The 244131-nt window shown below is 40.3% G+C and overlaps 19 protein-coding genes, 1 long non-coding RNA gene and 2 pseudogenes across 31 annotated transcripts in view; 17 read left to right on the plus strand and 5 right to left on the minus strand.

Annotated features, from left to right (window-relative positions):
• Positions 1–2071, minus strand: part of LOC122822044 (granulocyte colony-stimulating factor-like) — a 5980-nt gene extending 3909 nt beyond the window's left edge. Inside the window, exons 1-3 of the mRNA XM_044100402.1 lie at positions 1762–2071; positions 232–398; positions 46–150 (exon numbers count right to left, since the gene is read on the minus strand). Of these exons, the coding sequence (XP_043956337.1) occupies positions 46–150; positions 232–398; positions 1762–1777 (288 nt within the window). The 5' untranslated portion in view covers positions 1778–2071. The remainder of the gene's footprint in view (positions 1–45; positions 151–231; positions 399–1761) is intronic.
• Positions 2072–2881: 810 nt separating this feature from the next.
• LOC122822045 lies at positions 2882–3787 on the plus strand. Its single transcript, XR_006369097.1, has 3 exons — positions 2882–3014; positions 3194–3307; positions 3452–3787. It is a non-coding gene; the product is annotated as an uncharacterized LOC122822045 (long non-coding RNA).
• A 4677-nt stretch (positions 3788–8464) lies between these two features.
• On the minus strand, positions 8465–16282 carry psmd3 (proteasome 26S subunit, non-ATPase 3). The gene is made up of 12 exons (XM_044099381.1): positions 15916–16282; positions 14966–15156; positions 14745–14885; positions 13908–14044; positions 12970–13160; positions 12786–12889; positions 11349–11463; positions 10653–10772; positions 10388–10491; positions 9770–9925; positions 9630–9680; positions 8465–8703 (listed from the first exon to the last, which is right to left on the minus strand). The coding sequence occupies exons 1-12, from the start codon at positions 16109–16111 to the stop codon at positions 8626–8628; spliced, it is 1584 nt and encodes a 527-aa protein (XP_043955316.1). The 5' UTR covers positions 16112–16282; the 3' UTR covers positions 8465–8625.
• A 1134-nt stretch (positions 16283–17416) lies between these two features.
• Positions 17417–21069, minus strand: LOC122821449 (leucine-rich repeat-containing protein 3B-like). The gene is made up of 5 exons (XM_044099382.1): positions 20764–21069; positions 19720–19845; positions 18370–18534; positions 17808–17886; positions 17417–17732 (listed from the first exon to the last, which is right to left on the minus strand). Exons 1-5 carry the CDS (start codon positions 20989–20991, stop codon positions 17512–17514), a joined length of 819 nt encoding a protein of 272 aa, XP_043955317.1. The 5' UTR covers positions 20992–21069; the 3' UTR covers positions 17417–17511.
• Positions 21070–22580: 1511 nt separating this feature from the next.
• LOC122821447 lies at positions 22581–37131 on the plus strand (annotated as a pseudogene).
• Positions 37132–39791: 2660 nt separating this feature from the next.
• Positions 39792–43053, plus strand: LOC122821759. The gene is made up of 4 exons (XM_044099952.1): positions 39792–39998; positions 40064–40800; positions 40957–41120; positions 41602–43053. Exons 2-4 carry the CDS (start codon positions 40084–40086, stop codon positions 42575–42577), a joined length of 1857 nt encoding a protein of 618 aa, XP_043955887.1. The 5' UTR covers positions 39792–39998; positions 40064–40083; the 3' UTR covers positions 42578–43053.
• A 3274-nt stretch (positions 43054–46327) lies between these two features.
• On the plus strand, positions 46328–48992 carry LOC122821803. Its single transcript, XM_044100023.1, has 3 exons — positions 46328–47112; positions 47269–47432; positions 47913–48992. Exons 1-3 carry the CDS (start codon positions 46396–46398, stop codon positions 48214–48216), a joined length of 1185 nt encoding a protein of 394 aa, XP_043955958.1. The 5' UTR covers positions 46328–46395; the 3' UTR covers positions 48217–48992.
• Positions 48993–49954: 962 nt separating this feature from the next.
• On the plus strand, positions 49955–53025 carry LOC122822005. The gene is made up of 3 exons (XM_044100324.1): positions 49955–50057; positions 50650–51451; positions 52924–53025. The coding sequence occupies exons 1-3, from the start codon at positions 49990–49992 to the stop codon at positions 53023–53025; spliced, it is 972 nt and encodes a 323-aa protein (XP_043956259.1). The 5' UTR covers positions 49955–49989.
• Positions 53026–57509: 4484 nt separating this feature from the next.
• Positions 57510–60690, plus strand: LOC122822006. The gene is made up of 2 exons (XM_044100325.1): positions 57510–57829; positions 59820–60690. Exons 1-2 carry the CDS (start codon positions 57654–57656, stop codon positions 60688–60690), a joined length of 1047 nt encoding a protein of 348 aa, XP_043956260.1. The 5' UTR covers positions 57510–57653.
• Positions 60691–64116: 3426 nt separating this feature from the next.
• LOC122821805 lies at positions 64117–67160 on the plus strand (annotated as a pseudogene).
• A 473-nt stretch (positions 67161–67633) lies between these two features.
• Positions 67634–76971, plus strand: LOC122822039 (NACHT, LRR and PYD domains-containing protein 12-like). The gene is made up of 8 exons (XM_044100395.1): positions 67634–67686; positions 69669–70353; positions 71022–72852; positions 73823–73996; positions 74603–74776; positions 74910–75083; positions 75178–75224; positions 76329–76971. The coding sequence occupies exons 2-8, from the start codon at positions 69744–69746 to the stop codon at positions 76886–76888; spliced, it is 3570 nt and encodes a 1189-aa protein (XP_043956330.1). The 5' UTR covers positions 67634–67686; positions 69669–69743; the 3' UTR covers positions 76889–76971.
• Positions 76972–78710: 1739 nt separating this feature from the next.
• On the plus strand, positions 78711–87508 carry casc3 (casc3 exon junction complex subunit). Of its 2 annotated transcripts, none has more exons than XM_044100373.1 (12): positions 78711–78923; positions 81176–81200; positions 81279–81334; positions 81410–81631; positions 81745–81881; positions 81954–82133; positions 82808–83700; positions 83834–84010; positions 84893–84991; positions 85075–85241; positions 85313–85521; positions 86752–87508. In XM_044100373.1, exons 1-11 carry the CDS (start codon positions 78738–78740, stop codon positions 85457–85459), a joined length of 2289 nt encoding a protein of 762 aa, XP_043956308.1. In that variant the 5' UTR covers positions 78711–78737; the 3' UTR covers positions 85460–85521; positions 86752–87508. The 2 variants fall into 2 exon arrangements, with proteins under 2 accessions (XP_043956308.1, XP_043956309.1); XM_044100374.1 differs by having other exon boundaries at positions 78718–78923; positions 86862–86883.
• A 4731-nt stretch (positions 87509–92239) lies between these two features.
• On the plus strand, positions 92240–116651 carry rapgefl1 (Rap guanine nucleotide exchange factor (GEF)-like 1). The gene is made up of 16 exons (XM_044100305.1): positions 92240–93090; positions 94772–95112; positions 102988–103066; positions 106232–106403; positions 107788–107885; positions 107992–108104; positions 109130–109297; positions 109369–109466; positions 110402–110524; positions 110629–110807; positions 111576–111666; positions 111779–111829; positions 111922–112009; positions 112981–113045; positions 113908–113962; positions 114066–116651. Exons 1-16 carry the CDS (start codon positions 92891–92893, stop codon positions 114188–114190), a joined length of 2046 nt encoding a protein of 681 aa, XP_043956240.1. The 5' UTR covers positions 92240–92890; the 3' UTR covers positions 114191–116651.
• A 4093-nt stretch (positions 116652–120744) lies between these two features.
• LOC122821854 (nucleoside diphosphate kinase B-like) lies at positions 120745–125738 on the plus strand. Its single transcript, XM_044100129.1, has 5 exons — positions 120745–120901; positions 122425–122555; positions 123383–123484; positions 124671–124783; positions 125487–125738. The coding sequence occupies exons 2-5, from the start codon at positions 122439–122441 to the stop codon at positions 125602–125604; spliced, it is 450 nt and encodes a 149-aa protein (XP_043956064.1). The 5' UTR covers positions 120745–120901; positions 122425–122438; the 3' UTR covers positions 125605–125738.
• Positions 125739–129387: 3649 nt separating this feature from the next.
• On the minus strand, positions 129388–141463 carry LOC122821857 (MBT domain-containing protein 1-like). The gene is made up of 19 exons (XM_044100139.1): positions 141383–141463; positions 140641–140728; positions 139378–139630; positions 138858–138991; positions 138671–138782; positions 138512–138591; positions 138136–138253; positions 137914–138048; positions 137724–137812; positions 137105–137203; positions 136905–137040; positions 136768–136823; positions 136200–136304; positions 135968–136115; positions 135336–135418; positions 134683–134920; positions 134230–134301; positions 133080–133256; positions 129388–132964 (listed from the first exon to the last, which is right to left on the minus strand). Exons 2-19 carry the CDS (start codon positions 140659–140661, stop codon positions 132852–132854), a joined length of 2169 nt encoding a protein of 722 aa, XP_043956074.1. The 5' UTR covers positions 140662–140728; positions 141383–141463; the 3' UTR covers positions 129388–132851.
• Positions 141464–141558: 95 nt separating this feature from the next.
• Positions 141559–168566, plus strand: arhgap27l (Rho GTPase activating protein 27, like). Of its 9 annotated transcripts, none has more exons than XM_044100130.1 (22): positions 141559–141641; positions 148827–148933; positions 149026–149957; positions 156198–156401; positions 157320–157457; positions 157529–157684; positions 158433–158495; positions 158566–158616; positions 158696–158776; positions 158845–158922; positions 159126–159191; positions 162882–162949; positions 163075–163162; positions 163993–164094; positions 164177–164290; positions 164935–164995; positions 165151–165267; positions 165443–165541; positions 166199–166276; positions 166474–166608; positions 166998–167103; positions 167179–168566. In XM_044100130.1, exons 2-22 carry the CDS (start codon positions 148903–148905, stop codon positions 167354–167356), a joined length of 2946 nt encoding a protein of 981 aa, XP_043956065.1. In that variant the 5' UTR covers positions 141559–141641; positions 148827–148902; the 3' UTR covers positions 167357–168566. The 9 variants fall into 9 exon arrangements, with proteins under 9 accessions (XP_043956065.1, XP_043956069.1, XP_043956071.1 ...); XM_044100134.1 differs by having other exon boundaries at positions 158699–158776; XM_044100136.1 differs by having other exon boundaries at positions 156273–156401.
• Positions 168567–169135: 569 nt separating this feature from the next.
• On the plus strand, positions 169136–170822 carry ccdc103 (coiled-coil domain containing 103). Its single transcript, XM_044100143.1, has 3 exons — positions 169136–169416; positions 169926–170073; positions 170598–170822. The coding sequence occupies exons 2-3, from the start codon at positions 169934–169936 to the stop codon at positions 170698–170700; spliced, it is 243 nt and encodes an 80-aa protein (XP_043956078.1). The 5' UTR covers positions 169136–169416; positions 169926–169933; the 3' UTR covers positions 170701–170822.
• Positions 170823–170954: 132 nt separating this feature from the next.
• Positions 170955–181244, plus strand: abi3a (ABI family, member 3a). Of its 2 annotated transcripts, XM_044100140.1 has the most exons (12): positions 170955–171873; positions 172414–172586; positions 173431–173601; positions 175082–175258; positions 176895–176953; positions 177058–177111; positions 178020–178396; positions 179332–179466; positions 179672–179806; positions 180395–180550; positions 180715–180843; positions 180924–181244. In XM_044100140.1, the coding sequence occupies exons 2-12, from the start codon at positions 172455–172457 to the stop codon at positions 181085–181087; spliced, it is 1689 nt and encodes a 562-aa protein (XP_043956075.1). In that variant the 5' UTR covers positions 170955–171873; positions 172414–172454; the 3' UTR covers positions 181088–181244. The 2 variants fall into 2 exon arrangements, with proteins under 2 accessions (XP_043956075.1, XP_043956076.1); XM_044100141.1 differs by lacking the exons at positions 179672–179806; positions 180395–180550.
• A 2772-nt stretch (positions 181245–184016) lies between these two features.
• LOC122821860 (DELTA-sagatoxin-Srs1a-like) lies at positions 184017–187228 on the plus strand. Its single transcript, XM_044100144.1, has 3 exons — positions 184017–184171; positions 185064–185149; positions 186280–187228. Exons 2-3 carry the CDS (start codon positions 185073–185075, stop codon positions 186695–186697), a joined length of 495 nt encoding a protein of 164 aa, XP_043956079.1. The 5' UTR covers positions 184017–184171; positions 185064–185072; the 3' UTR covers positions 186698–187228.
• Positions 187229–190333: 3105 nt separating this feature from the next.
• On the minus strand, positions 190334–197464 carry LOC122821861 (interferon a3-like). The gene is made up of 6 exons (XM_044100145.1): positions 197411–197464; positions 193528–193730; positions 192564–192635; positions 192326–192478; positions 191567–191653; positions 190334–190463 (listed from the first exon to the last, which is right to left on the minus strand). Exons 2-6 carry the CDS (start codon positions 193648–193650, stop codon positions 190359–190361), a joined length of 540 nt encoding a protein of 179 aa, XP_043956080.1. The 5' UTR covers positions 193651–193730; positions 197411–197464; the 3' UTR covers positions 190334–190358.
• Positions 197465–197774: 310 nt separating this feature from the next.
• LOC122821863 (globoside alpha-1,3-N-acetylgalactosaminyltransferase 1-like) lies at positions 197775–209496 on the plus strand. Of its 2 annotated transcripts, XM_044100147.1 has the most exons (12): positions 197775–197996; positions 198119–198213; positions 199814–199995; positions 203726–203758; positions 204510–204545; positions 206710–206766; positions 207086–207118; positions 207194–207328; positions 207398–207530; positions 207735–207930; positions 208852–209071; positions 209147–209496. In XM_044100147.1, the coding sequence occupies exons 3-12, from the start codon at positions 199943–199945 to the stop codon at positions 209283–209285; spliced, it is 1035 nt and encodes a 344-aa protein (XP_043956082.1). In that variant the 5' UTR covers positions 197775–197996; positions 198119–198213; positions 199814–199942; the 3' UTR covers positions 209286–209496. The 2 variants fall into 2 exon arrangements, with proteins under 2 accessions (XP_043956082.1, XP_043956083.1); XM_044100148.1 differs by lacking the exon at positions 197775–197996 and having other exon boundaries at positions 198204–198416.
• A 7874-nt stretch (positions 209497–217370) lies between these two features.
• Positions 217371–241579, plus strand: LOC122821862 (integrin alpha-3-like). Its single transcript, XM_044100146.1, has 29 exons — positions 217371–217595; positions 218540–218709; positions 225841–225968; positions 227881–227966; positions 228078–228208; positions 228284–228390; positions 229090–229188; positions 229445–229504; positions 229585–229738; positions 229840–230033; positions 230118–230206; positions 231973–232106; positions 232184–232255; positions 232337–232398; positions 234631–234767; positions 235948–236091; positions 236163–236260; positions 236458–236626; positions 237449–237535; positions 237613–237692; positions 237766–237843; positions 238115–238214; positions 238284–238457; positions 238535–238657; positions 238872–238982; positions 239710–239808; positions 239883–240008; positions 240127–240269; positions 240915–241579. Exons 2-28 carry the CDS (start codon positions 218552–218554, stop codon positions 240235–240237), a joined length of 3111 nt encoding a protein of 1036 aa, XP_043956081.1. The 5' UTR covers positions 217371–217595; positions 218540–218551; the 3' UTR covers positions 240238–240269; positions 240915–241579.
• The last annotated feature ends 2552 nt before the right edge of the window (positions 241580–244131 follow it).

Below are 244131 nucleotides of genomic sequence, written 5' to 3' on the forward strand. Positions count from 1 at the left end.
AATGGAACCGCCCAAAAGACCCAACCCACCCGTCTTCAGACTGACCAGGGTGAAGTGAGGGGACAGCGCCTGGAGGACGGGAGAGGACGGGATTTCCATCGACGCTGCCATCAACTGCAGGTTGGATGTCGACGAATCGAGGCTGAAATCCTGAGGAGGACAGAACCGCATTAAAAACCAAAGAAGAAGAAGAAAATACCAACCAATCTGGACCAACCAAACAGTTTGTACCTTGACTGTGGCGGCGTGCGCTGCAGAAATGTCCGTGAGGATTTTCTCACTGAGCGTCTTGGCCTCCACGGCCGTTTCTCTGAACGCAGGCGGCAGGTTGGACAGCAAGCTGACCGGAGCCGATCGGACCAAAGATCCAAACAGGAAGTACTGCAGCAGGATGATAACTGAAGGAAGGAAACAAATCGGAACTCTGTTAGTGCAACATTTATATAGGAATAAGAGTACAAACATAAAAATCTGACCGAAAATCAGAGCTGAAACTAAAATGCAGATTTATTTGATTCTGGGTGTAAGATTTCTAATTTCAGTTGACTTTTAGATGAGTCTGCGCAGGAAGTTTTCTAAATTTGCGAAATTAGCTAAATTTATTTAGCGAATTTAGCAATTTAGCAAAGCATCTGCTAAATTTGCAAGTGATTTGTAAATCATTTGCAAATTTTGCACAATTTTCGCGAGTCATCACAATGTTTTCACAAAACGTTTTCTGTATTTCTGTCTTTCCCCTTTAACATTTTATTTAATTTCCATTTGGGATCAAAGTAGTTTGAGGAATTTGAATTTCTGTATTGTCTGACTAAAAACTCAGTTGAATTTTGACCAGTCCTCTTAGACCCCTTCTAATTGTACTGTCTGTTTCACTACGTCTCGCAAAACCAGCGATATACTTTTTTTGTTTTTTTTGGGTTTTTTTTTGCCAAAAACATTTTGAGATGTTCTGCATGATTTGCGCATCCAGTTCTTGTTGGCTTGAATTACCATATATGGAATTATTTTCTCACTTCCTCAGGAAATCATTTATTTCTATTGACGACCTGAAAATATTGTTTACACTTTAAATATGTTAAAATCTTGACCTTTTTTGTAAGTTTATTGGCGGCATTTTCATCTTTTTGTAAAACAAATATGAAAGTAAAAAAATAGCAAATTTGACCTCAACTTTAAGAAACAGATGTTTCTGAAAATCAGTGCAGTAATTTTATTCCTTCACAATTAAAAAAGACATTGCAACATTCATGCAAACTCCAAGATTCCTCCTGGCTATGAAGAGGGATAGAAGAAATTTAAATTGTTATAGCAAAAAAACATAGAATTTTGTTTTTATTTTGGTGTAATTTTTCAGCCATATCTGCAACACATTTATGAATAGAAAAAAAAATCAACTAAATTCCACATCTTTTAATTGTCTTCTGAGATCACAGTGGTGTTCATGAAACACAGGTGATGCTGAAGACTGAGGGACGACGTTCAATTCATTAACATTTGCAAATCTTCCAGTTTGTGGCCAAATAAATACAAATATACCGAGAAAACATCTGGAAACAGTTATTTCAGCCCACAGTCTGTCTGTTAAAGCTAATAAATCACTAATTAATCCCTTTTAAGGGTTTAATTCAATTAACATTTTTGCTTTGTATTTTCTTGTTTTGGCACCACCAGCCTCCCATATACCCCGCGTCCAGAACCAGCGGCTGTCTCTGCTAGTCCTGACAGTTCTGTGGACGGCATGTTCTCCAGGTGTGAACCTACCTGTCCAGGTGTCCATGTCTATCAGGGTGGCCGTGCGTGTCCGTGTGCGTGTGTCAGTGCGTGTCCGCTGCGCAGCTCCGGAGTTTGTCTTTCAGCTTCCATTTGGACCAGTTTGGACCTTTTATCTGCTCCGCTCTGCTCCGCCGCGGGGTTTCCCATTGACAGGGAGTCATGCCGCAAGACCGAAGTTACGAAGTCTCAGAATCCCTGAATGCGTCACGCAGCTGTGCACGCGCACGGAGAAGCGCGCAGGGTGTGAGGTTAGGTGAACCAGTTCCCGCGCAACGTTCCTGCTAGACTCGGAGACATTTCTGAGAATTTAGGTGAAATTATCCACCACGCCCTCTTCAAATTAAACCAAACTGACATGAGACAATGAGACATCTGTGCAGAAAAGAATTTTGTTTCTGCCGCTATGGGTTTAATTTTTAAATAAGTTTATTTTTATTAATTAATGTTGTATTTATTATTGTTGTTGTTGCTGCTGCTGTTTGGGAAACTTTCCTTTTCGTTGTTCTTTTATTAATTGTTATCCTTTTAAAATTTATTTTTTTTATTATTCATTATTTTTTTCTTTCTTTCTTTCTTCAATAAGTCCATTTCTGCTGACCCTTGACATTTTTTTTAAATCTTAAAAATAATAGCAGCACAAATGCATCAGAGCTGACTGACAACATATTTCATTTGATTTTGTAAACATGAAAACATTTATTAATATTGTTCAAATGACAGCAACAAAAATTACCATTTTTGTTGCACAATTTATTTTTGCTTAATTTGAAGAAAGTGGAGTTTCAAAAAGATTTAAAACTTCAACATCCTGTTAATATACCAGGTTACATGGCAAAAATGCTAAATATTAGCAAGTATTTCTGTCTAGCTCTTTGTGCAAATATCTTAGTTTACTTTAAATGAGAAACTTTAGTTCCAATGGCAGATTATTTCTCTTATAGCAGGAAGTCAAACTCCAGTCCTGGAGGGCTGCTGTCCTGAAACGTTTAGATGTTTCTCTGCTGCACCACAGCTGAACAGAATAATTGGGTCATTGAGGTTCTGGAGATCTGATCTACACCAGCAGGAGGTAATTAAATCATTTCATTCCAGTGTTTTGTACTTGCGGCTCATCTAAAAACTGCAGGAGACCGACCCTTTGAAGACTGGACTCTGACACCTGTGACTTATAGCAAAACATTTTTTACTGATCTTAGTGAATTATTAATTTAAAACAAGCTCTTACATCCTGCAAAACAAGTGTAAGTAGGTTTTGTCTCACTTCAAATTTTTACACTAGAGATTAGACTAAAAAACTCTGTAATCTTTTGTTTTCATTTATTTTAAGCTTCTTCTGCAGGTTTGATTATTCAGTAAATGTGAAAATAATTAGAGGTTTTGTGTAAGAAAAAGTGAATTATTTCACTGCTTTCCATCTTAGCTGCACCTGCACAGAGTGAACCTTGCAGAGCGACGCGGCATCATCCTGACTGCAACGCCCAACCTGGAGTTCGCCTCACTTCCTGCCAGGTGAACTGGTGGAAATGTACCCGAGGTGTGTTTGAGTATCAACCTGGGTGTGCTTTCATTGTGTGACTGTGCTTTGTCTTCCTGTGTGTCACCATGTGTGTTGCTCTTTAAGAAATTCTGGAAGCTTGTGAGTCAACAGGAAACGCAAATTGTTTTCTTCTCCACGCAGGATCCAGTTGATTCATGAATCCTGAGTCTGAGAAATGAATTTCCAGCATTTCCTCCTGTTTTTTTTGCGTTTACAGTAAAAGATTCTCAGAAAAACTGGAGTTTTTAAGGTTCTCAAAGGAGCTTAACAGTTACAATAAACCCAGTAATTGTTTTCATCCATCACTGGTTTCTCTGCACAGTTTTTATGTCACTAACAGTAAACGGTTTTTTAAATGAACCAGTTGGACAACCCACTGGACTGGACTGGACATCATTTAGTTTAAAACTACATAGTATGTCAAAATGTGTTTTATGCTTTATTGTGTTTTTTATCATTTAAATTTATTTATTTGTAATGGCCGTTTGCTGCTGTTGCACAGAAATATTCACTTTGTGGAATAATAAAGAATGTTTCTAGTTATTTATCTAACTAAATGTTTTGGTTTAAAGTAATTATTTAGTTTGATTACTAAATATTTATTATCAACTAAACATTTATATATTTACCTCACTATCTAAATATTTATATTTGTCATCAAACTAAATATTTCACCTCGTACTAATTTTTTTGGCTTTAAATTAATTTTTACCTTGATTACTAAATATTTAGCTGGATTTTAAATACTTAGTGAAACTAAATATTTAGTATCAATTAAGTATTGGGCTGCACAGTGGCGCAGTTGGTAGAGCTGTTGCCTTGCAGCAAGAAGGTCCTGGGTTCGATTCCCGGTCCGGGGTCTTTCTGCATGGAGTTTCTCCCTGTGCATGGTGGGTTCTCTCCGGGTTCTCCAGCTTCCTCCCACAGTCCAAAAACATGACTGTCAGGTTAATTGATTTCTCTAATTTCTCCCTAGGTGTGTGTGTGTGAATGGCTGTGTGTCTTGTATGTCTTTGTGTTGCCCTGCGACAGACTGGCGACCTGTCCAGGGTGACCCCGCCTCTCACTCGGGACGCAGCTGGAGAGGAACCAGCAACCCTCCTGACCCCATTAGGGACAAAGGGTGAACAGAAAATGGATGGATGGATGAAATATCAATAATATAAAGGTTATTGATTATAATCTTTATATTTGGCATCAAACTAAATATTTAACTCCACGGTAATGTTTTTGGTTTAAGCTCATTTTAGCTTAATTACTAAATATTTAGCCTCATACTAAATAATATGTGGATTACCAAATACTTATTTAGTATAAACTAAATATTTACATTTAATGTAAAACAAAATTTTTAGCTTGTTACATAATGTGTCTTTCAAACTAAATATTTAGCTTGATAACATAGTAAATGTTTTGTTGCCAACTAAATATTTAGTAACAAGCTAAATGTTTAGCCTCAGACTGGAAACTTAATTTCAAACTAAATATTTAGCTTGCTATGTAGAAATTAATTTTTCATGTACAATTCAGTATTTAGCTTCCTAGCTAATGTTTAGCTAATGTTTAGCTAACATTGATAACTAAACTATTGTTTAGTTATCAATGCTGTTTTCCTCATCAGCAGCATAATCAACAAATGTTGCATCAATGTCAGATACTTTAACAACCTGAAAACTAAACCAGCTGCAAAAACATCAACAACAGGAACAGGCAAGAATTTAGATACAGAAACAAACCAGCAATAAAATGTCATAAAAATGAAAAACTGGGGTTTTACAGGACTTTCAGTTTGTTTATCATATGATAGAGATTTTGTTTTTGACCAAATATTTTATAGAAGTGGCAGAGTTCCTCGTGAAAAGTGGGGAAAGAAATAATTTTACATTCAGTCACGACTCATTTCAAACTCTTTTCTTTCCTCAAGGTCCCAAAAATAATTTCAGTCTTAGTAAATTCAAGTAATTTTGAATTTTCATACAAAGACCAGAGATTAAATTAAATCGTCCCGAAAAACCTTTTAATAAACACATTAATAAAAAAAAATATTCTGTCAACTCAAAACCTCTGAAACAGAATAAAGTCTGAGGAACTTTCTTAGCTTTTGGAAGATCTTAATAATTAGTTCACATTTTTTAATATAATTTGAGGAGAAATGTGAGAAATAATTTGTATTTGGCACAAAAAGACTTTCCTAATTTTAGGATTTTCTTCAGCCTCTCAGAGGGAAAAGGCAGGAAGTTCCCACCGCTGATAACACCTGGATCCTGCAGGGAACTGGCTGACTCACGGCTACGCTTCCTAAGAAAGTTCAGACCCGGTGCTGGGAAACGGGTCCAGAACCAGACCTGGTTCATGTTGGAGGTTGTCTTCTCCACAGCCTGGAGCCGGTTGAGCTCCAGGATCCAGGGAGGAAAAGTTCAGGTTGTCAGTAATCAAGATTCCTGGAAGGTTTTTCGTTTCCCTCAGATTGGGTTCAACGTGTTGCTCCTTTTTAACGCCTATTAAACATGAAACACACCAGAACCTGCAGAACCAGAACCATCTGCTTATTTACACTCAGAGGGAACAGTAGAAGTACATCAACATATTTTAACTTAGGTGAAAATAAGGTCGTCCAAGAAACGACTCGAGTACAAGTGAAAAGGACAGAGTAATAAAAAATACTCCTAAATGTACATTTTACTTTTCAATAAAAGCTACTTGAGTAAATGTAATTGAGTAAATGTAACTAGTTACTACCCAACTACTTGCACCGCAGACTTCACAGTGCCATGCTGAAGAAAAGTATTTACCCCCTTACAAAGAGCTTAAAGTGGAAAAAATTCCCATTTTACGTGTTTTTGAACTTCCATTTCGGTCACAGCTGCTTCTAAAAACACCCGGCCTCTTTTGGCAATAAGTCCATGTTTGTTGGTGAAAATGAGCCGTTTCAAAAACTTCCAGGATGTAATGTCACAAATCAGCAGTCACCGTCCGTTACCTAGCAACCCCATTGAGACTCCGTTCCCACTGGGGTTGCTCCACGACCGGGTGGAGAGGGGCTTTCTTAAAACAACACTTCAAATATTTGGATTTGGATCTGCGTTCTGCAAATGTGTGGAAATATTATATTCTAAACCTAAAGCAGCAGTTATGACGAATGGTCAGTTATCCATATTGTTTCATCTGTCCAGAGGGACAAGACAACGCCGTGCCTTGTCCCCGTTGCTCTTCACGCTGGTTGTAAAACCGTTAGCTGTAGCGATAAGAATCCAAGAATCAAAGGAATTCATGCAGGAGGAAAAGAGCAGAAGCTGCTCATGTTTGCAGACGACATCTTAGCTGTTATAATAGATCCAACCGTCTCTGTTCCAGCTCTATTACAGTGTGCTGAATCAAATTCAACATTTTCAGGATACGAGATCAACTGGAACAAATCAGAGTGTATACAGATATTACACAATTTAACTTTAAATGGGTTCCCTTGGGAATGAAATATCTGGGTATACGACTTCATTCGAATCTGGAGGAAATAATGTTACTGAATATGGAACCGCTTCTTCAGAAAATAAAAACTAAACTTAATAAATGGGCAAAATTAAAGCTCTCTTTAGGGGGAAAGGTAATAAAAATGGTGATAGCCCCATTGTTCAGTTAAGTGTCCATGTTGACATCCCATCACAGGTATACAAACAATACAAGACTTATGTTAAAAACTTCCTTTGGGACAAAAAGAAACAGAATTAGCATTAAGAAGATGTTCCCTCCCTAATGTAAGGTTATAAAACCGTTCAGATCAATAGATGTCCTCTCCCATGGTAAAACAGATAATAGACAATATTTCTGGAAATATCTACAAATTAGAGATTAAAGACAATTTCATACATAAAGAGTCCAATACAGGAATTTATGGGCTCAAGTAAAATCACATATAAGGCATCCACATTTTATTAATTATTTAATAGCATGCAAAAGGATATTATGTAAAAGTCTGGGGATTGTCTGGCAGAGGGACCATGGCTGCATTTTTAGTGATGAAGAATGATTAATATATTTCCCATTATTTGAAAGTACTTTCAAAGAATTGAGTGAAACCTACGCTCTATAAGACGGTACACAGATTTTATTTCACCCCATCCAGGCTCCATTCAACGGGCTCGACCATCACATATGCTGGAAATGCAAAACGGAACCAGAAACTTTTATACATGCCATATGGAAATGTAATGCTGCTTTCCCCATTCTGGAAAGCAGCATTACAACACACTGGAAAGTGGATAGGAGTGGGGAACCGTGTTACTAAGACTTTGCTTATTGGGGGACCAAACAGTGACGCCTAATAATCAGAACACCAGAACACTGTGGTGGACGTGGGACGGCCAGAATAATCCTGACTATGGAAATCTTCAACTGTTCCGAATGTTAGAAACTGGTTTGAACTAATGTGTCATAAATGATGTCATATGAACAAATGCTGGCTAAGCTAAATAATGACATAGAAATCCTGGAGCCGTTTCCTCTCCTGCAATATTGGGACAAGTGAATTTATTTTATGAACTGCTGCTTTGGAAAGTACCAGCGAGTGATTACTTCTGTTTACTGTGGTTGATTCTGTTAACATCCAGGATATTTGTATGTGCCAATGTTTTATAAAACTTTTTACTGATTGGATATGCGCTGAACTGGTTGGTCCGTTTTATTTGTGGTTTTTGTTTTGTGAGGGATTATATACATATATGTTCTAAATAATAAAAACTTTAATAACTTGAAGTAGTGTTACTGTTAGTTTAGTTTGGGTTCTCCACTCACCTCAGTATTCATTTCTGTACTACGTTTTTTCAGTATAGTTTTTTTTTTGTCTTCTATTTTACTTGTGTATGGAAAATTTAAAAAAATAACAGAAAAAACTGATTCTGATTTTTGTCTCTGAACATTTGGGTTCGGGTTCCTGCCGGTTCTGTTCTGACGTGTTCTTTTCGTCATGGCTGTTCATCGTGTGCTGGTTTTATCTGACATGATGAACCGTCCCCAGCAGCATTACTCATCTCTGACTAATCTCATGATTTGTCAGATTCGGACTAATCTTGCTTTCAGTTTTGTTTTCTGCAGCGCCCCCTGGTGGTTTGGCCTTTTAACTGCTTCTGAGCGCGCTCAGTAAAAAACACAAGAAGCAGATTAAACAAAAACAGGATTTATTTGTGTCAGAAAGAAGAAACAGCAGCAGAGTTTAAAGCTGCAACACATAAAACAGGGAGGGAACAGAGGGGATTGTGGGTAATAAGTGATCTGTTAACACACATCTACTTCCTGTTTGAACAAGAAGTCAGCAGAGAGGCTCATGGGAAGCTGTCGTCGTCATCTTCAGCCATTTCTTTGGCGAACTCCAGATCCTGCTGCTCCCGTTCCCGACGTTCCTGAACGCACCACAGACAGAAACAGAGACAAGTTAACGATTATAATTTAAATAAATCGTTTATATAAAGACTTTAACTGTTGATGTTTCAATATTTTATTTTATTCATGTTCTAAAGATAAATTAAAACAACTAGATCTGGTTTTAGTTTCTCTGATCACGGTGCTGCATTACATTAAAAACACGCTGAATATTCTGACTTTTAATGTTCAAGTCCATAAATACTTGACTAATTGGTGTTGGTTTAACAAATAAAACTTTCTGCTTTTACATCCTCAAAGTGTAACTAAACCACAAATAAACGTTATTTTTGCCTTTTAACTGTCTAAACAGGATATTTAGGGTTTTATCTTTATGTTTTTGTTCACATTTTTTGACATTTTTGTGCATTTTATTTTTAATTCTTTAATTCAGTTTTAATAAACAGTCTCAGTGCTGCCCCCGTTAGGTGGAATGTTGCCTAAACAGTTGAATTATTGGGGCAACTTTTTGTTACAAAACCGCATTTTGGTATTAAATATTGTGAAAACGATAAAAGGAAGAATAAAAACTATTTCTTCTTTTTTAGGTAACTGAATCAATGTGACTCCATTGTCTCACAAACACATAAAAACATTTGTAATAAGCTTATTTAGGGCAACAATTACAAAAAGAAATGTGATTTTTATCACTAAAATGCACACAGTAACTGCATTTAATAATATTTTCAAAATTATTTATTTTTATTGATACACCTTTATTGAAAAAATAGTAAAAAATAAGTTTTATGTGGTTTTAAAAACCAATTGTGTCAGCAATAAATTAGCCTCATAATACAATAAAATCCCATCCCTAATGTAAAACTCTAAAACGTCAGTTTTACCTACTGCCTTTAAATATGACAACAGTAGTAGAAAATGTCTGAAACTGGGAGTGAAGCTGCGTTACCTCTGCTGACTCCAGGTCCTTGTTGTACGCTTTAGGAGGAAACCTCATGGCCTGCAGGGGGAGACAGAGAGTCAGATCCTGGAGCTGCAGCTGATCAGTTTCCTCAGATTAGCTTCAGCCAGGAGGAACCTCTGGATTACCTTCACAGACATGTTGTGGATGTCGAGGCAGAAGGAAATCCTCTGGTGGAACGCCAGCTGAGGCTCTCTGGTCCCGTAGATGTCCATCATCTCCTTTGATTGGACGAAGCCCTTCTCATGGTTGATGCTCGCCTCGATCACGCCGTCACGGATCGCCTACGCGAAACAGTCAAATTAAACCAGCCTCGCCTTTAGGGGACGGTTATGTCCTCCAGGTATATTTTATAGCAATACCAGGTAATTATGTCACCTTCAGTTGTTTTAAAAATGATTTTGTAATTTAATGCCTCTGTCTCTTTAAGAAGCACCTGCTCTTTCTGAAACTCCGCCTTCATGAAGTTATGACAACATGGCTCCTCAATTAACCCTTTAACAACGTTTTTACTGAGAAGAAACTCCTATAATCAGCTCAGCAGGTGTTTGCTAATTGCTGCTGACTAGTCTGAAGGAGCTGACTGGGGGAGTTGAGGGGAAGCTGAGTGATTGCCATGGAGATGGAACATGAAATAATCAAAGCAACACTAATGAGGGAATGACTTTACAACATGATGTAGAAAGCTACAAAAGGTTAATTTTACAGAATACCGCCCCTTTAAGAGTCATTTATATCCTGGTTACCTTGGCAACGATGAACTCTGCGTCCTCTGGACTGTCGAGCTGCAGCTTCTGAGCGATGTCAGCGAGAGAGATCCGAGAATACGACAGGCTGATCATCCGAACGCCTGAACACACACACACACACACACACACACACACACACACACACACACACACGGAGTAAAACTCAAGCACTTTTCAAGGTATGCTTTCAAACTTTTCCATCACACTTTGGAGATGGGAGCTCTGATTGGCTGGGAGCAGCAGAGGCCTGTGATTGGCTCACCAGTCTTGATGACGTTGTGTCGCAGTCGGATGATGAGTGTGTACGTCCCGTCCGCCTGGAACTTCTCTCCAAACTGCTCCAACACCTGGTTGAACTTGGCCAGGTTCCCGGCCCTCACCGCTGAGGGGACACACACACACACACACACACACACAAATTATCATCCCAAGTTTAATATTTTAATTTTTACAACCATAATTTTACAAAATTTGTCATCTTCCATCCATTTTAGCTGGAGTTTGCATCGACTTTTTCTTTCTGCTGCTTATATTTTTACGTTTTCCAATTTTGCACTGACCTGCTTAAACTTTTCTACATGTTATGATAATTTATATTCCCGACAATAATTCATAAATTCCCCACTGAGAGATTCCAGCTGAACAATTCAGAACAGATTAATTCATCTTACGAAATGTTTTTAACGCATCTGACATTCAGATTTAATGCTTCCCCACCCTGATGTAACGTCTCGTTTCAGATCCGGACCCTGGAGTGGAGCCGCGGTTCTGATCAGGAACTGAAACCAGAAGTCCAGTTCCCAGGTTCAGACGTAACATTACATCGTTCTGTGAAACGCTGATTCATTCATTAACAACAGGGCAGTCAGAACCTGGTGCTGGTTCTGATGGGGAACTGAAAGCAGTGTGTGTGTGTGTGTGTGTGTGTGTGTGTGTGTGTGTGTGTGTGAACACTGACCCTGGGTCAGCAGGAAGTACGGCATCAGGGAGCGTTTAAGCGACGGCTGCCTGAACTGCAGTCTGTCAGGAATTTCTCCCAGCAGCAGCTCCACCACGATCAGCAGCTTGTGGACCTGAAACAGAGACCGGCCCGTCAGAACCGGACCCCAACAGAACCAGAAACAGAGACCGGCCCGTCAGAACCGGACCTCAACAGAACCAGAAACAGAGACCGGCCCGTCAGAACCGGACCCCAACAGAACCAGAAACAGAGACCGGCCCGTCAGAACCGGACCCCAACAGAACCAGAAACAGAGACCGGCCCGTCAGAACCGGACCCCAACAGAACCAGAAACAGGGCCCAAACGTTTACATAGCAAACCTCAAACACTTTTCAATCGTTTTCAGTTTTCAAATGTTTCCAACGCCACAGTCAGGAGATAAAAACAAATTAAATAAAATCTGACGGTTTCTATTCTCTATTAAATTATATTATTTATTATCGTTATTAAGAATATCTTTGGATTTGTATTCCACATTCTGGCTAAACTAAAATATAAGAAAATTTTATATTTTGAAACGTCTCTCTCCCTTCAACAAAACATTAATAAAAAAAACTATAAAAATTTAAAATTTCAATGTCCAATATATGAAATATAAGCTAATCTTTATTTTAATTACACAGATCAATAAGTAATTTAGCAATTTGGAATAAAAAATATTAATTACATTGAAACAATTTAAACTAATCATGTTAAGATAAATTACTTTCCTATTTAAATTATATGCTTAAACACAAAAATACAAAGAAAGTTACAAAATATATTTTAAAAATGTTCTAGTAAAGTTTTCTGACATTTAGCAAATAGAAATAATGATTTATTGAATACAAAAAAATGGTTAAATTCTGCAGATTTTTCATTCAGCCACCAGAGATTACTTTATACAATATTAGAAATAACATTTAAAAATTGTTGACAATTATTTAAAAAAATTGGTTAATCATGATTAATTATCGTTTTGGAATTCAAACTAACCTAAGAAAAGTTTAGTCTGATTTAACTTCAGACAATGAGAAAAAAATATGCCTCTCTTTCTATTTGGTTTATGAAAATATCTGTAAATGTTTTTGAAATTTAGGTTTTTTTTTTAAATCAAACTTTAGTTTGAACTTTATTACCAAACGGTGCAGTTTGAATATCAAACACTCTCCACACCTTGAAAACACCTGATCAAAATTCAGACTTTTTTAAGCAAAACAAACACTGAGCATCTAACATGACTCAACAGCTCCCCCTGCTGGTCAGACAGGGGAACACAGCTTTACTTCTCTGATTAGGGAATTTAAATGAAGTTTTTAATCGAAAAAACTGCTTCAGTGTGTGTTGGTGTGTGTGTGTGTGTGTTGGTGTGTGTGTGTGTTGGTGAGCGTGTGTGAGTGTGTGTGTGTTCGTACGGTCTGCTTGAAGCCCACTGCAGTGTGTTGTGGAGCTTTCCTCAGAGCGTTGGTCAGAGTCCTGCGGGCCTCTGTGTATTCCAGCTGGATGGCTTTGATCCGACCTGCAGGGGTCACATGACACACAGGTGAGCCCTCCGCAGCTCCCCCCCTGTCCTCACCACCCTGCATGTGTGTGTCCCACCTGTGTAGTAGAGGTAGCGCGCCCACTCGTTGTTGTTGGCGAGCTCGGGGAACACGGACTTGGACACGAGCTTCTCGGCCTGGTCGTACAGGTTGAAGTGCAGGTAGTTCCTCAGCAGCAGGTTGAGCAGCACCGCCTGGCCGTCGGCGTCGTGCCGCAGCGTCGCCGTGCGCAACCGGGTGTGCAGAAAGCTGGGATTACAGAGGGACAGTCACATGTAAAACGTTCTAATTATTAAATTTATGTGAAAGACGATAAAAGTCACTGGAAAACAAGATCTGACTTTTTTCCTCAAAATTCTAACTTTAATTGCTGAATTCCGACTTTTCTCATAATTATGAATTTATAATGTCAGAACTGACTTTTTTCAAAGAATTTTGACTTTTTCTCTCAAATAAAATTTCAGAATTATGATTTTAATCTCAGTCTTAATCTCAGAATTCAAACTTTTTTCTCAATTTTCACTTATTTTTTCTGACTTTTCATCAGAATTTGAATCCCAGAATTTTGACTTTTTTATTTTAATTTCTGACTTTAATCAGAAAAACATGTCAGAACACTGACATGTTTTAAAGAATTTTAATCTCAGATTTCTGACATTTTTTAAAGAATTTTAATCTCAGGTCATTTTTATCTGTTAAGGTTGTAAAGCATAACAACCTTAACAGGACAGAAGAGTAAATGTAAAAGTTTAAACCCAGAGGAAACATTTCTTCATCTCTAGTTCTGGTTGTGTAATTTAGACGTTGAAAACTGTTTAAAGAGTTTATTATTACTGCTGGTGTTTACATGTCATTTAGATTTAAAACAGTTTATTTACACTAACTCCTGATTCAAACTGATATGAAGAAACTTTTATGTCCCAAACCTGGCAGTCTGGACTGAACTGTGTGTGTGTGTGTGTGTGTGTGTAGGTGTTTGTGTGTGTGTGTGTGTACCTGCGGATGGTGTCAAGCTGGTTCAGGAACTCGTACACTCGGGCGTGATAGTAGTAACATTTGGCTACGACCAGATCCAGAGCTCTGCGGTTCTTGGAGCTCACCTTCTGCATCAGTTCATCAGAAACCTTCTGGGCCTGAAACCAGAACAGCAGCAGTCAAGGTCACAGGGGTCACAGAGGTCACAGAGGGTCAGAGACACCATCAGGTTCTGCATAGGCTGGGTGACAGCTTAAAAAACCCCCCAAAAAAATCTGATTTTTTTCCATAGCAGATCCGATTTTTAATTTTTGTTTTCTTTCTTTTCTAAAATAAAAATTACAAACAGAAAATATTTTCAAAAAGTCGCTTTTAATTAAAATCAACCCTTCTGTGAGCTGGATGACAGAGTACTGGGCCGTAACGAGAATTTTTGTGAAATTACAAAAATGTTGTCATGTTATTATCAGAATAAATACGCAATTTTACCAGAATAATCTCTTAAAATTACAAGACAAAAATCATTTTAAGAAGAAAAAACACTTGAATAATTAATTTTTTGTTTTTCTGTGTTTGAGTTCTCATAAAATTACTACTTTATTCTGGAAATGTTAAGAATTTATTCTCTAATTATTCTGACTTTATTCTTGTAAAATCATGACTTTGTTTTTGTTCCAATAAAAAAAAATTCTAAAAACAATTAGATTAATCAATAAAATCAATTTATTGTCCAACTCTAATAGAAACAAGCATAATTTTCAGACATTTCTTTTTAAAATCTGACGCAGCACTGAGCCCAGAATCAATAATGTATTCATGATTTAGAGGTCCGGTCCAGTAGCAGTGTGTGTTCCTCACCTCGGTGTACCTCTTGCTGTTGGTCAGGTGGACGACCAGCAGCAGCTGCAGGTACGCCTCCACCTCCGGCAGCAGAGGAGTCGACGCTGCTTTCCCCGTCCGCGGGCGGAACTGGATGTCTCCGTCGCCCGTCTCCATGGGCTGAGACACAGACAGAGGACGGCTCGGTGAAAACACCGGCTGAGCAGGAATCCAGACGTAAACGGATCAGAGCAGCTCACCTCCTCCAGGAAGCCCAGCAGGAAGTCTCTGGTGGAGGTGTTGCTGGTGAAGAACCCGGTGAGCGCTTTCTGGAGGACCACGGTATTGAGGCGGCGGCTGGTGGACGGCAGCGCGCGCAGGGCCCTCAGGACGAAGCGCGGCTCCTTCCCCGATACGGCCTTCTCAATCTGCTTCACATGCTCCTTGATGTCTGAGGAAGAGGAGAGGATGAAGATAGGGGAGGAGCTCAGATCACCGACAGCTTCACAAACATCTAATTCTGAACACGAGTTCAGTAAACGCAGATTTCTAGAGCCAAACAAGTCGCCTCTAGAAATGTCATGTCTTAATGAGTCATTAAGACATGAAATAAAAAAGAAAAAAAGATAAAAAGTGTAAAATAGAGTTTCAACATTGAAAAATAATTACATATTTTGGCATTGATGCTCAACCAAAACCAAAAAGATTTAAAATCCACAAGCAGGAACATCGTGGATTTCACCTAAAAGTTGCATTTTAATCCCTGATCACTGAATCCTTCAGGATCTGAAGACAAACGAACCACATAAATAGACTTAAACTGGTCCCAGCAGAACCGTAAACGGTTCTACAGGAGATTTGATACCTTGATAAACAATGATTCAGCAGCAGAAGCAACATTAGGATTCTAAATTGTCCTGAACCAAAACACTGAAATGTTTCTATTCTGCTGTCTCACCGTTTACTAGTTGTATTCCAAAATCATTTGGGTCAGACCATGAACTAGATCCGTTAAACGTAAAATAAACAATATAAAAACAGTCTTTTGGAGGTTTTTACGTCCCCTTCTGCTGTTTTACGGCATCTGGCATCTAGTTGGTTTTATGCTAACAGCCTAAGCTAACAAGTCCAGTAAAGTGTCAAGAACCACGGTGACTTCAGTACCGGACAGGTTCCCCCGGTTCTACCCAAACATCAGACCCAGGATTACCCTCCAGTGTGAGGCTGTCCTGCTCCTTGGGCAGCTTAACCGCGTTAGTAGTCTCCTCCTCCGGCATCTCCACGTCCTGCGGCTCCGCGGCCGCCATTGCGGACTTCGCTTCCTTCGGGTCTTTGGGTTCCTTGTTAGACTTGTCCCGGTCCCGACCGCCCGCCTTGTCTCTCCGCTTGGCCGCTGTCTCCTTCATACTGTGTTTGGGCCGAACTGTGCGGTTCCGAGGGCTTCGATGTTGGGAGCAGCTGAAGCTGATCCTCACAATGACTGGACAGTATTCACTATGCAGACCAGAGCAGTTGATGGTGGAGAGAAAACAGCAGGCAGAGGCAGTCGATCCCAGATGACTCGATACTGCTTCTAATCAGTCACAAGCAACAGAGCCGGTGAAAATAAATAAAGTTGATGCTTTTACTTTGGATAAATAATATACTTTTTGATTAATAAACTAATTTGCACTTGTATTTGTTTTTATTCACAAGTGCAGATGGATTAAACCGAGGGATCCTTTCAAATCATTTGAACATAGACTTCAGTTCAGGTCGGTAACAGACATCTGACTCAAAAACACAAAGAACTCAACTTGCACTAAATTTACAGGATTTATTTGATATTTTTAGCACATAAAATAGGTGAACAGATGCAGACAGAGTCAGGAGGCAGTGAACCCTGGGCTGGGAGGCAGTTACCATGGAAACAGCACATTTACAGTTCACAGGTGGAGCTCTGAGAGGATGATGTGTGCAAGGAAAAACTTTCAAAGTTTTAGGTTTGTTTTCATCGTCATTAACATCCTTGGAAAAGTCCATCTGGTTCTGTGGGAGTTCTTTAAAAACATCCAATAAAAAGAACTTCTAGGGATTAGCTACTGGTAAGTCTTTGACATTTGACCCGTAGTTTTATGGTTCTGAAAGGTTCTGCAGGAGTCATGGCTTGATTGTACTTTGCTACATTCCCACAGCGGGTCTTGATGCTCATTTTAAATTTTTTCTTTTTTCCTGAAATCCTTTTTTTTTTTTTTTTTTTTGCGTGGTCGTTCACGCTACTAATTAAATGAGATCACAATCAAACTTCTGTGTGAACGGAAAACTTTGGGAAGTGGAACGTATCTGATGTCTGATAATTTATTCTGTGAAAAGCTCAGAATTAAACCGTTCAGACAGTCATGAAAAATTCAGATCTAACTTGCATTTGCCTGCTGTGTGAACGTAGCTTTTGGATCAGAAACAATAATTTTGACTCAGGTTTCAAGCTGCAGTATGTAACTTTTAAAAATCTTTCTTTACATATTTGTTGAAACTGTCTTTAAGTTGTGACTGTTTATGAGAGTTAATCTGTGAAAAAATCAGAGCTCTTCTCTTCTCACTAGAAACAACCAATCAGAGTCAGGAGGCGGGTCTTAGTGATGTCAATCACCTCTCAACTCTTCCCCTTTGCTCTCTGCTAGCATGATTACTAAAGCTAGTTATCTGTCTCTTAACAAACAGTCAAGACATGGTGACAGTTTTAACAAATATTCGTTATAAAAGTTACAAACTGCAGCATTAGCGGCCTTTGAGGTGGCTTGCTGAGCGTTCTTGGGGTCATCTGGGGTCATCGGGGTCTGAACGGGTCCCGGCTCTCCAGGAACTTCAGGTACTCCATGTGTCGTCGGGCTACCACCTTGTTATGACGGATGTAGTGGATCAGGTAGGAAAGCAGCATGATGAACCAGAGGAGCATAGTGGTCAACGTCAGGAAGTCGGTGGTTCTCCTCACGGACTGGCACAGATCCCAGTCCTGCACCAGTAAGACCAGTGGAAGCCCAGTAGCTCCTGAAACACACACGGTTACAACAAAAAGGAGGTTCTGAGGTTTTGACCATGAGGAACCATGCGGACTCAACGTACCGAGGTTCGGAAGGTCCGAAGTCTGACAGATGACTTTCTCCAGAGAGGACTTGTCCATGTCCAGTTGAGGTAGGGACACCTGGACAGAGACAGGAAGTCATCAACCTGTCCCGCACCGCAGAAACAATAAATCTTACCAAGTATTTTTGGTAAATATCTCAGCACACTTGAAATAAGACAAAAATAACTTACAAGTAACTATTCAGCAAATATATATAAGAACTTATTTTAAGTCAATAATTCCTTACTTTTTATTTTTTTAAAGTATTTATTCCATTGGCAGATTATTTCACTTTTAACAAGCTATTTTACTCATGTTAAGAGTGAATCAATCTGCCAATAGAACAAGGTTTTTAAAAAAAATCAATATTAAGGAATTATTGACTTAAAATAAACTCATATTTCTTGCTGAAAAGTTACTTGCGTTTAGTTTTATTTCAAGTGAACTGGAGCAGAAATACTTGGTAACCAGTTCCACCAGTATACTTGGAGGACCAGAAATACTTGGTAAGGTTTTGTGTTTTTGCAGTGTGTCTGGTACCAACACCGCCCTGAGGCCCACCTGCATGCTGCAGTCACAGTGCCACGGGTTCTGGCTCAGGTTGGCTTGGACCTGCAGTCCACCCAGAACTGCCGGGTCCAACGTGGTGAGGCGGTTGGAGGAGAGGTCCAGGAACCGGAGAGACGACGCCAGGCCAGAGAAACACCCGGCTTCAAGAGAGGAGAGCTGCAACAGGAAACAGGAAGTGGGTGTCTCTGGATTTTACTGCTTTACTGGGGAGCAGGATGCACAGGGGCTGCACAGTGGTGCAGTTGAGCTGTTGCCTTGCAGCAAGAAGATCCTGGGTTTGATTCCCGGCCCAGGATCTTTCTGCTTGCAGTTTGCATGTGTGGGTTCTCACCGGGTTCTCCGGCTTCCTCCCACAGTCCAAAAACATGACTGTCAGGTTAACTGCTCTCTCTAAATTCTCCCTAGGTGTGAGTGTGTGTGTGTGTGAGTGTGTGTGTGTGTCTCTGTGTTGCCCTGCGACAGACTGGCAACCTGTCCAGGTGACCCCGCCTCTCGTCCAAAACGTTAGCTGGAGATGGACACCAGTAGATACCAACAGCCTCCTGACCAAGAGTGTCAGAAAATGGATGGAGGATGCACAGGTGGACGCTAGGGGGTGCTGGAGCACCTGTCATTTCCTCCCTCTGGACAAAACAATGCCTTTTGTTTCCTTTTTTTTCATTTGTTTTTATTTACTGGGTAGTGCAGGGATGCCCAAAGTTTGGCCCAGGGGCCATTTGTGGCCCTTGGAATAATGTTGGTTGGCCCCTGACTGAAGTAACTGTTTTAGGATTAGATTATTATGGCAAGTTTATATGTTTTTGAACAGAAAATGCCAGGTACATATGTATTACTATCGTTTTTCTTTATTTTTTTATTCTTTATTTTTATTTCACATTATTGGATGAGACAACTGGGGGTTGGATTTAATAAGTTTTGTCTTATTCTTACTCCTTTTCAAACATAGAAATGTTATATTTGTTTTAATGCTTAATATTTATCATGATATAGATTGTTTTGCTTTTAATTTTTTTGTCTGACATTGTTCTTGTTTGAAATAAATAATGATTATTTACATTTTATATAAAGTAATTCCACAAACATCAGAAACATAACTGGACACACCTATCCATTATACTTGGCTAAACAGAACAAAGTCTTTAAAAGAAAATTGTTATTTTAAACATTTTATAGACCAACGAAAGGCCAAAGAGGTTAAATAACTGTAAAAATTAAGGCTAATGTCAAATTAATGCAGGTTTCATCACAATGATATTTCACTAATTTATTGTTCTGACAAAATTGACAATAATATTAGTTTTATGTTTTTGATTGGAGAGAAAAAGTTAACTTTGGCCGGACCTGGTTGTGGGAGAGGTCGAGTTCATCCAGCAGGAACAGGTCCGAGAAGCAGAACGCCGGCAGAGAGCTGAGCCGGTTCTGATTCAGAAACAGGCGGGTTGTGTGGTTGGACAGACCGGCAGGAACCTGGAGAGACAAACAAACCTGAGCATTTATCATGTCGTTTATCATTTATTGTGAAAAATCTATCAGCATGAATTATGATTTATTGTTGTCAACACAAATTTCAGTTATTGGTGGTAAATAAATAATCCAAACTGCCAGTGTGATGTTAGATTCAAAAATATGATTAAATTAAATTGAATTGCGCAAAGCCGGATTACTTGAAATCCCACTTATTGAATCATTTATCAGTTAATACAAAAAATTTCTTATAATAAGAAATTTTTTTTATTATTGTTATGACAAATTTCTGTTATTAATAGTAAATTAAAAATCGAAACAGTTTGATGGAAATGTTATCTTTTCTATTTTCTCCACTGTTTGCTCCATGGGAGCCTTAATAAATACAGAGGTGGACAAAACATTTTACTACTTCAACATATTTTTAGTCAAGTAAAAGTAAAAAGTAGCCGCCTAAAAAATAAAGTAAAAGAGTATTTGGTTAAATAAATACAAAATCAGCCAAAAGAAATATCTTTCCAAATCAATTTCTTTTAATATAAAAAATATGTAAAATATATACTCCAGGGTAGTGAAAAATATGCCTAAAAGTACATTTTTACCAAAAAGATACTCAAGTAAATGTAGCTGTTGTTCTCAACTCTGAATAAATATCAAATGTGAAGATATGGTTACTGTGCAGTTTAGCAAAATAAATCACAGTTTTTAAGTAAGTTGCTTCCTGAAGATGCCGGTTGCAAGAACAATATTTGTGTTTGTTGCATTAGACATCATATAGTTACCTAAAAACTGTTTTATTAATTTTTATTGTTATCACAATAATACTACAAAATATCGCGATAAAAGATCAGTTTGATCAATCTGACATCTGAAAACCTCAACCAGAGAATCTACTGGTTAAACTGGGACCAGCAGACGGACCTGGGTCAGTCGGAGTCCGCTGCAGCGAACCATCAGTCCTCCGTCCGGCGCCTCCTTCTGATGGCAGGCGTTGATGGAAGACACTCGGTTCCCCCGGCGCCACAGCGCCACCCCCTGGAGGGATGATGAATGGAACAGAAGGAGAAGGAAAAGGAGAGACAGACAGCGGGACATGACGTAAAATGACGCAATTCTTTGATTTCCCCGAGCCACAGAATGTATTATCATTTATCACTGATTACATCTGCCTGTTGCGTGTGACGTCACAGCAACAAGACAGGAATTTAAACAGAGAAGAAGAGGAAGAACGACAGGACAAAGGGATAAAGGTGGAAAGAAGGAGATAAGAAAGGGATTAATGATGAGAAAATCTGCTTAATCCTCCTGCTGGGATTAAAGATCAAAGGTTTACTGCTTCAAAGAAGAAAATAAAATATTAACACAAAGTAGATGTCATTTAAAACACAATTTGCATTTTTATTGCCTGATTTTATACATAAAACCCTTTAAACTGGCTTTCTTTCATTTTATCAAGTTGTTTATTATTATGCTTATTATGAAAATTGACAGGAAAAACAGATCATGAACTATATTAAAGATAGGGCGTCATTCATTAAGCTTTTAGTTAAAACAAACACATTTGCCAATGTTTTAAAGCATTTTAAACAATAAACATTTTAAATAAGAAACGAAAATAAATATATAGTCAAACCAAAAAGAGATTGTTCATACTCACAGCCGTTACATCGGAGGACGGAGCTGAATACTGCAGCAACAGACGGAGATTTGACACATAAATAAATAAATAAATAAATAAATAAATAAATAAATAAATAAATAAATAAATAAATAAATAAATAAATAAATAAATAAATAAATACACGGAATTCTTCAAACATGATAAAAGGCACCACTTACAGTAGAAAATTATTTAAATAAAATATCAAAACTTAAATTAAATGACGGAAACTGTGGAGTTGACGTAATGTTGCCCTCTGGTGGACAGAGAGCAACATTACAGCACGAACCAGAATAACAGATGAATCAATAAATACAGAAACAATATAAGTTATGTTCGTTTTTTATTTTTATTTTGCGGAAATAAATTTTACCTTAATAAATAAAAATATTTAGCTTTGTAGATGACGTCATTGTTTATTTTTCCTTTAAAGGTTTTGGCTGAAGATCTGTGAGGAGCAGGATTTGGATTGGGTAAAGAACGTGTTTAAATCTGTAAAAGTTAACAGTAATAATAAATTTAATTTAAAATAATGCTGGTCATATTCTGCATTAGAATAAAAACCGGCTGAAAAAATAAGTTGATAAGTAAATAAACAAAATATATAAAACAAAATAATAAAATAAAATAAATAAAACTCACAACACCCTTTATGTTGTGATAAAGGAGTCTTTTATCAGGTAAAAGACTCTTAATATCCCACACAGTAGAAGTAATGTGTTGTCAAAGTTTCATTTTTACGTATTTAATACTTTTACAGGAAAAAGGAAAATAATATTGCAATTACAAAAACAAATACTTAAAAAGAAGTATTTATTTATTTACTTATTACTAAAAAATGCGGTGTAAAAGTGTAGTTTCTGTGTAGTAAATGCAGGATTTTTACAGAAAAAGAAAATAATAATTTTCACTAAAATTCAGATATAACACAAAAAAAAAAAAATGCAAGCTTCTGACCAAAATAAAAACATAAATAAATAGACAGCAGATGGATGATCACGTGACCCGGTTTTTTTTTTTTTTCAGACAGGTGTCAGGTGGGCGGGGCTTCCATCCCGCTCGTGCAGTCTGCTCTGAGCTGATAGCGTGCGCGGATGTCAGGCTATGACATCATAGAAGGAGAAGAACAGAAGGAGGAGGACCTGGACTCAGATAGGAACCGAACCTCAGCCAGAACTTTAAAGGCGCTGGATTTACCGGTTCCGGTCTGAAGCTGATCAAAGCGGACAAACACAGTGAGTACAACACAAATATTTAGATTATTTACATCAAACTCATAATAGCCAGCGTTTATTCAGAAATCTAAAAGTTTGGAAATAATCAGATTCTGGGTCTGCGCCAGTTGGAGGAACAAACTCAGAGTTTAATGTTTGGGCATAAAGAAGAACAAAAAGTGTTTTAAGTTTAATTATATTTAATGTTTCACTCATAAGTGAGTGAAACATTTCTAAAAGGCGAACATTTTTGGCTTTTGAATCTCAAAAATACCAATTAATGAGTTTTTTGGCTAAATGTATAATCTTTTTCTTTAAAAAAAAAAAAAAAAAATCTAGACTGTCCTAAACCTGGGATTAAAACAGCTCTAATGGTTATTTGATTATCTTTGTCTTCAGTTTAATCATTAACAGTTTGACAAGTGAAAATAATATTAATTAAAATATTAATATTAACATTTAAATATAAACATTTATTTGATGTAATAAAACTTCTGTTTAACATTTTTATGGGAAAAATTAACAAACACATTATATTTTAATTGTGAAAAATTAGCGTGTTTTTCTTTATAGATTCTTGAGGCTCCGCCCACCTTTGTGACGTCACAATCGCGACTGAAATCAGGTGGGTCGCGATGACGTCGACACCTGAGATCGATGCGAAGAACAGAACCGAGGAAGATGAAGATGAAGAGGAGGAGGAGGAAGGTTGGAGCCTTCCGGTCAAAGCGTCAGAGGACGACCCGACCAGCCAATCAGACGCCGGGGATAAAACCGCCGAAGGGCTGATCATCAGCTGGGACTCGGCCGAGGAGTCCGGCGTCACGCTGTCCGACTCCACCAGGGAGGAGTTGTCATGGCAACGCCGGAAGCAGGAGGCGCGAGACGAGGCGGAGACGGTGGCGGTGGGTTCGTCTCCCAACGGGCGATTCCTGAAATTCAACATCGAGATCGGAAGAGGTTCCTTCAAGACGGTTTACAAAGGCCTGGACACGGAGAAGACGGTGGAGGTGGCCTGGTGCGAGCTGCAGGTAACCACCGGGTCACGGGGTCAGGGAGTCCGGTTACCATGGCGACTTATGGACGCAAGGGGGAAGAAAGAGAAAATTCTGCCAAAAACAATCAGAAATTGATATCAGAAATCAGACATTTTGAGTTCAAAAAGTTTAAAATTTTCCAGAAAAAAGCTTTTAGAAGAAAAACTTTTTTAGATTAATTTATTTTTTTCTCAAACAAAAGATTTTTGAGTTCAAAAAGCTGAAACTTTGCAAGACTAAATCAAATTTAGAAATTTTCTGTAAAAACTTGGAGATTTGAGTTTCAAAAGTCAAAAGCCTTCGACTTTTGAATTTTCTTTCGAATTTCAAGATATTTGGTCTGGTTGTTTGTTTTTCTATTTTCAACAGCTATAACATATTATAGTGAATATATTATAATCAAACACGAATATATAATATATTTGTATTCGCTGGTTGTCTGATCCGGGTGAATGTAGTTCATCAGAACTATGTCAATATGGATTGATGGATCAGAACCACACAGCGACGCAACCCATTAACCAACTTACTATTAATTGTCAGTTAATGTTTTCTTACATTAAAATTAGTTAAACTGATTAACTTAGCATCCATTTCGTTTATTGATGTAATCTGGCCGACATTCAGAAGATAGCAACACCTAAACTGAAGCAAAAATAGTGCAATCGTATTTCTTCCTTCCACTCAGTTTTCTGCCAACATGCTTGGATACAGAACTTTGTGAACATCCAGCTTCTTTAGCAATAACTTTTTGCGGCTTCTCCTCCTTGTGAAATTGTTTTAAGGCTGAGGAAACCTTTTGAGTTAACACCGTGATCTTTTTCAGTTTTCCAATCTTCTAATTTTTTTTGTTGTGTTTAAGCTACAATCATCAAAAATCAAGAAACCAAGGCTTTAGATGCGTCTCTCTGTGTTTTGATTCTCCATTATCTTCACTTTCTAAAATGACTTTTACGCGATAGTCACATTTTTGGATGTGTACTGTTACACGTTGTCCCATCAAACCCAGCTGGATTCCAGAGTTTTTCCCCTTCACGTCGTTTAAAACATCGAGAAAAATGGGAGTAAAAAATGCTTCAGCTCCGCTCAGCAGCAGGCTGCAGACACACACACATACGTGTTGCGTGATGAAGCATGAGTCAGCAGTTTGTTGAAACATACACAGTATCTGAGCGAGCGCACGGCGGCTGGATGCCGGTGATAACCAGTCTGTTTGTTTGGTCAGAAACACGCCTGACATGTTGCTATTTTCTGTGTTTTTTAATGTGATTTTTCTCCCACTGGAGGATTTTTTCCTCTTTAAATCCACAGGTTGTTTTAATAAGCAGCATAAAATTAGAGAGAAATAAAAAAACACTCATGAAAATCTAAAAACAAAGCAAGAAGATCAACACGACAAATTTAGGTTTTAAATTTTACATTTAAATATATTTTAAAACATTTATAGATTTTTTTTTGCTCTATTCAATAAATTTAATAAAAAACATTTTATATATTAATTTTATTTAATACCAAATGTATTAATGTATTGTTATAATTTAATTTAGTAAACAACAGATTCATTACATTTTATTTTTCAATCCATATGTTTAATTAAACATCAAATTTAAATAATTGTTTAATTGACAAAATAAATTTATTACAATTAATTTAATTTCTGATATATATCTATTTAATCAATTATAAATTTTACAACATTATTTTTAATTTAATTTGATAATTAAAATTCTTGTATTTATTTGTGTATTTATATCATTTTATTTATTAAATAGTTTTATTAAATTTGCTTTCATTTCAAATGAATCTTTTGATATATTTATATAATTTAAATGATATTAAATTACCCACTTAAATTTTATTTAAATTCAAATGTATGTAAATAATTGAATTAAATAAATAAATAAATATAAAATGTATTAAATTAAATTAATGATTTATTTTGTACCTTATTTAATTTTCCCGGTTCTGGTTGCTGCTGTGATCCAGTCACCAACCTTGTGACGCCTGAAGTCAGAACTCAGAAACACAGGAAGCGCCGGATCATAAATAAACAAACAGAAAACCGTGTTTGACAGCAAAGCGAGGCGTTTGTGTTGCCATGTCAGCAGTTCATTATCAGCAGCTCAGTGAGGGCTCAGCGTCCTCCAGGGCCCAGGTTTCTCTCTCACAAGGTGAACGGCTGATGGTGTTCATGTGTTCACGCTCCACAGACTCACCGTCTGACCAGATCCGAGCGCCAGCGCTTCAGTGAGGAGGTGGAGATGCTCAAAGTCCTGCAGCATCCCAACATCGTCAGGTTCTACGACTCCTGGAAATCAGCCAAGGGAATCAAGTGTATCATCCTGGTGACGGAGCTCATGACGTCTGGGACGCTCAAAACGTGAGGAAAACGGCCCACAGAAACCTTTATCTCTCATAAAAACATGAAATCAAAAACATAAAATCTTACCAAGTATTTTGACAAAACTAACTTACAAGTAACTTTTCAGCAAGATAAGTTAATAATTCCTTAATATTGATAGTTCTACCAGATTATTTCATTCATAACAAGACATTTTCCCATGTTCTGACTGAGGAAAACTGTCAAATGGAAAGATGAGAAAATAACAGTTGAATTGTTCCAGCTGTGGACAATTCCTGGACAGTCTCACAGGAGAGTCTCCATTCTCCAAATATCAACCAAACCACAGACTGGACTGGTGCAGAACTCTACACACAGACAGATCTGGGTATAAATACGCCCCACGTTGGGCACCAATTATGTTAAAAAGTAGCAAACAAAAACAAATCCTAACACTGGACTCTGTTCCTGTCTGCTTTATTTGGCCCAACTTTACATTTTACACAAGTTCCATATTCACACAATTCTTACAGAACCTCCAACTGTCTGTGAGAGCGTTTTGCCACTCTGTCACTCCCCAACACTATCTAGCACCAGAGCGTATCCTGAACATCACCCTCCTTGTCGTGTGTTTTCCTTTGAACCCATGCAGGTACGTGCGCCGGTTCCGCCCGATGAAACTCAAGCTGCTGCAGAGATGGAGCCTGCAAATCCTGAAAGGTCTCCACTTCCTGCACTCGCGCTCCCCACCCATTCTCCATCGAGACCTTAAATGCGACAATGTCTTCATCAACGGACCCACCGCCTCGGTTAAGATTGGGGATCTGGGCCTTGCAACGCTCAAGAAGGCCTCATTCGCCAAGAGCGTCATCGGTAAGAAGCATCTAGTCAGGAGGAAGGGTTCTGTTTGAGTGTCTCACACTGTGACTCGTGGTGCGTTCAGGAACTCCTGAGTTTATGGCTCCAGAGATGTATGAGGAGAAGTATGATGAGGCCGTGGACATTTACGCCTTCGGTATGTGCATGCTGGAGATGGCAACTTCAGAGTATCCGTACTCCGAGTGTCAAAACGCAGCCCAGATCTACCGCAAAGTCACCAACGTAAGGCCACGTTCACCTCACACCTGCACACTTCCTGTTGTGTTTCCGTGTTTGACCCACCGTCTGTCCTCCAGGGAATCAAGCCGGATAATTTTTCTAAAGTACAAAACCAGGAGCTGAAAGAGATAATCGAGGGCTGCATCCGAACCAACAGCAGTGAGAGGTTAGTCGGGAAAGCTCAGTGCCTGGTGTGTTTGATTCAACGTTCACACTTCCCCAAACGAACCAGACTTTGTAGATAAACAAACATTAAAGCAAATTAAAGAGAGCTGGTGTGAATGCACCCTTAAAAACATTGGATCTTTGTTTTAGAACTTCCTAACAAACACTTTTTACACTAGAAGCTTTAAAATATAACTGTATATGAATAGTTTTCATATGCTTCACTTGTGTCTCTTATCAATGTGGGACAGTGAACGACCTATTGACGATTGATTTCTTCGATAGGTTTACGGTTCAGGATCTGCTGGAGCACCGGTTCTTTCAGGAAAAGACGGGTTACTGTGTGGAGCTTGCTGAGGAAGATGACGGTGCAAAGGCGGCGCTGAAGCTCTGGCTCAGGGTGGAAGACAAGAAGAAGCTTCTGGGCAAATACAAAGACAACAATGCCATTGAGTTCCTTTTTGAGCTGTACAAAGACGTCCCTGAAGAGGTCGCCCAGGAGATGGTAGCCTCATCGCTACACTGGCGACTTCACCACAGAATAATCACCTGCCGGCTAGACTCACCTGTCGTCTTTGTCTCTCAGGTGATCCTGGGATTTGTGTGTAAGGCCGACTACAAGGTGATCGCCAAGGCGATCAGAAACCGAGTGACTGCCATAAAGCAGCAGCGGGACAAAAAGCGCCGCCTGCTGGAGGAAGCGCTGAACAACCTTAAAGCTGTTGTCAGCAGGAAGGCGACTGAGCCCGCCCCCGATGACTCCAAACTGTCCAATCAGAAGCCTGCATCCGTTTTTAATGCTTCTGGAAGGGTGGCTACTCAGGTGAGTCTGAACAACAACTTAAATGTTTTAAGACTTTATTTACAAATCAAAATCTTTTTATTTTCTTAATTAATTTAATTTTTTTCTTTATCATATTTTGTTTTGAAGTAGCCTAAAGGCTCCCACTTACTCGGCCGTAGTTTGCATATTCAGTGAGCCACGCAGACTCCACCCACACTGTCCCCAGATGGTTTCGATTGCATAATCAAGGATACTGATTTCCTACATTTCTCAAAACAAATTCCTTTATTTCCTTCAAATCAAGCCACACTTACCCAAATAGTGCAACTGCTGATTAGCAATTTATTGTTTGATAAGTAACTGAGCTACTTTACCGTGCAACTCGCAACCTTTTCAGCAACTCACAACCTTTTCAGCAACTCGCAACCTTTTCAAAACAGTTTGATCTTAACACTGTTTTGTGCTCAGCAATTTACTCTGCGGTACTGAGAATGTGTACCTAAAAATGAAAGTTTGTTGAACTACCACAGATTGAAATAAACTCTTAACTCTCATCCAATAAACTCACAGAATGATGTTCCTGCTGACATTCAAGCCCCGCCCACGGCAACCAGCCCAACAGGGATGTTGTTGGCGAGCAGCAGCCCGGCAGATTCTGGGATCAGCGTCTTGTCCAGCAAAACGGAAGAAGATGGAGACGAGGACCAAGACAAGACAACCAGACCCGCGTCTCACTCCTCAGCTGCCTGTCAGTGTTTTTCATTACGTGTTTCAACGTCTGGTTGAATAGTTATTACAGCTGCTGTTCAAGTTAATACCTGCTTCTTCTTATGGCAGCTGACTGTGAGACAGGAATCTTCTTCAACACCCTTCCTGTGGCTCCAGATGCTCCTCCTCTTTTGTTAAGCCCCGCCCCCACTTCAGGGACTCCGCCTCCCTTGAGGCAGACGCATTCCAAGGCTCCGCCCTTCCCGGTGTTGCGCTTCCCGAAGGTCAGCAGGAAGGAAGTCGTAGTATTGTATTTGAGAAAAACAGATAAAATTTACTTTATTTGCTTCAGTCCAGCTACAAACATTAGAAAACAACAAAAAAAATTATCACAGGGATGAATTTAAATAAGTTTAAAAAATCCTTCAATCTCTAAAATTTGAAGAGAGCTGAAATGATTAATCAGACAAATCGTGATGAATCAATTATCAAAATACTTTAGCAATCGATTAATTGTTAACTGGAGTATACAGACGTAAAAAAGATAAATTTGCTGAAATTATGATATTCTCAGAGTAATAATTAAGCTAAAATATACAGAAAATTTGCATTTAAAATAAAAACAAAAACTAAATATATTTTACCCAATCTCCTGGTTCAAATTGTGTAAAATAAAATCTCCTATTAAGGATCTTTTTCATCAAATTATTAATCAGGTAAGCCAAGAAATAATCACCAGATCAGTCTTACACTGTACCTACAGATACATCCTCTGGTGTATATCTTAGGCAATAAAATGTGTATTTTCTGCTTTTAAAAAGCAGTCAAATTGTTTGTTTATTTGCATCTTTAAATGTATTTCCAATATTTTATTTTAAAAAAGGATTACATGTAAAATGTGCAGACTATGAAAATTTTTTAAACAGATTAATTGATAACTAATGCAGTTGTTCGTCTCAGCTCTAATTGAAACTGTGTTCTGCAGAGCATTGCTGTTTCCCAAAGTTCAGAGAAACATCGCACTGTTTCACGCTGCGGCTTCTCCTCACCTGTCGACAGGTAACACACAGGAGAAAACCATCAGCCTCCTTCGTTTCAACATGTTTTATTTTAGAATCTGTGTTTTCGCCTCACAGCTACTCCTCTGATATAACATCCAGCCTGAGTGACGGCAACGATGGCCAATCAGAACGGAGCAAGCAGGAAGCAGCGAAAAGAGAAGCAACGAAGCAGTTCAGGCGTAGAGCCAGAGCCCGGCTGAAGATCGTCGGGGTGAGTCGAGCCGTCCCAGCCGAAAGCTGAGCTTCTGTTACAAACAGCAACAAATCATTGTCGATATCCTGCTGACGTCAAAACATAACTTCACAATTGCTGTTTTTCCAATAATTAAGAAATAAAATTAAAATTGCACGTGAATAAGTTTCAACCCGTGATAAATTATTAAAAAACATGCCAATAAACAGTTACAACACTGCAAAAACAAAATCTTACCAAGTATTTTTGGTCTAGTTTTTAGTGCAAATTTCTTAATACATTTAAAATACAACAAAACTAACTTACAAGCAACTTTTCAGAAAGAAATAGGATCTTAAATTTTCCTTAATATTGATTAAAGTTCTAGTTCCATTAGCATATTATTTCACTTATAACATGAGGAAAATGTCTTTTTATAAGTGAAATAATCTGCTGTCCAGTGGAACTAGAACCTTTTATCAATATTAATGAATTACTTAAAACAAGCTCTTATATCGTACTGAAACGTTATTTGTAAGTTAGTTTTGTCATATTTCAAGTGTTTTAAGAAATTTGCGCTTAAAATCTAAAGTCTAAAAAAACAACAAATCATCATCCTCCCACTACTTCTTGTTGTTGTCTTCCTTGGCGTTTCAACCAGTAGTAACATCCGACTGATGCGACTCATGTGTTGCGAAAAGAAGTATTTCCATTGCAGTTTTATGAAATAAACCAATTTAAATTTGGTCAAAACTGCCTCACAAAAACCACGAGTTTTTGAAAAAAATGTATGCGTTTCCATTTATGCAATTTTATGGTGAAGTTGCAAACACTGCTGGTGTGTGTTTGGTGCATTTAGGTGTCCGACAAGGCGGACCGAGTGGTGGAGTGTCAGCTGCAGACTCACAACAACAAGATGGTGACCTTCAAGTTTGACCTGGATGGAGACAATCCAGAGGACATCGCCTCTGTGATGGTTAGGAGACAACCAATCAGCACTGAGCTTTCTCCTTCAGCTTGTCCTCCATCAACATCAACCAACTCTTTACTTCCAGCTGCTCAGAGACTTCATCCTGCCATCAGAGAGAGAGGGGTTTATTCTACGCATGTATGAAATCATAAAGAGCGTGGAGTTAATGATGCATCAGCAGCACCCAGCAGGCGCCAGCAGGTTGTCCAACTTGACTGCATCTGCATTGCCCGAATCACAGGTGCATCTCATTTCTCCCCTAAAGGTTTTTCTTCTGATAACTAACTCCCAAAATCAACTTCTTTGCTTTTATCAAATAGGTCATTTCAGGTTCTGTCTTTATGTTTCTGTGTAAATTTTTGTGTTTACTTCTGCAACATTATGCCTAAAACTCAGTTCTGCCCTCCTTTGGTTGAAGAGTGAATAAACAGTTGAATCCTTTAATTGTTTAAACCGGTACAGGTTTTCATGAAACGGTACAGTGTTACGATATAAAATCATCTCAGTCAGACTCCATGTTTTCAGTAATATTACTGAATTATACTCAGATTGGTTCTCTAATCTTCACAGTTAAACGAGGCAACAAAGGGTCTGTCCAGGACTTTGTCCTCGTCCTCTTTACCTGGTAAGTACCAACATTTGGACTGTGAAGTCAGTCTGATGGTTTGAAACTCAGATCTACTTTGATCTGATGTATCTCCATCAGTTCCAACTCATTCATTGATTCGTTTCTCTGGCTGATTGTTGTCTCTTTCTGTCAGATATTGATAACAGTGACCCCTCACCTTTGAAAGCTGTGGATTTCCGCATTGACACCGAGGCCACACCCCTCGTCAGACCACTGAGGTCACAGTCATTTCAGACTCCATCAGGTACGACATGGTGTCGTGTTTTACATAATACCTTCACATCATCATCTTCTCCAAATGTCCAGTTGGTAGGGGTGATGGACATCTACTAATATACTTCATTATTTGTTGCAATTTTAACATCATTGCAGTGTCGGGTTGATCTGTTGACTATTTTTTGTATTAAGTGATTAATAATTTGATAGTAAAAGGTGCTTAAAGAGTTATGGACAGAACATGTTTACAGACAAATATGGCCGTAATATGGCTATAATCTTTTTAATTTTGCTGGTGGTGTTGAAACACTTTGGTTGGCATCCAACCTAAATGTCTTCCTATTGCATATTTTCTAAATGTAGACCAATATTGAGATGATGCACAGCACCACCTGGTGGTAACATGTGAATTACCCAGATGTTTGCCTTTTTTAAAGCTAAATGTCATTTGTGTTTCTCTCTCCAGCTTCCTCCTATCAGCACCCCCAGTTCTCCCTCCAATACCCCCATCCAGAATCCAACACTACTCCCCAACCGCATCTCCCACGTTCTGCTCAATATCAACTCCAGACTCACCCCTATTCCACTTACACTGCCTCCTTCCCAACCATGTCCCCCATCTCCCGACTGTCCCGGGTGCAAAGCAACCCTTCCCTTTTCACCCCCACCTCTACTCCATCAGCACCCAACCCTCCCCAATGGCCGTCCCCTGACCAACCTTACTTTTCCTTGGCTAATGTCATCTCTGTGGCAATGAGTGTGGCTCAGTCCCTCTTGCCCCAATCTGGGGCCCCCAATCAGGGCTTATATCCTCACCCTCCACCTTTATCTCCCCCATTCTCAAACCCCCAACCTCCCCTTTCTTCCTCTGGATCTCCGTCTTTGGGTTCTGGTCTCCATCATCAAAACCAAGGTTCATTTTCCAATTCCTTCTCCATACAACAAACATACTCCCCACCAAGACCTCGGACCGGCTCCTTTAGGGACAGTGAGCAGGGTCCTAGAAACAACAGGGTCCCAGAAACAGCTGAGGTAAGACTAAAACTAATTCATAGCACCTTGTTTAATCAGCCTTATTTGATCTCCAGTTCATTTTCCTTGAAAGTCTGGTGTGGTGGTATGCTGATGCAGACCAAAAAAAGCAAACTAGGGTCTGCCTGCAAACCTAGGTCTCGGTTTGGGTGACATGAACTCTGGTGCCGCCAAGTGGACCGAAGACCAGTCCAGAAGCAGAAAACGAACTATAGCATAGGGCTTTCTGGGTAAATACAACCAAAACAAGCACAAGAGTCTGACGCTAGTGGGAGAAATAGCCAATAACAAAAGAGAAATCATACAAACGCTAAAATTTGGCAGACTCCTTTGTTGTTTACATTTTGTGAAGAAGGAAGTGCCACTCATGTCACTGTGTCATTTCCTTCAGTGGTTCCTGGTGTAATTCAAGGTGAAGAGGGGAACAGGTTATTCAAAGGGTTTGGTTTGTTTGACTGTGCAGTGTGAAAGTGAAATGCACACCAAGTTGAAGATGTAACAAATTTTGATCCCAAATCAAACAGAGTCTAATGGACTGTCAGGTGTGATAATCAGTTTTGGGGTTACTAGGTTTTGTTGTATGGAACTCAAGCATCTTGTTTTGTGCTAACCTCTCATTCCTTCATCATAGCTCAACAGTTCTGTCCGTAAAGCTGACTTACCCTCACCCCCTCATGGTGAGTACCTGGTGGATTTAACGACTTCAGTCACAGCTGATCAGACCTAGACATTTATTGTACTGGTTCACAGATTCAGGTACATCCTTTTCTCCAAGTCTGACCAGTAGACCCAATCACAGAGAAGAGTTCTCAGACTCATCGACCTCTTCCTCCACATCGTCTCCTCGTGCATCAACCCCTCGCAAAATGGTGAGGTCTATAGACATCAAATGTTTTTTATCTGTTTTATGATCAGTGCATTTACATGTCTCACCCACATTGACCCCAAGCAGTACCTGATCAGTCCAGGTATTTCTTGTCCCTCTCCAATGAGACTGTGATCATTTTCAAACACTAAACCCAAACAGTGGCAGGTCATCAACACATTGAGGACTGTTTACAGATAACAAACCTTACATCCGTCTCTCCATGCCTCATTGGTTAGAGAAGTCACATCAGTTTAGCTCTGGGAATCCTTCCTGTGCTCAGTGAACCACAAGTTCATCAGCTACAATTCACCAGTCTGTGTTGTTTCACAATACACAAACACAAATAGCAAGCAGGTCAATGACAAGGCAGTGACTCAATGCCATGTAGTTTCTCATGATCGTATCTTTTTCTATGATCAGTTAAATTAAATTATATTTTTAACTGGTTGTAATGTTTAGACCAAATGTCCTTACTGCCGAGTTGTGTTGGTCCTCTTCACTTATGTACCAGGTTGATTAAACTGGATATTTTTTACTTTATTTTAGGTGTCCCCGCCTGTTTCTCCATCAGGAAGAATGTCTCCAACCCCGAAAGGTAAAATGTACTTTTCTGATTTGTAAAATAAAGACAATTCTCAAGATTTTTTCATTAACAGAAGAAAGCCCAGAGAACCAGCAACAGAAAAAAAGTTTCCTATTATCATGTATTTTTACACCTCCCATAGTTTTCCTTTCTATCGCCATCGCTGTTGACCTCCAGTTATCCAACAGGGTTGAGGAGGTAACATGTCCAGAAAGGAAATGGGACATGCCTCTCCGAGCTCATTCAGGAGTCTCCCAAGTCATTCCCAGACCAGACGGGATGCATTGTTCCTGTACTGAGTTCTAGTTTTTCCCCGGGGTCGCCTCCTTGTAGGATGTCCCCAAAAAACCTCCAAAGGAAGAGCCATTCTCCTCCTCTGTTCTTCCACTGCTCCTTTCTGTGTTGGAATCACGGCTTTATTGTTTTGTCGGTATTTCTCCACTGTCTTTGGGCTGAACGTGCTGAAAATGAAATTATCACTCAGTCAATCAAAGGTGTCTCCTCCTCTTTTCTTCTTTCACAGTAAAGATACCAGGTTTCACAGTTGGACGCTTCCAGGTGTCTCCCTCTTCAGGAGGTCCCTCTGTCAGTAATCAAGAACCATCCACTCAAGACAACACCACCGACACCACCCAGTCCGTGACTCCGTCCAATAAAAATCAACCAGAGCACACAGGTAGCAGCACAGAGACGAGCCAATCAGAGAGCAGCAACCCCACAGTCACCATCTCCCCTCCTGGCAACAACGACAGCCTGTCTGGTCAGGAGCAGAAGACGACGGGGAGGCGCAGACTGAGCGTCAGTCTGTGGGAGGGGTCAGGCAGCAGCCAATCATGGAGCCGCTCTGCCACCTACAGCTCTGATGAATCAGAAGCCGAGGAGATGTGGGAGGAGCTAATAGAGCTTCGTCACAGGTGACTGGGTGATTGGTGATCATCTTTTGCTGCACAAATAGTTGGAAAAACAAATCCATCACACCTTACTGTCATGTAAAGAGCAATATTTCAGGGTTGGCCAGCAGGTGTCACCAAAACCCACAATGCATTCTTGTTTACTGCTCACTATGCTCTCCCTCCTCCTCACAGACACCTGGGGCAGGTGCAGAGCCTGCAGGTGAGTCAGAAGCGAGAAATTGAGGAGCTCTATCGACAGAAAGGCAAAGCCCCGCCCCCCAGCATTATCCCTCCGGCGGCCATGTTGAAACACCGCCACCGTCGTCTCTCCAAACCAGCAAACTACACCCTGCCTCGCAGAAACAGCCTGCAGAGACGGGACATACCGCCCCCTTCAGGTAGAGGAGCTCACTGCACTGTGCAGACAGAGTTACGGTTTCAGGCTCTCTGAAACGACTCTGCTTTACGTTCAGGCATCATGAGGAAGAACTCAGTGAGCGGCAGCAGCAGTGGATCTCAGGACAGAGCTCTGAAAGGCGTGACGTTTGCTCCAGGACACAGCTGCATGGTGAGAAGGGAAACTCAACTCCCAAAACCGAAGGTCTGCAGCCCGACTGTGTGAAATTCAGGGCAGCAAGTAACAGATATTTTCCATGTAGTTGATTTTTCTTGCAGGACTTTTATATAAAGCAAACGTTTGAGTTGTGCGTAGGTATCTTTGTTCCGTCCTGCGACTCGAGGCGTTGCGGCTACCACTAACTATAGCTGTTTATAAACTCTTGCTAGTTAGGTAATGTTTTAGCCTTTATCATTTTGCAAATTGGCTGGATGACGTTCGCCTTCATCACTGACTCACTTCTGTTATTAACCCATACAATGTTTTGTGCATTCTGTTTAAAAAAAGATTAACACTGCTACAATATAAAACATGCTATTTTCTTTTGTACATCTTTGCCTTACAGGTCTTAAATTTAACTCATAATGGTCTTAAAAAGTCTTAAGTTTGAGATTGTGAAAACTGCAGAAAACCTGTTGGGATGAAACGTGAAAAAAGTTAAACTTTTACAAAGAGTTTTCAGAGCAGTTCAAATACTTGTCTCTGATTGGTCAGCTCATGTGTCCAATTTGAGAACAAAGTTATGAAAAAAAGTTTTTTTAGGACATTTAAAAAATAAACTCTGAAATAACTGCAGCCGATGGTCCAGGTCCTACTTAAAGCCCTTCAGTTGATCTTTCTGACATGATTCCAAGTTTGTTTGGTTATAATGTTATTATTGATGGAGAACATGAACCCCTTCTGATTTAGGATCAATACTTGACCCCCGACCTTTGTCTTACAGTGAGAGAGGAGCTGCTGAAGAACCTGAAGACCATCAGAGCTGCAGACACATTTCAGCTCCTCAGGAGGAAACGGAGCTTCATGCAGGTTCAACCCGATGGTTTCAGATCTGACGCTTCAGGGTCCAAACCGGACTGACACGTTCAGCATCATGAAGACGTTAAAGTTAAAGAAAATCATGTTTCAGATGATTTAAGAGATTTGGAAAATCTGGAAGCTAACTGGGTGTGACGAAGGCTCCAGTCATTCAGGCAGTTTTAAACCTGTTTTATTTATTTATTTATCCTTATTTTTATTGCTAAGCTTCACCATGGTGACATATTTTTGCTCAAAATCTTGTGTCTAAATGTTAATAAGTTAATATTTTATTGCTGCTGGTTCAGTTTCTCATCAGGTTGAAGTTACAGCAGCAGCTCATCTGCGCCTTATTTAATGGATTGCTGCTGAAGCTGAACATAAAACCTGGAAGTTGTTTTTGCTTCAGTTTGAAACATTAATAAAATAATTCTGACGAGTCTCATATTTTTGTAAAATCTTACCTGCAGATTGATAAAAGATAAATTGAAATTTAAGAACTGCTTGACCCTTCTCTCTTCTGCTTTAGTTTCTTTGTTAGCATGTTAGCATAAGGTTGTTATTCAGCAACAATCTTCAGTCAGAGGCTTCTCCAGTGCCACTGGAGGACTGACTGTTACTGGAGATCCTTCCTGTTTGCAGCATCATCATCCACAACGACTCTCTGATATGAATTACAAAAACATTTAATTTTCCTTTGGAACACATAAAGAGTTTTTTTTAATTAAATTGATTCATTTTAAACACGTGGCTGCAAACCAGCCAATCAGGTGAACCCTGCTCTGACGGATTAATCAGTTCTGAATCAGTGCAGCGCCATCTAGTGGCTGATAGAGAAATTACACCCAAATATCAGTGAAAATATTAACTACCGGTAGTCATCTGTTCAAATATTCTAAAAAGGAACAGATTTAGTAGATTATTTAGTTTTAAACCAGTTTTTAAAATGTTTTAGAGAAAAATAATTTCTAGAATCTGCTGTACAGTAACAAAAACTCAAATTATAATGTTGAAGATGCACCGAGTTTAAACATGAAGCAATGAACAATTCATCTTATAAATCAGTTAGAATCTTTGCAAAAATATCTTAATATTTAAAATAAGGTTTGGTTTGTCAGAAGGTTTTGTAATTTAACAAAGTATCAGACCTTAATAGTATCAACTGTTTTACAAATTGAAAGCAGCCCAGTTGCTGCAGGTTATGTTGGAGGATCTCCTCCAATGAGATGATCTTTAACTGTTAGATGATCTTTAACCGTTAAACTTGTTGCAGAGACAACATGCTGCTATGGGTGTGTCACCAGATTGCCTCTGGTATCACTTTGTTGACGTAGCTTCTGTTAATCAATCATATCATGAACCAGAACCAGTGCAAATACTTGGGTTGGGTTGTTTAGACTGTCATAAGAAAAATATTTATCATTTAATTTTCATTCATAACTTTCACACTTAGCAACACATTTATTTTGCTATTTAGTTAGCAAGCTAACAGTTTACCTTGCTAACTAAATATTTCTCTACATATTAGCTAAATATTTAGTTAAAAAGCTCAATATTGACTTGAGCTAACCTATCCCTTTTGACTTGCATAACTCAATATTTAACTTGCTATTTTGTCAGTAAGTTAAATATTAAGATACATATTTAGATTAGAAATAAAATATTTATCAGAGTTAAACATTTAGTAGTTAGCAAGCTAAATATTGAGTTTACTAACTCAACTCTTAGCTTCAAACTAAATATTTAGCCTGCTAACTAAACTTTACTTCATTTGTAAACTAAATGTTTCGTTTTTTAATTAAAAATGTTTTTTAAAATGGCAACATTTATAAGTGCATTACTGACATTAACATAGAAAAATAAGCCCCTATATTTTTTATGTGACAGGCTAAACAAACCAGATTTTTGTGTTTATTTGTCGTTTAATTTGTGAATATGACTTTACAAACAGCCTCCCATATTTACTGAACCAAAGAGCCAAGAAACGGCCTGACAGCTGAGGGTCTCTGTAGAGAATCGATCACAGTTAAACTTAGAACCGGATGTTATGAACAATCTGAACAGAAAAGATTTGTTCTTATATATCGAACCAGTTCAGTTATTGCATCACCAGCCTGATAATAAATCTGCTGCTTCACAAAACACCAGATATATTTTACAGCTGATAAGACGGGAAGTTTAATTGCTGCTTTCGGTGAGTTTACTTTCTGTTTTGCAAGAGAAATCTCCCTTTGTGCTGGATTTATTATTATTTTTTTTATCATTTTAAGTGAAATCCACATAAATTTGATAGAATCTTGTGTGGTACCACTGAGGATGTCAGGGAATAAATGCAGTTTGTTATTTCTAAAGGTTTAATGGGCGGATCAAGATTTCAGACTAAACCGTTTCTTTCTCAACTTTGTCTTTGTTGCAAACTTTTTCCAGGACAAAAAATCTGCCTGATTTCACAAATCAAGATGTTTATCTGTAGTTTTCAGTTTTCTGCATGAACTATGATTGACTCCTGGTTCTGATCTGATGTTAAACAGCTGCAGGTCGCTTTAGGTCAGCTCAAACGTTTATCTGTTCGGGTCAGCAGGATAAGACAAATACTTTCACTTTCTGAATGATTGACTTTAAATCAGCCAATCAGAACAGAGAAACAGACAATAAATTTCCTTTCAATAAAAACCCAAACTGAGCTGTGAAAAGAGTCTTTTCACATTTCAACAGAACAGGTGAGACACTGGAATATTTATTTTACATGCATTTACATCTGTTACCTATAACAATGCATTAGGGATAGAATGTGGATAGAAAATAAAGGAGTGATTTAAAACTCAGAAACTTCAAGAAAAATCTCAGAAATGTTTTTAAGAAAAAAAAACAAGGAAATTTCTGAGCTCAAAAAGTCAAAAATTTACATGAAAAAAATGAGATTTAAAAAAAAATTAATCTGAGAAATTTTCTGAGAGTGAAACAAAAAGTTAAAAATGAAAACATAAAAATTTTGAGATTAATCTCAGAAATGTTCTGGAAGAAACCTGAAAATTTCTGAGTTTCAAAAATGGAGAATTTCCACTTTTTTCTAGAAAATATCTGAGATTAATCCCAACATTTTTTGTTTTTTGCAAGAAATGTACTTATTTTTCTCTTTGTCCTATAATGTCCTCAATGCAACATTGTAGTTATTTTTTCAGATAGTTTGGTAAAATCAAAATTTTCTAACAGTATTTCAGAATTACTCAGGAATAGAAGAAATCTGAACGAACTTCCAGAAACTTCAGCTCCTTCAAGAGACTCTCTGCTTCTAATTTTTGCTTGGAAAAGGTGAGAGTTCAGCGGTCAGATGTTGCTTTAATGTAACTAGTGGGTAAACTTCAACCTTTTTTCAGGAAATCACTGGGATCCCACCATGGATGTAGCCGACATGCTCATAGATAAAATCTTCAAGTGGGTGAAGCTGCAGAAAGAAGCTGCAGAGAAGTTTGACAAACTGGCCACTGAGCTGGAGGAAACCAAGAAAGGTTGCAACATCGGCAAAGTTGTAGGCAGCTCAGTGTCTGTGGGAGGAGCGGCGGCCATGACAGTTTCTGGCATATCAGCCCTGGTCACTGGAGGAGCTGCGATCCCGTTCCTGTTCACAGCTGGAGCCGTGGCCTCTGGCCTCGGTCTGACCACTAACCTGACCTCAGATGTTGTGGACATCACTGTGGCCAGCTTAAACATGAAAGAAGCCAAACAGACGGGTGAGAAGATTGAGAATCTCGAAAAGGGAATTGAGAAACTGATGAAAACGCTAAAGGAGGAAGGAGAGCGGATGGAGAAACAGGCTTCATCTGTTGAGAAACTTTCTCCAGAAGATTATGTTGTAGAAATGATCGTGAGGGCCATGGCCAAACGAGAGGGGCTGATGCTGAACGCCAGGATCAGTCTGCAGAACATGCTGTCTGGTTTCTCCAAAACACTAATCAGTGATAAGGAGGCAGATTTCGCTCTTCTTGGGATTTCTTTAGCTTCCAAGTTTGCGATGATCGCAGCTAGAAAGTCTGGGAAGAGTTTGGTGTCAAATGGTCTTCCAGAGCTGGCAGCAGCCATGGGAGCAAAAGCTGCAGGCAAAGCAGTCGGACGGGTGAGTAGCTCCGTCTGCTCATAAATATATCAAATATCAACATGTTGTGTGGGACTTTATGACAGCTTGTTAAGGCCATTTTAGATAGAAATGTCCATGTTTTTTCTGACGTTTGATAAACATTTTATTCTCCTATACTTACTTTGCCTTTCCAAGGTTGGAGCAGGAGTGGTTGGGTTGGCGTTTTCAGTTCCTGAGCTGGTGATCAACTGTGTCGATGTGAATAACTGTAAGACTGAAGCCAGTCAGAGTCTGAGGAAGAACGCTGTGGACATTCGGAAAGCTTCTGACCAGATGGAAACCGACCTTAAAAACATTCAGTAAGTCTGAATGATGAAACATCTCACTACTAAACCAAAATAATGGAAATGGAAAAAATGCTGAACTTTACAGGAAACCAACCCATAAATTATTGTTTTTGCCTGTATTCCACACGTTTTGTATAATATTTTATTTATATACAACTTGGAAAACAACACCTGGCCAACTCAAACTATCTCTAGCCCTTAGCACACACACAGCAGGAATATCTCTTAATATTATTTTAATATTCATCCTGATAATCGGAGAATCCCTAAGATTGTCACAAAAGGGAAATCTGGGAAAATGACATAAAAACTTGTTCTGTTAGCTGGTTATGATTCCCACACTTTGCTCTTGACTCGATATCAACATGTGATGATCCATTGGGTAAAACGTTTTGATCAGATCCAACAGGATGACAAATACATGGTTACAACATGTTGTTAAAAAGTCCCATTTATAACCTCTGTGTCTTCTGATTGGTGTTTCCTCTTCCAGATCGATCTTCCGGAGGTTAGCCAAGATTAAACGCAGCATTGAAACCAAAAACAAGAGCAGTGACGACCATCAAACTCTGCTGAAGTTTGCACTGGATACCTGCAAAGATGAATCCGTTAGGAAGTGGCTCAGGGAAAATGCAGACTCTAAGATCTTCTCCAACCTGGTGGACATGTTCCAGTTCCTGAAGGAAAAGATTGATGAGGAAGAGGAGAAGAACCACAGCAACGAAGTTGACATCACCTTTGTGGCTCATGGAGCGATCACTGCCTCCATGATGCCAGCCAGCTGCCTGCTGCCTCTGACCACCGTCTCCGACGTTGTCCTGTACTCGCCCTGGAACTGCTACCTTGAAGCTACCGCGGCGTACGGTATCGCCACAGGGAAGATTCAACCTGTCCACAGAGAGTTTTACTGCTCACCTGATCGTGGATGCAAGGTTCCAGATAACAGGCATCGACCCAAACATCTCCCTGATGGGTGGAACTCCATGAAGAAAACTGGAAATCAAGAGATTCCCAACATCATCGTGTCTCCTTTAAAAACACCTGAAGATGGCGTCTGGAAGAAATTTGAGAGGCTGGAAAGCAGACATGGCAACCCTGGAAGAAACCATATCCTCATCCCATTGATCCTCCCAGAGGAAAATGATGAAGATGATGAAGACATCCCTCTGCCTGTGGTCACCTTGGCTCTGTCGCTGGTGCTCATGTTCTCCAGGTTTCAGGCAACGCTCCACCTCACCGTCTGTCTGGGGAAACTCTCCAGAAAAATGAAACTGGATGAGGAAGCTCTGAAGCAGCAGTATGCCTGCACCATCGACTTCACAGGAATGACCTCAGCTGACAAGATGTTGGCTTCCACGTTCCAATCTATGATATCTTCAGTGATAAAATTCTTCAGAAGAACAGAAAGCAGTGCAGAAAACCAAGTACATGAGAGGCTGGCCAAAGCTTTCAAAGCCATGTTCGGTTGAACTCTGAGACAAAATGGCTACTCAGAAAATACAAATAAAACCAGAACATCTCTGGTTTCATGAAGTCGATGTTTTGGACTCTGGCTTCAGATCCATCTCAACGAGTTTTAGTTGATTAATCATAGAAAACATTCATCAGATTTATGTTATTCCACTTTCTGTTCAGTTTTTGTTAACTTTTACTGCACTGCCATCTAGTGGTCTTAGACTGCAAAGGAAATTTACCCCCAGTTTAATTAATTTATTTAGTCGCAGTGAGTACAGTTAGAGTCAGTCTGTTCAGTCATATTTACATTAAAGAAAATAACAATCCAATCAAAACAGATTCAAAACTCAAACTCAGGACATCAAATAATCAAAAAGTTCAGGTGACTGCATTAAATCATTTAGTTTCCAGCAACAGGCAACAAACTGGATGAGCTGCAGACAAACGCTTATATTTCTCATATCTGTGGTTTTATTTCTTCTTGTTTTCTCTGATTATGCAGCAATGCATAATCATTGATTATGCATTGATTTATTCCTGACTGATTTACTGATTTATTCCTTAATACTTCACTGAAATTACGCTTTGTTATCATTGTGTGTATTTTTAAATAACTTTAATAATAATGAATGAATGAATGAATGAATGAAATCAGCCAAATTAAAATAGGTTTATGTTAAAACTCTAAAACCTGATAAAATGTGTTGTGTGTATGTTTCTCATCTTTTCTTAGATAAAAACCTTTTAAACTACTTTTGATAACTGAGCTTATGGTACTTTTTAATAATTAGGATCAATTTAAATGTATGTATGTATAATTTTTTTGTAAAGTGTCTTGAGACAATATTTGTTGTGAATTGGGGCTACATAAGTAAAAATAAATTGAATTGAATCTACAGCTCACAAGTCTTCAGTATTTCTTGGTATTTTCCTTCTAAAGGTTCAGACTTTCCTTCAGTCTTTATAGATACTGAATATTCACTCTGATTCATGCATCAGTTCATAGTTTACACATTTAAAGTTGAGCCTGCCAGGATCATGTGAAGCAGCTAAAACATGTGAAGAGCCGTGGAGTTACTATAACTCAGCTCAGTTACAGGAAGAATCAGCTGCTGTTATAAAGTCTGGCAGAAATTCCTGAGTCGAACCAGTCCGGAGGTGTTTTCCTCTAATCTGGTTTCAGTAAATAAAACTCCATTCTAACTCAGTGTGACATAAAGAGTCCAGAGACAGAAAAACAACAGATAGACTAAACCCAATCTGATGTTAATACATAATTTATTTCTGTTTGCTGAATGTCTACAGATTTTACTGCATGTCTGCCTCACAGAGCAGATCCTGCTGCAGTTTCTGCTCAGTTTTAGTCGGACTCTGGTGTTTATTATGGTCAATAAACTTTAAAACCTTTATAACTTCTGTGTGCTGCTGCCAGTCTTGGTTTTTGTTACAAAAGAAATTTCTAATCTCAATGGGATTTTCTTGTTGAAATTAAGGTTACCATAAATAGAATAAATGAATAAAACCTGGACATTGCCCCAAAGTTTCACTTTCACTTTTTGCTGTTTGTTTCTCATAGAGGCGTGTCGCTCATGATGTAAGGTTTATAAATAAAGCTGCTGCTTTACCTGTTGCATCAATTTCACCTGCAACAGGTAGGAAACACTGCAGCTTCGCTCTAATAAACTCACAGTATTATTTAATATTTAGTGGTAGATTTATTCTTAACTAACAGCATCTGGTTATTATATCAGACAAAGTTGCTCAGTTGTAGAGTTTCTGTTGTTTAGTGGAAATTCACACAGCTGAAAGAAATGTGGGAATTCAGGTTAAACGTAAAAGACATAACTTTAGCATTTTCTTATTTCAGAGTTTTTATTTTACTTTTCTGTTCATCCAACAACCATGAGTGACCTGAAAAGTGATCTACTTCACAAAGTGATTTGTCTAGAGGAGATGAAAAGAGAGATAGTGATTCTGTGATTTTCTGTTCGGATCTTGGATTTTTTTTGGTATTTTGATTATTTCATTCTAGCTCCGTTATTATTATGTTTGTTAGTTTAATATTTTGATTACATCAGTCTTGTTTCTATGTTACTTTAGTAAAGTGTTTTTTTCAATGACTCTAGTTTGTTTATTTATTCCTGGCATCTAGTTATAGGTTATTCTGAGATTCATTTTCCTAGTTGTCCTGTTGTGTACTCTCCCTCACCCCCTGTACCATTTTGTCTCTCCCCCCTCACACATATAACCTGCTAACTAATTAGCCCAGGTTTTTTGGTCCAGCATTCACCCTCACAATATTGAAACTCTTATACCCCATTACAACCTGTTCCCTGGTTATGCTCCCTATGCTTTTGTTTGTTCCTGATAATTTTGGTTCTACTCTGGTTCCCTGTGGCTTTTGGTTTTTGTTTTCATCTTTCTTTCATTAATATATTCAACATCATCCATGCTCCTAGATCCAGTCTGTATTTTGGTCGAGCCATAAACAGAAATGGGGCTTGACTTGTGCTTTGGTGAGATGAGGAAATCTGTTTTATGGGGGACTCGTCTGGTTCAATTGAGGAATTTAAAGATGCCTAAACTCATGGAATATATAAATAAAGAAATGATACAAATTCTCTCTGCTCATAGCCAAAATGAGAAGAGATTTAATGCACGTCTGCAGAACCAAAACATCACATTTACATCGTTAAAGGAATCCAAAATCTCTTGACTTCTGCTTCAGACATCAGTTTTTTATAGTCCCAGTTCTACTGGTGTGTATTGGGAAGTTTCGACCAATGGCGTTACTCCGCTTCGTTTGCGTAGCAATTCTGGCTCCGTTTTACACTGGATTTGGATTTGTGTATTTGGAGATTCCAAGAATTAGGAGTTGACCTCCTGGAATCAAATCTGCTCCATCTGAAGGACTATTAGTCAAGTTGTTGCTCCTTATCTGTCCAAACAGAGGTTCTTTCCCCAGTCTTGGGCTCCGGCCCGGTTCTGTCGCAGGCGAGCTGGAGAAGAACTGCTGTTGTGCCAGAACTTTCTTGCACAATAAACTTAAAACTAACATCTTTCCTCTCTTGAGTGATTGTTATTCCACATCTCTCCAAGTCTGAATTCCTTCCTGACTTCTGGCTCAGATTGATCCAGTCCATTTGTCACAGTACATTTCTTTTAAGTTAAAACATTTCTTAGTGCGATCCGACCAAGCAACATAATTTTTAACTATTAATATATTCATATTCCTCTGCAGTTCTTTTTCCTCCAGGATTGAGAACCAGATGATACAAAAGACCTCCTTCCCCTCTATTCCTCAAGTAATTCCTAACTCTTAACACAGACGCTGCTGCCGCCGAAAGCACAGCTTATCTCAGTCTTTCGAGCTCAACAATGTTTGCAAGTTTCCAAAAGTCCACAGTTTTCTCCCAGAACTCCTTGCCCTCGTGGGCCTTCCTTGTCATCATCGCACGCCTGTGTGGGTTGTCTTCCCAAAGCCTGAAAGGAAAGACAGTGGACAGCGGCCTCCAGAAACTCAGTAATGCCGCAATCCTGTGTTCGTCAAGCTCCTCTGTCACCCATTGCTGAGCTTGATCTCCCAGGCTCAGACCGTAATATCCAGAAAACTTTCTGGTTTTTAGAAATACCTTTTCTTATTATTTTGAGCGCCATGCATTTAATGTGGTAGGGAATGAGTTATTTCTCTGAATAAGTATTCTAATGCAATGTTTTTTGTGGATGGTTTCTGTTTTTTTTTGTATTTTTGACACTTGCTGCAAACCAATTTCCTTCTGGGACATGCATAAAACTGAAAAACCTTTTTCAGGAAAATCACTGGGATCCCACCATGGATGTAGCCGACATGCTCATAGATAAAATCTTCCAGTGGGTGAAGCTGCAGAAAGAAGCTGCAGAGAAGTTTGACAAACTGGCCACTGAGCTGGAGGAAACCAAGAAAGGTTGCAACATCAGCAAAGTTGTAGGCAGCTCAGTGTCTGTGGGAGGAGCGGCGGCCATGACAGTTTCTGGCATATCAGCCCTGGTCACTGGAGGAGCTGCGATCCCGTTCCTGTTCGCGGCTGGAGCCGTGGCCTCTGGCCTCGGTCTGACCACTAACCTGACCTCAGATGTTGTGGACATCACTGTGGCCAGCCTAAACATGAAAGAAGCCAAACAGACGGGTGAGAAGATTGAGAATCTCGAAAAGGGGATTGAGAAACTGATGGAAACGCTAAAGGAGGAAGGAGAGCGGAGGGAGAAACAGGCTTCATCTGTTGAGAAACTTTCTCCAGAAGATTATGTTGTAGAAATGATCGTGAGGGCCATGGCCAAACGAGAGGGGCTGATGCTGAACGCCAGGATCAGTCTGCAGAACATGCTGTCTGGTTTCTCCAAAACACTAATCAGTGATAAGGAGGCAGATTTCGCTCTTCTTGGGATTTCTTTAGCTTCCAAGTTTGCGATGATCGCAGCTAGAAAGTCTGGGAAGAGGTTGGTGTTAAATGGCTTTCCAAAGCTGGCAGCAGCCATGGGAGCAAAAGCTGCAGGCAAAGTAGTCGGACAGGTGAGTAGCTCCGTCTGCTCATAAATATATAAAATATCAACATGTTGTGTGGGACTTTATGACGGCTTGTCAAGGCCATTTTAGATAGAAATGTCCATGTTTTTTCTGACGTTTGATAAACATTTTATTCTCCTATACTTACTTTGCCTTTCCAAGGTTGGCGCAGGAGTGGTTGGGTTGGCGTTTTCAGTTCCTGAGCTGGTGATCAACTGTGTCGATGTGAATAACTGTAAGACTGAAGCCAGTCAGAGTCTGAGGAAGAACGCTGTGGACATTCGGAAAGCTTCTGACCAGATGGAAACCGACCTTAAAAACATTCAGTAAGTCTGAATGATGAAACATCTCACTACTAAACCAAAATAATGGAAATGGAAAAAATGCTGAACTTTACAGGAAACCAACCCATAAATTATTGTTTTTGCCTGTATTCCACACGTTTTGTATAATATTTTATTTATATACAACTTGGAAAACAACACCTGGCCAACTCAAACTATCTCTAGCCCTTAGCACACACACAGCAGGAATATCTCTTAATATTATTTTAATATTCATCCTGATAATCGGAGAATCCCTAAGATTGTCACAAAAGGGAAATCTGGGAAAATGACATAAGACGTGTTCTGTTAGCTGGTTATGATTCCCACACTTTGCTCTTGACTCGATATCAACATGTGATGATCCATTGGGTAAAATGTTTTGATCAGATCCAACAGGATGAGAAATACATGGTTACAACATGTTGTTAAAAAGTCCCATTTATAACCTCTGTGTCTTCTGATTGGTGTTTCCTCTTCCAGATCGATCTTCCGGAGGTTAGCCAAGATTAAACGCAGCATTGAAACCAAAAACAAGAGCAGTGACGACCATCAAACTCTGCTGAAGTTTGCACTGGATACCTGCAAAGATGAATCCGTTAGGAAGTGGCTCAGGGAAAATGCAGACTCTAAGATCTTCTCCAACCTGGTGGACATGTTCCAGTTCAAGAAGGAAAAGCTTGATGAGGAAGAGGAGAAGAACCTAAAGATAGCTTCTGGAAGAAATTTGAGAGGCTGGAAAGCAGACATGGCAACCCGGGAAGAAACCATATCCTCATCCCATTGATCCTCCCAGAACAAGATGATGAAGATGATGAAGACAAAGCTTTCAAAGCCATGTTCGGTTGAACTCTGAGACAAAATGGCTATGTTATTCCACTTTCTGTTCAGTTTTTGTTAACTTTTACTGCACTGCCATCTAGTGGTCTTAGACTGCAAAGGAAATTTACCCCCAGTTTAATTAATTTATTTAGTCGCAGTGAGTACAGTTAGAGTCAGTCTGTTCAGTCATATTTACATTAAAGAAAATAACAATCCAATCAAAACAGATTCAAAACTCAAATTCAGGACATCAAATAATCAAAAAGTTCAGGTGACTGCATTAAATCATTTAGTTTCCAGCAACAGGCAACAAACTGGATGAGCTGCAGACAAATGCTTATATTTCTCATATCTGTGGTTTTATTTCTTCTTGTTTTCTCTGATTATGCAGCAATGCATATTCAATGATTATGCATTATTGATTTATTCCTGACTGATTTACTAATTTATTCCTTAATACTTCACTGAAATTATGCTTTGTTATCATTGTGTGTATTTTTAAATAACTTTAATAATAATAATGAATGAATGAAATTAGCCAAATTACAATAGGTTTATGTTAAAACTCTAAAACCTGATAAAATGTGTTGTGTGTATGTTTCTCATCTTTTCTTAGATAAAAACCTTTTAAACTACATTTGATAACTGAGCTTATGGTACTTTTTAATAATTAGGATCAATTTAAATGTATGCATGTATAATTTTTTTTGTAAAGTGTCTTGAGACAATATTTGTTGTGAATTGGGGCTACATAAGTAAAAATAAATTGAATTGAATCTACAGCTCACAAGTCTTCAGTATTTCTTGGTATTTTCCTTCTAAAGGTTCAGACTTTCCTTCAGTCTCTACAAATACTGAATATTCATTAATATTCAATAATCATGCATCAGTTCAGAGTTTACACATTTAAAGTCGAGCCTGCCAGGATCATGTGAAGCAGCTAAAACATGTGAAGAGCCGTGGAGTTACTATAACTCAGCTCAGTTACAGGAAGAATCAGCTGCTGTCATAAAGTCTGGCAGAAATTCCCGAGTCGAACCAGTCCGGAGGTGTTTTCCTCTAATCTGGTTTCAGTAAATAAAACTCCATTCTAACTCAGTGTGACATAAAGAGTCCAGAGACAGAAAAACAACAGATAGACTAAACCCAATCTGATGTTAATACATAATTTATTTCTGTTTGCTGAATGTCTACAGATTTTCCTGCATGTCTGCCTCACAGAGCAGATCCTGCTGCAGTTTCTGCTCAGTTTTAGTCGGACTCTGGTGTTTATTATGGTCAATAAACTTTAAAACCTTTATAACTTCTGTGTGCTGCTGCCAGTCTTGACTAGGTTTATCTCCCAAAATAGATTTTTAATCTCAGTGGGATTTTCCTGGTGAAAAAAAGGTAATTTTTGGCTCTGAAGTTTCACTTTCACTTTTTGCTGTTTGTTTGTCATTGAGGCGTGTCGCTCATGATGTAATATGATTAAGATTTATAAATAAAGCTGCTGCTTTAACTGTTGCATCAATTTCACCTGCAACAGGTAGGACACACTGCAGCTTTGCTCTATGAAATTAACAGTATTACTATGAAATATTAGCAGTAATTTATTCTGAACTAACAGAATCTGGTTCTTATATTAGAGGCAAAGCTGTTCAGTCATACAGAGTTTCTGTTATTGAGTAGAAATTCGTAGAAATGATTTTGTTTTTCTTCTGCAGGTTAATTTTTGGTTTCTGTTGATCCACCAACCATGAGTGACCCAACAAGTGACCAATTCCAGAAACTGATTTGTGAGCTGAGAAGACAGAGATTGATGCTGTGAGTTTCCTGATGGCAAATATTCAATGAGAAAATACTGAGTAGCATCTTATTCTGCTGCAGAACGTTCTTATGAGTAATAATATGAGTTAGTTTGATGTATTTGTTTGGGTCAATGCATTGAAACAAAGTCAAATTTATTTGTAACACATTTCAGCAACAAGGAAGTTTAACTGTGTTAAAAACCAAACGGTAACCAGTTATGCTGTCAAATAAAAATTATATCCTTGATTTAAAGGTTCAGGTCAAAGGTCATCCTGATCTCTAGTTTCCAGCTGTAGTAACTGAAGCTGTTTGTTGATCGTTCATATTTAGGTCCAAATAACTTTAGTTTTGCTTCTGTTCATCTGCAGAAAGCTGTGGCACATCAGACATTTATCTGTTCTGTGATTGGACGGTTCAGAGTCACCTGGTGACATCATGATGTCCAGATTATACCAGATTATAACCATGGTGGTTATAATCTGGTTATAAACAAACTGGCTATAATCTGATTATAACCATTATAATTATGGTTATATTAGTTATATATTACACACATTCATACTAAATATTCCTAATCATTTTCTTTCTGCTGGTGGAACATCTACAGAGATGTTCAATCTTCACAAAGAACAAGAAAAGAAGAAAAGAACCAACTGAAGAAGCTCGCAGAGACAAATTGTTCAAATCCAGTCGTTTTGAAGTGGCTGAGAGAAAATTCCTTCTCCAAGCTGGTGGAGATGTTCAACTTCTTTAAAAAACACATAGATGAGGAGGAGAAGAAGAACCACAGCGACATTGTGGACATCACCTTCATGGCTCATGGATCAATCAGAGACTTCATGATCCCAGCCAGCTGTCTGCTGCCTCTGGCCTCCATCAGAGACGTGGTTCTTTATGCTCCCTGGAACTGCATCTCTGCAGGTGCAGAGCTAACATACGCCATGGCTACAGGAAAACTGAAGCCTCAGCACAGAGTCTTCTACTGCTCCAAGAAGGAAGGATGTTCAGTTCCTGATGAAAAACACCGACCCGTGAAACTACCAGACCGCTGGAACTCAATGAAACAGGCTGGAGACCAGATGATCCCAAACATCTCAGTTAGTCCTCTACGACCAGACGATGGTGTCTGGGAAAGCTTTGAGGATCTCACCAAACAATACGGTCCTGTTGGGACAAACCGGATCGTCATTCCCTTCATCCTCCCAGAAAAAGAATCAGTCCCGTTCTCTGTGGTCACCTTGGCCCTGTCTCTGGTTCTGCTCCAGTCCAGGTTTAAAGCCACCGTCCACCTGAACGCCTGTCTGGCAGACAAATCTGTTGGACAGAAGCTGGACAGAAAATATCTGGAGAGGCAGTACGCCTGCGCTGTTGATGATACTGGAATGAAAGGTTCTGATGACATCTTCAGGGTATTGTGGATAGATAGGATTAGGAAAATGTTTATTAGAAGTTTATCTTGTTAAAAATGTGTTCTGCCAATCTAAATGTAGAAATTATAATTTCTACATGAAGCTCCTCCCTCAGGTACCAGATCTCTGGGTTTTATACTTATTAGTTTGTATTAAAATTACATCAAATGTTCTCATATTACACTGAATATACCAAGACAACTGGAGCATTAAAAATGTATTTTGTTTATTGGCTTCACATCCTGCTTTCACACGTCACAGCTAAATGGTAATGCTGCAGAAACATTGGTCAGTCCAATTCTGATGTTAGAAAGTCAACAGACTCTCATGTGATGCTGTTTGTGATTTGCTAATAGCTTGTAAACCAATCACATATTTGGGAAAGGGACTGACTTTATGCCACTATATATATGCTGTAATTCCTGTCAATAAATGAGAAATTTGCATCTTGCAGGCACTTTGTGTGGTTTCTCCCTCTACAGAGATGTTTTATAAACAGTGAAGGACTGCAAGGCAGCTAATTTAGATTATAGACCATGTGTTGGTTCTGGACCGAGGGGCGCCTATGGGCCCCTGACCACTTGCATACTGTATACGGACTGTTGGACGTAAAATTCATGAGCAGTAAATATTGTGCTAGTTATCAGTATTGGACCAGAGAAAGCAAGGCAGCTGCAAGCCCTTAAAATTGAGACGCTTTTAATGGGTCAAAAAAATGTAACAGCAGCTGCGTGGGGGGCCCAATTTAGTTTTTTGTCAGGGGGCCCAAGATTCCTGGCGGCGCCCCTGTCTGCACCATCTGTAGGTGTTTCACTGGGAGGGAGAGCGGTTAGGAGAGTCTGGGTGTGAGACCACAGACTGCACCAGACAGCATTTAATTATTATTAACTTTAAATTGTTACTCTGAGTCTTTTTACAAATATTTTTATCTCTTATAAAAGGAGTTTTTAGGTTGTTTTCTCTGCTGCTTGACCACAGTGAAACATTTATTTCAAACGTAAGCAGAAATTTATTCATAACAGTGCAGCGTTTTTGTTTTGTTTTTTTTTGCTCCAGTTCCTTATTTCTACACATTACCCATGTGAAGCGCAGCTCAGTGGCAATAAATCAGCTGATTTACAGGAATAATCTGCTACTATGACAAAGGTCTGCAGAAATATTTGATGAATTTGATAACAGTTGCTCTATGTAGGATGATTTTAATCTAATTTCCTTGATCCTCGCTCAGTCTGAAGTGCAGAGTTCAAAGAAAACTACATCATAATACCCAGAGGGTAAATTAACTGGTTTGCTGCGTTTTTACTTTAAGTAAAATACTGACCACTGCAGAATGTCCCGGCTTTTATTCTCAGGTTATTTAATGCACAAGGTTTACTGTAATCCAACGATAGACTGAGAAACCTTCTCCTTATTGTGGGATTTCCCAGGGACTTCCATTCAGTTTCTCTTTCACGTGTGTAGATGTGTCACAGCAAAACAAACAGGTGTGTCACCAGGTGATCAGTGATAAAACCTCAGAGCTTCAGATGTTACCTGATCTGATGAAGCACAGCTCTTCATTTAACGGCAGGTAAGACTTTACTTTAACTATCCCACAGGATTCCTCCATGTCACACAGGATGCAGGAAGGAGAGCAATTGTCCAGCTGACAGAGGGGTGCAGCAGACTCAGCTAAAATCTGTGGATTTCATTCAGTTTAGAACAAAATCCCACCTGAATCAGGTTTTAGGAAAAAAATAAAAGCTTCTTTCTGCTTCCAGGTGCTGACTATCTGCCGACCATGAGCAACGTAACAACCAATCCCAGCCTGAAAATGTTACATTCTACTTTCCAGGAGATGAAAAGGCAGAAGCAGATCCTGTGAGTTTCTGAACTCCTTTTATTAAATGTTTCTGTTGTCTCTGCTTTAACCAATGCACTGAAGCAAAGAGGACCCACCGGGTTCCAGCAAGACAAAGTGGTCAGTCGTTTCACACAGCTGTTACCCGTGATTTCAAGTGTACATGTGTAAGAGGAGTGTGGGGGTAAAGAGTGGGGCCCCCTATGTGCTTGGTTCCAGATTTCCCTTCAGGGACTCTGGCGTGTTCAAACTGGGGCTGGAGAAGGTATTTGGGAGACAGATTTCTGTATCAAATGCATTAAAATCAGGAAAGGACTTCCAGACACTCCACTTGTGCATGCAAGATCCACATGCATCTATCTCACACCTCGGATCTCTCAAAGTTTCCCTGCGACACCAGGGGTGTCCATCCACAGTAACCACTCCAGGCATGTGGGCAAGAGAGCCCCCACAAGCCACTGATAGTCAGAGCCCAGATTGCCACCCAGGACCCCCCAGACCAGCCCAAATCTATGGGAACCAGAAGACCAAAGCAATGGTTTTCACAAGGTCAGAGCCCGAAACTTGCTAAACAAGCCTTGATTATTTGGAGGTCTGTAAGCAACTATACCTGCAGATATTGCATGAATTTGCCTCCCACTGAGGAGATCTCCTTCTGTCTGCAGCCTGGTTTTCTCACTTTATGACTTGGTTAGCTGTGGTTTGAACATGTTCTGTGAATACTGTGATCACAACAAATACCTGTTCTTGATGTTTGTCCACAGAGATGAGAAGAATAGGCTGATAAAGCTTGCAGAGGAGAATTACGCCAATCAAAAGGCCCTGACGTTACTGAATAAAACCACCTTCTCCAAGCTGGTGGAGATGTTCAACTTCTTTAAAAAACACATAGATGAGGAGGAGAAGAAGAACCACAGTGACACTGTGGACATCACCTTCATGGCTCATGGATCAATCAGAGACTTCATGATCCCAGCCAGCTGTCTGCTGCCTCTGGCCTCCATCAGAGACGTGGTTCTTTATGCTCCCTGGAACTGCGTCACCAGTGGTTTAGGATACGCCATCGCCACAGGACGACTGAAACCTCAGCACAGAGTCTTCTACTGCTACAAGAAGGATGGATGTTCAGTTCCTGATGAAAAACACCGACCCGTGAAGCTACCGGACCGCTGGAACTCAATGAAACAGGCTGGAGACCAGATGATCCCAAACATCTGTTAGTCCTCTACGACCAGAAGATGGTGTCTGGAAAAGATTTGAGTCTCTCACCAAACAACACGGTTCTGTTGGGACAAACCGGATCGTCATTCCCTTCATCCTCCCAGGAAAAGAATCAGACAGCGTCCCGTTCTCTGTGGTCACCTTGGCCCTGTCTCTGGTTCTGCTCCAGTCCAGGTTCAAAGCCAATGTCCACCTGTACGCCTGTCTGACTGACCAATCTATTGGACAGAAGTTTGACAGAAAATATCTGGAGCGGCAGTACGCCTGCGCTGTTGATGGCACTGGAATGAAAGGTTCTGATGACATGTTCAGGGTAGCATAGAGAGATAAGATTAGGAATATGTTATATTAGAAGTTTATTTTGTTAAAAATGTGTTCTGCCAATCTAAATGTAGAAATTGTAATTTCTACATGAAGCTCCTCCCTCAGGTACCAGATCTCTGTGTTTTATACTTATTAGTTTGTATTAAAATTACATCAAATGTTCTCATATTACACTGTATATACCAAGACAACTGGAGCATTAAAAATGTATTTTGTTTATTGGCTTCACATCCTGCTTTCACACGTCACAACTAAATGGTAATGCTGCAGAAACATTGGTCAGTCCAATTCTGATGTTAGAAAGTCAACAGACTCTCATGTGATGCTGTGTCGAATCTTAAGACAACTGTTTACAGGTTTACAAGCTGTTTGCTAATAGCTTGTAAACCAATCACTCGTTTGGGAAAGGGAGGGACTTTGTGCCACTATATATTTGCTGTAATTCCTGTCAATAAATGAGAAATTTGCATCTTGCAGACAATTCGTGTGTAGTTTTTCTCACTACAGAGACATTTTATAAACAGTGAAGGACTAATTTAGATCAGCTCTCTGCTGTTGGGATGAAGAGGGATAATCAGACACTCGGCTTGTCTGAGTGTCTGATTAAGCTGGTCGTGCAACAATTACTGCACGACCAGTTTCTTTATTATTTTTAATATTGCAACAACTACTGCATATTTAGGAAATGTGATTAAGTTCCAGCCCTCCATTTCTTATTCTTCTGTGGTATTTTTCAATAAACCTTTTGTCTCTCCAGCGTTTCTACTGTGAAATATTCTGCTGTGTTGGGGCTTATCATCAAAATACATCAGACTGAGTAGTAATCATTTAATATTCGTGTATATTTTTAACTACAAAGCTGTTACATCTGTTTAAGGAACATCTCCATTAAACCTCTGTTTAGTGGAGATGATAACACCATCTGTCTGTGAAGTCTCCTCTGTGGAAGAGGCTGGAAAAGATGCAGCAAAAGTCCAGACAGAAACAGAAATAAACAAAAAGGTTCTGGAGCTTCTGTAGGTGTTTCACAGGCAGGTAGACCAGGTAGGAGGGCGTGGCAGGAGTCACACCACCAGACCACATGTAGTTATAATTAATGTCAAATTTTTATTTTGAGTCTTAAAACAGTTTCCTCTGCTGCTTCGTCATATTTTAAAATTAATTTAATGATCATAAGAAGAAACATGTAATTACTATTTCACATGAACTCGTCTCACAGCAGTTGTGGCCTGCAAGACTTTCTCCACACAACTAAACACAATCAGAATCAATAATGTCTATATTCTCGTGTTGGTTCAAATAAATGTTTTTAATTTACTTTCAATAATCTACTGGTTTTTTGTTTTTTTTTGGTAACATTTCTCTTGGTTAATCTGCTTCCTGTACCTGCATGTGTGGATTAGCAAAGTTTCATCCAATCAGATTTCAGTCACTATGTGTTGCTAGGGTAAATCTAATCTGCCCAGGACCTTCAGAGTCAGGAGAGTAGATCTACGTTCAGTCCAAGTGCAACTGTTCTTTAAACCAATCAGCTTACAGATTGTCCTCACAGCTCCTGCTGAAAGACCATAATGATGTCAGACATTTTCTGCTCTCTAACTGGATGATCACAGCCATCCAATTTTCTTAGCTTACTTATAAATTAGTTAGTTTTTTTTACATCCACAATGTCTGATTCAGAAAGAGAAATTGGAATGATTAAAAATCCATTTTCTTTTCCCAAAGCGCTGACAGAGTGGACAAGTCAAGCTCTGAATTAGTTATAAATTAGTTTTAAAATGGGAGAAATAAAAACTGAAGAGAATTTGAGACTGAGATGAATAACATCATAAGAAATTAGTCATAATACAATATTTTACAGGCAAGAATCACAAATTAAAAATCTATAACCTGACAGAACATGTTGTACTGTACATTTGTTTCTGGCTCACAAGTTTAAAGTATTTCTTGGTTCAGACTTTAATATAATCTTTATATTTACTGATTCATGCATCAGTTCAGGGTTTGGACATTTAAAGTAGAGCCTACATGTGAAGCAGCTGCCGAGTTTCTGCTGCAGGATTTAAATTCATGTAAAACATGTGGAGAGCTGCTGAGTAAATCAGCTGATTTACAGGAAGACGTTTGGCAGAGATTCCTGAGCCAAACCAGGTCAGAGGTGTGTTTTCATATCAATCGTTGATATGTAAGATGATGTTATCGTGATTACCTCGAATAACACTGCATTATAACTCAACATGATGTGAAGAGGACAGAAATAGAAACACAGCAGATACATTAAACCAAACCTAATGATTATTTCTGTTTGCTGAGTTTCTACCAGATTTTACTCCATGCCAGCATCACAGAGCATTTCCTGCTGCAGGATGAACAGGTTTCTCTGCTCAGTGTTGGTTGGACTCTGTTGTTTATTATGATCAATGAACTATAAAACGTCAACAATAACAGACTGGAGTCTCAGGGGATTTTATGTCACAAGTTTCTCTTTCAATGTTATTTTTATGGCTGGAATATTATAAGGTGTGTACATGACGTAATATGATCCAAGGTCTATAAATAAGGCTGCTGGGTTCTTACCTGTTAAACACCCTCATCAATTTTACCTTAATGGTCTGCAGCAGGTAAGAGAAAATGCAGCTCAGCTCTAATAAACTCCTAGTATTATTAGTAAATATTGTTAAACAGTAAGCAATAGATTTATTCTGCACTAACAGAATCTGGTTATTACATCAGAGAGAACGTTGTTCTATCATACCGAGTCTCTGCTTTTTAGTGGAAGTACAGCTAACAGAAATGTGAAAATTTAGGTTAAAACTAATGAACTGGTTCAGCAGTTCAGAATTTTCTCATTCTCAAAATGATTTTCTTTTCCTTCTCCAGGTTAAGAGTTTTGTTTTTGACCCTGATCATTCACTGACTATGAACAACCTGAAAACTGATTTACTCCAGGATCTGCTGATTTCTCTAGTGGAGCTGGAAACGCGGTTAATTTTGTAAGTTTCTAAAAGTTTAACAAACATCTAAAAATGTTACTGATATTCTGAGCAAAAGTGAAAGTGAAATCTAGTACAGCTTTGTTTGGTTGAAATAAATTCTCTGGTTGCAGAAAGAAAACAAGAGGAAACAACTGCAGTAAATCCATAAAAAACAAATAGACATTTTCAATTAAATTGATCATCTTATGCTGAGGTTTGTGAAATCAACCTCAGCAGGACATTGACACAGCAGCAAGTCTACCATATAGGAAGGATTAAGACAGGATCTATATCCAGTTAAATTTCAGTGGTGTACCCTGAAATAAACACTTTATGCTTAATTAAAACAATTATTAAAAAGCAGACTCAGCCAAACGTCCTCCATAAACTCAGTACTTGTTATTACAAAGTCTTAAAAAATAATCAGGGTTTCAGTCCATCCACCAAAAGCTTAAACACAACGCAAAATATTGGTATATTTAACGACAATAATTACAAATGACCTAAAATAATATTTAAAAAGTTAGCTACATACATACTCCCCCTCTTTGTGATCAAGGCGAGTAAAACAAAATGGTGTTTTTTAACGGCGAGATTCTTCCAGAAGCAATCTTGGCCAAGTACCCGGATGTTCAACGTTTACATTTGACCCGTTGCAACTACGTCAGTTAATCGTTCAAGGCACCAATTATGGAAGTCGGAAGTATGGCACAGAGTAACTTAAATTGTTTTCCCAAGTTGTTTTTGCCAGTTTATTTATGGCTGCCACTTGTTCTAGTTAAGCTATTTTTTTTCTGTGAACGTAACACACCTGGTTTGGGAGCATAGACGGTGGTATTTACAAAAGTTTGAAATAGCTAGCTTAGAAACAGACCCATACATCATTCCTTTGCCGTGTTAATCAAATTGCCAACTTTCCCTGAAGTCACACAACATGATTTATATGTTATACTATAAACGGAGTTTCCCCTTACATTAAAGAAGCCTTGAACAAGTACAGAAGACGAAATGCTAAACGTTTTTTTTCCATACATGCTAGGCTACATGACAGTTCAGCATTATCTCCATGGTTACTAAAGATTACACACGTACCTTCTCCATAATGCAATATTTGATATCATATTTTTAATTACACATACTTATAAAGTATATGGACATTAGTCTTCTTACCTTGTGAAAAGCTTTCGCTGCAAATCCGTGATTACACCGAATACACCAAATACAACAATAAAGTCTCGACACAGTACTCTAATCAGTAAACACTGATATTTTTACTCTGGCCAATTTGCTGTGTAACTACTGCAGAGGGAGGACCACGAGTCTCAAACTCAGACTCAGAGGACCAAATCTGGCCCGCCATTATGTGGCCCTCTAGACACAAAAATAGAACCTTCAAGATAACAGTTGTGTCTTTAAATATTTTATCAATTAAATCAAATCAGTTTTATCTTTTTACTGCCAAATTTCATAAATCGGTCCCTTCAGTTTTGTGTGGAAATTCACGCAAAATCAACTGATCCCCACTATTTTTCACACTACATAATTGTGAGTTTATTGCTAATTGCAAAAACGGTCAAAAACCTTAGGTTGAAGTAATGCCTAACTACCATCTGCAGGTGGCATTGTTTCCTACTTCTACTTCCTCAGCCTTGCTTGGTGTCTGTGATTGATGTAATGAGTCACAATTACCGCCACACATAAATGCAAATATAACAAAATTACCTGAAAACATTTCTAATTTAGCACCTCCGTTTTTTTGATTGCAAAAAAATCACACACAAAAAAACAACCACAAAATTCTGAAGAGACGGATCAATGTGAAAAGATGTTCAGTATTTAATTTGAAGAAGAACATATCAAATACAGAGACATTTATTGATATTAAGAGTTTGTTAACAGATTTTATTAATACACTCTGGTTCTGGTTTAGGGGGTGATTGACATGTCATACTTTACAAGAATGCACCAGATGTATGTTATTTTAATTATTAAAGTTTTTTTTCTGCAGGGCAGCTCTCCGTAAACATATTCACATTATTGAAAGCACAAAGGGCTCAGATGAGTGGAAGAGGCTGATGAAGCTTGCAGAGGACAACTGCACCAATCAAACCGTCCTCAAGTGGCTTAAAGAAAAACCTTTCACCTTCTCCAAGCTGGTGGACATGTTTAATTTCTTTAAAAAGCACATAGATGATGAGGAGAAGAAGAACCACAGCGACACTGTGGACATCACCTTTGTGGCTCATGGATCAATCGGAGACTTCATGATCCCAGCCAGCTGTCTGCTGCCTCTGGCCTCCATCAGGGATGTTGTTCTTTATGCTCCCTGGAACTGCATCTCTGCAGGCGCAGAGCTAACATATGCCATGGCAACAGGAAAACTGAAGCCTCAGCACAGAGTCTTCCACTGCAACAAGAAGGATGAATGTTCAGTTCCTGATGAAAAACACCGACCCGTGAAACTACCGGACCGCTGGAACTCAATGAAACAGGCTGGAGACCAGATGATCCCAAACATCTCAGTTAGTCCTCTACGACCAGACGATGGTGTCTGGAAAAGCTTTGAGTCTCTCACCAAAAAATATGGCCCTGTTGGGAGAAACCGGATCGTCATTCCCTTCATCCTCCCAGAAGAAAAATCAGACAGTGTCCCGTTCTCTGTGGTCACCTTGGCCCTGTCTCTGGTTCTGCTCCAGTCCAGGTTCAATGCCACTGTCCACCTGGATACCTGTCTGGCAGATAAATCTATTGGACAGAAGCTGGACAGGGAATATCTGGAGAAGCAGTACGCTTATACTCCTGATGATACTCTAATGATATGTTCTAATGACATCTTCAGCTTCTCATTCATAGATTATTTTAAGAGTTTCTTCAGTTAGACATGTTTGTGTTGATCCAACTGATATTCTGAAAAGGACAGAAGATTATTAATAACCTGCTTCCATGTTTCCTCAGACGTCTGACAACTGAAAGCATCAAGAATTGGGAACTTAACTTTAACCAAAATTAACCTTTGAACCTTTGAACAAATGATGATTGGCAGGTTGATAAAGAAGCAGAAAATATTTGAAATAACATCGTCATTCATTCAACCACTGGGCAGCCAGTGGTTGAATGAATGACAGCATGCAGATAAACACGTCGTCATTCATTCCACAGTATTATTAGAGCTTTTTTCCTCTTCTACATATTTACTCAGTGACTTCTAGATGCTCAGCTGTGTATTTTTTCACTGCAGGAAATACCCAGTTTGTCTTGCCATGCAGGTAAACATGTCGTCAGTGGTCTGATCTGTTAACTGTATTTTATCAAGATTTTTATTAAATCGGTTTTATCTTTCTGCTCTGTAGTCTAATTTTAAAAACAAGAACCAGCATTAAATGGGTCACTAAGCTGATGGGTCAGAAGAAGCTGAACCCAGAACCTTCATCTTTAAGGAAAGTGCAGAGATTATTGATCTCAGTCTTAATAGAAGAGTTTCATCCTCTGAACTCTGAGTTCAGGTTCTTCTCATTTGGATACTTTTGATTAAAAAATGTAAAACTAAGAATAAAACCATTTTTGTTTCTGTTGCCACAAGCTTTCAAAATTCAACTTAGCATAGTCTTAACATTGTTTGTCTTATTCTTTTTAAATTATTATCTTAATGTTTATTGATTAAACATTTGATAAAATGTAAAGTTTGCTGATTGTTTCATAATTGGTGACTGATGATTTTATGATGTAAGACACTGAACTGCTTTGTTGCTGAAATGGGATAAACTAATAATCCTGACTAATGAGGATACTGTTTTTAAGCCAAAGTGTTTTTATTTTATTGTTTTTATGGTTTGTATATTTTAAATTATTGAGCACTTAGTCACTTTTAATCATGTTTTATTTATGGTGTGTTTGTCAAATTCCCTGTTAGGCAAGAAAACTGAATCTCTTCACTGAAACCAAATCTACCTGCTGGTAATTCATCCCAGTTATCAAACAGCACATTAAGTTCAGTTCATTATTAAAACTAGTTTAAAAAAATAAAGAGTTTTCTATTTAAGGAAACACAGCAGATTGCATCAAGTCATTCATTTGCAGCGTTTCACTCTTACTTTCAAATATTTTCTGTACTTGTCATAAAGGTGAAGTTAAATCAGATGTATTTTTTCATACTTAATGTATAATTTTATTTTTTGTGAAGTTTTGCTGCATCTCCCCAAACTGATATAAAATATATGAACAGTTTTTATTTCTTGTACATATTTACTGAGTGACTCCTCTGGAGAATCAGCCAAATACTTTCCCAGGTTTGTCTTGGCCTTCACTCCTTCCTCGTCTCCAAATTTGGTTTAATTTTGCACAGAGGTCTCTCTGTGCAAAATGAGACGATCACATCACATGAGGTGATCATATCACGTCATGTGGTGAGGTGATCACATGAGGTGATGTGATCACCTCATGTGATCACCTCATGTGATGAGGTGATGAGGTTTTCTGAAATACATTTTACTAAACTATGTTAATCTGCTTTGAAAAAACATAGCCTAAGGTGAGGTGAGCTCAATCCAAGGAAACCTTGAATATGTGCATTTTTAAGTCAAGAAAGAAAATCAGATCACGATTATTTACCAGTCAGAGAAAATAGAGTCAGGGAACTAATCTAAAATGTAGAACACGGTTTGTTTTATTCTGTCTGTTAAAGAAATGAATGCAGTTTCAGGTAAACCTTGAGTGAAGAAATAAGATTACTCTGTTAATGTGACACATTAAAACCAACAACAAAATACAATACACAGTAAAAGTGGAAAGTAAAAGAAACTTTATAAATGCTGAGGACCATGAAAGCAGAAGGAAGTTGGATTAAGGACAGGAAATGGCAGGTCTTCATTGTTTCTTCTTGTTACTTTAGTATTTATGGTTGGTTATGCATGTATTTGAACAACAATGGGAGTTAAACTCATTTTTATTTTGGGCCATATCAAAAATCTGAATGTTTTTAAAGGGCCTGTTGTGCCAGAATGTATTAATAAAACCCATTAAAATGGTAAAATATTAATAATTTTTTTTTTCTTTTCAGTATTCAGAAAGTTTTTCTTAAAATTAAATAATTTATTTGAACATCTTTTCACACTGATGATTCCCTCCAGGATTTTGTGATTGTTGTTGTGTTTTTTTGCAATCAAAAGATTTTGTAGTGATAAATTTGAAATATGTGTAGGAAATTTTTACAATATTTGTGCTAATGTATGATGATAAATGAGTTTTTATTAATTGCTGACTCAACTATAACTTGACATGAAGTAAAGCTGAGGCAGCAGTCAGCTGTAATTGACCCAATTACGGCAATTTTGAGAAAATCGTCCGTAAAAATCTGAAAAATGTGGGGATCTGTCGATTTTGTATGAATTTTACACATTTGTGAAAAACTGGAGGGACTTATTGATGTAATTTGGAGTCTAGAGGGCCACACAAAAAGCTACGATGGACCAGATTTGGTCCCTGGGCCACGAGTTTGAGACATTTGGTCTAACTCATAATTTCCTCTGGATAAATAAAGTTGTCATGTTGCTTTGAAAACTGTAGATCCCAAATGAAGGAGCGGCACAAGCAGAGAGCAAATTATGAATATTTGAGAACAAAAACATTATAACAAAACAATGGGGGCACAGGGAGCCAGAGGAGAACAAAACAACATAAATCCAAGGAAATTTGAAAGGTAAGTCTTTAAGTCTTGATAGAGTGAATGTGGAAAATTGGACTTGTTCTGATTGGCTACCTGGATGCAGGTGTGAGGGGACAGAGAGAGAAAGTGGCACAGGGGGCGAGGGAATAAGTCTAACACTGCAGAATGAGTAGACATAAGGACCATAATTAAACCAAAGTTACAAAGAATAACTAGAAACAAGAAATAAACTAGAATAACTAATAAAGCATTGAACTAAAGGAAACCAGACAAAGAATGATGTAATTAAACAAACGAGACTCAGGCACGCCGAATGTTGAAACTGAATAAAACCCCAAAATAATCCAGGATCTGACAAAAATGCCACCAACACTAACCTTTACATTTCATTCTGAAATTACAAAAAGAAAAACCCCTCTCAGCTTTTCAAAGTTTCATTCAATTAAATCTGGTTTGTTTAATCATATGAGCCATCCACTTTCTCTAAATAAGTTTAACCTTTACTCAGCTTGGTAAATATTGGTGTTTATTGCGTCATACTCAAATAGATGGAAAGTATAAATCAGAGGGAGAGGTCAGGTGATCCAGCTTCCTATAAAATGCCTGGTGGATTCCTGCTGAAGCTCAACCTCAGGCTGCACAACTCAAAGGAGCTGCTGACCAAACCGCCTCTGGAAAACCTCACTGGACCAAATCCCAGCTCTGCTCTCTCTGCCGGTCGACTGACACAGTGAGCTTTTTGAAACCTTGTCTTTTAGTTTAAATATAACACAGACATGCTGCATTACCTTGTCTTTTAGTTTAAATATAACACAGACATGCTGCATTAGGCTAACTGAATTATCTAAAATTATTCTGCTAACAATGTCAGTTTTAAGTCATAATTTCATCAGAATTGTTTCAGTTTTAGTCTAGTGTTAGTCCACTAATTAAACACGTTTATTATTGTCATCATTAATGAAAACAACACTGTAGGTTGGAGAACAATAAAAATATTATTGTTTTGATTGATATCTAAGGCTGAATAATTTGTTCAATGAGTTTAGCTCACTAGGGTTTCATATTGTCCCAAGGTTAAGCAATACTGATGGGTTTTTATACAATGGTACTGATTCCTTGTTGTGTCTTATGTGTTCCAGCGATGGGTCCAAAGAGGTCAGCTTCGATGCTGTTGGCTTCAATGATTCTTCTTCACTGGGCGACTTTCTCTGTGCGGTCAGATCCTTCGACCTCCACCATCGGCATCGGCATCGGCATCGGCATCGGCATCGGCCTTATGAAAGTAGAGAGAAAACAGAGAAGACCCTAAATGTTGCAAAGGAGTCTCTGACTCTTTTCAAAGATGTCATGGGAAGTATGGACTCCAAGAAGCTGTCAGCTGGGATGAAAGGCTTCTCCAGCTTTGCTAGTTTTGCACCAGGAGTTGGAGCTGTGGTCTTCTCTGTCGTCAGTATGGTCCTGGCCTTTATCCCTCAGGATGATCCGGTGCTGACTGAGGTAAAGAAAGGTTTTGCTGAGGTAAACCAGAAACTTGACTCTCTGTCCATTAAAATCTCCAACCTGGCAACAGATGTAGAATGGTTCAATTACGCCAGCGTCTATTCCAGAGACGAACTTACTATCCTCAACACCTGGGAGAAGTTTGGCAAGTTTCTGTTTAGAACTGAATCACAAAGTCCTGAAGAAACATCTAAGAAAATAAAAATTTTCACCAGGTACTATGAAAGTTCAGGAGCTGAGTCCAGTGTGTCCAATCTTTACCGCTACCTGACAGTGGACAGCACGTCTCTGAGTGAAAACCTCAACAGTCTGCTGAGGAAGAAGTTTAAATGTGACGTTTATATGATCAGCAGATATAACCTGTACTTGAGCAGCTTGTTTTGGAAAGGGATGATACTCGACCAATTCTACTGGAAACTGACTGGTGTCAAAAGCAAAGCAGCTGAACCTGGGCAGATGTTCAAGAAGGTCTCTGAAGCTCAGTTATCAGCTGTGGAGTTCTGCCTCACCAACTATGAGCAATACTTAAAGAAAGATGTGTTGGAGATCACCAAAGATCAAGGTTCTGACCAAAAGTCCCTCGCTCTTCAGGTGAAAGAAGCTTTGGACAACAAGTACAGCTGGTACAACTGGGTGGTGGTGGTGTTTGACAAAAGTCAGAACAAAAATATCATGCTTAATACTGAGTTTACCTTCACCATTAGCAACCTTGTAGTTGCTGTGGACTACACTGTAAAGGCAGACATGACACATGTCAAAGAGGTGAAGAATACAGCCAGAGAGTGTTTTGAAAATAACATGTGTGAACCTGAGACAATTTCTAAATTGTTTATGACTGCACAGAGATGCAGTCATAAATGGTTTACAGAGGATCATGATGAGGAAATTACTATTCCTTTGACAAAATATACCAAAGTTACACAAGTTGCCCATGGAAACCAATTTACAGAGGTGCCAACACCTTTTCATCGAGTGAAATGTAGCTTGAGCGGCTATGACAGTTGGATTTCTGTTCATTACTCCAGACTCTTACCTGTCTGTGTTACCAATCAATGTAAGAATAATGGGACATGCAAGAGGCTGCTACGGTCCAACGAGTGGTTTTGCGAGTGTCCTGACAGTTACTATGGAGACACATGTGAAAAGCAAATGATCGTAACAGAGCCTGACCCCACACTGACACCAGTCCCAAACAGCCCTGTGGAGTCCAAACAGCAGGTCTTCATAATCGTAACTATTATTTCTGTTTTGATTCTTTTGCTTGTTTTGGTGCTGACGGCGGTTCTGAAATGTCGTAACCGTTCTTTGTGTCGTCAGCTCAATGGTCCCTGCTTGGAGTTAAAAAGAGGCGGTGAACGCCAGGGCTTAAAGTATTGTAGAAATCCATGAAATAAGCCTGAGCCAATTTATTAAAGTTGGAGACAATCACTGGGAACAAATGAATAGTTATCCAGTAACGTCATGGCCGAACTGATTCCTTGATAGAAACATCTACAGAAACTACACTTCCTTTATCTCACAATCCTGCGGTGTTTGGTTTTATTCTGGTGCATTTACACCAGCTGTTTAGTCCACTTTAATCCAACTCTAGTATGTTTGCCTAGAAAGTCTGATTGGTTTGGGAAGATGTGAATACACAATCAAACTCTGATGTGGATTAAAAAACAAATGCTGGTTCGCCAACAAACTTTGGTCTTGTTTCGGTTGAAGGGAACTCTGGTGAGGTTTAAATGAATAAGTGAAAGGTAAGCAGACCAGAGACCGCTCCAAAAGCAGGAAGTGGACTATAGCACAGGGTATTCTGGGTAGCTACAAACAAAACAAACGTGGAGTCTAGCACTAGCGGGAGAAATGGTTCATGGTCTTTTACCAAAGAAAGAGAAACCCGACAGCCATTCAAATCTGACGCTGCTCCATTTTTCTTTCCATCCTGTGAAGAAATGGAAAGAAATGCTCAGTTTCTTCTCCAGAGGTTTTCATATCGTTTCCTTCGGTGGTTCTTGGTGCAGCACCCCCCACAGCTTTTAGTAAACAAAAACACAGATTTCACTTTGTTTTTGCCATGACAACATTTCTTGTGTATGTATCTTGCAACGGTTTGTCTCATAATGTAAAATCACCTGAATATAGCTTTGCATATATGCAGTAGTTGTATTTCTATTTAAATATGCATGGATGTATTGGGGCCCTGCGGAGAAAAGATTTAATTTCTTTGATGTAAACAGTATATGGATTTATTTTTAAATAAAGGCATCTTATTATTGATGGAGGATCTAGAAATCTTTGGCGTCTCATTTCTGAATTTTGTCACAAATCTTGATGGTGGTTAGAAAACAAGAAGGCAGGATAAAAACATAACTATACAAACATTTGGATGAAACGAAGATGATCTGGAATTAAGTTATTTAACATCAGAAAGGTTTTTTTAATGGTCCATTATCAAGCCTAGAAATAAATAAAAATAACCTAAATATTTAATGATTTAGTTTAATATAATTAAACAATTTATCAGCATTTTGTTAAAATTCTCTCTTCATGCAGGTTGGTAACTTCCTGTGTTACCTAATGATTATTGTCACTCTGACGCAGTCATGTCTGCTTCCTGAGACAGGATGTGGTTATATCTAAAAAAAAACAAATTTTCAGCTTCCTGAAAGAAATAAAATTTTGCTGAGTTTTCCTACAAAAGTTTCTGTAAAGCAAAACAAAGCAGGTAAGATTTTTATTACTTTTCTATTTCTACAGAAACTGAAACTGGAGTCATAAAATATAAATAATTTCTGCTTTGCAAGTTAGAAGGAAATCCTGTGTAACATGTAAGTGTTAAATGAAAACAGGAAACGATGCTGAATGATAGATTACTTATTCTGTAATCGATTTCCTCTCATCTCTTATGCAATATGTTCACCTGATGCAGGTGAAGATGAAGAGACAGGCAGAGAAAGTGTGATGTGAAAATGACTTAAGTGTGTGAGCAGTTTGAAACGCAGACGATAAACCTTCAGTCAACTATTTTCTTTTGCTGCAGAACAACTCACAGGGTAAAAACTGTTAAAATTCAGTGTTTCAGGAGATGATCTGTCTACATTTCTGCACCCTACTATTAAATGTCTGAGTGACTTATGGCTGTTATAGATCTTATAATGAATCTGAACACTGAGACCCACAAAAAACTTTTATTTTAGTGAAAATCAGATTTGTAAAGTCATTTATTAAGATAGTCCAAATAGATTTATTCTGGTAATTCCAACATGGCCCCTCCTAGCTGAGGACAGTTCAGCAGAGCTACATGAATTCATTTCTGTTTATTTACTGATGAAAAGTCTTATTTCTCTCTCCATATTCTCTTCCACTCCTCACTAAGGCACAGTTTACACTGCCCTCTACTGGCAAGGGTAAGATAAAAAAGGAACAGGATTTTTTTAACCCTTTCATGCATGAATTGTAATCCTTTAAGATTTTTTCCATTTAAAAAAAAATTATCTTAAGGCATATTTTTTTAGATGATCAAATGTAATTTTCTCCAAATACAAAGTTGTTATTTGAAAAATACAAAAGTAGTATTGTTTTTTAGGGGTTATCTGATGTCACAATATTTTTTTTTACCTGCAAGAGTCGTCTGCAGTAGAAGGAGGGACCGGGTCGGTTGGCATGCTTTTTTGTCTGTCGGCCATATTGGATTTAACAAAAATAATTTCTTGCATTTGCAGCTGATGGCCAGTAGCTGATGGTGTATTTTATGATGCATTAGTGTCCACTTCAGTGGTCTGTGAGCATTTATAACATAAAAATCCACGAGAAAATGGCTTATAGATAGCTGTAGTGATCACTATGCATGTAAGGGTTAATTACTAAACATTGTTATTAAACTTTACTTTTCCTGGAGTGAGAGGCATACAGGATTTTTCCTCCAGGCTGAATGTCAGATTTAAAACCTAAATTCATAAATTTTTACGTTGTTTCAAAAACTGAGCAAACAACATTTCACAATTTCCTTCTAACATTTCCTCACCAAAGTTCCTCATTTTCATTGGATGTCTTATTTCTGAATCAGACACCCAACATGTGTCTGGAGTTCCTAACAATGATTTTCATGATGGAGGAGATTAAAACAGAGAGCCAAAAGTGACTGAGCACCTTCTTACTGGACATTTCTCCATGAAGCTCATTATGAAATGTACATATATTATACTAAAATACCTGAAGTTTCAGTCAATGTGTTGCAAGAACTCTGGTTGTAGATCTATTGTTTTCAACAGATGTGTCCACATTCAGGGTTGCATCCTTCAAAGGCCGAGATTAATCTCAGAAATTTCCTAGAAAAAAACTTGGACATTTCTAAGTTCCAAAAGTTTAAAATCTTTGATTTTAGAAAATCAAAAAATTTCGAAAAGTCAAAAATGTTAAATAGAAAAACTAACTACAAGCATGAAGACACCTTAAATGCTAATTAGAGGACACGCCATAGTTTAAAATGTCCCAGGGTCAATTTATTTAATTTTTTCTTCTAAAGATACACTAATTTTTGATACATAATTTCTAATGAGATGAAAACAATATAGAAGATAATGTCTGATAAAAAGTATTTGGTTTTACTTGTAAAAACATCATAACTGATTTTCTGAAATGGTTTTGTTTCTACTGTTTCTAGGCTTTGTTTCAATGCTGTCCTCCATCCATGCTTTGACTCCATAGGTAGGAATGCAGTGGAGTTGGACCTTCGACTGTCATCTGACACAAATCCTCAACATGGTCCAACTGTGAGAAACGATGGCAGGAGCAATAGAACTGCTAGAATCTTTGGAGGACTTGGGAGACAGAGAATTTAAGAAGTTTAAGTGGTACCTGCAGCAGGCAGAGTTCCTGAAAACCATCCCATCCATCCCAAAGTACCAGCTGGAGAGTTCAGATCGTGAGGATACCGTGGACCTGATGGTGCAAACCTACAGCCGTCAGTGTGTGGAGGTGGCCAGGATGGTTTTACGGAGGATGAAGAGGAATGACCTGGCAGAGAAGTTGTCAAATGCTGCATCCCAGGCTTCATGGGAAGTTTCTCCAACAGAAACCTGCAGTCATGAGGTCATTGTTGGCAATGAGAGGGTTGAAGTCCTGCCCAAGAACATGCTGGCATCCAATGGAGCAGGAAATCAACCCACCGAGTCAACTGAGGAACAGCCACTCTACTCTCCTGATCCACCTTCAGCACAGCCGTCTGATGAGACAGTTCCTGCCAAATCTGGAGCAGCTGAAGGACTAAAGAACTCGTCACCAAACAATCTGTTCTCTCCTGTCTCTGTGGAGGTCAGCAGTGATAAAGAGAATGGAGAAGATACATTTCTTAATCCGTCAGACGTTCTATCAATGGCAAAGCAACCTGAAGGTAATCTTCTCTAAAGAGTTTGAACTGAAAACAAGGTCCGGTGACACTTTATTTGACGGGTTGTGAATAAGACTGTCATGACACCGTTATAAACATGACATAACACCCGTCATAAACATGAATAAGTCTTCATGAATATTTATGACTGTTGTCATAAAGTGTCATTTGGTAAATCATGACTCTTTTAATACAAAGTCGACATTATTCAAAATGTCTTCGTTATGACAACTTGACATTAACCAAGAAATCATAATCTGACATAAATTTGTTATAAAAGTATTACTGATTAAACTTTAATAAATTATGTTATTACTGCTAAAGTTTAATCAGTAACACTTTTACAACAAATTTGTGCCAGATAATGATTTCTTGGTTAATGTCAAGTTGTTATATCATAGTCACACTTTTGTGTGCTCTTGGACACGCCAACATTTATCCCCAAATTCCCTTCCGATGTGCATAATTTGGAGTTTGACTAAGTGAATGTTGGTTGAGTTAAAGTGATTTGAGTAGTCAGCATGACAAGAGTGTGTAAATTCAATCCACTTACTGCAGAGGTGTCCAAAGTCAGCCTTCAAGGGTCGGTGTCCTGGATGATGTTTCCTGTGTCTATAAGTATTTATGGCGACAGCTGTCCAGATTTCTCAGGATTTGTTTGGTTTTGACAGGTGTGAAGATGTCAGCACTGCCTTGTGCACAAACCACATCAAGCCCGGCTGTGCTGCAGTCCAACCTCCAGAACATGTTCATATCTGTGAAAGATGATTGGTTGGAGCACGACGAGGAGACTCTATGCTACATGCATCCAGAGCTGTTCATCACCGATGAACGGGGTCAGCATGAGGTCACAGGCTCAGAAACAGAAACATCTAAATCAGTGAATGTCAGCAACATGTTTCAACATCTGTCCAGAAGAGGCAAATCCAGCAGAACAGTGGTGACCAAAGGGTGTGCCGGCATTGGCAAGTCCTTCCTAGTGCAAGAGTTTATGTTGGATTGGGCTGAAAAAAGATTCAATCAAGAATTTCATCTAGTTTTCCCTTTTGATGCTCGCCGGCTGTGTTTATGGAGAGGAGAGAGGTTTACTCTGGCAGAGCTAATCCACACAGTTGTTCCGGGAATGCCGTCCAGCGGCATTACGGAGGAGACTCTTAGCGCAATCTTCACAGATTTACAAAATGGGAGAGAAACCAGCTGTGACAGCAGTGAATTCAAACTTCTGTTTATCATTGATGGTCTGGATCAGAATCGCTTCCTGGAGTTTGATTTTATCAGCGGGACAAATAAATCGAACATAAGAAAGTCAAGTAGAGTAGAAGTACTTCTGACTAAACTCATCTTGAAGAAATTGCTTCCTGCTGCTTACCTCTGGATAACCACACGATCTGAAGCAGCCAGTCAGATCCCTCCTGAGTGTGTTGACATGGTGACGGAGCTCAGAGGGTTCAGTGACCTGCAGAAAGAGCAGTACTTTAGGAAGAGATTCAGAGACGAACCATGGGCCACCGAAATCATCTCCCACATCAAGACCTTAAAAATCATTCATTTCATGTGTCGCATACCACTTCTCTGCTGGATCTCTGCTGTAGTTCTGGAGAACCTGTGGGAAACAAGAGAGAGAGGAGCTCTTCCCAGCACCCTGACGGAGATGTTCATAGAGTTCCTGGTGGTTCAGATCAACCACATGAAGGAAAAGTATGATACTAGAAAGTGCATCATGTGCATCAAGTCTCTGGCCAAACTGGCCTTTAAGCAGCTCCTCAGAGATAACACTATATCTACTGAGGAGGACTTAAGAAGCTGTGGCCTCATAATGACATCAGAGTGCTGTGAAGGGTTCAAAGAGATCTTCAGAACATTTTCTGGAAAGACGTCAGACAATCACCAGAAGATGATTTTTTGTTTTACTCAGTCCAGCATTCAGAATTTTCTTGCCGCTGTTCATGTGATCATTTCTCTGGTCTCCAACAACAAAAATGTGATGCTTGATTCATGGATGACAGTTGAGAACTGCCTCCCCTGTTTCACAAGAACCTCGACAACAAAACTTCATAAAACAGCCTTGAAGAGAACCTTGAAAAGTCCCAATGGAAGGCTTTTGTTGTTCCTACGGTTCATCATGGGTCTTTCTCTACAGACAAATCAGTTTCTCCTACATGACCTGCTGGCACCAACAAGAAGTACCTCATGGTCCAACCAGAAAATAATTAAGTACATGAAGAAAAAACTCAGTGAGAGTACATCACCAGAAACAATCATAGTAATGTTTCTCTGTCTGAATGAGCTGAGGGATGACTCTGTTGTGGAGGAGATCCAAAAGTTCCTGAGATCCCAACGTCTTTCCATGGACAAACTATCACCTGATCAGTGGTCATTTCTGATCTTAGTCTTAATGTCATCAGAAAAACATCTAGATGAGTTTGACCTGAGCAAATACTCGTTGTCAGAGGAGGTTCTGCTGCAGCTCATGCCTGTCCTGGAAGCCTCCAGAAAAGCTCTGTGAGTTCAAAAAGGAGTACTTAAAAACACTGACGAGTTTTTATAATTGACTTATTTGCAGCAGAAATTGGTTGTGAAAGGCCAATTTCCAAAGTCCTACATTAAGTGTGTTTTCAAGTCTCATAGTACTGTGGGACAATACTGGGTAACATACATTGGAACAAACAGGAGGATTTTCCAAAGGTTATACAGTTTGATTGAGGCTGAAACGATTAATGAGATTAATTGTGATGAATCGATTATTGAAATAATTGTCAACTAATTTAGTACACCATGAATTGTTAACTGAAGTATACAGACTCTAGAAATGCCCATTTACTGAGAGAACAGATAGTAATTAAGCCAAAACTGTACAAAAAATATACATTTTGGATTTAAGATTAAGAAAATCGTTCTTTGTCTGTAAATATTCTACCTAAAGCTCCTCAAGTGAAATAGATTTAGCTGCAACTGATTCAAATTGTGCTAAAAAATCTTCTATTAACACATTTTGGCACAAAACTGTTAATCAAAAAATGGTGGATAAATAAGCTGTACTGATGTTGAGTCAAGCAGGAAGAGCTGAGCTTTCACATGTTGATGTTAAGAGGTATTTTTAAGCTGCAGATGCATCCATTGCTACAAGTGACCAAGTGTTCACTAGAGGTCAGAAATCACATATTAGACAATAATGTTTATTTTCCCACTAAAAGGGAATCAATTTTTTGTTTATCTTTTATGTATTTCTAATATTATATGAAAAAGACTTACCGTAAATACAAAATCTGCAGAATGTGCCAATAATTTATCAGATTACCTGCCAGAATAATAGATTAATCAACCAAAATAATTGTAAGTTTCAGCCATATTGTAGATACTATTATTATTCTCATTTTTGCTGACTTTATTAACTTTATTTTAAAGAGAAAAACATCTAGTAAACCGTGCCAAGTTCTTGGAAAATAGTAAGTTAAACTGTTTTCTTTTCTAGGTTAACAGGCTGCAGATTATCAGAGCGATCCCTGGAAGCTCTTTCTCTGGTTCTCAGTTCTCATTCCTCCAATCTGAAAGAACTGGACCTGAGCAACAGTGACCTGCAGGATTCAGGAGTGAAGCTGCTCTCTGTTGGGCTGCAGAGTCCAAACTGTAAACTGGAAAGTCTCAGGTTAGTGCAGCGGTTTAATGATGATGTGGAAGTGTTGTTTAAAATATTTCTCTCTAAAAGGTTTCTTCTTTTAATGTTTTTGTCCCACAAAAACTAATCAGCTCATCAAACATATTTTAATATGAAGAATAACAGGCATAAATACAAAATCATACAAGATTATTACAGTTATTGCACAGTGAATCTAAAAATTACATTTTGGGGTTTATTTAAAATGTGTACGTAAAACAGCAATCAGGATGTAAACAGGCAGGAACATTTGAATAAATTTAATTTTCATGAGTTTTTGTAATTGTTTCACTTGGACCAAGAATTTGTTGCAAAAGGCCAATTTACAAAGTTACATATCACTGTGTTTTAAGTCACAAAGTACTGAGGGACAAATCTGGGCGAGATAAACTGGAACAAACTAGAGGATATCCAAAGGTTATTGTTCTTACTTTTGCTGACAAATTTCAGCTTTGTCTTTAAACGTTGAAATTTACAGTGTGTAACTTTTAAAAACAAGGTTTTTTTTTGACATATTTGCTAAAACTGTCACTGTAAAAAATTAGCAAACCATGGCGATTTCTTGAAAAATTCTACATTCAACTGTCTCTTTTCTAGGTTAACAGGCTGCAGATTATCAGAGCGATCCCTGGAAGCTCTTTCTCTGGTTCTCAGTTCTCATTCCTCCAATCTGAAAGAACTGGACCTGAGCAACAGTGACCTGCAGGATTCAGGAGTGAAGCTGCTCTCTGTTGGGCTGCAGAGTCCAAACTGTAAACTGGAAAGTCTCAGGTTAGTGCAGCGGTTTAATGATGATGAAGAGCACATCCATCAAAGTCAAGACCCAAAACAAACAGCTATTTATCGATATTTTAACAGTATGACTGTTTCTTTTGTTACGTTCAGTTTCTTTGTACTCTTGCAGGATGTCTAACTGTTTGATTGCGGCGGCTGGGTGTGATTTTTTGGCTTCAGCTCTGAACACCAACCCCTCCCACCTCAGAGAACTTGACCTGAGTCACAACAATCCAGGAGAGTCAGGAAAGGAGCAGTTAGTCGCTGGACTAGAGAACCCAACCTGGAGACTACAGACGCTTATGTATGTGGACAAACATGCCAGGCTGTTGAAAGTGAAAGTTCTGATAGTTTTGATGAGCCTCATTCACTGGGCTGATGGGGATTTCTTGTTTTAGGTTGGACCACTGTGGAGAGCCGAGGCTGCAGACTGACATCAGGAAATGTAAGTTTCTATGATCACTCCGACTTTCCAAACATTTAAAATACAACAAGCATTAAAGTTAAAAGGAATAAAATGCAATTATTTATTGTGGTGCGACAGAATAACTGTGTTTACCATAATCCACGGTAGCTCTCTATACTTTTTCAGTTGTGTCGTCAAAGTCCCAAATAAACCAGAGAAAGTAGCTAAATTTGTCACTTGTAAGGAAAATAGGGTCTGAAAAGTAGCTAAATACAGCGACACCTTCTCTAAGATGGCAACAGCGATCCCACTCTAAGCTGATGCCGTGTTCTGCTTCGCTTTACGGCAGTCACTGCTGCAAAGTGCCGTGCTGGTGTTGTTTTGAGACAAATCTGTCTCGACTCTGTGCCGCCACGTAACTAACGGCGGATACTAACTGTTATTGTTCCTATTTGGATTTAGAATCAATATTCGATCCCTGATAGGGAAATTACGCCAGAATCCGATCGAGTCTGAAACCAAGTGATCGAGCGCGATTTCCGATCACATGATCGGAAAAGAATATCCCTAATTTTAGATGCACTATTAAATGTGTATATTGCAAAATAAATATGTTTATACCACAGTTTACATTTTTTATGCGAGGAGCGGCCAAATTGAAACGCAAAGTCCGCTTTACACGTTGTAACTGGGGATAGTGGGAGTTCCTCCCAGATTCCCAGTGGGAACTCTGACCTTGGAGGGTCGTTCCAGTTCATTTTTCCAACTGGGAAGTTAGAATCTTCTGACTACAACTGGAACAAAGTATAAAATCACAATCTTGGTCTGTTTGAATAATCTTTCTATGTTAGCTGGAAATAATTATTTTTTTATTTAGTCAATTTTATTTATTAATTGATTTTATTGTTTTATTTTTTTCTTTTGCTTATTTTTATTTATTCACTATTTTTGTTTTATTTACTTGTTATATTTACCTTTTAATTGTTTTAGTGATTTAAAATTTTATTTTTATCTATCTAATTTTTATTGACTTATTTATTTTCACTTACTTTTTTTACACAGACAGATTAACATCTGTATCATCAGAATTGAATCTTTGTTTCTGTGAATTTAACAGCTGTTGTTTTTTATTTTCTCCATCAGATACATGTAAACTTGAGCTGGACTCAAACACAATAAACCAAAACCTCAAACTGTCCAAAAGCAGGAGGAAGGTATTTTCAAGTCTCCATGAATATCCAGATCATTTAGAAAGATTTGACTTCTGGCCCCAGGTGCTGTGTAAACATGCTCTGCCTAGTCGTTGCTACTGGGAGGTGAAATGGGAAGGACTGGTTGATGTAGCTGTAAGCTATAGAGGAATCAGCAGAAAAGGAAACGATTCTGAATGTTTGTTTGGAAGAAATGATAAGTCCTGGACTCTGACATGCTTCTTCAACCAGTTTGCTGTCTTCCATAGCAAAGAAAAAAAGGAAATATGTTTCCCCTCCCATGTTTGTGACAGAATAGCAGTTTATGTTGACCATCCTGCTGGCATTCTGTCTTACTATGTTGTCTCCTTTGACACATTGATCCACCTCCACACCTTCCACACCACATTCACCGAACCGCTTTATGCTGGATTTGGATGTGATCGGGACAGGAATCTTAACTGGTTCAAAATTAGGTCTTCAGTGTCCATTTGTTCACTGTTAAGTCTGTAAAAGCTGCTGCTGAGCAGAAATAAACTACTTGGGTAGTACATATGTTGTTTAATGTCTACTAATTTAAAATTACAGTAAACTTGTTCATGTGTTTGGAGTTTTTTTTTACAGTCTAAACAGGAGTTTGTGTTGCTGTTTCTTGTCAGTGTTTTAATTAGATTAACAAGTTGAAAATACTGACTGGCTCCAGGTTGGCAGAAAAATCTTGTCTAAGTTTGAGCAATAAAATTTATTATTGATAAAAAAAAAATAAAAAAAAAAGATTTCTGATGTATTTAAATAAAATAGCCATCCAGGATTTCAAGGTCTGATTAACTTTTTTCCTCATTGACCTCTTAACCCAACTGCGACTGTATTTTACCCAACTTTTATTTGATTTTCTCTTGAGTTTTTAATTCCCTTACAGTGTTGTGTGTTTAGCATTTTCATTTTATTTGATGTTTCCTTTTTTTCTTATTTATCTCTGATGTTCAATACTTTGTCTCAGCTGTGGCTTCTGTTAAAGAAATTTATAAATAAAGCTGAAAATGAATTTTTGTGTCAGTAATTTCATCACTAACTGAAACACATTGTATAAATGAGTGTTTTAAGCATTTCCCTTCTTCAGCAAACCTAACAGGGTTTTAATGAACTGTTAGGTTCATCTGTGTGTTAAAGTAGAGAAACATTCAAAACAAGCAGGACAGAAACATTGATATAAATTACATCCAGATTGCTTTTTTCAATTCTTTGTTTCCTTTTATGCTGATTTTCTGCTTGTAGGTAAGGAAAACACGACATTCAAGATTAGTGTATTGTACCAAACCCAATATGCGAAACGGACTTTGCTTAAATAAAAACATTTTTTATTTAAAAGTATTTAACATTAGTACCTCAAGGCCACAGAAAACATATTTCTTTAGTGTTGCAGCTCCACGTAGTGGCCTGATGAAGAACTGCAGCTAATATTGAACCTCCAGGTGTCCCATAACCAGCACTATTAATTTAAATCAATAATTAATTTAACGGACTAGTTATTGTTTGCAGTATTTCATGAATATAAAGATGGGAATGCAGAGAAAGATGTTTTAGCATGCACTAGTAAGTTATTTTATTATGAGCAAACATAATAAACACAATCATGTATTCATTCAACCATTATGAGCTCTAATGATATGATCAGAATTTATAATGTGCTTTGTATGGCCAAAACAATAACAAAATATCTCTATGTTTTCCTGCATGAAGCAACTTCATCCAACTCTTCCTTCTGCATTCAGAAGGTGAGGAGAAATCATTGGGTTCTCTAACTCCCTTTAATCCCGACCACTGTTTAGATGCACTATGACATTCATTGACAAATTGTGCACTTCATATTACTTAATTTTCTGTATTGTTCTCTGTTTCATGTGTTTTCTTTTTTTACTCATGATGCCGTTTAAATGGTGGTGGTAGTGTGATGGTCTTGGACAGCTTTGCTGCTTTGATGTAACTGATGGAAACATGGAACTCTTTTTTCATGTTTGTGGCCTAAAACTCAAAATCACTTGGATTGTGCAGCAAGGTAAAAATGTAAAGCCCACCGTAATGTTTTAAATTTCTTTTTAAAGTCATCTAGACTGTAATGAAAAATATTTCTAGTTTAATATAATAACTTATTCTCTAAATGAATAAATAAGTAAATGCAAAAATAAAATTTTAAAAATTTAAATAACTTTAGCATTTTTGAGTGAAGAGCGATATGAGATTAGCCACGCGGTGGCAGTAGATGTAGTTTGGCTCTGCTAGGCCGTTTTGTCAATTAAATAAAAGGAAACTCTATTACCCATAGTGCGTCGCTTCTTCCGCTTCCAGCCATTCCGTTTCTAAGATGGCGGACCGGCGGCGGAGGAGGAGGCGCGCGTCTCAGGACAGCGAGGACGACGACGAGTCCGGCTCGGGTTCGGACAGCGGGAAGTCCGGTTCTCCAGCGACAAAGGCCCGAGGCCGAGAACCCGATCCGGCTGAGGCGCCAGTGATCCGGTCCGAGGCGAAAAGCGACGTTGAGTCCGAGTGTGTGAGTATCAGTCCGGGCTAACCCCAAGAAGCTAACCGTGGTTCCCGGAGGTGAGAGCTCTAAATACGGCCAGAGATCTAATGGTCTTCCCTCTGCCTGAAGGATTTACAGAACCGTTAGCTCCCTGTTAGCTCAGCAAGATGTCAGGAGAACACTGATTATTATGTTAACAGTAAAATAATAAATATATTGTTTAGAAATAGCTCGACGATTAGATGTTTTTAGGGAACCAGACCGAAAGGCGCCAGTTAGAACACATTTATAGGGGAGACTAAATGCGACATAACACCTGCTCAGGCAGCCGGTGGTTACTCCGAATTTAACGAATGTAATGCAGAAGGAAAGAGATGTCGACGTTATTGTTCAGGCTATCGGGGAGCCACAAAGCTTGGGCGGATGAGTGGATCCCAAGGACACCCTGTGGCCCCGCCGGGTGGTCCCCTCAGCGTGTGGCCCCGCCGGGTGGTCCCATCAGCGTGTGGCCCCGATGGTTAGTCCCCTCAGCCTGTGGCCCCCTGTGATTTCATGACTCAGAACCCACACTGTTAAGCCTGATTTCAGAGTAAAACTATATTTGAAATTATTAATTCAGGTGAAAATGTACTTCAAGGCAGAAATCGTAGTAATTATAACTGTTTATTTAAATTTTATCACTCCTAATAAAAGTCCTACAGATGTTCATGTTGTCGTGGTAGTGGCTCTAATGGCAGATGGGGATTCTATGAGAGACTATTCTGTTCTGAAATTGACTAAAGAAACGGAATCAAGAAGATTCCATAAAAATACCCTAAAGCATTTCTAACCAGGCGAAGTGATGGAGGAATCAGGAATCAGAGGTAACAAGAACCAGACAGGTGCAGCTATAGATCACAAACCAGCAGCTCTCAAACCTTTTATAATTCTAACAGTGACAAAACAGGATAAACAAGCACAATCTATTGGAGCGACACATTGGTTGATGATGTCATGATGACACATTTTACTGGACAATAAACAGAAGTTATTGTGATGTACAATGATATTGTCTTGAGACCATTTTCAACTAATAATAAATCTCGATTAAAAACCCAGCTGTTTAAGATTTTATTTGAAATTTAATCAGTTACAAATTTATTGATGGAACTTGACTTAATGTCGGGTTTTGATTGTTGATTCTATGTTGCATTGTGTTTCCGTGTTTGATACGATGCAAAGCACTTTGAAATGCCTTGCTGCTGAAATGTACCATGCAAATAAAATTTGATTGATTGATTGATTGATAGTATAACGATGATAATAATAATAGCATTGTAATCCAAGAACAGGTTCTCAAAGGTCAATAAAGTTTAATTTCTAACAAACATTTGACACTGAAACTTGAAGACATTTTAAATATCCGAAATAAATAAACAAAACAACTAAAATGACAAAGAATATGGATTATGAAGTCTCTTTAAACTAAATTGTCCTTTTAAAAAAGGGCTTAGATGAAACCAAAGCACCAGACTGGACTTTTCATCCAGTTTTTGGTAGAAAGAAAGAAAAAGAGAAACGAACAATCGTAAAAATTACAATTATTGAGCTCGTTTTAATTTATCCTGCGATTAATTTATTTATTGATTGTTGCGACAGGCTTCTATGAAGGATGCAGTTCAATCGTTTTTTGTTTTTAACTCCAGTTTGAAACATTTCAGTTTCAAGATGTTAAATCAACAGAAAGTTTCTCTGCAGTCAGAAGTTCTGCTCAGAGCAGGAAAAACATTTTATTTACTTTAACATTTTTATTTATAGAGTTTTCCCACCAAGCCTCAAGTAAATAACTGAATTAATAAATAAAACATTATTTATTAAAATAGAAGCAACAATGCATAAAAATATCAGATTATCAAAAGAAAAAGAAATGTTTTAACTAGATCAGCGTTTGGACCGAACAGAACTTCTGGTTCTGTTTTCATCTCAGTGTGGAGAACCTGAAACACTGAAACCAGAACCAGAGATTCCTGACCGAAACCAAATTGGGTCAGCAGAATTTGGGTCCGTTCTGGTGAAGTTGGATTATTTAACAGATTCCACGGTTCTGTTCTGTAGAACCCGCTTCATGTTTAGGATTCTCAGCACAGATTTATGGGTTGGTTCTGTTTCTGTGGCGTTCAGATCGAAGAATAGATCCGAACCTGGACTGGGTCGGAGTTTACTGCTTTTCAGAAACAAACTGAGACTTTCTGATCTTCTTCGTGTTCTGGTTCTGATTCTGATCCTGTTTGTCTTTACAGGAGAGTGAAGACGGAGCAGGAGAAGGTAAGACCCGACCCGCGGCCCGTTGCATGTTCTGTTGACCCGCTCCGTTGTCATGACGCCTGGCTCTGTTTCCTTCAGCCGTCCTCTCGGATTACGACAGTGCCGATCCGGAGGAGAACGCTTCCCACTCAGAGGTAAGCAGAACTGGATCCGGCCGGTTCCACTCTGTTGGGCCGGGACGATGACTCTGGTTTCTGTTCCTCTGTCAGGGAGGAGAGGAGGAAGAGGAGGGCTTCAGTGAGGAAGAGGCTCCAGCAACAGCCGGCGAACCCAAACCTGCTGCTGCTGATGGTCCCACACAGGATGATGGAGAGGAGCAGGAGAAGGAGGAAGAGGAGGAGGAGGAGGAGGCAGGAGGGTCCAGTAAGGAGGAGAGCAAGACGGAGGAGAAGGGGAACCTGGCAGGAGAGAGGCAGAGCGGAGATGGACAGGTGGGAATACGACTCGCCTCCAGACGGATTCCAGAATATTTTACTTATTCTGCTTCCTGTTGAAGAAAGGGTCTTCATGGTTTCTTCTTGTCCTGTCCTTGACCTCCATGCAGGAGTCCACCGACGACCCGGAGACGAAGCCGGGTCAACAGCTGGACGACGACGAGGACCGGAAGAACCCGGCTTACATTCCCAGGAAGGGTTTGTTCTTCGAGCACGACGTCCGTGGACAGACTCAGGAGGAGGAGAGGTGAGACGGCGCTTCCGTTTCAGCCTCAGCGTCTCCAGAAGGAGGTTTACCTGTTCCTCTTCTTCCTCTCAGGCCTAAAGGTCGGAACAGGAAGCTGTGGAAGGACGAGGGCCGCTGGGAGCACGACAAGTTCAGGGAGGAGGAGCAGGCGCCCAAGAGCCGCGAGGAGCTCATCGCCATCTACGGCTACGACATCCGCAACGGCGGCGGCAGCGGCCCTGGAGACCGGGCGTACAGGCAGCGCAGACCCAGGTGAGCTGGTTGCCATGGCAGCGTACCCTATGACAACGCCCATCACGACACTTGGGTCTGAACGTCGGCTTCACTGGTTCTGATGATCGGAAGCCGAACAGAACAACCTGGAAATGGATGTCTGCTGTTGTTCCTCAGGTTGTCATGGCAACAAGTCATTTACATTGGAGCAAACCCCATAGACTGGGATGAGCAAGCTAAATTATTACATTATTGAAATGCAACTTTACTTCCTGGACTAGAAAGATAAAATTTATTTTTTTGTCTTTTTTACTTTCAGATTTTTACATAATTTATTTTGTGAAAGTGAAAAATGATTCTTGTTCATTTCTAAACTTCAGTCTGCTGGACATAAACAGTTTTGTTTTAGGAGTGTGTGAGCTGTCTGGCTGTAGGTGGCGCTGTGTAGCTTCAGTGCAGGCAGGATTTATCAGCGGCTGACTTCCATCCACCAGGGTTGGACAATTATCACATGACTAAAAAGTTAACTTAGTATTTTATAAATATGAATAAAACAGAAAATATGATGAACTAAAGTGTCTATGTGCAGCTTAGTGATTTAAATCACACTTTAAGTAGAAGCTAATATAAATTAGGAATGTTTTTCTAAACCAGTGTTTGTGTTCATCATCTATTTTATCAGTATCACCATCCTCCCGTCTCCTCCCCTACAGGCAGAGTTCTCCTCCCGGCAGAGACAAGCGGTGGAGAGACGGGCAGAGACCGGCCCGGACCTGGCAGAACCGAGGAGGAGTACCACCTCCACCTTCATCTGTCCCTCCACCCTCCTCTTCCTCAGCGTTTCCTCCCCTCTCTGCTGCTCAGCGGAGCAACAACTCCTCCAGGCCGCCGCCCTCCCGCAGCAGACCCCCTCACTACAGCCAAGCGCACCCGCTGTCTCAGTCAGAGTACAGGAACAATGAATCCAACGCACCTCAGGTTCATCCCAGAGAGCGGCACGCCCCAAAAACTCAACTGGACCCATTGGGAGACAGAGGCGGGGCCGGTAGAGGTGGACGGGGCCACGGAGGAAGAGGAGGCTCCTCTGTGGTCATTGAGGAGATTTCAGACAGCCAATCAGGCGCAGCGGAGGAGGATCAGAGGTCAGAGTCTGCAGCGACGGCTGCAGCAAGGCAACCGGGCGGGTTTCAGTCACCGAGACGACAGCAGCAGGAACAAAGAGGCAGCGGGGACAGAGCTGCCTCCGGATTGGCTGCCTCCTCCTCTGACCCCACCCTCCAGTCTTCAGCAGCCAATCGGGAAGCCTCGCCACCGGCAGAGCGCCCTGTTGAACGTAAATCGTACTCTCTGGCCCGCAGAACTCGCTCGCGGCCGTCAGACCTCGGCAGCAAGCAGGCCTCAGTGGAGGAGTCGGCAGCGGGAGGAAACGGCTCCTCACCCAGCAGCGGTGGGGGCAAGGGCTGGACGGGGGGCAGCGAAGGGGGAAGTCAGACAGCAACGGGTGGGGGAGGGGTCGCCGAGCTGGACCAGGAAGTGGCCCGGCTCAATCTGGTCCGACAGACCTGGAGTCAGAGTCCAACGTCGTATGTACGCTCTGAGATGAGAGGTGAGTTCCTTCATACTGGGATTACAGAGACCCAGTTAAACCAGTCCAACCAATTATTTTCCCAGTCTACATGATGTGTGTGTCCTGGTCCACCTGACCTGTGTCCCAGTTAAACCAGTGTACCTCTCTGCAGGTCTTCCTAACCCCATCCACATGGCCGGTGGGCCGCCTCAGTACTCCAACATAGAGGAGATGGGCGTGGGCTCCAACCGGGCCAAGCGTTACTCCTCCCAGCGTCAGAGAGCCGTTCCAGAACCGGCCCCGCCCATGCACCTGGGAGTGATGGAGGCTGGACACTACTACGAGCCCAGTAAGATTCCCAGCAGTAACTCTGATGGTGGTTTTAGCTCGGTTCTATTTTCGGTTCTGATTCTGTTAGAGCTGCAGCTCATCGTTGTCTCATCCGGGTCCGTCCAGGTCCATCCGGGCCCTGTTGATGCTTCTTCTCAGGAGTTTTCTACTAAAATCTGAACTGAAAAAGCAGCAGATCAGTTTTCACATTATTGCTGCACCTCCTCTGTTTCACCAGCAGGGGTCAGCAAAACTTCAGCAGTGTCTGTTCAGGGTTAGAACTTCAGTCAGAACCTCAGATTGAGCTGTTGGTACCAATCAATAGAAATATGGCACATTCAGCATTTAACCACTTATGTCTTTTTATCCAATATTAAAAATACATCATTAGAGCAAATTAATGAATAAATTCCTTTATTAAATAAGAAAATAAACATTTTGTTGTCTATTAACAGCATTTGTTTAATTTATGCTTCATCAACTAAACAAATATGTTTAACATTAACATAAAAAACTCTGTTCGTTCTGCTTGACTTGATTAATACAATGTAGGGCTGATCTGTTAGTTTTTTGTTTAACTGATTAATATTTGGATGGAAAAGTTTCTTGATCAGAGATTTTGTTAACCAGGTGAATGAAAAACTGTCCCATTGGGGAGTTTAAGCTTTTTTATCTCTAATGCAAAATGTAAAATTTTTTTGTACAGTTTTGGTTTCATTACTGCTCTGAAAATAGTCATTTTTTTGTCTGTATACTCCATTTAATGATTAATTGATTCCTGAATTAGTTGATTATTTCAGTAATTGATTAATCACGATTAATCATTTCAGTCCTAGATGATTTATCTAATTGCTGTGTTGCAGCTGCCCTTTTCCTCTGATCACCTCTTCTGCCCCCTCAGTGTCGTACCAGGGACCAATCTACACCCACGGAGAAGGCCCCGCCCCCATCCCGCCCCAGGGCATGCTGGTCCAACCAGAGATGCACATCCCTCATCCTGGTGGGTTTCCTTTAAATTCACCATTTCACAACCCTCCTTGGTCGCCCTCTCACTCTGCTCTCTCTCTCTCTCTCTCTCTGCAGGTCTTCATCCCCACCAATCAGGAGGCCCGATCGCTAACCCCGCCCTCTACGGAGGCCCACCTGTCTCCCTGTCACCGGGGCAACCACAGCAGCTGCTGCCTCCTCCGTTCTACCCTCCTCCTGGGGTCATGACCTTCCCCTACCCTGCCATGTATCCAAACCCACAGGTAAGACGGAACTGCTGCTCAGTAGAACCCGGTGAACCTCTGGACCCAGTTTGACCTCTACTGTGTTTCAGGGTCAAGCCCAGGTGACGTACGGCGGCGTCACGTACTACGACACCATGCAGCAGCAGGCCCAGCCCAAACCGTCGCCCCCCCGCCGCACCTCTCAGCCCGTCACCATCAAACCCCCCCCTCCAGAGGTTCCCTACGCCTCAGAGTGACTCCGCCCTCATACCCTTCCCCACCCCCAGGCTCCGCCCCCACCTTGACCTCAGAGCTGCAGGTGAGGCCTTAACGGATTCCTCTAGGGCTGGGCGATTAATTGAGAAATTCAATTTAATCAGATTTTTGGTTTATGAACACACGCTCCTTGTGTTTCTGTAGTTCAGAGTGATTCCAGTTCAGGCTGAAACGATTAATCAAATTAATCGTGATTAATTGATCATTGAAATGACTGACAACTCATGTAATAATCAAGTAATTGTTAACTTCAGTATAGAAACTTTGCTGAGAGAACAACACACTCAGATTAGGAATTAAACAAAAACTGTATAATACATGTATACATTATGTATTTAAGATTAAAATCAACCTTTTGTCTGTAAATATAATCTACCCAGAATGCCTCACATTGCAGTTTTTGCTTCATCTCTTTCAAATCCTGTAGTAAAAAAATCCTTTAAAGCACCTTTTGTTATTCGGTTATTAATCTGTTAAACCAGAACATAATCAGTAGATCAGTTTTATTCTGTATCGATAATCCAGCAGAAAGACCTGAGCTCTTTTCTTTAAAAATAGTTTTAGCTGCAGATGAATCCTTTTCTACAAATTAAGTGTTCACTAAAGAAATTCTGTTTTACTCATTTACAAAATGTATTTTAATATATTCCTAACATTGTATAAAAAAGGTTTAAGTGGCTAAACGAATAAAATGCAGAACGGCAGTTTTTGTTAATCTTCAGAATAATTGATAGATTTATTGATTACTAAAATAATCGTTAGTTCCATCTCTAACATCAGTGTGCCAAAGACCTTCCATCTTGTTACAGTTTCTGTTTATTTGAATTCAGGTCAATTCTACGATGAAATATAACAGTGATAAGTTTTTGTTGTTTTTTGTCTTTTTTTACAAAATAGTTCTAATTTTACAATAATAATGTAAAATTAAAAAATACTTGGAGAATAAAGTTTTTTGTTTTTTTTTTATCAGAACTCCAACACAAAAAATAACAAAAGAATATTGAGGTTTTTACCCAATTGTTTCTCTCGTCATTTTAAGATGTTCTTTTAGTAACATTTTGTTTAATTATGCTTCTCGTAATTAAACTAAAATTTCCTAATATTTGCCAAACAACTCAGATTGTTTTAGTAAAGAAAGTGAGAAAAAACCGATTCAAATCTGATCTGGTACAAAAATATTCAGAGATTTTATTTTGAAGCCATGTCGCCCAGCCCTCGTTTCCTGCTAGTGTGGCATCGTGTTTTCTGACTGGTGATTGGTCTGTGTGGGCAGGAGCAGGGTGGGAGGGGCAGTGAGGCCCAATCAGACGACACCGTGAGGGGGCGGAGGCCAGGACGACGCGGACTCTTCTGGATCAGAACTTTCCTTTATTCCCTTTTCAGTCACTCAGACGGAGGGAGCGGACCTGCTAACGACTTCCTGTCCGGTTTGTCTGAATCTACTCCAACGGTTATAGCTCTACAGGATCCGATAGCCAGAACTGGATCTGGTCAACTGCTTCGGTTCTGTTTGGATCACATATTTCAGATGCAGGTATTTTATGTCATAATAAATCCTTCCCGGTAAACGGCGACGTTAAAAACCTAAAAGCGCAGATCTTGAGACCTGCCTCTGTTGGCGCCACCTGGTGTTGCTTAGTGTTGCTGTAAATAGAAGCTAACTGTAAATAAAATCTGGAAGAGATGAAATAGATCCGTGAACTTATTGTAAACAGAGTGCTGAGTCGTCGGCAGGGACCTGAATGTTAACGGTGGAGTTAATAGAGAGAGAAATAGTTTATGTCTTCCTTTTATTAAACCTTTCATTTTCATACTGTTTTTTATTATTATTATTTGCAGTAGGCGACCATCTGCTCTGATTTGTGTTTTCATGTTCGGACCAGAGCGTAGCAGAACCCCAGACAGAAATTAACTGAATTTTACGGTTTCCTGGAGAAAAATTTCCTTTTATTTTTAATTTTTTTGCTCATCTCTTTCTGCTCAGTTCTCTGGAACGTTTTTGGTTTGTCAGATTAAAGTTTCTGATTCTGTCCTGAACGTCTCTGTGCCGTCCCTAACCCACCCACACGAACAAAACCTGAACTTCTTTGGGTCTTTTTTTTTTTTTATTAAAGATGTTTATAGAACAAGCATAGCTTAAAATAGTGACCCTTCACCTGAATTTTATGGTAAGGTAATCTTATTCAAGACATTATCTCCAACTACAGACTAACAAATAGATACAAGGCAGTCAAAGTTGCTTTTTTGATTACAGGTTTTTGACTTAATCTTTTTAGATTTCTCTCTACAACTCACTAAAAGCTCTTGTGGAATTCAGAGAAAAACCAACTCTCTCTGGTAGAACCAAAATTGCAACATTTATTACATTCTCAGCTACTGCTGTTCACTTTCACTGCATTGTGTCAAACAAACCAAACCCTTAGAAACAGTTCCTCTCCTCACCTGTGGGGGCGCTGCACCAAGAACGATTGAGGGAACCGACATGAAAACCTCAAGACATGAGCACAACTTCCTTCTTCACAAAATGTAGACAAGAATGTAGTAGCGTCAGATTCTAGAGGTTGTAGGATTTAACCAGTGGTGGAGAAAGTTCTCAAAAAATATATACAAAAATGTACTCTAGTAAAAGTACCACATTAAAATTTTTACTTGAGTAAAACTAAAAAAGTACTGGCTTTTAAAAATACTGAAGTATTAAAAATAAAAGTATTTCCTGACTGCATTACCTAATCACTATTACAATATCATTAAGAGTACCGATGGTATTTAATTTTAATACATCCAAAAAGTGCCATTTTAATGAACAATGATGCCGATAAAGCTTGTTTTTATTGGGTTTATTCTCTGTAACATAGCTTAAAACTTAGATATGTGATTCTATGCATCATAATTTCAGGGACTCTCTGGAGTCACGGTAAATAATGTAAAACTAAAGAACAGTGCAGGATGTTGGGCTGTTTCTGTGTCTGTGAACAGAAAGGTGTTTGGTACTGAAACTGATAGATTCACTCCATGAGCTGAAACAGTAAAACCACGACTCATAATGTCTACATTTCTATAGATGGACATTCATTCTTGTTTTAAAAAAAAGGCCAACAGCCGCATAAAGGTCTGATAAAAATAAGGGTAATGCAATTTCTAAGTATGATTTTCAAATAAAGTTCAGGTGAATGACTAATTTTCACAAGTCATTGATCTGAACTTCTACCTTGATAATAAACTTCACATTCTAAAATGCTGGGGGAAGTGCGATGCGATTTGTATGTATCGATTATCGAATAACACGACGATTTTGTAGAAATGTAGTGAAGTAGAAAATATAGATACTTACTGTAAAATGTAGTGGAGTAAAAGTGGAAAGTATCTATTATTAAATATACTTAAGTAAAGTACAGATACACAAAAATTGTACTTAAGTACTTTAACAAAGTACTTGTACTTCGTTACTTCCCACCACTGGATTTAACTTTATGTCTTTGGTGAAAATAATTAGCCATTAACTTCAAATGAACAGAGATGTAGGTTTGTAGGCAGACCAGAGTTTCTAGACAAACTCATTAGCCTTGGATTGAAATGGGCTAAACTGGGCTGGTGTGAACTCACCTGTTTAATTATTGCAATAACTAATAACTAAAAGGAAGAAATGTATTACGCAGTTATTAATGTGAATTGTTTTACTCCAGATTTTTCAGACCTTCTGGTGACCCAAGCCGAAGCCATCGGCTTTTAGCCAATCACATTGGGATCCTCTGGTCATGTGACACCAGTGTCCTTCTCCAGGCCAGAGGTGCATCTGTTAATTATAGAGAGAGGAGCCTTTTCTCCTAAACAGAAGTTATTACACGTCTCGTAATGCTTGACGCCCATTTGAGTCGTTATCTTTTCATCCAGTCAAACTGGGGAAATGTTTGACCTGATGACAGCTAATGCACCACCCCGTCTGCAGACACATTGACCTCTGACCCAGCCCAACGTACCGGGCCTTCAGCCCAGCCTAATTTGATTGGCTAAAAGCCGCTTGATTAGATGTAGTGCTGATTGCTTTGGCCTGGGTCACCAGAAGGGCATCACATTACCAGTTGAATTACTGCTGGAGAGTTTGAAGTACAAATAAACCCAAAAACTTAATTCTTATATATTATAAACATTCTATTATTAACTAAATCAGTTTAATTCTCATGAGAATATATTTCTGTCATAAATCTGTAGCCTGATGCTCGGTCTTCATATGTTCAGACCCAATCAATAAATTAGAAAATCACTGAAAAGGAACTTTATCACTGCGTGAAACACATTAAAAAGATTAATTACACACAGATTGATGGTTGTAAGAATTCATTTGTTAATTATGATGACGTTTTATACGCAAACAACAACAATGGATGACCAAGCCTCTTCTCTTTGTCCACTAGCAGTTTAATTTTTATTTTTAAAAAATCCGATTTGATGGGACGCTGAAATGTTGTGCTAAAAGGAGTTAGCCTGTCAGTGAAGCTATTCAAGCCTAAAACAGAGTAAGGATGCTAAACATGTAGCAGCTAGCACATAACCTGCCAGCTTCCACAGTCTAGTAATTTTTTATTTATTTGTTTTTAAGTTTCATGACTGATCAAGTTACAGATTGTAAACAGTAAATGTTTTATTTGTTGAGCTCACATTTCTGTTTGGTCAAGAATTTTGCAGCAAAAATGTTTTCCTTTATTTATGTAGTTTTTAATTAAAACACAATTAATTACAGACCCTGCAATTAACTCTGTTATAAATTTGATTCAAGTCCAGCCATTAATATGATCTAAAGCAAAATTTTACATAAAATCTCCCCTTTAAAACAGAACCATGGACCGACTGCTTATAAATCTGCTTGGTTTCTGTGTGCTGTCCAAACCAGAACCGGTTTCCAGAACACATTCTGACTTTTCCTGAATTAAAGGCTGCTGCTGGGAAGCTTCCAGGTCTTAAAATGCAACTTTTAGTGGCGTCTCAGCACACCTGAGTCAAATAATCAAACCAAACCTCCGGATTCCTGCTAATAACTTGATTTATGGGTCGTTTTTTCATCCCTGAAGCTTCACACCTGCTGGGTTTATTTATGTGACATGAATATTCATGAGCTGCAGGAGGCGGGGCTCTTATATAAACTCCAGCAACCAATCAGCAGCCGGACGGCCTCGTGAATATTCATCGGCAGCTCAAACACAAAAGGAGCCTCAGCTGGTACACCCTCCCTCCCACCTCCTGCAGCTGTAGCCATGGCAACGCCTTCCGCCTGTGATGGACATCAGGATGTTGGAGAGCTTTCTGAGTAATTGGCTTGTTAACTGATGCGCCACAGAGGAGGATGGTGAGGTCTGCTCTGACTGGCCAGAAACTGCAGAGTTGCAGATAACGAGCCAATGAGGGGCAAGGAGCCTCTCTTCACTTCCTGGTTTGAATCTATGACGTGATAACAATCATAGGATCAATAAAATCAATCAGATTTCTTGCCTTTGTTTATCTTATTTATTTATAGCTTCTTGGTTCTTTTTTTGTTATTTTGTCACTTTCCATCTTCATGTCTTTATTCACTTTTTCTTTGCATTATTTTGTTGCAGTTTGTTCCACACTGATAGTTTCATTTGAAGGGAGACAATAAATTAGTAAAGCAATGCAGCTGTTTAAAGTCTTAATTCTAACCTGATCTGTGCAGAAATACACAAACAGGCTACCAGTTTCTACTTTATGAAACTCATAAGCCGTCAGAAACATTTACCAGGACATTTTAGCTTCATAGAGAAGCTGATTTTATTTTTCCAGCAGGACTCTGTACCGACCCAAACTGCTAAAGGTACCGATACCTTCTTCAGTCACTATGGTAACACCAAAAAACTGGTCTTACTTGAACCTCACAGAGGATTTGTGGGTGAAGAGGAAGATAAAACGCATCAGAACCAACAATGCAGAAGACCAGAAGAATCCTATCAGAGCAACATGCACTGAAAAAACAGAAAGGAACTCCAAATTAAAAAAAACTTAAAACAATTTGTAACATGTAATCAAACTAAGTTTGTCAAACTTAATTTATTTACATTTGTTTAACATGACAGTAGGACTCCATTTGTTAAAATAACTTTTTTCTTTACGTGATACATTCTAGATTTCTTACAAAAAAACAACTGAATATTTGTGTTTTTACTCTCTGGAAGCCAGCATTATCTAAATGCACTTTAAAATGCTTGAAATCACTAAGAAGTGGAGTTCATAAGCTAAATTACTGAAAAGAAAGAAAAAGATCCTGAGATCCAAATAAGTTCAGAAAATGAAGCATATCTGGGCTGAATGGAAGACAATCACCTGGGCCCCAGTTTAGTTCCCTGTGGTATTCCACAGATGATTCAGATTACCTGAGCCTGAAACTGAATCTGATCTGAAATAACAATCCTGAGGTGTTTCTCTTCTGCTGGGTTCAGTTTCAAGGAACCTGATGCTCCAGCATGAGGAGGAGGAGGACGAGGAGGAAGGTGTCTGGTTCTAGATCAATCCAGGGTCACGTGACTTTCACTGAGAATCAAAAATCAGCTGATCTTGCAGAAAACTTCCGTTCAGCAATCGAGTTTAGTGTTGAATAAAAGAATCTGCGCTCTCACGCTGAAATCTCGCGGTGTTTCCGCTTTGTCGTCAGGGATATTTCCATTTCCATTAATTTTACACTGTGTCTGCGCGCCGCCGTGTAGTGCGAGTGTCGGGAACGCGCAACTGCAGCAGATCGTCAGTCGCGCGGAGGGGCGGGCGGGGGAATGCGCGCGCGTGCTCTTCATCACTGCTCATCCAGAAATTCACCAGGAGGACCGGGACTGGAGATCGGTTTGGGGGAACCTAGAACCCAACTGGACCGCTTCGAAGAGCCTGCAGAACCGGAGAACCGACGCGAGGCTCGGAAAACCCACCGCACCCAAACGCACCGGGCCAGGTGAGCGAGGAGGAACCAAGCGATCTGCAGAGATTCGGGTCCGGATCTGAGTCCGGAGCCGCAGAGGCGCAGCGCGGTTTGAAGGAGCTCTGGGGATTTTTTATTATCATTTTTATTTTTTACACGCCCTCGGAGCCGCAGCTCCGTGTAGAGGCGGCGACTGAACCCGGAGAGCAGCTGGGGGAGGAGCGGCTGTCGGTACGCGGAGCTCCGGAGACCGAGTGGATCATCCATGGGTTAGCCCCGGACCGGTGGTCCACAGCAGCCTGCAGAACCCAGGAGGGTCCGCTCTTACCTGCACGCACCTGCGCTCCCTGACCCGACCTGCGGGGGCCGGATGATGTAGGCGCCGCTGCCCCGCCACCAGCAGCCGCAGCAGCAGCTACCGAATCCGAGTCTCTGCAACCCACCCAGGTCTCTGGACCCCAGGTCTCAACCCCCCAGGTCCCCGGTCCAGAGAAGAACCATGCCGGCGGGGATGAAACCGCTGGAGAAGTTCCTGAAGAAGCAGACCACCGCGCTTACGCGGGCCGGGGGGTTCGGCGGGGTGGGGGACAAGGCCAGCGGTGGCACCGGGGCGTCCCGCAGGAGGGCCAGCCTGTCCCGGGTCGTCCCGTTCTTCAGGGAGACCTCACCTGAAAGCGGCCACGCGCGGGAAGTGTTCAGGTGAGTTCGGTTCTGCATCTTAAATTCATTAGAAATTAATAAATCAGGCGGACCCAAAGTAAAGGTTAAAGTTTGATGTCATTTAGATTCGAAATTCAAATTATAATCCCAGTTATTTATTAAATATTAAATTGAATGTTGTAATTGCTATTAATTCAAATTCTTCAGAAGTCTCCTGTAGCAGTCTATGTCACAGCGACTTTGAAGGAACCTCTGACTGATACTGTTTTTCTACAGTCTGAATGTCTTAGAAAATGAAATAAAATAACAGTTTTTGTTCCAAACTAGAGAAATATATATATCTTCACATCTTTAGTTACTGGCCACTTTATTAGGTACACCATGCAAGCTCTGGATTGGATCATTTAGTTCTGTATGAAGGTTCTGGTCCATTATAGCATGAAGCAGAGATGAGATCCATGATGAGAGCCTCCTTGTCCTAGTTAATGTTTGTTCTGACCCGGTTTATCATCAGAACATGGGTCCACTGTGGTCCTAGATGGATGTGTCTGGTCAGCACCAGAACTCTGCTTCTGTTCTGCTTTGTTCTGATGCTCAGTTTGGTTTTCAGTTCATCTTTTATTCCACATCTGGATGAATATCTGCATTGGTTTGCTGCCATCTGATTGGCTGTTCAGCTTTTTGTGTTTGAATTGAAATGGTGTTCCTAATAAAGTGGCCAGAAGGTTTAACTGGGTTTAGTGTTCTGGGTGTAAACAATTCTGGATGAAAATGTCAACAAATTAATTTGTTCTGTTAACTTTCAGATTTTATTCCTAATTTCAATGTGGAAATTTTCTGAATTTCTAAAGAAAAAAACTTTTTTATCTGAATTTTTTGCTTTTTAATAATAATAATAATAATAATAATAATAATAATAATAATAATAATAATAATAATAATAATAATAATAGTGACATAATTTATGTTGAAAGTTTTCTGCTTCTGTTTTCTTGTAGTTTAGTTTGAGTTTCTGTTCCAGAGGTTTGAGCCTTCTCAGCCACCGTACCTCAGTGGTTCTCCATCATTCACAGCAGCTCTGGACTCATTTAATGTTCGGCTTTCTTCAGTACAGATCCATGATTGAAAGCAGGAAATGAAAAGGCCCGAGAGGCCAATGCTTCAGTGGGATGTTAAACAGCCACTCAGAGATTTCCCTCCATAGAAAACAGAAATAGAAAAATTACAGAACAAGAAGTTACCAAAAATCCAGAAACCGTTATGATGAATTCAGGTTTTCAAAGGACAAACAGCTGTTCAATACAGAAAAGGCCTCTTTTTGGCGCCCCCCATAGCATGGCACCCAGTGTAGCATGGCGCCCCCCATAGCATGGCACCCAGTGTAGCATGGCGCCCCCCATAGCATGGCACCCAGTGTAGCATGCGCCCCCCATAGCATGGCACCCAGTGTAGCATGGCACCCAGTGTAGCATGGCACCCAGTGTAGCATGGCTACCCTGTAGCATGGCACCCAGTGTAGCATGGCGCCCCCCATAGCATGGCACCCAGTGTAGCATGGCGCCCCCCATAGCATGGCACCCAGTGTAGCATGGTGCCCCCTGTAGCATGGAGCATGTAAAATGATGAGTGGTGATGTCACATCCTGTCAGAGATTGGACCAAACTTGCTCCTCCTTCCTTCAGATGTATCGAGTCTAAATATTGACCTTTGACCCCTGCAGCCCTGACAGCGAGGACCCCCCCTCCTGGCCCTCCGCTGCAGGAACCGGGCTGGCCTCAGTTCCATGCAGCGCCAACGGCTCCTGCTCCGGTTCTGGTTCTGGATCCGGGTCTGGATCCGGTTCCGGTTCTGGAGGAGGAGACATCCGCAGTCCGTCTCTGTCCAGCGACGAGCAGAGCTCCGAGGCGAGCCTGATCACAGAGAGCAGCGGAGGAGGAGGAGGAGGTTCTGGATCCGGTCCAGGAGGAGGAGGAGGGACGCCTCTTCATCCCGACACTCCAGATAACCTGACGTTAGCGGTTCTGGACGGGGTGGCGGGAAAACGGTTCGGACACTGTTCAGGTAAGACCTGAGGATGGATGGAGGGACGGACGGATGGATGGATGGATGGATGGATGGATGGATGGATAAATGGATGGATGTTTTTCTGGTTTTGTACTGAAAGCTGTACCAGAGGGTCCGACTGCAGATCAGGACGTGACTGTGAAGGTTCTGGTCCAGGTCCAGGTACTGGTTCTGGTTCTGGTTCTGGTTCTGGTTCTGTTCCAGTTGGAGGTGTGCAGAAGGATTTTTCTGCAGCCTCAGCTGGAAGCTACACAGGTTACATAATGAGAATCTGTTCAGCCTGGTTGATACAGCTGGCTGCTCCTCTTCCTCCTCTTCCTCTTCCTCTTCCTCCTGCTCTTCCTCCTCTTCCTCCTCCTCTTTCTTTCTGGCTCCAGCCTCTGCCTCTCTCCTCTCCTGATGGATTCTGCTCTCTTTCTGTTTGTTTAAGTTTATTTTTTACACAAACGCAGTAAATATCAAAAAGGAAAAAAATAAGAAAATATTCAAATGCCACCAAATTCCTCAAATTTTAGTAAATTAAAACACATTTATAATTGGATAGATAATAATATTTCCAAAATCCTCCATTTTGTTTGAACTGATGTTTCATAGATCTATGTTCTTGAAATAATGTAATAGAATGTTAAAATATTTTAAAGAATGTTAAAATATTTAGCATGTTTAGTTGTCTTTATTGAGCGGTTTGTGTTTTCTCACCACCAGCAGTTGATTTCAGTCTCATTAATAATTAGGAAGCTTCTTGTCGCCTCAACAAACTCTCACAAAGGACTCTCTATGATCCGCCCGCTCGTTTGTTCTTCTGGTTCTTATGCAACGGGTTCTGTTCACCGGTTTCATCAGAGCTTCACAGTTTGTCTCTGAAAGCTGCAGAACTGTGACAAGTTCTGTTCCCGACGGCGAGCCGACGATCCGACGATCCGGTCCGGAACAGGAACAGAACAGGAACAGAACAGAACTGAACGGAAGTCAGACTGAAAACAGTCAATCGGATTAAAAAAAAAAAACATTTCAAAACATGCAAAACCTTAAAATATACAAAAATGAAGCAAATAGAAAATGATTTCATTAAGCTGCATTAAGTATCGTTAATATGCAGATTTTGAAGGAGAATCTGAATGATTTATAGAAATATCTAATACAGATCAATTACAAAATCAATATCAATATATTAGAATGATACTGGATGTAGTTCATGTTATTAAAAATATTATATTTCAACAATGTTTTTTAGAGGCAAAGATTTTAATATCTGGATATTTTATTGACATGATAAAAAATCTGTATATTAATAAATTATTACCATGGAATATTTATAAGCTAATAAAAGTAAAGTTAATATACTTTAAAGCATTAAGATAATTGTTATTGATTATAAATTAATTTTTTTTTGATATATTTATCATAACAAGCTGCTTTCTTCTGATTGATTCTTTACAAATTCTGAAATAAATTAAAAAAAATTTATTTTGGTGGAAATTTATTCCTCTGTTTCAGTTTTTCTTTTTATTGTGACCCTAAAACTCAGAATATTGACAAAGTTTTGCCTCCTAAACCTTTCTGTGGATTTAACGTGAAACGTTTTAGTCCTGGTGTCTCCGCTGACAGACAGACGGACGTGTCTCTCTGTCCTTCAGACGTTTTTCTGTCTCCGGTTCTGGTTTCTGATCCGGAAGGTTCTGGGATTCTGCTCGGTTCTGATGGACCGTTTCTCTGCGTTAGTCGACATTTGGACGGTTTGAAGAGCAAGTTCTTCCCCGTTGAGGCTCCTCACCTGGCAGGTTTTACCTGCTGGAGGCGGGGCCAGTGCTGATGAAGAGGAGGAGTGTGATGTTTGAACCGTCAGCCAATCAGAGCTTGTTTCTGGAGTTTTTACATTTGTTTTGATAACCCAGGTCCAAGGTTCTGCTTCGCCTCACACACCGTGCGTGTGTGTGTGTGTGTGTGTGTGTGTGTGTAGGTGTGCATTCCAAAGACCCGCCCTCCCTGCGATCTGATTGGCTCCCTGAGCCTCGACCGTCCTGGAACTGTTTGATCTTTCATAGCGAGAAAACCAGAACAAATCCTGCTGCAGGTGGGACTCTCTCACCTGGTGACATCACTTCCTGGTTGACTTTGAACACAGAACACAGCTTAGAGTGGGAACAGGTGGCTCACCTGGAAAATACCTGCAGAATCACAATAAATGAAAGCAAAAGCAGAAAGATGTTACATCAGAGGGCGAAAACTCAGATCCTCTGCACAGAGACACAAACACAGCTAAGAGTGTGTGTGTGTGTGTGTGCGTGTGTGTGTGTGCGTGTGTGTGTGTGTGTGTGTGTGTGTGTGTGTGTGTGTGTGTGTGCGTGCGTGCGTGTGTGTGTGTGTGTATTTTTGGCCTCCAGAGACTCTAATTAAGCCGCTTTCTGAGGCTCTAATTAGACGTTTCAGTCGTTTTATTGTCCTGGAGAAGAAAAAGAAACAACAGATTGAAACTTTTAGGCTCAGACGGCGACACGTCAGAACCCGACCCAAACCGTCCGTCCACAGGAAGTCACAACCAACAAGCTTTTTACTCCAGAACTATCCTCTTTTTCCCTGGATTTCATCCCTATTTTAATCCAGAACCGTTTGATTTTATTCTAGTTTTAAGGCCTCAGACATAAAACAAGAAGTGTGTGTGTGTGCGTGTGTGTGTGTGTGTGTTTGTTACACACTTCCTTTGAGTTCAGCTGCTTGAACACAGCAGAAAAAACAAAAATAAAGTATTTTTATACTTTCCAGTACAAATATCGTATTACACTTGAAAACTAAATTACAAGTAACTTTTCAGCAAAATATTGGAGCTTCTTTTTCTGAAAACATAACAAAGAAAAAACTAGTTCCTCTAGCAGATTATTTGAAATGAAATGAAATGAAATGAAATTTATTCGAACATGATACAAATATAAAAATAAAATAGTGCACAGTAACAAGAAGTGCATAAGAAAGAAGAGAAAATACAGATTTTTTGTTTCAGTTAACGTATCATGCTCAAAATGGGGTAGGAAGAAGTGAGAACTTATAAACTCCTACCCCTAAACACTTGAGACTTTAGAGTCCTACTGTCATTAAAAAAAATCAAAATCAAAGTGGCAGTCAGAAGTAACAGTTACTAATATTTACCTATACATTTTCCCATTTTATGCTGGTTTATCTTTCTAAACCCTGACACCAAGTTGTTATCTTCAATACACACCTTATTGCTTTCTGTCCCCATGTGTGTATCTATTGAAAATTACCTCTTTGTACTTTCTTTTGAATTGAGTTAAACTATTGCTTTGTTTTAAATCTTCATGTAACTTATTCCATAACTTTACACCTTTAATTGAAATACAGAAGCTTTTTCTTGTTGTTCTAAAATTGCAGATCTTGAAGTTTGAGTGACCCCTGTTATACCCCTTCTCTTTCAGAAAACGTGTATGTGCTCAGGTAACAACTTTTTAGATACCTTGAACATAAATTGAGCCATTTTAAATTCTACAAGCTCGTCAAATTTGAGAATTCTGGATATTATGAAGAGCGGGTTTGTATGCTCATAATAACCAACATTATGGATGATTCTAATGGCTCGTTTCTGTAGGACGGTTATCGGATGTAAAGAGCTCTTGTAATTAACTCCCCACACTTCACAGCAATATGATAGATATGGTAAAATCAGAGAGTTATATAGAATATGAAGTGATTTAGCATTCAATACATGTCTAGCTCTAGCCAATATGGATATACTTCTACTGAGTTTACTCTGTAAATGTTGAATATGTGGTTTCCAACTGATTTTGTCAGGTATTATTCAACCGAGGAACTTATGAGCAAAAACCCTGTCTAGAGGTCCGTCCTCTATTTGAACTTGGATTTCAGTATTTTTATAACAGTTCCCAAAGACCATGAATTTCGTCTTGTCCAAATTTAGGGATAATTTGTTATGGTCAAACCATATCTTTAACTTACTAATCTCTGAAGTGACTGTTGAGAGAAGATGCTCTAAATTGTCTCCTGAGGCTAGAATATTTGTGTCATCAGCGAATAAGATAAATTTTAATACATTGGACACTTTACTGATATCATTTATATAAAGATTAAATAAAACTGGTCCCAATACTGATCCTTGTGGTACTCCACAGACAGTCTCCTGCCAATCAGATTCCACATCTCCCAATTTCACAAATTGTTTCCGGCTCTTTAAATAACTCCTCATCCAGTCAGAAACTACTCCCCTAATTCCATAGCGTTCTAATTTTTTAAGTAGGATTTCATGATTTATTATTTCACTTATAACATGAGAAAAATGTCTTATGAGAGAAATAATCTTAAACAAACTCCTTTCTGCTGAACTTCAGAAGACAAAGATTTGCGAGAGAAATCTCAGAAAATCTCGGAAGTTTTTTAGATAAAAAGTCAAAATATTTGCTAGAAAAAAATTCAGAAATTTTAAAATGAATCTTGGAAATTTTCTTGAAAAGACTTTAGAAGTTTTGAGTTTTAAAACTCAAAACATTTCCAAAAATGCACAAATTTTCACTGTTGAAATTCAAAAATTTTCACAGTTTTTCAAAAACTTTTGAGATTAATCTCAAATTTGTTGAGTTTGTCTCAAAAATTTTCAAATTTTGAAACTAAAAAAATATATATTTTTTTCTACAAAACTTTTTAGAAGAATTTCAAAATTTCTGGGGTTTTTTTGGCGTAAATTTACTTCTCCTTTTGTGTTTTTGTGTTTAAAACGGCTCTAATGCGGCGTTGCAGAATGTAACTTTTGCTCAAAGCTCCTGCCTCACATAAAATCTTTTTGTGGATTTAATGTGGAAGGAAAAGTTTTCGGTTTGGTGTTTGAACCGAAGTCCGGACTCGTCTCTGTCCTGCAGCCGTTAATCTGTTTCCGGTTTTGGTTTTTGGGATTCTGCTCGCTCACAAGTTAATTGTCAGTTGTGTCTTATTTCAAGTGTTCTGAGATATTTGCAGTAGAATCTAAGAACCCAAGATGCTTGTAAGGTTTTGTGTTTCTGCTCCAGTCGGTGGCAGAATGACGGCCGGGTGGCTCCGGAGCAGAAACGAGTGAATCCGTGTGTGGGAGGAAGGTTTTCTTCAGAGAAACCATCCCACTCGTTTACCTCTCTGGATCCGTTTACCTTCACTCCTCCTCCTCCTCCTCCTCCTCCTCTTCATCGCCTTCGTCGACCCCTCCGAGCTGCACGTTTGTCCCGCTTGCGCTCCGTTTGGACACGCAGAAGCACAAGAGGCTCTTTTAGCACCTGTTCACATAGCAACCAGCTCTCTGCGAGACGCTGGGAGGGGAGGAGGAGTGGGAGGCGGAAAGAGAAACCGAGCTGAGGAGGTGGGAGGAAAGCGCTGAAATTAAAGCTTCAGCAGGGAAACTTCTCCACATCCTGAGCAAGATGCATCCAGGATGAATTAACGGGTCCAATCAACTCAAATCCACTTCCTGGGTGGGCTGGGCGGTTTGGACTTGATCGATTAATCAAGTTTTTGGTTTTTTAAGATTAAATTTTTGGAAAATAAAGATTTTTTTTCCTTTGGGTTTTCATAGTTCAGAGTGAAATCAGAACCTTCAAGGCCGCCATCTTGTTTGGAAAGCGTGTTGCAGGAGAATTCAGGTCCAATCTGAATAAAATGAGTATTAGCATCAGACGAAGGTTTTTATTTTAATTACAAGAGTAAAGTTGTATTTCCGGCTGCGTTTCCGTCTGCTGTCCGGCTCCCAGACTTCCTGTTTCTAAAGAAACACGAAGCTCTCCTCAAACAGTTTTATTCTTCTTTTCACAATAAGCTGTAATATATGTGACATTATAGACGTTCAGATGAACTGAAGCTCAGTTTGTCTGAGCAGAAGTAAAGTCTGAGCCGTGTGAAACTAAAACTGAGGAGTTTTGGATAAAACATATTTACAGATAAAAATTTGTATATTATACAGTTTTGGCTTAACTATTGCTCAGAATATGTGTTTTTTCAAATAAATGGCTTTTTAAGGAGTTTTTATACACTAGTTAACAATTATTTTATCCAATAATCATCAACTAAATTAATTGACGCTATTTCAGTAATCGATTAATCGTGTTTAATTAGATTAATCGTTTCAGGCCTTCCTGTAAGTCACAATAAAAGCTTGAATTATTTTACTGTGTCTAGTGAACCTGCACAAAATGACTGCTTCTTTTTTTGTTATATCTATTTTTTTTTAGATGTTCTAGTGGATATTTCTGTTTTTCTGAGTAGATGTGAACGCAGCTCCGCCGTGCCGTCCTCCGCTCTGGTCCCAGATTTTAGTTTCTGCTCGGCTTCACATTTTGAATGGACCTTTCTCTCCGCCAGCCAAGCAGAACTTTATCCGTTCGCTTCGTCTCCGGCTCTAAAGCCACTTATAAAACATTCCCATCTCCTGTGAAATTTCAGCCTTTAGGGATGAAAATCAGTCAAATGTTCTGCAGATCCCAGCAGGGAAACTGGGATCCGGTTGGATCCCTGTTGATCACTGTGGACCCAGACTGATCTACGGGTCACCTGGACGGGTTCTGGGTCCAGATTTGGGACTCCCTGTTCTGAATGAACTGTTTTGTTGAAATTGTTTTGGGTTCTGGGGTGGAAATTTAAACGGATTTGGTACCGATATGGACTCCAGTTGGTGTCCAAATGGGTTTGGTTCTGGTTGTTGGATTATTTTACGCTGGACAGATGATCTCTGCATTTCTGTGCATCTTTTCAAGAAGAAAAAAGTAAAATATTTTCAGTAGGGCTGAAACAATTAATTGGATTAATCGTGATTAATTGATTATTGAAATAATTGTTAATTTAGTAACTGAATAATGATTTTAGAGAGGCAGTTGTTGCTGCTCATCAATCTGTGAAGAGTTTGAACGGCTCAAAGTCTCCACTGCTACAAAATAACATTTAAATAAAAAAATTATATTTAAAGTGTGGCTAAAAGAATTAATTGGATTAATTATGATTAATTGATTATTGAAATAAGGATTGTGTTTTCACATGTTCATAGAAGCAGAGTTTTGGCTGTAGATGCATCATTTTCTGTATTTTAAGTAAGAAAATGTTTATTTTCTTAGTTAAAAAAGGAATAAAATTTGTTCATTTGCATCTTTTAAGATATTAAGTGAAAAATCTGCAGAATGTGAAATTTTTTGTCCGATTAATTGATTAGTTATCAGAATAATGCAGCTCTGATTTGAAGGTGTTTTTGTCTCCCTCCATCTTTAGTTTTAAATGTTTGAACTGATCGGTTCTGATCCGGTTTCCTGCAGCCAACACTCTGATTTCTCTCCTTTTTTTTATCAGTTTCTTCTTCTTCTTCTTCTCGCACATTTCTCTCTCCATCCTCTCGCTGTCAGCGACGTGTTGTCTCTATGGTAACCGCCTGCAGAGAGGCGGGCTTGGACTGGACACACCCACTGCAGCATGGCTCTCTCACACACACACACACATGCAGCGCAGCTGTGTATTTTAGTAAATGTGACCACAGGTTTGAGGCGCGTCGTGCTGCTTCAGCATCTTAAATTACAGCCGTCGGCTGCAGCAGCTCCTCGCCGCCGCCTCTCGGCTCGCTGCGTGTCACGGCCTAACGTGTAATCAGAGGCGGCCTCGTCTCTGCATCCTCCTCCGAGGCGCAGAGACGCTGCTGTCCTGTCAGGACTCACTCTGCATGTAGAAAACCAGAAGCTCTGAGGCTGGAGGATGTGAAGGCGTCCCTCAGCCTCCATCTGGCTCATCTGCTTTAATGAACATGCTGCAAATCAGAGGTGGAGTCCTTTGGCTCCAGTTTGAAATGTCTGTGCTGCGTTCAGGTGCAGCATGTAACATCTAACTTCTCTGTGTGTCTGTGTGCAGAAACCCTGCTGGATGACTTCATGTTGACACATCACATCTTCCTGGCAGCCGACAGGCTCCAGCAAGTCCTGCTGCAGCAGTATCCTTGTCCTGGGCCTGACTGAATGCGCTCACGGTGCTGCGATGCGACGTGCATGCGCCGGTGTGTTTAATGCGATCGGAATGAGGGACGAGCTGCGCAGGTTTGATTCCAGGGTATTAACGGCAGCTTTGTTCCCGTTGTGTAGCTGCCAGTCGTGTTTTTCCCTCCTCTTTGCCTGCAGCCTGCTGACGCTACCTCAGGTTTGTTTCCTTAGTTTCTTTTTTTTTTTTGCCCCACCTTCTTTCTGTTTGTTTGTGTTCCAGAGGAGAGAAAAAGGAACATTTCACCACGTTCAGGTTCAGGAGAAAAACACTTCCACAACAGAGACCTGGCAACCTGATCCTGGAACCGTTTTTTAAGAATATTTCATACATGATAGTCTGGTAGGATCGGTCCGATTGGGAACCAAAACTGCAACATTTGTTACGTTATCAGATGCTGTGGTTCTCTTCCACATTGAACTGAGTCAAACCAACCAAACCCTTTGAAAAACAGTTCCCCTCCTCGCCTGTGGGGGCGCTGCACATATAACCACTGAAGGAAACAACATGAAAGCGTCTGAAGAAAACACTGAGCGCAACGTCCTTCTTCACTAAATGTAAACAAAAATAGAGTAGCTTCAGATTTGTTGTTGGTAAAAGATGACAAGCAATTTCTTCTGCTAGCATTAGCCTGCTAGCATGCCTTGCGATATAGTCTACTTCCTGCTTTTGGCACTCTTGGCGTTCACATATGCATCCGAACCGCCCCAGAGATCACTTCAACTGAATCCAGAGTTTGATTTCGTTTCTCACCTCCCCAAAGGAACCGGATTTTCCAGGCAAATGGTCTGGAGCTGGATTAAAGCGGACTAAACATGGCTGGTGTGAACGCATCTTAACTCTTTAACATCTTGGTTCTTGTTAGAATGGAGTTAAGCTGTTTTCTGAATATAAGATGAGAGCCTCATTTTATTTGGAGATGATGGAAAAAAGAAAGCAACAGATTCCCAAACCACCTCAGCTGGTTCCTGTGAAAACTCTGAGCTCCTTGTTACAAAGAAAGGATTTATACACACTTTTACAATTGACCCGAGTTAATTTCTTTTTAAAAGCAAAAATAAATTGTCATATGTTCAGAAAAACAAAACCAAAATTTGAACACTACAAGCTCCCTTTGACATCATTTAAAACAATCTCATAAATAGAATAATAGAATAGTAAATTAAGTAGAAAGTAAAGTAAAGATGCCAGTGTTGGATACGGTCTTCATGCTCCTGAGGGTTTGTAAAATGTCTCATCCTCATGTGTCACGTAAACAATGTTTGTGTGGAAATCAGAAACACAGTGTGACTGACGTAAAGTTGCACCTTTGATGAGCATCACTATGTTCAGCATGTTGAAACCTTTTCTTCTCCTGAGGCTGAGCCCAGCCTGCAGGGAGATTATTTCAGCGGTTTGCATTCATGATCACATTCTTTTGGTTCCTACACCTAATTAATGACTGAGGCGAGGAATGGGGAGGTACCGACTGGCAGATCCACTTCTTAATACCCCAGACTCTGAATCGTGACTCCAAACCTGGAGGTGGAAATCCAGTTTCCAGATGATTCCACCGCCTCAGAGTTGAAGGTTCTGATTATAATCCTGACTGTTTCACCTTCAGTGACAAATGACTCAATCTAAAAGTCTCAGAAGAAACACGTTGCATCATCTGCAAACAACTTTACGATCTGAATCATGCCAACTGTTTCACATTCTCATGCAAATTAATGCAGAACCATCGAAGATTAACTCGACTGCATCATCTGCAAACAACTTTACAACCTGATACCAATTGTTTCAAAAAGTCCGGCAAATTATTACATAACCATACAAACCTGAGAGCGTCATCTGCAAACAACTTTACAACTTAAATTGTGTCGACTGTTTCACATTTTGGTGAAAACGATTGCAGAACTTTCTAAGCTTAACATGACTGCATAATCTGCAAACTACAAACAACTTTCCAATCTGAATTATGCTAATTATGCTTCTCATTCTTGTGGAAATGATTGAAGAACCATCTTAGCTTAACTCGACTCCATCACCTGGGAACAGTTTTAAAAACTGATGCCAACTGTTTCACAAACTCCTGCAAATTATTGCATAACCATTTAAACTTGAGTACGTCATCTGCAGCTTTACAATCTGAATTGTTTTGACTACTTCATATTCTACTAACATGTTGTTGCAGGAGAATTGTTTCTAAGCATAAACACGACTGCATCATCTGCAAACAACTATACAATCTGAGTCATTCCAACTGTTTCCCATTCTACGACCAATTATTTCGGGACTTTCTGAGCTTAACATGACTGCATCATCAGCAAACAGCTTTACAATCTGATGCCAGCTGTTTCACACATTCCTGCAGATTATTGCATAACCATTCAAACTTAATTTGAGTGCGTCATCTGCAAACAACTTTACAATCTGAGTCACGCAAACTGTTTCCCGTTCTCCTGGAAGTTTTTGCAGAATCATCTAAGCTTAACACGACAGTTTTCTGAAACCGGCTGAACTGGAAACCTCTCCGGGACGTGAAGCCATTTTCTTCTGTTCAGTTCTGATTAGTTCAGTTCATGACGGCTGATATGAAAACTGCCAGCTTTTTTACATCCATCCACATGAATCCTCCCCCACAGGGAGATGGAGAGGAAGAGAGGGATGTGGGCGGAAGCAGAAGAGTGAAAGAAATGGACAGAAATAAATCTCCCTTTGTTGTATCACAGAGATTCAGGGACTTTTCCTCTCAGGATGTTCACATCTGTCCTCTATGCAGGATTAAATAATCATAGACCTGATTAAAAATCAGAAGAACAAGGAGCTGATGGCGAAGGAGAGCAAAGCTTCATGGGAAATGTAGCTGAAATTCTCAGCGTTGGACAAACAGAGAGCAGAAAAAGCATGTCTCATCACCCAGGCAGAGGGGATGAAACAAGCAGAGTGTGTGTGTTGGTGAGGCAGCTGGATGAGGATGTGTGTGTGGTGTAATGTGGGTCATCATGGCGGCGTTTCTCTTTCAGCTGAAAACGATGCTCCTCCTGCTGTAACACAGAAGATGCATGTAGGTTTCCACGCGCCGCAGAAACACGTGTTTCACATCCAGCCTGGTTCCTCCTTAACCCAAACGCTCCTCCAGATTCTCCCTGGAGGCAGAGGGTGGGGGCATCGAGCGGCGGGACGGCGAGGCAGTGGCGGCCATGAGCGCCGCCGAGAGGAAGCAGGCGGTGCTGAACATGGCCTTCCGCTACCTGGACACCTACAGAGAGCTGCTGCAGGAGGAGGGAGAGCGCAGCAACAGCTTCCCCAAGGTACCGGTGTGAGGCCAGAGGTCAACGACTGACCTCCAGTCTGACCAATGACTGCAAGACCAGGCTACATGATAAAATAATAAATTCAATAAATTAGGACAAAACTATGACTTTTAAATTAGAATCTACTCACTGAAATGTGGTAACCTGTTCCACACTTCTGATTTCCTTCAACATCTCATCATTGACTCTAACGTACTCCAAATCAGATTTTAATTCCTGTGTTAAAAATAGAGCAAAACGACCCAGATCCTGTTTTTATTGCTGAGAAGAGATTAAATATTTTTATATAAAAAGCAAACTGGATGATTTTCATTCAGCAAAGGAAAACTTCAAAAAAATCTAATGACTTTAATTAAAATAATTCATGTTTAGTTTATTGTTGAGTAGGTTAAAAAAATCACAACATATGGAGCTGAGGATTTTGACCCACATGACACTAAAGCTCAGCTTTAAAGCTGCAGTTTGAAACTTTTATTTAAAAATATGTTTATATAAAACTGTCACCATGTTGTGAGATCATCTGTAAAAAGATCTCCATCTTCTCCCAGAGCCATTTTTCCATCTGAAGAAATGTACCACTCTCAACTAAAAAACAACCAATCAGAGGCAGGAGGTGGGTCTTAATGCTGTTAATCAATCTCTTGAATGTGCTGCTAATGTGCTAATGGCAAAGAAACAAATCACCATTACAGGAAAACCGTTTATTCACCATTTTTGGTGGCCATGCTAAGTAGCCTTAGCATTCATGACAGGCTATGCTAGCTGTAGCGTCACAGAGATCGAATGGGGGAAGAGGGTGGCGCTAAGCCCCGCCTCCTCACTCTGATTGGCTGTTTCTACTTCCCAATGGGAGAAGACAGGAGCTTGAATTCTTTTTTTTCACGGGTTATTTGTTTCGTACCAAACTGCCACAATATGCTAAGAGTTTCAACAAATATGTAAAAAAAAAAAAAAAAAAAGTAACTTTATAAAAGTTACATACAGCAACTTTAAAGATAGTAAATTTGAACCACCACAGAACAACCTCCATCCTAACGGTTGAAACCCTTCAGGATTCAGCCTCTGTTGTTCCAGAACCAACAAAAGGAAACTTCCCAGCCTTCCAGTAAAACGACGTAATCTCAGTTAATCTGTCTCAAAGAGCGAGACGCCATCAGGCCTCAACATGCCTGACTTCCTGATAAATATCGACCAATCCCTGCATTCATGCGATGACAGTAACGGTTTGGAAAGCAGCCTGATGGGAATCTCCAGACGTTGGTTCCAAGAAGGCCTGAAATTGAAAGTGAAGCAGCTGAACCTGCTGCTGCCGGCGGGTTCTCCATGTTGATGTCTCCATTTGGGATGAATGAGCTCAGACTGTGGGTTTGTCTGTGTGCAGGAGCTGTACATGTGTGCGGTCCAGGAGCTGACCCGGTACCCTGAGCTGGTGGAGGACGTCCTCAAGCTACAGCGATGGTCTGAGATCCTGCACTGCCCGTAAGGCGTTGAAGATATTATGACTACGTATTCTGCTGTTTTTGTTGGATATTCATCACATTTATTCGATGCTTTACTTTTCATTCGGGATATTTGTGTATTTCAGCTCCGACGAGGAGAAGGAGAGCAGGAAGAAGCAGGTCCGTCCGCTGTTCAGACACTTCAGACGTATCGATGCCTGCCTGCAGCCCCGTGAGGCCTTCAGAGGCTCAGACGAAAGTACGACGCCCACAGATACCTGCACACCCTTGCCCCCCCCACACACACACGCACACACACACACATCTAAGTTATAAAGCCTGTGATCTTTAAACACACACACGCTCACAATCGAAATGCAAACACAGCTGCAATCTGCGGTCGGGATATACAAATCACTGGCCGACACACCCTGAACACAACACACACACACACATCTGAGGTTTGGACTTTTAACTCGAATACAAAGGACCAACCCAACAGTTCATCTGCAGTTCCATAAATAACCAGTAGACGGATAGAGAATCTCCATAAGTATTGATTTTAGGGGCAGTATCATTTAAAAATATACTTTGTTTAGCTTTACATCAAGTTCGAATGTTACTCCTTCATCTAAACATCTAAACAGACCTGGAGTGTCGCTTTCATGCATGTGTGAGAAATCTTTTCATCTCTATGGCAACCATTCAGCTGTGAAAAACTCCTGGGTGGACCTAGCCCCGCCCTCAAGACGCAGCTCCTCCTTGGAGCTACAGCTTCTAAGCTTCAGGGCTATTTAATATCTACATTACGATGTCACCAGGTGACGAGAACCGTCCAATCACTGAACAGATGCTGAGAACAGATAAATGTGTGGATGTGCCAAAACTTCCTCCAGCTGAACAAAAACAAAACTGAAGTTGTTATGTTTGGACCTAAAGACGAACGATCTAGAGTCAAAGCACAGCTTCAGTTACTACATCACCTAGAGACCAGGCTGAAATCTGAACCTTCAGAAACACATATAGACAGTTACAAAGTCGGCCTTCATTCACCTGAAGGACTTTAAATCGAGACTAAAAACCTGTTTTTTTAGAATTCCCTTTGATTCATAATAACTGGAAAATGGATCAATATATTTGATTGAGGACTTTGATGATGGGATTTGACAAACTGTAAAGTTTATTGGACTTTGAACTGCCTTGGTGCTTAAATGTTCTACCCAAATAAATTAGACTTTTTGGTGAACATTCCCAGCTCAGTGTGACATTTTTGCGTGCTTGCAGTCTTCTGCAGGGTTTACACCCCGGATCACTCCTACGTCACCATCCGGAGCCGCCTGTCCTGCCGGGTCGGGGAGATTCTGGCGCTGGTCAAAGAAAAACTCCAGTACAGCGAGGACCAACCAGTTTTGCCTGGAAACCTCATACTGGTGGCCGTCACCTCGGCTGGAGGTCCGTCTTCCCTCCGGTTGTGGATGTTTTGTTTTTTTTTCCGCTGTGACTGATGGTGGTTGTGTTTGCAGAAAAAGCCGTGTTTCGCCCCAGTGACGAGGCCGTCTTCACCACGCTGGGCGTCAACACCCACCTGTTCGCCTGTGAACCCTCTGAACTCGACTCTCTGGTGAGGATCTATGCTTATTGATTGAAGGGTGATTGATTGTAGGTTTGTCTGTCTACAGCCAATGAAACATAAGAAAATGTCGGGTTGTGCTGATCAGACTGCAGACATTTATTTAGGACAGTTAGGTCTCCGCTATGCTAACCTGATTAATTTGGTGAATAATTAACCAGACATATTTGTTGTAATGACTGGAATTACCCCTAATAAAGCATTAAACAGATTAGGACCGTTTTCCTTCCATGGAATATTACATCATGAGTTACATTCAGTGTTTTTATGAACACTTTCTGGCTCAAGGCAAAGTTGACTCTGTTTATGGAGATTTGGTTTACCACTAAATCATAAATAAATCCTGCAAATAAATCCATCAAACTGGTGACACTGGATAACTGACACCATTCAAAACTGGAATGCAAGGATGGGGATGAGGATGACACAGATGTAGAGTTGTACAGTCAAAAATCAGTCCAGTCCAGTTTACAATGGATCCATTCCAGTTTAGAAACAATCCAGTCCAGTTTATAATGAATTCTTTCCAATCTAGAAACAATCCAGTCCAGTCCAGACTTTAACTCAAAAAAAGATCTGTCTCTTGTCTAGAAAGTGCATTTAAATTATTCTGTTTCAGCTATTTCAGAAGGGTTAGAGGTGTGATAGCCCCCATAAATGTCACCAGTTTATCACGAAACATCACAGATTCAGAAAAATGTAAAAAAAAAAAAATTATCATTTTTTTAGAAAAGAGTTTTGAATTAGGAGAAAGAAAGGGGCCAAGTGCCACGCCTTGAGGAACCTCTATTTTAATTCACATGTTTTGGAGAACTAAAACCAGCTGCTGATAAATACTTCCTATTATTGGGTTCAAAGTTCAACAATGAAGACGGATTTCTGTCTGGAGTTTTTTTCATCTTTAATTGTGATGTCACTTCCTGCAGCTTCCTCTTCCTGAGGAGATCCACTGGACGCCTGGCGACAGCAAACTTCACGACATGTCGGCGGAGGAAGTGGCCAATCAGCTGGTGGTGTTTGACTGGGAACTTTTCAGCTGCGTTCATGAGGTCAGGAAAACGTTTGGTGAAAAAAATCTTAAAAAACGTGATTAGCTGAAAAGAACAATCTGCAACTTTTTCATCCAATGTTACACCCATATCGCCCCCTGCAGGTGGAGTTCATCTGTTACGTGTTTCACGGCGAGCAGTCCCGCTGGCGCCCTCTCAACCTGGAGCTGGTACTGCAGCGCTGCAGCGAGGTGCAGCACTGGGTCGCCACGGAGATCCTGCAATGCCAATCGCTGCCGAAGAGGATCCAGCTGCTGCGCAAGTTCATCAAGATCGCAGCGCTGTGAGTTTATTATCGAGACAAACAACAAAAAGTATTACTAATGTAAACATTTTATTTCCCTTCATAGAACAATTTTAATTATTTTTTATTTTTGGTAAATAAATAAATGCGTAATTAGATTAAGTAAATTTCTGCAAATATTTTTTAGAACTTTTCAAGAAAAGAAAATGGAAATTTCTGAATATGTAAAGTTGAAAATGGAGAAAAACCAGACATTTTGTGACATTTATGGGGTTTATCACACCTCTAAACTGTTTGAAATTCTTGAGATTAATTTCAGAAATTTTCTAGAAAATGCTTGGTAATTTCTGATTTTTTTTAAAGTCAAATATTCAACTTTTGAAACTCAGAAAATTTCCAAAAGTCAAAAGATTTTGACATTTCAAACTCAGAAATTTCCAACTTTTTTTTTCTAAAAAAATTCTGCGATTAATCTCAAAATCAGCAGTTAATCAATAAGTGTTTCTAGAAAGAAAATATTTAAAAATGTGGTGTGTTTTTTAGCAAGTTTTAAACTTTTAAATTAAGGTATTTGAGTTCTTTTTCTAGAAAATGTTCAGCTTTTCAAAGTCATAAAAAGATCTCAGTTTTGACGTTTTTCCTATGAACCTAATACACAGTCAATCTTTTTATATATTGTGATCAGTATCGGGAATAAACGATCAATAATCAGTATTTAAATAGAACTGAATGGCATCAGTCCTCTGCAGCTCTCTGCTGCCTCCTGGTGTTCAGGCCGTGAAGTGACCCGGTTCTGCTCTGTTCCAGCTGTAAACAGCAGCAGGACCTGCTGTCCTTCCTGGCGGTGGTTCTGGGTCTGGATAACCCGGCCGTCAGCAGACTGCGGCTCACCTGGGAGGTACGACCCGCCGGGTTTTTAACAGAACAGACAGGCGGTTCTGTTAAACCCAATCTCTCCGTAGAACCAGATCTTCTGGATCTGATAACAAAATCTCCTCTGATGTTCTCAGGGTCTTCCAGGGAAGTTCAGGAAGCAGTTCCAGCAGTTCGAAAGCATCGCTGTGAGTTTCCCACGATGATCCTGGGTCTGTGCCGATCAGAACCGACCCAGTTCAGAAACATGATGTTCACCTTTGACCTTTTTCTCCTGCAGGACCCGTCAAGGAACCACAAGTCCTACAGAGACCTGATCACCAGCCTGAGACCCCCGCTGATCCCGTTCACCCCGCTGCTGCTGAAAGGTGACCAGAACCCGACCAGAACCCGACCAGAACCCGGAAAACTGATGGGTTTTACTGGTTTTTACTGGTTTTTAACTATTCTTTTGGCTTTTTTTCAATCCTCTCATTGTGTTTTTGTGACAGCAAACTGTAAAAACACAAATTTCCTGAAGTCTTAATATATATATTATACTATAGTTATTATTTCTTTTTTTGCACCAACCTATTTTATTTATTTTTTTTAAAGTTGACCAATATTTTTAAATCTTAATTGAATCATTTGATGGAAAAGTACTGCTGTTTTATTCTGGAACAAGCAGTAGATTTCCAACAAATGTGGAGGTGATCGGCTCATTTTCAGGTAAAACTTTAACTACGTTTCCCATGGGGCTCTGCTCCCCGCTGAGAAGCAGACGTGGTTGGACCTGCTGGCCATTCGGCTCTTTGTTTATCTGCCAAACTAGAAGGGAATGAAAAATTTGACCTAATCTGTTTTTTATGATTTCCAACAGTCCTGTAACCTTTCACAATTACACTGGTTTTTATGTTTTCAATAAATTGTTAGTTATTAGAGAGGACATGCTGGAGAGTCCGTCTCCATGGCAACACAGTCGGATGAAAGTAGGTTAAAGAAAAAAAAGATGAAAACTGTTATTTTTGAATTGTGATCTGGCGCCCCCGGTGGGTGAAAAGTGAAAAACACTAATGATTATTATAGTGATTGATTCTTCTATTGATTAACCAGATTAAAAAAATTAACACTTTCTGCACATTTTTTAATGATTTCTTAAGGTTTTTTGTATAATATTAGAAATACTTTAAAAGATGCCAATAAATAAATAATGTAATTCCTCTAATAAACATTTCATTGTTTAAAATGCATTTTTTTCATTTAGTGAATTCTGGATCATTTGCAACAAAGGACTCATCTGATGAATCTGTTTTTCTCCATCAGTGAGATTCTTGACGGTTCTGATTCGTGTCGTTTGCAGATTTGACGTTTCTTCACGAGAGTTGCAAAACGTTCCACGGAGAATTTGTCAACTTTGAGAAGATGGTGAGTTTGTTGTTCACGTACGACATAATGGAAATGTTCAGATGTTTAATCATTTTTACAGGTGAATACATTAGATTACCTTAACAGTTTTTATCAGGTAAAAAGCTTTAAAGTCACAGAAAAAGACTCAAAACTGTTTCACAATCATTGCATGAGAAAAAAATACTGAAAACTGTTGAAGTTTGGAGATAAAAGTCCAGAGATGCTAAATGAACTGAAAAGCTTGAGATCAGGGATGTTCAAAGAGCAGCACAGGGGCCATTTGTGGCCCTTGGATTGATTTCTTTTGGCTCCCAATTGGAGTTCAATTTAAACTTGAATCAAGGTAAAACACAAACGATTTATCTTTTTACATCCAAGCTTTTATAAAAAGTAGAACCACCTTAATTTACTTTCACTGAAAACTTTACAGCACCTAAATCAGCTCTTATTTAATTTATTAAATTCTTACCCAATGTTTTTGGTCTAGTTGTAGTGCAGATCTCTTAGTACATTTGACTTTAGAAAAATAAACTTACAAGTAACTTTTCAGCAAGAGAGAGCAGCTTGCTTTAAGTCAATGATTCCTTAATAATGATTAAAAAGTTGTTGTTCCATTAATTTCTCCCATGTTACAAGTGAAATAATCTGCCAATGGAACTACAACTTTTTCACTATTATTAAGAAATTATTGACTTAAAAGAATGTCCTATCTCTTGCTGAAAGGTTACTTCTCAGTAAGTTTTGTTTTATTTTAAGTAGACAAAGATATTTGCAGTAGAAACTACACAAAAATACTTGATAAGATTTAATCTGTTGTTGCTGTGCTGTGAACCTCGACCCGTAGAGCCTCAGTAATCCCATATTTATCGTTTTTCTGCAGCATAAAGTGGCTGAAATGGTGAGAACCATCAGACGGTACCGCAGCTCCCAGCTGGGTGAGTCCAAACTCTTCCTCATTGTCCTGTCTGTCTCCACCTGGTGGCAGGTTTCTGCCACTGCAGCTGCGACTCCTCACTGATGTGATGTGTTTCCTGGTAGCCATAGATACAGAGACGTCCCCCTCCCACTTGCAGACGAAGGCCTACGTCCGTCAGCTGCAGGTGATCGACAACCAGAACCTGCTGTTCGACATGTCCTGCAAGCTGGAGCCCAAAGACACGTAGAGGGACGAAGGAGCGGTGAGGAAGAGGAGGAGGTTCACGACCCGGACGTTAGATTATCACCTGCTCCTCTTCATCATATAACATAAAACATTCTGACACACCTCCAAACCTGGAGGCCCAGAACTCTGGTTTCATTCGTCTGTTTCTGGTTCGTCTCTGCAGGATTCTGCAGAACCAGAACCGACCCAAAACCTCATTATTGGTTCTTAACACACAGCTGGAACATAAAGTAGAGTTACGGCTCCTCCACAAACCAGTCTGCCCAGTTGATTCACATATTTATTTATATTTACCTCAAATTCTGTGTATTTTCAGCTGCAGTAGCAGAAAATCAGTGGCGCTCCTGAGGGGGGGTGAGTGGGGACAACGGCCCCCTTTTGAGAAATGGTTTCCACCCTCCTGCATTCCCAGAGAATCATCTTTATGGTATAGAAAGGCTTAAAAAGTTAACTTCTTCAAGAGATACATGTAAACCCAAATAAGTAAGTACATAAATAAATAAAAAATCAATAAAGAAACAAATAAATACAATTATATATATCTATATAGTCTGTGCCCTCTAAAAATTTAAATACAATTTTCTGAAAATATACAGAATTTAACTAAATAAACAAATTTACCATCATTACATCAGTGTTATGATGGTAAAGTTTATTATCAGGAATCAAACAAATTTCTCTTTTAAATATTTAATCAGTAAAACAGTTTAGTTCCCATTTGATCCCTTTACAAGATGATCAAACTTTGTCTTTATTACCTGAGATTTTTCTCTGTATGCATTTCCAAATGGGAGAACAGCCATGATCCAGCTATAAAATACAGGAAAAAAGTGAAGCAGAACCTTGAGAACAAACCTTGAGCTTTTTCTTCTCCTGAAACAATATTTGGAAAGAAAAACAAGCAGTTTCATTGCTGTGTGTTAACAACTGATGACCCAACCCCTGACGCATGGACCAATCAGAATGCAGAGAAATGGCAGGCATTGTCCAATCAGCTTCCTTCAGCCGGAGTCAGGCTGCAAGATTTAATGTGATGTGGTTTTCCAGACTTCAGGTTTTATTTTCCCTGACTTCATGGACCAAACGGGTCGAGGATAAAGAGCTGTTGCGGCAGGACAGCGCCCCCCGCAGAGGGCTGATGGTACTGTGACTTTGTGGGGCTGCTGCAGAGCGATCGTCTGATCTGAACCGCGAACAGAGACTGACAGCTGTTCTCTGTTCTGTCCAGAACTGATCTGTAAATGTTCAAAGCAAGGAGGAAAACAGCCATCATTTCGTTTCGCACTGAGGCGGATTTCATGTTTTTAACAAAAGACTCAGGTCGGTCCTGATGTTGGGGCCGACCCGGGCTTCATACCTGCTGCCATATTCCACTCAGAGTCCAGGCAGGTAATGATGCATTCACTGACGGTCGGACTCGTGGACGCCGACGGAGCACCAACTCACCTGATTGGATCAGAGAGTAGATGCTGGTTTTCTACCGAACAACGTCTGAAGACTCTACAGTCTTTGTGTTTCCAGACAATGATGATGAACCCTGAACATCTCACAGTGTTTGAGGGTCACATGATCCAGATCAGGCTCCTCTTAAAGGACCAGTCAGTTGTTTACCTCTGGGTTTCAGATCAAAATATATAAACTTCATAAGCCTCCGCCTGATTGGTTAAATCTGGAGCAAAAAATAAGGAATGGTCCTTTAAGAGAGCGTGACTCTTTAATCTGATTGGCCGGACCTTTAGCCAATCAGTCGTGTTGATGGGATGACATCACTCCTCAGAGTTGATCAAATTCTTTCTCTCTACCTGCTGTCACACCTGAACGACCAGCCGGCTCTACAAAGGACCCGCCCAGAGCCGGCCTCCTATTGGTCAGTTCTGAGGGGCCTGAGGCAATAAACCGAGGCGGCTGGACGCGGCGCCGGCTGGTCGAAGCACTTTTTGTCAAACCTCAGGGCTCAGAGACACACAGAGGTTCTGTTTACTCCTTCTTCAGTAGAGTTCTGTTCAGTTCAGTCCAGTTGTGTTTGGATCGCTTGGTTCTGTGTTTGTACAGCTCATCACGCTGCTGTCATATTTACTCCAGTTATAGAAATCTAAAGAGTTGTTGTTGTTTTGATCACCACCAGAGCTGACATGGCATGAAGGCTAATCTGTCTTTTTCTAACCGCAGGATGGATGGATGGATGGATGATGGATGGATGGATGATGGATGGATGGATGGATTATAGGGCTAGTTGGTTAGTTGGTTCGATTGATGGTTTGTTGGTTGTTTGATAGTTGGATGTTGGTTGGACAGTTGGTTGGCTGGATGGTTGGTTGGTTGATTGATTGATTGATTGGTTGGTTGGTTGGTTGGTTGATTGGTTCGTTGGATGGTTGGTTGATTGGTTGGTTGGTTGGTTCATTAATTGATTGGTTGGTTGGTTGGTTGGTTGATTGGTTGGTTGGTTGGTTGGTTGGTTGGTCGGATGGCTGGTTGGTTGGTTGGTTGATTGGTTCGTTGGATGGTTGGTTGATTGGTTGGTTGGTTGGTTCATTAATTGATTGGTTGGTTGGTTGGTTGGTTGATTGGTTGGTTGGTTGGTTGGTTGGTTGGTTGGTTGATTTATTGATTGGTTGGTTGGTCGGATGGTTGGTTGGTTGGTTGGTTGGTCGGATGGCTGGTTGGTCAGTTGGTTGATTGGTTGGTTGGTTGGTTGGTTGGTTGGTTGGTTGGTCGGATGGCTGGTTGGTCAGTTGGTTGATTGGTTGGTTGGTTGGTTGGTTGGTTCATTAATTGATTGGTTGGTTGGTTGGTTGGTTGGTTGGTTGCCGTTCTCAGCTCTGGTGGGCAGTGAGATCTTTTTTATTCTCCATCTGTACCATATCATCCAGTTTCAGGCCGTTCCTGTTCAGAAACTTCTCAATCGGCTCCACTGACTGGGAACCAGTAAGGTTCTGGAACATTAATGGTATCACTTGCCAGCAATTCTGGCTCAATAATTTATGTTTACAGAAAGGTATTAAAAGTATGAATGAGTAAACCTGGGGTTTTGCTGCCAAAACTGAATTAGAATAAAAGCTTAAACTGGAACAGATTCCAGAACCATGAACTGATACCAGTTGACTCTGGACAGAATAAAAATGATTTGACTGGACCTTTTATCCAACACAGAGCCAGGGGTTTATTCCACCAAGAAAAACAGCTGAAATTCCAACTTTCTAAGAAAACCTTGATTCCAAGTACCATGATTGGTTTGAAACCAACCAAATAATCTAAATTTATTTAATATCAACCATCACATGAAATACCTACCTGGTTCCAACTTCTGATTGAAGCAGAAATCCAGAGATGGAGGTAAAATTTGACCAGAAGTTACAAAAACACAAATCTCATCTGACGTTCAACAGAAAAGAAGTAAGAGAAAAATTTCAGTAAAATCAGGAGATGGATAATATCAGTATCATGAATCTAAATGTAACCTTCCAAAATAAAAGCTTCTCTCTTCAGGAACCATCAGGATGGTTTCCTACTGAGATGAAGTTCTCATTCGGGTCTGATTGAAGCGTTTTCTTGGCGGTCCAAAAGCCCAGTTCAGGTGGACGATCACCAGTCAGGCCACGGCTCTCTCAGGACCACCTTCTGGGTCTCAGGCGCGCATCGTTGTGGATCCCAGTCCAGTTCTGAGTCCGGTTCTGGTCCAAAGATCGATCACTGTCTCGACCCAGAACCGTTCCGGGATCCAGAGCTTTACACCGCGGTCGGTCTCCTCCGTCCGCCGTGTTGCTGGTCTGAAAACTAAAAAAACAAAAAAAACAAACTGTAAATATCTGAAGTGTGTAAATAAAAAACTATCGGAGATTCTATTTTATGTATGAACGGAGGGAGAGCAGCGCCACCTCAAGGAGAAAAACTTTCATTTGGTGTCTTTTATTTGTAAAACTCAGAAAGTTTAAGAAGACGATGAAACAGAGAGAAATTATAAAAATGAATTTATGACTTTATGAAATGTACAGAAATCTTCAGTTTGATGTTTCAGTTGTTTTCTATCTAAACTTTGTTTCTGTTTGCTTTTTATTTGTACAGAAGTGGCTGTTTACATGGAAACGAATCCTTTTCTTCTGCGAATAATGTGATTGGAGGAGACGTTTGGCAGGGGGCGGAGCCTTAAGGTTCAGATTATTTGATTTAAAATTATAAGAGAAACGTTAGAGATACATAATACACCATTTGAGCTTTGCTTTATAAACTTGAAATAATTAGAATGAAATAATTAAAACTGTTTAGTAAAACCCAACAAAAAGAGCTGGTACTTTTTGCTTAAATTCCTGAAAAACAGTGTTAATTTCAGATAAAGATTTTGATCAAAGTTAAGAGAAATATTTTCTGAAGATTTAAATTTAGACAAAAACGTTTTTGGTTTTTTTTTATTAAAGTATTTCCTCCAAAATGTTTTTTTTTTCTTAATTTTTAGTGAAGAAACTTTTGGTTGAAGAGGTTTTCATTAAAAAATCAAAGAAAATTTCTGAATTTCAGTTGTGATAAACACAAAATTTATTAATTTTGATTTGGATTTAATTTGAAAAATAGGGGAAAAACCTTTAGTCTGTTGTTTTTTAAAATTGATTCAATTAAAGAAACCAACAGCAATATGTTTCAGAGTTTTTATTTTTATAAAATTAGATAAAAATATTTTGTTAAGTATTGAATAATATTATATGTAGGTATATTGACTTTCAGGATTTTCTTTTACAATATTTTATCATTAATGTGATTTTGTTAATTCACATTTAAACTATAAGAATTATAATTACTCCAAATTTTTTTATTTATTTTTTTATTTTATAATTTTCCGAAATTTATTCAAAATTTCATAGTTTTCTCTCTTGTTTTCTCATCTTTCACATGTAGATTTTGGATTAATTTGATTTTATAAAACGTTCCTAGTTTAACATCAGTGCTGAGTTGATGACCAGAATCGCAGAATTTGTTGGTGATTATTGATTATGGAGAACGTGACCCGCCTCCTGCAGACGTCTCCTCTCTCTGCTGTCTCACCACAAACACTGAAATAAAATCTGGAGACAAAAAACCCCTAAAATCCGCCTCAGTTTGTTTTCCGGCCAGAAGGTGGCGCCATCGGCAAACTTCACAAACCTTCTGCAGCGAAGCAGGTTTGGTTCTTGAACAGAAAAGAAAAAAAAACATAAAATTATGAGACAAAATCTGGAAAATAATCCGATTTGTTCAGATTTAATCAGATTTATGGACTTGGAAATAATTCAGAGTTTATGCAAGCGGTACCGACTGACCCGCTTTAATAAGTTGCTAACAGGGAGCGGGTCACTCTGCCGACAGGCCGGGTGGAACCGGGGACACATGAGGACAGGGAGGATGTGGGACACGAACCGACAACCCCAAACCTGAGAGCAACCTGAACCTGCAGCTCAGATGTTTGATTCTTGAAAAGGACCAGTCAGGGTGGGCGGTATGTTTGGTTTGATGTGACCTGATTGGACCCCCTCCCCGCCCACCGAACCTCCCCCGCATGCAGGGCTGCAGAGTGGACAGAACCTCACCCTGCCCCCTCCATGGCAGCAGCTTTCCATCCCTGATAAGGAGAAGGTTTATATTTAGTGGAAATTTGGGGGAAGGGTGAAGGACTGTTATATTTATCAGGTGAGGACCGGCACCGCGCTTCCCCTCATCTGGGTCTGGATCAGAACCGACTGTCAGCCCTGCTGGATTTAACCCGCAGCTTTAGGTTCTGATCAGCCCAGTCGCTACCATAGCGACGGGGAGCATTGAATTATGGGTAGTGTAGTGTTTACACTCCTGACCAACTCAAAAGCTGTCCACCTGTTTAATTATTTTATACTTTTAGTTTTTCTTGGTTCCGACGGTTTAAAGTAACTTTTAAAGAAAATTCTTCTTCAGTATGTAATCAAACACCAGGGCGCCAGTAGTGGGCGCCAGGATTATTCTAGCTCATTTTCTGTTTAACAGCTGTTTGTGTATTGAAAACCCCTATAATGTGTCTGTATACACCTCAGAAAATATTTAGCTGCGCCATTACACTGACAGCCAGCTGGCTGAAAGAAAGCTGCCATGACATTTTTCTGTTTCAGCTCCATCCTCCATCCTGTTTGTGACTCTAACCAGCCTCACTAATTAACCTGTGCAACAAAAAGATTATATTCTGAGCAGGAAATGGTAATTCCACTTGTAAACCAGGTAAACGTTTATTAGGAAAACAATTAGAAATATAATCATAAATATTTTAGCTGCAGATAAAATAAATTCTTCTTTCATAAAAAAAACTGAAAGCGTAAAGAGACTTTATAAAAGTTTGCAGAAGTTGCGTGTTTAGTAGTTTTATCTACATCCACATGGTTTATTTTTAAAGAATCATTTTATTTATTCATTTTTTAAGATCATTTTAAAAATCACGGATTTCTTACTTCTGTGTTAAGAAATGTGGAGAATATTTTTCTTTGGCTCTTTGACAACAGCTTCTAAAACGGTCCAGTCAGTGACAGACAAACATGCACAAATGAGGGATCCGTCAGCGGCATCCAGCGATTCAGAACCGAGCCCACGGACCGGCCCCGCCCTCACCCCGCCCGCGGTTCGGCCGCCATATAGAGCCGCTGTTCGGGTCTTCGGCCTCGGTGTCGCATCCCAGCCGCCGGCAACTCAACTTCACAAGTTCTCCTCGAGTCCCAGAACTCAGGTAGATATCGGACCTGGCACGTGATGGTTCTGACCCTGCAGAAACATTTGAACTGGACCCGAACCGCTGCGTCCTGCGGGTTTTCAGCGTCACTAAAACTCTGTTGCATGAAGCGTTTAAGGCGTTTTTCCTCCGTTTTTACAGAAATTCTTAATTATATTTGCAGAAAAATGTGTTTAGATTCTGGTTCGGATCAGGTGGAGAAAGTCCACAAGGTTCGGAGCCTTGATTCTGCAGAATCTCTGAACTTTATTTTGTCCAACATGCAGAATTCATTCATTCATCTCAAGAGTTTTTATTTGAAACTAGAATAGTTCCGGAAACTTTCCAAAAATCCCGCAGCAGAAGTTGATTTGGTTCTGGTTCTGGATTCTTTGTCGTCCTTTTTGTTGCAGCTGCTTTCCGGATCAGATCGGATCAGCTGAACATTTAAGTTTGGTGCAAAGTTTGATTTATTGTTGGCAGCTGCAGGAATCTTTTGGATAAAACTTCAAATTCATTTTCCTTTAAACAAAAACACAAAAACTGAAGTTTTTATTCAAAATCTGAACGTCAGAGCTTGGATTTAACATTTGCTTTTTAATTTCTCTTTAAATCTACTAATGCATGAATAATTATTCATAAATTCAAGATCTGTTTGATTTCTATGTTCTGGAGGTTCTAGAGGATCTGCTCCAGGTTGTAAGTGTCTTTTAAAAAATGCCTCTGCTTTTAAAGCTCTAAACTTCGGGGTCCACATTTGTGCAACATTTATCCAAAATGAAGCTGAATTTAGATGCTTTAAGTTCTGCTTCATGTTTCAAGATGAATCATAATTTGGCCAAAAAGCTGCAGAACCAACATTTTTTTTTCAGATTTATCAGTTTTTTTATTATCATGTAGGTTTTTTTTTGTTTGTTTTGTTTTGTTTTGTTTTTTGTTTTTTTTAATGGAATAAATCTTGCTTTAAGTTTTCCACACCAGAATGACACACGAGTTTTCATCCCCCCAGTTCTGTTTGTTTCTCCTGCCTGGAACCGGTTCTGTTCTTCCCGGTTTCTGATTTCATCTGGACCCGTCTGAAGGGTCAGCAGAACTCAAACTGGGATCCTAATAATACCCAGCAAGAGGTTAAACTGGGATCCGCTCCCGCTGAACCTCAGCTGCTGCCAGAGTCACAACGACAAAATACCAACGGCAGTAAAATTAGCAACGTGTTTCGGGTTCAGACAGAACCAGAAAGTGGACTGAAAACTGGGTCAGGTTTCTGATGAGGATGGATCTAAACCCAGATGACGGGTTTTTGCTTTTTAATGGTCCACTGACTTTTTGCGGCTGTTCTGAGATCCGGGTCCAGTTTGATCATTTATATTGTAACGAGGAAAAGGGAGGATAAATTTCCACCTTTAGAGTTTCTTCTGTTTTGTTTCTTTTCTTGTTTCTTTGTTTTTTGTTTTTTTAGCACACTGTGTCGTATTAACTCAGTTTTTCGCTCAGATGAATGTTTCCAGATGTGAATAAATGAGATGCGTGTTTCCCTGCAGCCTCCTCAGCAGACATGGAGCGTACCTTCATCGCTGTGAAGCCTGATGGCGTCCAGAGAGGACTGTGTGGTGAGATCATCAAGCGCTTCGAGACAAGAGGCTTCAAGCTGATCGCTGCCAAATTCGTCCAGGTGAGAAACAAAATGACGACCAGGAGGGAAACTAAGTACACCCCTGATCAGCAGCAGCGGGTTTGTCTCTTCAGCAGCTGGTGTTCAAAGCGGGGTCTGGGGGCCATTTGTGGTCCGTTGACTGATTTCATGCAGCCCTTCCAATTAAAATATAAAATAAATTTGAACAAAACTAACTTGTAAATTAAAATCTACTGATAAAAAATGTTAGATGCAACACAAAGTGATCATCTTTTCCAAGCTTTCTGGTTTATGTTGTCATGGTAACTAGGGACACATTTACTCATTAACTTATACTCTAAGCTTTTTAATCAATATTAAGGAATTATTGTCTTAAAGAAATCCTCTGTGTTTTGCTGAAAAGTTACTTTTGAGTTAGTTTTGTCTTATTTCAAGTGCACTAAACCTAAATATTTGATTTAAAGGTAACATTTCAGCAAGCTTGTTTCAAGAATAATTCCTTAATATTGTTATTATTTATTTAAAGTATTAGTTCCACTGGCAGATTATTTCACTTATAACTGGACATTTTCTTTCAATATTAAAGAATTATTGATTTAAAACAAGCTCACATATCTTACTGAAAAGTTACTTTTGTCTCATTTTAAGTGTACTAACATATTTGTAGCAGAAATAAGATCAAAGGTTCTTGGTAGAAAATCTTTATTCAGCTCAAGTTGCTTCTCTGATTTTTACCTCACTTTCTGCTCCAGAGCAGTAAAAATGATGCTGATTGGTTAATTAATGTCTTAAACCACATGTGATCAGCAGGGTGTACTTACTTTTTGCTTGTGTTTCATGCGTACCTCTCCCCGCTCTGTGCTCAGGCCTCTGAGGACCACATGAAGAAGCACTACCTGGACCTGAAGGACATGCCTTTCTACGCAGGACTCTGCAAATATATGTCCTCCGGACCAGTCTTCGCCATGGTAACGGCAACACAAACAAGGCCGCGCATAACTTCCTGCTTTGTTTTTCCGTTGCGTCAGCAACCTCTTGACACCTGCTGGTCCTCAAGGCCTCAGCTTCTTCAGTCCAACAGGAAGCTGAGACACTTTGGACAGCTACTTGTCCAAAGTGTTACCATGGAGACACAGATGACACCTGCTTGTCCAGAGTGTTACCATGGAGACACGGAGGACAGCTGCTTGTCCACAGAGTGTTACCATGGAGACACAGAGGACAGCTGCTTGTCCAGAGTGTTACCATGGAGACACGGAGGACAGCTGCTTTGTCCATAGTGTTACCATGGAGACACAGAGAGTACAGAGCGAGACTTGCTGCTCTTGTTTTAATATTTAATCGTCGTTTAGTCGTGTCGTTTATCATTTCAAGAGTTTTGATGTATTGTTATTATGACACATTTTAGTTACTGATGCTAAATTTAAAAAAACTAATTAAACAGAAGTGATAGAAGGATTGGAAATATTGTTTTTGATATTTTCTCCATTTTTTGTTCCATGAGAGCATCAATAAATATCACTAAAATCAAAAACATGATTCAGTTCAGTAAAGTAAGTGAATCACACAGATTTCTTTGAGACGTAAGTTGCATCTCGGAGAAGTCTGTTTCAGATGGGAATGTTTTTAAAGAATAATATTAATATTAGTGTCGTGTTTTCACCATCCTGCAAAACTATTTATTACATAAAAAAGAGTGATAAATAGTTTTATAAATAATAATCACTGCTATCACAACAGCATCATAAAATATTCCAAGAAAATTCCAAATCGCCCGCTCCATGTTTCCACTGATATGTAAAGAATCCCTCTTCATAATACTGTCAACACCGTGCTCTCCTCTACTGAAGCTATGACTAATTTAATCAGTTTGAAACAAGCTGGATTCTTAAAACTAGTTAACCACCAAAGAAAACTGTTTTCTATTAAAACCAGATAATTAGTCCCACATCATGATGCTAACAATGCCGTGCTTACCAGTACAGAGCCTGCTTGTGACCAGTTTATTTCAGACGGTTTCTTTAAATTTTGAAAAACATTTTAAATAACTTCATAAAAACTTGCCACAGCCGTGTTAAGTTTGAAGTTTATTTTTGAAGATTCTCCTGAAATGTGAACCTGATTCAGACATTTGTGTTTGGATTTGTGTTTCAGGTTTGGGAAGGTCAGAACATTGTGAAGCTGGCCAGGATGATGCTGGGTGAGACCAACCCCGCTGACTCCAAGCCCGGCAGCATCCGTGGAGACCTGTGCATCAACATTGGCAGGTGAGGAAACCATGGCAACGCCGCAAAACCTGCACAACGCACCAGGAAATGCCTGCACAGATCCAATATAATCAAAAACTTAACCACAAATGGGATTACTGAGATCTGAGACTTGGTTTGTTCTCAAAGAATATCCAGAAAAATGAGGGAAAAAAGTCAAATTTAATGAGAACAAACAGCAAAATAAATATTAAAACACATATTTACATTAGAATCAATTGAAAAATATAATAAAAATATTTTTAGAGTAGATATTACTGTCACCGTTAGAACATTTCTGCATTTAGAAATATAAATATATATGCCATACATTCCTAAAATACAGAAAAATGCATTAATTAAAACATAAAAAGGAAGCATCTTGTTAATGTGATATAGAATAGATAATTAGAAATGCTTAAAATTAATCTTTCCAAATAAAATATTAAATAAATTATTTAATTAATCATAATAAAATATTAAAAATACTTAATTAGTAAAAATAATTAGAAATAACCAATAATTATTTTTAGTTGGAAAAATAATAAATGATAATGCAACAAAAGTTTTTAGATTATTACTAAAAAACACATTAAATACATCGTCAGGTTTTCAATGAACAAAATGGGGGAAACAACTTATTATTTTTTTAGAAGAAGCTAATATTTCCAGACAGAATCGACCAGATAATAAATCACTGATCTGGACCCGAATTTCTCCTCAGGAACATCATCCACGGCAGCGACACCCTGGATAACGCCAAGTTGGAGGTCGATCTTTGGTTCAAGGCAGAGGAGTTCGTCAACTGGACCCCCTGCGCTCAGGCCTTCCTGTACGAGTAAACCCCGCCCCCTCTGGAGCTCCGCCCACCCATCCACTAAACCCCGCCCACTCTACAGTCGATCCTCTACCTTGGTTTCTACCTGTCCCACCAAACATGCAGCACTGATCAATAAAGTCTCATGTTAACCACAAAGTGTCTGAGTGTCAATAATTCAATCACATCTCAGATATGATGGAGATAAACAGTAAAAAACTGTAAAAAACCTAAAAAATCACAGCATAAAGGTTGTTCTATAATTTTGTGTCGCACATTTCAGCTGAAACGCAGGTAAAACATAAAAATGTAATAATGTAATAAATTATGACACAGCAATAAATACATTTTGTCAAATGCCAACATCAAGCAAATAGACATGAAAAATATTTATCAAGTTTCTAATTATTATGAATCAAAAGCAGCTCCAAACAGGCGGGATTTTGGTCTACATTTAAAGGAACTCAGTGTTTCAGCTGTTCTGCAGTTTTCTGGATGTTTGTTCCAGATTTGTGGTGCATAGAAGCTGAATGCTGCTTCTCCATTTTTGGATGAACCCCAGTGGCTAAATCTGGCATTTGTACATGGTTGTTTTAACATCCTGATGTTGATTTATATGTACGGTCCCTTGTAAAATAAATTCAAATTAGAATTAGACAAATACCTGGAGGTATTAATTTAATAGTAGTTAAAGAACAATCATTTTAAATTTTTTTAACTATTTAAAATAAAGATAAACATAAACTTTTACAAAAAGAGAATGGATCTTTATTCAGTAGGACAGGAAATGAGGAAAAAAAATAACTTGATGAGGAAAAACAGCTCTAAAAACATGACACTGCTACTTTTAGTGCCATTCTATGTAGAAAGCCAATGCAAATATCATAGAAAAACTGCTAAAAATCTGCATTTGTTATTATATCTACATCTAAAAACATTAGTTAGTTCTTTATCTTGCTGTTTGCAGATACCCGGTCTAGATCTTGCTGAGAATTTAGTTCTCTAATCCTGGAAATGTTCTACAGGTGACAGAAGGCCGACTTTGTAACCGTCTTTATGTGGTTCTGAATGTTAAGGTCAGAGTTCATCACTACACCCAGATTTCAGCCTGATTTCTAGTTTCTAGCTACAATAACAGAAGTAAGTATTAGTTCTACTGGCAGATTGTTTCACTTCTATCAAAACATTTTTTCCATGTTATAAGTGAAACAATCTGTGAGAATATTTTCATCAGCATTAAGGAATTACTGACTTAAGACAAGCAATTATATCGTTTTGAAAAGTTACTTGTAATGCAATTTGGATTTATTTAAAGTTTTCAAAGATATTTGCACTAGAAAGTTGACAAATAAATACTTAGAAAGTGTTTGTTTTTTGCAGTGCAGCTTATCTTATATAAATGCTAAAATCAATGAATGAGTCAATTTTGTTATCAAGCAACAGGGAAAAAAACTCCTTAAAACCTGGACCAAACCTCTCAGAAACAACAAAAGTGGTTGCAGTGAATGAAATATTGCTGTGTTAATAAAAATGGTCCTCTTGTTTACATGAGTTTCACCTGGGTTGCATAAATTTGATCATCAGACTGCAGCGGGTCCGGCAGGTGTCCAGAACGGCGAGTGTCTGGTGTCAGCATGCAGCCCAGGAAGCTGTTTTTAGAAGGCAGGAGGGAGGGAACTACACGTTTCTGGCAGAATATCAGTCATGCTGCGGATGCTGAACCATCAGCTGAATCCTATCCTCCCTCATCAGGGAAACGCATCAGGCTCTGGTCCAGGTAGATCTGGAGCACTGGGCTGGCATGACTTTCCTTTTACAGGCAGATGAAATGAGGACAGAAACAGACTTGAGGCACATCCATGTGACTTTTATCTAAATGTGTCAACTATAAGTTAGAGTTCATGATCAGGAAGGAAGAACATTTTGCTAATCCAAGACTTTTGTCCTGGTTTATCTCAGGGTTCAGGAAGTTTGTTCAGTATAAGATCCAGTTTATTGATAATAAAGGTCCAGGTGGCAGACTAATTAACAAAACCCAACTTAACCAATCCTTTAGGACCTCACAGAACCATGATGTTTGTTCTCTTTGGTGCATCATATTCAAATGTCCTTCATTTTCATCCATCAATGAATGTAATTTCACTTTTTAATAAAACTATTAAACTGCTTCTGTCTATTTTATTTTTTGTTTGTTTGGCCAGAAACAGCAGGATCAGCTGACAATTAAAAATCAGAAAACTACTGACATCAAAACTTTATTTAAATACAAAGGGAGTAATAAAAAATGAAAATAAAGAGCAAACACTCCCAAAAAAGAAAAAATGGACTAAAATACTTGATATTAAATGATTAATAGTAACTTTAAATACATTAAAAGAGACAATTTCCTTCAACTTTAAGTCGTTCTGCAGTTGATTTCAGTGAAAGGGAGCAGCAAACCGGGTTTGTTTACCATGATCATTAAACCAAAGAAGAGCTAATATGAAAACATTACAGCCTTTTAAAGTCAGTTATAACAGAATTTATCTGAGAAATGTTTATTTTAGATATAAAGTACAAAGTAAATTTTTCCTAATATTTTTCCAGTAGTTTTGAATCGGGCTAATCTTTGCCGTTACCGAGGACAACCACTAGGTATCTTCTGCACAATTAGAGAGAGAGGACCAGTTATCCCATCCTGTAGAGTTGTGGGATCCAACGTCAGCCTCCATCTTTACATGAATCAAATCGGTGGTTCATAACCAGTTTTTCCAATGATGAGCTGAAACCAAAATCATACATTTTAAAAATTTTTATTGTAGTTTTTCCATTAATAAGGTGAACAATTTTAATTACATTGAAATGAACAAACTAGTTAAATTTTTTGATGAAATTGGATGTGTATGTCCAGACCAACAGTTTCCAAATTCTTCTACTTGTTTTCTTGTATGAGAAGTAAGATTTACATTTGAGGAAAAGTGGGCCAATGTTGGTTTTTCTAGTTGCTCCAAAATTAACATGAATGATAAAGAACTCATTAATAAACGGGAATCTATAAATATTTTTTTTTTATAAAGATGTTATTTAACTGTAAAGATTGTTGAAAAATTTGTCCACCTGCATCAACCACGTATGCATGCAGGCCAATTTGACTCCCATAAATGGCCCCCGGCCCACACTTTGGACTCTCTAGTCCAGTGTTTCCCAATTCCAGTCCTCTGGGCCCCCTGCCTGCATGTTTTAGATGTGCCTCTATACCAGAACAGCTGATTCAAATGATTGCATGACATCTTCTGCAGCCACCAAATACTGCAGCAGCCTGTTGATCACCCAAAGATTCAATCCAGGTGTGTGGCAGAAGGGAAACACCTAAAACATGCAGGCAGGGGGTCTGAGGACTGGAATTGGGAAACACTGATCTAGTCTATGAAGTTTTATTCCGTGACTCGATACATGAAGTCTGTTCTGCATGGGCCGAGGTCAGTGGGTTGGACATGAGATCAGGAGACGCCCAGTTTGGTTTTGACCCGGTAATAAATCACTGTGTTAGGATCCATTTCCAGTCCAGAAGGCATTTTAAGGAGCGCCGAGGATTTATTGAGCGAGGATGAGGAGAAACTAACGAGCAGCTGCTCCACTGAGAGGAATGAGGTGGAACCAGGTTCTGCATGTCACATTTCTCTGGTCCGACCAGAACCGGATAGGACGGATCCTAGATCCATATTGGTAGAAAATTCCAACTCTAAAACTAGAATATTTACTTTAAAAAAAAAAAACAATCTACCAGTTCCCATCATTCATGCATGAATGAACATATATTCTAGCAGACTCTTGAGATTTTCTTTTTATTGCATAAAGTCATTAATTTCACATCTAGATGAAATATTTTTTCACAATCATGCTGCCAAAAATTGCACAACGTATAAAAACCTTCATCAGAACATCAACACACGACTGAAGTCAGACAGTTACAGCAAGCTGATCCAGATCTTCACACCTTCGAACTGATGGGGACTCAGGAAAAGTTCACAACAATCCACAAACATCAACAGATTCTTCTAAAAATGATTCTTTTCTGAAGATCTTCAGCTTTTATTTTCACATTTAACAGCATAAAGAGCAGAGGTCGACCCTCAGAGGGCTGCAGGAGAACCAGGATGTCCCACAGGAGAAACGTCTCATGACCTCTTCACCTTTTTAACTGTACTGTAAACGGACTCATCTACTGTTCAGACTGCAGTTTTTATATTTTTAATAAATGAAATCAGAAAGATTTCCATGTGTTTGAAATAAATACTCAACATTTTTAGGTAACACGAGTAAATCGGTCCAAAACTAGACCAAATTGTTCTGGATTTATCACCTGAACTGCAGAAACAAAATAAATTATCCAGGGTTTTTGGTCTGGTTTCTAGTGCAAATATTTTATTTCACTTGAAATAAGAGAAAAGTAACTTATAACCAACTTTTCACCAAGATATGGGAGCTTGTTTTCAGTCAGTAATTCATTAATGTGGAAGAGAAACTACTAGTTCCACTGGCAGATTATTTCACTTATAACATTCTGTTATAACTAGTAAAACTAGCAGTTTTTAATCAATATTATTGAATTATTTACTAAAAACACGATCCTATATCTAGTTTTGACTCTTTTAAAGCGTACTGAGATATTTGCAGTAGAAACTAAACCAAACTACCTGGTAAGATTTTGTTTTTGCAGTGTAACCAGCTCTGAGCCTCTGAGGTCTTTCTGATACATTTCCTGTGGGATCGAACTGTTCGATGAGGAACTGGTTCAGTCCGACACGCCGGCGCCAAAATGACGAGGAAGACCTTCAACATGTTCAGCTCTTAGAAAATCCCACATATTTATAAAAACACAGGCTGAGGGCGTAGAAAGAGCTTCAAATCCTCCACATAAAGCACCAGGACACATGATTGTTTTCTCACAACAGAAACCAGTTGGCACTGGTTCCGGTTCTTCACGTTAAACTGGGAGCCGGGCCCGGGTTTACCGACAGACAATCGATGAGATGAGAGGAGAGGAAGCCGTTTTCTCCCAGGAAAAGGAGATTCAGACATTCGTTATGAGAAAATATAAAAAATGTCACTCACTTCTTTTAAAAATGGAAATTTTACGGAACAGTTTAACTGCCAAAACTTGGAAATAAATTTAGAAGAAGCAAAATTTTAAAATCTTGTTATAATGACTTATAAACAAAATATTTCAAGTCGTAATTTGTCTGTTATATCTCGTTAAAATGTTAAACTTTGCAATAACGAGAAAATGAAAAGCAAATTGTTAAAATGAGAATGTTTCTTCTTGTAACAAAATGAAAAAAACGAGTTTCTCATTAAAAGAGATGCAAAATTTGTCCGTTATAACAAGATATAAAACTCATTTTAAGAAGATACCGCTGCTGAACTTATATCCAAGATTATGGCAGTTAAAAGCTTCCATAAAATTTGGATTTACTAAATGAAAATGAGTAAATGTAAACTAGAATAATGAATAAATCCAGTTCCCTTCATTTTTTTTATTTCTTTTTTTTTTCTCTCTGACAAAAAAACATTAAAAAAATACTGACCAAAAGAAATGTAAGTTTTCCTTTGGAGAAACTGGCTTCCATTTTTACATTTAATTTAAATTTTAGGCTCTAATTCTGACATTTTTTACTAGAATGTAAAAATAAGTGTCTCATAAAATCTGTTTAATTCAGTCTATAAAACCTTCAGAGCTTCTTGAAATGCAATAAATTTATTTTCTTCTAAAAAATGCGACGTTAAACGTTACAGATGCAGAATTCAACTTTTGAACTCTGAGTTCATCTTCTGCATGAATGAAAACAGAGAAACTTCCTTCACTGACCATAAAAAACACATCAAACTTTACATTTATGTTGTTTTATATCATAGACGCCACACAGACCAAAGAGGTAATAAAATGGCAATTTGTTAAACCGTTAGAATAAAGTATTTCTTCTTAAATCAAATATATTTTTGTTAAAAACTGTTTAATCAAATTAAACCTTTTGTTCTGCAGCTTATTTAAATTCTGGTTTCTGAGGTATCCGAAGAATTTCAGGAGATTTTTGATATTTTTAAGGTTGTTCAAAATCCAACTTTAAAGATAAATTTGCTTTACGTCAACATTTTCTTCTATTTTTTGTATATTTAATTTAATTTTCACTTTTGTTTTAGAAATTTAAAGACTAAAGAATCTTTTAAAACTTATTAAATATTTTCTAACCGTAGTTAATATATCTGCTTTTTATATGATACTTTTTTTCAAATTTAAGAGGCTACTTTTCTGCAACATAGAGGTTACCTTCCTACAACTTGAATTGTATCTTCCTGTAACTTACGAGTTACTTTTTGAACCTTTGAGGCCACCGTTCAGCACCTTAGAGGTTACATTAATGTAACTAAAACCTTTCCCTCTGATAACTTAAAAGTTAGCTTCTTGAACCTTAGAGGTTACCTACTTCTAATTTAAAAGTTACTTTGTAACTTCAAGGCTACTTCTCTGTAACTTAAATGTTACCTTCTGAATGTTAGTGGTTACCTTCCTGTAACTTTGAAGTTACCTTCCTGTAACTTTGAAGTTACCTTCCTGTAACTTTGAAGTTACCTACCTGTAACTTTGAAGTTACCTTCCTGTAACTTTGAAGTTACCTTCCTGTAAGGCAGGTGCAACGTCTCCGAGACTTTTGTGGTACTTTTCTGAAAAGTGGAGCTTATCTTTCTGTTACTAAGGGGGTTATTTTCTAAAACTTACATCAAACCTCCTCACAGCTTAGAGGTGACAAATACAAAATGAGCTAATGGCTACTGGAAACTCATCAGTCAGAGTACCTGTTATAATTGAGCTGTCCTCTTCCTACCAGGTTAAAAAGTCACCTCATATTAAAGTCTAGTTCCTGTGAGTACCTTCAAAGTATTAGGGAAATATCAGCTAACAAAAAGTAAATCATCAAAACTTTAAGTTATTGAAAGTAAGATGTAATTTCCAGGATACCCTTCAAATTTCCTCTCCTGTTAGAAATATCAAAGGCAAAAAAAAGTTTTAAATAAGGAGAAAACTTCCAAACGTTAAACACTTCATGAAAGCCGCATTGTCCTGACAGCACCCGAATGCATCATGTCAATTAGCTTAAATTTTCTTCTTTTTCAGGCCGTTTCAGTTCAGAAGAATAAAAAGTCGGCGGGTTTGTGGCAGGAAACCAATGAGGTGAAGCAGGCGGCAGTTAATAGTTCATCACAGTAAATGGTACGATGGTAAAGATGCAAAGTTTACTGATCTTTGTTGGCCAGGAAATCTCGGGACGACCCGTTGGTTTCCGGCGCCGCTCGCTGGAATGAGGAATTCGTTCCTCCTGTGTTGTTGTGGATCTCCATCTGCAGACCTGAAGACACAAAGTTACCATTAATCAAGTCCAGTTACTAAAGAAACTTGATGACCACCAGAATAACCACTGGCCGAGCAGCTAGAGCACCAAAGCTGGTTTAAACGGTTTCTACCTGCCCCGACCTCCACGTCGGGGTCGGCGGACGGCGGCTGGGCGGCTGAGGCCGGAGGCGGCGGCGACGGGTAGTCAGGCGGCGTCTCGTTCTCGTCTCCTGATAGGTTCCTGGGAACTCCCGTTACCATGGAGCCGGACAGGCTGACGGGGCGCTTAGCAACGGGTAACTTCCTCTCTGGGAGACAGTCAGATAAACATTTCTAGATTTATCTTGTTCAAAAAGCAGGTGAAGACAACACAAATTACATTTTTCTCAACCAAAACGAAAAACAAAAAGGACTTGTGCTACTTCCATTATGTGGAACTGAACTGGATCTGTATAAGATTGTTTTTAAAACTTTTCAGTCACTTTATTCATCTTTTATTTACTTGATGCGACACAATTATGCGTCATAATTCTGCACCAGAAGAAGCCAGACGCTGTAAATCAGGATGTAAAAAATGCCTGAAAATTATTATTTTTATAAACTTTTAGCGCGTCGCATCCTAATCACGGCTCTGACTTCACATAAAAACAAACTTCTCTACAGAAGTTGCAGGGAGTTCCCCACTAAAGGCAGATTGCCGTTACAAGATCTCGTTTAGATCTTGTAACGGTACTGTCTGCTCCCGTGGTTCTACCTTGAAGTCGATTCATAAACGGCTTTTAGGCAGAACCACCTTAAAGTCCATCATCACTTCCAGAAACAGAACACTGCTGTGTCACAATAAATCCATTAATGGCGCAATAAATTCAAACAAAATTTGCACAATCTATAACTTTTCTCTATTTCTCTCAACCAAGAACAGGATGATAAAAGTCTTCAGTCTGGTTCTTTGGTCTCAACTAAACCTTTATTTAAAGGAGAATTTTATTTACAGAGACCTCACAATTAATTTTATTTGTTGTTCTGTTTATTTATTTTCGATATTTAAAATGTTTTCCAGTTGCAGCGTTAAACGTTCATTAGAATTTAAAGCTAATTGATCTTTGAGAATGTTGTTCTTGCATCATATTAGTTGAAAATAGTCTCAAAACAACAATATTATTGTTTGTTGCATTAAGTAATCATCCAGCAAAATGTGTTAAGGTGACAGACTTAAGTTCAGAGAAACAAATCTGTAAAACTTCCATCAGTGGGAATAAAAATCGATTCATAACGACCTACTTTTCTTCTGTCCTCGGTACTGCTGGGACTTCCTCCTCTGTTTGGATCCGGCAGACTGCAGATCTCTGGACCCTGAAACCAACGAACGCCTGGGTTAGCATGTTGGGTTAGCATGTTGGGTTAGCATGTTGGGTTAGCATGTTGGGTTAGCATGTTGGGTTAGCATGTTGGGGTAGCATGTTGGGGTAGCATGTTGGGTTAGCATGTTGGGTTAGCATGTTGGGTTAGCATGTTGGGTTAGCATGTTGGGTTAGCATGTTGGGTTAGCATGTTGGGTTAGCATGTTGGGTTAGCATATTGGGTTAGCATATTGGGTTAGCATATTGGGTTAGCATGTTGGGTTAACATGTTGGGTTAGCATGTTGGGTTAGCATGTTGGGTTAGCATGTTGGGTTAACATGTTGGGGTAGCATGTTGCCTCAGAACCCCCAAGCCCCACCAGGTGAGGGTTACCCGCGGTAACGGCCGGTGGCTGCAGCTGGTACCCGGTCAGCTGGCACCAGCCCACCGGGTACAGGTCCGGGGACTCGCAGTCCACCCACTGGTCGTACTCGTCTTCCCAGCCGTCGAAGTGGATCCGCAGCAGCCGGTGGACGATCCTGGTCACCGTGGCGACGCAGACGAGCCGCGGCTCCATGAGGTCCACAGCCTCCAGCTTCATCCCGGGACGGAAACCGTGGTTCGGGACTTCCTGTTGGAGCGAAGAGAGGGGAGTTTAAACGCTCTGCCTGGTTGGTAGACGAGTCGTCACGGTGTCTCCACCGTCTCTGACGGGTTCTGCTGGGTTCCGAGAGTACATTCTGCAGTCAAACTTTAACCACAAAATTAAAATAATCTTTTCCATTGGTTATGTGCTTCAAAATCAGAAATTAGTCCAAGGGTAAAGTTTAGTGGAAGGATGATCATGGTGTGGAGCCACTTTTCAGGAGTCAGGCAAAAAATAAGTCAAAAACAAAGTTTTGTCTATGCTCTTCTGCAAATATCTTGGTACACTATAAATAAGACACTCCAGTCAATGAATATTTGACTACTGCTTTAGTAGACGGTTATTTTAATAATCGATTAATCACTTCGTTAGTTCAGAATCCATCCGTTTTTGGTCTGACCTTGTTGAAGAGGTTGACCGGAGCGGCCACTGACTTGCTCTCCTTCAGATACTCGAACCACCTGAAGGGAAGACTGGCGTAGCCTGAGGAGGAGAAACAGCGTCATCCCTGATCTCACTGGATGCTTCCAGGATATTCCAAAACTTTCCAAACCTACTCATCTCCATCTTCAGAGGTTTATAATTCACAACTTTTCCAAGAAATTCCCCACTTCTCGTTTACTTCCCAATATTAATGTTCTTTCCTGAACGTACGGAAACTTTCCATTCCAACTTTTCCAATCAAAATTTTTATCAAGAATTTGAAAAAAAAAATTCTGATTTCTTCAAACACTTTGTTGGTTTTATTGGGAACAGCGTCCAAAACGATACACTGCAAAAACTCAAAATCTCACAGTATTTTTGTTTAGTTTACAGTGTAAACATCTTACTGCTACTACTTGTTGAAAAGTTGCTTATAAGTTAGTCTTCTATTTTTTCAAGTGTACTAAGATATTTGCAGTATAACTAAACAAAACTGCTTGATAAGACTTTGTGATTTTGCAGTGTATTCCTTTGCTTCTAGAAACCATCCGATTTATCAGGATGTTCCCCCATTTCTTAAAACCTGCAGCTGCAGGAAGCAGGAAGTACCTCTGGGGGGCGTCAGCTCGATGTTATTGATCTCACAGAACCCTGCGGGGAAGATGGACGGAGACGTGGAGTGATAACAGAACCAGTCGGAGCCATCGGCTGCTTCCGAGCCGTCGATGCCGATCATCAGGTATCCGTCTGCCAGAACCTGCGGGAGGCGACGGAGGCTGCAGGTCAGGCGGAGAAGTTTGAGTCGGCCGACTGAGCGGGACGGACTCCTCCTCCTCCTCACCTTCCTCACTGTGGCCACGCAGATGGCAGACAGGTTCAGCGGGTCGATGGCCTCCAGCTTCATCCCGTCCTGGAACCAGAGTCCGGTCTGATCCACCTCCTTCACCTGCGGGGACAGAGGACATCACTCTGAGGTTTACAGGTGTTAAACTGCCCCCTGGTGGTCAGAAGATGGAACAGCCTGATGTAATGACCGTGTATGAGGGATGCAACTAATGATTATCTTAGCAATTATTCTGACAATTAATCGATTAATTGGACATTCAAGCATTTTTATACAATATTAGAAATGCAGATAAATAATTCAATTCTTTTGAAACAATTAATAACAATTAATCGTTTCAGGCCAAATTAAAATCAGATCAATTAGTAAAAAAAAAATCCAGAAAATCAGAGAATTTGTTTTAAAATACTTTCTAGCAACTTTCACCTTAACAAAAGAACAACTTTAAAAGGCTGAAGATGTAAAATGTGGTTAAAATCGATTTTATAATCAATAAATTTGACAGTTAAACAGGTTTAAAATGCATAAAAAACTGCAAAAACAGGTGAGCCCAGCTGAGGCCCACCTTGGCAAACAGCTGTCCAGGAGCGTCCATCTGTCCGTCCAGCTTCCTCGTCCCGTCTGAAAACAGAAACACACGCCTTCACCCTCCGTCTGTCCCGCCCTCCTTCCTGCACACCGCCTGACTTAAGCCACGCCCACCTGATCGTTTGAAGCGGTGTCCGATGGAGCGGGACCAGCCGATGCTGTGGATCAGCGGGCTGTACATGTGGCACCAGAAGTCGTCCGTCCCGTCGTCGCATTCCTCGTAGATGAGGCGCAGCCGCCCGCCGATCACCTGCAACGACACCGTCGTCATGGAGACGGAACCGCCCTATCCGTCCGACCGGGCCGACGCTCACCTGCTCCACCAGAGCCACCCGAGTCCGACACAGGTGGGTCTTATCCACCACCTCCACCCTCATCTGCTTCTTGAAGGGGAACTGCATGCTCTCCTTCACCTGGAGGAGGAAGAGGAAGGTGAGGAAGACAACGTCCCCCAGACTGTCTCGGATCAATCAATCAAGTTTGTTTTAACAGCACATTTCATCAATAAGGCAGTTCAAAGTGCTTCATATGACAGAAACTCAAAAACCAACAATCGATTTCATTTTGCTCCTCAGAACGTTTTGCGTGTTTTTAGATCAGGTTTGAGCGTTAAACCAAGTTTGTCTCTGCATGAAAATGTATTCCTTCAGGATTCATACAAATCCAGCAATTTCCGTACATTTCAATCAGTTTTGGAATAATATTTATTTTTATTTACCAACATTTATGCTTCGTACCTGTAATCTCAGCACAATAAAAAACACCAGTTAATTTCTTATTTATAACTTTGCTGATATTCAGAGGCAGCTATCGCAGTCTTCAGATTTAATCTGTGCAAAATCAATAGTTTAATCCTTAAAAAAATTATAATTTCCATAATGATGGAAGCTGAATGAGCAGAACCGAACTGAAAGCCTCTGATTCATGCGTCACCTTCGATGAGAAGTCTGGCGGCAGAGTTTTGGACCCGGTCAGTCTCTTAACGAGGAAAGTCTTCCAGTTGGTGAACCTGTGCAGGATGGCTGCAGACAGAAAAACGTCAGCTAATCAGAAATCAAACCAAACGGGTCGATCTGCAGCAGAAAACCACCCAGGATCGGGTCCGTCAGAATCGTTTACTCACTCTGAGGAGGAACCAGAGGTTTCCCTCCAGCCGCGCACCAGCCCACCTGGTGGATGTCCGGCACGCACAGATTCAGCCAGAAGTCCCTGGTGGAGTCGCTGTCGAAACCCTCGTAGCGCAGCAGGGCCTTAAAACCTGCAGGAGGAACCAGAACCCGTCCAGTTAAACCAGAACCTCCCCAGACGAAGGCTTAGACGCATCACCTGAGCTGTGGGCGCTAACCGGCTAGCTTGATGATGCTGGCGATCCAGTAAACCTTCATGGGCAGACCACTGTCGGTGTTCGGGACCTCGACCCGGACTCCTTCACTGACACTTCCCCATGACTTCCCCATCAGAACCTGGACAGACGGAGCGTCAAAACTGGACTGCACCCATTTCTGAACAGAATTTCATTTTACGGCTGATGAAAAAAATGCTGGGATCTGTTGACTTTATGTGAATTTCCACAATCCCAGACTCACAGAAAACTGGAGGGACTGATTGGTCTAATTTAGCATCTGGAGTCTAGAGGGCCACATAAAAAGCTTTGGCGGGCCACATTTGGCCCCTGGACCTCGAGTTAGGAAACCAAGATGGAGCTGAGGAAATGAACTCACGTGTTTGAAGCAGCTGACTGGCGCTCCCGTCACTTCTCCGTCTCCAAGGTAACGCCCCCAGTCAAACACGTCCACAGAGACTGCAGGACGCATCGCCAGCGTTAAAAAGCCACCATGTTTGTGATGATGATGAGTGAGGAAGGTTCTGCTGGTACCCACCGCTCTTTCTGGCGCCGCCCTGCTGGCTGGACTGGTGCTGGGCGTACGCAGCCAGTTTGGTCATCAGAGGCTGTTTCTGCAGAACTTTGGCCTTCTTGGTGGGCGGCTTCCCCTTTAAAACAGACAGGAAGCAGATCAGAACCTTCCGGGGCTCTGGAAGGTTCTGATCGGACTGGGTCGGGCTCACCTGCAGCCTGGCCAGGATGCTGGCCTTCTTGGAGTTGGAGGAGAAGCTCCTGGAGCAGGAGACGCTGCAGAAACGCTTGGTTTTACTGTAGAAAGCGTCCCGGACCCCGACCATACCGCACATCTCACAGGTGGCTAAAGAACAACAATGAGAGAAAAACTACTACGAAGAAAAACTACCACCTGCTGAGGTCCGCTACCTCATTGGTGCCCAAACTTTTTCACTTCATGGCCTCCAACCAGCATTAGCTTCTGGCTGGGGAACCCCACAGACAAATTATGCAAACAAACATATTTTCTTTTCTTAATCAGGCTTAATAGCCTGTCGTAAAAACATTTTAGATTCTAATAAAAAAAATACCAAAAACAATGTGGTGCTTAATTGGTCTGAGGTTTTTGTGAAATTGCTGCAACTGACATTAAACAGAAATAAAGTGTTGCTTTTTCATTTTATATTCTATCTACTGTATCTATGATGCTTGAGAACAAAGTTTTAGTTTGTGGAAACTCTTCTGACTGACCCATGCCCGCCTTGCCGTCGGGGTAGGTGTACACCTGTCCATTGGTCTTAATGAGCATCAGGGAGGAGGAGGAGGACGAAGAGGTGGTCAGTTGATGGCCGACCCCGCCCACGCCGAAGTCTTCGTCCTCGCTGTCCTCTGGGCTGGACGCGGCGCTGCCGGCGCTGGAGTCTGAGCTGCAGCTGCTGCGGTCCTCCTCCAGGCTGTCCAGCATCCCAAAGGAGTCCTGCCGCTTCCTGGACGGACGCTCCATCTGAGGACAGACACATGATCAGAATACACGTCAGAACAGAAACCAACTATAAAGAGAAAAGGTCCTTCCTTAAAGCTGGATCCAGAGAACAAAGAGCAGAAAGGCAAGGAAGATGAAACCCTCCACCCATCAAGAAGCTTATCCCCAACTTCATCAGCTCTCTACTCAGATTCCAACCATAGAGCCAGATAGAGATTTAAAGAGGATAAAAGTGTGGATTTATTTTTCAACATCTGGCAGAGAGAGTGGAGAGAAGTTTGGGAATGTTATGATGGGAGGAGATCTTCCACAGTTGCTTCACATAAAATTTAAAGTTGAGGTTGGAAAGTTGTGGCAGATTCACGCTGTAGAGGGTAGGACCGAGTACGAATCCCTGAGGGATCCCACAAGTGAACATCCTGTTCTGTTTGTGCATTTTGTTCTGGAAAAATCTTAAATATTTACAGTTAAAGCAGAAATGCTAGCTTCTGTTTCTTTCAGTCTAAGCTCTACAGATTGAGAAGTTCCTCTGGTATAATAAAGAACAATTTTCCAGGTTTTACTTTGGATTTTGGAAGCTTTTTCTCCTTCAGTTTTTGAACCTGACCATGTTTTCAGTTGGGTTTTTGGATCATTTATGTTCCTCCCTCTCTAACACTTTTGGTCCCATCGGTTTAGATCTGTCAAACATCTGCAGCTTATTAACATCTTAATGATCAGATCTTGTTTCTTCAGCTCTGCACTGCGGTGCTCTGACTCTGCAGGACACCACACCAGACTCCCTTCAGTATCCCTCTAATTCCAGCTTCCTGCCGGTTCTGAATCCACCTCCAAGGTTCTGGAGTTCACCTCGCGGCTTTGTTTCACTCATCTACACTCAACGCTTTATTCGGCATATATGACCCGACTCTGTAACGGCGGTATGTGTAGGAATCAGTCTGTCAGTATCGATAATCGCTGCTCTCTAGAGAAGCGGCTCGAACAAGCATAACAAAGCGGGAACAGAGGTCTGTCTCCGGGCAGAGACTCACCGGGTCTCTGGGGGTCTCCATGGGGCCGGATCCCGCACAGGAGGCCGCTGTCTGGATCGCCTCAGCCCGCAGGAAGGCAGGTTAAAACCTAGCGGCAGACATAACAACACAATTAGCACAGCTATGAGGCTGAATGCTGGACGCTGATTGGCTGCTGGCTCCGCTTCGTGTGTGGAGTTCAGATGAGGCGGCGATGCGTCCACCGCCCCCTGCTGGACAGATTTAGAAGCGCAACAACAAAACAGCTCCACAGCTTTCTGCTGCGGCTGCAGAAAAACATACGAGGGAGTAATAGGGACAGACAAAGAGATAAAAAAAATATGACGAGAATAAAATTAGAATATTATGAGAATGAATTAATAATATTAGTAGAATAAAGATGCTATAATACCACAAGAAATTCGTAAAATTACTGGAAAATGTCATTTTAATGAGAACAAAGCCTCCATTTAATTATCAAATTTTGGTGCGTCTGAATGTTTGTTTCTTCGAAATAGTCATTTGCTAACAAGATGCTCAACATTCCTAATTTTATTTATGTATTCTTAATCATTTTTGGTCTAGTTCTTATAAAACTGTATTTTTTTCTAATATTTCAACTTTATTCTCTGAGTACTATGACTTTATTTTTGCAGTAATGTTATTACTTTAATTTAATTCTTTGAGAACATTTATGCTTTTGATATGGCCCAAAATGAAAATGTGTTTGACACCAGTGCTCTAGTGTAGAGCGAACACTCACACTGAATGGGCCTGGTTTTAAAGAAGGTGCACCACCTACTGACAGCCAGAAGATGGTGTTGTTGAACTCATGCTGAAGTCCAGCTCCATGTGTGGATTCCTCTGAAGAACAGGATGTCAAGTCAAGGAGCAGGAGGAGGAGGACATGCTGGGACTGGCAGGTCGGCCAGAGGTGGAGCCTCAGAGACAGGAACCTGTTTGAAAGATTCAGAAGCAGAGAAAAACTGGATCAGGATGTTTGGATCTAACTTCTTATGCAGGTAAAACCATCTTTCTCCCTCTGGATTCAATAGGAATGTACTATAGGATGATTCTAGGCTGAAATGGCACCTGAAATGCTATTAAGAAGTTGTTGTTTTTTTTCCCACGTGATAAACGTAAAATGAGGTTCTTCTGGAGTAAACCTGACTGTGAAGTTCTGTTCTGTGGCTCGGTTAACAGAGACTCTGCTGCTGAGCTTCAAGGCTGGTTCTGTCTGTGTGTGTTGTTGGCTGGTTTCTGTGGCCGGGTGTGTTCAGTTGAAAGAAAACCCACCCTGTTCTGATTTCAGACCAACGCTGAGCCTGAACTTGTTTTAGCTTCCATGAGAAATCCCCGGGTTCTCCGGTACAATTCTGGACCCAGAGATCAGGAAGGTTTCATGTGTTTTCTGCTGTCAGGTGTTGTTTACCTCTGGGTCATTATGGGACACGGCAAAGGTTCAGGAGAGGAACCGGTTCAAGCACATTTCTCTGTTCCTATGCCGCAAACACTGAACCCAGCAGAACATGAAACAAGGAAGTTCTGCTGGAAATGTGACTCAAAGTCTCAAGCTGAGTTCTCTCTAACGGGTCAGTCTTCATTAAATTTTTCTCATTTCCACTGACTGGACCTCACAAATGTTTCAGAACCAGGAGTGGAAGTTGTTTCAGAGCAGTTCAGGTCAGTATTTCTGAGTCCTCTGGTGCCCATCTGATCCGGTCACTGGGAACCTCCACCACAGCTGGTTCTCCTTGGTCCATTAGAGCGCTAACTGCCTTTACACTGCAAAAACACAAAACAAACCGAGTGTTTGTCTAGTTTCTCATGTAAATATTTCAGTACTCCTGAAGTAAGACAAAACTAGTAACTTTTCAATGAGTATAGGACCTTGTTGTTTGTTAAAAACAAATTATATAGATGAAAAAGTACTAGTTCCTCTAGCTGACTATTTCATTTATAACATTGGGATTTTTTTCTTCTTATAAGTGAAATAATCTGCCAATAGAACTAATACTTTTTAAATCAATTTTAAGCACTTATTTACTTAAAACAAGCTCCTATATTTTGATGAAAAGTTACTTATAAGTGAATTCTGTCTTATTTCCAGGGTATTAAGATATTTGTACTAGAATGTATACAAAAATTACTTGTCAAGATTTTTTGCTTTTGCAATATAACAACAGGTCCGACCAGGTTCTGCTGGTGGATCCAGTTGTGTTCTGGTTCTTGTCTGATCTTCCCCTCCCTGTGGTGTGTTCATATATCCGTAGGCAACCACAGCAGAGAGACCCAATCCAACCATCGTCTTGCAAACTGGTGTCTCAGGGCCTTAAGATCCAGATTTCTAGGGCACAAAAAACATCCATGAAAATGGGAAAACTGTATTTTGCAGTGAAATCTGGAATATTTGTAGAATTCTTGGATCTGAAGAATCTGGGTTTTCAAACAGTCTTGGTCTCTTTTACTGTTGAGGGAAAGAGAGACTGTACTGGTTCTGTGTTGACAGCTGTAGTTAAAAACTGAGTTTTTCCATTCTGGTTGCTCAATGATGCACATGTTAGTGGGCAAAATGGAGGCTAAATGCTTTCCTTGCACAGTGGCTGAGAGAGTCGTAATTGAATCAACAACTTTCCGATTGGAAGATGATAAATTTTTCTACTCAGCTTCAGGCGTCTTACCAACACTGATTTAATGGAGAGTTGAAACGATCGGATGATGGTTGCAGATTTGACTGTTCTGCTGGACCCGCCCTGAGTTCCTGACGTTCTTCTGAACCGGTAATGAGGTGTTGTTTGTACAGGAGCAGTTTTTGTGGTTTGGAGAATTTGCCTTGGAGATAGAAACTGAAAATACTGGTTCATAGTCAGATTGCCTTCTTAAAGATGGGATTGTACCGATTCATGGAAAACAACTTTAGGAGTCCCGAAGACCAAGAACATCCCTGATGGATTCCAAACTGCAGGACACCCAAGATTAATCGGTAACCCTGATAAGATTATGAAGGTACCAGAAGGTTTTCGAGGTTATTGTTCATTCATGCAGCGGTAGATGAGAACGTGTAGTTCTCCAACCTCAGAACAATCGCCTGTACTAACCAACATCAGTCACTGTCCTTTTTTAACCCAGAAACATTTGTATAAATAATCATTCTTCCCCTCATACCTCAACTTTTTATCCACATTCAGACCTCAGAAGGAACCTTGATGTAAAAGTTATCAACGTTTGTACATAAGAAAAAGGAGTTGTTGTCTTTTCTTCAACCTTTCAACAAAATGTAATGTGAGGAATTGTTGAAGAGTGAACTCCAGTCACAGTGTATTTCCTTCAGACATGCTAGAACTTCACCTGAGTCCTTAGAAACATAAGAACTTCTCTGGTTGGACCCGTCTCTACTCTGGTTTAATGAGGGCAGATTAGTTGGCTAGTTAACTACAGTTGTCATGGTAACTGGTTGCTTTATTAGCCTTGGACTTTGACCAACAGGAAGCACTCTTCTAAATGTGGTAAGGGTGGAAGTCTTCATAAAGTTTGTGGACTCTTTTAAAAATAATAAAAATCTCCTGGAAGTGTAAATGGTCTTGGGTTCGGTTCTGGGTGTTTGTGAGGAAACGGTTCTTGTTGTTTTGGAGACATATAATGTTCTTCTGACAGCTTACCTATTCTGGTTTCAGAACCATGGTCTTGGAGTGTTTTCACCCAGATAGTGTGGTAGATTTGGTTTGATAGGGGCACCAAAATTGCAACATTTGTTACACTTTCAGCTGCTGCGGTTCACTTTTTCACTGTACTGAGTCAAACAAACCAAATTCTTGGAAAAATCTGTTCCCTCCTCGCCTGTGGTGACGCTGCACCACAATCGACTGAAGGAAATGACACAAAACCTCTAAACAAGACAGTGAGCACAACATCCTTCTTCATGAAACATAAACAATTAACGTGGTGTCAGATTTCTGTTGATGGACTTTGCTTTTGTCTTTAGCAAAAGACTGTGAGCCATTTCTCCAACTGGTGATAAACTAATGCGTTTGTTTTGGTTGTAATTACCCAAAGTGCCCTGTCCTGTAGTCTGCTGCCTGCTTTTAGAGCTGTTTCTGGTCCACTTAGTGTTCACATATACATCCAAACCGCACTAGAGTTCACTTCAACCAAACTGAGACTTTGGTTTGTAGGCAGACCATAATTCAATTAAACCTTCACATCTACCCAAATGAACTGGACTTTCTGGGCAAACACACCTTTAGACTGCGAGGTTAATTGGTCTTCATTAATAATTTAGCAATGGTTGTCTGTCCTATGTCTCTATGTGTTGCCCTGCAATGAACTGGATACAAGCCTAGCATGGACCCAGCAAAATGATAGGTAAAGACAGCCAGTAGCCTCCCTGTGGCCCTACAAAGATGATGATGGATGGTGGTCTTTTGATTGATGTGGAGAATCAAAAGGAGGTTACAAAGATGAGACTTTGCAGACAATGTTCAACAGGGTTCATCTTGATGATTTACATCTGACCCAACGGTTGAACGATTCAGGAATGGGTTGTAGTTTTGACTGAGCTTCTTTGTTTCTTCTGGAGTTTTGGCCACATGAGTAACTGAAGCTGCTACCCCCGTGACCCGACCCCGGATAAGCGGAAAAAGATGGATGGATGGATGGATGGAGTAGGTCTTGTTGACCTTAGGGATTAGTTTTTGAATCATTTCAAGTACTTCAGCAGGTGGAGATTCCACATTGGTCTCAATGCTTTTCTGTGAGATCTAGGAGGTCTGATTCTGTTTATGTCCATTGAAAGAGTTTTCTAAAAGATAGTGTCTTTTAAAGGGAACTTAACAGAAGGTGTTTTAGGTTGGAAAATCCTGAGAAGAAAGTGTGAAGATCTCCTATAGGTTTTTTTTTGAGTAATTTGTTAAGGTGTTTGTCATAAACCAGAACAGGTTTGACTGATAGTTATGCTTAAAAGGCCTAGAGGGATCGAAGAAATCAGGAAATGAAAAACGGAGGACACTTGAGGCCCTGAAAACTGGAGGAGCCATCTTGAAGATAGATGTGCTGGAAGTTTCCAAGTTCTAGGGAAGAACTTCATCAACAACAGAAATATTCAACATTTCTGAGCAGATTTTTCAACTGAACAGGTGAATCTGACACCTGAACTGCTCTGCTCAGAGACTCCCAGGGTCGTCTCATCTTTCTGTCTCTGAGCTGATCATGTGTCGGATAGTAAATGTGTAACTCGGTGTCATGTCGACTCCATGTGGTCGGACTTTCTCAACATTCCTATTTGTTTTCCAGTGTTTTGAAGGAAGACTCGGCTGAAGGATTTATGAGCTCAACCCGGTTATTTCTGTACTGAGCGTGACCACACCCACACTCACCCACAGGGTAAAGGTTGGGTTTCCTACAGATGTGCTCTGCTCTGATTGGCTGCTGTGCCTGTGATGTCACATGACACACAGTCATCGTGGATCCCACCATGTTGTAGGAGACGATCCTCTGCAGGAATGTTTTCTCTGCTCTGATTGGTTGATGTTCGGGCCACAAACCTCAACCTTGGTCTGATGATTGACAGCTCTGTTTATTTTCTGCTTGCACAGAGCGCTGTGGGTGTGTGTATGTGGGTGTGTGTGTGAGTTACATGGCAGTCTGCTGAAGGGAGGCGCTGAGTCATGCAGACAAACAGTGAGAGAACGGAGTGAGAGGTGGCTGCATCCCAACATGGAGTCTCAAACACACCTGAAGCAGATCAGATCTGGGTCCAGATTCTTCAGAAGGTTCTGGTCAATTTCAGTTCAGCTGATGATCCTGGATGTTTTAGAGTGAATAGTGAATAAATCAGATTTATTGATGGTTGGATGGTTGGATCGATCAATCGATCGATCAGTGGCCTCTGAATCCTTTGACCTGCAGTCCAACCTAACAATACGACTCTAAGTCAGTGTTGTTTTGACTTCACCTTATTCTTGGGGCCCCTCAAGAGTCTTGGGCCCCTTTTGGTTACAGGTCATTAAAATCTACCAGATCTCACATTTTGATCACATATGAATCAGATTTCAGTCTCTTTGCAGTCTGAATCTTCTGCTCGGACTATTGTTCCTCCACAAAGACAGGAAACACACGACGTGATGTCATCAAGGGGTGGTGTCCACATAACACTGTAGGCGGGGCTTAGAGCTGACAGGAAGAGCAGGACTTCCCTTAGTAAACCGAGCTGGCGTGGAATCAACCTCCTGTCATTGTTCTGTGAGACAGAGTGCCTGGCTCGAAGGCAGCCGGGCAGGAAAACTCAGAGAGGAGCATTCCAGTGCTGGAGATGGGGCTTTTCGCTTTCTGTTAGGATCCAGGCCAAAAGTTGTCATCATGATCAGCTGCTGCAGCTGTTCTGGTTCCTTCAGAGGTCCAACCTTTGTCCAAGACCTGAAGGAATGTGGAGAAATCAGGAAAATCTGTTGGACACAAAACAGCAGCTGGGTTTTTAACTCGGCATTCTGTTAACATTAAATTAACCGTCAGTCACAAGTTTGTAGGATAAAAACTCACAAATTGGTCTACAGAACAACATAAATACTAAAAAGTGTTAAAAAAAAACAACCCAGCAACCATGAAATAAAGAAATTATAAGAACTGCTAATGTCAACTAAATAGTTTAATCTTATTCTCCAATCATGATCCAAAGAGAGCCTGAGAACCAGAACCGCCACCCAGTGGCGCGTCTCAGCTGAGCTGCGTGTTTCTGAAGTCAGGAGGAAGTTAGCGTGTTCAGACGGGTTCTGACATGAAGAACGGGTTATTGCTGTCATTCATGACGGGTTCTGTGTGCAGCTGCTGTTACTCAAGGAATCCTGACCAAAACAATCATCAGCCGTACTGTTCTGGGATCTGCTGTTTGTTTTAGATGTTCTGGTTCAGTATTATGAGTTCTGAATCAGGAGGTCCTTAAGGAGTGAGCCGTAATAAACTGTGGGTCCAGAATGTCTCGGAACCAAGAGAAGACACTAAAATTGAAATTAAAAACACATAGAACTGACCAGAACTCATGATGTAGCATTCTAAATATAAAGTCATCTTACAGCTTATTAGATGTGAATCTGAGGGCGTTTTCAGACCTGGTAGAATTGGTACGATTGCTACGAACAGTTAAAAAAAATTTTGATTTTTGAAATTTTCTAGAAAAAAGTTGGAAATTTCTGATATTGAAAAGTTCAAAAATTGCTAGAAAAAAATTGGAGGATAATCTCAAGCTTAGAACTCTAACGTTTAAAACGTCCATGGTTTCCTTTAAAATTTCTGACAATCTCAGAATTTCTGAGTTTTCGATTTTATTTAGCAAATCTTCAACATTTCGAACTCAGAAATGTCGAAGAATTTTTTCTAGATTAATCTCAAAACATTTCTAGTTTTTTCTAGAAATATTTTGACTTTTTAAACTGTAACATTTTGTCGTGTTTTCGAGAAAATTTCAGAGGTTTTATTTTTGGCAGTAATGAACTCTTTCACCCCCCACTTTGTCTACAATCGCCCTAATACGGCGTCGTACCCAACCTTTTACAAACCTGCTCCCCTCCTCGCCTGTGGGGGCGCTGCACCACTGAAGGAACCGAGAAAACACCTCAGAAAAAGACACTCAGCGCAACTTCCTTCTTCCCAAAATGTAAACAAAAACGGAGTCGTGTTTGATTTTATCAGTTGTAAGATTTCTTTTCTGTCTCTGGCTAAAGACCACGGACAATTTCTGCTGCTACCGCCAGACTAGCGCGTTTGTTTCGGTAGTATTTACCCAGAATGCCTTGCGCTGTAGTTCACAGCAGACTTCAACCGAACCGAGACCGAGGTTTGTAGGGACCGGAGTTTGCATTTTTGGTCCGCCGGTCCCGTTGGGGTCGTAACTGTTCACACAGAAGACTGTTGTCAGTCGGGTTTAATTATTAGAAATTAAAACCATGCAAAAAACGTATTTCAGCTAAAAAATGTAAATTGAGTATCAAGATTTGCTGTATGAAGCTAGCATTAGAGATCTTAAAGCTATAAAGCGAATTGTGAGCCGGTTTGATGATGGCTCACAATCTATGAAGAGGAACCAACATATCTGGAAATAAAATGCTTTCTGTTGATAATTTACAGTTGAACAAAATCATGATTAGACCATTTTTCAGTTTATATAGCTTCCGGATTCCTGGATATGTTGTCACTAATTTCATGTTTTCTCCTTTTAGGGTCGCTGAGAATCAGCGGTAACCTTTGACCCCTCACCTTCAGAGTCTACCTGAGGGTAAGGGTAGGGAGGGAAAAATGGCAACGACCTCCATGGTGCCGAGCAAAGGTGAGTGTGTTAGTCATGTAGTCAAACCGGGCCTGAGAGGGTCTGACTGAGAAGGTTTGGAGAAAAGGCCTAAATGCAATCTAACTTTCCAGGTCTTGGTCTGGTTCTGGTGGAGTTTGAGTATGAATACAAAGATCAGAACGGGGTTCTGGTCACCATCAAACCCAATGAGCGCTACGTCCTGCTGGCCAAGACCAACGACCACTGGTGGCACGTCCGGAACGACAGCAGCTCCAAAGTCTTCTACATCCCGGCCAAGTACGTCAAAGAGCTACCCACCAACTTCCCATCACTATTGGACTTTGCTGACAAACACAGTCCAGAACCGGTCCCTCATCCTGTGGTGGCTCCAGTTCCTGTTCCTGTTCCTGTTCCGGTTCCGGTTCCGGTTCCAAAGAGTCTGGAGGAGCCTGGAGGAACCAGAACTAAGCAAAATGATGAGGTGACGATCCGCCTCAGACCCGACAATTCCAACCGGCACCACCGCAATGAGAACCGCATGTCCACTTTCGGCGTATATCTAGACTTACCGGACTTGGCACATGCATCACCGAGGGTCCATACAAACCACTCCGCTGGTTCTGCTGAGACTGGAACCACAGCTTCCACTGGGACTACAAACATGGCTGACAGTAAAAAGCAGCCCCATGTCAAGGGGCACCATGAGGACCAACAAGATTCTGGGAAACCGCGGGTTCCCAGCTTTAGTCCGGCGGACCCGCGGACATCCAGCCGGCACCAGAACCAGCCCATCCCTGTGGGAATGCCCGTGGTTCCCCCTCACAGCAAAACATCTGAGGGTCGTCATGACAACAAGCAGCAGAAAGAGGAGCCAGAAGAAGAGGAGGTGGCTGAGGAGGCAACAACGTCAGAGAGCAGTGAGGAAGAGGAGGAGTGTCGAGGTCACCACATCTACGAGTCCATCCAGGACCTGAATCTGGACCTGGAGGCTCTGAGCCTAAAGAAGGCTCCACCAGCTGCACCTGAGTCTTCGCTTCCTGCTGCGGCTCCGCCCTCCTCACAGGTAAGACCCGCCCACTTTTAATTTTTCAGACATGTTTCTGGTGATTCATGTTTCATCCTCATCGACCCTGAGCATTGATTTAAACACTCCAGACCTGTAGGGGGCAGTATAATGCTAAGCTAAAACCTATGTCAGCCAATCAGAATCCTTCAGAACAACCCAACTTCCTGTTAGGAATTAAACATAGCACAGGAGGTTTATTTGTGTGGACTGAAATAAAGTTTTAACTACTTTTAATTTGAGTATTTGAATATAATGTTAATTAAAGATGAGCCTATTTCAGTTACAAATACTTTGGTGCATTATTTGTTGTAGAATGTAATTCACGGGATCTTAAGTCTCAATTTTTTGCAGGTCCACATATAAACGCAAATCTCAGATTTTCTGAAATCTTTACTCCGATCTGCATCAGTTTTTAACGATGCAGTTAAAGTTGCTGCTTTACACTCTGTCGTGTCTTTATTCAGCCTCACCTGATCGGTAAACACTGCAGGTTGCTCATTGATTTGTGAGCTGATGTCACATGACTTTGTCAGCCAACAGCCTTCTGCAATGTCAGTAGCTTTGATTGGCCATGTGGGAACATTGTGGCACATCTTTTTTTTCTGTCGTCCTTGAACACATCCTGACCCAGACAAGTCCTTGAATGCAGCATTTGTGCTCAGATTGAAGGTTTAGTTCCTGTGTGTGTTTCCTGAATGATCCTGATTTCCTGTTGGAGTCTGGAGGAAACAAACCGTGTGTGCTGCTCAGGTCAACATGGCTTCGTTGGATTCTTTTGACCTCCTGATTAGCGGGATCAGAGTTGATGTTCTGGATGTTTCATCTGCTGCAGCATGAAAATTAGAGCCTGATGTTCAGAGGCTGCTGGTCTCCCTACAAAATAAAAGCCCTGTGCATCTGTGGCTTATTTCCTGCAGCGTCGGCACAGGAAGCTGGAAGCAGAAAAAGCTGTTTCCTCTTTTTATTCTCCTCAGAGCAAAAAAAAACACTCCAAAAAAACAAAAAAACCACTGAACTTTTGCTGCTTAATCCTAAACTGGCTTCATGTTATTTTGGTTCTGCTGTGGATTTATCTAGATGTTTATCATGAATTTAAAGATGAACCAAGTCAACAGCACACTGTGATTTATCCGCTGGTGTTTATGTAGTTTTTCTGATGCAGTCAGAGCAGGATGTTTGTAAGGATGAGCAAGTTCTGGATGATTGTAGCTCTGCAGCTGGTTCTGGACGAGTTCAGGGTCTTGGTGAAGAACGTCTGATGTCAGAAAAGGATGTGATGAGGTCAGGTGGAAGCAATGATGTCACAGCGGACAGGAAGAGGTCAGGTCAGACAGGAAACCGTGAGGCAGCAGTGACGGTGGAGCGACACCTGCAGGTCAGAAGTGGAACAGAACCAGAACCCAGACTGTTTGTGTTCTCTGGGTAAAACTCTGAAAGCTGCAGAACTGAGTCAATAAAACTGAGTCAAGTCTTTCGCTGTTGCCAGTTTTATTTTTTATTTCCAAATGCTTCTGAGGAGTTATTGATTCTGAAGGAAAATCTAAGGGAAGTGAAGTTATTTTCCCCAAAGTCCCCAAAATGGAAACAAATCATTGTGTGCATTAGCAAAACTTTCTAAATTGACAAAATATATCTTAATCAAATGAAATTATATTGTTGTAATCAATGGCACATCTTTACTATATTTCTTATCAAGTAGAGGAAAATATGAAGGAAGAGATCTGTAGTTACTATTTTTCTTAACAAGTTGACAGACCATAACAAGAGATCCTCCTTAACGAGCTCTTAACGAGTTGTCCCTAATGAGCTGGCTCAAATAAATCTCTGGTTTATGACTAGCTTTGTGTAAAGTTCTGATTTCTTCTGGTCTAAATTTGCACCATGTTGATGTTTGTTTGGTCTGATTCCAACTGATCACTGATTAGCTCACTTCCTTTATTGATTCATGTGACGATCTTTGGACTCAGACAGTAGGTCACCTGGTTTCGCCTGTATCTTTGTCCTGGAGTTATTCATTAGATTCCCGGAGGATCCACCAGGGTTGTTGCTGTAAATCAGCTGTAATGGGGAAAACTCCTCCTAAAGCTCCACAAACATTTATTACCTTTCCGGGTATCAAGGATCAGGGATGTTCAGGGATTTCCTTCCAGCAGCAGGACCAAAATCTTCCTGGTCAAAGTCCTGTCACTGCTGATTGGTGGATCGCCTGGAGCTCTTCCTGGTCTGCCTCTGCATGAACCAGGTCAGAGTTAGGTTTTGTTTGATCAGTTATTGAACGGACCTGCTATTGACTGGACCAGTTTTTGAGTGGAACCAGTTATTGACCTGATCATCTATTGTATAAACCAGGTATTGGGCTAACCCACTTTTAACAGGTGATCAGTGGAGCGGATCAGCTTTTGACCAGAAAAACTATTGGCTGGACCAGCTATTGACCGGACCAGCTATTGACCGGACCAGCTATTGACCGGACCAGCTATTGACTGCACTAGCAGTTAAACTGACCTGTTTTTGGTAGGACTGGTTGTTGATTGGAACAGTTACTTGGAACTGTTACTGATTGATACACCATCATCATCAGATGATGATGGTGTATCAATCACATATCAATCACTGGGAGATTAATATGAAGGTAAGTGACTTCAGATAAGATCTTTTTCTGCTCATCATGACCATGACACTTTCTGGTTCTTTCTATATCTTTGTACCCTGCTGAAGAACTCAGATGTAGATTTTGCTTTTAACAACACCAGGGGGCAGCACAATCAAGATAAGTCTCCATCAAAACATAAACTCTTTATGTTCCTGCTGTCTTCTGTAAAATCTCACATGGTCCAAAAGGTCAGGAGATCTGATAAATCAGAGTTAAGAAGAACCTTCTAGAAGGTTTTTAGTTTGTTGATGAAAGATGTGACTTTATGAAGACTGATTGAATCATCTGTCTGAAACCGAGGACTTTCAGATCTCCAGCAGCTGGTTCTCAGTGGCAGCTAGAAGCTTCCTGAAGGCGGTAAACAGACTGCAGCTCCCTGAGGACCTGATCATGCTGATACCACATGTTTGTGTTTTCAAAATGATCAGATAGCTTCTAACTCGGGGCGGAAGGGAAACACAGGCAGGTCTGAGGAAGTCTCTGACACAACTGTGAAAAACCCTGAAAAGCTTCTCTTAGAATGCTGTTGCCTCAGTTCGACGCACAGTCAGATGGTTACGGGACATTAGCATTTCCATATTGTTTTAATACATGGCACAGGATCCCCGGATCTTCCTTTTACTTTTATGAAACAATCACAGACAGAGCGCCACCTTTCTGCAGGAAACGCTGTTGTCTTCCTCCGTGGACTTGAAGGGTTTTCTCTAAAACAAAATGGTGGCAGGACTTCAGTTTGCAAAGCTGCAACAAATGTAGTTCATTATCTTTGACCATAATGCAGAGAACCATGTTTGGAGAAAACCAAACCCAGCAGATCGACACAAACACCTTCTGCAGCAAAGCACGGCAGTGGATAGGTGGTGATTTGGGCTTTTTTGCAGCTGCAGGACTCAGGACTTTGTTCAATCAAGACTGACCTCAATCAAGACCTCAAAATGTTGATAAAGCTCCATGTCTCCGTGACGCAGATGTTTGAAGAAATTCTGGTTCTTTGGAGCATTTTCACGTTTCCATGAAGGTTGTGAACGAGATATAAAATTCCTTGGAAGCAATCAGCACTAAACTTCCAGGAAGAGTTTTTGGACCATGAATGAGAGTCAAGTTCAGACAAATCCTGAAGATCTGAAGCCAAAAACAAGTGACACTGTCTATGGTTCAGTAGGGGCGGGGCCTAAGTTCAAAGGGGAATAGAGAGGGGCGGGGCTACAACTGGCAGCGCCGTTGAGACTGGCAGCATGACCCAGCTCCACTGCAGGCAGATCAGTGACAGGATGAGAAGTTTTCTGATGGAGGATAATGTATCCCAGACCTCAAGACAAACAGAAACATGCTGACAGGTGAGTCTACTTCCTGTTAGGCTCTCCTTGGTTCAGCTTTAATCATGCTTTTTGTTTCTGAGAGCCTCAGTCTGCAGCTGTAAACAGAACCGGCAGGAAGTCTGGACTTTGAACCAGGCTCGGAGGGATTTACTGTTATAGAGCGAGAACTGAGACAAACTAAATAATGAGCTGCTGTAGGTTTGATTCATCGCATGACACACAACAACATAAGATAATTGAAATATAAAGTATGGAGTCACAGATGGAGAGGCTAACCTTCTCAGAAGCTGTTCGCTTTGAAATTCTGATCGTTTTGAGTGAAAATGTGAGGTTTCCTGTTTGAGTTTCTTGGGTTAAAACCGCATGGAGATGTTCGGTCAGCTCGTACCATTTGATGAAAATGGGAATCATTTGCTTCTGTGTTTATACAATATGGGAGGAGTTCTTCCTGTTGGTCTGCAGCTCCATCCACCCAGGCAGACAGACAGAGATCCCGGTCATAACAGGATTTCTCTGCAGCCTGGTTAAGAAAAACTCCACTTTACACTTTGGGGTCGTAGTTCATTTGAGCTTTTAAGTTACTAATTAGTTGTTCCCAGTTTTAAAATAAATACATTAATGCCATGGTTACGCATCATAGTGACCATTCAAAAGCAAAAGTCTACAGAAAGAATTGAAGCAACATGCTGCCACCACTATTCTAGGAACAGCTGATGCTCCCCAACCTTCTTCAACTTATGTTGGGGTTTCATGTTGCATATGGGGAGACCTACTGGAAGAACTGGGAGATAACAGTGGACTCTATCAAAACCTGAAGGGCAAAGAGAGTCAAACAAAACTAGCCTGACCGGGTTCACCTGAGAGAGGCAGATTCTTATGTTGACATTTTGGTTCAGTCAGGATTGGTCTGTCATGGAGAGATTTAGAAGAAACCAGGGTTCCTTCACTGATGTCTGAAGAAAACAACTGTCTGAGGAGGGAACAACCAGGGAAACTAGAATATTTTTAATGAAACTTTTGGATGAAACCAGATCACAGGATTGGCTGTGGGTCAGTGGCAAGAGTAGTTTTCTTGCATTCCTGAAGTTGCAGGTTTGATTCTATCTTTTTTTTCACTCCACAGAGCTTTGCAGTTGTGCACTGGTCTGTGTATTGTTTATGAATGTGTGGCCTTTTTAAGTTGGGCTGGGTGAATAAAGCTCTGGTTGGTCAGTAGGACATAGTAGGGCAACATATTTACAACTTAAACGTGGGATTCAACAGAATGAGAAGATTCCTGTTGATAAGCAATGATTAAAATCTGTTCATTTTACCCCCACAGAAAATGGCAAGATGTTGTTTGAGGAAGGTTGGTTCAATGCAAACTGGTTCTGGTTGAGAGATCAGAATGACAATCCCTGATCCGCTGGGACCACAGCTTTGTCAATGAGTCAAGTCAAGTTTGTTTATATAGCACATTTCAGCATAAAGGTAGTTCAAAGTGCTTTATGGCATAAAAACATAATACAGATACCAATTATAAAATGGCACTAAGTTGACCTGATCCCTGTTTGGTGAAATTAAAACTAAGGGTATTTTCACACCTCATAATCTGACAGACTTGGTTTAACTGGGGACCAAAGTTGCAGCATTTGTTACATTTTCAGCTGCTGGGATACTTTTCCCTCTTCATTGTGTCAAACGAACCACAACCTTTGAAAAACCAGTTTCCCCTCACGCCTGCGTGGGCACTGCACCAATAACCATTGAAGGAAAAACAAAAACACATTGAGCTCCTCTTCCTTCATCACAAAATGTAAACAAAAATGAAGTAACATCAGATTTAATTGGTTGTAAGATTTTTCTTTTGTCTTTGGTAAAAGACCAAGAGTCATTTCTCCTAGCGCTAAACTCTTGTGTTTGTTTTTACCCAGAATGCCTTGTGCTATAGTTTGCTTCCTGCTTTTAGAGCGGTCTTCCATCCGCTGTCATCTACATATGCTAGTTGAACTCAGACCTGGTTTTGTTGGTGGACCAGAGTTCATTTTTTTGGTCCGCATCAGAGTCAATTACGCATTCACACCTCCACAAACAAACCGGACTTTCTAGGCAAATGGACTTAAGTTCAATTAAAGTGGACTAAACAGGGCTGGTGTGAATGCACCCTAAAATTAAGAACGAGGAATTTTAAGGGAAATTCATACAGTTGACATTCTAGTGGTATTCATAAACACATATTGTGCAGTGTGTCTTTAAACTAAAAATGTTAACTTTTTCTCTCTGCAGGACCGAAGCTCGCTCACCCCTAGTTCACCGATCTATGCCAACGTCTGCTCACTCAAGAAAACTTCTACTCCTCAGATCTCCATCTCCTCCCCAACAAGTGCAGACCTTGACCAATCTGAAGCAGGCCACGCCCCCTTATCTCCAAGCTCCTCCTCCAGCATGATAAGCCCCGCCTCTCCTCTCAGCCCACAAGACGCATGGCAGGTGAGATGACCTCCGAATCCAGGTGTGATTAAAAAAAAAAAATGACTGCGGCACGTCAAAGAAGCTGCTGGTGAAAAGCAGAAAAATTGTAACAAGTAGAGGATTTAAAGAGAAATCTTTTAAATCTGATTAAGCTTTCATGTTTTCTGTTTTGAAGACAGCTTGAGTGTAGGCCTCCTCTGCTGAGTTCATGTTACACGGAAATAATTAATGTTTGATCAGATGTTACCTGAGCTCATCAGGTTTCCTCTGCAGGGATCAGGTGTTAACAAGGAACAGCTAAAGCTGTGATGCTTTGCTCAAAGACACTTCAGTAATGAGACTTACTAGCCACTCTGTCAGACTCGTTTATCCAGGAACCTCAGTGAAGTTGGACCTCCACCTTCTGCAAATCAAACAAAGTTTGTGCGCCTCTATAATTTTAGAGGTATTAATAAAAGTGTCCTCAGGTCATCAAAGGTCAACCAGCTCCCCTACATTTACAAAATAAAATGAAATATGGTGTCAATCAACTGCGCTACACAAATTTTCACTGCACAACATAAAAGTTTATTATATATATTTTGTTCTCTTGTTCCTTTTCAATTTTAGAAATAATAATAGCACAAATGAAAAATTTTAGCTAAATTTCTAAATGTTTGAATGTATATTTTTACAGTTTTGGTTAAATTGCCTCCCTGAATGTTGTTTTTTTTCTTCAGCAAATTGCCTTTTTTTTTAAAAACAAAAAAAAACGTATCCACAATTAATCAATTGCTAAATTAGTTGATGATTATTTGAATAATCAATTAATCCTGATTGATTTGATTAATTGTTTCAGCCCTAATTAATACGAAAGGAATCAATTTTAATAATTTTGTGACATTCTGAATATTGATATGAAGTGTAGGATGATGGTATGTACCTCTGTCTGCTCAGGTCCACACTGATCAGGAGAGTGGCAGGAGGTTTTTTTACCACCCTCTAACCAGACAGACCACCTGGTCGGACCACCGAGGCCACACGCCGGCCGGAGACATGGACCTGTCCAGTCCGCTCTCCCCGGCCTCCTCTCAGGTACTACAGCTCCTCCCTGATCGGTAACAGTGGACAGTTCTGGTGTCTGACCCGGTTCTTCTTCCTCTCAGGGTTCCTGTGAGTGGGAGGAGCTGCTGGACGAAGCATCAGGGCGAGTCTACTACCACAACCATAAAACAGGAACCACGTCCTGGGATCTCCCTGACCCGACAACCCCATTATCTCCAGCTGGATCCACAGGCAGCAGAAACCAGGACGACGTCCCGGTAGGAGCTTGAGATTATCCTGGATTATTTTAGTTTAAGATCTCTTGGCATTAGCGATTTATCTTTGAAACTGAGTGCTATCTGGACTTGGCTTTAAAAGGGATCTATCATGCAAAATTCACATTTTGCACATTTTTGTGCTTCCACTTTGGGTCTGAAATGCCTCTGAAAAAACCCACATAGTTGTTGTTTGGCAATAAGTTCATGTTTTTGGGAAAATGAGCCGCTTCAAATACCTTTTGAATGTTATGTCACAAATCAGTAGGCACTGCTTCTCACCTAACAACCCCAGCCCGTTACCTAGCAACCTCAGCAGAGTTCTGCCTGTCACCTAGCAAACCCAGTGGAGCTCCAGGCCATTTGTATGCTCTGTACAATGGCTGCTGGAAAAGACAAGTGTTTTGTTGTTCACTTACCATCCTGAAACCACTTGCTGCATTCTAGTTGGTTGGAGGTTGGCAGGAGGTTCCACTTCTGTTTTTCAAAGATGTACAGATGTATAATTGCGCATCTGTTAGCAGCCATTTTTATGTGAGTTGGGGGGTCTGGCCAGCAGCAGCTTATTTGGATTTAAAGTGACAAGAAGTTTCTAAAACAGGTCAATCTGAGCTGATCAGGATAAAATCTCATTATCTACAAATGCTTTTGTGCAAAAAATGTAATAAACATGTTTTGTATAGATGTATCTTAACCTGTTCAAAGAAGCATCAAAAGCACCTTTAATGACGATTTGTTTGATGATTTGAAGCCTCCTCTACCAAAGCCAGATTATTCCGTGGACGGACACAACAATGGAGACTCTGTCTTTACGGTACGGAAGCATCTCAGCGTTTCCCAGAATTCCCTGCCTTTCTCTGGTTTGACCTTTGTGTTCTCTGCAGCTTTCACAGATTCCCAGAGCCCAGCTGGACGGCCAGCAGAAGCAGCAGGAGGTGAGCAGTCACATCACAGGGACATCGATACTGTCTTCCCTAGAACCTGCTCAGATCAGGTGGTTCTATTGTGTTGCAGCAGAGGCTGATGGGTAATGGAGTCCCTGCGGAGGGAGGAGCTGCACAAGTCAGGATCATGAGACACAGTATTGCTGAAGATGTGAGTGAAACATGTTGACCCAGAACGATTCTGAAGCGTTCTTTCCCAACATTCCCGCTGTGTTCCAGATGTTTTCCCCGGGACACAGAAGGATATCCTCGGACCTCACGAACTCTTCCAGGAAGAATTCACCAGACAGTCCGCAGGTACAGACTCACCTGTCTCGGTTCCCTAACCCCATTAGACTCTCACAGACTTGTTCATTGATCTTCTGGCCCATTTCATCAGGTTTTTCTCGACTTGTTTATTCATGTAACAATTTGTTCAACCATTCATTGACTCATTGACTCACTGACTTCCTGACTTGTTCATTCATCCATCGATTTATCCCATTATTTCCTCCTTCCAGTTTCATAGTAGGCTCAAGCTGAGGAGGAACCTGTCCAACAACAGCACAGGCAAACCCCAGCACCATGTATGTTCTGAAAGGCTGGTAGAAGTTCAAGGCCCCGTTGCTAAATGTACTAACATTTTGTTCTAACATCTTTTTTTTTTTACCAGTAGGGAACTTTTTGGGCAGCTTAGACGTTCTAGTGCCTCCTGCTGTGTAAACGCAGCACTGCGGCTCAAATCTAAAATATTTTTAACCAAAGAAGTTTGACCCGAATCCCTTCTGGAAATTTCTGTTTCTGGCAGTAAGACTCTTGCCCAGAAAGTTTCTGAGTGTTTTCCCACTAATCCCACTAACCGCTCATCAGTAACCATTCATCCTGTCAGCTAACACTTCTGAACTGCTGGATTTGTTCTGATGTTGGTTCTACTTTTGGTTCTGGAGGGTTTGTTTGTTTTCTCTAGTCAGGTTTTGTTTCATTCAGCAGTTTGGTCCTAAATGAACAACAAAAACTACATGTACCATCAGAACTCTGGTTCTCCCTGAGAGATCTCTAACATGTCACTCGCCATCCAACATGTCACTCTCCGCCAACATGTCACTCTCCACCAACATGTCACTCACCATCCAACATGTCACTCTCCACCAACATGTCACTCGTCATCCAACATGTCACTCGTCATCCAACATGTCACTCACCATCCAACATGTCACTCGCCATCCAACATGTCACTCGCCATCCAACATGTCACTCGCCATCCAACATGTCACTCTCCACCAACATGTCACTCTCCACCAACATGTCACTCTCCACCAACATGTCACTCTCCACCAACATGTCACTCTCCACCAACATGTCACTCTCCGCCAACATGTCACTCTCAACCAACATGTCACTCGCCATCCAACATGTCAATCGCCATCCAACATGTCACTCGCCATCCAACATGTCACTCGCCATCCAACATGTCAATCGCCATCCAACATGTCACTCTCCACCAACATGTCACTCTCCACCAACATGTCACTCTCCACCAACATGTCACTCTCCACCAACATGTCACTCTCCACCAACATGTCACTCTCCACCAACATGTCACTCTCCATCCAACATGTCACTCTCCACCAACATGTCACTCGCCATCCAACATGTCACTCGCCATCCAACATGTCACTCTCCACCAACATGTCACTCTCCACCAACATGTCACTCTCCACCAACATGTCACTCGCCATCCAACATGTCACTCACCATCCAACATGTCACTCGCCATCCAACATGTCACTCACCATCCAACATGTCACTCTCCACCAACATGTCACTCTCGACCAACATGTCACTCACCATCCAACATGTCACTCACCATCCAACATGTCACTCGCCATCCAACATGTCACTCACCATCCAACATGTCACTCGCCATCCAACATGTCAATCGCCATCCAACATGTCACTCTCCACCAACATGTCACTCTCCACCAACATGTCACTCTCCACCAACATGTCACTCTCCACCAACATGTCACTCGCCATCCAACATGTCACTCGCCATCCAACATGTCACTCGCCATCCAACATGTCACTCGTCATCCAACATGTCACTCGCCATCCAACATGTCACTCTCCACCAACATGTCACTCGCCATCCAACATGTCACTCGCCATCCAACATGTCACTCGCCATCCAACATGTCACTCGCCATCCAACATGTCACTCGCCATCCAACATGTCAATCGCCATCCAACATGTCACTCATCATCCAACATGTCAATCGCCATCCAACATGTCACTCGCCATCCAACATGTCAATCGCCATCCAACATGACACTCGCCATCCAACATGTCAATCGCCATCCAACATGTCACTCGCCATCCAACATGTCACTCGCCATCCAACATGTCACTCGCCAGCCAACAGGTCACTCGCCATCCAACATGTCACCGCCATCCAACATGTCACTCGCCATCCAACATGTCACTCGCCATCCAACATGTCAATCGCCATCCAACATGACACTCGCCATCCAACATGTCAATCGCCATCCAACATGTCACTCGCCATCCAACATGTCAATCGCCATCCAACATGTCACTCGCCATCCAACATGTCAATCGCCATCCAACATGTCACTCGCCATCCAACATGTCACTCGCCATCCAACATGTCACTCGCCATCCAACATGTCACTCGCCATCCAACATGTCACTCGCCATCCAACATGTCAATCGCCATCCAACATGACACTCGCCATCCAACATGTCAATCGCCATCCAACATGTCACTCGCCATCCAACATGTCAATCGCCATCCAACATGTCACTCGCCATCCAACATGTCAATCGCCATCCAACATGTCAATCGCCATCCAACATGTCACTCGCCATCCAACATGTCAATCGCCATCCAACATGTCACTCGCCATCCAACATGTCAATCGCCATCCAACATGTCACTCGTCATCCAACATGTCAATCGCCATCCAACATGTCACTCGCCATCCAACATGTCACTCGCCATCCAACATGTCACTCTCCATCCAACATGTTATTTAACACATTTTCATCAACATCCAACATCCCTCAACATATTTGACCATGTTCATCAAAATCCAACAAATCTCAATATCCAAAGTCTGTCAACATCCAACATGTCCTTAAGCACCCAAAATGTCTTTCAGCATCCTTAAACATGTTTCTCAACATCCAGCATGTCAATCAAAGCATTGGATTACGTTCCTCAGCATCCAACATATGTAGAAATATCCAACATGTTTCACATGTCCCTTCACATCCAACATGTCAACCAACATGTTTGACTCCGTTCCTCAACATCCATCATATTAAGCGTTGTTCAGCAACCTTCCACATGTCTCTCAACATCCAATATGCCCAGTAAGACCCAACATGTCCATGATATTCAGCACTGTCCAAAACATTGGAGAACATGAAGATTATTTAGATGGGCAAGAAGTAAAAGGAAAAAATAAAAACTGTCTTTGTTGTTTTATTCACTTCTTTAAAATTAAAAATAACAATAAAGATGTTTATTTCATCATTTTAACTCATCAGTTCTTTCACTGCTCTAGTGATGTTAAAATGTGAATGACTCAAGTCGTTATTCCTGCTTTCATACCACTTTTGCTTCAGATTTAACCTTAGTGTATCAATCAACCAGAGGTTTTGTCCCCTTCAAAGCTGCTTTTCTTCCAGCAGCTGTAAAGACCTGAAGTCTGACACTTTGAAACTCTTACAGAGATATTCCCTAAAGGCTGAGCTTCTGATTCACTGAAACCTCTCTGTAATTTGGCTGTTTTCCTTATTCTACTTTTGTTTTGCCTAAAGCACAACATTTAAATCCTGAAGGCCTTTTTCAATCGGATCGCCTCAGGCAGCAATAAATACTAGAGCATTCATCTCTAGCACCAACCTAGACTGGTTTTGGCTCACTGTTCAGCTACATTACACTTTTCTAAAAGTTAGGCTCTGATAAATCTTAAGGAGTCTAAAAGAAGCGTTAATAAAGTAGATTTGGATCATATCCTTTGCTTTGAAATTGTTCTAAGTCCCTGAATAAGTGGGAAAATGATACCAGAAGGGAGCAGACTGCTGAATGAAGGGACTGAGGTGGATAAAAGACCTCAGGTAGACTCAGGTAGACTCAGGTAGACTCAGGTAGACTCTCACTCTCCACTCCCATGTTTACCAAGGAGTCACATTTCAAAGCTGACCTGCAGAAACATGAGAACTCACCTCTTTCTCTCTGTCTCTTCAGTGCCATCTGCTGGAAAAGGCAGGAATTGTTAATAAGACCAAATTGGTTGATCATGGCAAAAAGTTGAGGTGAGAACCAGAGACTTCAGTTCTGATTTTGCCTCAGTTTGACTGACCTGTGTATGGGAATTTGTTTGAGTGATGTTTGAACTCAGAGATGATTGTTTTCCATATTTGATGTTTCTGTTGAACAGGAAGAACTGGACTCAGTCCTGGACAGTCCTCCATGGTGGGATTCTTACTTTTCACAAAGATCCCAAATTTGCCCCAGCTGGAAACACTGTAAGAACCATCCTGACAGTCCTGATCCATCCAACCTTTCTTATGACTTTTCTGTGTGCAACTTGATCTCATAAGTCTAGACCATAAGTTCTGGAGGCTTTATTAAGGTTGTTTGGAGTTTTCTTTAGACTTTATTGGGCCATTTTCAGTCCAGCAATGCCTCATTTAAATTGAGCAGCATGGGTCAATCGGATCGGCATTTTGTATGCCATTTTGTCTGTTTCCATTGTAAAATTGGCCAATTCAACCAACTTGTACCACATCGTTCAGTTGTAGCACCATAAGACAATGGTATGGTACGGTTTGGGTGGATCTACTAGTGTCACACAACCCAATCCAATGATTGAGGGACAGAACAAGGTCACTGCTTGAATCACATTTGTTGTCGTACCAGAATGACGCAGTGTTAGGTGTTTGGGTTTATAACCCCACCTACTCAGTGAGCTTCCAACTGGCGGTGACCTACCAGTCGGAAATGGGGCATAACTAACAATCAAACGTGGCTTTAGCTCTCGGACAATCAAGGAAAAGTACAAAATAACAAAGCTAAAATCTAATCTTCTCTTGTCTTTAACAAACAGAACCATATAAAGATTGGACTTAGCATCTGAGATTTGCGTCATCCTTTGATCATATGAAAGATAGACGTCAAGCTTAGACTTTATTAGACTAAGATTTGGGAACTATTATCTACCTGAATGTTCCATTGGTCTAAACTAAGTGTCTTAAACTAAAAAATTGAAACTGGCTGATGACATATCCAGAGGACTGAATACGAGCAGAGATGATAGGTTTAGTGATGATCAGGTGGATTTCTGCTTTTCTCTCAGAACAAAGCATCGCAGATTATTCCAGAATACACTGTGGAACTGAAAGGGGCGTCGGTCCAATGGGCTGCCAAAGACAAGTCCTCCAAAAAGTTTGTTCTGGAGGTGAGGCCACAGCAGCATCTCTGTTGCCACGGTTACAGATCAATGGGCTAGGGGTAACTGTGTCATGCGTTTGTTTGTGCAGCTGAAGACTCGTCAAGGCTGCGAGTATCTGATCCAGTACGACACGGAGAGCATCATCTTGGACTGGTACAAAGTCATCCAGGAAACCATCCATCAGCTGACGCCTCATCAGCTGGTACAGCAACGCACCCCACAGCCAAACTCACCCATCCTGTAGACAGACCAGGAGTTCTAGTGTTATTGGTTCTGCCAGCAGCTTCTGGTACCGTTCATGATGCCTTGTTGGACCACTTAGAAGAACAGGCTGGGATCTCTATGTGGTTTTTGGCGCCTCAACTCTTCTTTATCCAACCGGGGGTTTTACAGGACTAGCTGTTCTTAACTGCGGTGTGCCTCAAGATCCCACCCTTGGACCTGTCTTTTTCTCTTTCTCTGTACTTTTCTTTTGCTTCCTCATACAGGAATGCAGCTGTTTGTTCTAAGCTGGTTCTCACTGGGCGATTCTTGGCCCATTTTAAGCCATTTTTCCAGTTGTGCGACTCGTTTTGGGATCAGATTTGGAATTAATTGTATGTTGTACATCAAGTTTTATTCAGGTCATTACAGGGGGTAACAAGAAGAAATTAAAGGCTCTCACATATTTGTGTGTACTGAAAATATAATGTAGAGAGTGATCAGTTTTATTGTTATGCTGATGATATACTGATGTATCTTCCTGATAATGTTCCAATCCATTGCACCGTCACTAGATTAGAGCTGCAGGACGAAGTAACTCCACTCTTGCATTAATTTTACTTTTTGCTTTGCAACTTCTTTCAGGAACCGGAGCATCTAAGCGAAGACGAGGATAACTCAGACAGAGAGGACAGGACGAGGGGATGTGAGTCTTCCTGAAACTATCCATCATGTTAAAATAAATCCAGCTGCTGGATATAATTCAGATATGGTGGTTCCTTCAAAATAAAAACTTCTTTCTTAGCTGGTAGTTTCTCCCAAAGTTGAGTCTGATGTTTATTTTTCCTATGGCTTTTTCAGCCACCAGGAGCAATTCAGGAGCAGATTTAGAGCAGAGCCGGATCCGGAGCAAACTGAGACGCTTCCTGCAGAGGAGACCGACGCTGCAGAGCGTCAAAGAGAAGGGATACATCCGAGGTACGGAACAGCTTACTAGAACATCAGGGAGCTTATTATTCCTCCAGATGTATTCATATGCTTTCTGGACTGTTGCCCTTTATTTCAGTGTTAAAATACAATAAACATTTATGTTAATGCATTTGATTCATGAAATGTTTATTTTGCGTTCTGAATGAGTGATTTTCTCCTGCAGACAACGTGTTTGGCTGCCACCTGGACGTTCTCTGTCACAGGGAAAACTCCACCATTCCCAAGTTTGTGGAGAAATGCATCAAAACGGTGGAGAGGAGAGGTGATCAATTATAAACTTTCCAAAAATGAAAACATTCCCTCTTGGATTGGATAGTTACAGCCAACTTTAGAGTTTAAAAATTGTTCCTGGTTAAAACTAAGTTCTGTTACTTTCCCTGCCTGATCACTACTGTTTCCCTACAGTTAAAAATAACTAACACAGCTATAATCAGTGTGGAAATCTAGAATCAATATAAATAATTTCATGATTGTTTTTCTCAATAGTTCATCAAATTTTTTTCCTACCAACTGAAATACATTAAATTCAGCAGCTTGTCACATCATCTGGGTGAAATCATAACAGAAGACATTAAATATATTTTTTTAAATAAATGGATACTAATAATGTAATTACCTAAAATTTTAAATAATAATAGTAATAGTAATATGATAATGACAACATGAAATAAAATATACCTGCAGTTACAACAAATCAACCACCAGAAGGAGCCAGATAACTAGGTAGGTAGGTCCAGGTGATTGGTAAATATTTTTGTTTTCAGACAGGTAAACATCAGGAAATAGTTTTACTTCCTGTTGTCCCAGGATTGGATATCAGCGATTCAATCAGGAGGATTTTGCTTAAGCAGAATGTGTTTTTATTCTGGTCTTTGACCTCAACTTGTTCTCTATCCCCTCAACATTCCCGTTCCTTCAGGTCTGGATGTTGATGGGATCTACAGAGTGAGCGGGAACCTGGCTGTGATCCAGAGACTCCGACATAAAGCCGATCACGGTAACTAGAATCCTGCTGCTTCTGTCCGAGGATAAACGCAGTTTAAACTGGGTCTAGACCAGAACAAATATGGAGAATGATCTGCAGGAGACCTTAATGATGCATCAACAGTACCAGGAGTTAAAGTCCAGAAGAAGCTTGAGAACACAGTTGGTTGGAGGTTGTCCCGCTAACTCTGTGGTTCTGTGTCCCTGCAGAGGAACATTTGGACCTGGAGGACGGACAGTGGGAGGAAATCCACGTGATCACTGGAGCACTGAAGCTCTTCTTCAGGGAGCTTCCAGAACCGTTGTTTCCCTTCTGCTGCTTTGACAAGTTCATCGCCACCATCCGTTAGTCCATGCACACACACACACACACACCCACACACACACACACACACACCCACACACACACACCAGACCACAATCCCAACCAGCCTCCTCATCTATGGATGTTTGAATATGTTAATGATCTCATAATTAACTGATAAATATGAGGAAAAAACTCGTTGAGCTTTATGTTTTACCACAAACATTCTAAACCTGATTTGGTAGAATTTCTTCTTATCCTTTTCAGTAACCGAACTCTTCATGTTTCCACAATGAAAACTGAAAGACCCAACTTTAAGAATTAGTTTGTTGTTTTACCTTAAAGGCTGTTAGTCTTTGAGGAACAACCTGTGTTCGATTGTGTTGGATGAGTCCAAACGGACCTCTGGATCCATCTTTTGTCTGTGCAGAACTTTCTGACTACAGCCAGAGGGTTTCTTACACAAAGGACCTGGTCCGCTCTCTGCCGCTGCCGAACTACGACACCATGAAGCTGCTTTTCAAACACCTGCGCAGGTGAGCCCAACCGCTCTGAAGCAGAACCAGAACCACAACTCCTCCGGTTCTTACCTCCACCTCTGCGTGTTTCAGGGTCATCGACCACAAAGACTCCAACAGGATGTCGGTTCAGAGCGTCGCCATTGTGTTTGGGCCCACGCTGCTCTGGCCGCAGATCGAGAACGCCAACATGACGGTCCACATGGTCTTCCAGAGCCAGATCGTCGAGCTCATGCTCAACCAATTCAAAGAGATCTTTGCTGAGACGTAGAAGGAGGTCCACTGTCACCTTCCAGAACCTTCTGAGCAACATATGCTGAACTGAACAACAATGTCTCAAAGCCTGTAGGACCACAAGCATATATTCTCTATTAGGGGGAACCTAAAACCAACAGAACTAAAACCACCAACAACTCTGGTTCTGATACTTCTGAAAGAGGTTTCTTTTGAAGAACAGAACCAACTGGACCTAGAGTCACCTGAACTGCTAAAGAGACATCACCGACTGAGCTCTATTTGAGACGCTAGCTTGGAAACCTCCTGGAAACTGCAGACCTTAGAGAAACCTCTAGAACCTTCTGAGGAATATTTGTCAAACTGCCTAGAATCCCCCTTGTAGAACCAAAGTCCAAACAGTAGGAGCTGGAATGTAGAACCTGAATCACATTGAAAGATGCTCTAATGTCACTGGGATCTTTCCAGAACCTCCATGTTGCATTGACCCAAATTAACAAAGAACCTGTTCTCTTCAGAAATGCACCAGTAGCAGATGGCTTTTTTTTACAGCATGAAGCTCATACTAAAGATCTAAAGTAGAACTTTAATGTTCTACTTTAAGTGTAGAACATTAAAGTTCTACACTTTAATGTGAGTTTAATGTATGTAGAGGCCAATAATAGCATGAAGATCCAAGTGGGAAATTTGAGAATCTATATCTGGAATTGGATCAGTCAGTTTGAATCATTCCCTGACGCCAGCATCAAGTGTCTGTTTATCCAGATTCATTGTGTTAAACACCAAATCGGTTCAGATTTAATTTTTGAAATGTTTTTTTTTTTTCATAAAGAATTGTCGTTATTCTCCTGTTTCAAAGGAATCATTTGATCATTTCCAACGTTTCAACATATCCTGGATTTGGGAGTGAAAACATGTAGCTCTTAAAAAGAGACAGAAGCTTCATGAAAGGTTGATAAATCTGAGGATGTTGTTCTAAATGTTCAGTGGTTCCTTGATGCTTCCCTGAGGGACTCCCAAAAGTTCAGAGAACAAACTACTTTAAATTGTCTATATAGGGTGGAGTCTTCCAGGAACATTTCTGCTGTAATGAACTTTGTTATGGATCTGCTGCACATTCGTTCTTTGTTTTATATTGTTTAAATGTATTAGACAGAGAAGAAGGTAAACAGAATATTCAGTTTCTGTAAATAAAAGGGAATTTTACTGAGTTTTATTAGAAATAAAAGTCGCTGTTAAACCAGGAATGATTGTTGTGTCCAATTTTAAAGAGGTTTTGGATTCCTTTAAAGATTCGTACCAGAGCAGGATTTCTTTGGATCTGACTGGAAAAGAGAGAGAAGACTAACTAAAAACACATTTGTACCAGATGTCCTGTTAAAATCCAGATGGAAATCAATATCTGATGATAATTATTCAACAATGATTTCAGTTTGCCCAGGGATGGTTTTGGTCCAGATATTCTGGTTTCCTCTTTAGACTGTAAAACATCCAGGTTGGGTTAACTGCTGGTTTAGCAAAGTTCAGTGTCTCTGATTCCATCTGAGATCTGCACAAAATCTGACCATCTTTTAAAAATTTTACTTAATTTAATAATAAATACAAACATTGGACATGACAATGATGAATGTAGAGTCTCCTTCTCCACATATCAAATCACAGAAAATCAAAATATGAGTGTTTTATTGAAGAAATTGAACGTCCAAAATTCATTTACGCAGAATCAGGGTTTTCCCGCCAGTTCTCTGTGTTGTAGTTCTTTTCAACCACCAGATGGCAGCAAAGACCACAGCAGTAGAAAACAAGCGTCGCCATGGAGACGTTTTGTTGATTCCGAGCTGAAACTCAACTGAACACGGAGGAACTGCTCCAGGATTAGTTCACTGCTCTGTTTCAGAGAAAGTATTTCATAACTTCTAAATCTGTTATTCAATCGTTCCACTTCTGTGAACCGACAGGTACTGATTCGACCCAGTTCTGGTCAGATCAGCTAAACCCTGATACATAATTTTTAGCTTGCACATGCGTACTAGCATCCTCTTTAAGTTGGGAGTTTAGCCGACGTACGTCTCTCTTCTCTTTAGTGCGTTTTTCAAGGTAAGTTTTCATTTTTCAGTCCGAATTGATTCACTTCTTCTTTCACGTCTGTAAATATTGATTAAGAAAATTGTTATAACAAAATATAAAGCTTGAAAAAATTATCAGGTGAAATCATGTTTTTTCTTGCCACTGAAATAATAATAGATATAATTCATTAGATATAATTGTACATAACAGATTAACAAGCAATTACAGTATATATGAGCTGTGAATATAATACTATATTGTTACTATATTTCCATTCTGTTCTACATTATGACTTCCTGACGTAAAATTGGATAAGTGTTGATTTAATAACAGGTAATTGATCTTTTCAGTTATGCATGAACTTCACTGTAATAGATAAAATAATAAACACTAGTGTAATTTTTATTTAATTGTTAATTCCTCTTATATTTACAGAAATTAAATGCTTTAAAGCGTGAAATGTGGTCATCCATCCGCTGAACTTTCTTGTGTTTTCGCATTAGTTTCTGCCTGAACTAATGGAGCTCCTGTTCGTCCAGGTGCAGTGATGTCACAGAACGACATCATTGATTTTTCTGCGTTGGAGAAGGAGCTCAAGGCTGCGGTTGAGTCTGAAAGCAAATACCAGCGGGAAAACCAAGCGAAGCTGAGGGCCGTGAGCCAGGGAGTGGATTACGATCAGTTCAGGTGGATCATCAGGAAGGTTTAGGTCTGGCAGAGAAGATCCAGGAGGGTCTGAGGCGGGATATCAGCAGGAATATGAAGAGTTTCTGATTTCTTAAAGATTCATGGGTCAGTTTATTCTCCTGAAAGCTTGATGGATCCCTGGAAGTATTCCTGGAATCACTTCCTAAATCTTTTCCAAGAGTTCAGAGTTCAGGGAACTTCAAGAGACTTTAAAACATCCCATGATATAACATGACATTTATTTAAATCTAAAATACTCCAGGATGTAAGAAAAACATTTACATTTCTATTGAGGGCTCCTTGGAATGCTTTATGGGAATATATGAGAAAGTTCCATGTTGTCCAGGATGTTTTACAGTCATAAGCAGGATAATTTCCCAAATGTTTATTGGATGAGTTCCAGGTAGCTCCTCTATGAAAGTAACACCAGGATGTTCGGTGATGTCTCCTGGATCTTCCAAGCTGTAATAATTTATACATTTTTGGTGTTTCCAGGTTAATGACGTGTTTTTTTTTTCTGTCAGAGGTCTGGTTCTGACCTCTCACCTGAAGCCTCTGGACAAGAAGGACAGAGACGGAGCTCCACGGAAACAACCATGGAACCCTGTAGCTCCTGGAAACACGTGATGGAGCATCACTCCAGGCGGCACAGAGCAATCTCCGTCCAGTATTAACTCTGTGGTGTGATCCTGCTGTTGGTTCATTTAGGTTAAGAAAATGTATCTCTTTATTAAACACCAAGAACTCCAGATGTTATCTCACAGTTTCTCCTTGAATGTTTCTAATAAACTTCTCATTTTAAAATCCCGTTTTTTGGATTTTTCACAGAGGTTCTTCTGAATATTTCTTCAACCATGCAGAGTAGGCCAGTAGGGGGCACTGCAGCAGTCGCTTCTGGTGTTTGGTATCCCTCAGTGATTAAAGCAGCTTCAGTTTAACTCTAGGCTCTCCCTACAGCTGAGAGAGTTGAGTGTCTGGAAACTCTGAAGGCAGTTGGGTAACCAAAGTGATTCTGATGTTGCTTAGGACATAAGAGTAGCTAATCAGGTGAAGGTGCCTCTGAGAGGCCTTTGGGTAAATCTCAGTGGTTCAGGTATCTGATTGAGATTCAGGGTATCTCTTTGAGGAGTTCAGGTATCTCTGAGGGCCCTCTGAGTCAGGGAGAGGTTTTTCTGAAGGGGTTTTGGTAGATTTGAGGAGGATTCAGCTATCTCTCAGGGGTGTTGGGTATCTCTCCAATTTGGTTCAGGTAACTCAGAATGTTTCAGGTAATTTGGGAGAAGGTGTTTCTCAAAAGGATTTGCATTTCAGGTATCTTTTAGGGAAGTTCTGGTTTCTTTTAGAGCGATTCTGGTCTTCAGTCTAATGAGACTACATGTATCTGAAGGGGTTATACCTCCGTCATCTGACGAGGACCATCTTTTAGGAATGTGTAGGTTTTTTAAAGGAGGCTTTAAATATCTGAGGGTGATTAGAGGAAGTGAACGAAAAGAAAGTCTCCCTGATGCTTCTGATGACTCAATTTGTTTCTTTGAGTTGATGAGGAACAGGAAGTGGTTCAAACGGAGCAGGTTCACACCGAGCGCTAAAAACGCACGGAGGAGCACTCACTCTGACCGATTTCTGCAAGCTCATACTTGGTGCTTTGGGTCTTTCTGGTTGCTGTGAGGAGTGAGTGGTCTGTCTAACAGAGAGGATCTCTGGCTGCAGCAGTAGAGGAAACTTGGAGCTGCAGAGTGAAGTTTGTCAGAAACAGGAGGACCTTCATCTCTTCATCACTCTGTTTCTCTCTGGCTTCTGGTGAGTCTCTGATCAATTACAGCTTCAAAAATAACTGTTGGAATGAAACAGAAGATCTGGCAAAGATCCACAACCCCCTTCTGGTTCTGTTGGACTCTTTCAAGATAATTGTATGTTGAGTTAGAAACAGTGACGGCAGATGAGATTATTTCTGACAAATTTAACTGATTCTGCTGGAAAGTTACTTGTATTTGTGTAAGAACTCTAAATAACCCGGTTTTAAACTCAGATCAACCTTTTGAAGAGCTAAAATAAGTCTTGGAATGAAGTAAATGAGGTGGCAGAGTGTTGCCGCATATAGACGACAGACTCAGCTCTCAGATAGACTTCTGGGTGAAGTAGTTCCTGAATGTGGTCAAATCAGCAGCTAGTGTTCCTCAAACAGAAACAGATCTAACCAACACTGGTAACAGAGGCTGTCTAACAATCAGCTGGTTCTGCTGGTTCCCACCAGCTGATGGTTCAGAACAAAGTCCAGTTTTCCTGCACCCATTGAGCTGTGGTTCTGAGTGGGTTCAGCCTGTCTCTGTCTCCCTGCAGATCAAACCAGCTGATTTCTGTGGACTATCGATTCTGGGATCATGAAGGACCAAAACTATAAGGACGAGGTGACGAAGATTCTGGAGGAAGCTCCAAGCGCCAGGAAAGCTCTGCAGGAAAACTATCAAAACCTGCTCAACGTGGCCGATTACTGCTACAACACCTACACCCAGGTTGGTACCGTTACTGCCACCATTAAAGCTCCAGAACATCTAAATACCGGCTGCTGAAACCAACTGGTCATAACCTCTCTGTACAGCTGGTCTTTGGTTAGAAATTGTGTTAGAGGCTCTGAAGACTACAAATATGTGCTATTAGAGCAGATTTTCCTGAGCTTTCAAACATTGCAAATTGCATTGTGATAATTTTGCTTAATGATCATAATTCCAAAACATTTTGGAACCAAACTGAAGAATAATTCTAAATAATACCTTTAGATCCCAGTTCTTGATATCATATAAACTTTTATTTTATTATTTTTTCCCTCTATCTTAAATTACAATCACATTCGGTTACAAATTTAGCATATTTTTATTATCACTCGATTGTTTATAGAATCATTTCAGTTTGTTTATAGTGCCATTATCTTTCATTATAAATGTCTCAAGTAATTCTGCCCAGAGTTCAGTTTATTATTGGGTTTTTATTTGGTTGTATGGTTTATTTTCTGGGTTTTTTGGTTCTCACATCTTTTTAAATGCCATTGTGTGTTCTTTCTGTGTGCTAAGCCAAGCTAATTTGTATCTTAGTTTTGAGCATTGACAAACAAACCAACACTTTTATTTTCAGTCTTTGTGTCAAGCTAGACTAACTGTTTTCTTTGTTTTCAGTCTTTGTTTTAATGTAGGCTAATTGTTTTTTAGTTTTCAGTCTTTGTCTTAAGCTTTCCTTTCAATCTTTGAGCAAAGCTAAGCTCACTGTTTGTTTTTTGTCATTGTTCTAAGTTGAGCTAACTTTTCACTTTGTTTTTAGTGTTTGGGCTGAGTTAGACCAATATTTCTCTGGTGTTTCTAACAGTCAGGTGAAAACAGCAAGAAGGCTTTGGAGGAAACTAAAAACTTTACCACCCAATCATTAGCCAGTGTTGCGTATCAGATCAGCACTCTGGCTAACAGCGTCCTGAGTCTGCTAGATGCTCAGACCAATCAGCTTCGCAAGATGGAGTCCTCCATAAATCTGATTGGTCAGGTGAGTAGAAACCTCTCAATTAAAACACATTATATTTTTTAACAGTCTCAGGGTATTGATAGAATATTTTATCATGGAGTTATTTTGTTTAGTTTATAAAAGGTGTGGACCCGCAAATTAAACATATTTAGAGATATTCTTACAAATTAGACATTTTGAAAATTTATTATATGTTATTGTGAAATGTTCTCACTAAGTGCATTTTGAAAATTTATTATATGTTATTGTGAAATGTTCTCACTAAGTGCATCAGTAGACGGATTCTGTCCCTCCGGTTGGACTGATTGAGGTTGGAATGAGGTTCAGGGTCCTCCCAGTCATGAGGCTGTTTACAGGGACAGCCGGAGCGACCAGGGTCTGAATGGATGGATGAATGGAGCCTCTGTTTGCTGCTTCCTTATTGTTTTCTGATCTGCTCAGAGCTCTGCTGTGATTTAAGGAGCTGTCCAGAAGCATCCATGATCCAGACCAGAACCATTCTGTGAATGACGGTGTTAAACATCAGGGGGTGCTTTGGAAAGAAGAGCAGTGAATGGAAAAAAACCCTCTGAAGATGTTTTCTTCTCAGACGTTCACATAAATCTGATCATTTTCTTTTTGTTGTCCTGAGATTTTGGTATACAACACCCAGCTGGATCTTTCTGATAAATGTTTATCTTAAACTGAAAGTTAGTCTCTTGTTCAGACTCTTAGCAAAATATCTTCCTGGCTGGTTACAATATCGTCACTCTTTTCTAACTTCTTTCTTTATGACCTTTTTAAAGAAAAATCTGAAAAATGTACTGCCCTTCTGTCATTACTTCATGTTAGGAAAATCATGATGCATAACCTTTGCCATAAGCTGAGGCTTAACTCTGAGGTTAGGTCACAAAGTTGCCCAACAGACAAGTTTCAAGGTAGCTACCCTGGTTAGCTTACTCTCGTCTTGGTATCAATGTTCCTGTGGTCTAATTCAGTGAGTGGCTGTTAGTCTGAACCTCCCACCCTTACCATGAGGCAAATTTAACAACTGACACCTCACATGGGATGAAGCCCTGCATCAAGGAGGCATTGCAGGAGGCAATGAGAAGACCCAAGTGGAGACTCTCAGGAGGGACTACTCCCCTTCTAACCTGGGAAAACCTTGGCAAGTCTGGGTTCCTTTCAGGACCGTTAACCTCCGCGATCCTCCATGATCTTGACTGGGATGGACAAATGGGTTTTCATTAATTTTCTGACAATGTATCAGCTTCTCGGAGGGAAGGTATCTTTTGCTATGACCTCTTTTGTTGTGACTGCTTCCTTAAAACGAAGGTCAGACTAAACTTCCTGATGAAGTTTTATCACTTCAGCTTTTCAAATTCGTGTCTACAATTAGTCAAACTTTGAAGGGAAAGTTCAATAGTACCAGAAGTAGCTCCTCTCCAGAGTTAAGACTGACCCTCTCGAGTTATGGTTGTAGTTCAGGATATTCTCACAGTCTCTAATTGCTTTTCCACAGACCATAGAAATGCATAAAGAGAAAGTTGCACGGAGGGAAATAGGTGCCTTCACAGCAGTCAGACGAGTTCCTCGCAACCATAAGATCATCCCTCCAACTGGCACGCAGACCCGGCCATCATACAGCCGCCGATCAATCAACTACCAGCAGCTGGATGAGATCGGCCATGGCATTAAGGTAGCACTCTCCTTCACAGTTTAATGTTTTTGTTTGACCTAGGGCAGCTCTTTTAGAGGAGGTTAGCTTAAATCTTATTGTCTTAGATAAATAACTATAGGGCAAGAGGGTTAGTCCAATTTAGTCTGGTTGATGGGAATCAGCATTCTGGTTATTAAAAGATACACAAAGCAACATTTACACCCAAAAAGAAGCAGCTGAAAGCAGAAGTGAAGCATCGTTAGTTGCAAACAGCAAACTAACAGGAAGTCTCTTCTGCACAGAAGCAGAATTAATGCTGCAAAAAAGTTTCCTTTCCAGACTTCAAGTGACACTAGTTCTCTGTACAAATGTTTCTGTTTTATTTTAAAAATTAACAAACAGTGTCAAAACAATGCAGCAGCAAAACTGATACAGCTTAAATATCTCAGTAAAGATCCACCAGTCAGTTTTCTTCCAGTAGACCTGAGTAAAACCAGTTTTTACAAAAAAACCAAGAAAAATTTATATCAGGTGAACAATATTTTCTCAAGGAGATTGACTGAAAGACCTGACCCAGGACCTTTGGTGGCTTTTCTTTCCGTTTCAGTTCAGTTCCAAAAAGTTGAAACCAACCATTCAGGAGTGGCATTGTCACTGCACCATTGTTCTGCTACAATTTTTGAGCTATTTACCTTAACCTAAAAACTTTGCTTTGCCTAGTTCTAGGCCACCCTCATCCATTAAAGCTGCCAGATTTTTAAAAACAAAAGCAAATCGAGAAACAAGGTTTCTCAATTTTAATCAGAGAAGCAAGAGTCCAGCAAAAGAAGACATTACAAAATATTTTAAAACTCAAATTATTTTTAGAACACAGTTTAACAGTTAAGATCAAAATTGAAATCTAAGCTTCTATATTGGATTGCGGGGGTGACACTGCTAAAATAAAACATGTTATCAATTCTTTATAGCTTCCAAAAATCTTATTGGACTTGAATTTTGTGCAATAAGACTGGACAACAATCTTATTGCACAAAACATATTTCCAGAAAGATATTCTGGCTTTTTAAAGGCAATAATTCCTTAATATTGATGAAATAGTACTAGTTCTGCTGACTGACTATTTCTCTTGTAACATTGGTAAAATGTTGTTATAAGTTGTGAGATGCTGAGTTTTAAGATGGATCAGTTTTCTCTGCAGTTCACAACAAAAAAAGACAAAGCTCTTAACTAAAATTCCCCCCACACACACGCACACACACACGTACACACACACGCATACACACACACACACAAACACACACATATGCACGGTTGTGTATCTTCATGAGGACTCAATAAACCCCCTGCTTTGTGAGGACACCAACCTAGACTTTAACTAACACTGATTAATTTAGTAGAAAACACACACAGACAGCCCTGTTAGCACCAACATCCACCTCTACACAGTGTCTGTCCCTGTGATGTCCACGGGGTCTGAATGTCCCGCTGGACCTCACCGAAACAGGCAGACACACACACACACACACACACACACACACACACACACACACACCCTGAGCTGAGGCTCTTTGTTGGCCGTGGGAAAATGTTTGGAGAGACTAATTAGAGCTGATGAAAGCTGAGGGCTCCATTCATGTTCACCCTGCTCTGTGTTTGCACCCCCTCGTCCCTGCAGGTCTCTGGGAAACAGCCGGAGAAAACGGGAACGATCCGGAAACATGGAGCCTCCATCAGGTCTGCTTCTTCTCTGCTGAGCTTCTGTACTCAGCAGTTTCTTGTTTTTGCAGCAAAGACTCACACAGGAAGTCTGACTGCGGTTTCATGTGCGTCTGTTTCAGGTCCAATAAAGCTCCTGAGCCAGTTCAGTGCCCAGTGGCTCCCCCTGCTGGAGGGTAAGAGCCAAATTCATGTCTCAGGCTGATCAGGTGTGCTGGGTTGAGAAAATTGTTTCTTTTAATTTTTCATTTCAATACAAGTAAAACTCCTTTGGTATGTAAAAAAATAAATAAATAATTACCATAAATCATACTGACTATTGAGAAAAATAAAGTCTTATTTTTTGGTGATAATGCTGATTTTTCTTCAAATATAAAGATAATTGCAATCTTTTTTTATTAGTTTCAAATAATTACATTTTATAGGATAACTTTCTCACAGAAATTGCAGTCAGATAATATAAAATAAAATGGCCTACAAATATTATAATTAAAAAAATGCCTTCTGAGTAATTAACAACCATTTTATCCATCTTTAGGTCTAAGACTGAAATTTAATTTTAGCATGTAAGAGAGAGATTTATTTTATTTCCCCTCATATTTTTAAGATCTTCAGCTAAAATTTGCATTTTTTGGGTTTGAAACTTAAAGTTTATTTGAGGTTCATTAGTTTTAGACATGTAGTAGACACCTATAATTTGGGATGTTGGGATGAAGAAAATCAATAAAAACAAAAAATTTTTATTGACTTATTAGAGCAAAATCTCCATTAATATAAAGAAACAAGTATGAACCAATCAGTGATCTTTGAGGTATTCCACAAGTTACATTTCATCACCTTCCTGGCCCCAAGTCAACTTTTTTTTTTTTTTTTGCCAAAAAGGAGACGGTGATTTTATAGATAAAATCACATTAGACAAAATAAATAAATAAAACCTAATCATGCTATTCTTTTAGGAAGGTATTAATCCCAAATGTAGTCTTCCCTGATGTCAGTTTCCTTCTGGTAGCTATTAAACAATTAACCAATCAGTTATCATTTTCATCTGACTCACTTATTTAATCAACATTATTCTTCCTCTCAGGTCCAGCTTTGGGAAACCTGTAGCTCCGCCCACCATCCCCCCCATTGGCCAGGCTCCACCTGACTGTGACATCCTCACCAGTTTGCTGGATGAAGCTCCACTTCCTCCTCCTCTCCCTGACGAGGCGTTGCCTCAGAGTGGGGACGTCATCTCCGGCCTGCCCCCTCCTCCTCCGCCTCCTGATTCCTCAGGACTGATGGTGGCTCCAACGGCTCCTCCGCCTCCTCCTCCGCCTCCTGGCCCCTCAGGAGTTGTGATCAATCAAAGTGCTCCTCCTCCTCCACCACCTCCTCCTCCTCCTCCTTCTTCTTCTGGGGTTGTGATCAATCACAGCGCTCCTGCTCCTCCTCCAATCGCGCCGCTCACCTTAGAAACAGGTGATGAAAACAAACTGAATCATCAAAGCCAAAATTTAAATATAAAAACAAGCCATATTAGTCAAATAAACACAATAGGGATCTCTGTTGTATTTTTTTTTTTTTTTTTTTTGATCAGACGTCATAATTGTTTTGTTTTTTTTCTTCCGGCCATTTCTCCATTCCTGTTATAGGTTTTAGGTAAAATAATGTTTCCACCATGTTGGTATTTTTTAAATGTCATATTATAAAATTAAATATTTAATTAGCTATCTAAATATTTGAGTTGCACTGTAAATGGTTATCTCAAAACTAAATCTTTTGTTTAGAAACTAAATATTTTACACTGAGATAAATATTTAGTTAGCAAGCTAAACATTAGACCTCAAACTAAATAATTAGCTTCAGAAAGGGATAAAAAAAATTTTTTCTCAAATATACAAACTAATTTCTCTGCTCTGACAGTAATTAGAGGCCTTTACAGATTTCAGTGTGAGGCCTAAAGTCTTTGTGTTTCTGACAAAAGAGTGGCGCTTTGGGCTCTCCATCAGTTACCATAGCAACCAGTGGCTCACTCTAACAATTCAACACTTACTACTTACTACTATTATTATTACTGATTTTACTTTAATTCACGTTGGTGTTTTATGTATTCTGTACTTTGATGCCCCCTGCAGGTTTAAAATATTGTTTTTTTCAAATTATTAAAATTTCAAAATAATCAGAGTTTAGAGCTGTACTCGTTCCAATATTACAAGAAATGAATGCTAATATTACTGTCAAGTAATTATTAAAAATAAATTATCCTAATCCTGATTTTATTAATTTAGTTATGGTTTTATGAAACAACTGAGCGTCTTCATCTGATCTGAGCTGATTTTTGTCTTTGTGGATTAAACAAAAAAAAAGTCGGTGTGTGACATCACAATGACATCATCTCTATTATCTTTCCTCAGTGGTGGAGGAGAACAGCCTGCCGCCTCCTTCCCCTCCCCCTCCCTCTGATAATAATGGCTTCCCACCATTATCCAATGATGGCTCACATTTTCTGGCCCCGCCCCCACCACCTCCACCTCCCCAGGAAGGAGACGGTAATACCATTTTTTTGTTGTTTAAATTTTTTTTAAATTGTGTCCTTTTTAAGCAGTAACCAGACAGGAAGTCGGGGAAAGACAATCAGCAAAGTTCCCAAAGTGGGGAATCGAACCCCCAACTCGACAATCCTCAGTTGTTTCACTTTCTGCTTCTTCTTTGCTGCTTATTTGCAGTTTTTACTTCTTCTGTGGTGTATTTCAGTGACCCTCACATCTCGGAGGAGTCGCCGCCGGCGCTCGCCTCCGACCACTCGCTCTGTCTCTCTGAGGGTCCGCTCGGGCCCCGCCTCTCGCTGCCGCTACACTCGCTCTCTCTTCTTGCCTGCAGTCCAGTCATGTAAGCTACTGTCGTCCAATAAAAACTCAGGAGAGGCTGACGATGGATCGGTGATTAGTTTTAAGATCTTCAGTTAAATAATTCAGTTGTAGTTCTCAACGGTGTTGGGTTATATTCCTGGAGTGGCCGAAGTTGGAGGACATTTTAGGAAAATGCCCATCATGTGACCCATGTCACATCTTAACCATGGATATTCAGATGTTTATGAATGGTCCAGATACTGATTAAAACTTCAGATGTCGGTGAAGAGTTCAGAATGTTCAGATGCTAATGAACAGTTCAGAATGTTCAGATGCTAATGAACAGTTCAGTGTGGTTAATTATTAGTGAACAGTTTAAAACATTCAGATGTCTATGAACAGTTCTGAATGATGTTCAAAGGTGATGAACAGTTCATAAAGTTCAGATGTGGATGAATAATTGACATGTTAATGAACAGTTCCTAAGGTTCAGATCTGAATGAACAGTTCAGAATGTTCAGATGTTGGTGAACAGATCAGAATATCCATATGAACAGTTCATGGCGGTTTCAGGCCAGATGTTGGCTCCTGGTTCTCTGAACTGACTCGGCTTCTCTCTCTCTGTCAGTCAGGATTCCCCCTCCTCCTTCCTATCCTCCCCCTCATGCCCCTCCGAAGCCCATCGCCTCTTCGTCCTCCTCTTCCTCTTCCCCCTTCCCCCTGCTCTCTCGCTCTTCCTCCGCCTCCCCTCGGCTCTGCTTACCTGCTCGTCTTGAACACCTGGGTAAGGAACCAGTAGTGGTGGTGCTGCTGTAGATGTAGCACAGCTCACTATAGAAGAGCAATCTGTGGCAGTGCTACTCATATCTGAGTGTGTAGTACAGATGTACTACACACACAGACATGTAGCATAGCGCTGCTCTGTTGATGGTTCCTGTACTCTCACAGATCTTCAGATCTTAGCCCCGCCCCCTCCTCTTCCATTGGATGATATTGGAGAATTTGATGACATCATGCCCCCCCTTCCTCCTCCAGTGGACTATGACATCAATGCTCCCCCAGACTACCTGGAGAAAGGTGCCACTACCCGCCCCACCATGTTGCTGCACTGTTAGAGTGAGATGTTACTTATGATACACTTCCTGTTTTTGTCCTAGTGGTGGCGCTGTATGCTTATGAGGCCTCCAAGCCTGACGACCTCCCTCTAACTGAGGGGGACATCATTTACGTGTTGCGTCGCCATGACGACGGCTGGTGTGAGGGCGTCTGTAATGGCCGGCAGGGCTTCTTTCCTGAAAACTACGTCCAGGCATGTGACTAGATGAAGCCACGCCCCTTCTCTGTTGCTATGGAGATGCTTATTTTTCTGTTTTACTCATCAAAGCAAGTTATAGAGAAACATTATTATTCCATCTGTAAGTAGGTAATTAATATTTGTCTGAGTGTAAATAACAGAAATAAAAGTTTATTACCAGAAAGCTCTCGGGTGGTTCTGTCTGTTTTGTGTTCTGACCATCAGAGGGCGCTGTTTCCTCTCTTTTCTGACTGCAAAACAATTACCAACATAGAAAAAAAAAAGATTTTTCAAAGCCATGAGAAATTATGGTCCCAGTTCAGGATATATTTTTAAAAAATCACTAAAATACAATAAAATATAAATTTCTTAATCATTGATTTTTAACTTTATTATCATAAAATTTAATCTTTTTTTTCTTTTTTTTGCAATGGATTACTAGGGGCAAGTTTAGAAAAAAATGTTAATTATGAGAATAAAGTCATGATATTGCCAAAAAAAGTCATTAAATATTACATATCGCAAGAAAAACGTTATATGAAAATAAATCCACAATATTATGAGAATGGAGTCATATGAGAGTAAGTCATAATAATACAAGAATAAAGTCACTATTACCAAAATAGCTAATAATACTATAAGAATAATGTTATGTATGACAAAAAGTTTGTCATATAAAATATAATAAAAAACTTTTTTGATAAAAAAAGTCATATGACAAAAAGTCTTACAAATATGAGAATAAAATCATGATAATATAAGAATAAAGTAAAATATTAAGAAAATGATGTCATAATATTTGTAGAATGAAGTAATAATTTTATTATCGTACATAAATTAAAATGAGGAATAATGATCATATTGTGATGTTACACTTTAGTATAAATTTTACATATATACAGATACTGTTATAATACATTAAACATAGTTTGCTAAACTGTGATTTTACATGATTATGTTTCTGATTGGCTGCCAGTCAGATTTATGAAGCTGCTAGCACTGAAAAATGGAAAAGTTTCTGTCAAAACTTAAGAAATCCTGGTGAACTAAAACCAGAAGGCATGAGGCAACATTTATGCTAACCAAATATAAAAATCATTGAATAATGAATAAAAGTAAGAAAAAACATTCTAAAAGTTAATATTTCTTTACATATATTGAGGAATTGTCTGTTGTTTTGCATTGGGATTCCCCACAGAGAAGCTGATGCTGCCAGGGGGTAAAAGTGTGACGTTTGATTGGACAACAGGCAGGTATGACATATTTAATGAGGACAAATGTTCAGTCCCTTTATGCCAGCAGCTGTTTCACTCTGAGTGGTTTTTGTTTTTGATTTTCTAGTTTTAACCACAAAAATCTCAAATCTGTTCCGTAAAGGTGACTCAATCAGTTCTGCTGAATTCTATATAAATTCTGGTGAGTTGCATAAAACAATGCTTTTCATTTCATTATTCTCAAGGGAGTTTCACCCCTTTTTTACTTTTTCTTTTCTGCTTGCAGGTTTCCTTCCTGCAGCTGCTGCAGCATTGCAACATGACAATTTCACTTCCTTTAATTGAGCAAAGTGAGTCAGGGCGACCAGAAGGAGCTGGTTTTCATGTCATCATGGATTCTGACTCAGTTCTGGAGTGTTAAGAGGCTCAAAACACATAAATCAGTGAGAAGAAACAAGTTCTTATGCTTTTTTCACAGTAAAAATTAGCTTTTCGTCTGTCTTCTCTCTCTCTCAGGTTCATTACCAAATTAAATCCATAAAAATTGTTAATCCATCAAATCCCAGATTCAGACATGTTGGTTTCATGGTTCTCTTCAGGTTTCTGTGGCTCCATTCAGTCTGTGGAAGAATATGACTTTCTCGCGAACTAGAAAACGAAAGGAACCAAACCTAGAAAGTGACATGAAAACCAAAAGCTTGAAACCAGTCGGGCAACCAATTCTTTGTTCTAACAGGAGCATCATGGTTTAAAATCAAAGGTCGGCCTGTGAAAGCTGGAGCTCTGAATCAGGGGATCTCCAAAACCACAGCCCTGTGGGTGTTTCCATGGTGACCAAGGTCCACTGACACACGGGACAATTCTGACCAAAGTAATGAAATCTGAAAACACCAACACAGAATTTATCCACGTCAGAACAGAACCAAGGAACAGGAGGAATGTTCAAATGTTCAGATGTTCATTAACAGTCCAGAACATTCACAAACAGTTCAGAATGTGAAAACATTCATGAACAGTTCTTAAAGTTCAGATGTTGATGAACAATTAAAAAAATCCATGTGCCGAGGAACAGTTCAGATGTTCATAAACAGTTCTCTATGTTCAAATTTGAACGAACAGTTCAGGAAATCCAGATGTGGACGAACATTTCAGAATGTTCAGAAGTTTAGGAGCAATTCAGAATGTTAATATGTTGATAAAAAGTTCAGAACGTTCATGTTAATGAACATTCCATATATTAAGTATTTATTCATGTTAATAAATAGTTAATAAATGTTCAGACAATTGAACATTCTGTTAATGAACAGTTCATAAAGTTGATGAACAGTTCAGAATGTGTTGGGGAATGAAAAAGTGGCAAATAACAAAAACAGATCATAACAGCTAACATCACATCTTACCAAACCCGGAATTTAGGACAGAAAGACACACACACACCCACACACACACACACACACACACACACACACACACACACACACACACACACACACACACACACACACACACACACACACACACACACACACACACACACACACACACACACACACACACACACACACACACACACACACACACACACACACGCACACGCACACACACACACGCACACACACATGCACTTCATTGTGATGCAAACATGCAGCAGTTCAAAGCAGCCTAATAACATACAGTAAGGATAACATCCTCCTGGCATGCAGGTGTCTTTGGGGCGGCAGTTAAGGGGTTAAAGTCTGGCCTGTTTGCCACCGTTGATTCTGTCTCAGTGTCTCTTTAAGACTCAGATTTCCTGAGGAAACCGCGCCTCACACCCCCATAGCCGACCAGAATCCGGGCCCAGCGCTCAGACACAGAACCCTGCATACAGCTGTTGTTCCTCAGGAGCTCCAAACAAGTGAGTAACTTCTGTTAACATAATTCTCCTTGGTTCTGGTCGGTGATTCCAGGTCTGAGTCCAAATTCATCATGGAAGTTCAGTTATCTGCAGAGTTCTTCAAGAATAGACCCAGAACCTCGGATCTAAAGTCTGTGGTCTCTGTTGCATAATTTGTTAATTTCTGAGCTGCAACAAGTGGGATTTTCTCAGGACATAAAAATGGTTCTTATGATCGTTTAACTGAGAAAGATTGTGAAGCGTGTTTTGATGGCTGATGGGAACAGGATGTTGTTGCCAGACTGAGAAGATGGCAACGTTTCTGAACTGAAAGAAAAAAGATTCTAAGCTGGAGTAAATTTAACATAACTGAATCTGTGAAATCAACAATAAAAATTCAACTTGGTATCGTCACATAAATATATGTGGTATTAAATATTTGTTCTAATTTTTTTTCAGAAAATATTTTTTTTAAGTACGGGGAGCTGGTCTTTTAGAGTTCATCCACACAACAAAAACAATCTTGTTATCTTTACTGTTTTTCATTATATATTACCACCAAATATTACCCAGAATTCCCAGGCACCAACAGACCAGAGGTGATTTGAAGTAGAGGCCATTTTAAGCTAGTAAAAGTTATTCACTTTATGTACATCTCAACTAAATGTATCGAGTTATTTTAGGGTTGCAAGACTTACACTGTACAACATAACTTCATTTGTTTTCACATGTTGTAATAATCCCACAATCCTTTGTGCCAGCAACAGTAACTGATAAGCATTTTTTTAAATCAGTTTTCATTTCTTTAAGTGAAAATATTGACTCACTTATTGGTTAGTTTTTAGCATTTACTTTGTATCTACAAGTGTGTTTCCTTTAACTTCAGTATTTCCATGTTTGTTTCCCTGAACAGGTTCTAGAAATGTCCATCCCGACTCACCGCCAGTGCAGCGTGGAGATTCAGAACAAGACGTCCAGCTTCACGCTGTGCGAGCCGCTGTGAGTCTTTTTAAAAAATAAACACACACACACATACAGAACCAGAATCCATAACCTGGACCGGCCTCATCTGGTCCAGTTGCTGTTTGGTACCGAAGCCTGAGAGCGAAATCAGAACTCTGATGGACCCGGAGCTGATATCACATCAGAACTAAATTCATTTTTCCATTCTGTGGAAACAACCAGGTGCTTCAGAACTCGACTGTTAAACTTTTTTCCTTGAGAGATGATGAGATTTGGTTCAGAATAAAACAACAATCAAATGTTACAAATCATACAAACAGAAGAAATGCAGATTCCACTCAGCAAACCTTAAGGATGCACTGCAAAAACACAAAATCTTACCAAGTATGTTTGTCTAGTTTCAATGCAAATATCTTAATACACTTGAAATGAAACAAAATCAACTTATCTTCTGCAGAGAAGATAAAAGCTGGTCTGTTTTAATCAGTTTTGTTTACGTGTGACAGTCTTAGATGTTACGGCTATATTAGCATGTTAGCAGATAAAAGAGAGAAAGAGAAGGACACAGGGTCATATTTCCATAATATGTTTTTATGACTTATAAAAGCATATAAAAAATTACTGCTATTAGTTATATCTGGATGGCTTAGTACCAAAATGTTGTATCAATCTTCCAGACATCTCTGATCCCAACAACCAAATATAGAGAAAAAAATCCAGTGTTTTGTTCTAAATCACTGCTAAAAACTCAAGGTGACGCGATTTAAATTTTCTGGCTGACTGCTGATTACCGATCTTTTAAAAAATGTAACCTGCCGATTCCGATTTTGGATGACAGCAATTTCTTTTGTCTGAAATGTTGCTCACTATAGCAAGAAAGTCGCTGAATTGGCACAGATTAGCTATTGTTAACAGTAACCATGGAGACATGACCTGGTGGACTGGTCGCTCAGTCAAAACCTGATCCACGTATTTGATGTGTTCTTGCTTGATGAGGGCATTTGAAAATATGTGACGTAAACTGCTTGTTTCATTATTGGTGACTGCAGTTGTAACTTTGGAGCTGAAATAAACTTATAAACTCAAAGTTGATGTAGAAGGTAAAATGAAACTGAGTGTCAGAATCAGCAGCAGTTTTTGTTGAGTCTCTTTCTGCCTCTGTTCAGCGTCCATCTCTTCAGTGGGAACTGTGAGTCTCCTCTGCCTCCAACTCTCCGTCCGTCTGAATCCGGCACCGCGCTCTTCGTCAAGACGCCCCACACGGCCTGCGGCTCGGTGGCCGTCTTCACCTACGACATCCTCCAGGGGTCGAACAAGCAGAACCGCGGCCGGCTGGCCGTCATGTTCTCCGTCCCCTACGACTTCAACATCTACTCCAACTGGTACGCCGTGGGAGCCTTCAGCAAGGACAAACTCTGCGATGAGGCGCTCTACAAGGAGATGTACTACGATTCACAGCGAGGTTTTGTTCGAGGGAAAGCCAAAGGGCCCAGTCTGATCCACAGAGCGGGTCATGTGACCATCAGGGCCTGCATGTCCGACAGCTACCAGCCCGTCCTGAAGGTGGAGCTCTGCGACAACTGAGACCGGCTGCTTCCTCCTGTCCAGTTTATCCAGTTTACCCTGCATGAGCAACACTGGAATCCAGTTAATCTATTTCAGTTTAACCAGTAAAGGCTTCTTCTTCTTCTATCTCAACATAATCATCAATAGCTGCATTTATTCCAGGTATCCTGTGCTTAAGCTAAGCAAACCAGTTACCCTGCAAGATGTCTGTCCACTCTTCCCAGTTGAAAAGGTTAGCATGGTATGAACTTAATCTGAGATTGACCCAGTATCGTCACATCAACCCCGACATTTTCTGTTCAATGATGAGTCGTCTACAAAACCCGGAAGTTCAGCATTTCTAAATCGGATTGAAAAACTCTGAATGTTCCTCTGAATCTTTAAAACACCAAAGAATCTCCAACTGGTCCAGCGGCCAAGTGAAAACATTCCTAAAAACTCAAAACTACTAAAAGAAAGACTTGGAAAAGATTCTTACAGATTTGAACATCAGCTAAAATGTGGATAGAGTTTAATCACAACTGACTAATAAAAATGAGTTGGATGAAATGTGTCTGGTGTAACTGAGCTGTCTGCACTCTGAGCTTCTGTCCAACCTGTGAGTGTGAACACAGATATCATGATATCATTATTTCGACTCAAGTTTGGGCTACAGATCTAAAAGACAGAAAGTAGAAACAGAGTGAAGGTTGATGTAGAAGTAGAGTAGAAACAATCTGGGTGTTAAAATGATCTGAAGGCAGATTCAGACCAAAGGTTCAAGTAGACTGGAGATCAGAATCATCACCAGCTTTTTAAAATCTATGTGTCTCTGGTGAGGGTCTATCTTTTCAGCAGGGACTGTGAGTCTCCTCTGCCTCCAACTCTCCGTCCGTCTGAATCCGGCACCACGTCGGTGTGTGGCTCAGTGGCTGTCTTCACCTGTCACATCCTTCAGACCTCAACCGGGGAGAACCGCCATGTTCTCTGTCGCCCACGACTTCAACCTCTTCTCCAACTGGTACGCCGTGGGAGAGTTCAGCAAGGACAAGCCGTACAACAAGGAGCTCTACACGGAGATGTTGAACGGTGTGCAGCCTGGTTCTGTTCGAGGAGAAGCTAGTGGGCCCAGTCTGACCATCAGGGCCAGCATGTCCGAAGGTGGAGATCTGTGACAACTGAGAACGGCTGCTTCCGTTGGTCCAGTTTATCCAATTAGCTAACATAACCATCATCATCGATCGCCACTTCTGTAGTTTAGCTGGTTCTACTTTGTGAAGTGGAAGGTTACGATCTGCTTTAAAAGTAATAAGGGTGGAGCCTCCCTGCATCTGTAAATAACTTATGTAAACATGCCATGAGGCTCCATGTGAAAAATGTTACCCAGTTATCCAGTATTATATGCTTCCAGTCTCCCCAGTTGAAAAAAGTAACATTGAACGACCTTGATCTGAGTTTGATCCAGTGTCGCCACGTCAACCCTGATATTTTCTGTTCACTACTCAGTCCTCTGTAAAATTTGGAAATTCAAGATTTCTGAACTGGAGAAAAATACTTTTAGTTCCTTCGGATCTTTAAAACACCAAAGAATCTCCAAAAGATCCAGCAGCCAAGAGAAAACATTTCTAAAAACACAAAACTGAGGAAAATAAGGGACAGATTTACACCTGTGAGGCCGTCACACTCTGTCACACTCTGTTACACGCTCACTATGCTTCACTCATTTACTGTCAGGTCTAAATTACCTGAACACAGACACAAAGAAGAGACAAGAGTCTGAATTTAGTTTTACCTGCAGGGAGAACACAGTAGAAACCCAGTTACAGATTTTGGCCTGAACTCTGAAGCTTCTTATCCTGGTTTTATTAGAATTAGGAACACCCTGGTTACAGACAGTGGGCAGCTCTGAAGGAAGGGGGAGCAAAAACAGCAGCACACTCCCATGAATATAACTCATTTATACAATCTTCAAAAGCATATTTCATAAGATAAGACTACAGGTTTGCAGTTCCTCTGAACAATTAACACTGGAATGTCCTGTTCATGATATCCTCCTTTTCACTCCTCTGCAGCTTCCAGAGTTTCTGCAAACACTTCAAAACACTTAAAGCACATCATAAAAATGTAAATACAAAGGTAAATAAATGGATGATTGTTGGAAAAGTTTTACATTTTATTATCATTTATTTGCTTTACCTTTATTTTATATTACCATCCATTCATTTACTTTTGTATTTACATTTTAATGATGTGCTTTAAGTGTTTTGAAGTGTTTGCAGAAACTCTGGAAGCTCCAGAGTTTCATTGAGGAGTGAAAAGGAGGATACCATGAACTGGACATTTTGGAATTGATTGTTCAGAAGAACTGCAAACCTGTAGTCTTATCTTATGAAATATGCTTTTGAAGATGAGCTCAGGCTGAAATCTGTAACAGGGTTTCTACTGTTTTCTCCCTACAGGTAAAACTAAATTCAGACTCTTGTCTCTTCTTTGTGTCTGTGTTCAGGTCATTTTGTCTCACTCTTTCACATCGTTTCAATCGGTTGCACTGCACCTGTAAGACTCTTTCATTTTCTTCCACTTTTACCCTGTTTCACTCTTTCATTGTTTCAGTGTTTCACACCAGTAACAGAATCACTCTTACACCATATCACTGCTACTCCTGTTACACTGTTTTAATCTCTGACACTGTTTCTCATTACTACACCTGCCACACTATCTCACTGTGTTACACCTGTTACAGTCTTACACCTGTTACAGTGTCAATATGTTACATCTGAAAACTCAGTTTCACTTTGTTCCACTTTTTATGCTCTCTGACTCTTACATCTGTGACACTGTCTCATTTTTTACGCTCACTCTTTTACATATTTTCACTTTGTTGAACCTGTGAAAATCCTCTGTCACACTAAGTTACACCAGTCACAATGTTTCACTCGTTTACTCTGTCTCACTCTGTTACACTTGCTGTTTTAGTCTTACTTTGTTTCATTTGTCACATTGTAAGACAGTCTCACTTTGTTACGTTTTTTTTTACACTGTAGCACTCTGTGATATTCTCATTTGTCACACCTGTTACACTTCATCACTGTTTTCCATTGTCTTGCTGTGTTATTTCTCCATTACACGTTAAATAACATTCTCACTCTGTTATAAGGTTGTCCAAGAATGGGAGGTGGAGGTGACAGTTTCAGGACACAACCAATATATGATTAAAATCATGATTAAAATTTAGAATATTCCCCTTAAATTTCAGGTTTTCTTGAGGTCTGTTTAGTTTTGTCCATTATTTTTATTTTTGTTCTCTGGAGGAAAAATCAATAAATTTGAGAACCTGGTAAGGATATGTTTTCAATCAAAAGAAAACAAATTGGAATATGTGGCTGTTTCCCTTCAGTCCCATATTTGACATGATTTAAGCTCCATAAACTCAATAATTTACTACACTAATTTTTATATCTCTTCTGCTTATCTCACAGCTTTTTGGGTTGTTTTTTTTTTTAAAAATCAAAAAAAAAAAAAAAACACAAAACCATTCAACAAATAAGATGTTTCATAATTTATTTTCATATAAAAATAACAAAATAATAAATATATAAATAAATAACAGCTTATTATAAATAAATAGCTCAAATTAAAAAAAAAAAAAAAAAAACACTAGAAGGTTGACTTGGTTTCAGTGGTGGAAATGTTAAATCGCTCAATGCTGCCCCCTGTTGGCTTTGATCCGGTTCCCCAGCATCTCCAGTCGAATCAGGTTCTGTTTGGTCGCCTTCCTGAGCATCTCCCAGTCGTCTCCGCTGCCCTGTAGGACCAGAACCCGGGTCAGTACATCTGTCATTACTTCAGCTGAAATGTCAGACACTAAAAAAAATATTCCCGCTTGTTGAATTTTGTCACATTTCCTTTTGTCACACAACCACAAACTCCAGTGGATTTTTGGGGATTTTGTGTAACAGACTGACACAATTAGTTCATCGTTGTCAAGTGGAAGGTTTTCATTTTTATTTTTTTTAAATAATGTCTAAAAATCTGAAAAGTGTGGCATGCACATGTGTTTGCCTGAAGTAGCTATGAGGTTTATGTTTTCCAGGTTTTAACATCTACAGGCTGATTTTTTTAATCATCAGTGAAGACGCATTTTGTGCTCTATTGATCTTCAGTTGGATTTAGGTCTGGACTTTGACTAGGCCATTGTAAAATGAATCTGATTTGAATTAAACTAAGCTATAATACCTTTGGTTGGATCCTTGGATCCGTGTTTGTCCTGGTGTAAGCTGAACCTCCAACAGGTTTAAATCCCCACAGCATGATGCTGCCACCACCATGTGTTAGTAGCTAACTGTTCTGTGCATAACTTTTCTGCCGGCTGTTTTTCTAATTAGACTTCTTCTGCTATTCTAAGTCAGTGGTGTCTCAACTTTTCATCCTGGGGCCCAAAAGTTTCCAAAATGCCAAAATTTATTTGTGATTTTATTTTTTAGTTTGCTAAAAAATAATCAAACATTTATGGAATCTGTGTATCAAATATAAAGAAGGGCTTATTAAAAGAAAAACAGACCATTTCAAAAATGTTTGGATCGTTGATTGTTTTCTATTTCCATTCTTATGATCAGGCCAAGGCCAAAATAAATAATTTCAAGGGCCACAAATGGCCCCCAGGCCACACTTTGGACCCCTCTGGTCTAGACGTCCAGGTTTTAGCAGGTCTACAGATCAGCTAAACCCTCTTTTCAGATTTTTGTTTTTAAACATTTTAAACCAGGAGTTTTTCTGTCTTGTGTAATCTGACTAAAGTAGAGTTTAGTGGCTATAATGTGAGAAAATGTGGGAAACTCCAACAGGTTTGAACATCTGTACTTCAGAGGTGAAGTATTTGTACTTTAGAGGTGAAGTATTTGTACTCACAAGAGTGTGTTTCCTCAGATTTTGGTAGTAGTTCTTCAGTCGCTTCTCATAATGTTTGCTTGTTTTCTCGTTGTGTGTTGACTCTACCTGGAAAACACCAGAGCAGGTTGAGTCTGACATAAAGCTGAACCATCATCTGATTCTACACTAAAAAACAAAAACAAGTGATCTAACTTTAAAAAAAAAATTGTAACAAGTAATCAAACTGAGTTCATCCAATTTAAACAAACCGTAAATAAATGAAGTTTGACAAACATAACTCGATTACACATAACAAGTTAACTAGGGCTGTAAATCGCATGCATAAGGTGTAAATGCATGTGACTGATCTGAAAATGACATTTTAACTGAACAACATATTTTGACCTAAAAGTAGAAATGAAGCCGGTCGCTCGGCTGGATGAGGACAAGCGACTGTAGCCTCATCGCACAAGTTCAGTAGAAAATGAATGGAGAAGGACATTTCCAAAATGGCCGCCTTAAATATAAAAATGTGGAATAGCTGTGATTCTGCAGACGTGCTTGGTTTGATATGGGCAGTTTTGCCCCAGTCAGTGGGGCACCCAAGAGCTGGACAATAAAACATTTCTCATCTGTCAGCGGTAGATAGTTTGCTGTGCCTGGTACGCATGTGTGGTGGAGTAAGTTTCAATTTTTTAAAATAAAACTTTAAAATGAAATTTGGATCTCCATTCTGTTTTTTCAATGTAATTTCCAGATGTTAGCATTGCGGCGTCGTTCCAGCTGCAGAGCACTTACACACTCATTGAGCTCCACAATCTGCCTGTTGATGCTCTCCAGGAAGTTGTTTGTCTTTCCGGCGTCCCAGCCAGCCGCCGACGTGTTGCCATGGCGATACAGATTGTAAATCTGCTCCATACTGTCTCTGATGAAGCGCAGCTGGAAGTTCTCCTGGAAACACAAAGACAGGCGTGAGCTGCAGCTCTCTGATTGGCTGACAGAACTGATTATGTTGATCGATCGATCGATTGATTACCTCTCTCCTCATCAGCTCCTTGTACAGCTTGTCGGGGATTCGCAGACGAGTCGTGGTGGTGAACGGACCTCCCTGGAAAATAATGAACAACCTTGAATTTCTCAGCATCACACTTTGGAAACCACAGCTGCTTAACTGGTTTAACTGGTTTAAAAGGAAACTTTGAACGTCAAGCGTTGACACTGACTTCATTCATTCTTCTTTTTCTTTTTTTTTTCCAATTGTAATTCAAGCATAAATCAAATAAATTAAGACAGAACTAGAACTTTTCAATTAAAATCTACTTGCCACACAAAGTGATCAACTTTTCTAAAATCTGACAAAGTATATTTGGCTTACTTTCAGGAACAAATATTTTAGTAAACTTGAAATAAGACAAAATTAACTTACAAGTAACTTATCAGCAAAAGTAAGAGCTTGTTTTAAGTCAACAATTCCTTAATAAATGTGTAAATACAGAATTTAGGACATATTTGGATGAAACAATTGGGGTTAAGATTTAATAAGATTGTTTTCTTCCTACTTCTTTTCAAACTGGATATGAAAGTTTTGTTTTTTAAGATAATTATTTTTAATATTTGGGTTTTCTTCTTGTTTTTTCTCTGACATGTTACCTGTTGAGATAAATAAAGATCAAATTTCTGTTTAATATTGATGAAAAAGTACTAATTATAAATGGAACAACTACTTTTTCAATTATTGGCTCAAAACAAGCTAAAAAGTTCATTTATTTTTTGTCTTATTTCAAGTACTGCAAGACAGTTGGCAAAAACTACAACAAAAATACTTGGTAAGATTTTGCGTTTCTGCATTGTAGTTTTAAAAAATTATCATTTTGAGCTGACGTGACAAAAAGTTTGGACAAATCTAAAATAGTTTTTAAAAATGCTTTTAGATTCCCTGAATAAATTTCATTCACGTCCAAACCACCGCTGGTAATCCTGCCATCCATGTCGGTACTCACCATTGAGTCGATCAGAACCAGAGAGCTGTTCCTCAGGTCGTTGTAGTGGCTGAGCCAATCACAGCAGAGTGCAGAGGTCAGGACGCTGCACAGGACGAGGACGGGTGCCGTAATTCCGAACATGATGAGATCCTTAATGCAGAGGATGAGCTGAGTTGTTGTGCTGACATTGTGTTGCTCTGACCGAAGACGAACATTTATTCCTGCAGACAGAAAACTGAAATGAAAAGGCGAAAAAGTCCCACTTTCCTTCTTATTCTTTCTGTCTCCACAGCGCCCTCTGCTGGAATATGAATAAACTATGAGGGAGACGTGTTCAAACTTTATTTCTTTATTCATCGGGTCTGATCGATGACGGATCCCAGCTGGATAATGTCCAGGGGTCATTTCCTCTGATCAATAACCAATAATCGGGTGTGATTGGACTGTTTGTGTCAGTTAGAGCTCCTGATCCAGGATCAGTCGGCAGGTTCGGAACACCTGGGAAGTTCCTCTTTCCCGTCCAGTTTCCAAACCTCATCGTAAGTGAAAACAATGATGGCGGCCTCTCAGTTTGTAAATAAAGTTACAAAAACAAAACAAACAAAAAACACGAAACATTTTAGCAAAGTAAAGGCGGCGAAGACGGGATTGTTCTAGGTTGATCTGGACTTTGGCACTGATCCGAACTTTCAGTATTTTATTTCAATCACAGTTAACGGCTTTTATTTTGAAGGGCCCTCTTAGTTTACGTGATTGCGTCACTATTTTCTGTTTCACAAGCATATCCCCTTCACTTTCTGATTGTGGAGGAAAAGTGACGCAACACGTGACTTCATCTGAAAATAAAACATGAAGCAGCTGCAAATAATGACACAATAGACCCAGGATAAGAATATCTTTAATAAAATATTCACGATTAAACAGGATAAGAATCATTTATCATTTTTATTAAAGCTACAGACAAAAAACAAACAACAACAACAACAACAGCAACAACAAAAAACTCTTCATCATATGATCACAAAGAATATTTCATTCAAGATTTGAGTTTATCCGTAATTAACCACTGGTTGTGATTATAAATGTTTTTAATCAAATAATTTAAGCTCATTTGCTGTAGAGTTTTACATTTATATTTATATTTATTATCTGCGTCTCGGATGATGTTTAATCTTCACACTGCATCAGTGAGAGTCCTTTCTTGTTTACAATATGCGGAACAACGACGATATTACTGACGTCAGAGTGAACTTACAAATATTAAACCAACCTAAAGACAAGAAAAGTAAAATAACTTCAGAAAAGACTGTCATACAAGACTAACCGTAAAGTTAGGTAGCGTCTCGATGTGAGGTTTGTCAGTCTGCGCATGCGTAGCAGCAGATTGTAGGATAAACTTAACAAATCGAGATGAGATTTTAAGGAAATCTGGGGAAACCTGGATGTCTGAAGGATCTCTGATTCTCTTAAAGAACTTCTTGAAAGAGTCGCTGAGTTCCGGTGCAATGAGCAAACCTGACCAGCAGGCGGAGACAAACTCCACACATTCACGTTTCTATTTTGTTATTTTCTTCTATTATTTATGTTCCCAAAAATAACAAAATCTTATGTTTGTCCAGTTTTATGTGCAGGAATATTATTGATTTTTAGACAAATCTGCAGATCTAGTTGGGACAATGCTGCAAAAAACAATCCCCAATTTTACATTCATCTGTTGATTTAGATCAAAACTGTGTTGACATTTTAATTTGAGCATTTGCAAAGTAATTACCTTTTGTAATCCTTAATTATCACTAAGGATGACAATTATTACGTGCTAACTTTGTAAAACGACATGCTGCATGTAGTGCTGGTTCAAGTAAATGACTCAATGCTCTTCTGAAACTTTACAACTAATTTAAAAAGTAAACTGAATTTGATGCATTGATTACCAGGATTAATTGGAAAGAACAAATGATTGACTTTTATTTTGAAAAAAAAAATCATAATACAGTGTATGAACTGAGAAGGACGGAGGGGAAGAACTAAAAATTGATAAGAACCTAACTTGAACCCAAAGTTAATTCTCAAAGTTGGACATTGTTCTGGGTCAAATTTGACCAAACAGTTTCCATGGCATTGTTAAAAAAATGTTTGGATCAGTAATTAATGATCATCTGAATGAAAGGAAGGACCTGTGACTCAGATGTCCTCATGGCTTAAATGGTGTGATTGTTGGCAAGTCTTGACAAGAACTTGTAGGTTCTGTTCATCCAATCATGCAGAACTGAAGAAGAATTTGGATGAAAGAAACCTTCAATAAACATCACAAAAATACAGATTTTACCAAGTCAAATTTTAGTTTCGTACTAATATCTTAGTGCGGCGGTTTTCAAAGTGTGAGGCGCGCCTCCCCTGGGGGGCGCCAGAGCACTTAAGGGGAGGCGCGGTGCGAGGGAAAAAGAAACGTCTTTTACGCACACGATCAACTCTGTGGATTTAGGAAAAAGTTGGTACTGTAGGGTGCGCGTGTGGAGCGGGAATCAGTGAAAATGTTTCCCACCTTAGAGGATGTTTTGGCCAGTGATGTCAGTAACGTTACTGACGTCGGACCACTTTTTTCTGTAACGAGTAATCTAACGCGTTGCTATTTCAAATCCAGTAGTCAGACTACAGTTACTTATCAAAATCATTTTTGTGTTACTGTGCGTTACTATCTTCTTTTGTTATTTAATCGTATTTCCTCTACTCGTCTTGTCGAGTGACCGACGTCTCTATGCGACAGAAATGTAAACAATGGAGGGAGATGCGCATTTTTTTGGTGGAAAAACTGGAACTATTTTGAGTTTCTGTCGACAAGTCCGATTATTATAAGCGGCTTTGGGCTTCATTTTTTTTTAAGTCGCTTGAAAATTTAACGAGTTGCTGGTTGCGCCTTTTTGGGCTCGTTTTTGAACGTGAAGTTCCTCATTTGGGGTTGGGAATAAACAGAGACTCACAATAAATCCCAGAATTTGTCCGTCATTAAGGTAGTTTTACTCAGTCTCTCCTTGTCCATCATTTCCCGGATGATCCGTCTCGCTGTGTCTTTGTTAATGTCAAGTTAATGTATTACCTCTGAAAGACGTCGCGCTCCAGAAAACTGCAAACATCGAAACCAATATGAACAGCGCAATAAACGTGAAAACAGCCACGAATAAACGTGTCCGTAGTTGGCAATAGTTATAATGGCAAGTTAGCACCGTTATAATTATTAATATTATGGTAAGTGTCACAAATCTGTGCAACCATCTGAGCTGTGGAGCTGCAGGAGGAGCGCTGTGCTGTGACACCAAACGCAGGGGCGTAACGCAGAACCTGGGGGGAGGGGGGACTTTAAAATCCTTCTTAGAGTCTTTGGGGGGCGCAGCAGGCATTGTGCTCCTTGGAGGGGGGCTCACCCTTTCATACTTTGAAAACCCCTGTCTTAGTGCATTTGAAATAAGACACACCTAGAAAACAAGTACCTTCCCAGCAAGAAATAGCAGTTTAAGTCAATAATTCATTAATATTGAAAAGTATGAATATTTTTCCCATGTTATGATTTAATTTATTTGTCACTGGAACTAAAATATTTTCAGCAATATTAATGAATTACTGACTTAAAACAAACTGCTATATCTTGCTGGAAAGTTACTTGTTTGCTAGGTCTGTCTGATTTCATGTGTACTAATTATTTATAATTTATAATTATCCTTAGTATATGGACAAGGACCACAAGTGATGTAACTACAATTAAATCTTTACTTAATTACAGATGTATATAGAATTTTCCTTTCCTTTGTAAAATACTCGAGAAAATAGTTGCTAACCAAGTATATGAGCATAAATAGTAATACAGTTTTGAAGACTTTCAGAGAGCATTGGAGCACTGAAATAGCACCTGTGAAAGTAACAATGATGATTCTCTTGACTTGTGTTCTGGTTTTGCTAGATCTCCTTTCTCCTTTGACACAGTTGACCACAATATTCTCTGGTTGAAATCTTATGTATTCAACAAATTCCAGTTTGTTCAGGTGGTTTTCTGATCAAATTAAAATAATAACCTATATAAATACTAATCATTATATTTAAGGACTGTTGGATTCTACGTCTGTTTCTGGAATGTGAGCCTTGTGAGAGATGCCTGCAGGAAGCCAGCTGTTCTTCGACCGTTAGCCTTTGGGCTAACGGTCCAAAGGCTAACGGTCTTTGGACCGTTCCAAAGGCATTGAAAAAACAGGACATTTCCTCGGGGACAGGACGTGAAATACGGACATGTCCCGGAAAATACGGACGTTTGGTCACCCTATCTAAAGGGCGTCTTGCTACTGGACTCCTTGGCCGTTACCATGGTGACAGGGCCCTATCAACGATGCTTTGAGAGCACATTCAAATCAGTTTAACAGCCGGGAGTTCTGAGTCGGTCGTCCTGGAGATGGTCCGTGTTGGTTTTAGGAGCAGGATGTTTTCTGTTTCAGACTTTAACGGTGAGAATACCTTATTTTCGGATTACAAGCCGCTACTTTTTTCTCACGTTTTGAACCATACGGCTTTAATCCCGGTGCGGTTTTTCTGTGGATTTTTCTTCAACCGCCAGGGGGCTCTGTAGCAGGAAGTGACTCATTGGAAGTCAAAATTGGAAATGAAAGAAGAAAGTGCTGAATTCCATTTAGAACAACCACATGCTAGCGGCAGGAACGACGGGTAAATATCTTCAAGCTCATATGAAGCAGCTTTTAAGTTCAGGAGGGAAATAGAGCCGCACACGGATAGGAGCGTAAGCTTTATTTTTAACGAATTCATGGTTCGGCTTTGGAGACGGAGGGCTGCGTCCTTAATAAATCCAGCAGGTTTATTGGGATTTATAGGAGATACCAGCGGCTTGTAGCCCGGTGCGGCTTATATGTGTACGTTTCCAGTTTTTTCCCCCAAAAAATTTGTTGCTGCGGCTTAAAGTATGGTGCGCTCTATAGTCCGGAAATACGGTTCGGTTTGTCACGAATGCAAACTTTATTGGACAACAAACTGACCCAGAAATTATTGCGATAAAAGATGATATTGTAATTTGAGACCATTTTCAAATTGAACATTTCTATAAATGTGAAGTAGGGCTGAACCAATTAATCGAATTGATTGCGATTTATTAAAAATAATCGGTAACTAATTTAGTAATCAATTAATCTTTAGCTGGACTATACTGGCTCAAACAAAAGCCACTTGCTGAAAGAACAACATATTTAGAACAATAATTCAGCTAAAACTGTACAATAACAGCTACATTTTGCTTTTAGGATTGCAAAAAACACTTTAAATGTGTTCTAATTGAGTGGTGTAGTTTTTAGTTATATTTAATTTTACAATTGTTAGCTGATGCTAACTGTTCAATTGGGAACTACTGCTCTGTAGGCTTATTTATTGGCATTTAACGGCATTTAAGTCAGAATATATAAACAAATGGGGATAATTAAAGTCCTGGCAGAGTGTAGGAACAGGGTGACTAACTGTTCTTGTAAATTCAGCTGATTGTGAACAAAGTGCTTTGTCTGATCAAGATATTGATCAGATGTTGAGGTGATCTCACTTTTTATATAGTTTGCTCTGAAGTCAAACTAAAATTATAAAGTCAAACCGACTGATGCTTTGTGGCCTTCAGCCTCAGGGTGAGCACTAACGATAATTTAGTGATGTAAGTTTGAACATATTAGATATCCTGTTTACACTGTTTGAATGATGGTATCAAGAAGGAAATGGATTGTGTTTTATCACGATTGAAACACAGAAATGTAGTTTCAGAAGTCTTATCTGTAAATCAAGCTGTCAGGTTTCTGTCAGCATGTATGAGAAAGACCTGATTTTACATGGAGAGTTCTCGTTTTTCTATGCAACCACTTTGGTGTGACTATTAGCTGCTAACCTAACAGTCTGGGCATTTATGAGGCTTCGGAATAACATCAGGGTCAGAGGAAAACCAGCAGGACATTCCTGAGGGTCAATGATTAAGAGGACAAACAGGTTGCACAGGCGTTTGATTACACCAAGTGAAGCCTGAGTTTTTTTCCAGAAAAAGATCCAGGTCATTTGTTAAAATAACCTGGATCTGTGTTAAATCTGGACCTCACCTGAATGCTTTCTGTATCTGTAGGCATCGACAAACAGTAGCAGGGAGCGACTCTTACAGGCTAGCTCTGCCAGCCAACCTCTTCACTGTCTCTCTTTTTCTCACTCTCTCTCACCACCGTTTGTTCTCTGTTCACTCTCTGTCTCAGTCATCGGGGTTTGAAGATCTGCTGGTCTCTCTACACAGGAATCCAGTGAAGCTTAAAGACCTCCAATAGACAGTGACGAGGAGCGTCTTTCAGAACCTGCTGGGTTTGAGGTTTAGGACTGAGAGGCATCAGAACCGGCTCTGTTGGACCGAGAGACTTCTCTGAAGATGATGAACCTAAAGTTTGTGGCGTCGCTTCTGTTTCTGGTTGTGGTGTTGGGGTGAGTACTGCAGAGTGTGTGTGTGCTGCAGTGAATGTTGAACCCAGAGTGAGATATACTTAGGAAAACTTTATTTTAAAGAGTGGAGAAAAGTTTTAGGATGTTTTCAGACCTGATAGTTTGGTAGACTCTGATCGACTGGGGACCAGAACTGCAACATTTATTACATTTTCAGCTGCTGCGATTTTATGGGGGAAGTTTTCTGCCATAATTAGAGAGCACACTTTTTCAGTCTGAAAGCAGGATTTTATATCTTTGGTTCTCAAAACTTTTTAATACTTGTGTGTTTGCGATATTTTAGTAGTGTATATGTGCAATCTAAGTCTTTATTGTGTGAGAGAAAGAAAAATTGTATGCGTGTGTGATATTTAATAGTATATATGTGCAACTTTAATATTTTGTGTGTGTGAGTCTCTGAGAGAGTTTAAGTCTTAAACAGCCCCTCACACTCAAAACTTGTCTCTGAACAAATTTCTGTTTGCAAACCTCTGCCCTCTCTTGCAAAACATTTCCTTCTTGGTCTTGGAGCAGAAAAGTACCAGTCGCCTGGCAACCTCTCAGCCAATAGAATGCAAGTGTTAAATTGGCACATTTCACTGATCTCTCATTTAACCACTTAAACCTTTTATATACAGTATTAGAGATACATTTAAATATGCTAATAAACAAACAAATTCCTTTTCTAAATAGGCTACTAAACATTTTCTTGGATAAGTTGCATGATAAGCTGTCATTTAGTGAACACTTGACCAACTGTAACAAAGGATGCATCTGCACATTGAAATATTTCTAACATCAACATGTGAAAAGCTCAGCACTTTCTGATGACTTAACATCAGTACAGCGTAGGGCTGATCTGTTGATTATTTTAATAATTGCCACTTGAGGAGTTCTTGGTCGAACATATTAATGCAAAATGTATATATTTTTGTACAGTTTAAGCTCAAATACTGCTTTGAGTATGTTGTTCTTCTTCCAAGTAGCCTGAATGCTTCATTTAACAATTAATCGATTATTAATTAGTTAATCCGTCCTGATTAATTGATGAATTGTTTCAGTAAACATTTCTACTAATAAATGAGCAGTAAATAAGGACAACCGACAGACCAGATGGATGTAAAGGTTCTGGAGGTTTTATTCAAGCCTGTTAAGAATCTTCACAGACAGAAACAGGGAAGCAGCAAATTTCTGTTGGTTCCAGGTGAACCATCATGGGTTCAGTTGGAAAAAGGTCTGTTCTGTTTGACGTCTTCCAAGATGCAGACTTTAAAAATGTAGACGTCTCACTACAACATTAGCAACACAAACAAACGGAGCAAAATGAATATTTACATCTATACGTCTCCCCAAACGACAAAACAAGGACCAACAACACAGGACAGATGAGAATATGAACGTTTATTTCAGGAGTTTTAATGTGATCTCTGAGGGGACAATACTTTCCTGGTGAGGAAATGTATGCTGGCAAAATTCAACAACATCAACAGGCTCTCACTTGTATCCACGGTGACAATATCTGATCAGTTGAGGGCTGATCAGATTCCTGTGATCCATAAGACTCCATCTTGTGGGTCACAGTGGAGTCTCGAATGGTGTCAACCTAGAATTTCATCTTCTAGATTGGCATCCCCCGCAACAGGATAGCCAAACGAATCCAGTCATTAAATGTCTCAACAGGTTCACATTACGAAATAAATGTTAGTCAGAGGAGAACCGGATTTGATGACTTACCACAGCAGAGCGCATAACAGTCTGTGAGGAATTTCCAGTTTCCCCTCGAATTTATAGGCAACCAGTAAGGGAGGCCAAACACCACTCATCACAAGACAATTATGACATACATACAAAGATATTTACAAAACATATTTTAGCAAGAATTTCACACATATATCTAATATCCGTTATATATGTACATCTATACGTCTCCCCAAAAGACAAAACAAGGACCAACAACACAGGACAGATGAAAGTATGAACGTTTATTTCAGGAGTTTTAATGTGATGATCACTGAGGGGACAATACTTTCCTGGTGAGGAAATGTATGATAGCGAAATTCAACAAAATTTTTTTTTTGCCCCGATTTTCCCTTTACGACAATCTTGCAAAGTCCTGCAGTGTGTGGCGTGTTGGTGTTTGGCGTGTTGGTGTGTGGCGTGTTGGTGTGTGGCGTGTTGGTGTGTGGCGTGTTGGTGTGTGGCGTGTTGGTGTTTGGCGTGTTGGTGTGTGGCGTGTTGGTGTTTGGCGTGTTGGTGTTTGGCGTGTTGGTGTTTGGCGTGTTGGTGTTTGGCGTGTTGGTGTTTGGCGTGTTGGTGTTTGGCGTGTTGGTGTTTGGCGTGTTGGTGTGTGGCGTGTTGGTGTGTGGCGTGTTGGTGTTTGGCGTGTTGGTGTGTGGCGTGTTGGTGTTTGGCGTGTTGGTGTTTGGCGTGTTGGTGTTTGGCGTGTTGGTGTGTGGCGTGTTGGTGTTTGGCGTGTTGGTGTGTGGCGTGTTGGTGTGTGGCGTGTTGGTGCAATCCAAGCGTGCATATTTTGTATGTTGCTTTCTTCCTCTTTCCAAATTTGTAATTGAAGTACATTCAAACTTTCAGTCAGGTTTAGACACCCTGATAGTGCTCTGTGGGGAAATTTCTCTAAGGAACAATTCTCAGAGGATGTCTCCCATTACTGCCAGTTACTACCAGACACTCCAGCATTTCCGGGACTCATAAATCTTTGATAAAGAACTGTGAAAAACTTATTGCAAAGCCATTTCCACTCTGTTGGGACTCCAGGGACCTTAAGCCACACATGGAGAAAACATGGAAAACTGGGGTGTGCTGTGGGTTGGCACGCCCCACGTTTGGAGGCCCTAGTCCTCGACATGGATGTTGCAGGTTCAACTCCCGGTCCGCATGTCCTCCCCCCTCTCCTCGTAATGGGGAAAGAGCAAATGGCATTCGATCGTAAGCTATAATGGCTTCTGCTTCCCCAAAGAAAAGAACATAAATGAGTAGGAACCGAACCAGTTAATGGACTGTAAACGGTTAATGTGCAGTTCGGTTCAGATGGACTCAAATAGACCCAGATGTTTTTCATTGCTGGCCCAAACATAATAATAATAAAGACTCAGATCTGCTGATTATTTCACTATACATATAAATGTACCTTATTCTTTTAAATACACAACCTTTTGGATTGACGTAATGCAGTCAAAACCAATAACTATACAGAAACTTTGTTTAATCTGATTTTAAAAAAATCACATTACGCTAATATGTATATCTGGCATTTCATACTGTTGGTGCAAAACTGCAGCTCCAACAGACAATTTGAACAAATGTTGCATCTTTCTCTGAATCTACTGGACTATCTGATGTGGAAACATTTCATGTTTCAGTTCAACCAGGCAGAGTGGGTCCATTTTCCTCCAGAATGACGTTAATGACTCACCAGGAGGTTTCAGTTACACTTTTTCATACTTCATTGATTTTCCCAATGCTCCATATTTCCCAGTAGATGATTTGTGTGTTTAGGAACTTAAAGTCATTAGTTTCCCACTTCCTGTTTTTGTGTCTCACTGTGTAGAAAGGAGCACTGGCTCTAAAATATTCATGTTTGTTGATGTGGTCATCTCCTGGTTTGGAGGCTCCCGGCTTCATTCACGTGATAAAACACAAAGATTCAATGCTTCCTGTCAGCCGCTGCAGTTTTCCCATCTGACTCCTGTTCCATTGTTTGTGATTGAACCCACAGAGTGATGTTCACCTACCTGACCCCCATCTACAGGTAGTTCTTTACTCACAGTCCCTGTTTCTCCTGGTTTCTGCCCTGAATTTGCTCTTTTCTTTCCTTTTGGTCTCAACATGCAGAAATCCATTCTGTCTCTGAACAGAGGCGGATTTTATTTACACAAAAGTAGAATCAATGATGATTTTATTTTTGCATAAAATTGGCTGTAAATTCCTTTAAATGTTCATTTTTTATTGTTTTCTAATATTGTATTATTTATTACTGTAATTGATTAAAAAAGGTGCATTATTTGTATATTATCTCACTTATAACAAGACATTTTCCCAACATTATAAGTGAAAAATCATCGGAACAAACATTTTTCCTCAATATTAAGGATTTATTTACTTTTTGCTAAAAAGTTACTTGTAAGGTAGTTTTGTCTTATTTAATATGAACTAAGATACTTGCATTAGAAACTAGATCAAAATTACTTGGTATTATTTTGTATATTATTTTGCAGTGTAGCCAACTCTATATGAAAAATGGCTGAACTGATATTTCTTGGGTTTGTTTCTAAGTAATCTTAAGGAAAACCTAGTTCAGTATTTCTATGGTGGGAGGCTCCTATAAACAACATGGACTCTCAGATTCATTCCTGATTGTTGAAGCCGGGATTCATCTGATAACCCTGAACAGGTTTCTAACTCTCTTCCACTGCAGCCTCTCCCTTCCGCTTCATCTCAGCTCTCAGTGTAACAAAGAAAAGTTTTAAACTTCTTATTGTTGCATGTTTTTGTGTCTGCAGATTCAGGGAAGGCGTCTGTGATTCCTCAAAAGGCCGGTGAGTAACGGCCCCTGCTGGGCGCGACCTTAGAGGCGACCTTTGTTCTGAGAACGGCCCAGATGTTCACCTGACGCCCCAGCGTTGTGTAACCGGGGGCTTTGTTTTGGAACCTGACTGGTCACATGAAAAATAATTTCCTCACTTTGTTTCAGTTTGGTGCGTTGATCATAACATATTTAGGAAAACTTAGAATCTCTGCTTATTTCTGGAAACTTGTTTGAATTTCAGCATTCAAACAAGCTTGAGAAACTTTGTATCTATTTGTATCTGTAGTGGCACTCTGCGTCCCAAAAGTTCGTTGTCCCGCCTTTGCAGTTTGTCTAACAACCAATATTTGAATCACTCGACTGAAACCAAGTCTCCTTTTATGATGTTTACTTAAAGAACTCAAAAAGTACACTTGCAGAAGAAATGAAAGGCTCGATACAGATCGGTCAAAAAATTGTGCTGCTTCCACCGTATCCAACTGCAATCTGAACTCAAACGTGCATACGGGCAATATTAATATTATGCATTACGTAGTGGAAGCCAAAATTACTTTTCACAATAAAAGCATCCTTTTATATTAACTAAGTTATACATTCTAGAAAATATATGAATTCCCCATTAACTGGCTCTTACAGTATCTGATCCAGATAAAAACATCTCATCACCTCACGCCAGTGGTCCTGGTGTGAGGTGATGAATGAATGAGTGTTTCCTCAGGATGTTATCTGTCTGTTTCCTGACTGTCCACCGTCTCATGAAGCCCCAGCAGCTTCAGGGGGGGGTTTGCTGAATGGAGAGCATTTATTTTTGCAGATGTTAGCAGAATCTGTTATTTTCCACTAAAGGAAGGAGATGGAGCTTCAGCACCATCAGCTTTTTTTCCCCACTTCCATGTATTGTGTCAGTCAGCTTTAAACCCAAATATTTCAAATGTTTAGCGATTTGCTGTAGAGGGTTCAGTAAGTGCCAACAACAATTAAACACTTTTTGAAAGAGGTTTAATAATATTTTGCAGAATTCCTTGCAAATAATTACAAATTAAAGCCACAAAATCACAGATTTGCTAGCAAAAGTCACAAAATTGTAGCTGGATTAATTAGAAGTTAAAGCATGCTCCTTGATGGGTTCTGACCAGAGAGAAACATTTCCTCTAATGAGAATTATTTTGGGAATTTCACTGAAGCTGGCTTTCACAAGAACAGTAAAGATCCTCTGGGTTAGATCGGGATGCCATCCACCTGACCGGATGGTAACCTGCTGGGTTTAATGGTTTCAGACTCAGAAAGATCTGCTTTGTTCAGGTCAGTGAAAGGTCAGTCCCGTCTCTATCTCAACTCCTTTAACAAACCAGGAGCCTCCAGAGGGTGGAGGGGGGATTAGAACCATCAGAGCCAGTTTTCTCAGGGATTACCTCTCATCTTTAAACTGTGTACTTTGGAAGACCTTCCTGTCTGTTTAATTCAAATAAAACTGAAAAGTCTTATTTTCAAACGGCTCCAGTGATAATCCAAGTCGCTCCAGGTCATTAATCTAGGTGGACAAAACAAAAGTCTCTGGTTCTCTGTAGAAGGTTCATGATCCCAAAGCCTTTGTTTAATGTTGGTTTTGGAAACAGAAAACACACAAATCCTCACAGAGACTGTGTCTTGAATTTACCTTGTAATTTTCAGCTAATTAGTTCACGTCTGACACTGTTGACCATGCAAACTGTTTTCCTCAGGAAGCTTATAAAAGTGTCTGTTGTATTCAAAAATAGATGCTCAGAACTGAAGAAACCTTTTGGAGGAGAAGTGAGACGATGTCGAGGAGCGGGAGAGGAATTGTTTAGCTTCCTAGAATGTGTTGATGGACGAGTTGACTTAGTAACGCTAACAAACAATAGCTGAGGTGATCTGACTTGTGAGAGTGAATGGATGTTTTGTTGAGCTGAAAAGCTGATGGATGGTTTGGCTCATTAACATAATCCTGTTCGTTAACCACATAAAGCTTTGTTCTTGTTTAGTACAGCCAAGCTTAGCAAATACACATAATCCACATTTTAAAAGTCTGCTCAAACTTAGTTTGGAAACAGCTAATATTATCTCCATCAGATCCTTTTCAAATATCTCACAGGTTTCAGGCGTCAGCTTGTCCTCTTCCTGACCTGATCTTGATGTTTGTGGATGTTGTACAGATCTGGGGATGGACACTTCTTCAGGAGTCCTGACCTACACCTGCTGGCAACCGATGGGTAAGACGTATGCTCCTTACCGTCTGCAGGTTGTTGTTAGAAAAAATGATCTAAGTTCATTTACTTATGAGTTTATTTGAAAGGTAATGTTGTCATATTATTATTTCTTGGGTGTTTGCTTGTGGGTTAGAAACATTTACACATTCCTGTGTCCTCAGCTGCTGTGGTCATTAACTGCTTGTGTTATCAGCTTCCTGATGGGTAATGGTCAGCCTCGTGCCCTTGTAAGGGCATGTCCACAGAAGGTTCCAGATCATCTTGTAGTAAAAGTCTTTGATCCTTTCTTTGTGTGACTCATTATTGACTGTCTGTGTTTCAGGTTGACATACCCACAGCCGAGCATCACACAAGGGTGAGGATTGTTCTCTGCTGCTGTGTTTGAGTTTTCATGGTTCTGGTTTCCCTAACGGTCGATCTCTGATCGCAGTCGGACGGACATTGTGTCGGTGACGCCCTGGTTGGCGCCGGTCGTCTGGGAGGGAACCTTCCATCCGGATCTGCTTGACAGGATCTACCAAAAGAGGAACATCACCGTTGCTGCCACAGTGTTCGCTGTTGGGAAGTGAGTGTTACGTCACAGTGGTGTGTTTCTCATCTGCTTCCGACTCTGATCGATGAGGTTCCTGTTCAGGTACATCATGTTCCTGAAGGACTTCCTGGAGACGGCGGAGCAGCACTTCTTCGTAGGTTTCAGAGTGAAGGTTTATGTGTTCACCGACCAGCCGAATGAGGTGCCCAAAGTGAAAATGGCTGCTGGCAGAGAGGTAAGCAGAGGAGAACATGAAGAATTCACAGTTCAGAACACAAATGGCACATACCTGTCAAGTCTACTAAATTTATACCATATCTTTCCATTACATTGATATTTAAGGTTGTAATGTAACAAAATGTTGGGAAGATGAAGATGCATGTATGCTTTTGAAAGAACATTTTTTGTGGATTAGCAGCTCATTGTTCTCATCTTTCAGCTGGTGGTGCATTCGGTGTCGAACTCCAAACGTTGGCAAGAAATCTCAGCCCGTAGGATGGAGATCATCCAGACCCTGATCGAGGAGACGCTCAAAAACGATGTGGACTACATCTTCTGTTTGGATGTCGACTCAAAGTTTCACAGTCGATGGGGAACCGAGTCATTAGGAGAACTGGTGGCTGTGATCCATCCAGGTACAGCTTCCAGTTTTCATCCTGGACTCTGGGCTTGAAATGGTTTGATTTACAGTTATAAACTTTATTAACCATGTAGGGAGAATTTGTCTTGGTCAACATGCGGTAAACAAATCTTTTACCATGATAGGAACTTGTCTAGTTTGTTGAGGAGTCGTACCTTAATGGCAAAGTAGAGAGTTTAAGGGATCTTAATTTTATCTCAACTCTTATTGTGCATTCATTCCAGCTCTGCTTAGTCGACTTTAATCAAAATCTAGTTATTTGCCAAGAAAGTTCATTTGAGGAGGTATAACAACCTATTCACCCAGAATGTGTTGAGTATGAATGCGTAACCAAACTCCCGTCAGTCTGCAAACCTCGGTCACAGTTCAGTTGAAGTGAACTCTGGTGCGATTCAAATGCATATGAGAACACCAAGTGGACCGGAGACTGCTCCAAAAGCAGGATGTGGACTACAGCTCAGGGCATTCTGGGTAAATACCACCAAATCAAAAGGGTTAGCCTAGCGCTGGCAGGAAAAATGGTCTTTTAATAAAGACTAAGGAGAAATCCTACAACTGCTAAAATCTGATGCCACTCCATTTTTGTTTACATTTTGTGAAGAAAGGAGTTGCCCTCAGTGTCTTCTTGGTGTTTCCTTCAGTGGTTCTTGGTACAGCGCCACCACAGGCGAGGGTGAGAACATGTCTATCATACGGTTTGGTTCATTTGATACAAGGCAGTGAGAAAGAGAACCACAGCAGCTGAAAATGTAACAAATGTTCCAGTTTTGGTCCCCAGTTTTCCAGTCTGTAAAACCTCCTTCAGTTTTTTCCCTCAATGCGTTTGGTTCTGTTTGTAAAACTAGTCGGGTTGTTGGCAGCTCAAATCTCTAAGTCCAGATGAGTTTAATGAGTGAATTCCCTCCTCCTTTTCCAGGGTACTACAAGGACGACCGCAGTAGGTTCCCATACGAACGGCGGCCCGCCTCCAGAGCCTACGTGGCTCCTGGCGAGGGCGACTTCTACTACTGCGGCGGCGCCTTCGGAGGCGTCCTAGTCGAGGTTCATCGACTCGCTCAAACCTGTCGCAAGAACTTCGAAGACGATGCCAAGGAAGGCATTGAGGCTGCCTGGCAGGAGGAGAGCCACTTGAACAGGTAGGCAGGTAAAGTACACAGATGCCAGGCCTGGTTCTACAATCTGGTGATGTCATTTCCTGTCTCTGTGTCCAGGTACATGTGGCTGAACAAGCCCAGTAAGGTTCTGTCTCCTGAGTATCTGTGGCAGGATTTCAAACCCAAAAACTCGGAAGTTCGCGTAATCAGATTCTCTGGGGTCATAAAGAACTACAACGAAATACGACCCAACTGAGCTGAAGTGCTGGGCCAACCAACGTTTAGGTCCAGAGACACTTCCTGTTTGCTCCGTTCCAGACTCAATACCTCTTCTGAGCATGTGCAATACTTACCAACTGGATCTGTTCTGTTGTTTCACTGGTTTAACTGGGAGCCTGTTTGACGGGACCTGACGGAACCCAGAGGACTAAACCTGAATTAAAGCTGCTGCTGGTTCTGATTCTTCAGCCGCTGCTGGTTCTGATTCTTCAGCCGCTGCTGGTTCTGATGCTCTTGATGCAAACGTTCTGCAGGTAGGATCAGTGATCCACGGTAACACATTACTGTAAAATGGTTACTTATTTCAAATGAGTAAAATCAGGAATTTAATTACATTTGGAAAAAAGTAATTAGATTCAGATTCATTTTATTTGTGCCCCAAATTGGGCAGGTTTCATATTTACTTGCAGCAAGTATGAAAACTAAAAGACAAAATATCAAAGATTTTAAAAAATAAGGAACAGAAAATACCAAAAGTACATGGGGCGTGCTGTGGTGGTGTAGGGATAGCACAACCCACACTTGGAGGCCTTGAGTCCTCGACGCGGCCATCGCGGGTTCGATTCCCAGACCCGACTTCTTCTCCTTCCCCCTTTCCTGTCAGCCTACTGTCGTATAACGAACACTAGAGGCCACAAAAAGACCCCCTGGAGGGGAAAAAACGCACATAAAATCCAAAACAACACATAATGGGAAGAACACAGCAGTGTATTTCATCACTGACCAACAGTTGCTACAAACACTAGATCAGGTGCGAGTCCCTCTACCTGGTCCTGCCTTTCAAAAGAAATATCGCTGTGGGAACAAAGGAGAGTTTGTACCTGTTACTTTTTATACAAGGAAGTCTGAGGCTGATGCCAGAAGGCAGAAACTGGAGCTCAGCATGTAAAGGATGAGAAGAATCAGCAATAATGGATTTAGTTTTCCTTATGCTTTGTTTTTTACACAGATCTGTAAGTGAGCATTGATCAACCTCTAAGATCTTATTGATAATATGTATTAATCTGTTATGGGCATTTTTTGGTCTAATTCTAAGATTTCCAAACCAACAGAGGAGGGAAAAGGTCAACACAGATTCAATATATGATCTAAACAGGTGAACATTTTTACTTCACCAACTGTTAAGACACATAAATGTTAATAATTAGAAGTACAGGAAAGAGAGACTTTTATTTAAATTAATTTATTTTATCTTTATGATTTATGTGAGTGAAAGAGTGTAAACTTTAAAATAATTTTATTTAAATTGTGGAAAATTGCTGATTACAGTTTAACCTGATTGTTTTTTAATATGGTGGAATACACAGAGATTATGTTTCAATACTCAAAATTCTTCAAATCAGATTGTTGCATTGCTATTTTCTTTGCTTAATACATAAAGTTAAGAACAAAACAAAAGTTTTGAAAAGAATCAGTTTCATTTAATTAAACTTTACATGACGAATAAAGTTAGACTGAATGGTATACTGCTTTATTCAGCAATTATGAAAAGTAACTAAAGTAATTATTATTAAAATGAGTAATGAGTAAAGTAACTGGATTACTTTCTGGGGGAAGTAGGATCCTCCTGCTCTCTCCTGGAACCACAGATCCAAAAAGCTCCGTCGTTTCAGCTCTTCAATTTTTGGATCTTTTTAGTTCGTTTCATATCGGGAGGTTCTGTCTGTCTGCCTCCACCAGGGGGAGCCGTTTCAAAACTTTATGGCTCCAATAAGCAGAATGTGCTATATTTTATATCTGATAGAGTTCTTGGAGTTTTTTAAGGGACTTTATGTCCGTTTGGTGTTTGAAACCGATTTATATGAACTTGTTCTAAAAACGCAGAACGTTTTTGTCCAGGAGGGAGCGCATGTTAGGAACATTTAACAAATAATGACCACTAAGGAACTTTAATACCCAGAAAAATCTGAATTTTGGATGAAATCCAGCATTTGTTGGTACCAGGCAGCTAGCAGAACCACAGCTGGTACCAGACTGGTTGGTACCAGGCAACGACCCGTCATCCATGAAGGAAGGTGTGGGCTTGTAAACATTGGAGTAATGTTTGTGATTCCTATGGTTAGGTTTGAATTACCTCTCTGCAAAAATAGGGATCATTGTTAAAGTGAAATAAAAAAATAAAACCTGCCAGTGTGTGTGTTGTTCTCTTTGTCCGGATCATCAGACCGTTTAGCTTCAGGAGTAGAGGGATTTCTCACCTCCACCTGCAGAATTGGGCCTTTCTCATACTGCTGCTCCACGTCTAAAACCTGAAAACCTTTGGAAGTAAACTCACCTTCACTAATCAGACAGAACATTATGACTGAACATTTGAGAAAGGCGTCAGAACGGCCCAGTTTTAGTCTTGCAAAGGACAGGAGCATCGGATGGATCCAGGAAGCTTCTGTAGGGGAAATATAATCTAATAGTCATAATGTTTTGTCTAGGTGTTACTTTAAGGTAGTTATTTTGTTTTTAGAACCAGATCAGCCACTTTTTAGTTCCTAAAAATAAGACAAAATTGACTTTAGATAACACCTTTCCGTCAGAATTACCAGTTTAACAAGCAGTTACAGCAAATCGCCTGCAGGAGGCGACAAATCAATGTGTTTATCCCCGAGTGTTTCTGAACAGAGAGACTGAATAAATGAAGAAAAATGCGGTTCGCCAACAGAAGCGGGTTTCTGGGAACTTGGTAGTGTGAAATGTTTCATCAGAGATAAAACCATTAAACTTTAGTCAGAAGTTTAATGGGAGAGAAGCATGTTGGAGCAAGCTGTTAGTTCTCATTTCTTCTAGATTTTTGTTCAGTTTTTATTTATTTTTGGTTGATTCGTTGCATGGTGAGACGATTATTCCCTCTGGGTTTCAGTTTCTCTGCAGCTGGAAAGACATTCGCTCTTAAGGCAACACAACTGTCTGGAAGTCGAAACGTAACCATGGCAACAAGTGGTTGTTTATAACTGATTAACAAATGATATCTGAACTACGACACAAAATCCCAGAGAACCGGAAACAGTCTTTATTGATACAAAACAGGACCGAAGAGAGAAGGAGGAACTTCTAGCACGGATCGTATCCCCGACGCCAACATCTTTCTGTCCGGCTGTCTGATGCGACCCGCAGCGGCAAAATCTAATGAACTGGGTTAGCAGTTGATGATGTCATCACTTGATGCTGAGGAATATAATTTCTGCTGCTCAGGTATCGAGCTGTTGGCATATCATGACACCGTCATTAAGCAAACTTCCGATTTGTTGGAGATCCACATCCTTTGAAGATCTTTCAGTCTTATGAGTAAGACAACGTTAAAATTTCGCTTTGGGATCAATAAAGTATTTTTGGGTTAAATTGATTGGATTGTGTTGTATTTTCTGGATCAACAAAGTTCTGCTCCGTGTTTGTGAGGAAACATCCGGTTGTTTTTTTCTCCTGGAATCGCAGGAAGAGTTTTGTTATTGATCCTAATCTGTTTGCTTTTTGACATCAGATGAGTTTTCTGCTGCGGCCTCGTTATCATCCGACCTCTCTGTCATCACACAGCAATCAGGGTCTTCCTGCTCAGCCCTTCATCTTTCTCTATCTACACAGAAACTTCCTCCAGAAGCACAAAGTCCCACACTGACTGATTCACATTGTTGGAGAAACTGTAATGTTCCTCACCCTGGATTCACTCATTCATCAGAAAATTATTATTTTTAGTTGTACACAAGTGCGTGTCAACAATAAGGGCAGAAAGGAATGTTTTTCAGTCAGATTAAGGAGATAAAGTTATTGAGATCTCAGATCTGCATGCAGAAACACACAGAGATTAAAAGGTAACACGAGGAGCAGCAGCAAGGGCCCTCATGTTGGTGGTTAACAGCCTGTGAATTCAGCAGATTTTATCATAGAAAAAGTCTAAACAGCCTCAACCATAACAACCTCGACTCACCCGTTACATCAACCTGTTAGCTTCCTCCTGAAACCAGCCAATCTCTCGTTTCTGCTCAGGTTCCTTTTCACCAAAACCTCTTAGGAATCCCAACCGAATCGTCATCTTGTTTCTACAACCAGACTTCAAAGATCTTCTAGAATTTAAAGAGACTGGACCAGAAAATAGCAACTCAGTCCCATCTAACCACCAACTAGATATCAAAAAAGTTCCAGTCTGGATTTTGTCACTGATTAAAATAACCAACAACCTCCTCTTCACTGCTGAGTTTGGTTTCTTTTTCCTTCTCATCCGTATTGATCTGAGTGCGACCTTTGACATCATCTCGTCCTCCATCCTCCACCAAAGATTTTCTTCCATTTGTGTTCTCACCCCTCCAGCTGCACTCATTTCATTCAATTAAAAACTTTCTGTTCTCACTCCTCCCACGTCCCTCCTGGTGTTCACCAGGGCTCAGTTCTGGGCTCTTCTTTTTATTACTCATCTCCTCTCCCTGGGTTCCATCTTCAACCATTTCAGCATCTAGTTTCACCGCTATGCAGATGACACCCAGCTCTTCCTCTCCTTGACCGCTGTAATTGCTGATGGTTTGTTGGTTTTTAAACAATGTTTAAAATAAAAAGTTTTATAATTACTTTTTATTTGTGATGATACAGTTCACCCAGGAGCTTAACCATACCAGTTTTGGTGTTAATCTGCTAACCCTAGCTATAAACTATAACCATTGAGTGACCTGAGTTGACCTTTGAGTCCCATGAGGCTAATAAGTAAACCCCAGAGGGGTACAAGAGAAAAACACAGCTCACACACATAATGAAGCTGAAAAACACTGGAAGTGTTTTAAGTGTTGATTTAAGGTAAAAGTTTGGAGATTTAGATACAGAATCCATAAATATCAGAGAATCCAGACCAACACCAGCAAACAGAGAGAACCTTTTATTTTGAGTTTCTGTAGTAGAGATTTTCCTGTCCTGCAGTCTAGATGCCTGATGATGGGAATGAAACTGAATTTGTTCACATTTAAAAATGTCTGACAGCTCAGTTAGCGTCGTCTCGGCTTCTCAGCCTGAAGGGATTTGCCGAACAGAGAATGATTGAAGAACTTCACACCACAACTTGATCCTGGTTCCTCCTGAAGCCATCACTGTTTTGTTCCTTTTTCTGGGGTTGTCTGAAGAAACTGAGCTCCAAAACAGAATTTGTTCTGATTCTGGACATTAGGAATCAGGATGGTCGTACTAACAGAAGACAGGTTAGGGTTACCTGTTGGTTTCCTCCGACGGTCCAGGTCACGTTGGGGTCATCAGGTCAGATTGTTTCAGGAAGCTTTAAACCTCTGAAGGCTCTTTTGTTCTGGACAGTTTCAGGTTCTTCATGGTTTCAGTTCTTCAGTGCTTCTCTCAATGGATTCAGACCAGTTCATTTCCTTCTCAGGTCCTTGATATGTTTTACCAACTCTGGTTACTGTTTCAAAATGTTTTAGATCATCGAAACTGTTTTAGGAACTTAAAAACAGAAGTGTTAGCGTGTTGATGTCTGTTTCAGTAAGTTTTAGGTCTTGAAGGCTTTCCAGCACCTTCAAACCCTGCTTGGATATTTCATTGGAATTGGTTCCCTGAAGTTTCAGAACCTTGATGCTGTTTCAGGGAGTTTTATTTTCTGGTTGAATTTTTTCAGGAAGTTTCACACCGTCAAAGGCCCTTCAGGTGATTCCTGTCTTTCATTCCCGAACATTTAAGACGGTTTCAGGAAGTTTCACAACCTCAGTGACTTATTCAGGAAATGTTAGACCATTGTTGACTGTCTCAGGAAGTGTTGAGCCCTTGATGACTGGTTCAGGAAGTTTTAGGCCCTCGATAACTTTTTCAGGAAGTTTCACAGCAGATTTTAAGGTGACTTTAGGTCCTTCATAAGTATGTAAAGATATTGAAGATGGTTTTCACAACCTTTCTGACGTTTTACGTTTCTGACGACTGTTTCAGAAAGTTTTAGACCATTACAATCTTTGGGTTGTTTCAGATCCTTCTTTGCTGTCTTGGGATTTTTCCAAACATTGAAAATGTTTTTCCTAAGTTTTAGAACATCAACGACTCTTTAGGAAGTACTGGACTCCTGATAAGTGTGTCAGAAAGTTTTAAATTCTTAGATGATGTTTCTTGAAGTGTTAGAGGCTTTTTGACTGTTTCCAAAAGTTTCAGACCCTTGATAACTGTTTAAGGAAGTGTTAAGCTCTTAAAAGCAATTTTAGGAAGTGCTGGTCCCTTGATGACTTTCATTAGATAGTCTCTGACTTTTGCAGAGGATGCAAAAGTCTCACACAGGATGGTTCAATCAGGAAGTTTTACCCAGCTGAAGGTATTTCTGGTGGTTTCAGGTCTGTTGCTGCTGTGATTGATATTTTCAACCATTGAAGTTTCACAAGCTTAATGCCTCGTCAGGAAATGCTAGACCCTTGATGACTGATTAAGGAAGTTTAGCTTCAATTAGCTAGCGTCTGGATCTTGATGACTTTCTTAGAGGGTTTCCGATCCTTGTCAGTCTGCAACATTTAAGGCTTTTCAGGTAGTTTTTGTTTCCTCGTGGCTGTAGTTCTTTACTGTTCCGTTAAGTTTTTAAACACTTGACTGCTTCAGGAAGTTTCAGGTCTTTTCTGGTTCTGGGTGACTGATTTTGGTCAGAGGAGGGACGTTGCTCTGTTTCTAAACATTTATCATGTTATTACATGTTACTAAAACACTCAGACCGGGAACCATTGAGCTGTTTTCATGCATCAGCACCTTCAGTCGTCTTCTGGTTTCCATGGTGACATTAGCAGTGAGGTTAAGTAATGAATGCTCTCTGATGTGTTTCCTGCCAGCTCGCCTGAAGCCTTTCACCCAGAGACGAGCCAGCTGCCTCCTCTGATTGGGCTTTGTGCAGCATCAGATAACCTGGGAGGTTCATCAGTTCATCTTTGTGAGGAAACCGATCCTGACGGACTGATGCGGGTTCGTCTTGCTCAGGTGAAGCACGGAGGAGGGAGAGTGATGATGAGGGACTGCAGGATAAAACCCTGTTTTCACCAGCAGATCTGCAAAGAAGTGCAATTTACAATGACCAGAGTGGGTAGCAATTAGTTACATTTACTTGAGTAACCTTTTTAAAATTTACTTTTAGGAGTATTTTTTACTACACTGTACTTTTTACTTTTCCTTGAGTAATTTTGTTTTGAAGTATTTCTACTCTTATTGAGTAAAATTTCTGGATTTTCTACCCACTGAATGAAAAACTCACCAGACACTGACACACCTGCAGTTTTTGTTAAAGTTTCATAAGTTTTTTTTTACTGAAAAAAACTGATTTGGCAAAAAATTTCTTTTGTCTGATTTTATTTTTTTAAACATATAAGTTTTTGTCATTTTCATCCTTAAAATACAAAAATTTCCACATAACTTTATATTTTGATCCGTCTTATTGTGTAATTTTTAAATATCAAATGAATGATAATTTAATCAGTTACTCAGTACTTGAGTAAACTTTTTACCAAATACTTTTTTACCCTTCATTGAGTAATTTCTTGGATGGCTACTTTTTAGTTTTACTTGAGTAAAAATATGTTAAAGTACTGCTACTCTTTCTGTTGTACAGTTTTTTGGCTGCTTTGCTCACCTCTCACAGTGACCTTGAGGATCCAAAACATGAACATCAACCCGTCCCTGAAGAACCTTGGTTTGACGGTTAACATTTAAAAACTATGATAAGCACAGAAATTACAGGATCTTTATCAGTCCAAGGAGTCAGTTACAGCTGAAACTGATAAACTCGTCCTTGATGCAGATAAAACGTCCTGATCAACACCTGACAAGAAATAAATGTCACTGAGTGTGTTCACAGGGTTTGTAGGGATGTGTGTGTGTGTGTGTGTGTGTGTGTGTGTGTGTGTGTGTGTGTGTGTGTGTGTGTGTGTGTGTCTTTGTGACAATTAGAAAAAGGAGAGAGGAAGTAAGACAAAGACAGGAAGCTGAAATAAACTGAGCTGAGAGTGTAAGACAAAAACATTCACTTTCACACACACGCACACACACCCCCCCCCCCCACACACACACACGCACACACTAATAACAGGAGTGTGTGTGTGGGCGGGTTAACTCACTCAGACATGATTTCATTTCAGGACGAGCGAGCACAGCTGAAGAATAAGAATGAAGAAGAGAGAGAGAGAGAGAGAGAGAGAGAGAGAGAGACCTGATCCGGAGAGAGGCTGATCTGAGCGCGTGCAGAAGAGCGTTTCAGCAGACGGAGAAGTCAGACGGAGCAGAGCTGCAGTCGGACAGTCGGAGAACGAGGACATCTGGACAGATCCCTTCACCCAGAAGGATCAGGGAGCAGCTTCAGGTCAGAGTTCATCCTGTTTCTGTAAGCTGATGGAGCAGCAGTCATTTTCCAGCTGCCATCACTGTTTCACAGGCTGCAGGTGTCCTACGGCTTATCGCCTCACTTTGTTTCACCAAAATGAGACGATAAAAGTACAACAGGGATCAATCAGCATGTTGGAATCCTTTTCTTCAGCAGAGAAACTGGTAAAATTATCCAACCAGTTAAAATAAATGGTTTGTGGATCCAGAAAGCATTTGGATGAGATGCAACTTGGAAAAAAACATTTAATCAAATATCAGGGGTGTTTTACAAATGGCTAAAATGTTTACAACTTCTTATTTTAAACATTCAAACACCAAATGTTTCTGAATGTGCATAAATACGAAGAGTGGAAACTGTCTTAGTCACGTCAGGTCAGTTTGTTTAGTTTAATTTTACACAAAGATTTTTTAGAAAAATGATAATGACTGTACAAAGAAGGAACATATATAGATATAAAGATCTCCACCTAAATAGTATAGAATAAAACATAACATGACAATCAGTTTTATCTGTTGAACATATATTTATGAAATACATAAAGATAAAAATCATCAACACACATCAATGTTACAGATATTATGAATCAAAGCCAGCTGTAAGCAGGCAGGTGTTCTTCAGGTGACAGAAGGCCGTCTTTGTTACCGTCTTTATGTGGCTCTGAAAGTTAATCACTACACTCAGATTTCAGGTCTGGTCTCTAGTTTCTAGCTGTAACAACTGGAGCTGGCAGAGGTAAAGATGGTGATTGGATAAAGTTTCTTACTTTACAGATTGGCAGACAGGTGACAGCCAATCAGCTTTGAGATCCAACCAGCCAATCAGCTTAAAGCTCTCTACACATCGTTTCTGTTGGCTGTTGCTCAGTCGGAAGAGTACCCTGGGAAAACTGTTTGCGTGATTGAGGTTCTCAATCCCTCCAGGTGTGAGTCTCCATGGCAACAGATATGTTTATGCTGCTGAGCGTCTGCCTCAGTGTGAGCCTGGCGATCAACATCGACACGTCGTTTCCGGTGCTGAAGACAATCGGGAGCAAGAATCTCTTTGGATTCTCAGTTGCTCTGCATGAGGATCTGGAGACGGGAAAATACCTGTGAGTTAACACCTAATCCACACACCTGCTTCTGTAATCCACACACCTGCTTCTCTAATCCACCCACCTGCTTCTCTAATCCACACACCTGCTTCTCTAATCCACACACCTGCTTCTCTAATCCACACACCTGTTTTTCTAATCCACACACCTGCTTCTCTAATCCACACACCTGTTTTTCTAATCCACACACCTGTTTTTCTAATCCACACACCTGCTTCTCTAATCCACACACCTGTTTTTCTAATCCACACACCTGTTTTTCTAATCCACACACCTGCTTCTCTAATCTACACACCTGCTTCTCTAATCCAAACACCTACTTCTTAATCCACACACCTGCTTCTCTAATCCACACACCTGCTTCTGTAATCCACACACCTGCTTCTCTAATCCACACACCTGCTTCTCTAATCCACACACCTGCTTCTCTAATCCACACACCTGCTTCTCTAATCCACACACCTGCTTCTCTAATCCACACACCTGCTTCTCTAATCCACACACCTGCTTCTCTAATCCAAACACCTACTTCTCTAATCCACACATCTGCTTCTATAATCCACACACCTGCTTCTCTAATCTACACACCTGCTTCTCTAATCCAAACACCTACTTCTTAATCCACACACCTGCTTCTCTAATCCACACACCTGCTTCTCTAATCCAAACACCTACTTCTCTAATACACACATCTGCTTCTATAATCCACATACCTGCCCCTGTAATCCACACACCTGTTCTTCTAATCCACACATCTGCTCCTCTACTCCTCACAGTATCATAATCTGCCCTTCTAATCCACAAAGCTTTACATCATCTGAGTTCTAATCCAATGACAACATCTTCTGAGTAATTTGCAAGATATAAAAATTTTTTCAGAAGCTCCTTGAATCAAATCTTTCATTCCAGGAATTTCTTTTCCAAACATTTGAGGATTTGGAGCAAAGATTGGTTAGCAGATTAATGTTTTCACAGGAACAGGCTGGAACTGTGAATTTAGGCTCCTGGGTTTATCACTTTCTGTTTCTTGTGTGTTTGCTCTCCTTTCATCTGAAGGTCTCAGGTGTGTCCACATAAACTCAAACTGCCGTTCAGAAACGAGCCGTTGCTCACAGCCGTGTGAAACCTCAGCTTCCTGTTCTGAGCATTAAATAAATCTACGATCTGATTGGCCCTCAGGCACTGGAACATACGTGACTAGAACTGTAACAGCAGTAATCTGGGTCTCCTGTGAATGTTTGAGATATAAAATGTTTCTCAGCAGAGTTAATATTATTACAGCTTCATTTTTAGAGACGGGAACCTTTTATTGAGTGGAGTTACAGTTAATTAGTTCTCTGCAGAGTTCAGATCCCACATAACAACCATTCATCACGTAATAGCCCAACTTCCTCACTTTGTGCTGCTATTACTTCCTTTTTGCTGTCTATTTCATATCTGAAGTCAAACCCATGCAGTGAAACCACAGAAAATGTGTTTACTTTTGCAGTAGAGAAGTATTTTAAATTATTTTATTATGCAGAAAGTGACACTTTGTACATTTTTCTACTTCCATTTGAGTTTCAACTGCTCCTAAAACCAGCCAAACACTAAAAGAAAATCACAACTATTTTTTTGGCAATAGGTCAATATTTTTCAGTATCTGGAAAATGAGCTGTTTCAAAATCTTACTTACCTAACAACCCCATCCATATTTGGCCCCGTTACCTAGCAACCCAAGTAGCGGTCTACCACCTTTTGTCAGCAGGTTTTACCACTGTGAAAACACAAACGTTTTGTCCTTGTGAATTTTCAGAAACCAGTTGTTGCAATATTGCTGTTTGTGCAGGAGGCTCTACTTGTATTTTTCAAAGACGTACTCATGCATAATGCATAATAAACATGGAGTTATTGCTTATCAAACCAGATAAAAAATATTTTTGATGGACTTGCAGCAAACAAATTTTTAATATTTCATATTAAAAGAAATAATACCCCATCAGAATCCAAATCATCATTACCAAGTGATTCATGAAACTCGCTGTGAGAGTTGTAGGAGTTGTTGCTCAACTACAACCAGGTCAGAACCAATCAGCCTGTTTTTCCTCAGAAGTGTGGAGCTCAGATTTCCATGCAGTGTCTCGTCTTCTGGGAGTTTCTCCTGGTTCTCCACTCTGTGCAGTTTTATCTCCCAGTTTGTGATAACTGGTTTCCCTCTGAGGAGGCCGACTCCATCCAGCTGCTGCTGATCCGGCTCCATGAGACTCACGTGGATAACAGTCCCTGATGAGGAGGCTCCATCAGATCAGATCTGTGTGTGAATGTGCAGCACAGGGAGTCAGGTGAATGCCCTGCAGTGTTAATAATGCGTCTGAGTTCTCCTGCAGCCTGAGAAAACAGCAGCAGCTCGAGCAAAAAGGAATCAGGCAACAACTTCAGATCACAAACGATTATCTGGAAAACCCACAATGGAAAACAAACGTTTTCTCCAGAAAATTATATGGTGCTTACTTATCCACTTTGACACTTTATATATTGACTTCAGATTTTTTCACAACATCTAGTGATAAATCTAGCAACTCTTTTTCTGTTATTGGAGACTTTTATGCAACCATGAGCTGCTTGCTACACTGCAAAAACACTAAATCTTACCAAGTACTTTGGGTCTCGTTTTGTTGTGCAAATATCTGGAAAAGGATGAAACTAACTTATAAGAAACTTTTCTACGTGTTTGGATCATTGTGGACAGAAAAAAATCAAGGAGTAAATTTCCACCAGAAAATCTTGGAAAAAAGCTTGGAAATTTCAGAATTTCAAAAGTCAAAAATCTGCAACAGAATCTCAGAAATTTTCTGGAAAAAAATTTATTTTCTGAGTTTTAAAAGCAGAAGAAATTTGACTTTCTAAACACCAAAATGTTTGTGTTTTTTCTCCCCAAAACTTTGGAGTGTCTATGTTACATGTTGAATATGGAAATATTTATACCTTTGATCAAAACAACAAACTTTTTATTAAAGGGAACAAAACAAATATTTCATAGATTTTCTACGGAGGATTATCTGTCAAACGTTTCCTGGAAAATTTCTGAAGTTTTGAAATCCATCTCAGAAAGTTTATAGCAAAAACTGAGAACTTTCTGAGTTTCAAAAGTAGAAAAAAAATTAACAGCTGAAACTCAGAAACTTCCATGTTTTTTCCTCCAAAATTTATGAAATTAATTTAATAATTTCTTATTTTTTCCTAGTATATTTTGACAGATAAATCTCTATTGAAAAATTAATTGTTTTGACCCCTTTAGTAAAAGTTTTTTGGTTTTGATCAAAGGTATAAAAGCCTCCTTATATTATCATAGATAAACTATTTTTGTTTTCACATCTTTTGAATTAAAACTTCAGAAAACAAAGCAAGTTAATAAAGAATGGGGACAAGATAAAATAAATATTTAGTGCATTGCCTGAAGACTAAAAGAAGAAAAAATGGGAGTGGAAGTAACTTCCCCAGCAGTGGGATGGGACAGGAATGTTTCTGTGGGAGTGGGATCATGGGACAGGAGTCAGAATCCACTCCGGTGTCGCTCTGTGTTCGCCGCCGGAGCCGTGTGAATCTGGTTTACATCCAACCGCTGGACTGGAGGGGGCCAGCAGAGAGACGGTTTTAGGTAAAATAATGCAGAACAAAACAAATTTAAACAAAAATGTTACAAACATATCACAGAAACATAAAAATAGAGCCATAAATAACCCATTCAGACAGTTTATCTGCAAAATCTTACAATGTATGTTCAGTAAAAATATCTTAGTAAGACCAAACTATAACTAACTAATAAGTAGTTTTACAGCATGATAGGTAAGTTTGTTTTAAGTCAGTATTTCCTTCCTATTGATGAAAAAGTTCTCGTTCCACTGGCAGATTATTTCACTCATAACACTGGAAAAATTTCTTGTCATAAGTTGAACAATCTTCCAAGTGAACTAGTTCTTTTTCATCAATATGAAGGACTTGTTCACTTAAACAAGCTTATATTTCCTGCTGAAGAGTTAACTGTGATTTATTGAACTTGAAACAAGACAAATTTAAGATATTTGTACGGGAAACGAGACCTAAGTTATTTAGTAAGACTTTGTGTTTTTGTAGTGTGTATATTAAAGTACATTAATAGTAACTTTGATCGCTATAAATCAATAAAAAAAGGAAGATCATTTCATTTACAACATTGGAAAAACATCATGTTATAAGTGAAATAATCTGCCACAAGAACTTATATATTTTTTATCAATATTAAGAAATTTTTGACTGAAAACAATCTGGAATAGCTTGATGAAAAACTACCTGTAAGTAAGTTTTGTCTTATTTCAACCAAATCATAGAAACCAGACCAAAAGTACTTGCTGAGATTTAGTTTTTTGACTTTGTGTTTTTGCAGAATAAACTTTAATAAGAAGGAACATGAGGAAGTGGACAAACTTTATTTTGGGAGCCTGAACTGGTTCTGGAGGACCGTTTATCACGTACGGCCTCACTATGAGTTTAAGCAGCAGCAGACGCTGACAGGTCACATGGTACGCTCCCTCTCCCCTGTACACACACACACACACAGCCACACACCCACACACACACACACACACACACACACGCACACACACACACACACACACACACACCCCTCCCTTTGAGCAGCTGATTGCTCCATGTTGCTCCGTCTCTGAACATACGTGTCTCATTCCCTCCTGAGCTGCTGCTTCCTGAAGGAGATCCTTGCAAGGCTCAACCGGAGGTCACCCAGCTGTCTGTCTCCATGGTTGCCATGGCTACTGTCTCTTTATGTCCACTAATTGGATTGGTTGTGGGTGTAGCTCACGCACAGAGTGATGTTCCTCTGGAGGTTCAGGTGCTGCAGGTCGGAGTTTCCTCTAATCAGACTCCCGGCGCGCCGTGATTGGCTATCCGGCAGGTCGGTGGGATTTTATTGGCTCATGAAGGCAGAACATGGACTCTGATTGCTGCCAGGAGACGTCTGAAGTCCCATTTGGACTGAGGAATGTTGGAAGTCGTTGAAATTAGTTTCTCCCAGGAGACATGGAGGACAATCCTGAATCAATAACTTATCTCCTATAGATGCTTTTGCTCTTCTCGGACACTGCTATGACTCCATCACCATGGCAACCTACCTGAGCAGAGAACAGGTCAGAGGTCACAGGGAGTTAAAGTATCTGAGTGAACACAGGAAGTGATCACACCCACAGACTTCCTGTCAGTAGGAGACGCCACCCATCCGTCTGACATTTAAAGACGTGAATGCTGCATCGTTTTGTCTCCATGGCGACCTCCAGTCCTCACTGTGACGGGACGTATTGTGCAAAATTCACATTATGTACATTTTTGTACTTTCTGTTGTTCAGGCAAGTGCTGCTAAAAACAGTTCGAGCTTCTATTTGTGTTTGTTTTTTGGAAATACGTTAGTTTTTTGGTGTTTCAAAAATGAGCCGGCAGTGCGCCGTTACCTAGCAACCTCAGTGGAATTCTGCCCGTTACCTAGCAACCCAAGTGGAGCTCCAGCACATTTGTTCAGCTGGTTTTACCACTGTATGAGCTGTGACAAAACGGCCTAAATCAAGTCATTCTGAACCGATCACAATAAATTCTCATGATTGATTTTGTACAAAAAATGTAGTAAACACTTTTTGTTTACGTCTTAAACTTGTCCTAACCTGTTCAAGGAAGCAGAACAGGTCACCTTTAAATGAATTCCCAGCTGGTTGGCCTCATTGTTCCAGTGTTTCCAGTCCAGTCCAGTCAGGATGGGTCCTATCCGGTCACGCTTGGCTCACACTGACCTCCAAACATTTTGTTGTCCTCCAGCTGATTTATGTCACATGACTTCTGCTAATCAGAGGGAGACACTTGTCCTCAGTCTGTCATTGTGTTATTGGACGTCCCGTCTGTCCTTCAGACTCCAGTTATCCTGAGAATCAAAAGAAATGTGACTCAAATATAAAAACAGTCAGTTTAAAGCATCAGTGACCTCCATTGCGACGCTCAGGTTGTGATTCCTGGAGACCCAGAGAACCATGACGGGTCACTGCCATCAATCAAGCTCAGGAGAACATTTAGGGTTGAAACGCTGTTCCTTTAACACCAAACATCTAACACCAGGGGCTGCACAGTGGCGCAGTTGGTAGAGCTGTTGCCTTGCAGCAAGAAGGACCTGGGTTCGATTCCCGGCCGGGGTCTTTCTGCATGGAGTTTGCATGTTCTCCCTGTGCATGGTGGGTTCTCTCTGGGTTCTCCAGCTTCCTTCCACAGTCCAAAAACATGACTGTCAGGTTAATTGGTCTCTCTAAATTCTTCCTAGGTGTGAGTGTGTGTGTGCATGGTTGTGTGTCTTGTATGTCTTTGTGTTGCCCTGCGACAGACTGGCGACCTGTCCAGGGTGACCCCGCCTCTCACCCGGGACGCAGCTGGAGAGGAACCAGCAACCCTCCTGATCCCATTAGGGACAAAGGGTGTTCAGAAAATAGATGGATGGATGGATCTAACACCAGGGATGCAAGATTATTTCAATAATCGATTAATCAATTAGTCATCTGACAATTTATGCCCAAATTGATTAATTAAGCTGATGATTAATCAGTTAATCATCAGAGTAATTGATTAATCATCAGAATAATCTTTGCGATTAATCAATTAATCAGATGAAAAAAAATTGGCATACTCTGCAGATTTGAAATTTAACCACTTAAACCTTTGTAAGCAACATTAGACATATACAAGATGCAACTAAACAAATAAATCAATAAACAAGAAAATTAACGTTCTAGCTTAAAATGCTACAACTACCGTTCTTTTAGATTCAAATACGCAATTCAATTCCCTTTTTAAATAAGAAAATACTATATTATTTGTTTGACAATTGTTTATACTTTTTGTCTGTTCGAAATAAATAAATAAATAAATAAATAAATAAATAAATAAATAAATAAATAAATAAATAAATAAATAAAATAGTATTGGTTTAGTCAATGCTTGACTGTTTGTAGTAAAAGACGCATCTGCAGCAAAAAAAAACAACAAAAAACTTCTAACATCAACATGTGAAAAATAAGATACAATCAGACATCAGGTAACACTGCCCCCCTCTGTTCCTGACAGGCTATTGGTCGGCGCTCCCAGGGAGAAGGCGGAGCCTCACATTCCAGCCAATCGAACAGGGGGCGTGTACAGCTGCCCGGTCACGGCTAACCCATCAGAGTGCAGTAGGATAAAATTCATAGATGAAAGTAAGTTCCCCCTCTCAACATGTCATTGTGCTTCCTGCTTCACGCTGAGGGGTCGTGGATGTCTTCCTGAGACTCTGAAGCCTCGTTGTTCGTTGGCCAACAGTTTGTTCATGAAGATCGGTTCCCAAATTCCCAACAGAGTGGAGAACAGGTCTTTGGGAATAAAGTGAAAGTTTGATCCTTACTGGCCTTTCTCAGAAAAACAACAGTTAAAATAAAGGAGCAAATTAAGCTTAGACCCCATAAGGCCATGTGATACGGACACAAGATCCTTCAGGATCTCCAAGTCTTTCAGTTTTAGAGCAACAAATCCTGAATAACTGCTTTGACTCAGGGGTAGAGCCTTGGATCTGAACATCCTGGTTATTCTCAGAGGAGGTTTCTGGATTTTGGAGTTCAGCCTGAAGGGATCTTTGGTTTGATACACAGCTCCCTCTGCAGAGGATTTACATTTAAAGACTTTTACCTGCAAAACAATGCTGGGGTACACTGCAAAAATATTCTACATTAAATAAAATCAAACCAGCACACAATCTTAATTTAGTACACATGAAATACAACAAAAATAACTTCAAAATTCAGCAAGATATGTATGTTTGTTTAAAGTCAATTATTCTTGAATATAGATCACAATGTATTAGTTTCGTTGTATTAGTTGGGATTTTTTTTTTACTTCTAAAAAAAAACAAAACATTTTTCCTGTTTTAAGTGAAAAGAAATCTCCCAGTGGAACCAGCACTTTAATATCTATAGTCAAGAACTTCTGACTTAACACAACTTATTTGGGTTGCTGAAAAGGTTACTTTTAAGTTATTTTTGTCTTATTTCAGGAGTACAACAATATAAACACAAGAAACTTAACCAAAAATGCTAAAGATTTTATGGTTTTGCAGTGTAGGTGGTAGAACCCACATGAATGATTTGATCCTAGACGTTCTGGCAGAACATTGGACTGAAATGACATCGACCCAGTTATTAACTGTAGTTTTAATACATCTTAAGAAAGTAACAAGAGCGTTAAAACAGCTGATTAATGGTAGCTCCTCCATAATCATCCCATCAGCCTGACAGCCATGACTCTGGAAGAAAACAACCCATTTGAGCTGCTTGTCTCTGGACTTTCAGTTGATTAGCTCACTGATTCGTTGCCGCCTGTGATCTTATCGCCATCTTGGTGCATTATGGGTAGTTCATCAGTCATAGAGCTGTGACAGCTGCTATCTGTTTCAGAACAACACAACCACACTCCCGTTATTAAGATCCTGAGTGGGGCATAGTCAGGACTTACTGTAAAAATAACCCAGAGATCAAATTTAACACACCAAAATAGAAACAGACTAAAACATGACAGCTGGTGCATGATGACTGATAATGTAGATAGTATGCCACAGGGAATAGGAATACACTGCAAAACATAAACTCTTACCAACTATTGTAGGCTAGTTTCTAGTTCAAACATCTTTTTCTGTTTGAAATAAGACAGAACTAACTAGTTAGCAAGATATAGGAGCATCTTTTTGAGTTAGTAATTAATAATATTGATGAAAATGTACATTGTTCATGAGCAGATTATGTCACTTCTAAAAGGAAAAATTGTCTTGTTCTAAGTAAATTTGGGAACCTGATTGAACCATAAACTCCTCTTTATGCCTAAATATTCTAGAATCAAATGTCCAACAGCTGAAGGTTGGTCCAACAGCTGAATGTTGGTCCAACCACGGTCATCAACAGAATAATGATCCCAAACTCAAATCTCCAACAGAATGGCGGATAAATGAAAGAATCAAATGGGTTGCAACGGCCTAGTCAAATTCCTGACCTCAATTTGAAAGTTTTTGTCAAGTTGGACAAAAAACGTCTCACTAGTACTCATTGGAGTACTTACCAGTTTTCTGTCTTGGTGCTGTCGCAGACCTGGACCCCACTGTGGACCTGCTGGAGGACATGTGGTTGGGCGTCACAGTAGCCAGTCAGGGCCGACCTGGAGGGAGGGTTCTGGTGAGGTTCTGCTCTCATTGGCTGATTATTTCAACCAAACTTTCTGCTGTAATTAAAATGTTCGTTAACCACCAACTGTAATAATTTAAGGTGTACCGTGTGTCTTGGCAGGCATGTGGACACCGGTTCGTTAAGGTCTACCAGGGAGATAGAAAGATAATTGGCCGGTGCTATCTCCATAGAAACGGCCAACATCTTGATGAAGAGCCGCCAAACTGGGAGCAAATACAGCAGCCATGCGAGTAGGTCACATGACCCCATTTTTAGTATGTGGGGCTACATTTACCTGTTTTACCTGTGTGTGTGTGTGTGTTTAGTTACAGGGGGGATCACACCGGTGAGGGCATGTGTACTTATGGAATCTCTGCCTTCATCACGCACACCGACGCCATCTTTGGCTCACCTGGGAGCTACAGTTGGCAAGGTACCTGTTCCGTTTAGTCCCGCCCCTCTATGATGTCACCATCACATGTCTGGTTACTTTCTCACCTCCAGGTTTCCACATCCACAACCATACAAGCATTCAGACCCATTGATATATACTGCTGTATAGGACGTCACCTGTTAGCCACTATAGCTAGTGACATGCACCTGCAGGCGCCATTATTATACATTGATTCATGTCCACAAAACAAGAGTTGGACTCAGTCAAGGTTGCCCTTTGTCACTGATTTGGATTCATGAACACAGCCAAGGTGTTGAGGGTAACCGTTTTGGTGGCCTTTTAGGTCTCTGCGTTTTGCAGACGATGTAGTTCTGTTTGTTTCATCAGACCGTGATCTGCAGCTTTCACTGGACCATTTCCCAGTTGAGTGTGAAGCAGCTGGGATAAGAACCAGCACCTCCAAGTCAGAGATAATGATCTTGAGCTGGAGAGAGTGCAGTGACTTCTCTGGCTTGGGGCAAGGTCCTCCTAAAAGTGGAAGAGTTTAAGTATTATAGGAACTAAATTGGTTTGTCTTAATGTGGACCAAAATCACATACATTGAAGTTTAAATCAGAGGCATGTACAGATATAAAAGATGTGTTCTGGTCTCCGCAGAACTTTGAAGCAATTTTTCAAATGATGTTTCATGCATTTCTTTTCTCCAGTGTTATTTACTTTTTAATCTGTGTGTTCCAGGAAATGTTTATGCCTTCTGGATGAATCCGAACAATGACTTTTTTTGGACAAAGAACTCCTTTGACCACAAGAACTCAAGTTATAGGAATATTTATTTAGGTGAGCTATTTCTGTTAGTGACTCTTCTCCTGAGAATCTGATCTGAGTTTCATTCCTTCTCAAGATGTCATCGTCTCTGATGAGCATCAGGGAAGCTTAGAAGGTGCCTGAGTACCTTGATGTTTTAGGTCTATATGGTGAATCAGTGATCTGTGTTGTTTACACTAATGATAGCAGGTGAAACACATCAAACTGCAGCTGCTCTCATTTTGAAATTAATGAAGCATCTTAAAAACTAAACTGTGTGTTCCTGCAGGATACTCGGTCACTCAGGCTCTTTACCTTCTCTCTGCAGAGAGTCAAACCATCGTAGCAGGTAAAGACAACCTTCAGTCCCTCATCAGCTCCTGGGGTCTTTTGATGTTCTCACCAATGTGTTGATGTGTTTGTGAACAGGGGCTCCCAGAGACAATAAAATGGATGCCCGTGGTTCTGTGATGCTGGCGGTCAAGCGATCCAATGATCTGGTGATTCAGCAGACTCTACGAGGTCAACAGGTTGGCTCGTACTTTGGTAACGTCGTGGTAGCCGTAGACCTCAACAGGGATGGGTGAGAAATCATTTTGATAAAGCACTAACAGATGCAGAACCTGCATTCTGATCCAGTTGATGAAAACTTCTTCACTTCCTGTTTGGTTATTTGGCCTGCAGGTGGAATGACCTGCTGGTGGGTGCTCCTTTTTACTTCAACCGCCAGCAGGAGGTGGGTGGGGCAGTTTATGTTTACATGAATAAAGGAGGGAGGTTCCACTCTGAAGCCACTGTGGTTCTGATGGGTTCAGTTGGATCTGCTTTTGGAATGGCTGTTGCTGCAGCAGGGGACCTCAACCAAGATGGCTATCAGGGTGAGGCAGCAGCACAATACTGACGTCTAATAATCAGTAATCAGTTGGGGTGACGTGATGTAGTGATGTGATGTTGTGTTTCAGACTTTGTAGTGGGAGCTCCTTTTCACGATACCGGATGTGTGATGATCTGGACTGGGAGCCAAGAGGGAATCTCTGCAGAACCGAGTCAGGTATCAAACAAAACCTGGTGCTGTCCTGGTTCAGGAATTTGTGGGATATGATACAGAAATTGTCAAATCTTTGCAGAAGTGTTCCCACAGGCCAGTCCATCCATCAATCAAACTGTGTGTCCATCTATCCCTCCAGTATTTTATTTAGGTAGCAGAATATACAGAACACAAATAATTCCTTCTCCCCAGCCACTTGGGCCAGCTATCCCAGGGAAATTCAAAGGCATTCCCTGGCTAACCGAGAAACATCATTTCTCCAACATGTCCTCGGTCTTCCTATGGGTCCATCCATTAATTCACAGGTCCAAGAGAGTACCTCAGACATAAATGTACCCTGTAATTAACTTTTTCTTGAGGATCCAAGACATTTCTAGGCTGTAAGAGGTACAACATCCCTCAGGAAAGTTCTTAGTCTACCTCTGGGCCTCTTTCCTTTGGTGGAGCACCACCTCTATCCTTCATGGGTGATGGAGCTTCTCTCACTACCTCTGAGGCTGACACCAACAGAGGAAGTTCATTTCAGCTGCTTGTCTCCAGGATGTTGAGCAAGCATAATCATGCTTGCTACTGGTCAAAGGTGAAGGCCAGAATATAGATAGACTAGTATCTATATTCTAGTCTATTGACCTTTATTGAGCTAAAGGTCTTGATTATTGCGTCTCAATAATTAATGGCCTCTAAAGACTCCCACATACTTGGGCATACTTAGTGAGCCATGTAGACTGTCTGCTGATGGTTGAGATTCCATAGTGCATACATTCATTGTGACAAATTCCTTCATTTCCCACAATCCAAATGGATACTACCATGTTTGATGAGCTCGTTGGGCACCTAGGTCTGTTTCTTCTCCACCAGGGCAGACACTGCAGACCTGTCATCAGTACAGCCCAAAGAGGCAGCCTGGCAGTTGATTGCACTAACTCTCAACCTTATCAGCCTGATGTCACGTAGTCTGATGTGAACCATGCAGTCATAAAAATTTACCTTTGAACTGACGTGTCCAGTGGACATCCACTTTGAGTACATGGTTAGTTCTACATCTGATTATGTAGAGGCAGTTGTTCTGGCCACAATACCTTTCTGTTGCTTTAGAAGATGATAGAGATAACCAAGGCCTTCATCTTGAGCGAAATGACTTCCATCACCAATGGTGTCTGCCACTTTGTAGTTTCTGCTATGACAAGCACCAATAGACTTTGAGGTCCTGAACAATAGCCCATTTAGCTTCTGTGTCCCCAAATAATACAAGAACATGAGAGAAACTTTGCCAGTCATGTGAGTGGAAGACGTTTCTACTGGGATCCTCTGCCAGGCCGACCCGGTTCGCCCTCGGTCCTCATCCTTTGGCTCACGGTGTCTGTTCAAAGAAACCTCCAACACCAAGGAGCTTGTGAGTATTCCTGCTCTCCATGGACAACTCCAACTCCAGAATATGAGATGGTTTATTCCATCTAGAGACAACCAAGGCCTTCATCTTGAGCAAAATGACTTCCATCACCAATGGTGTCTACCACTTTGTAGTTTCTGCTATGACATGTACCAATAGATGCATGTCATATCTTGAGCAGAGTATGGGGGTTCTACCTCAATCCCAAACCTGTCAGGTTACTTCCTTTATCCCCTAAACCAGTTTACGATCCCAAGCATATGGGTATATGCCAGAAAGCAACTCAGACCCCAGCATTATATGAATACTGAAACCTTTCCACTAAATTAAGTTGGTAATTCAACCATATCACCTGTTACCCTTCACCTGTCCCCCTCAGATGATCGAAGGACGTTCTGTATCTCCTGGGTTCAAGACCTTCGGGTACTCCCTGGCTGCAGGTGTGGATGTTGATGGAAACCACTACCCAGACCTCCTGGTCGGCTCTCTGGACGATACCGTCGCCCTCCTCAGGTACTGTAGGAGAGCTTCTCTAAGTCAAAACTTTACCTGCTTGAGCTAAAGGTCTTTATTTTCTGTTGGTTCCTCAGATCTCGCCCCGTCATCCAGCTGAACACCACATTAAGAGTTTCTCCAGGTGTGGTCGCCCGAAATGAGACCGAGTGAGAATCAGAGGAAACTGTTCAAGTTTGCCTTCATCTTTATTATTGTGGTAATTATCATTAACACGGTCTGTCTCTCAGTATCAAGGTGAAGGTGTGCTTCTTCTTCAAGTTCAACGCTGGAGAAAACCTCAGCAGCATCTGTGAGTTTGCAGTTTATTTGTGATGAGCAATATGAAGGTTGTGAAAAAGTAGAACCATGTGCTGAAACAATAATGTGTGATTCATTGATTGTTGAAATAATAATTGACCAATTTAGTTAAAGTTAACAAAAAGGCAATTTGCCTTTTTTACTCAGAAAATTATTTAAATTCCAACTGTACAAACCAAATATACATTTTGCATTTAAGATAAAAAAAATTACTAATCTGTAAATATGTTTTACTCAGGAAGATGTTTATTTTACAATTTAGAAAATGATTTGAATTGTTTGTTTATTTGTATCTTTTAATTTATTTCTAATTTTGTATAAAAAAGTCTTATGTGGTTAAATTAAAAATCTGTGTAAATTTTTCTGTGATTAACTGGTTAATCGTCTGAATTTTCCATTGATTTTTTATTGTAGTTTTCACTTAATTAATGTTGTTCTTTCAGCAAATGGATTTGTTTTGTCTTAATATTCCAGTTAATGGATTTCTAAATTAGTTGTTGATTATTTCAGTCCTTGATTAATCGTGATTGACCTAATTAATCATTTCAGCCCTAATTAAAATGGTGAGAAAGTGACAAAAATCAAGTAAAAATGGGTAGAATTAGCAAACATTGTGGGGCTTAAGTGGTAAACCTAAAAATCACCAGACTATGTAAAATTTTTACCCAGATAATCATCCACATAATAAATAGAATAATCGATTACTAAAATAATTGTTAGTTGGAATGATAGACGGCTATATAATTCTCAATACCAAAGTTTCTCTGTTTCCTGTAAATGTTGTGAATGAGACTTTGAGATGCATTGGGTTGCATGTTTCCTGAGACTTCCTCTGTGCTTTTCCAGAAGCGGTCGTCCTCCTGCTGCTGTTTCACCTGGATGCTTCTGGCTTCAAGGTCAAACTCAGCAGGTCCGACTGACCCTCTCCGCCACGTTGGTGGAGTCAAACTGGACCGTCTCCTGCAGCTGGAGCTCACTTGCACTGCTTAATGACAGCTGCTTCCTGCGCGTGTTGCTAATCAACCCCCGCTGTTAATCACCGTATCTGATGAGCTGCATGTCCTCATTGTGCTAATTTGTCCAATCTGAGGAAAGGTCACCCGGTTGCTATGACAACACCTGCACCGCCCACACGGCAGATGACATCATGGCGTGTCCTTGAGTGTCCCGGTGTTTCTGTGGATGATAAATCGCATTAAACAAACGGATATTATTCCGTCTGACACACACACTCACTCCCTCTGCAGAAGTCTGTGTGAGTGTGTGTGTGTGCTGTCGTTAATCCGACCAATCAGAGTCAAGGTGACCCCCTTCATGAGGTGAATAAACCGGTCGTAGATGAAGTGGACTGATCATCATCTGAGAGTAAAACTGTCACCTTATGCACATTTTGTTTAAAGTCTAATCATTTTTAATATTCTTGCTTCATCTGCATTTCCTGAAGTTCTTAATCTGAAGTTTTGGGTTAGTTGATCTGATTTAGATGTAATAAATGGTGTAATTCTCAGAATAATTAGATTATTAGACACTTTGTCACATGAAGATCAGGAAAATGTTCTGGACTTAACTTCCCCTGGCTGTCTCAGTGAAAAATAGCCTCTAAATATTCCCAATAGTATTAGACCTGATAAATCACATAAACTTCTTCAGGCCAAGGCCGAAACACACCAAACATCTGGGACAGCTGGTTCAGGTTGTTACCAAGTCTTGTTCTTTTCAGGATTTGATCCCAGCATGTTGGCTTCTGTTTTGTGCTTCTGATTAAGATTTCATCTGCTTTGCTATCGCGTTAGCCTGTCTGCCATGCTGGAAAATCCACAGATCATCACAAACCTGTTCCTGAAATGCTGGAGAAAATTTAAGAAGCGATTAATCAGTTATTCAAATAATCATCAACTAATTTAGTAAACTTTAACTAACTCAAAAAAGACCACTAGATGAAAGAACAATTTACTCACAGACGTAATTAAGCCAAAACTGTACGAACAATATATATGTTCTACATGTGATGAAATGTTTTTTAAAAACAAACTGAATTAGTTGTTTCTTTGCATCTTCTACTATATCTATGATATTGTATTTAAAAAAAAGTTAAATAGGTTAAATAAATTTAAAAAAAATGCAGAATGTGGCAATTTTTTTCTAATGTCCACAAACTTGAAGTCTTGTTTTTAAATTGTAACTTTAGTTGTTTTCAGTCGGGTTTTTTTTTCTTTTCTCACAGCTGTCAACTTTACTGTGACTGGAGACGTCACCAGTCTCTCGCCCCGCCTCCGTTTCCATGACAACAGACAGAGCGTGTACTCCAGCATCCAGTCAGTAGGAAGTGGAAAGTGTAAAACCCTGAAAGCCGGACTGCTGGTGAGATATGCACACATAGGTAAAGCGCCACCTGCAGGCACCTGAGCTCATCGCACATGACAATATGAACCATGGTAACACCTTCTAATCTTTAGCTGAGCTAATTGAAAGGTCTGTAATCAGTTAATCGCAGTTAATCACATTTTAATATATAAATGAAACATCAACAAAATGAGCAACTTTTTCATTTCAAAAACCATTTTTGTTGCTAAGTTATTGAATAAAGAAACATATGAGTTCAGCAACAAATACATTTTGTTGGTTTCTATTTAGGTCATAGAAACCAACAGATTCATAGAAGAGCTGTTATACCATTCATCTTTTAAGTGCTGGTCATTTGAAAACAATCCTTTAGAGATGTGGATGCTGACGTTGGGGACATCTGCGCTGCTACATGGTTAGCATTGCGATGCTAATTTAGGCTTTGCTGATATGCTAACTGCTTTTAGCACAGTTTGCACACAACAATAATCTTGTCCAGCATCCCATCAGATTGTTTATTTAAGCAAAAATTAACCCCTAATGAGTCAAGAGAAGCGTTTTTGTCATTTATTGGTGTTGTTTGCGGACGTTACTGGTGCATCAGATTTACAACCGTAGCGGAAACACGATACAAAGGTTCCGGTTCAAGATTTTTGGATGGAAAAAGGAAATTGTGATGATTTACGTTAAAATGTTTAACAAAGTAATATCTATGTAATTAATTAATCAACGTTAACATGTTCCTAGTTGTAGCTAAATGCTGCTTCTTCAATCAGCCAGAGCTTTTTTTTTTTTTTTTTTTTTTTTTTTTTTTACCAAAAATGTTTCTGCTGTCTTGTTCTGTGTGGAGTTCTGGCACTTGCGTTTGATATCTGCCAAATTCTGACTACAACCGGGTCAGAGGAAGTTCTGCTGGTAGAGATAAGTCCAACAGATTGCGACAAATGTTGCTGTGACGTGTTAATCAGTCTGCTGGTGACATAGTCCACATCCTTGTTGTTCAGAGTTTAAACAAAAACAAAAAGCTGTTAGAAACTTGGAACCCATTTTTTGAAGTGGTTGGTTGATGCTGGACCTTCAGGTTAATTTTAGACTACTTTACTTCCACATCTGCTGTGTTTTTCTCTTTATCAGCTGGAAAACCTGACCTATGTTCTGGTAAACTAAATAAAATGTTCTGTTTATCTGTGTTCTGCAGAGTACCATCCAAAACGTGGTGGAACCTCTGGTGTTCTCCCTGAACGTCTCTCTAAATGAGAAACTTCCCAACAGAAGCAATATTGTTCAAGATCTGAAGCGCTTCCCCATCCTAAGCCCGACACCTCAACTCACCAAAACCCTGGTCAGATCCAGTTGCTTTAAGAGAAATATCTTTTGTAGCACTATTTGATTTTTGTTTTTCTCACCATTCAGATTCACATCAAGAAGGCCTGCGGGTCTGATAACGTCTGTCAAAGTAACCTTCAGATGGTGGCCTGGTTCACAGATGAGGATTACAAACCCTTCCCCATGTGAGTGAAACAGCTGATTGGATCATGTCAGAATATTGATCTGATCAGAACCGGTTACCACTGAGACAAATACAGGTGGGGTAAAGATGAGGAAGTTATGACAACCACCAGCGTGAGTCCGTCCTGCATCAGGACCTAAAAGCTCCTCCAGCCACATCCGGTTCTTGATGTTCTGTTGTTGATCCGTTTGTTTTCAGGCAGGACGGCAACCAACTGCTGAACTACAACAGCAGCATCAGGAGGTTACTTCTGGAGGTCAACGTCAGCAACACGGCGTCACCAGGCCGACTAGCAGAGGATGCTCACAACACTGTCCTCAACGTCAGCGTCCCGCCGTCGCTTGTTTACTCTGGAGTCCAAAAAAAGGCAACGAAGATGAGATTTTTATTTCCTGTGGTGAAGATTTACAGTGGATTCACACCAGTCCTGTTCAGTCTGCATTAATCCAACTCCTGTTCATTTGCCTAGAAAGTCTGTTTCATGGGAATGTGCAATCAAACCTAGATATCAGTCAGACTGAAGTGAACTCTGCTGTGATTCGAACGGCTAAAGGACCGGAGAACACTGCAAAAGCAGGGAGCAGAATGTAGCGCAGGGCATTCTGGGTAAATACAACCAAAACAAACATGTCAGCCTAGTGCTAGCTGGAGAAACAGCTCAAGGTTTTTTACCAAAGACAAAAGGGAAATCGTACAACCTCTTAAATCTGACACCACTCCGTTTTTGTTAATATTTTGTGAACAAGGAAGTTGTGCTCATGTCTTTTAGGAGGTTTTTGTGTCGTTTCCTTCAGTGGTTCTTGGTGCAGCGCTCCCACAGGAACAGGCTCCATGTGAAAGTGAACTGCAACAGATGAAAATGTTATAAATGTTGCCACTTCAATCCCCAATCAAACCAAGTAAACTGAAGTATCAGGGCTGAAAACTCCCTGAATCTTCCAGTACGACAGAATGAATGGGTTTGGTCTGACTACAAAAGAGAGATCTTTCACTAAAAAGTTGATTTCCAAATGAATCCTGAGTTTATTGGGTATTGGTCTGATCAGTCACATACAGAACATTTCTTGGACATTTCAGCACTGGGATTTCATTGCCTCCTGTTCTAGTCCCTGTGAAAAACCACAGGAGATTCTAGAGAACCCTAAAGGATCTGGGTCTTAACCTTTTTTGCTGTTTCTGTTTGCTTCAGGGGGGCAGCTCAGGAGCCATTGAGTGTTCTGTTGATGGGGCCACTCTTCTCTGTCAGCTGGGAAATCCCTTCAAAACCAACCAGAAGGTAAATTCCCGTTTCTGCATATGGCGTTCCAGCTGTAGCACCACAATCCATCTGTACTCTCTGCTCCTGTGTTCCAGATTCAGATGTTCATTAAATTTGAGCCATCTGCGATCGCTTTGGACACCAAGGAAATCCAGTCTCGGCTGGTGCTGTCCACGTAGGGCGCCCACTCACACGTCTCAGTCTGAGTTTGTACCACCGGATGCTGATGTGTGTCTCTGTGTCTTCAGGCTCAGCAACCAGTCAGATCTGTCTCCAGTCTTCGTCTCCTTGCTGGTGGAGTATTCCCTGCAGGCGACTCTCACTGTGTAAGAACTTACTCAGTTTACTGACGAACAGCTGGTAATAAAATGGGTACAGTTCTGCTTTCAGTAGGTTGACACAATGTTGCTTCATGAGGTAAAAGCAAACCTCACTGAAGGTTAGTGATAGGGTGCCATCTAGTGGCCTTAAACTAAACAGGTGAATTATTTTTTTACTTTTAATGGATCATATCAGAGTAACAGGTTTTGTTCTGTTGAATCAAAGTAAATAATAGAGTAGTTTATTTTAAGTGGTCCTCTGACTGTTTCCTGTTAGAATCAAACCGGGTTCAGTCTTCTTCAGTGGTCAGGTGGTTGGTGAGCGGGCCATGAAGAGCACGGAGGATGTGGGCAGTCTGGTGGTCTTCACCTTTCAGGTTTGTTTGGACGATCAGGACCGCTCCAAACCAGAGAGCGGACAGGTGTAACCGGGTGTTCTCCAACAGGTTCACGTCCAGGGGAAGCCTCTGGGTCACCTTGGCGAGCTGGAGGTCGAGTTCGATTGGCCGAAGGAGGTGGCGAACGGAAAGTGGCTGCTGTACCTGACAGAGGTCCTCTTGGAAGGCACCTCGAATCGTCAATGCACACACGGCGACATCATCAACCCTTTGAAGCTTGTGGTAACCATGGCAACATCCACACTGTTTTCAAAATAACAGTCAGAATAAATGCTTGATGTGTGCATTTGTTTGTTCAGATGTCCAATGATGAGAGGACGATGAGGATGAGGCTGGGGATGAAGGGAGAAGAGGAAAGGAAACAACAAGAGAAAACTCTCCCAGTCCTCAGCATGCAGAGACAGAGGAAGAACTTTAAACTGGTAAATACTTGACTATGGACAGTTTAACCTGTCCACAGAGTGAAGGTTTCCACTTTGACATATTGAACTTTGTAGCTTCAGCTAAAAAGCCAGATTTCTGAAAATGTGGTTAACACTGGAGGCTAAACAGAGAGAACCTTCTGATGGACCTCAATGGTTTGGAGGTTCAGGTCGACGGAGTCCAAAAGAAAAGTGATCATTATGTGTGTTGCAGAGCTGCAGCAGTGGGGCCAGGTGTGTGAAGTTCTCCTGTCCTCTGCTCAACATGAACAACTCTGCAACTCTGTTGGTGAAGAGCCGGCTGTGGAACTCCACCATGATTGAGGTACCATTACCCAGAACGATGATCAGCTGTCAGCTTCCACCAGCTGTGGCCACCGCTAGCTAAAATGTTACTAACCATAAACATTAAGCGAGCACTTTAGTAGTGCTAAAATGCTCACTAGCATTAAGCTAATGCTAAATGGAAGCTAATGCTAAAGAATTCTAAATAAACACTTAGGAATTGCATTTATTGTTAGATTTTGTTCTCTATTGTTCTTTTTTATTTTCCTCCTTTATGTTTCTTGCTTGAAATAAAGTTAATGGAGAAAAAAGAGAGAGAACACAAGAAGAGGAAACAGAACTGCTGCGTAAACAGGCTTCACTTATTTCAAAATAAGAGCATGAATATAAATATCTAACTAGTTGAAGAAATCTTAACCAAAGATTTAGCCATTTATTTTATGTACACGTTTTTTCATGATGCATTTTCTTCCTAATACTGTTATCACTCACACCGTCATCCCCTAATCAAAATTGAAATGATATTTTATACATAATTCATCAATTAGGCTATATGTAGTTATATGTAATTTTCAGTCATGAATAAAATTATATTTAGTACTTCCATTATTTAATATTCTATTACTAAATCAACAAAGATCTCGAACTTTATTCAACTGAAAGTTAACAAGACAGGTAAATAAACATGTGAACTATAGATGTGAGCTTCATTGTGCTGCAGTTCCCTCTAGTGGCCACTGAGTAGAATGCCTCCTGTTGTGTTTCAGGACTACAGAGATGCTAGCAGTGTGTTGGTTCAAGGCCTGGCCACTTTGAAATTGAAGACCATGAAGAGAACCGTCACCATGAAGTCGTCCCCCTCACTGGTAACACCCTGCTGCTCCCGTCCCAGCCTGACGGCCTGCTGCACGCTCCCTGAGTCTCTGCTTCCTGTCTGCAGATTGAGGTCAGCATTTACCCAGAGTTTGAGCTGCAACTGAACTCTGGCGCCCCCTGGTGGATCATCATGGTGTCAGTCCTGGCTGGAGTTCTGCTGCTGGCTCTGATCTGCGTTCTGCTTTGGAAGGTTTGTGAAGCCTGACGCTGGTTTTCAGGATCCACCACATGAGACATTCTCATCATCTCATCCCCATGGCGCCGTTCACGCCGGTTGGTAAATTGTTATGTTGCCCCCTGCTGTTCAGTGTGGCTTCTTCAAGAGAGCCAGCACCAGGGAGATGTACGAGGCCAAGACCCAAAGAGCCCACATGAAGAGCCAGCCGTCTGACATGGACAAGCTGACCGAGGAGCTCTGAGGCTGGGCAGGCTGCTGCAGGAGAGGCCTGCTGTAAGGACCACTGACCGGCTGTTTACTGCTTACTGGCTGCTAACGGTCTAGTTACTGACTGCACAAGCTGCTGCAGGTGGCTCCTGCTGCAAGGACCAACGCCCGACTGTTTACCATTTACTGACTGTTGCAAGAAAACTGCTTTACGGAAGACTGAACAACTTACTTTGTGCTTACAATCTGGTTACTGCCTGCTTACTGACTGTACATACTGCTGCAGCCAAGGCCTGTTGCAAGGACTTGGCTTTGTGGTGCTTACTGCCTGCTTTAGGATGGGTTAGTACCGCTTGCTAATTAATAACTAACCCGTCTTTCTGACTTGCTTCCTAGTTTTCTGTCCGTCTCTTTTCTTAGAATTTATACTTTATCAAATTTAGCAGCCATGTTTTGGTTAGTATCTATCTGCAGTTATGGCCACGCCCATTATTAGATGTTTTTAACCAATCAGAGAATATGTTCACCATAAAGCTTAAGACAATTCAGGCTGTTTGTTCTCTGATTCACACAACTGCTACACGTTTACTTGCCCTAATCTTAACCCATTCACCTGTCCGCCTACTTACCTGTTCACCAGTCAGTCTGCTCACCTGCCCACCTGTCCGCTGTGGTTGAGTGGAAACAGTGTTTCTGTTTTTTTTCCTGCAGTGTCAGTTCTTTGTGCGTCCTGAGGCGTGGCAGACGGCGGTGCTCCAGCAGAGGAGGATTATGGGTAACACCGAGCAGCATGTTGATGATGATGGTTTCCTGATCCGGGAACAAGTGACCTCGACCCAGAACCGGAAGATCCAGAAACATTGGGTCACCATTTGGACTGAAAGCCACTGAGAGACCTCTGGTATCCATAGAAACGGATCTTATACCAATCTGGACCAAATCTGATCAACACTGCCAGGCTGCTGCCTCTCACTTCACCCTGAGTTACTCAGAGGTGGAGCTTCAAACTTAAAGATTTCTTATTGGTACCATTTTTATCGATCTGTGTGTGATTTGCCCTCAGTCATTGGAAAGGATCATTTGATCCAGCAAGGTTTTAATTTGAAGGGCTCTTATAAATATTGTAATTCTCCAACAGATATTGCTGCAGGGTCAGCATTTCTGTCCATGCTGCCTTCATGACTCGTCTGTAAATTCGTCCTGCTGCCTTCAGGTGCTGCGTGGTCCAGTGTTGTTCGTGCTGTAGAGATGAGTGTACAGTTTTGTAATTTCTAACAGCCACTGAAAGCAGCTGTAGTCTGTGTGTGTTAGCATTCCCTGCAGTGTCGATGGATGTTTTGTCTGTATGCTGATGATATTAAAGTATTTTTATACTATTCACTGGTTTATTGTGATTCTCCTAAAGGGAATGTGGTGCTGTGATGATGATGATAATGTTCTGTTTGTCGGCTCTCAAAGCCACCAGAAGATCTCTGACTGGTCTCAGACCTCAGTCTCTGACTTTATCCATCAGTAGCAGATACTTTAAGTCCTGAAAGACAAAAGGAAAAGTTCATAAAACAAATTTATTTTAGTCCAGAACATCCCAAAGGTGCGTGACTGGATTGTCTTGACTCTCCGGACCAGATCACAAGTCCGTCACACCCAAGAAGACAAGAAACTGCTATATACTGATTATGATTCACCCTCATTTTTGGGAATGTTTTGCCTCTTTGCAGGAGCTTCAGCTTCTCAGCCAAGAAAAAGTAAGGCAATAGTAACTAATGCAAAGATATGTAGTTCATAGATTGGATGCATCTGAGCTTAGCAAGGGATTCTGAGTTTGTAGAAAACAACTTTTTCCCCAAGTTAATTTTCCCAATAGCCAAATATCTTTCCTTTGATTACTTGCCTGAAGATTGAATAATTTTACCTCTAAATAGGATGCAAAAGTTACCAAACATAACCAACTGAGCCAAACATTGTTGCACGTTCAGGAATAATGTTGAGGATGGAGAGACGTGGAAGTGTCTCCATCCCTCCACGTCTCTGTCCAGTTATTCAAATCAGGATCCTGTTTTGAATAACGTGTGCACATTTAAAAAGAGATATCTCCAACTTATGTTATTATCTAGGTACAACTGATAATTTCTTGCTGCGGAAACACGTCACCAATTTCAATAAAATGTAGATTCATTTTTTACCATCACACTCTAATTCAACTGTTTAATTTAGATGCAACAAATACTTCATGATCTACAAACACTGCTGTGTCAATATTTTTTATTACTAGTTTTGTTTTGTTAAAGATAACGGCCCTTTTACCTAAAAGGAAAACAAACAGAACCATTTATTTCAGTATGATCTAAAACTTCAAGATGACTCTATTTTCCCAAAACATTCCATATTATATCTCTAAAACCCCATCATTCGGTTCTAATCTTTACTGACAGCGAGCGTCTGGTGGCCGGGCTTTTACCCATGGAGCCCGGCCGGGCTCAGCTGGAAGAGGAAACATAGGTCCCCCCTCCCATGGGCCCACCACCTGTGAGAGGGGCCAACAGGGTCGGGTGCATTGTGTGATGGGTGGCGGCCGAGGGAGGGGGCCCTGGCGGTCTGATCCTCGGTTGCGGAAGCTCTTGGGACGTGGAATGTAACCTCTCTGATGGGGAAAGAGTGTGTGAGGTCGAGAGGTTCCGGCTAGAAATAGTCGGCCTCACCTCGACGCATGGCTCTGGTTCTGGAACCAGTCTCCTTGAGAGGGGCTGGACATACTTCCACTCTGGAGTTGCCCAAGGTGAGAGGCGTCGGGCAGGAGTGGGCATACTTGTTACTCCCCATCTCGGCGCCTGTACGTTGGGGTTTACCCCGGTGAATGAGAGGGTAGCCTCCCTCTGCCTACGGGTGGGGAGACGGGTCCTGACTGTCGTTTGTGCTTACGGGCCGAACGACAGTTCAGATTACCCACCCTTTTTGGAGTCCCTAGAGGGGGTACTAGAGAGTGCTCCACCTGGGGACTCCCTTGTTCTGCTGGGGGACTTCAACGCTCACGTGGGCAATGACAGTGAGGCCTGGAGGGGCGTGGTTGGGAGGAACGGCCCCCTGATCTGAACTCGAGTGGTGTTCTGGTGTTGGACTTCTGTGCTTGTCATAGATTGTGAATAACGAACACCATGTTCAAGCATAAGGGTGTCCACATGTGCACTTGGCACCAGGACACCCCAGGCCGCAGTTCGATGATCGACTTTGTCATCGTTTCATCGGATATGCGGCCGAATGTCTTGACACTCGGGTGAAGAGAGGTGCGGAGCTGTCCACTGACCACTACCTGGTGGTGAGTTGGCTCCGCTGGTGGGGGAGGATGCTGGTCAGACCTGGCAGGCCCACACGTGTTGAGAGGGTCTGCTGGGAATGTCTGGCGGAATCTGGCTTTAACTCTCATCTCCGGCAGAACTTCGAACACGTCCCTTGGGATGTAGGGGACATGGAGTCTGAGTGGACCATGTTCTGTGCCTCCATTGTCGAGGCGGCTCATCTGAGCTGTGGCCGCAAGGTTGTCGGTGCCTGTCGTGGCGGCAACCCTCGAACCCGTTGGTGGACACCTTCGGTGAGGGAAGCCGTCAGGCTGAAGGAGTCCTTTCGGGCCTTTTTGGCCTGTGGGACTCCGGAAGCAGCTGATTGGTACCGGCGGGCGAAGCGGCATGCGGCTTGGGTGGTTGCTGAGGCAAAAACTCAGGCGTGGGAGGAATTTGGAGAGGCCATGGAGAAAGACTTCCATACAGCTTCGAGGCGATTCTGGTCCACCATCCGGCATCTCAGGGGGGAAAAGCAGTACAGCACTAACACTGTTTACAGTGGGGATGGTGTGCTGCTGACCTCAACTCGGGACGTTGTGGGCCGGTCACTGATTCTGTTCATTACTTTTATGGACAGAATTTCTAGGCGCAGC

Source organism: Gambusia affinis, linkage group LG19 (genome assembly GCF_019740435.1).
Source record: "Gambusia affinis linkage group LG19, SWU_Gaff_1.0, whole genome shotgun sequence".
In the NCBI taxonomy this organism is placed as follows: domain Eukaryota; kingdom Metazoa; phylum Chordata; class Actinopteri; order Cyprinodontiformes; family Poeciliidae; genus Gambusia; species Gambusia affinis.

Excerpts from the sequence above, each read along its gene's own strand:
- LOC122821854 (XM_044100129.1), top strand. The coding sequence starts at position 122,439 with ATGGAGCGTACCTTCATCGCTGTGAAGCCTGATGGCGTCCAGAGAGGA. Across the intron at positions 123,485-124,670 it reads CCGGACCAGTCTTCGCCATG|GTTTGGGAAGGTCAGAACAT; the intron begins GTAACGGCAACA and ends TTTGTGTTTCAG. Across the intron at positions 124,784-125,486 it reads CTGTGCATCAACATTGGCAG|GAACATCATCCACGGCAGCG; the intron begins GTGAGGAAACCA and ends ATTTCTCCTCAG.
- LOC122821862 (XM_044100146.1), top strand. The coding sequence starts at position 218,552 with ATGGCAACAGATATGTTTATGCTGCTGAGCGTCTGCCTCAGTGTGAGC. Across the intron at positions 232,399-234,630 it reads AGAAAACCTCAGCAGCATCT|CTGTCAACTTTACTGTGACT; the intron begins GTGAGTTTGCAG and ends CTTTTCTCACAG. Across the intron at positions 240,009-240,126 it reads TCTGCGTTCTGCTTTGGAAG|TGTGGCTTCTTCAAGAGAGC; the intron begins GTTTGTGAAGCC and ends CCTGCTGTTCAG.
- LOC122822006 (XM_044100325.1), top strand. The coding sequence starts at position 57,654 with ATGAACTGGTTCAGCAGTTCAGAATTTTCTCATTCTCAAAATGATTTT. Across the intron at positions 57,830-59,819 it reads CTGGAAACGCGGTTAATTTT|GGCAGCTCTCCGTAAACATA; the intron begins GTAAGTTTCTAA and ends TTTTTTCTGCAG.
- casc3 (XM_044100373.1), top strand. The coding sequence starts at position 78,738 with ATGGCGGACCGGCGGCGGAGGAGGAGGCGCGCGTCTCAGGACAGCGAG. Across the intron at positions 81,201-81,278 it reads TGAAGACGGAGCAGGAGAAG|CCGTCCTCTCGGATTACGAC; the intron begins GTAAGACCCGAC and ends TGTTTCCTTCAG. Across the intron at positions 84,011-84,892 it reads TGGACACTACTACGAGCCCA|TGTCGTACCAGGGACCAATC; the intron begins GTAAGATTCCCA and ends CTGCCCCCTCAG.
- LOC122821449 (XM_044099382.1), bottom strand. The coding sequence starts at position 20,991 with ATGATAATACATTCTGTGGCTCGGGGAAATCAAAGAATTGCGTCATTT. Across the intron at positions 19,846-20,763 it reads GCGGACTCCGACTGACCCAG|GTTCCTGCCGGTCTGTCCAA; the intron begins GTCCGTCTGCTG and ends TTGTCTCTCCAG. Across the intron at positions 17,733-17,807 it reads TTCGGACCTTCCGAACCTCG|GAGCTACTGGGCTTCCACTG; the intron begins GTACGTTGAGTC and ends TGTGTGTTTCAG.
- ccdc103 (XM_044100143.1), top strand. The coding sequence starts at position 169,934 with ATGTCACAGAACGACATCATTGATTTTTCTGCGTTGGAGAAGGAGCTC. Across the intron at positions 170,074-170,597 it reads GTGGATTACGATCAGTTCAG|AGGTCTGGTTCTGACCTCTC; the intron begins GTGGATCATCAG and ends TTTTTCTGTCAG.
- LOC122822005 (XM_044100324.1), top strand. The coding sequence starts at position 49,990 with ATGAGTGACCCAACAAGTGACCAATTCCAGAAACTGATTTGTGAGCTG. Across the intron at positions 50,058-50,649 it reads AGAAGACAGAGATTGATGCT|AGATGTTCAATCTTCACAAA; the intron begins GTGAGTTTCCTG and ends GAACATCTACAG. Across the intron at positions 51,452-52,923 it reads GTTCTGATGACATCTTCAGG|CAAAACAAACAGGTGTGTCA; the intron begins GTATTGTGGATA and ends GATGTGTCACAG.
- psmd3 (XM_044099381.1), bottom strand. The coding sequence starts at position 16,111 with ATGAAGGAGACAGCGGCCAAGCGGAGAGACAAGGCGGGCGGTCGGGAC. Across the intron at positions 9,926-10,387 it reads CAGAGTTCATCGTTGCCAAG|GCGATCCGTGACGGCGTGAT; the intron begins GTAACCAGGATA and ends TGTTTCGCGTAG. Across the intron at positions 8,704-9,629 it reads AGGACCTGGAGTCAGCAGAG|GAACGTCGGGAACGGGAGCA; the intron begins GTAACGCAGCTT and ends TGGTGCGTTCAG.
- LOC122821759 (XM_044099952.1), top strand. The coding sequence starts at position 40,084 with ATGGATGTAGCCGACATGCTCATAGATAAAATCTTCAAGTGGGTGAAG. Across the intron at positions 40,801-40,956 it reads CAGGCAAAGCAGTCGGACGG|GTTGGAGCAGGAGTGGTTGG; the intron begins GTGAGTAGCTCC and ends TGCCTTTCCAAG. Across the intron at positions 41,121-41,601 it reads ACCGACCTTAAAAACATTCA|ATCGATCTTCCGGAGGTTAG; the intron begins GTAAGTCTGAAT and ends TTCCTCTTCCAG.
- LOC122822039 (XM_044100395.1), top strand. The coding sequence starts at position 69,744 with ATGGCAGGAGCAATAGAACTGCTAGAATCTTTGGAGGACTTGGGAGAC. Across the intron at positions 70,354-71,021 it reads AATGGCAAAGCAACCTGAAG|GTGTGAAGATGTCAGCACTG; the intron begins GTAATCTTCTCT and ends TGGTTTTGACAG. Across the intron at positions 75,084-75,177 it reads TGGAGACTACAGACGCTTAT|GTTGGACCACTGTGGAGAGC; the intron begins GTATGTGGACAA and ends TTCTTGTTTTAG.
- LOC122821860 (XM_044100144.1), top strand. The coding sequence starts at position 185,073 with ATGTCCATCCCGACTCACCGCCAGTGCAGCGTGGAGATTCAGAACAAG. Across the intron at positions 185,150-186,279 it reads TTCACGCTGTGCGAGCCGCT|CGTCCATCTCTTCAGTGGGA; the intron begins GTGAGTCTTTTT and ends GCCTCTGTTCAG.
- arhgap27l (XM_044100130.1), top strand. The coding sequence starts at position 148,903 with ATGGCAACGACCTCCATGGTGCCGAGCAAAG. Across the intron at positions 164,095-164,176 it reads CCAAAAAGTTTGTTCTGGAG|CTGAAGACTCGTCAAGGCTG; the intron begins GTGAGGCCACAG and ends TTGTTTGTGCAG. Across the intron at positions 164,291-164,934 it reads AGCTGACGCCTCATCAGCTG|GAACCGGAGCATCTAAGCGA; the intron begins GTACAGCAACGC and ends AACTTCTTTCAG.
- LOC122821861 (XM_044100145.1), bottom strand. The coding sequence starts at position 193,650 with ATGTTCGGAATTACGGCACCCGTCCTCGTCCTGTGCAGCGTCCTGACC. Across the intron at positions 192,636-193,527 it reads TGGTTCTGATCGACTCAATG|GGAGGTCCGTTCACCACCAC; the intron begins GTGAGTACCGAC and ends ATTATTTTCCAG. Across the intron at positions 190,464-191,566 it reads ATCTGAGGAAACACACTCTT|GGCAGCGGAGACGACTGGGA; the intron begins GTGAGTACAAAT and ends CTGGTCCTACAG.
- rapgefl1 (XM_044100305.1), top strand. The coding sequence starts at position 92,891 with ATGCCGGCGGGGATGAAACCGCTGGAGAAGTTCCTGAAGAAGCAGACC. Across the intron at positions 111,830-111,921 it reads AGCAGTTCGAAAGCATCGCT|GACCCGTCAAGGAACCACAA; the intron begins GTGAGTTTCCCA and ends TTTCTCCTGCAG. Across the intron at positions 113,046-113,907 it reads TTGTCAACTTTGAGAAGATG|CATAAAGTGGCTGAAATGGT; the intron begins GTGAGTTTGTTG and ends GTTTTTCTGCAG.
- LOC122821803 (XM_044100023.1), top strand. The coding sequence starts at position 46,396 with ATGGATGTAGCCGACATGCTCATAGATAAAATCTTCCAGTGGGTGAAG. Across the intron at positions 47,113-47,268 it reads CAGGCAAAGTAGTCGGACAG|GTTGGCGCAGGAGTGGTTGG; the intron begins GTGAGTAGCTCC and ends TGCCTTTCCAAG. Across the intron at positions 47,433-47,912 it reads ACCGACCTTAAAAACATTCA|ATCGATCTTCCGGAGGTTAG; the intron begins GTAAGTCTGAAT and ends TTCCTCTTCCAG.
- abi3a (XM_044100140.1), top strand. The coding sequence starts at position 172,455 with ATGAAGGACCAAAACTATAAGGACGAGGTGACGAAGATTCTGGAGGAA. Across the intron at positions 178,397-179,331 it reads GCCGCTCACCTTAGAAACAG|TGGTGGAGGAGAACAGCCTG; the intron begins GTGATGAAAACA and ends ATCTTTCCTCAG. Across the intron at positions 180,844-180,923 it reads CCCAGACTACCTGGAGAAAG|TGGTGGCGCTGTATGCTTAT; the intron begins GTGCCACTACCC and ends TTTTTGTCCTAG.
- LOC122821857 (XM_044100139.1), bottom strand. The coding sequence starts at position 140,661 with ATGGAGACCCCCAGAGACCCG. Across the intron at positions 139,631-140,640 it reads TGGAGACCCCCAGAGACCCG|ATGGAGCGTCCGTCCAGGAA; the intron begins GTGAGTCTCTGC and ends GTCTGTCCTCAG. Across the intron at positions 138,254-138,511 it reads CAGTCAGCTGCTTCAAACAC|GTTCTGATGGGGAAGTCATG; the intron begins GTGAGTTCATTT and ends CCGTCTGTCCAG.
- LOC122821863 (XM_044100147.1), top strand. The coding sequence starts at position 199,943 with ATGATGAACCTAAAGTTTGTGGCGTCGCTTCTGTTTCTGGTTGTGGTG. Across the intron at positions 206,767-207,085 it reads CACCTGCTGGCAACCGATGG|GTTGACATACCCACAGCCGA; the intron begins GTAAGACGTATG and ends TCTGTGTTTCAG. Across the intron at positions 207,329-207,397 it reads ACAGTGTTCGCTGTTGGGAA|GTACATCATGTTCCTGAAGG; the intron begins GTGAGTGTTACG and ends GTTCCTGTTCAG.